This window comes from Microcaecilia unicolor, chromosome 1 (genome assembly GCF_901765095.1).
Source record: "Microcaecilia unicolor chromosome 1, aMicUni1.1, whole genome shotgun sequence".
NCBI classification, from domain to species: domain Eukaryota; kingdom Metazoa; phylum Chordata; class Amphibia; order Gymnophiona; family Siphonopidae; genus Microcaecilia; species Microcaecilia unicolor.
The window spans coordinates 648,709,976-648,998,333 of NC_044031.1; the positions used below are offsets into that span (position 1 = coordinate 648,709,976).

At 43.0% G+C, this 288,358-nt stretch overlaps 1 protein-coding gene across 1 annotated transcript; it reads left to right on the forward strand.

Annotated features, from left to right (window-relative positions):
- Positions 1 to 33,369: 33,369 nt before the first annotated feature.
- On the forward strand, positions 33,370 to 221,776 carry CLCF1 (cardiotrophin like cytokine factor 1). Its single transcript, XM_030190329.1, has 3 exons — positions 33,370 to 33,531; positions 151,624 to 151,787; positions 220,754 to 221,776. The coding sequence occupies exons 1-3, from the start codon at positions 33,516 to 33,518 to the stop codon at positions 221,234 to 221,236; spliced, it is 663 nt and encodes a 220-aa protein (XP_030046189.1). The 5' UTR covers positions 33,370 to 33,515; the 3' UTR covers positions 221,237 to 221,776.
- The last annotated feature ends 66,582 nt before the right edge of the window (positions 221,777 to 288,358 follow it).

A 288,358-nucleotide genomic window follows, 5' to 3' on the forward strand; every position in this document is an offset into this window, starting at 1 on the left:
GCTCCTTCTCCGACACTGCAGTGATCATAAGACTGCAGGCAGAGTATTAATATTCCTGCCCTGTAAGTGAATTGATAATGTGGCATTAAGATCAATCACATGAGTGACTGGACACTCACTGGTCGATATCCATATCAATTTAACTGGCCAGAAATGACCACTGACTGGTTAAACTGCTTGTCGGGGTTATCTGCTAGTTTTCAGTGGCACTTAACCAGTTATCACAGCTGAAAATGAGTGGTTAGCGCCTAAGTGAAAACTGGCTATTTTGGGGATGGAATCAACACTTGACTAGTAAAGTGTTAATATACAGTCCTATCTTTATGCGGCAACCAATGGCTGGTTAAGTGCTGGATATTGACTTTACCGGCTATGTGTTACCTGGTGCAACATAAACCGGATACTCAGGGGTCCTTTTACTAAGGTCCATTTTTCAGTGTGCCTGCAAAAAAGGCCTTTTTTTTGGCAAAAATGAACGTGCGGCAAAATAAAAATTGGCACGCATCCATTTTGGGCCTGAGACCTTACTGCCACCCATTGACCTAGCAGTAAAGTCTCATGTGTTAACTGGGTGGTAATGGTCTACACGCATACAATGTCAATTACTACCAGGTTAGCACCGCCGGAAAATTTCCGGTGCACTTAGTGGACACACATAAAAAATGAAATTAACACCAGGCCACGCGGTAGCCTGGCGGTAGTTCAAAATTGATGCACATAGGACATGCATACACACCCACAGCTTAGTAAAAGGACCCCTTTGTGCAGAAGCCCAGACATGGCCCAGCATTGAACATCCAGGAATAATACTGGCGGCACTCAGCAAAATGCTCACTGGCGCCGGATGAATATCCACCCTCAAAATATCAACTTGTGTGTGGAAATATCTAAAACTATAGGATGAAATTCTAACCAATCTGACATTTCTTAACCAAAGAGGGAACCAAAACCAATGCTTCCAAGTGAAGATTTCGGGACAGTCTTACAGAGCAAGGTCATCAGTGACTTGCATTATTTACTTAGCTGTACTGTCTACGTGCCTTCAATCATTGCAGGTAATCCAAAACTTGACGGCACGTCTTGTCAAAAGTTCTTCTTGATTCCAACATGTTACTCTTCATATCTCATCATGCTTCATCAGTTACCTGTATCCCAGATCACGTTTAAAGTACATTTGCTTCTGACCATGATGAGATTCACGATAAAGGACGTTACCAATGTAAAAGATCAACAGCTCCGCAGATGATGGGAACCATTTTGGAATTCAATGACTGATGGCACGCACCAAACTTCTGAAAGGACTCATGTGATCATAGAAGTAATGACCAATCAGACTATAGCTAGCACGAAGCAAAGGGGTGTGTGTGTGGTGGAGGGGGGGGGGGGGCATAAAAAGTTTAAAATATAGTGCAGGGTGGCAATACTTATGTGGCTTAATAGAAATTGCAGACAATGGTTAAGGTTGAATAATTGTTCAATTTATTTATAACTTTGGTGATGCCACATGCATTGTCTTTGAGTCAATAAAAAATATCTATATATATAAAAGGCACCTCCAACGTTCCAATGAAGCCTCAAGCCAGAGAGGTGCCCGAGATATCCAGTTTGGCCTGCAGTCAGTGTACGTTAAAATGCGATGACGTAGAGAGCGGGACGGGCCTCCAGTTAGTGTACCTCCGCCCTCGCGTCAAAACGCGATGATGTAGAGAGCGGGGCGGGGAACGCATGAGTTCCACAGATTCAGTGACAGCAGTGGGGAGTCCCACACATTCAGTGACACAGCAGCGGGGACAGCGCTGAGAACTTTAATCACAAACTCGCAACTAAGTGACTGAGGGACGGAGGGAGGGAGAGGGGGGGTGTGGAACTCGGAAAGGAGGGACGGAGGGGGGGTCTGAAACTCGGCAGGGAGGGAGGGAGGGAGGATGGTGGGGGGGGACTACCTTGCTAGCGCCCGTTTCATTTTTTTCCGAAACGGGCATTTCTTACTAGTTTAACCATAAAGTACGTTTGCTCATCTACTGGGCCTTGCAGAATGAGTCACCATCCTACCTAGCAATGGCGCTGAAAATCAATAAACCAAACAGATTGCGCCGACAGATACTTCTTGAAGAAACAAGAAGCAGTATGTTTTCAATTGCAGGACTACTGGGATGGAATCAGTTACCATCATATATCAGAACCCAGGCAGACACTTCCATCTTTAATAGGCAGTGAAAGAATCATTTATTTGAATTAGTTAGTTTATAGAGCAAATTAAATGTACAGATATGTGATTTGAACAGGACTTCAAGGATTGGAAAGGGGATGGGACAATATACTGCCTTTCTGTGGTTACAATCAAAGCAGTTTACATATTATCTACAGGTACTTATTTTGTACCTGGGGCAATGGAGGGTTAAATGACTTGACCACAGACACACGAAGCTACAGTGGGAACTGAACCCAATTCCCCAGGATGCTGCACTAACCACAAGTGGTCCCCAAACCTGGTCCTGGAGGCATCCCAGCCAGTCAGGTTTTCAGGATGTCCACAATGAATATTCATGAGATGGATTTGCATACATTGCCTCCACTACCTGCAAATCTATCTCATGAATATTGACTGTGGATATCCTGAAAACCTGACTGGCTGGGGTGCCTTCAGGATCAGGTTTGGGAACCACTAGGATACTCCTCCATTCTGTAGATCAGGGGTGTCCAACCTTGGCCCTTGCCAGGTCAGGTTTTCAGGATTTCCACAATGAATATACATGAGATTGTTTTCCATACAATGGATGCAGTGCATACAAATAGATCTCATGCATATTCATTGGGGAAATTCTGAAAACCTGACTTGATTGCAGCCCTCGAGAACCGAAGTTAGACACCCCTACTGTGCATAGATAGAAGCAGAATGTTATCTCTCCATCTCTGGTTGCCCAGTGTCTCTCTGGAGTCTTATGCTTTTGTTTTATGAGATGTTTTTCTCAGTTTTGTTTTAAATTATTAGAGTGGCCTAGTGGTTAGGGTGGTGGACTTTGGTCCTGGGGAACTGAGGAATTGAGTTCGATTCCCACTTCAGGCACAGGCAGCTCCTTGTGACTCTGGGCAAGTCACTTAACCCTCCATTGCCGCATTGAGCCTGCCATGAGTGGGAAAGTGTGGGGTACAAATGTAACAATAAATAAATAAAATTGTAATCCACCACCACTTATCTTTTAAGTTGGTGCTTCTGAACAGCGTTGCCCAAATTCGTGCTGAACTCCACTCTCCTTCCTTCATGTGCCGAGCCGACGTTGGCCAGCGTTTCGCAAGGCTGCTTCAGAGTCTCGGTGTCACACTATGGAAAAATCATTCTGTCAGTGGAAACTAGGCAAAACCGGATAAGCTGTATACTGTGCAACTGGACTACATGCGCTCCACAACATACTGGGAGAATGACCAGCATGGCTTCTCAACGCTCTTCCTGTCATCTGACTAACAGCTGCTGCTATGTATAATATAGTTCCTATGACATCAGTGGTGGTGCTAATTATAAGCCTGTATATTGAAATAATTATTCACATAAAGGATTAGTGGATTTGAGATGAGCTATATCAGCAGGAGAGAGAGTACATCATAGGGTTTTTGGCCAATGATGAAGGCAGGATCTTGTGATCCAATTTAGCTTTAACAGACAGATTTAATATCTGTAAGCTCTTTGAGGCCTTTCCCCTACTGTATATCAGACTGCACTATATGTAGTTAGATGATCATTTTGAGGCAGCGGATTTTTTGTAAAAGTTTATAGTAGTAATTCTAGCCTATCTGCACCTGAGGAATATTAGTTTTAGTTGATTCAAAGTCTGGGTTAGCCTAGGCTAGGACCCTATGATAGTTGCTTTAGCCAAAGACAAGAAGCTGCCTTTGGGCTGGGGAATTTATGTCAGTTCAAATTTCTCTCCAAGTGATGATCTCTTCCTACCATTACCTCACTGGTACAGAGAATTCTCCCCTGTCTGGAAAATAAGAGGCACAAAAAGACCGCAATACTTCAGGAGAGCCACTAGAGGTCTCTACCACCTAAGCAAGGCAGAACCTTAGAGGTCTCCACCACATGGAGAGATTACTGTAAAAAATGTATTCATTCTTACTAAAATTGTTTTTATGGAGGTGGGCCTAAGTAAAGTATATCACCTTGCTAGTATTTATGACCTCAGATATTAACTCAGCTTTGTTGGGAAGTGAGAGTGTGGCTTCAGGGGGACTATTCTAGTAAGGGAGAGACATAGGTGTCCAATTATAAAATATTTTCCTTATTAGGAATGTATTAGGGAGTCACAGAGATGTTGGGAGGCTCAACAAGAGAATTCTGTCTCCTTAAGGAAGAATTCCTGGATAAGATGTGGCTGATTATGCAGCCTGAAGAGTGAGTGAGTGAGTGCAAGCAAGCTAGGAGGGATGTATCAGGAGACAGAATGTGCTGCAGGGCCATGGTGGATGGGATGGGAAAGGGAGCAGGCCCTGCACACAGTGAAGGTGTGGTTCAGGCTGGGAAGTCAGCTGAGCCTGACAACAACAAAGTAATAGCCAATCAACAGCTGTTCTGAGAAGGTGGAAGAGGGCAGGGACTAGGGTTTCCAGTTTATGTTTTTGGAACTGGAAGTTCGGGCCCAATTAACTGCAAGCCAAATCTGATGTCGCTTGGAAAAACAATAGAGGGGGAGAAGCAGAGGGATGAAAAATACTTAAAAAAAAAAACTATTTTCCAAATTTGTACTTGATGTATAAGAGTACAGCTTAAATGTAACTCATTACAAGTAAAAAGTATTGCCAAAAAAAAAAAAAAGTAACTCGTTACAAGTAAAAGAACTGCCAATTGTACTTAAGTACTGTAACAAAGTACAAGTACTCTGTTACTACCCAACTCTGTTTGGAGTAAAATAGTGAAGTTGGAGATTATCTCTAAGGCCCTTAGTTTTAGAAACAGTTTGAACCCAATGAGACAAACAGGCCAGAGTTTACACTTGGAAAATCTTACCAACATGCACACTTTGAACTGAATACATGCTTCTACTGGCAACCAGTGGAGGTTCAGCAATAGAGGTGTCACTCTGTCACTTTTGTGAGCAAAAAAAAGATCAAACGTTGTGGTGTTCTGAATTGTTTGGATTTTTTCTCATCAGGTTAATTTGAAACCCTGCATATAATACTATTACTATAATCCAAGGTAGAGAGTAATAAACTTTGAACAAGTCTGAATGTATAGGTGTCAAACATATTACGGACTTTTCTAACTTTTTTTTTTAACAGAAGAAAAGTCTTCTTAGTAAGAATATTAACTTGTGATTCTAGTGTAAGACAACCAGAAAAAGTGACTCCTAATATCTTAATATTTTCCTCGAAAACAAAATTTTGACTATATTTCATCCTGTTGGCCTAGGGGCAGAAACTTAGTTTTACCTTATTTAGCTTCAAAGAATGGGAATGAATCTATAATTCAAGAAGGGAGATGCAATCTTTTATCCTAGCTGCAGTTTTTTTTTCCACAGTCTGATTTATAGGTAGCAGAATTGTAATGTCGCCAGCATAGCTGAAAACATTAAAGCCAGCAGAAACTAGTACCTAGCCAAGGGAAGACATCAAGACATTAATGGCCCTGTTTACTAAGGTGCACTAGTGTTTTTTGTGTGTGCTAAAAATTTGCACGTGCTAACCATATAGACGTCCATAGGAATATTATGGGCATCTACACGGTTAGCGCGCAGTAATGCTTAGCACATGCTAAAAACGCTAGCACACCTCTAACATGGCAGAGTAAACAGAGCCTTAAATAATAAAGGTGATTAAGGGGATCCTAGAGGGACCCCACAAGTTGTCATTGCCAGAGAAGGTAGTGAAGGCAACTGGCCTTGCTGAGTTTAAAGAGGGTCTGGACAGATTCCTGAAGGAAAAGTCCATTGATCATTATTACATTTTGGGTTTTTGCCAGGTTCTTGGGGCCTGGATTGGCCGCTGTCAGAGACAGAGTGCTGGGCTTGATGGACCTTTGGTCTTTTCCCAGCGTGGCAGTACTTATGTACTTATGCCTGCCATGATTCAGATAGGGTCCCCTTAATTTAACATTATTATTATTATTTGTTACATTTGTATCCCACATTTTCCCACCTTTGCAGGCTCAATGTGGCTTACATATAACCATTAACGGCGTTAGCCGATTACGGTCTGAACAAATACATGGTATGAATGAATACAAAGTGATATTGTGGTATAATGAGGAATATGTATGGTAGGTACAGTTGGAGGGAAGTTAGAGAGGGAAAGGGGGAAGAAGAGTCAGATAATGTCCGTTACGGTCTTTGGTTGCATTGTGTCGCAAGTGTCCAGGTATTTTTATGTTGGGTTGGTGGGGTAAGCTCTTCTGAACACGTCTGTCTTTAGTGCTTTCCGAAAATTTATGTGGTTGAGCATAGTTTTTACTGCTTTTGGCAATGCGTTCCATAGTTGTGCGCTTAGGTAGGAAAAGCTGGTTGCATAGGTGGATTTGTATTTGAGTCCTTTGCTGCTTGGGTAGATAGAACCTTACCTCCAACACCAACATTATCTAGAATATTTAACAGCAATTGATGTTCCACCAAGTCAAATGCACTTGATAAGTCAAATTGTAGAACTGTAGCCCTATGACCTTTCCCAATAAGCATTCTGCCTTCTGTATATGGTTATACAGGGTTTTTCTAATCTTGTTTATTTATTTGGATTTTGCTCACAGTAGTAGCTCAAGGTGAGGTACATTTAGGTACGCTGGATATTTTTCTGTCCCAGGAGGGCTCACAATCTGAGGCAATGGAGGGTTAAGTGACTTGCCCAAGATCACAAGCAGCAGCAGTGGGATTTGAACTGGCCACCTCTGGATTTCAAGCCTGGTGCTCTAACTGCTAGGCCACTCCTCCACTCCTTGTTGATTTTTCTTTTGAATTTTTGTATTGCATTATGTGAAAAAGCAAAAAGTCAAACAAAAGCACAAAAAAAACAAAGGAAGGGGAATACATCCAATCACCAAACACTCCCTTCCACAATGCTGTAATTATTGTTTAGGTTTTAAAGTCCAACTTAACTGGCTGAGCTTGACTGCGTGCAACTGTCCCAGGAAGGCATCCACACCCAATGGACCTGTTTCACCTTGGGGCTTCTTCAGGGGATGTAGGACACCAAAACTCCTCAGTGCAGATTTCAACTCAGCAATAGCGCTTAATAGGTACTCCGGATTGTGGTGCTTAAGATACTAAGATACAAGCTCACCTTTTGCTGCATTGTTACGTTGACTTTAAGTGAGCTTTCCCTTTTTGTTTGTTTCTTTGAAAAGAAACAAATAGATGTATTTTTCACATAATTTTTCAAATGAAATGGAAAGTACAACTTAGATTTTAGCTTTTTCTTCTTTTTTTTTCAATAAAGGTGAATATTGCACCATAAATACAAATTATTCCATCTAAACTCAGAAACCTTCTTTCAAGGAGCAAATCCCTGTACAAGAAACCCAACACTTTTTTTACACTTCTAAGCGCTAGATCAAAGCCAAGTAAAGTTATCTGTAAACATTGAGTCCTGCTGTGACATTGAAAAGAATATAATTCCCTAACCAATGTAAACTGCAATCTAGTACCACACCAACAAAAGGAACAAAAGCCTATTTTGTTACTCCTGGAACCTATAACAAAAAAAACCTAATTGAGACCAAATGTTTTTCAGTATTGAATGAGGAGGAGACAGGGGCTGTGTTTCAAGGTGTCCCTGTATCACCAGGGTCCCCTATGGGCTGGTCTACTAATGAGCTACACTTGAAAGAAAGCAAATGAAATGATTGGGCTGTGAAGCCCTAGAGCCATCTTCCAACTCAGAAATGCTATACATAATAAACAAAAGGCAGTGACCCAAGCTTGAGCTTCCAAACCCACCTTAAGCACATCCCTTCAGGACTCATGCCAAAAATCCTGCTTTAATTAGTCTCTCTGGGGCCCATATGGCTGACTAACCACCATCATTTGTTCTGTCACTATTTTATTGCCCTTATCTCTATGTTTCTCTATAATCTGCTTATCTACTGTGTGCCGAGACACATCTTTATGATGCCATAAATTTGAATCACTTCCCACAAGAACATGTAAAGTAAAGATAACTCTCAGTTGTTCACATACTGCAGTAATCGCTAATGTGATAACAGCATCCCGTTTTCTTCTGCATTTTCAGCAGGGTGTTCCAAAATATATTTAAGCTGCTTCTTCTGAGATGGAGAAATGTGGTGCCGGGCAAGGAAGTATATCTTTCAGAGACTAAATAAGATTCCCCAAACTCAGGTCACTATCCTTTCAGGTTTTCAGGATTGCTGCAATGAATATGCATGAGCTCTATTAGCATACAATGGAGTCAATGAATGTACATAGATCTCATTCATATGCATTGTGGAAATGCTGAAAACCAGACTGAGTTGCATCCCTCCAGGGCTGGGTTTGGGCCTAGAACTTTGATTTCTAGCAGTACAATCCTCTGTTCCTTCCCTTACATCATAAGTACATAAGTACATAAGTAGTGCCATACTGGGAAAGACCAAAGGTCCATCTAGCCCAGCATCCTGTCACCGACAGTGGCCAATCCAGGTCAAGGGCACCTGGCACGCTCCCCAAACGTAAAAACATTCCAGACAAGTTATACCTAAAAATGAGGAATTTTTCCAGTCCATTTAATAGCGGTCTATGGACTTGTCCTTTAGGAATTTATCTAACCCCTTTTTAAACTCCGTCAAGCTAACCGCCCGTACCACGTTCTCCGGCAATGAATTCCAGAGTCTAATTACACGTTGGGTGAAGAAAAATTTTCTCCGATTCGTTTTAAATTTACCACACTGTAGCTTCAACTCATGCCCTCTAGTCCTAGTATTTTTGGATAGCGTGAACAGTCGCTTCACATCCACCCGATCCATTCCACTCATTATTTTATACACTTCTATCATATCTCCCCTCAGCCGTCTCTTCTCCAAGCTGAAAAGCCCTAGCCTTCTCAGCCTCTCTTCATAGGAAAGTCGTCCCATCCCCACTATCATTTTCGTCGCCCTTCGCTGTACCTTTTCCAATTCTACTATATCTTTTTTGAGATACGGAGACCAGTACTGAACACAATACTCCAGGTGCGGTCGCACCATGGAGCGATACAACGGCATTATAACATCCGCACACCTGGACTCCATACCCTTCTTAATAACACCCAACATTCTATTCGCTTTCCTAGCCGCAGCAGCACACTGAGCAGAAGGTTTCAGCGTATCATCGACGACGACACCCAGATCCCTTTCTTGATCCGTAACTCCTAACGCGGAACCTTGCAAGACGTAGCTATAATTCGGGTTCCTCTTACCCACATGCATCACTTTGCACTTGTCAACATTGAACTTCATCTGCCACTTGCATGCCCATTCTCCCAGTCTCGCAAGGTCCTCCTGTAATCGTTCACATTCCTCCTGCGACTTGACGACCCTGAATAATTTTGTGTCATCGGCGAATTTAATTACCTCACTAGTTATTCCCATCTCTAGGTCATTTATAAATACATTAAAAAGCAACGGACCCAGCACAGACCCCTGCGGGACCCCACTAACTACCCTCCTCCACTGAGAATACTGGCCACGCAATCCTACTCTCTGCTTCCTATCTTTCAACCAGTTCTTAATCCATAATAATACCCTACCTCCGATTCCATGACTCTGCAATTTCTTCAGGAGTCTTTCGTGCGGCACTTTGTCAAACGCCTTCTGAAAATCCAGATATACAATATCAACCGGCTCCCCATTGTCCACATGTTTGCTTACCCCCTCAAAAAAATGCATTAGATTGGTGAGGCAAGACTTCCCTTCACTAAATCCGTGCTGACTTTGTCTCATCAGTCCATGTTTTTGTATATGCTCTGCAATTTTATTTTTAATAATAGCCTCCACCATCTTGCCCGGCACCGACGTCAGACTCACCGGTCTATAATTTCCCGGATCTCCTCTGGAACCTTTCTTAAAAATCGGAGTAACATTGGCTACCCTCCAGTCTTCCGGTATTACACTCGATTTTAGGGACAGATTGCATATTTCTAACAGTAGCTCCGCAATATTGTTCTCTTGTGACCTTGTTAACAGCACTTAAGCAATAATGAGCACTAATTGCCAATAATTAGAATTTACACACACAACTCGCTAAGTGCATTCTGTAATGCACTACGCCTAAATTTGAATGTGTTCAGGCAAAAGGGGCATGGTTATGGCTGGGGAAATGGGCATTTTGTGGGCATTACAAACTTTGCGCACATTGTTAAAGAATGTGGCCCTCTGTACCTAAATCTATGCACCAGGATTTACACCACGTTTTCGTTGGTGTAAATGGATTTGCATAGTTTTAAGAGCTAGGATATCGACTAAGCGTATTCTATATATCGTGCCAAAATCTAGAAGCCACTTACAGAATATGCTTAGGCAGAAATGTTTTCCACATGGATTTTTAAAGAGCCATATATAAAATCCGTCACATTATGGGCTCTGTAGTCAGAAAAAGGTGAGGCCCTAAATTTACGCATCTAACTATGAAGGTTATTGCGAAAGTGTTGTTTGACAGCTACACACACAAATAATGGCTTTTGCATATATACAGGGTGTACATGTGTATATGCTAGCTTTTTTTCAAGACAGATATTTATATGTGTAGATGCCCCTGATAGGTATATGACCCCTTTCATATGTTTTAGTATGTAATATTATTTATTTGGATATATTTATCTATAATACAGCTTTATTTGTTTTATTGCCCCTTTAAATAGACGATGGATCTAATTATACTAATTAAAGAGTGTGAAGTAAGTTTTAAGTTTTGCATATGTTTTACTATTTATATGTCTATTAACTTCAGTTATGAATAGTTTTTACAATTATGTGTATATAATTTAATACATAGTCATTATTTGCATGCATTTTTATTATATTTTTTTATTTGATAATGTTTGATATGCTTTCAATTTTTAGGGCTCTGTTGGACCTTTGGTCTGTCCCAGTGTGGCAATACTTATGTACCTATGTTTTTAGCGTGCCTACACTTAGCGTGCGTGCTAACCATGTAGGTGCCTATAGGGATATAGGCACATACATGGTTAATGCATGTACATGGTTAAGTAAACAGAGCCCTTAATTTGTTATATGGTTTGATGTTTAGTTTAAGCCCCTGACTCAGGCTCTAGGAAGGCGACATTTATTTATTTATTTTTATTTATTAGGATTTATTTACTGCCTTTTTGAAGGAATTCTCTCAAGGCAGTGTACAGTACAAATAAATCAAGCATGAGCAACAGACAATTACAGCAGTAAAAATATTCAAATAACAATACAAAGTATGGCATAGTATACTACTTACAATGTCAACACAATACGTAATAGAACATTTTAATTGACAGTGTAGGGTATAAGCAAAGATGGAACATATAGATAGGTAAAAGAGTAAGAGGAGTTAGAAAATAAGGGGGCTAATTTAAAGAAAGGTGCACATGAGGTCAGAGAGATTGTTAAATATTACCTCAGCCAGGGTGGGAGTGGATAAACAAATGCGGCCACATTGGACATTGTATATTCCAGACTGACTGGAATATAGTTTTTTCTACACTAGAAGACGTGTTTTTTGCTTCTTGTGGACTGTTGGAATTTACACCTGCTCCAAGGCACATGTGTCAGCTCCTGCGCTCGTTTGGATCTGGGGCATTCATTGGTGATTGAGGGGCAGTTGTGCCTAGCTCCATGGTGTCTACCACCACTTGATAAAATGTTTTTAAAAGTTCTTTTACTCATACAAACATAAGCGTTACTATACTGGGGCAGACTGAAGGTCCATCAAGCCCAGTATCCTGTTTCCAACAGTGGCCAATCCAAGACACAAGTACCTGGCAAGATCCCAAACAATAAAACAGATTTTATGCTGCTTATTCTAGAAATAAGTAGTGGATTTTCTCAAGTCCATCTTAATAATGGCTTATGGACTTTTCTTTTAGGAAATTAGCCAAATCTTTTTTAAACCATGCTATGCTAACTGTTCCTTGATTGTCAGCCTCCTAGCTCTCCCCTCTACCTCTGTCTACCATTTGTGTAGAAAGTTCCCATCACACAGTGTTTTTGTATTGGGAACTGATGCAGTGGAATTCCCTGCCTTTACATAAGAGGCAGGAGAGAAATATTGCTGCTCTTAAGAAATCATTGAAGACTTGGCTCTTCTCTCAGGTCTTTGCACCAGATGTTACTTTAATCAGATCCTAGAGTTTGAACTGATTAGAAAGGTAGATTGCTGCCTGGGGCGAGTCAGGGATTGTTTCTGTGGTGTTGACTGTTTTCGTTTTATGTTATGTTTCCCATTGTTCGCCAGGAATGCACTCTAACCTTCCCTACTGGGGTTATGACATATTGTTTGTTTCTCTGTCTTATTGGAGTCTTCTCTGATTTTATTGTATCCTTTTTATATTGTATTTCCTTTCTTTCTTTGTGATATTATTATATTATAAACCTCCTTGATGGCATTGTCCTAGGCGGTCATTCAAATAAATATACCCATGACCCTTATTCTTCTTAGTATTCTATTCTCCTACTCTTTTGATTTTAATGGATTGTGAACTGCTTTGATGCTACTGCGAAAGGTGGTACTTCAAATATATTAAACTGCACATCATAAACCATACAGCCGGCACTTAAGTGCCAGAGAATACATGTGTGTTGTAAGATTGGCGTTTATGTGTGTAAATACGTGAGTGATGCCACTCTGATTTTGAATGTATTTTCTTGTTTTCTTTTTTGTGAAATGGTTCCACCACCTTGTTATGCTGTGCTCTGAATCTGATAAATCTGTAACTTATAGATGTTTTATTTGGTGAACCAAGAGTAACTATCCAGCTCATTTTCGAAAGTGATCGCCGGCCATCTTCCGACACAAATTGGGAGATGGCCGGTGATCTCCTGAACCCGGCCAAATTGGTATAATCGAAAGCTGATTGTGGCCGGGTTCAATTGCTTTCCGTCCGGAGCCGGCGAAACATCAAGGGGGCATGTCGGTAGGGTAGTGAAGGCGGGACGGGGGCATGCTCACGAGATGGCTGGCTTCACCTGATAATGGAAAAAAAAAGCCAGGCTTGACGAGCATTTCACTGGCTTTACTTGGTCCCTTTTTTTTCACAACCAAGCTTCAAAAAGGAGCCCCAACTGGCCAAATGACCACCGGAGGGAATCGGGGATAACCTCCCCTTACTTCCCCAGTGGTCATCAACCCCCTCCCACCCTCAAAAAAATTAAAAAAAATATTTTTTCCAGCCTCTATGCCAGCCTCAAATGTCATACCCAGCTCTCTGATAGCAGTGTGCAAGTCCCTGGAGCAGTTTTTAGTGGGTGCAGTGCACTTCAGACAGGTGGACCCAGGCCCATCCCCTCCTTACCTGTTACACTTGTGGTGGTAAATGGGAGCCCTCCAAAACCCACCCAAAACCCACTGTACCCATATGTAGGTGCCCCCTTCACCCCATAGGGCTATGGTAATGGTGTAGAGTTGTGGGGAGTGGGTTTTGGGGGGGATTTGGGGGGCTAAACAACCAAGGGAAGAGAGCTATGCACCTGGGAGCTATTTTAATTTTTTTAATTTTTAGAAGTGCCCCCTAGGGTGCCCAGTTGGTGTCCTGGCATGTGAAGGGGGCCAGTGCACTACAAATGCTGGCTCCTCCCACGACCAAATGCCTTGGATTTGGCCGGGTTTGAGATCGCCGGCATTATTTTCCATTAAGGCCGAAAACCGATGCCGGCCATCTCAAACCTGGTGAACTCTGACATGTGGCCGGGCCCAACCGTATTAGTAAAGAAAAAGATGGACGGTCATCTTTTTCAAAAATACGGTTGGCTCCGCCCACTTATGGCTCCAGCCTCGAAGATGGCCGGCCAGCTATTTGGCCGGCGCCATTCGATTATGCCCCTCTATGGGCCCAATATTAAAAAAAAAAAAAGTTGAGCACCTAAATTTATGCTCTTAAATTTGTGCCCTATTTTCAGCAAACTTAGGAACATAGCCGGTCAATATTCAGCTTGCAGCGGTCAGTAGATTTTTAAAATGCTGAATGCTATGGGGAGAATTAGGCCCCAGTATTCTATGTCAGGCCATGTCTGGGCAGCAGCTGAGCAAAGTGGGTAAGGTTGCCAGCCCTTATATAGATCATGGATGAATATCGGCAAGAACCTGCTAAGTCCTGAGTCCATGTCCTTCTCCCCCTTCCACCCTCTCAAGTAAACACCCCTCCTATCCCCCAACAACTAAAGACCCCCTCTTCTATCATTCTGACAGGTAGACCCCCTCCCATCTACCCACAGTCAGAAATGTCCCTCCCCCCCGGCCTTTCTGAATTCCCTGGTGGTCAAGTGGAGTGATGAGGACAGGAGTAAAATCTACTCACTCCTGCCCCTAGTGGCTTCATGGTAAAAATGACAGCAAGTGGCATCTGCTCCTGCCCCATCACCCCGTTTGTCCACCAGGGAATTCAGGTAGGCCTCTGGGGTGGGCAGGAGGGGGTCTGTACTTGTTCAGGGGTGGGAAGGGGCCTTTAGTTGTCAGGGGTGAAAGAGGAGATGATTATTTGTCAGGGGGTGGGAAGGGCAATTGGACCTTGCTGGGGGGAGGGAGGGAGGGGAGGAAATCGAATTATCTGTTGGCTATTACTGGCAAATTTAGGACTTCTTTTTATTGTGAAGGGATGGAGCAGATGGAAGTGGAAGGGGAAGGAGTGAGGAGGCTCAAGAGCAAAAGGAGACAGAACAGAGCTTTGCCTTTACTACTTCCCCAGAGAGAGAGAAGAGAAAGGTTAGTGCCCCCTGAAAAATGGAGGAGAGAAAAAGACTACACTACTCAGCAGCCCCGGCGCAAGCCCTGGTATAGAGTTTACCTTCCCCAGCAGGTCACAGGGGAGAACTCTGACAAGGCAAGGGCGGGGCCCCTGGAGGGTAATCAGGTGAACGAGGACCAGCTGAAAAGTGGGTGGGACGAGGAACCCATGGAATGGCAAGAGGCTGAGGAGAGGGGGAGAGAGGAGAACCCAGAGGAGCCAATGGACCTCTCAGCCTGAGCTCATTCCTTAGGAAAAAAGCTGAAAAAGCAGGTGAACTCGTGGTATGGCAGCTGGGTTTCAAAGGGGAAAGAGAAAGGGTCATGAGGGAGAAGGGTCAGTGCATTGATAGAGTGACCCAAAAAGGGTGGGATCTTTTCCCTTTCCCCAACAAGAGTTCAGTCTGTGTTTGAACTGTGTGTAAGGAGTGCTAGGGCGTGGAGGAGGAGAGTGTTCCCTCCCCCGAAGTGACCTGCTCCCAGACTAAAGGAAACTAGGTGCTTTGAACTGAGTGCTAAGGCACGAAGAAGTGTTTATTTGAACTGTTTTCAAAAGCCAGGAGGGAGCAAGTTACAGAGTTTTTTTTTTGAAGCTGTGGACTGGACGCTCACCTCCCTCCCAAAGAGGGGGGGGGGGGGGGGTGGTGAGCAGGATAGCTGGCCTGTTGGGACTGTTTAAGGAGGCTCCCCCCTGGTTCTAAAAACAGCAGGGCTTGAGTTGTTTTCTTTTTGCATTTTACCCCTGCCGGGCGTGTGCCCTGAGAGGAAAACAGGAGAAGACTGTTTTGAAGGGCCGCTGTATTTCTTTTGAACTTGCTGGACTGTGAATCCCTGAAAATAAAAGGAACTTATTGGTTTTTACTTTTTTTGAGTTTGATTTCTTTAAGCCTGCCCTGAGGACTCCCGTGGACTACAAGCTTGGGACAGGGATCCTGTGGGCGTAATAGCCGGTCCCAGGCAGGCAAGATCCTCCGGACACTGAGAGGCCGTGGGAGCTTTTCACATTATGTAGTCCTAAATGTCCATTTAGCTATGCAGGCATTGGCACTGAACATTGTCAGCACCCGCATAACTCCAGGCTCCTCCCTGGATCTGCCCCTTTTAATGCCACTGACCTGCCCACTTGAGACATGGCTGCTGAGTGCCGATATTCACCAATCTGTGATGTTACATGTCTTCAGTTGGTTCAAAACATTATAACTGGATCAAAATTTTGACTATGTAACTCTTCCCTATCTTCCTTTACCTTATGCCCCAACCACAAATCTCAGATTGTTACAACAGAACTGCCTAGTAATTTCCATTCTTCTAACATCTCCCTTTGGGTATCATCAGAACCAAAATATTCAGTGTTATGGTACCCCCCTTTTGGAACACCATTTCAATTAATCTCCATTTGGAAGACTCCTTTTAATACATTTAAGACAGGATTCAAGACTGGACTCAAGACCTTTCTCTATCATAATGCTTCTCACAATGCCTTAGGTGGAGAATGTCCTGGTAGTGACTGTGGGAATCTGACGCCACACAGTCACTACCATCAGTCTTCTGTCCTTTCCTATCATTAAAGCATTTGCTTTCTGATCTCTTTTATTTAACATGTTTTGCTGGCAGTATATCAAATACATATTAAATTTGAAACTTAAGTGCCCTTGAATATCAGTGGCTGGACAGGCAAAATAGAGTTAACTGGGTAAGAGCCTCTCCTGCCCACTTAAATTGCTTTGAATATTGACCAGCATGTTTTCAGCTGAAATTCATCATAATTAGGAGCTTAAAAGTTAAGTTTATAAACTTGATACTGCCATTCATTTGCCTAGATTTATGAATCTAATTTATGAGCCTGGTTCTGAAAATCAGTGCTAAGCTCCTAACTATATCACACCATGTTTGCAAAAACTTAATTGGCTACCAGTACAATATAAGGCTAAATTTAAAACTCTATGTCTAATCTTCAAGGCCCTGAAAGGAAATGGCCCTGAGTACCTGAAAAATAGGATGATCCTCCACACACCGCCAAGGACACTAAGGACCTCTCAAGGACTTTCACTAACCACACCCTCTCCAAAAGACATTATACGATGTAATACCCGCAAGCGAGCCTTCTCTGGATTAGCCCCCACACTCTGGAATGCACGACCTGAAAGGCTGCGCTTAACACAAGACCACCTCTACTTCAGGTGTTATGGTATAAGTTAATTGTCAGAATTAAATGTGTAGCAGAATTATTGATTTGACTGGATCAGGTATCAATATAAAAATGCAGCTTTAAAAGACTTATTGAAACTGCAACAGGGAAACTGACCTGAACTCCAAATCCCTCTTCCCCCTTCCTTTGGGAACACTTAACAGAGACAAAAGGGCACTGCTCCAAAGAGATATAAAACTTCCTTCTCCTCCCACCTGAAGGACTGATATCAAAAGCATGACTAGGTGGGTACTTGAAGGCTCATCAAGACATCTCCAAAGACCAAAGACCCAAGAGACAGAAAGCCTGGAGAAGTGTAAATCTAGCTACTGAAAACAAAGGACTCAGAGGAAAACCATAAACAAGGCATTTGCTTGTTAAACCATTCGCTGGTTACCTCAGATATGTATATCTGCCCCCTCCCATCAGCTATCAGACGCCAGGACACATGCAGAAAGGAAAGACTTATAACATGTGATCATGTGAACACACTACATTAACCATAATGCCTTGCAAATTATCCAGTGCAAACCAGGAAGCAAGTGCTAAGATTCATGTGATCATGTCCTCATGCAACTTGCAATGTATAAAAGGCAGAAGCTGTTCCACACAGCTCTCAGATCTCTTCTACCCTACTACAGCCCTGGTCGTCTCCCTGCCACTGCTACAGAGACTCTCCCTCCTCCTGCAACCACGTGCTTACCTCATGCTGCTCATCAATCAGCTGGACCACAGCATGCTTTGCAACAAGGACTTGTAAGTGAACCTGATTTAAACCTGTTACCTTGCTTTGTTTTTAAAGCACAGATTCTCTGTAAGACTCTTACCTCTCGCTGCAATTGCTGAAAACTGTATCTAAATATATAGTGTTCCTGTTCTTTAAACCTGGTAATGAAGGTTAATGTAATCTAATAAATATAGCATCTAATTCATCTTTATTCTTGCAAATGTAAATCTTATTATCTTAATAGATAATTGGTGGAGAAATAACCAAACTATATCTTAAAGCTTATAAATATTAGCGAGTGCTCTGGAGCAATATCCCCAAATTAAATATTTCTTATAATGTTACACAGGAAGCAGGTGAAAGCTTGGCTCTTCAACCAAAGCTTTAATGGAAGAAGTAACTAACTCATTAGTCTCACACACACACACAAGGAGTGGCACGGGCTGCACATAATACAGCAGGATATGTTTATCCACTCCTACCCTAGCTGAGATAATATTTAACCATTTCTCTGACCTCATGTGCAACTTTCTTTAAATCAATCACCTTACTTTCTAACTCTTCCTACTTTCTTACCTATCTCTATGTTACATTTTTGCTTTATATTTATTTATTTGTTACATTTGTATCCCACATTTTCCCACCTATTTGCAGGCTCAATGTGGCTTACATAGTACCGTAAAGGTGATTGCGAATTCCGGTATGAACAATTACAAAGTGATGTAGTGGTAGAATAAGGTTCATGTGTAAAAGACACAATAGGGAATCGTAGAGAGAAGGAGTTGTGTTATGTCCATCACGCTCTTTGGTTTCGATTGTGTTGCAGGGTTCAGGCATTTAGGTTGGGTCGGTAGGGTATGCCTTTTTGAACAGGTTAGTTTTTAGTGATTTCTGGAAGTTTAGGTGGTCGTACGTTGTTTTCACGGCTTTTGGTAATGCATTCCATAGTTGTGTGCTTATGTAGGAAAAGCTGAATGCATAAGTTGATTTGTATTTGAGTCCTTTGCAGTTTGGGTAGTGAGATTTAGGTACGTTCGTGCTGATTTTGTTGTGTTTCTGGTTGGTAGGTCTATGAGGTCTGTCATGTATCCCGGGGCTTTGCCGTAGATAATTTTATGAACCAGGGTGCAATACGTTCTTTGATTGGGAGCCAGTGCAGTTTTTCTCTGAGGGGTTTGGTGCTTTTGAATCGCGTTTTTCCAAATATAAGCCTGGCTGCCGTGTTTTGAGTGGTCTGAAGTTTCTTTATGATTTGTTCTTTACATCCCGCATAGATTCCGTTGCAGTAATCTACATGGCTTAGTACCATTGATTATATCAGGTTGCGAAATGTATCCCTAGGGAAGAATGGTTTCACGTGTTTGAGTTTCCACTTTGAATGGGAACATCTTCTTTGTTGTAGCTTTCGCTTGATTCTCTAGAGTGAGGTTACGGTCGATTGTAACGCCAAGAATTTTCAGGCTGTCTGAGATAGGAAGGGTGTAATCTGGGGTGTTTATGCTTGTGAGTTTGTTTGTATTGTATTGGGATGAGAGGATGAGACAGTGTGTTTTTTCTGTGTTGAGTTTTAGTTGAAATGCATTTGCCCATGAATCCATGATGTTCAAGCTGAGCTTGATTTCATTGGAGATGTTGGTCAGATCATGTTCATAAGGAATGTATATTGTGACATCGTCTGCGTAGGTGAAAGGATTGAGGCCATGGTTGGATAAGGACTTGGCTAGTGGAGTCATTAGGTTGAAGAGGATCAGTGATAGTGGTGATCCTTGAGGTGCTCCACAGTCTGCTTTCCACGGTAATGATATGTTTGAGTTTGATATCACTTGATATGTTCTAGTGGTTAGGAAGCCCTTGACCCAACTAAGTATGTTGCTGCCAATAACGAAGTAATCTAGTAGTTTTTTATGGTTTACCATGTCGAACGCACTAGACATGTCGAATTGGAGGAAGAGTATGCTTTTACCTGTTGCTATTTCCTGCTTGAATTTGGCTAGGAGAGTGATTAGTACTGTTTCAGTGCTGTGGAGTGACCGAAATCCTGATTGTGATTCATGTAATATTGTGAATTTGTTCATATAATCAGTAAGTTGTTTAGTTACCATGCTTTCCATTAATTTGACTACCAGTGGGATAGAAGCAGTAGTTACAGATTTTGGTTTTTTTTTTTCTTGGTATCTTTTGGTATTGGGGTGAGTAGGATGTTGCCATTTTCCTTAGGGAAGAGACCTTGTTGAAGTATGTAGTTCAAGTGGGATGTAAGGTCTGCTATGAAGCGATGGGGGGGTGGATTTTATCAGGTAGCTGGGGCAGGTATCCAATTTATAGTGAGTATTGGAGAACCTGAAAACCATGAACAATCTAACCAGCTTCCGCAAAGCTTTGAAAACACATCTCTTAACAAAGCCTACAAAAGTCATCCTCAATGAAACAAATCATTCCTTAAACCACCCAAGTACACCAAAAACACCTCTCACATGACCTTACCTAACACCTTTCCATCTAAATCCTCTTATACCTCAGTTTATGATCGACTGTATTTAAATCATGTAACGACTTTATCATAACAATACTCTGTAAGCCACATTGAGCCTGCAAAAAGGTGGGAAAATGTGGGGTACAAATGCAGTAAATAATAATAATAAATAATAATAATAACCTATTAATCGCCTGGGCAACTGTTTTGACGGTAAGGAGAGCGAAGTTTGACCAGGTTCGATCCGCTGGGTATTCACCAGGGGTTGGGTCCAGGCCATTGATGAAGTTTTTGATATTGGTGTTGTCCTGAGGTAACGTGTTACGTAGGTTTGCAATTTTTTCGTTGAAGTATTTAGCAAGATTGTCTGCAGTTGGGATGTTTGTATTAGTTGTGGTGACCAAGGTGGTATCTAGTAGTTTGTTCACGAGTTGGTATAATTTCTTCGTGTCTTTGTAATCTGGTCCTATTTTAGTTTTGTAGTAGGACCTTTTGGTCTGTCTTATTGCATAGTTGTATTTCCTTTGTATTTGTTTCCATGCGTTGAGTGTTTGTTCATCTTTTATTTTTTTCCATGCTCGTTTGAGCTGCCTGGATTGTATTTTTAGTATTTTCAGTTCTTCATTGAACCATGGTATCGAGTTATGCCTGCATGAGGTTCTTGTTCATAAGGGTGCTATTTCGTCCAGTATACTTTTGCATCTTTTATCCCATTCTGAGAAGTAGTATATGGAGTCCGTTTGTGCTGTCCATTCGTTATTGTATATCATTTTCCAGAATGTTTCCGAGTCTATATGGTCTCTAGTGCTGTAGGTTGTGTGTTCTTGTATACGGTGTGGACCCTTTTCCCGCCATTTTAGGGATAGGTTTAGTTTGTAGTGGTCGGTCCATGGTGTTTCTGTCCATTTAATTTCTGTTATTATTAGGTTCTGGTCTGTGGACAGCTTGTGTGAGATGAGGTCGAGTGTGTGTCCTTTGACATGGGTTGCTTGCATGGGTGGCCATTTAAAATCCCATAAGTGAAGGAATTTCTTGCATTCACGTGCGTTGGTAGAGTTTAGGTCTTCTAGGTGAAGGTTGATGTCTCCTAATACACAAGTGTTTGAGATCACTGTCAATTAAAATGTTCTATTACGTATTGTGTTGACATTGCAAGTAGTATACCATGCCTTACTTTGTATTGTTTTTGAATATTTTTACTGCTGTAATTGCCTATTGCTCATGTCTGATCTATTCTTACTGTACACCACCTTGAGTGAGTTCCTTCAAAAAGGTTGTAAATACATCCTAATAAATAAATAAATAAATAAATAAATAACTTTGTTTCCATGCTCTAAATCCAACCCCTTGTACCATCCACTTTTTCTGCTCCTAAATTTAAGAGTTTAGTGAAAGTTTGCTTATAAATTAAGGAACTCAGCTCTAAGATTTCAAAGAGGAAAATTTAGAGCATAAATCCTTTGAACACTGAGCCCTATGTTTGCAGACTAGCCAAAGAAAGGCCTTTGTCCGGCTTAAGCCGTAGGTGATTGCAGCAGGGGCTACCTTTTTTGGAGGTTCTCCAGTTACTATATTAAGTATCATGGAATGGTTATGACCTTGAGGACCCATTACATTTGGAGGGGCATTTTCAATATGACATCTAAGTAGGACTTTGGACGTTTTACGTTAAACATCCCAAATCCGAATATAAAGCATGACCATTTTTGAAACTGCAAAAAAGGTTTTGCACTCTGTGCATTTATTTTTTCATGCCGTTTTTGAAAAATAAAAAAAATAAGTACAAGTGAAAAACATAGAAAATCAAAATCCAGGCCAAAGTATCAGCCTGCCTGTCTGACATTGCTGCCTGGATGTCTCAGCGCCATGGGAAACTAAACATGACCAAGACTGAGCTTCTTATCTTTCCCCCTAAACCAACCTCTCCTCCTCCCCCATTCTCTATCTCTGTGGATAACACTCTCATCCTTCCTGCCTCATCAGCTGGTAACCTTGGGGTCATCTTTGACTCCTCCCTCTCCTTCTCTGCACATATTCAACAGACTGCTAAAACCTGTCATTTATTTTTCTATAATATCACCAAAATTTGCCCCTGCCCTTCTGAGCACACTACCAGAACCCTCATCCATACTCTTATCACCTCTCGCTTAAACTATTGCAACTTGCTTCTCACAGGTCTCCCACTTAGCAATCTCTCTCCTCTTCAATCTGTTCAAAATTCTGCTGCATGACTAATATTCCGCCAGGGTCATTATGCTCATATTAGCCCTCTCCTCAAGTCACTTCACTGGCTTCCTATCCGTTTCTGCATACAGTTCAAACTCCTCTTATTGACCTAAAAGTGCATTCACTCTGCAGCTCCTCAGTACCTCTCCACTCTCATCTCTCCCTACATTCCTCCCTGGGAACTTCATTCACTGGGTAAATCTCTCTTATTTGCACCCTTCAAACTCCACCGCTAACTCCAGACTCCGTTCCTTTTATCTTGCTGCACCATATGCCTGGAATAGACTTCCTGAGCCGGCATGTCAGGCTCCATCTCTGGCCGTCTTCAAATCTAAGCTAAAAGCCCACCTTTTTGATGCTGCTTTTAACTCCTAACCCTTATTCACTTGTTCAGAACCCTTATTTTATCATCCTCACTTTAATATTCCCTTATCTCTTGTTTGTCCTGTTTGTCTGTCCTAATTAGATTGTAAGCTCTGTCGAGCAGGGACTGTCTCTTCATGTTCAAGTGTATAGCGCTGCGAACGTCTAGTAGCGTTATAGAAATGATAAGTAGTAGTAGTATGTAGGAAGGACCAGCATTTTTAGCAGACTGGTCTCCAGATATCACAGGAGACCAATGGGGCACCCTAGGGGACACTGCTGTGGACTTCATATAAACACTTCCAGGTACACATCTCACCATTGCTCCCTTATCTTGTCTGCTGAGCCCTCCAAAACCCACCCAAACACACAACCCCAAATGTACACCACTACAATAGTGCTTAAGGATGAAGAGGACACCTATGTGTAGGTACAGTGGGTTTCTGGTGAGTTTTGGAGGGCTCACAGTTTTCCACCACAAGTGTAACAGGGAGGGAAAGGTATGGGCCTAGGTCTTCCTGTCTATTGTGCACTGTACTCACCACTACACTACTCTAGGGATCTGCATGCTACCCTAATGGACCTGGCTATAACATCGTGAGGCTGTCATAGAGGCTAGTGAGTTCTATTTTTATTCACAATTTTTAGGGGTGGAGGGGGTCATTGACCACTGGGGGAGTAAGGGGTGTCATCCCCGATTCTTTCCAGTGGTCATCTGGTCATTTAGGGCACCTTTTTGTGCCTTATTCATTATAAAAAGAGGTCTAGACCAAAACGTTGAAGTTTTCACTCTAGATGTTTTGGTTTTGTTCCATTATGGCTGCAAAATGTCCAAATGCTAGGTACACCTGAAGCCCGTCCTAATCCCATTCCTGACACACCCCCTTGTGATTTAGATACATTGCAGATGAAATGCGTAAATCTCTGTGAAATAGGTTTTGAAATTACCAGTTTGAATGTTTTGAGAAGAAATCTTTCCAAATGGTGCTTTGACACATTTTGGACTTTTTTCTCTTTTGAAAATGAGCCCCTTAGAGACATTTCTTTCGGATAAGGTTTCTTCTTCAGTTTGGTTTTATGTATATCTGCTATAAATTGAGATTTATTTAATATATATGGTGATAGGGTATAGATGGCTATAGACATTTCCTTAGTTTGTGTTGTATTTCTTTTAACAGCCCCTCAAGAAACTGAGATGTGACAATTGATGAACATTAGAATTTATTGTTTTTGATTTTTATTTGTCTCGGAAATTGTTATGGTGCAGTTGTTTCACTTTATTTATTAATTATTTGTAAGTCTATATGCTTTGAAAATAAGCATCTTAACATATTAATTTGCAAGTTAGCACATTAAACAATGTAGTGTGAACTAAGGGGCCCTTTTGCTAAGCTGCAATAAGTAACTAGTGCAGGTTTTGCTGTGCATTAGACTAATGGCTAATGCATGTTAAAACCCTGCTAGCTGCTGACATGGGTAGGGGCAGTGTGGAGGCATGTTAGGGGTGGAGTGGAAGAGTGGCCAGTGGTGACAGCTACCAGGTGGATCAGTACCAAATGCTTTACTACTACTACTACTTCTACACATTTCTATAGCGCTACTAGACATATGCAGTGCTGTACTCTTGAACATGAAGAGACAGTCCTTGCGCGACAGAGCTTACAATCTAATTAGGACAGACAAACAGGACAAATAAGAGTAGTATTATGTTTTGTCCTACTTGCCAATAGTGGGGCTGAGCTATCAGCAGTCCATTAGCGAGGTTTCTGTAAGAACTGCCACAGCAGCACACTCCCATCTTCCTCCTCAATCCAACCACCCCACAGGCACAAACCCTGCCCCATCCAATCCTTCCTCTCCGTCAAAATCTCCCACCCCTAAGCACAAGCCCCACCCCCTAACAGAGCTGGACCCTTTCTACACTCCCGACTCTTACCTGGGGGTCTCCATGGTGGTCTAATGGCCCAAAGCAGGACCAGTCCTCCTCCACTTTTGTCCCATGATTGCACCTGGTCCAAAAATTTACTGATGACCCCTAGCAGAAGTCCCTTTATACTACCACTAGGGGGCAACCTCCCATAAAAAGAGAAAAATGCAGAAGCTTTGAACTTACCACACATTTGTTTCTGCACTTAACATGAAGGAAGGGCAAAAACATACCACACTTTAGTAAAAGAGCCCTTGAACTAAATGCATAATAATGAAAACACATCCCTAATAAATTCCCTGGGCTAATTTTCAAAGCTTAAGCAAAGAGCATACATATGTTTCAAACCTTTGCCCAGTACCCATACAGAGAAAAGTACACATACACTATTTATGCATGTGGAGTTATAAAACAACCCCCAAGAAATTAATTTTCAAAAATTTATTTATGAGCAAACAGCTGTCGGGGGATTTTTATTTTGAAATGCCTGCGCTAATGTTCTGATGATATCTTAGTATCTGTTTCAAAGCTGCTGAAAATGTGTACCTATACCAAGTATCCATCCACCATCTCTCCAGCAGTTGGTGTCCATGATATCATCATGCTTTGCATGGGTAGTGTCTGATGCCCTCATGGGGTTTTCACGATCTGCTCTATTTTAAATGACATAACATAATAGTTCGTTCTAATATTCCTCAATTACCTCAATTAATTTCTAGGTGGATTACAGACAAGTAAATGGTGCAGCTAGCCAGAAGGTACAATGATAAAAATAAAAACCATACATTATTAATTGTGAAAAAATAAGATTAAAAAACATCTAACGATTGAAGAGAAATTTTCAAAACAAAAAAAGTCTACAAATCTGTTCTAAAATGAGTACAGTTCACAGTAGCTCACAAGGAAAAAGGTCATTTATTCCAATGAATTGCAACCGGCTAAGAAAATAATGAATTAAATTAAACAATGTTTTAAATCTTATCCCTTTAGGATTGGGGTAAGCAAAAAAGGAGAAGTCGCAAAGTGAATAGAGAGCATTTGTGCTCGAATAAGTAGAAATCTCATACATGTAAGTTGGAGCCAAACCATTTTGTAGTTTAAAAAGCAAACAATAAAACTTAAACCAAACCCGGCCTTCCATAGGAAACCAAGGTAATTGGGAAAGAGAAGGAGATATTCTAGTAGATTTAGGGGCCCTTAAACCAAGCAGCGGTAAAAAATGGCCCACGGTGGCATTGGCTCATGGGATTGCCACGTGCCAAGGCCACCTTTTAGCGCAGTGGGTAAAGGGGCATTTTCTGAATCAGGGCAATAAATGGCCATGCACTACTTAAAAGAAGGCGTACCATCCAGACGTTACTTAGTTTATTCCTTATCTGTTCAGCAAAATTTATGGACCCCAATGTTTTTTCATTATCTTTTATTATCTCTGTTGTTTTAGACGATACGTTTACGATTAATTTTTTACTATGACATTGTTTAATGATATTATACTGACCTGTGTAAGCCACATTGAGCCTGCAACTAGTGGGAAAATGTGGGGTATAAATGTGTAAAATAAATAAAAAAATAAAAAAATGGGCACACGGCTATTTCCTGCCAGAGCCCTTACCGCCTCCTATTTAGTGAGGGCCCTGGAAGTAATCTGGCAGTAGGTACACACAGTGGATCCAAAAAAGAGTCCTCTCTCATGTAATGTCTTCCCAAACAATGTCTTTATTAAAATCAATAAAAACCCGACACGAATCGTGTTTCGGCCACACCGGCCTGCATCAGGGGTTTATCAGCTTTGGTTGGAACAGATGAAACAGCTGAATTACAATGAAATTGTAAAGAACAAGGATGCCTTCCCACAACAATCACAGGTTCCGCTTCTTCCCTCCCTCTGAGGCTCTGTCTTGCCGGAAACAGGAAGCTGCGTCAGACATTGTTTGGGAAGACATTACATGAGAGAGGACTCTTTTTTGGATCCACTGTGTGTACCTGGTGTTCTTCATTTCTCCTGTGGAGAGATCACCTTCTGTGGTTGTTTCGAGTAATCCGGCAGTAATCAGGCAACGCACAGCACTGCCTGATTACCACCGTGCATGCCTACTCCCCGCCCACTATTGATGGAAAATAAAAACTATATTCTAGCACTGAAAATGGCGTATAGCGAATATGGAACTACCGCCAGGCTCCTGGGTGAGCCCAGCAGTAGGGCTGATTCATCATGCACTACCACGGCGGTAGCCAAACCACCCATTGATAAAAGGGCACCGTAAAAAGAGAAAAGATCAGATGAACAGCTGTGTTCTGAATAGTTTGGAGTCTTCTGATCCTAAATTTAGGACAATAAAAAAAAAAAAGATATAACATAGTAGATGACAGCAGATAAAGACCTGTACAGTCCATCCAGTCTGCCCAATAAGATAAACTCATTGCACACGGTATGTGATACTTCATATGTATATCTGACCTTGATTTTTCCTTGCCATTTTCAGGGCACAGACCATAGAAGTCTGCCCAGCACTGGCTTTGCTTCCCAATTACTGGTGTTCCCACCCAATCTCCGCTAAGCTTCTGTGGATCCATTCCTTCTAAACAATAATCAAGCACTGACAATATTAATAGGGTTACCATATGGCTCCAGAAAAAGGAGGACAGATTGATCCAGTCTGGGTTTTACATCCATTGCTTTCAATGGAAGCAAAACCCAGACTGGATCAATCTGTCCTCCTTTTCCTTGAGCCATATGGTAACCCTAAATATTAAAGATTGAATCAGCAGTCTAATAGTACATTCCTCAACTGTTTCATCTGAAAAAATGATTTTTTAACCAAATTAACTGGGGTTCCAGAAAAAAATGTCTGATCTATAATAACGCCAACTATTGTCATGCTTTGTGTGTCAGTGAGATACTTGCAAGGGAACCCAAAGGTGCCAAATTACCCAGTTCCAGGCTGGAGATTTTGATACAGTCCAGGATTTCTGACCACCCCATCCTGCATTATGGGATATGCAGCAATGGTTTCAATGGGCAGGGTCAACACTGCTTTGGGGTATAAGTTCAAAACCAGGGCTGTCCTAAAATCTCCAGCCTGGAACTGGGTAACTAGACAGTTCTGGGACCCTGTTGAAAGTCACTCTTTATCTGTCCATTCTATTTTCATAATTTATGTGTCAGTGTGATACCTCCATGGGGCCCTGATAAAGACCCACTTTTCATTTGTCCATGTTATTTTCATACTTTATCCTGGATGGTAGTCTAATGAATATTCATTCCTCAGCTACTTGTTTTTATTATTATTATTATTTAGCATGTATCAGCATGATGCCTTCATGGAGCTCAGATAGAAGATGCTTACTTCAGCTGTTTGTATTTTACATATATTACTCTGTCTATCATCTGTAGGGGGCTGTGATGAAGATCTACTCTTCTGCTGTCTGTGCTGTTTTCATGCATTTCAAGCATCACCTGGGACTACAGCATAGGGATGGGAAAGTTCAGAATAATTTGAAGCATTGTTAAAACTCCTAGAACCTTTTTAAGAGTCCAGAAGATTTGCAACCTGCTCACCTCATGCTATATATGCCACAATTACAATAAGCCATTTTGTCTATCAGTGGATGATCTGGGAATACATCAAATTATAGGAAAGGGAAGGTATTCATGTGGTTTGGAAAGGTCTTCTATTGGTCAGAAGACAACACATGTAACTGAGAGAGCTCTTCTAGAGAAACTAAGGAAGGGAGCAGAGGTTAGTAGACAAACTTTTCTTTTGGAAATAGTTGATGGGAGAAAGGAATCTTAGAGATTACTGATATTGATTAGAAGCTGTATAAGGGAGCACAGGCAGCTGAGAAAGCTCTTTTATTGGTCAGAAGGAAACATGGGCAACCAAGAGAACTCTTCTATTGGTTCAAAGGGAACATCATATAGACAGCTTGGAGAACTCATCTATTGGTCATAAGGATACATGGTCGAGAACTCTTCTATTGGTCAAAAGGAAACATGGACTTTTAAGAAAGCTCTTCTATTGGTTAGAAGGGAACATGGGCTGCTCAGAGAACTCTTCTATTGGACAGAAGGGAACACAGGCAGCTGAGAAAACTCTTGCATTGGTCAGAGGCAATAGAAGGAAGCACAGGCTAGTGGCATAGTTATTTTTTATTTGGATTAGGTATATGGCAGCACAGGTACCTAGGTAAGGCCTTCTGTTGGAACCTATTCTTGTTTTTGTCTACCCAGTTACACCCTCAACACAACTCAACAAAATTCCAACATCAAAGGCCCTGATATTCAAAAAAACATTGCATTATTAACTGTTGGGCTCCTAAATGTGTGCTTTAGTTTTAGCCAAAGTTAGGAGGCCAAGTTTTCAGCTGAAAATTAATCTTAACCTAGGAGCTTAAAAGTTATGCTAATATATTTAGGCCTATCATTTATTTGTATGAGCCTAGTGTTCAAAACTAGTGCTAAGCTCCTAACTCTCTCCTCCCCCCCTCCCCCCCCCCCCCCCCCCCCCCCCCATTGCCAGCCACTTTTTATGCTCCTAAATTTAGGAGTTTAGTGGAAATAAGCCTTAGTACATTTTCAAAGAGGGCAATTTGGGAGCATAAGGTTAGGAGCATAAATCCTTTGAATATTGGGCTCAAAATGTTGTGCATGTTTAGAAAAAAACTCCAACTAGAAAGCTTCATGAGCTCTAAATTTGGCATTCAATAAACGTTCACTTAATCGTAGTGTGGTTCTAGATTAGCGGATGTGAGATGTGTCTCTCACATTCATGCTGCGTTCAGAGTATCTAGCATTAAAATCTCCAAGCAAGGTCTGCTTCCCCTTCCTAGTGAGTAGAACCTTTGCAATAAACATTTAAACTATTAAAGATATTTTAAAATTACAGTCAACAAGCTGGAACTGAATTAAAGTAAAATCACACCAGAGGAAAATACATTATCTGACTAATAGAAGCATTACAGGATTGAAAAGAAAAAAACTTTTTACCCATGTTTTTAATAATAAAGCAACTTTTAAATATGTTGTTGACAACGTTAACAAACTTATGTTGCTTATAAAGAGCACAGCATTTATTAGGTTTATCAGAAAACATATTTCTTCACAGTTTCCCATTCTAATCTTTTGGGGGTGCTGCATAAAGTGTGACTAGAAGGCTGGGTGCTGACTGGAAATAGGTAGGTGACTCAGAGAACAGGGATTGGCTATGATTAAGGGCAAAAAAATTAGACAATAAATGGAAATAAGAACAGACTGCTGGGCAATGGCTGGAAGTAATGTAAGAAAAGGGAAAGAGTAGGGTGATAACTGGGATTTAGATATGATGGGTACTAATTGGAAGAAAAAAGTGGGAGAAGGCCAGAGAGCTTTGTGACTGAAATAAAGTTTCAAGATCATTTAATATTTGATATATCTCTCATCCTTAACACATCTAAGTGGTTTACAATCATCTAATTGGACTAGGGGGCATGCGATGAAGCTACAAAGTACTACATTTAATATGAATCAGAGAAAATCTTTCTTCACTGAACGTGTAATTAAACTCTGGAATTTGTTGCCAGAGAATGTGGTAAAGGCGATTAGCTTAGAGGGGTTTAAAAAAGGTCTGGATGGCTTCCTAAAGGAAAAGTCATAAGTACATAAGTTCATAAGTAATGCCATACTGGGAAAAGACCAAAGGCCCATCAAGCCCAGCATCCTGTCCGCGACAGCGGCCAATCCAGGTCAAGGGCACCTGGCAGCTTCCCAAACGTACAAACATTCTATACATGTTATTCCTGGAATTGTGGATTTTTCCCAAGTCCATTTAGTAGCAGTGTATGGACTTGAGCTTTAGGAAACCATCCAAACCCTTTTTAAACTCTGCCAAGCTAACCACCTTCACCACATTTTCCGGCAACGAATTCCAGAGTTTAATTACGCGTTGGGTGAAGAAACATTTTCTCCTATTTGTTTTAAATGTTAACTACACTGTAGTTTCATCGCATGCCCCCTAGTCCTACTATTTTTGGAAAGCGTGAACAGACGCTTCACATCCAGCTGTTCCACTCCACTCATTATTTTATATACCTCTATCATGTCTCCCCTCTGCCCTCTCTTCTCCAAGTTGAAAAGCCCTAGCCTCCTTAGTCTTTCTTCATAGGGAAGTTGTCCCATCCCCACTATCATTTTCGTTGCCCTTTGCTGCACCTTTTCCAATTCTACTATATCTTTCTTGAGATGCGGCTACCAGAATTGGACACAATACTCAAGGTGCGGTTGCACCATGGAATGATACAACAGCGTTATAGCATCCTCACACCTGTTTTCTATACCTTTCCTAATAATATCCAACATTCTATTCTCTTTCCTAGCCGCAGCAGCACACTGAGCAGAAGGTTTCAGTGTATTATCAACGACGACACCCAGATCCCTTTCTTGGTCCTTAACTACTAACGTGGAACCTTGCATGACGTAGCTATAATTCGGGTTCTTTTTTCCCACATGCATCACCTTACACTTGCTCACATTAATCGTCCATAGACCTTTATTAAATTGACTTGGAAAATCCACTGGTTATTTCTGGGATAAGTAGCATAAAATGTATCGAACTTTTTCGGGATCTTGCCAGGTATTTGTGACCTGGATTGGCCACTGTTGGAAACAGGGTGCTGGGCTTGATGGACCTTTGGTCTGTCCTAGTGTGGCATTACTTATGTACTTATATGTACTAATAATAGCCAAGAAAGAGGATAGGATACATAAAAAGAGAAATAAAGCAAAAAAATATTTTTTAAAAAAAGGAACACCATACAAGAAAGAGAGCACAGCTGTGACTGGGAATAATGATATACAGCAAGGAGAGAACTGGCAAAAAGGAGAGAGAAGGATAATGGGTGATGACTGGGAAGAAGGACAGAGAGCAGGATGATGACTAGGAGGAAGGATAGAGAATGGGCCAAGAATCAAGGACAGAAAGTAGCAAGATGACTGGAAGAATGAGAGTGGGAGTATGAATAGGAACAAGGACCGAGAACGAGACGTTGACTGGGTAAAAGGACAGAGAGGAGGTGATGACTGGGAGAAAAGATTAGGGTGATGAATGGAATGACAGAGAGCAAAATGATGACTCGGAATAAGGACAGTGTTTGAGAATAAATGGGTAAAGAGTTCAGAGAGCAAGTTAATAGCAGGCTCCGGACTGAATCACTTTCTGAACTGGGGACGCACAGAGTGACTGTGAACCAGCAGTGACTGGAGCTGAGTCACAGGCAGCAGTGGCTTAGGGGAAGGGAATGAGCTATTTGTGTTTCTGTCCCTTATGAATTGTTGAGAAATGTACATCTCACAAGAGGAGGGGTAAGGAGAGTGAGAAAGACTGGACACACACAATTCAGCCATAACACAAGTCTCCAACTCACTGTTATTTAGCTATTATGCATCTTAGTGCCTGGAAATGTTCTTTGCATTAGTAACCTAGGAAAAAAATGATTCAGCAATTGCTCTCTATCCATCTTTCTTTGGCCATTTTGTATCTTTAAAGTTTTTTCTTTCTTTTAATATTTTTTTTTTTGCTACTCTTCCAATTTCTTTAATTTTTTCCCTCTTTTTTTTTGTTCTATGCTTTTCATCTTTATTTGTTGGTATTCTCTAGGGTTAGACTTTGTTTCAATTTTGTTTCTACTCCCTTCTCTCTCCTTTACATTTTTCTCTCACACATTTTCTTCTCAGTTTCCTTTTTTTTTTTAAATTTCTGTTTTTCATGTATTATTCATTTTTGCCTCCCTCCTTTTTGCTTTTCTTTCTTCTTTACAGAATCAAACAAAAAGAAAGAAAAAACACACATGATTAAGGAAGGCATTTCTAGTGATTCTTTCCTTTAGTCAACCCCCCCTATTAACAATCCTATTAACTCTATTATTGTTAATATGTGGTAATTGTGTAACTGTTGTAACCACTTTAGTGCTGTGAAATACATTTAGAATGAAACAAGAATATGCACAAAATTTGGATCACAGGGTATTTTAATATCAGCATATATTAAAATCAATAGTTGGGAAAAACGGGAATCAAGAAATAGTATGTTAATCCGGAAGGAGACTTTGACTATGAGTTTAGGACGGGTGAATAAATGCACCATTGTCTTCCGCTTTGTTTTTTCTTTTTCGTTTCTCCTTTCTTTCTCTCTTCTCTTCCGTTTCTTTCTAGTTCCTCTCTTCTTTGTGGCTTCTCCTCTCTTTCCTCTCCACCACTCTCTTCCTATCTGGGTTTCCTTCTCCCTTTCTCTATCTGTTCTCTCCCATCGTCCCTCTCTGAAAGGAAATCAAACCTCTTACAATCTTTTTTAACACACGGTGGCATCATCGTCTTACCTCTACCCCTCGTCTTTAGAGTTTCTCCCAACACTATTTGTGAGTTCACGTCTTTTGTGGAAAGAAAGAGAGAGAGAGAGAGAGAAAAAAAGAGGAAGACAGAAAGAAGGGAAGAGAAAAAGGCTGTACACTTCACCTCCTCCTCCTCCCCCCAAGGGATTGGCCTTTCAAGTTTGTGGTTAAGCAGTACGTCAGAAGAGAGGCTTTTAGGAATATCTGTACAACGAACCCAAAAAAAAGTCCCTGCTAAAGAGGGAGGGAATGGAAATGGCTTTCCTTAGCTTGTGGAAAGGACTTCAGACCTTCACAATCTCAGGAGAAAGCAGCCCTCGATCAGCAAGTCTAGTCTCTCCCGCCCTGGAACTCTTCGGCTAGATTCCTTCCCAATGGATTTCAGACCAGGTAGGACTGCGATGTCTCTTGTCACTCTCTCTCTCCGGGGCTTACACTCTCTTGCTCTGTCTCTCCTGCCGCCCCTTCATCATTATTCTTCCTTACTTTTTTTTTTGTTTCTCTCTCTCTCTCTCTCTTCTAGTCATCACGAATCCTCGTGCCATTCATCTTGTGAAGGGGAGAAGTTTCTTTTTCGTTTGTTTACTTTTCTCGGAACCTCTTCATTCTCCCCTTTGGCATCTCTGGCATTCTCTCTCTCTCTCTTTTTTTTATTTGGCTTATCTCTCCCGGGCACATATTTGGCTGAGAGCGTGCGGGACGGGCTCGCTTCTCTACCTCAGCCAGTGACGGGGACAAGAAAAGAAAAGGGAGAGCCGGGTTTTGCAGAATTCTTGTTAGGAAGAAATCTATCTTTTAGAGGAAAGGGTGTCTTCATCTATAGAAATAAATTCAGATTGAGATTTATACAAGAGCTAGAGAATAAACAAGGTGAATTTTTTTTCCTGTTTTGATAGTATACTCAAATTCACCTAATTTATTGATTATCTCTTGTACCTTACACACACAGAGATAAATGGAGAAAGAGATTGATTTTAAATCTTTCTTTCCAGTAGAAAACACTGATAAAATGAAGTGAACTGGCAGAGTTTATGCAATACACCTTTATCCCTACATTCCTGAATTTAATCAACTTTATGGGAGATGGGGAAAGAGACTTTTTTTATGCCTACCTTCTAAGCTTAATTTATTGCAACTCTTGTTTTATGGGGAACCATGATATTATGATTTTGCTATTGCTGTGCAACATTGAGTAGATTAATTTCATGCAATGCTTGCTTGTTTCTAATTTTCTTGACTAAGTCTTGCTTTGTTATAATTCTAAGATCTCCAAACAAACAAACAAAAAAAGAAATACAAAACAAAAAAAAAACACAAAAAGAGAGTCTAAAGTTTTGAAAAAAGTGGCTGAAAATTTTTCCTGTCCAAAAGGTATGTTTTCCTGTTTCAGCAGCGAAGTTTTGTGGTGACTAAATATATATATATATTTTTTGGAGGGGGACTGGGCTTTGTAGAGTTTGCTTGAAAAAAAATTTTTTTTTTTGTTTGTTATTTGGGGTGGGGAAGAGAAGAACAGAGTGAGGGTTACTTCTGCACACCTGGCGCTGGACTGTGGTCTGGCCAAACGCTAGGTAAGTGGATAGAAAGGAATGCTTTATTTGTCAGTGATTTTACACGTCTGCATTTTGAAAACTTATCAAGTACAAGTCTACTTAAAAAAAAACTGTTTCTCTTTTATTCTATCCGAGTTGGTGCATAACCTTTGATTTAATCCCTTTTCCCCCGGCTCCGTTTCCATGAATGGTTCTCATTACCCGCTTCTCTTATTTGGAGGTAGGCTGTACAGCAGGCAAGAAAGTCCCTGATGTACATTGCAAAAAGGTTCCATGATTGTTTGGAGAAGAGAAAGTTAATTCTTTCCTGCAATAACAAGAATTAATGGGCAAAAGTTGTGCAGAAACTTGTTACTTTTTGAAGGGGAAACTTTTAGCCGCTTTTTCCACATTTCTTCTCTTAGTTTTTTTGAAGTGTCTCTAAACATCTTTGGACAGAATTCCCCTCCCTCCTCTGGTAAAGTAGTGGTTTTAAAAGGAAACAGAAGGTGAGGTTTACAAGGACATGGAGAATTTTTCTCTTGTAGCACAGAGATTTGCTGAATAGGTTTTGGTAGGGGGGGGGGGGGGGAAGAGAATGATCTTACGAACAGAAAGAGAGAAAGGGCTTTTTGGGGGGGTTGGATGGAAACCTTTTTAAAATTATCTTGTTTGTTAATGGTCTGAAATGCGAGTCTTTTGCTGCCCTGGTGTTTTGGTCTGCTAAGAGTTTCACTGCAAATCGGAAAAAATGTGTTTTGTAAGCTTGCGAGGAAGAGAGGCCGAGAGGAAGATAGGGACAGAGACATAGACAGAGAGAGAGAGAAATAGGATTGAAAAGGAGAAACGGAAAAATAACTTAAAAAGAGAATGTAGGAGAGAAATAAAAGAAACATCAGTCTTTTAAATTCAACCTTTCCCCAAACTCTCCATCCTTGAGCAATTATTTGTGTATGGTAATATGAAGGAAGGAAAACCCTACAAAACTCAGCTTATGAAGTTCCTGACGGGAAAGGCCTTCCAGACCAGGAGAAGGCGATTGTTGTGGCCAGGTCCTGTTTTCTTCATCTGCACCTCTCTATTGGGAATAAACGATGGCTTGTTTTCAATACTGAAACCTCCAGACCCTGCCCCGACCATTCTCCTCTATATCTGTCCCCAACAGACTTGAATTCTGCCACCTCAATTTATTTATGTAAGCAAATAAAAAGACGTATTTCTTAATCTCATCAAGGGATCACCGTATTAGACACGGTAACAATAATCATCAAGAATAATAAAATGCCCTTCAGTATTCATAAAATAGGTCGTTCCTCTGGACCTTCCTCTTCATCTGGTTGATCCTCGTTCTCTGAATTCCTTTTTTTTTTTTTTTTATTGAGGGTTACGAACAATACAGGGAATTAGAACAGTGATTCAAATATACAGAGCTGGAAACAGGAATGAAGCCAATCCGAAAAACCCCGTCTCACCACCCTAGGGTTCAGCAAAGATAGTACTCAAGACATTACTCAAAGTATTATCACTTCTCATCTAGACCCCCTAACTCTTCTGTACCCCACTTACTCGTCCACCCACCCATGAATCCAGACGGCCACACTGTGTGAATTACTTTTCCGTGCAGAATTTACTGACAGATTTCAGATATTTGAATAATTTCTACCACATCCTCCCTTTCACTTCCGTTCTCCAGTAAGTACACTTTCTCAGTGTGCTAAATCAGTCTTGGCAGAGTTTGTGTTGCAAGACCTGTATCATTTTAGCAATCTTTCTCTGAAGCACCTCCGTCTTCTTAATGCCCTTACAAAGGTTGGTCTTTCAAAACTGAACAAGGTACTCAAGGTGAGATCTCAATAATGATCCTTAAAAGGGCAACATTTCCTCATTCTTCCTGCTGTTAATACTTCTGTTTATACAAGAAAGCATATTGTTAACTTCCCCTGTTGCTTTACTATACGAATGAGTCACCTTCAGGTCATCTAAGATGAATATACTTAGATCTGTGTTTAATAGAGATGTGCAGTCCCATTGTTTCATGTCATTTTTAAAATTGAGTACTATAAAAAAAAAAAAAAGTCATTCCCTCAATGGAATAATATAATGCGAAGCAATAAACCACTATTACCAGATAGAAAAAAAAAAGGAAGGAAAAAGCCTCAAAAGAGCTCCAAGTCAGACTTTTGGAGCTGAAACTTTTCATCATAGACACAAAAAAACCTTCCTAAATAACCATCTGTATAGTATAATAATGTTAAGAGTCCACAGTCTGTTTTCAAAATAGCAGTTGCACTTCTCTTTCAAAATACTGAATAAATTGCAATTCCTCCACTCCTCAATTATTGTAGTGGATTTTTAAAATTGAAACAGAAAAGAAAAACCCAAATTTCATTTTTTTTGTTATGTTTGTGCTTTTACATCTGCAGTTGGCGAATAACACACATACACGCTCACAGGAAGAAAAATACATTTAAAAAACAAAGCCAAATAAATGAAATGAAAAGGAAATAAACCAAAATGCAAACACACAGGTCGATATTCAGCAGTCATACACAGCATGTATTTTAAATGCTGGCTGCAACAGTCATAAAATATCTGAATTTTCAGTGCTTCGGTCTAGATATTGGCCAGCACCAGATAAGGCAGTCAGCACTGGAATTTATCCAGATAGTGGTAATATTCAGTTTCCTACCCAGATAATTTATTTAGATAACTGAAGCAGTCTGTAAGGATATTCAGTGGCACCATCCAGGTAGAACCTCTGAATATCCCAGTCAGTAGCAGTTATTCAAATAGCAGGTGATGTTTTCTGGATAAATGTTTTTGAATATCAATGCAGCATATTTTCTGTAATCACATCCCTGTTGAATAGTTTCCAGTTTTTGTCCCAGTCTAGATGATAAGTAGCTAATGGATTTTTGCACTCCAAATGCAAGATTTTACACTTCAGAACACTGAAGCTCATTTTCCAACCCCCTGATTGTTTTTCTGTTTTTTCAACTCCCCTTTCATTTTTTTTTACCTCCTCTAGCATATATCCTGTTAAAGATGTTGTATCTGCAAACAAGCAGTTTCCCTTTCTATCTGTAATGCCACTAACAAAGATGGTGAAAAGATCATGTCCTAGCACTGAGCCCTGGGGTATTCCGCTAGTCATGTTTAGCCTTACCAGAGTGGATTCTTTTTATTTATATGAACTCTCAAAATATACAACTAGGCAAGTAAACCCTTGTCCAGACAAGCTGAAAATGTAAAAGAAAAAAAAAATAACAGGTACAAATAAACCTCTCAAAAGAAAAGAATTTCTCAGCCCAAGTCCACCATAGATAAGGATCAATACTTAACAAGAAGTAAGTAAGGGCTAGGGGAATCTCTGTCATTGCAATCAACAGCCCAGCCCTAGACTATTATCCAACAGGTGTATGTCTTCTACATGGATCATCCAGTGCATTTACCTGATCTATCGCTTTTATTTCCTCATTAAGGGCTTTTATTACGCTGCGGTAAACACTAGTGCATGCTTACTGCAGAGTGCACTGAAGTGTCCCACGATAATTTTGCAATGTGTGCACCAGGGGCGTAGCCAGACTTCGGCAGGAGGGGGGTCCAGAGGCCAAGGTGAGGGGGCACATTTTAGCCCCCCCCCCCCGGTGCCGCCAACCCCCCCGCTGCCACCACCACCAACTTTGCCCCCCCTTGCCGACGACCCTCTCGACCCCCCTCCCGCCGCCAACCCGCAGTCGCCTACCTTTGCTGGAGGGGGACCCCAACCCCCGCCAGTCGAGGTCCTCTTCTTCTCGCAAAAGGCTTCCTTCTGTTTCTGACGTCCTGCACATTGTACGTGCAGGACGTCAGAAACAGAAGGAAGCCTTTTGCGAGAAGACAAGGACCTCGGCTAGCAGGGGTTGGGGTCCCCCACCAGCAAATGCAGGCGACGGTGACGGCGGATTGGCGGCAGGAGGGGGGGGTCGAGAGGGTCATCGGCAGGGAAGTCCAGGGCCAAATCTATGGGGGCCCTGGCCCCACATAGCTACACCACTGGTGTGCACGCAAACGACATGGTAAAACATATTTTATTTTGTAGCACAGAAAGGGCATGTCTGTGGACAGAGAGTGGGCATTTTTGTGATAATCAGTTAGTGCATCCGCATTACCATGTGCTAACTGATTAGTACAGGATTAGCACGTGAGCACTTACAAAATAGGTGTTAGTAAGCGTTTACACACTAATTTTTGTAAACGGCAACATTAGTGCATGACAGGAAAAAAGAGCAGACCACGTAGAAAGTAAAATGATACTTATTTCCAAGTCATCAAAACAGCAAACAGTTTCTTTTACTCGCCCAACTTGGTCATGTTTTGCCCTACAAGGGCTGGATCAGGAGCTGGTAACCACTCGCCTCCACCTACCCTCCTCTCTTCCTTCCCGTTCACATTAATTGATTTGATTTGCTTACTTTATTTATTTTTGTCTATTAGATTGTAAGCTCTTTGAGCAGGGACTGTCTTTCTTCTATGTTTGTGCAGCGCTGCGTACGCCTTGTAGCACTATAGAAATGCTAAATAGTAGTAGTAGTAGTAGTAGTAGACCAGCAGGAGCAGTCCAATGTTTTCCCTGTCTGGTTACTGCAGTACAGCACTAGAAACTAACAGGAGGTTTGCTTTTACAAGCAGCAGTTACAGCAGCCACAGCAAATCCTGACATACAGGCTGCCTTCAAATGTAAATCTTTAGCCCCTGATGCAGCCCTTGTAGGGCGAAACATGGCCATGTTGGGCGATTAAAGGAAATTGTTTGCTGTTTTGAAGACTTGGAAATAAACATCATTTTACTTTTTACGGGGTCTGCTCTTTTTTCTGTTGTTCTGGAACTTGCAGATCGTTTGCCTGTTTGTTTTTTTAGAACATTAGCGCATGGCCGTTAATCTTGAGAATGGAAAACTGGCCTTTTTTCAGTTGTGCAAAAAATGGTCTTAGCTATGGCCACTTTTTAGATCAACTTTGTAAAAGGAGCCCCTAAAGAACTCAAGTCTGAATCTTTCCTTGACAAAAGCAAGGATTGGAGGAGTGGCCTAGTGGGTAGAGCACTGGTCTTGCAATCCAGAGGTGGCTGGTTTAAATCCCACTGCTGCTCCTTGTGGTCTTGGGCAAGTCACTTAACCCTCCATTACCTTACCTCAGGTACAAACTTAGATTGTGAACCTTCCTGGGACAGAGAAATAGCCAATGCACCTGAATGTAACTCACCTTGAGCTACTACTGAAAAAGGTGTGAGCAAAATCTAAATAAATAATAACAATTTTGGCTTCAGTCCTGCAACTGACTTGTTTCAAAGTACTGCACTATCTTTTCCTTCAGTCATGTTTTCATAGTTTTGCTGCTACTGAAGTTTAGACCGTTGAGGAGCTCAGGTGCCCTTTTATTAAGCTGCATAGATGCTTATCCGTGCCCAACACACGCCAATTCAGAATTACCGCATGGCCCAGGCGGTAATTTTATTTTTTACATACATCCAGTACATATGCTGGAAAATATATTTTATTTTCCAGTGTGCAGTTCTAACTGGGCAGTAATCGGCATTGTACGCATGCTGACAATTACCGACCGGTTATAGCATGAGACCTTACCATTAAGTGAATGGGTGGCGGTAAGGTCTCAGGCCCAAAAATGGATGCGTGCCAATTTTCATTTCGCCGCATGTCCATTTTCGCCCCCCCCCCCAAAAGTCCTTTTTTGCAGGTGTGCTGAAAAATGGATCTGCGTGTGTCCAATGCAGGCGTCTATAACGGCGCAGGCCATTTTTAGACGCACCTTAGTAAAAGAACCCCTCAGTATCTAGTTGCTAACCTCGTTCTGCTCCTGCTTTTGTGTAGTGAAACTACATCCTCTGATCTCCAGTCTCTTAGAACCCACTTCCTGCTTTCAAGGACAAATGGAACAGCACCGCGAGATTCTTGAGTTAACATAGTAGATGACGGCAGAAAAAGACCTACACGGTCCATCCAGTCTGCCCAACAAGACAAACTCATATGTGCTACTTTTTGTGTATATCTTACCTTGATTTGTAACTGTCATTTTCAGGGCACAGACCGTACAAGTCTGCCCAGCACTATCCCCGCCTCCCACCACCGGCTCTGGCACAGACCATATAAGTCTGGCCAGCACTATCTCTTTTAGTACCTGATCTGCTTTTATTCTGTAAATAGGTTTATAATCATTTCACATTTAATAATGCTGGGGTCGATATTGACAGCGATTTAACTGGCCAGTTAATTCGCCTGTTCGGAGCTGACCCACTAATTTTCAGTGGCAGCTTGGAACGTTCCAGGAGTGGAATCGGCGCTTCGCCTGTTTAGTGCTGATAGTCAGCATTTAATCAGGCCAGATTAACTGCGTAAGTTTAAGTTTAATTGGTATGTGATATACTGCTGTTTCTTTGAGGAGGTCAAAATGGCTTACAGTTACATCATTAACATGACAAAAGAAAAGGAACTCCGTGATAGGAATGACACACTCAATAAGATTCTAAATCACAGAACATAAAAGTGATTGCATTAAAGTCAGTCCTATCTTTGGGGGCCCTTTTACTAAGCCATGGTAGAGTTATCACGCTGGTAGCTTGCACCAAATTGACCCTACCGCCGGGATAGCTCGGGCACTCGGCAGTAATTCCGAAGCTGGCTTGTGCAGTTTCCTGTGGTAGAAAAGAATTTTCTATTTTCTACCATGAGAGTGTTCCCAGTGGTAATTGGCAGTGCAGCCACATTGCTGCAAGCTGCCTGATTACTGCATGAGTAGAGTGTGAGCTGCGTGCTAATTTTAATATTAGTGCCCGGCCATTTACTGCCCCATTTTTAAAAAGTCACCAAACATATAAAGATGAATCCAATAAAATTTATATAGAAATATGATGTTTGATTTTAACAAAATATTTCTAAAAAGCAAGGAAAAGACCTCAAAACGCCCAACCGCTTACTTTCAGTTTTCGGCGGCTTTAACTGGGGGCGTGGTGTTCATCACTGGTCATAAAAACCTTGCTTGGAAAGAATTATTTTAACTTTTAATTTATTTCCAAATTTATTTTGCTCTTTTTTTACAAAAAAGATTTTTTAAATATGTTGACAATATCAATGCTAGCTTCAAAAAGCATTGAAAAAGCCTACAAGCGAAACGGATGGGGCCACCATCGGGCAACAGATAAGTGCTCGACTTTATCTTTGTAAAGCTGCTTTATAGCACTTCATGAGAATCAGTGAAGGTTTTTATGAACTAAATACATTTTGAAGTTAGCATTGATATTGTCAACATATTAAAAAAAACTTTTTTGTAAAAAAGAGCAAAATTGCTAAAATCTTTTTGGAAATAAATTTGGAAATAAATTAAAAGTTAAAATAATTCTTTCCAAGCAAGGTTTTTATGACCAGTGATGAACACCACGCCCCCAGTTAAAGCCGCCGAAAACTGAAAGTAAGCGGTTGGGCGTTTTGAGGTCTTTTCCTTGCTTTTTAGAAATATTTTGTTAAAATCAAACATCATATTTCCATATAAATTTTATTGGATTCCTCTTTATATGTTTGGTGACCTTGTATCTTGGATCCTCCTACTATTGTTTACCATTTTTAAAAAGGCCTTTTTCTTGCCATGGCACAAAATGGCCCAGTGTGTGTTAATTTCATGTGCCAAACTAGCGCAGGCACTTTTTACCATGGGTTAGTAAAAGGGCCCCTTTATGCGGTAACGCATAGCCAGTTAAGTGCTAAAAATTGTACTTAACCGGCTATGTGTTAGCCAGCTCTGGAAATTCAGAAATTCAATGCCAGTGCCTGGACATGGCCCCAGCATTCAATTTTTGGGTTCAATGCCGGTGGCAGTCAGCAAAACGCAATCATTGCTCGCTGAATATCAAGCCTGCTCTTTTCTATTTTGGGTCTATTCATTCCCCTACTGTAAGAGGTTAATTCTACAAGGAACCACCTAGATTTAGGCACTGGTATGTGGACACAGTAGTCTTGCTACATGCCGTTCTGTAAGAATGTGGAATTTGTTGCCAGAGAATGTAGTAAAAGCAGTTAGCTTAGTAGGGTTTAAAAAAGGGTTGGATGATTTCCTAAAGGAAAAGTCCATAGACCATTATTAAAATGGACTCAGGGAAAATCCACTGCTTATTTCTAAGATAAGTAGCATAAAATGTATTGTACTTTTTTGGGATCTTGACAAGTACTTGTGAACTGGATTGGCTACTGTTGGAAACAGGATGCTGGGCTTGATGGACCTTCGGTCTGTCCCACTATGGCAATGCTTATGTACTTATATACTTTGCAGGTGAGTGCTTACATGGGTGGCGTTTGGGAGGAGCATGGGCAGGGCACACAGTTACACTCATAAATTAGAGAATACTGTGATCGACAGAGAAAGTACCCGCATATAATGTGTACAGCGCTACGTACGTCCAGTAGCGCTATAGAAATGATTAGCAGTAGTAGTAGTAGTATTGTGGCTTCTTTTCACAATCTAGGTGCAAGCATCTATAGCAGCTTCTTGGCACATATGCATATAAGGGGAGATTCACTCCCACACACAAGGATTGACTCGGGCTGCACATACTGCAGCAGGACATGTTTATCCACTCCTATGTATGTTAGTCTAGCTGAGATAATATTTAACCATCTCTCTGACCTCACATGCAACTTTCTTCAAATCAATCACCTTACTTTCTAATTCTTCCTACTTTCTTACTCATCTATATGTTACAACTTTGCCTTACCCTTCACTACCAATTATAATGTTCTAGTACATATTGTATTGTCTTTGCAAGTAGTATATATACCATGCCATCATTGGAGCCGACTCTGTGGGTGCTGTGGGTGCTTGAGCACCCCAAATATTGAGAAAATTCCTTGTATGTGTCCAGGGAGGGATTATTTCCATTGGACTTAGCACCCCCAATAATTTTGAAAAGTTGGCGCCTATGCATGCCATACTTTGTATTGTTGTTCGAATATTTTTTCTGCTGTAATTGCCTATTGCTCATGTTTGATCTATTCTTACTGTACACGGCCTTGAGTGAATTCCTTCAAAAAGGCGGTAAATAAATCCTAATAAATAAATATGGCGCCTAAAAAGTCAGCACTGAAATCAGTGCTGACTAAGTGTATTCTATATCCGGTGCCTAGGTTTAGGCGCTGATTATAGTATATGCTTAGTTGATATTTCAGCGCCTAAATCTATGCGCATCCATTTACACCAACAAAAATGCACTGGGTCATATTCTATTAATAGGCATGTAAATTTCAGTACAAAACGCCTATTTCCCCACCCATAACCGTGCCCCTTTTTGCCTGTTACAAAATATGCTTAGCGAGTTGTGCACCTAAATTCTGATCAGTGCCCATTAGTGCTCATTATTGCTTGCGCTCATTCGCTTGTTAAGTTAGGCACATTGTTATAGAATCGGTGCAGATCTCTAGGCGTGTTATATAGAATTCAGAGGGCGAGTGTGTGGAGTGGAGGAGTGGCCTAGCGGTTAGAGCACCAGTCTTGACATCCAGAGGTGCCTGTTTCAAATCCTTGTGATCTTGGGAAAGTCATTTAACTCTCCATTGCCTTAGGTGCAAAACTTAGATTGTGGGCTCTCCAGGGACAGAGAAATATCCAGTGTTCCTGAATGTAATTCATGTTGGGCTACTACTGAAAAAAGTCTGCACAAAATCCAAAAAAATATTTGACATGGAGTAGCCCCCACACTCTGGAATGCACTGCCTGAAAGGCTTCACTTAACACAATCTCTACTTCAGGAAGCACACACACACACACACACACACACACACACACACACACACACACACACACACACACACACACACACACACACACACACACCACACACACACACACACACACACACACACACACACACACACACACACACACACACACACACACACACGGAGTGACTTCTTACTGCAGCAGGGCATGTTTATCTACTCCTACCCTAGCTGAGATAATATTTAACCATCTCTCCGTACTCAAGTGCAACTTTCTAACTCTTCCTACTGTCTTACCTATCTATACGTTACATCTTTGCATTACCCTTCACTATCAACTATAATGCTCTATTAATTACATATTGTGTTGACGTTGTAAGTAGGATACCATACCATACTTTGTATTGTTACTTGAATATTTTTACTGCTGTAATTGCCTATTGCTCATGATTGACCTATTCTTACTGTACACCGCCTTGAGTGAACTCCTTCAAAAAGGCGATAAATAAATCCTAATAAATAAATACACTGATAATTTATGAAGAACAGCAGGTGCCTACTCTTATCCAGAGAATAGGCTTCAGATAGGTTCCTTCTTGATCCCTAAAAATAGGTCCCCCTTATAGAATTACTCTCTAAATAAGTCATTTGTTTAAGATTTCTGCTCTGCTAGACTTAATGTTGTGTATTCAAGTCATTTTGGCACCCTAAACATTTTTGGGCACACAAAATTGATTTAACACTCTTTAACTTGTAAGTTAATAATGCACAATCAATTTGCAAGTTAAAATTTTTTTAAATTAACATGAATGTATGGAATGACCCCCCCCCCCCCCCAAAACCCACCCCAAATTGGGAAAAATTTTGAAAAATCCAAAAGCATTCAAAAAATATTTTAGCACGTATGTCTCTTCATAGTCCTCATCTCTGCATATGCCATTTCTCCCCTTTACCTTAATTATTTCCCCTTTGGATTTTGTCTCTCCTTCATAGATGGAGTGGTGGGGAGGAGTGGCCTAGTGGTTAGGGTGGTGGACTTTGGTCCTGAGGAACTGAGTTCAATTCCCACCACAGGCAGCTCCTTGTGACTCTGGGCAAGTCACTTAACCCTCCATTGCCCCATGTAAGCCACATTGAGCCTGCCATGAGTGGGAAAGCGCGGGGTACAAATGTAACAAAAATAAAATAAAAAATCGAAAGAATGTTTTATCTTCTTTTCTGGACTGGGCAATTTTCTCCTCTATTTGGGCCTTTGCTCCTCTAACCACCCTTCCTCCCACTCCCCCCTTTGTTGTTCTAATCATTATGTCTGTCCTATGCTTATGGGTTTTTGCAGGCTAATTTCTTTTTTCTGTTACCTCTTTAGGGATCCTTTTCATCTGTCTTTTCTTTTCCTTTACCAGCCTTACACAAAGATTTGCTGTCTTCTCTACGTTCTCTTTCATTGCCAACCCAAGTTCCTCCATATCTTTCACTCTTATACTGCAGATATGGCTTTCTTAGCCCTATGACCCTACCAATCATCTTAGATGCCAACATTTCAAATTGTATTTAATTTATTATTTTATTTATTTAGATTTTGCTCACAAACATTTTCAGTAGTAGCTCAAGGTGAGTTACATTTAGGTGCTCTGGATATTTCTCTGTCCCAGGAGGGCTCACAATCTAAGTTTGTACCTGAGGCAATGGAGGGTTAAGTTACTTTCCCAAGATCACAAAGAGCAGCAGCGGGATTTGAACCAGCCACCTCTGGATTACAAGACCAGTGCTCTAACCACTAGGCCACTCCTAAATGATTGGGAGTGTTAAACAAAATATCCAAATTACCCTCCTCAGACCCAGTGAAGGAGCTTCTTTAATACTGGGAGTGCTCAACACCCACTGGCACCCACAGAGCTGGCTCCTATGCCAGTCATCATCTTGAGGTCAACTCTCCTGAAATCCAGGACTCTAGTCAGTATTATTGAGTTGCAATTGGAGTTAAATATTGAGTAACAGTATAGTAATCACTAGATTCTCATGTTCTTATTTGTCTTTCTTTGAGTTGGGTCTTCTACTAGGGTTTTGAGGAATGTCATTTTTGGAGCATTCAAGACTTACCTACTTTTAGCTGACAATGCAGCAGGTAATCCCCACTCCATGTCCAGTGGACTGAAGTCATTTAAAAACAGGACCTTCCCTCTATGTACCATCTTTATGATGTGTCCCATTTTGTCAGACCCGACCCGTATTCTCTATGCCACAAGTCTGTCTAATACTTTCATGTATATAAATAGAAATAAAACAAAACAAAAAATGAAAAATATGATGATACCTTTAATATTGGACTAACTTAATACATTTTTTGGTTTTCTTTCAAAGGCTTAGGTCAGGACAGAATGGACAAAAGATGACAATATCAGATATCAAATGAAATATAGAAGTATTCCAGAGAGTCTCAAGGGTAGGGGGTAGGGGATGAGCAACAGGAAGAGATGGTTAAGTGATCAGAAGGTGACAACAATAGAATTTTATGGTTTATAATGTGATAGAAAACCCAGGGCTCCTTTTACAAAGATGTGCTACTGATTATTTTTATTTATTTATTAAGATTTATTTACCACCTTTTTGAAAGAATTCACACAAAGTGGTGTACAGTAAGAAAAAAATCAAACATAAGCAATAGAGAATTACAGCAGTAACAATATTCAAATAACAATACAAAGTATGGCTTAGTAGCGGTGCACTGAATGAGAAGAAGAATTGAATGGGTTTCTTCACATTCATCGCGTTGCTAATTAGCAGCGGCACTTTGTAAAAGGAGCTTCCAGATCTTCGTTAAGCCATTTCATGTTGGTGTTCAAAATATTTTGTCATCTTAAACTTCAAAAGTCTTATAGTCTTATATTCCTGGATTGCTTTAAAATTTCCTAAGTATTCTGTCCAGGCCCTCCACATCCTTCTGTTCTCAACCAAACAGATTATAGCTTGGGCCAACCACATCCCAATTCTGGTTTCCATTATACCAAAACTTGGTGATTGCAAATACATACAAGCCCATCTCTATCTTGGTGGCCTCCAGATCTGTGATGTTGTTAAGACTTCAAGCATTTGCATGCAGGACTCTCTAAGACATTGCTCTGTCTCGCTCTCTATTTTCCTTTGTTCTCTTCGTAGCTTTTCATTAACTACTTTAGCAGCTGCTCGGCTTTTGCTTGCTGTCTCCTGTATGTTGTTGCCTGATTTATTTTGGACTAGTATCCCTATGGGGTTTACCTTGTGTACGTCACCTGTCTTGCGGTGGGGGGAGAGCAGTTTGTTCCTCCATCATCTGCTTCCCTGTTTAAATGAGATGGTTTCCTTTATAATTGTCTAATATTCTTATAGAAGTGTAGTGCCCAAAAATGCAGATATCGCTGGTATAATGTAGTTGGTGAAAGAAAGAGAAAAAAAGACAGACTGAAGGAGAGATGTAAATGGTCAATGACAGAGAATACTGAACTTATTTTAGACTAGGGACCTTGCCTTATGCATTTATTTATTTATTTGTGTATTATGTGTATCCTTTCTTAAGAGTGTTTTTAAAAAATTTTTTTGCCCTGTAAGAAAAGCCTTTTCAATGGGTACAAAGGCTACACTTATTACCTGATAACTCTGTAACCTTACAGTAGGAACACAGGCTTAGATTTAAGTTTGGGGTAAAGAAAAAATGTTCAAAAGCCAGTTTGCTGCAGAGCTGTGAAGGAGCACATTCTCTGACCGAGGATTTAACTTCTAGAAGGGAAAACAATTTCACAGAAAAACTTGTAGAGGCAAAAACATGCATTAAAACGTGCCCTTGCCCTTTTTTCAGTCTGACGCTTTTGGGATTGAGTCCCCCCGGAGCTTTTTGAATAGATACTGCATGCACATATTTTTCTGTGGAATTTTTGCACTGCTGAAGTTGCAAGAAATGTAAACCTTGAACAAAAAAAGAAGATGTTTTATATCTGTGCAAGCAAACTGACATGCAGGCTGTTTGCTCTGTTTGCCTAACTTTTACTTAAAACTTAAGAACATAACATAACACAAGAACATAAGAACAGCTATACTGGGTCAGACCAGTGGTCCATCCAGCCCAGTATCCTGCTTCTAACAGTAGCCAATCCAGGACACAAGTACCTGGCAGCAATATTCCATGCTAACAATCCCAGGGCAAGCAGTGGCTTCCCCCATATCTATTTCAATAGCAGACTATGGACTTTTCCTCCAGAAACTTTTCCAAACTTTTTTTTAAACCCAGATACACTAACCGCTGTTACCACATCCTCCAGCAACAAGTTCCAGAATTTAATTATTCATTGAGTGAAAAAATATTTTTTCCTACTTTTTTTGAAAGTATTACCATGTAATTTCATTCAGTGTCTCCTAGGGTCCAATGCACAGTGGCACCCGTTAAATACGGGTGTCGCAGGAAAATTTACCGGGTCGCAAACAGAGACCAATGCACAAAGGAAATCGCATGCAAATGAGATCTATGGATCTCCTTCTGAGCAACAGTCGCTGTTTGCAACCCAGAGCTTAGCCCCACCCAGTGCATCCCAGAATGCACCGGGCAGGGGCTGGGCACTGCCATTCTTTGAACAAAATGCTGATCACTGCTGGCTGAATATCGACCCCTATGTGTATATGTGTGCACTTATGTGCTTTAATGCCAGTTAAGTTCTGCTTAGCTTACATAGCACATATTTACAAGGGGGCGTATACAGGGGCTGAGCATGCATGGGACATAGGCGGGGCTCCCATTTACATGCATAAACTTATATAAAAGTGTTAATTAAGAGTGTCCCTGCTGCACTTAGGCATCTGCATTTTCACCAGTTCCATGGCTGGTGTAAGCACCTGCGCCTAAACATTAGGGGCGAATATATTCAGATATACTAGTAAAGGAAAGTAGGCATCTCGATTTCTTAATAGCATGAGGTCCTACCAGGCGCCTTCTGGGTATCTCATTGTAGGCACTGGTTCCAATAGAGATGTAATCAGATCTGCACGTCAAAAGCAGGATCTGATGCAATAGTAATATATTATCAATTAAACTTGCACATAATCCAATGCAAAATTTGCAGGAAAAGACCTCAAAAACCTTAGAACAGAACAAAGCAGTGAATAAATGGCTGTTTACTTCGGGTTCAATTTTATCACAGGTCAGAAAAACCTCCAAACTTTTTTAACATGAATAATAGCGCTTTATAAATGATTTGAATAATGTGCTGTGCAAATTTTATCAAAACTCTACAGCTGACTACAAAAGTATGAATGAGCATGTGCCAACATTGGTAAACATTTATCTTTTGCCCAACAAGACTTGTTTCACCAACTCAATGACTTTTTCAGGGGGTTCAATAGGCCACCTGCAAAAAATGTTTCATGTCAGCTCTTCATTTTTGTACAGGAAAGCCACATTCAGCCTATTAAAAACGTTTGGAAGTTTTTCTGACCTGTGATAGAAATTGAACCTGAAGCGAACAGATATTTATTCACTGCTTTGTTCTGTTCTAAAGTTTCTGAGGTCTTTTCCTACAAATTTTGCATTGGATTATGTGCAAGTTTGATCGATAATATATTACTATTGCATCAGATCTTGTTTGTCTTACCTTTGAAGAGTTATATGTAGCTTTCAAAATGACAGTCTTGGAGCCTCTGCCAACATGGCCAGGTTTCAAAAACTTCATCAGGGTAGAGGGCCACTAAAAGATTAAAAATAGATATTAGAAGAACATCCACACTTAAAAATATTTCTTTCTTCAAAGGTGGCAAAACTCACAATCACTTTGCTGTAATACTTCTTCCAGCAGTGGGAAAATGGCAATAGTGTCTCACTGTCTCTGCCACTGTGTATCAGCTGATTGCTATAATTCTACTGGCGAAGACGCTGTCACCGTTTTCCTGCTGTTGGAAGTAGTATTACAGCGATGTGAATATTTGCAGATAGCCAGTTAAGTGCTATTTAACTAGCCAGGAGCTATTCCTGGCTGGTTAAATAACACTGAATATTGGAAGGAATAATCCTAATCTATGGCAGATACAAATCAAGGTAAGGTATACACAAAAAGTAGCACATATGAGTTTATCTTGTTGGGCAGACTGGATGGACCATGCAGGTCTTTTTCTGCCGTCATCTACTATGTTACTATAGTCTTATCCTAATTGACATCTTAATCTTTAGCAGTGATTCCTAAACCCATCTTAGGCCTAGAGCTGATCTCCAGATATCTACAATGATTATGGATGAGACACGTTGCATACAGTGAAAGCAATGCATGCAAATATATTTCATACAGGAATTCTAAATGCCTCATTCTCTTTCTTTTCTACCCCTGAACAGCCCTCTCACTCATCTCCATTTCATATCCCTTCCCCTGCTCCATCCAAAAGATAAAACAAAGAGGCAGACCTTGTGAGGAAAAAACACAGTCTTTATTTGTTAACTAAAAACTCTCAGGAATTCAAACATCTGTGCTCAACATGGCCATGTTTCACCTGAGACATACAGCTGCATCAGGGGCAAGATTACTAGAAGGACAAATATAAAAAAACATTCAGATATTATTGTAAAAAACACATGCAAATAATGTTAAAATAGGAACTCCTTCATATAAGAGCTATATATAACAATAAATACACTTTAAAATTAAATAAGACTAATGTGTTCCACATTTATATAAAAATTAAAACTCATACATACTTGAGGACAACTAAAAAGCACACAAAACTGAAAATACAAGTATAAAAACCACTAAAAGAAAGATGGGAGAGGCTTACCCAGCTGGTGTAAACCTACAGACCTGAAATGAAAATGTCCACCATGTTGTTAAGTACAATCTCTAACCAATCCTAATTTACTTGAACTAAACAATAAATACCTAAGTATTCTTTTTTTTTTTTTTTTTGGCCGCTGTCGAGGACAGGATGCTGGACTCGATGGACCTTTGGTCTTTTCCCAGTATGGCATTACTTATGTACTTATGTACATGTGGGTACAGTGGGTTTGTGGTGGGTTTTGAAGGGCTCACAAGTGTAACAGGTAGGGGGAGATGGGCCTGGGTCTGCCTGCCTGAAGTGCACTGCACCCACTAAAACTGCTCCAGGGACCTGCATACTGCTGTCATGGAGTTGGGTATGATATTTGAGGCTAGCATAGAGGCTGGAAAAAATATTTTTAAAAATTATTTTTGAGGGTGGGAGGGGGTTAGTGACCACTGGGGGAGTAAGGGGAGGTCATCCCCGATTCCCTCTGGTGGTCATCTGGTCATTTAGGGCACATTTTTGTGGCTTGGCCATAAGAAAAAAAGGGCCAGGTAAAGTCATCCAAGTGTTCGTCACGGATGCCCTTCTTTTTTCTATTATCGGTCAAGGACCCACATGTGTTAGGCACGCCCCAGTCTTACCTTCGCTATGCCTCTGACACGCCCCCGTGAACTTTGGTCATCCCCGCGATGGAAAGCAGTTGAGGATGCTCAAAATCGGCTTTCGATTATACCAATTTGGGCGACCCTGTGAGAAGGACGCCTATCTTGCGATTTGTGTCAAAAGATGGGCGCCCTTCTCTTTTGAAAATAAGCCTGATAGTGTGACAAACTTGGAATGACAGCCTAACTTGCACATGCTAGAATGTCATGCATACATAATGTCTGATATAAGAAAACTCATAAAAACAAACTTTTTTTTTAAACCGATAGAGTTAAAGAGAGATTTATTACAACTTAAAACTGTGATGTATGCATAAATATGATGTAAAATGGTACTGGCTGCTTTAAAAAGGTCCACTGTGTAATAAAATGACAGTGCCAACAATGGGTTTAAAATGACAACAAAAACAGACCCAAAGTGTTCAAAATCCATATAGAGATGTTCTAAAATCCACAACTACAAAAAATGCTGTAAAATATAAAAGTTCTCTAAAATACAAAAAAAAGGTTAAAATTGTGGTGGAACACATTGAAGGCAATTATATGTGTTTCAATGATGTCAGTGCATTCCACTGACATCATCAATATGCTCCAACCATGGAAGAAACCTCAGAGTTTAAAAAATCCCATAAAACAGGTGAGCAACATCTTCTCAAAAACATCTGAAAATGTGCTAGAACTTCTAAAAATAGAGTTAAATGATCAATTATGGATTCTAACAACCCATAAAATAAAAAAATAAAAAAAATGTTTTAAAAAATCGGAATAAAAATCCAGGTAAGCCATCCTATTAAAAAGCATATAAAAGCATCTCTCAGCACAAAACAGTTCTAAACAGTATAGATATATAAAACCCATAAGGGAATCTCCATAAAATATTTCCACCTACTGATATTAAAATATTAAAATGCTGAGAATCCAGAAGCTGTCATATAATACATGCTGCAGTGGTAATCAAAAACATCACAGAAACACAGAAAAGTTAATTCCTTGATTCAGACCAAGGGGTGTTACTGTGTTGAATCTACAGACCATTGCAAAAAGCATACATACATTTAGCTCTTAGATACAATATTATTAACCATTACTCGGGTTTTCATAAGTTAGGCTCAGGCTCTTCTCACTGTATTAGCACAGACTTAAAACTGTTTCATAGTATAATATGAGTATAGATCAAGGTGCAGAGATATTTCACAGATCTTTTGTCCTAATCCCATTTTATTTTCCTTGTTAATCTTAAGGAACCTGCTATTATTATACATTTAACAAATATTCATCCCAATTTAAGTGAAGTTGTCATTCTCAAACTTTCCTTAAACATCTAGGGTATATTTCAATAGATTGGGTTGTTTTAAATTTGTAAGATCTGAGAAAGATTTCTCTGATTTATTGTGTAAACCATTAGGTGACTGTTTCTAGAAAACAAATGGTGTTAATTTATATTTCCTCAATATCCATACAGCATACTAATGTCTGTTTTATTATTGTTTTTAAATATGAGTTTTTATATGTGCCTATTTATTTAAAGAACAATTATTAATGTAAGGTGGAATCTAGATAAGTACATAAGTGTTGCCATACTGGGAAAGACCAAAGGTTCATCAAGCCCAGCATCCTGTTTCCAACAGTGGCCAATCCAGGTCACAAATACCCGGCAAGATCCCAAAAATGTACAAAACATTTTACACTGCTTATCCCAGAAATAGTGGATTTTCCCCAAGTCCATTTAATAATGGTCTATGGACTTTTCCTTTAGGAAGCCGTCTAAACCTTTTTAAAACTCCGCTAAGCTAACTGCATTTACTACATTCTCTGGCAACAAATTCCAGAGTTTAATTACACGTTGAGTGAGGACAATTCTCTCCGATTTGTTTAAAATTTACTACTTTGTAGCTTCATCGCATGCCCCCTAGTCCTAGTATTTTTGGAAAGCGTGAACAGACGCTTCACATCTTACCCGTTCAACTCCACTCATTATTTTATAGACCTCTATCATATCTCCTCTCAGCTGCCTTTTCTCCAAGCTGAAGAGCCCTAGCCGCTTTAGCCTTTCCACATTGGGAAGTTGTCCCATCCACTTTATCATTTTCGTCACCCTTCTCTGCACCTTTTCTAATTCCACTATATCTTTTTTGAGATACGGCGCCCAGAATTGAACACAATATTCGAGGTGCGGTCGCACCATGGAGCGATACAAAGGCATTATAACATTCTCATTTTTGTTTTCCATTCCTTTCCTAGATACATAAGATATGTCTGTTTATTTTGCATATTGTTTATTTTTATTATTCATTTTCATTGTTTCTTAGTCCTTTTTATAATATGCTGCATGTTTTTGTATTTATAACGTGTATTCTATTTTTATGTTTCTTTGACATATATACATTTTATAATTTTATCATAAGTTGCAAATTCATTTGGTTGTGTCTTTTATTTAGTTTTATTTTGATTGTTTATATATAAATTTGCTTTTGTATGTATGTTTTAATTTAGAGCATAAAGACTCCTGAGGAGGGCCGGTTGGCCGAAACACAGCCATAATGAGTCTCTTTCATTCACATTACAATAAATTTGGACTTATTATATACATCGTCTCAAGACCATATCTTTGTGTCATCTTCGCTGTGTTCCTCTCCACTCTCATCTCTCCCTACATTCCTCCCCGGGAACTCTGTTCACTGGGTAAATCTCTGTTATCTGCACCCTTCTCCTCCACTGCTAACTCCAGACTCTGTTCCTTTTATCTTGCTGCACCATATGCCTGGAATAGACTTCCTGAGCCATCTCTGGCCGTCTTCAAATCTAAGCTAAAAGCCCACCTTTTTGATGCTGCTTTTAACTCCTAACTCTTATTCACTTTTTCAGAACCCTTATTTTATCATCCTCACTTTAATATTCCCTTATCTCTTGTTTGTCCTAATTAGATTGTAAGCTCTTTCGAGCAGGGACTGTCTCTTCATGTTCAAGTGTACAGCGCTGTGTATGTCTAGTAGCACTATAGAAATGATAAGTAGTAGTAGTAGAATCTTTAATAAACCTTTGTTCTGTCTGTATAGTACAGTAGAAGGTATTCAAGTAATTTTGTATAGGACAGGAAAATGGATCTAGGTCTTTCATATCAGATGACAAACCTCTTCTACTTAAAAATCATAGGACCATCTAGTGGAGTATCTCTTAGAAGCCATGTGGATCTATGATACTTTTTCAGACAAAATCAGGGCAGTCAAGCTCACTTTCTCAACATTCAGGCTATAAGGGAGAGGGACCTGGCGCTAGAATGCAGCATTGTTCCCTAAGCTTAATTGATAAACACTGGAGAATCCCCCAGTCAGGTAGGTCTTCTTATGGACATCTCCAGAAGAAGGAACCTAGACTGTATCAGTCAGTAGGAAATTCTAAGTTTTTGGGCTTGGGAAATTATTGATATTGTATTTTGAAGGTTGTCGGAGTCAGGTGAAGGCTAGATGACTGTCTTGTCTACGTGGTTTTATGTATGCTATTTGGTAATCCTCCCTGGGACTTATATGAGGATGGGATAAAAATGTAACTAAAAAAAATAAATAGGGTTCTATGAGAATCATGGACTCCTGATGCTGTTTAAGGTTTAGGAGAGTCTTCACCTTACATGGCATTGGAGGATATGTTCAGAAGTTCTTCTCCCTAATCTAGAAGGAAGGTATTTGAAGATAGCCTGCTATATGCCCCTGTCCTGGAGTAGAATTGAGGCACTTTTCTGTTCTGAGGAGTCAGGAAGAGATCCACCATAGATGTGTCTCACTTGAGAAGGATCATTGTGCTTACTTCTGAGTCCAGAGACAACTCTTGGTCCACCAGACACTGTACTGTCTTTCCCTGCCAGATTTTTTAGCATTTCCTATTCCACATTTTGTAATTAAACATGACTCTGAGAGTCATCTTGTGGGGGATGGCCCAGTTCCAAACCCTGACAGTGTTCCAAAACACAAAGTAGGACCCTGTTCCTTTCTGCATGTTGATGTAGTACATGGCTACAGGCTGTTTTGGACTAGAATTATTTTGTTGACCACCGGTTTCTAAAAGCCTTTTGTGTTCCACACAGTCCACCTCTTCTGTCTATCTTAAAACTTGTCTTTACTTCTAGAGGTTGTCAGTAGCAGCAGCATAGATTCACACAGGCTGCCAGCATGTGGGCATTGTGGCAGAGGGAAGGTACCAGGCTGGCCACAGACAGCATGTGTAAATCACTGCTGCTGCCAGCAATCTCTAGAATTACTGTACAGACTGGATTGTGGTGGGGGTGAACGGAGTTGAGGGAGAGATGTCAGACTTGAGGACAGAGGGGAGAGAGACAGAGAGATGCTGGACAATGGAAGGGAGGGAGGGAGGGGTGGAGGGGGAGTGATGCTAGACCTGGAAGCAATTTAACCCATGGGTAGAGGGGAGGAAGGAAAGAAAGAAAGAAAGAGGGAGAGGTGTTAGACTTGAGGGGTGAAGGGGTGGGAGGGAAGGGAAGGAGAGATGATGGACAATGGGAGGGAGAGAGGGCAAGAGGAAAAAGAGATATTGGAACATAGGGGCAGGGAGGGAGGGAGGGAGGAAAGAGAGACGGAAAGATGCTGGACCATGCGGGGGGGGGGGGGGGGAGGGAGGATAGCAGGAAAAGGAGAAATGCTGAACCATGGGAGGGAGAGGAGGAGAGATGCTGGACCACAGCAAGGGGGTCAGGATGGAAGAGAGATGGGACAGAAAGATGCTTGGAGTGGAGGATAAGGGACAGGAAGATGTCAGGCTACAAGAGGGAGGAGGAGGGAAGAAGAGATACTGGGAGAGGTGGAGCCATATTGGAAAGGCTAAGGGGGTTGTCAAGGAGATAACTGAGAGGAAGATAGTGAGTATAGAGGGTAGGAATGTTGTAATGGCAATAGGTGGAAGATAGAAGGGGTGAGAAAAGGAGATGGAAAGTTGATAGGTGAAAAATAAAAAGAAGGAGATGGAGGACTGGATAATGCAAAAGTGGGTGAAATTGAGTGACGAGAGAGAGAGAGGGAGGCAGAAAAGAAATAAAGGAGGAACGTGCTAAAAGGGAAAATCAATATGTCAAAGACAGATGTCATGACGGAATGAATGGAACAAGACAGGAGGAGAGTGGAGAAATGACAAATGGACAGCAGCTGCTGGAACGAATGTTGGCAGAAGTCAGACAGGAAAAGAGAAAAGTGAAACTGGACTCAACAACATTTTAAAATAAAATGTCCAGACAACAAAGGTAGGAAAAAATGTTTTATTTTGAATTTATTAACTGGAAGATGTTAACTTAGGGAAATGTATATCACAGGTGTTTTTGTACTGAGTTCAGTACAAAAGGAAATGCTTTTCTGTTTTTATTTCTCCAGAGTTGCAGTATATACTGAGTTTGAATTCTTGGGGTTCCCAGTTTAATTTTTGTCTTCGTATTTCTATTTCTAATTTGTGAACCCTTGCTCTGTATTTGACGAGGGTCTGCCTATATTTTGCATGTGAGTGAGGTATAGTTTTCTGTTTGCGTGTAGTTTCAGTATACAGATCTGTTTTATTTTACCTGTATGTTTTAGGGCCCAGTGTAATATTTGTAGCACTGCCTATTGATAAATAGGGTCCATGCTGTTTGAATCATAGGATTAGTGCTACTTCTGTATGACATATTTGTTGAGTTAGGATTTTTTTCAGGTTTTGTATGATTTCACAATGTGCCCGGCAGTGGAGAGATTCATGTTGCTGTTGCTCAGATGCTATTAGAATCAGAATATTGTTTTGTACGGTGACTTCCATAAAGAAATGTCTTAGTCCTATATCTGCACCTGTTGTTGGGAGGAGGTTGGATTATTGTAGATGCAAGGCATGTTCATATTTAACTCATAAGAACTGCTATACTGTGCCAGACTAAAGGTCCATGAGGGTCATGTATGCAGTATATATATATATATATATATATATATATATATATATATATATATATATATATATATATGCATCATCTGTCTGGTGTGTCCCAACTGGAAAAAAAGATTCAGAACCACTACCCTAGAGCCTCAGCAGCATTTAGAAAGGGAAAACATTCAGATCTTTCCAAATGTACACCCTGGATGTGCCGCTAGAAAGCCTCACTTACTGGCCTTCAACCTCACTCATTGTGGGGGTGATTCTCTTTCGGATGGGAAACTCTTGGCGTCTCTGCTGTTTAATTTACAGTTTCCATTATGCACTGAGAAACAAAGTATAATCATCTCAGCATTCTTTAAATGAGCCTGAAATCTGAAAATACTATAGGATAGATACATCTCCAGCTTCTGAGCATAAGAAAAGCATTATTCATACCACCCACAAAGCACAGTGCCACCATGAGCAGCATCAAAATTTGTAGCAGATTCCATGAGTAAGTCAAACTAGAACACCTTGGAAACATCAACTTGCAGGACCTCTGCTCCTTCAGAACTAGCTTAAGCTGGAACTTGATAGTTATTTTCTCCATACTTGAATTAAATAATGCTATTTTGCTCTGCACTCACCATTCTGTGAATGTCCCAGCCCTCCTGATGCCATGCTTATAAAGTAGAAGTTTCATGTACTGGATAGTGGGGAACTGTCAGACATCACAACTCTGACAGAGAATAGGACATGAAGTTCCAGAATCCGACAGGTGGATCCATGGCACCCAATTATATGTTTTACCACAGAAAAAAGTACATGTTCAGTACATACCTGACAGTCAAAAGTACATGCATATTTTTCAGCCTGTATGAAGTAAGCCAATTTTCAAACGAAGGGCACCTCTGTACAGTGCACTGGAATATTTGTCTCTTAATGCAGCTGAATGCCCAAATGTGCACTTGTACATTTTAAAACACAAGCATAAAGTATGTAGCACTGTGCCCACATCTGGTTTTTTTTTTAATTCAATGCACACCTGTAATTTTGAAACATCTCTGAAATGCCTTCGAAATGTCTCTCTTATGCAGTCCAAAGTACATATATACATTCAGGTAGCCACAAATTCATTTATTGGCATTTGCAATTTTCACCTGAGGAAACAGCATCAAAGTTTTGGAAAATGTACCGCAAAATGTCCTGAATGCTGGTACTTGCATGATTTAATTACCTGATTAAAACTTCTCAAATCAGAGAGAATATTATATAAATAGCTATGGAATCTAATGAGGGTGAAATATGGTAAGGGTTCTATTGAATGAGGTGTCAGGGCAGGGCACCTCTCTGTAAAGGGACTTTAAGAGAGCAGATGAGGCTGAAGAGAATTTGGATGGGCTGGAGTGGGGCCTCGATGGCAGCTTCATTAGCTGGACAGATAGGACAATGCCACGCAGACATCTATGGTCTGTGCCCTAATCGTGCCTTGACGGGTTTGGAAGGGCTGGAATGGGGCTTCGATGACAAATTTAGGAGATGGAGGACAAGGCCAGTGCCGGGCAGACTTCTACAGTCTGTGCCCTGAAAATGGCAAAGACAAATGAAATTCAAGTATACATATGTAGTATCACATCATACCTTATGCTACTCTTTGGGATTCCGGAATCTTGCTACTCTTTGGGATTCTGCATGTAATGTTGTTACTAATTGGGTTTCTGCCAGGTACTTGTTGGGCAGACTGGATGGACCATACAGGTCTTTATCTGTCGTTATCTACTATGTTACTATATGAGTGAATGAGGTGTGGCTGGTGAGACTGAAAGAATGCATGGGGGAAAACAAGAAAAAAATAAGGAGGATTTTGTGAATGATCTTGGTGATAAGGAGAAAAATTGCCAAATTATGGTATAAAATTTGGAAGCAAAGCGTTGGAGTAATGGGACAAAGCACTGGAATAACGGAGTATTGTAATGTTGCAAAGTTATTTTTTTTTAATTTCTACATTTTGTGTAGAAAAGTAGAACTTTAAGATTATGAAAGCAACTAAATACATCAACTAATGCCTTCTCTATCAACTATTCACTACTCTTCCAGGGGTCCTTTTACTAAGCTGCAGTGCATCTTTTCTAGCAAAAAAGGTGTCGGTACTCAAATGCTAGGCCATTCTTCAAGGGTGGGGTGATCACTGAGGGATCCACCCCACAATAGCCAGGCCCCCTGCAACCAGTCACAGAAGGGCTCTTCAGCTTGGAGAAAAGGCGACTGAGGGGAGATATGATAGAGGTCTATAAAATAATAAGTGAAGTTGAACGGGTAGATGTGAAGCGTCTGTTCATGCTTTCCAAAAATACTAGGACTAGGGGGCATGCGATGAAGCTACAATGTAGTAAATTTTAAATGAATCGGAGAAACATTTCCTTCACTCAATGAGTAATTAAACTCTAGAATTCGTTGCCAGAGAATGTGGTAAAGGTGGTTAGCTTAGCGGAGTTTAAAAAAGGTTTGGACAGCTTCCTAAAGGAAAAGTCCATAGACTATTATTAAATGGACTTGGGGAAAATCCACTATTTCTGGGATAAGCAGTGTAAAATGTTTTGTACATTTTTGGGATCTTGCCAGGTATTTGTGATCTGGATTGGCCACTGTTGGAAACAGGATGCTGGGCTTGATGGACCTTTGGTCTTTCCCAGTATGGCAATACTTATGTAACCTATGACAAGGCAGAATTGGTGTGTCGAGCCTGAGCTCTTTCATTAAAACATAGGGTCCTTGGGTCAATTTTAGCAGACAATGGAAAAGGTTCCGGTACTCAGTACCCCAAAGTACCCCCACAAAAAAAGCCCTGCTAAGCTGTGATAAAAAGGGACCTGCAGTAGTCCAAGCATGTCTTTTGGGTGAGCACTGGGCCAATTTGTTCCACGTTTAGGAAAGGGGCCTTTTTTAAGGAGCCGGAAAAGGGGAATGTGTTAAAATTGAAACCAACGAGTGTCCATTTTCGGCCTTGGACCTTACTGCCACTCAGTGACCTAGTGGTAAGGTCTCATGTGCTACCCGCATGGTAAGCATGCAGAACTTGCCAACTGCTATTTACCGCCAGGTAAGCAGCATGCAGTAGAATATTATTTTCTACCGTGGGATTCGGCCCGTAGAAAATTCACAATTACTGCCCGGCTCACACGCTAGCCGGGCGGTAGCGCCGATTTGACGCATGCTGTATGCGCATAGGCCCTTCCACACCTTTGTAAAGGGCCACCCAGTCTTATTCCTTGCTTCTCTTTTTTGTTCCTCATTATTTAAGTTATTTTTGTATTTAAAAGTGTGCACCTTATATTACAGCTGTAGCTCAGTTTTTACTCTTTCCAACCCAACAGACTATTGGAAAGAAATTAGACATAAGGGGCTGAGAATGTCTTTCTGTCAGTCTGATGGCAAAATAATTCTTCGAGAATTACATGGAATGGGACCACCAGATTCAAAAATAGGCTAGATTGGACTTAGGGTTCCAGACAAATAAACTCTCTTCTCTCCTCTCACAATAACTCAATGCATCTCCAAAATTATACAGTTTAGAAAAGAAATACAAAATTCAAACAGAAAGTACAGACACACCCACAAAGCAGAGAGACAGAAAAAAACATACACACACACACACACACATGCACAGGTTGGAAACAATTCAATGATGCATGCTCCACATGCTTTACCCACCTACTTCCCCCTGTTGCCACATCCCATTCCCTGTTGGGCTGGTTCACAGTGATTCAGATATGCATTTCATTTTCTGTGTTCCAAATTTTAGTGTGGAACCTACTGATTGAACCATGTTGTAGGGATAAATATTGAGCTGGCGGCGGTGAGTGTTTTGCTGATTGCCACCAACATTATTCCCAGATATTCAATGCCACACCGGGCTTCAGCACTGAAAAGTGCGGGATACAAATATAATAAATAAATAAATATCTGGTTTATGCAAAGCCGGCTAGCACATAGCTGGTTAAGTCGATATTCAGAACGTGACCAGCCATGGATTGCCACATAAAGATAGGACTGTGTTTTACGCAGTCCCATTTATGCGGTTAGCATGGCCACTTTTCATTTAAGCACTAACTGCTAATTTTCAGTGGTGTTAACCAAGCTTGCCAAACTTATTAGAGTTTTGTTATCCCATCTATAAACAAAGGTTATCTAGCAGCTGAGCAGTTAAGTGCCACTGAAAATTAGCAGATAGCCTAGACAGTTAAATCAGTTTGAATATTGACCAGGTAATTTTTTTAAATGGTTTGCTGTGTACGATAGGTGGAAATATTTTTTCACTCAATGAATAATTAAGCTCTACGACTCATTGCTGGAGGATGTGGTAATAGTGGTTAGCATATCTGGGTTTAAAAAAGGTTTGGATAAGTTCCTGGAGGAAAAGTCTATAGTTTGTTATTGAGATGGGCATGGTGAAGCCAATGCTTGCCTTGGGATTGGTGCGTGGATTTTTGTTATTCTTTGGGATTCTGGAATCTTGCTGCTCTTTGGGATTCATTTGTAAGGTTGCTACTAATTGGATTTCTGCCAGGTACTTGTGACCTGGATTGGCCACTGCTGGAAGCAGGATACTGGGCTAGATGGACTGTTGGTCTGACCCAGTATGGCTATTCTTATGCTCTTGTATGTAGTGGTTGAAAACCAGTTACTGCTATAAGGGGACGCCTTCATGTAGGTGCACTGATGCCATGCAGTGAAAGCTTATTCTATAATGGCATATGGGTATCCAGATTCTATTATAGAATACTAGTGAGACACTCTAATATTCTTAAATAACATTATTTCAAAGATTGATTTATGGACCCATAATAATTTTTTCAGGTTGAATAGGTTAAAAACAAAGGTAATTTGATTTGGTGATTTTGAATCTCTACCAAAGAAAGAGTTATTTTCCAAGGAAGTTTTAAATATTGGGCATAAGTCTAGAATTTTAGGTGCCCTGTTTACTAAGCTGAACTATAGGCAAGCTAATGTTTTAGCATGTGCTAAAAATGCTAGAGACACCCATAGGAATATATGGGATAGCACACACTAAAAATGCTAGTGCACCTTAGTAAACAGGGTCCTAGGAGTCATGACTTGACGAAAAAATTCTTTTTCAAGTTAAGACAGCTATGGGCAATTCATTCATCAAAGTTTTAGAAGCATTGCACAATCGACTTTGCTTCCTTATTTAGATTACTGTAACTCCCTATATGGTTTTACAATTAAATTACAGAAAACATTACAATTACTACAAAATACCTCTGCAAGGTTGATTCTTAGGTTTGAGAAGACATCCCCTTTGTAGACAAGGCTGCATTCGCTTCCAGTAAAATCAAGGATAAAATTTAAAACAGCATGCTTAGTTTTTAAATTTCTATATGGGCTTAATTCTGAAAGGCCAGTATGGAGTCTAAAGATACCTAAGGGCCCTGTTTACTAAGACGCACGTTTTTAGCGCATGCTAGTGCTAGAGACACCCATATGGGTGTCTCTAGAATTAGCACGTGCTAATTTTTAACGTATGCTAAAAATGATAGTGCGCCTACAGCACAGCTTAGTAAACAGTCATTTGTTTCTGCTCACAGTATGCAGCAATTGAAATTAGGCTATCCATCAGCAAAGAATATTCTTTGAAAATATATGTTAGAATCTTGTGTTTTAAGGAGTGAAACTATGGGACCAACTTCCCCTTTGGATTAGGCAAATTGGCTCCTAATATTCTTTCAGGAAAGCTTTAAAAACTTGTTTGTTCTCTAACTTTACATAGTGCTGTTGTCATTGGTAGTTTTGAAAGAAAATTTTAAGTATTTTTTTTTTATTTTTAGCATTCTGTAGAAACTTGCTAAGAGCTGTAATTCTCCTCTAATTGGAAGACGTCTTGTGATGTAATCTGCATTGAATCTAATTGGAGTAATGTGGAATATAACATATTGTCTAGTATATTATGTCCCATTCATACTTCACCCATTTTCATTTATGAACTGATGAGCAAAAAAAAGGAGATAAAAACCTCAAGCTGCCATGAGATGTAAAACAAAAAAGTGAGGAGAAACCAAGGAGGATACCAAAAAAACTTTAATTGAGTTCCTAAAAAACGACCCAACACAGCCGTGTTTTGGCCCTAAGGCCTGCCTCAGGGGTCTTAATCAACACGCCATTTTCCAAGGAGAAGAGATTAAAGACGTTTTTTGATTTATCCAATAATGGATCCTAAGGAGCTTAGCCGAGATTGGGAGGCAGAGATGGTGCTGGGCAGACTTATACGGTCTGTGCCAGAGCCGGTGGTGGGAGGCGGGACTGGTGGTTGGGAGGGGGGGATAGTGCTGGGCAGACTTATACGGTCTGTGCCCTGAAAAGGACAGGTACAAATCAAGGTAAGGTATACACAAAAAGTAGCACATGTGAGTTTATCTTGTTGGGCAGACTGGATGGACCATACAGGTCTTTTTCTGCCGTCATCTACTATGTTACTATGTAATTGAGCACAAATTCTCACCGGTGTATTATATTACACTGCAACACCTGAGATTGATTAAGACCCCTGAGGCAGGCCTTAGGGCCGAAACACGGCTGTGTCGGGTCGTTTTTTAGGAACTCAATTGAAGTTTTTTTGGTATCCTTGGTTTCTCCTCACTTTTATGTTTTACATTTATGAACTGAGCCACTTACACACGCTTTTACAGAATAGCACTTAAGTGCTCTGCTGGCCTTCTCGCAATTAAGTGTACACTTGTGTGTAAGGGGTAGGTAAATGCAGGTGTGCGGTTATAGAACTGCTCTTCATGTGTACTACCACCAGTGTTAGAGAAGAACACCAATACCAGTTGCCTTGAGACAGTACTACCCTGTGGTTATACTGTTAAATCCATCCTTTGAAGTCTGTTGACAGCAAACATCTTTTTCACGGAGAGGGCGGTTGATGCCTGGAATGCCCTCTGGAGGGAGGTGGTGGAGAAATAAACTGTGGCAGAATTCAAAAAGGCCTGGGATGAACACAGAAGATCTCTAATTAGAAAATGAATGGTAAAAAAAAAAAAACCCAAAACTTAAAGGGTTGCATGTGTGTTTGCATGCCAAGCGGTACTTAGATGGCAACTCTAGCTGTATCAATTAAGGCCAGTGCAGGGCTGACTTGTACGAGCAGCAATCCAATTTAGGATGGGCTGGAGAGAGCTTCGACAGAAACGCCAGTAATTTGGAATGTGACAACAGTGCTGGGCAGATTTTTACAGTCTGTATCCCGCAAATGACAAGATGGATTTGGATAGGCTGGAGTGGGCTTTGATGGCAACTCCAGTAGTTGGAACATAACTATGGTCTGTATCCCAGAAACACAAAAGAAAGACCATGATCAAGTGTGTAATATCACGTTCATTGTTGAATTAATCTTGAATTGATAGTGAATCTGTTGGGCAGACTGGATGGACCGTTCAGGTCTTTATCTGCCGTCACTTACTATGTTACTATCTAGGGCTAGATTCTATAAATGGCACCAAAAAATTGGCTCAAAAAACCCACTATTCGATAAGCCATGCTTACAGTTTGGTGTGGTTTGCAGAATAGCACTTATGGTCAGGGATCGCACCTAACTTTAGACGTGGCCATTTGCACGAATTGAAACATGGTACAAATGTACATGCCTAAATTAAGTGCATATTCCTGTTATTCTATAACGATTTAGGAATGCCCATGAACTATCCATTTCCACACCCCTTTTTTCTGATTGCATGTAAATTTTAGGTTCGGATCCTGCGCCTAAATTTACGCATGTACATAAATCATTTCTATAGCGCTACCAGTCGTACGTAGCGCTTCACAATTGAACATGAAGAAAAGACAGTCCCTGCTCAAAAGAGCTTGCAATCTAAATCAGGACAGACAGACAGGACCAATAAGGATAAGGGTAGGACAGACAGAAGGACACATAGGGAAAGGGACTATTGAAGAGAGGAAGACAAGATAAAGGTTACGAGCAGGTGACAAGTTAGGAATTAAAAGCAGCATCAAACAGGTAGGCCTTTAGCCAATTAAATCTAATTAGTGCCAACAATTGCTTGTTAAAAAGTAAATTCTTGGTGCTAATTAGCTCATTATTCAATTAAATTGCATGTGCAAATTGGGCGCATGCCTAAATTTGCGCACACAATTTTTGGCAACTATTATAGAATTAGGGGGCTAATGGTTACAAATATTATCACATTTCATCATATTATTCTTTCCATACCCACAGAATTCTTGGGAGCCACTCCATCAAACTGCCTCTCCCTTCCCTCCCCTTCCTCCCGTCAGCGACAACACAGATATGTATAAATATGCATGCAGAGGGGTTGGAAAGAATTCCGTGAGCTATGCTGTGCATACTTTCCCCACCTGTTTAAATCGTCATTGATTGGTCATTGCCCAGCTGTCCAACCTGTGCAGCACATTAATAATATAATAGTGTGTAGGGCTGCCCCCCCCCCACCTCCAAGAGGGGGGCAGGGGGCAAGATTCCCCAGTCCCGGCCTCCAAGGGGGCCCAGTGCAGGCAAGGCTTCGAGAGGCAGGCAGAAGGTTCTGCTCCCTTTGTCTGTCTCTCTCCTGCTCTGGACCTAGGTGATTGCATTAAAGTAATAAATTGGTTCCCCACACACAGGAGCAGGAGAGTGACTGAGGGAGAAGCAAATGCAGGAAGGTAAGGGGGCGGTGGATGGAGGCAGCCTGAGTGTGTGTGTGTATGTGTGTGTGAGTGTGTGTGTGGGGGGGGGGGGGGGGGGGGAGGGCGGCAGTGGCCTGAGTGTGTCTCGGGGTCTCTGACAGTGTGATGCATGCATAGGGCTCTGAGGAAGTTCTTCTCATCAGACCTGATTTATTTGGATTCATAAGGGTGGAAACAGCGAAGTGGAAGTTGCTTTCAAACTGTTTAATCATTAACATGTCCTTAAGAAAGAAATGCAATCAAAATGACAAAGGCATCTTAATGTCAACTGAATCAGCTACAAATATTTTTTGCCAGTACTGCTGCATTAATGTTTATTTACAGTCTTGTTTCTCCTTCTTTCTTCCCTTTCTTTGCCTTGTTAGACAGGGCTCTTTAGGTCTCTGTGTGAGGCATGTTAGCTGTTTAAGGGTAAAACAAATAGGAAAATAACTTTAAGAAAGATGAACTTCAAAGCAGATTAGGTTTGTCTGTCGTCATCAACATTTAGGGAGAGAGAAAGAGAGCGAATGTAAAGTCAGGTTATTGAGTCAGTATCTCCTTTACAAGCTGTGTAGCCAAATCACGTACCAGCTTGCTCTTCATGGCATATGCTTTCTATTAACTGCCATAAACAGAGGGAAAAACAAGAATGGAAATCTCCTTTTTATTATAGTTTGTTTATCAGAACTATAATTCATACTAAACACACCACTTGTTTTCTACCTAGATTCCTCTGTTACCATACGCAGAGAGGGACACAGTCTCACAGACCAGTTTACTATATGTGTGCGCATACTCGCTTGGACAGATATACATCCTAACAGGGAAAGAGAGATATACTCAGAGACACATAGGGCTCTTTTACAAAAATGCGCTGAAAAATGGCCTGCGGTAGTGTAGACAGGTGTTTTGGGAGCACGCAGAATCATTTTTCAGCACACCTGTAAAATGCCTTTTTAAAAATGTTTGCCGAAAATGAACGTGTGGCAAAAATGAAAATTGCCATTCGTCCAGTTTGGGTCTGAGACCTTACTGTCAGCCATTGACCTAGTGGTAAAGTTTCACGCGGTAACCGGGTGGTAATGGCCTACGCGCGTCAAATGCCACTTGGCGTGCGTCCAATGCGCGCATTCAAAAATAAAAAAAAATATTTTTTGGATGCGTGTATCGGACACGCGCTGAAAATGAAATTACCGCCACATGGTAGCCAGGTGGTAACTCCTTTTGGCACGCATTAGGTGTGCGTAGATGCTTACGCAGCTTAGTAAAAGGGCCCCAGAGGAATCGATTCTCAATGCAAGATTAATTGGGGTTTGAAAAATGCCCAGGTCCAACATCCGTACATGGCCAACCCCCCCCCCCCCCCAGAAAAACAAACAAATCTCAGAGGGGCATCTACTGTCACACAGTTCCTTGCAGGATTACTGCTTATTTGACCTGATGCTCAGAAACAAACATGGGCGCTAAATACCATTAGCTCCAAACTAGGATGAACATTAGTGAGCGAAAAATGCTCAGACGCTCTAGCACAGGAAACAACAAGCATGCCAAAGATTAGCACAAACAGCATGCTAATGTAGTCAAAAGCATGTTAATGAGCTCATTTCCTATTCCCTCCCAATGTACAGAGAGAGTGCAGCGTACAAAACGAAACCATCCTTACCACTGTAAAGAAATAACACCAGCTCGCAGCAGGGGGTTTGAAGAGAGGATTTCTCTTGATTCTTTCTCTAACATCTGTCGGTTTTTATACAGTTTGGATGCAGAAGGAAGCCCGTGCAAGCCCCTAAACACCAGTAGTGAGAAACAAATGTGTGTGAGTCCGAGCAAACTCGAAAGGGAAAGCATGCATTCGCCTGTTTCCTGCCTTTAAATATAAGCCAAGTTAAAAAGAAATGGAAAAGCTTACATTTAAAGGCACAGAAAATAGATGCCAATGTGTATTTCACATTCGGGTTTGCCTAGTGCTTGCGCACAGGAGCTGTGTTTACTATGCTGACTCTTGTATGCATGCGTCAAGCACATCCCCTCTCCTTGCTTTTGCCTTAACAGCACGCATATAATTTGCATACCATTTTCTTTGAGCATTGGCGAGCTAATTTTCTGCGCTGCTCCGGTGGCATTTTTTCAGCGCTGTTGGCTTACCTCGGGAGTTCTGAGCATTGGGACCATTATGAAGGGCATTTTCTACAATACATCTAAGTCCCCCCAAAAAAGTCCTGCTCATAGCATCCCCAAAAAACCCCCCATCCATCTCACAGCCATAATCAAACAAGAAAAATGTCTAGATTTACTGTTCGATTGTGGCTGTGAGATGGACATTTTTGCACTAAAAACATCCAACATCCAAAATGAATAGCCATTTTCCAAAGTGAAACATCCAACTTTTGAATGACAAAAAACCAAGGACATAAACATCTGTCAAGCATTATTTTCAAAACTATGGCCACATAGTTGTCCCCGAGAAGAGAGGAAAAGCCTAGTGGTTAGTGCACTGGACTGTAAACCAAGAAACACAGGTTCAATCCCTGCTATAATTTAAAAAAAAATTGTGATCCCTCCAGGACCTGAAAAATACCTACTATACACCACTTCAATAGCCTTCAGGCTTGCAGGTGTCTTATATTTTTAGGTACAGTAGGTATTTTTCTGTTTCTGGAAAGCTCAGAATTTTATTTATTTATTTATTTATTATGGCACGTATACTCCACATGATGCAATAAAGAATTATTTCAATGTGGCTTACAATAGATAGATAAGTGCTGCAGTGGGACGCGAACCTGGTTCACTTGGTTCATAGTCCACTGCACTAACCACTAAAATATTCCTCTTAGCTATTTGCTGTTTTTTTTCAGAATACCTCTAATACATCTGACATAGGGTCTGATTTTCTTTTCCGGTTTCACTTTCAGGAGAGAGGGAGAGGGAGGGAGGGGGACAGCAACCACTGGGAGATTAAGGAGGGGTCATGCCTTAATCCCTCCAGTGGTCAGCCGCTCAATTAGAGCAAAGTTTTGTAACTTGGACATGACCTGAAACAGGTCGTGTCTTCCCATTCGAAAATCTCTGTTGGATGGCCTTACTTTGGGCCCTCACTAGACCCCCCCCCAAAACGCCCACAACACGCCCCCTTGCTATGTGGACGAACAGCAGTCTGACACGTCCAAAGTCTGACTTTCTAAAATTAAGATTTGGACAGTTTTGGCAGATGGACTTTTTAAAGGCATTTTAAAACATCCATCTGCTTTGAAAATGAGCACTAAAACTTTCTTCCTTTTATCCTTATCCTTATTTATTTATTTATTAATTGGTGTTTACTAATTGACCTTGTGAAAAGATTCCCACAAGGTGATGAACAGCAGGTACAGTTTAACGGAAAACTTACATTTTTGTTAGCAGCATAACAATAGTAAAAATGACCAATAGAAGCATAAATACGATGTAGGTAAGCTTGGAAATGGCAGATTTAAACCTTGCAATAGGACTAACATGATAGAGTATCAGTAATATAGACATCATGTAACAGAAAGACGATAAATGTCAGTACAATACAAATGATACCATAATAGATAGCATAAAAAACCATTCAAATAAAATAGGTATGATTTGATGTCAGCATAATACCAATGAAACTACTAATAGGCACACATTAGATATGATGCTATTGCTGTATTGGAACAGTGGCTTAGAGGTTAGAGCGATAGGCTGAAAATGAGGGTTCAAATCTTTGTTCTCTCAGGTGACACTCTTTATGACCTCGGGCAAGTCACTTTCAGGGCAATTGTATAAACTAGGTGCAAAAATTTATGTGTGCATTACACATGTAAATGTTTATGGGCATAGCTGTCAATGTGGGATACTGTGAAGACGTGTTATTTTACCACTAACTTGTTCTATTGTAGCACAGGTCCCATTTTATGCAATGAGACCTAGTTACTAATAATTGGGATTAACAGTAAAATAACTCCTCTTAATGGGGTTAATAACTTCCCCCTTAGTTAAATAGAAATGCTGTAGAAATCGAAACCACTGCTATATTTAATAAAAGCAAGGCTTTTTTTGAGGGGGTACTTGGCGGTACTGAGTACTGGCATCTTTTCCATTGTCTGCTAAAATTGACCCATGGTCCTCAAGTTTTAATGAAAGAGCTCAGGCTCTACACACCAATTCTGCCTTGTCATAGATTCTATGACTGATTGCAGGGGGCCTGGCTATTGTAGGGTGGATCCCTCAGTGATCACCCCACCCCTGAAGGGTGGCCTAGCATTTGAGTACCGGCACCTTTTTTGCTAGAAAGAACGCACTGAATAAAGGTGAGCACAGTATAGCACAATCAAGCCATTGTGACATCACTGATGAGGTCAGTTCTTAGGCATTGGTGGAATGAGGCATTATGACATCACAATATCAGCTCTGGTTACCAGAGACTGAAACTCTTCACACTAAGGGGGGAAGTTATCAATGGCTACTGTTAAAAAGTGTTATTTTACCACTAAACTGTGCTTACATTTGTATCCTGCATTTTCCCACCTATTTGCAGGCTCAATGTGGCTTACATAGTACCGGAGAGGCTTTGAAGTCTCTGGTGAACAAATACAAGGTAATGTTGTGATAGGATAGAGTTCATGTAGCACCGTCACATTAGGGAGTCGTACAACGGAAGAGTTGAGTAATGTCCATTACGTACTTGAGTTTTGTTGTGTAGCAGAGTTCAGGCATTTAGTTGGGTCGGTAGGATATGCCTTTTGGAACAGGTTAGTCTTTAGCAATTTCCGGAAGTTTAGGTAGTTGTACTTCGTTTTCAAGGCTTTTGGAAATGCATTCCATAATTGCGTGCTTATGTAGGAGAAACTGGATGCTTAGACTGATTTGTATTTAAGACCTTTACAGCTTGGGTAGTGAAGATTTAGAAATGTTCGTGTTGATTCGGATATGTTTCTGGTTGGTAAGTCGATCAGGTCTGTCATGTATCCCGGGGCTTCACCGTAGATGATTTTGTGAACCAGGGTGCAATGAAACTTTGTTCTAATAACTGGAGTTAACAGTGAAATGTAGAAAAAACAGTGAGGAAAAAAACCAAGGAGGATACCAAAAAAAACTTTATTAAGATTAAAAGCGACCCATGGGTCGCTTTTAATCTTAATAACGTTTTTTTTGGTATCCTCCTTGGTTTTTTCCTCACTGTTTTTTCTACATTTCACGGTCACGAGAGGTATTTTAGCTCCTTTTTTTGCTGTTAACAGTAAAATAACACATTTTGACAACAGCCCACATTGATAGCTATACTCTTAGAATCCTAGCATATACGTGTCTATCTGTGCAGTTATGCCGATATGCTAAGTGCTATTCTGCAAACTCCTGCTTAATTTACATATTCTTATGTCCTAAAAAAAGGTGGATGACTCCCTACTAGTGGTGCTTTCCATATGTATGAGCATGGATCAGGCATTGGATATACTGCCATTCTGTGGTACAACCATAGTGGTTTGCATATTATATATCTGCCCTTAGTGGGCTTCCAATCTAAAGGCCCAATATTCATCTGGCAGTGATCAGCATTTTGCTGACTGCTGCCATCGTTAAATCCGGAAATTCAATGCTGAGCCATGTCCAGGCATTGGCACTGAATTTCTGGGTTTCCACAACTGGCTAATGCATAGCCAGTTAAATTAGATATTCAGCACATAGGAGGCCTTTTACTGAGCCATGGCAAAAAGTGGCCTGCGCATAGGAGCCGACGCGGTGGGTGCTTGAGCACCCCCAATATTGAGAAAATTCCAGGGAGGGGTTATTTCCACTGGGCTTAGCACCCCCAATAATTTTGAAAAGTTGGCTCCTGTGAAGCGTCTGTTCACTCTTTCCAAAAATACTAGGACTAGGAGGCATGCGATGAAGCTAAAATATAGTTAAATTTAAAACGAATCGGAGAAAATGTTTTTGTTCACTCAACGTGTAATTAAACTCTGGAATTCATTGCCAGAGAATGTGGTAAAGGCGGTTAGCTTAGCGGAGTTTAAAAAAGGTTGTGACGGCTTCCTAACGGAAAATCCATAGACCGTTATTAAATGGACTTGGGGAAAATCCACTATTTCTGGGATAAGCAATATAAAATGTTTTGTACATTTTTGGGATCTTGCCAGGTATTTGTGACCTGGATTGGCCACTGTTGGAAACAGGATGCTGGGCTCAATGGACCTTTGGTCTTTCCCAGTATGGCAATACTTATGTACTTATATAAGTCTTTTGGGCACATGCTGGACCAGTTTCACCGTGTCCTGGAAAAAGGGCCTTTTTTAAGGGTCTGGAAAATGGACGTGCGGCAAAATAAAAACCAGTGTGTGTCCATTTTTGGCCTGAGACCTTACTGCCACACATTGACTTAGTAAGGTCTCAAGAGCTACCCGGGCGGTAGGCATGCAGCATGCACCCACTGCTATTTACCGCCGCGTTAGCGACATGCAGTAGAAAATAGCGCAAAAGGGGTAAGGGATCAGACGTTTGTTTAGGTAAGCAGGGGCACAAGGGGAGTGACATTTAAAGACTAATATGAGCAGTTTAAAACAGATGCAAAAGGAAAGAGGGAGCCAGTGTTTGAGACAGAGAAGGGGGGTGACATGATCAAATCAGTATGTGCGATGAATGAGTTTCACAGATGTGGACTTGGATCAGTTGTAAACGTTTCATGAAGTAGAGGGGGAGACCGGCGTATGTAGAAGGAGTTACAGTAGTCAAGATGGGAGATCAAGGCAAGGATAAGAGAGCAGATAGGGTGAGGAGAGAGGAAGGGGTGAACAGAGTTGATACGATGCAGTGGCGATTCTAGGTCGGCTGCCACCCAGGGCGGATCGCCGCTGCGCACCCCCCCTCCCAGGTGCAGCGGAGTCCGTCCCCCCAGGGTGCAGCATGACACCCCCGGCACAATGACATCCCCCTCCCCGGCACATCAAGCCCCCCCCCCCCCCCCCCGCGTGCATTCTTGGCTGCTGGAGGGTACAGCCGTGCACCTGTCTGCTCCACTGGCTCCCGGCTCCCTCTGCCCCGGAACAGGAAGTAACCTGTTCCGGGGCAGAGGGAGCAGGAAACCAGCAGAGCCGACAGGCGCGGCTGCTCTCTGCACCCTCCAGCAGTGTGCACCCGGGGCGGACCTCCCCCACCGTCCCGCCCTTGCTAGGCCACTGATACGATGAAATGCAAAAAAAAAAGAGGAATGGACCACAGAATCAACCTGGCGCCATTTCTGACCAGTTAAATCGCTTTGAATAAGTTTTCTGTACCTGGGATAGTGGAGGGTTAAGTGACCAGCGCAGAGTCACAAGAAACTGCAATGTGACTTGAAACTCGATCCCCTGATTCACAGGCCACTCCTCTAACCATAAGGCTACTCCAGTGATGACACCACCTGGCTTTCAGAGCTATGTAAAATTCACCAGCGGACGAGCTGGCCAGTCGCTGTGCATCTCTGAGGGGGAGAGAATAAATTGCTCTCACCGAATTTTGCTGAATAGCTTCATATGTTGAACCCAATGTATAAAATCTATACCAAACTCAGGGCTACTTTTACTAAAGCTTAGTGCACACTAACGGAATTAACATGCGCTAAATGCTAAGAAGCCAATAGGCATAAAGTGGGCTTCTTAACATTTATCCCCTAATTCTATGAAAGTCACTAAAGAACTGTGCACACAAATTTGGAGTGCACCCAATTTGCGCACACAATTTAATTGAATAACAAGCTTAATTAGTGCCAATAATTGGCTTTTTAACAAGCAATTATTGGCACTAATTAGGTTTAATTGCCATTTAGGCAAAGAAGCCTCTGAAGGAACTTTAAGAAAATTAATCAGATGTAGGTGTTAATAAAGATAATATTAAACATCCATAGCTATCCCAGTATGTTTATGATACTGTATTGTAAAATTGGATTCTTACAAGAAATTACTTTCTTATGCATTATTCTTTGTTATGTATCCAATACTGTTTATTGTAAGCCACATTGAACTCAAACGTATTTGGGATAATGTGGGATATAAATGTCATAAATAAATAAAAATAAATTTATGCGCAATCTGACAAAGGGGATATGGAAATGTGAGGGTCATGTGCATAACAGGGCATTCCTAGCATTTATGCACATTGTTACAGAATACGGGGATATACGCCTAATTTAGGTGTGTACATTTGTACCACATTTCAGTTGGTGCAAATGGGAATGCCTAAAGTTAGGCGCGATTCCTGTGCGCAAGTGCTAGTCTATAAACCACACCTAACTTTAAGCCTGGCTTATAGAATAGTACTTTCTTGGCACTTTTTGGCACCATATATAAAATCAAGCCCTTAATGCGTGCTAATTCCATTAGTATGCGCCAAGCTTTAGCAAAATGACCCCTCAATAAGGAGGAGCACTACAATTGAAGTCTGACAGGAAGCACATCACCCAGGATAAAAAGGAGCCCATTCATAGCCAGGGCCAGCCCATCATTAGGTAGACTACTGGTCAACTAGTGCAGCAGCATCTGGGGGAGGGGGAGCAGCAACGATCAGCTGCAGTCAAAGCAAAACAGTAGATTCTAAGATCCCACAAACTCAAAGAACTATCAAATGTGTAGTTTTACCTACAGGAAGGGTGGCCAATTTTTAAATAGCTCATTTACCTGGGGAAATGACTTTTGGAAATTACGTGTATTCATGCGTGCGTGTGTGTGAGATATATAAACACTGGCCCTGCCCCAAACTTGAGCACTAGGGCAAGGATCGGTGGCAGGGCCGTCGAGAGGGGGGGCAGGGGGGACAAAATTCCCCGGGCCTCCAAGGGGGGCCCGGTTCCAGGGTCTCTCTCCTCCTAATCCCAGGCCGCCAGCGCTGCAGTCCCCGGTCTCACCTGCCCGCCTATGGCTCCATCAATAGCCCCCTTCCATCCGCCACCGAGACTGGGTCCCCTGCATTCAAATTGGCAGCGCCGCACCTCCATGTAAAAGCGGCAGATCGCCTCCCTTCGGGCCCTCCTTCACTGTGCCCCGCCGGCCTCAAGACTGAAGCCGGCGGCCTGGGAGCAGGAGAGGGAGACGACAGTGGTAGGGATTGGGGGTGGCGGCAGTGGGGCCCTGGGGGCGTCCTTGCCACGGGCCTGGCTCAGTCTCTTGGCGATCCTGATCGGTGGTAGCATTAGTGCAGACACTGCAGATGGAGACAACATCCCTGCTACAGGTACAGCAATGATGATACTTTTTCATGGACATTCTGCAGCTTGTTCATGGACCACAGAAATTAATGCAGAGGTTTAGAGAATTAGCTCCAATTAAGTAGATCTCTGCAGATCAAGAGGAGCTAATATATTGCTGCCTTTATGCTACAAATATGACATTTAAATCAAGAGAAGTCACCAAAGAGCTGGTGCAGAGAGAGAAAGAGGAGGCCCAGAACAAGGAAGGAAGAAGGCTGATGGAGAAAGGAGATCAGGGAGAAAATCAGGAGAAAAAGGCAGAGGTGGAAGATTTGGCAGTTGTGCTCTTAGTCTGTACAGAAATAGATGCTTATGGGGTCCTTTTACTAAGGTGCGCTGAAAAATGGCTTGTGGTAGTGTAAGCGTAGGTTTTGGGCGTGCACCAATCCATTTTTTAGCGCGCCTGTAAAAAAAGGCCCTTTTTAAAATTTTTGCCGAAAATGGACGTGTGGCAAAATCAAAATTGCCGCGCATCCATTTTGGGTCTGCAACCTTACCGCCAGTCATTGACTTAGTGGTAAAGTCTCACACGGTAACCGGGTGGTAATGACCTACGTGCATCAAATGCCACTTGGCACGCGTCTGACACGCACATCCAAAAATAAAAATTATTTTTCTGCCACACGTATTGGAAGCGCGCCAAAAATGAAATTACCACAATAGCCACGTGGTAGTCAGGTGGTAACTCCATTTTGGAACGCGTTGGGCACGCGTAGACGCTTACGCAGCTTAGTAAAAGGGCCCCTACGTTAGGTGCCGCAAAAAACAGAGGCAAGATAATTGCACATACCAGCAAACAGTAAACAAAGCAAAAGGCAGACAATGGATTGGATTTATTAATTTGATATACCACTTAATACAATTGTGTTAAAGCAGTGTACAACAAAACACTTCAAAATAGAAAAAAAACAACAATCCATCACCATATAGTGACAATAAAAGAACATAAGAACATAAAAGTAGTCATACTGGGTCAGACCAATGGTCCATCTAGCCCAGAATCCTGTTTCCAACAGTGGCCAATCCAGCTCACAAGTACCTGGCAGAAAACCAAATCGGGAGATGGACGTCGATCTCCTGAAATCGGCCAAATCGGCATAATCGAAAGCCGATTTTGGCTGGCTTCAACTGCTTTCTGTCGCGGGACCGGCGAAAGTTCAAAGGGGGCGTGTCAGCATGGTAGCGAACGCGGGACGGGGGCGTGCGTTGAGATGGCCGGCTTTGCCTGATAATGGAAAAAAGAAAGCCGGCCGTCACAAAAATTTGGTCCACTTTATTTGAACCCTTTTTTTTCAGGTCCAAGTCCTTAAAAAGGGCCCAAACTGACCAGATGACCACCGAAGGGAATCGGGGATGACCTCCCCTGACTCCCCCAGTGGTCACTAACCCTCTCCCACCCTCAAAACAACAAGTTTAAAAACTTTTTTTGCCAGCCTGTATGCTAGCCTCAAATGTCATACCCAACTCCCTGACAGCAATATGCAGGTCCCTGGAGCAGTTTTAGTGGGTGCAGTGCACTTCAGACAGGAGGACCCAGGCCCATCCCCCCCTACCTGTTCCACTTGTGGTGGTAAATGGGAGCCCTCCAAAACCCACTGTACTCACATGTAGGTGCACCCCTTCAGCCCTTAGGGCTATGGTAATGCTGTAGAGTTGTGGCCAGTGGGTTTTGGAGGGGATTTGGGGGGCTCAGCACCCAAGGGAAGAGTGCTATGAACCTGGAAGCTAATTGTTTTAATTTTTAAATTTTTTAAAAGTGCCCCCTAGGGTGCCCGGTTGGTGTCCTGGCATGTCAGGGTGGGCCAGTGCACTACAAATGCTGGCTTCTCCCACGCCCAAATGCCTTACATTTCGCCGGGTTTGAGATGGCCGGCTCCGGTTTCCATTATGGCTGAAAATCGGAGTCAGCCATCTCCTTAAACCTAGATAAGCATTCGGAGGAACAGAAGGAATGAGTGAGAGTCCATCAGTACATGGAGGAAAAGAAGCAGAAGAATTTGCAAGACAAAGGGAAAAATGCTGCCTTGGATGAATCTCTTCATAACGGTGGTTAATAAATGCCAATAAATCAATCAATTGAGGGAAAACAGATAGCTAAAGCATAAAACTGTGGGAAATGTAGAGAATTAGTTCAGGATGTCAAGAAGATCAAAACCTGACACAAGAATGATAATTGAGACGCTGTCTAGTGGACTACAGACGAGATGGTTCATAGCCAGCATAGAAAAAACTGGTGAGATGGACAAATAGATTTTTTAGCACTGAACTGGAAACAGTTACATATATTATCGGCTAATCTCAGAAAAACTGTATACAGAAAGGAACAACAAGATATTGTGACTCATCCAGAGGAAGCTATGCAACCAGTATATCAAATATTTGTATCTTGGAGGTGTTGACTTCTGATTTACAGTTGGTGTAAAGTAAAACAAACGAAAATACTGTGCCAGTCAGGGATGGACTGACAGTGATCTGGGCTTCCTGGACACTGAGGGTCATGGGCCCCTAACCCCTATCAAAAGTGATTAAACAAGATGGAGGTTAGGGGAGAGTGGGCCCCCTACTGTTGTGGTCCTTCGGGCACTGCCCTATTGTCCCAATGGTGCAAAGATCTAGCTGGAGTATAAGGGATAGCATGAAATGCCAGGAATGCTGGTGAGCCTGTATGGTAGACCCTATCCCCCAGATTATATATAGTGCGACTTGTGTTGTGCATGTAAATCAGTCATATTCTGATTAGTGCACGCAACTTCATTATCTTAACAAGCCAATTACTACTAGTAATACTTATCATTTCTATAGCGCTACTAGTCGTACTCAGCACTGTACACTGGACATGAAGAGACAGTCCCTGCTTGAAACAGCTTACAATCTAACTAGGACAGACAAACAGGACAAATAAAGGATAAAGGAATTACTAAAGTGGGAATGATAAAAATGGGTGCTGAACAAGTGAGTAAGGGTTAGGAGGTAAAAGCAGAATCAAAACAGTGGGCTTTTAGCTTAGATTTGAAGACTGCCAGAGATGGAGCTTGACGTATCAACTCAGGAAGTCTATTCCAGACATATGGCGCAGCAAGACAAAAGGAACAGAGTCTGGAGTTAGCAGTGGAGGAGAAGGGTGCAGATATGAGAGATTTACCCAGTGAATGGAGTTCCCGGGGAGGAGTGTAGGGAGAGATAAGAGTGGAGAGGTACTGAGGAGCTGCAGAGTGAATGCACTTGTAAGTCAATAAGAAGAGTTTGAACTGTATATGGAAACAGATAAGGAGCCAATGAAGTGACTTGAGGAGAGGGCTAGTATGAGCATAGTGACACTGGTGGAATATAAGTCGTGTAGCAGAATTTTGAACAGATTGAAGGGGAGAGAGATGGCTTAGTGGGAGACCTGTGAGATGCAAGTTGCAATAGTCTAAGCGAGAGGTGATAAGAGTGTGGATAAGGGTTCTGGTAGTGTGCTCAGAAAGGAAAGGACGAATTCTGGTGATATTATAGAAAAAGAAACAACAGGTTTTAGCAGTCTGTTAAATATGTTCAGAGAAGGAGAGAGAGGAGTCGAAGATGACCCCAATGTTACAAGCTAATGAGACAGGGAGGATGAAAGTGTTATCCACAGAGATAGATAATGGAGGAAGAGGAGAGGTTGGTTTAGGGAGAAAGATAAGATGCTCAGTCTTGGTCATGTTTAGTTTCAGATGGCGGTGAGACTCCAGGCAGCAATGTCAGACACGTAGGCTGATACTTTGGCCTGGATTCCTTCTGAAATTTCTGGTATGAAGAGGTAGATCTGGGCATCATCAGCATAAAGGTGATACTGAAAACCATGGGATGAGATCAGAAGGGAAGAAGTATAGATGGAGAAAAGAAGAGGTCCCAGGACAGAGCCCTGAGGTACACCAACTGATAGTGGGATAGAAGTGGAGAAGGCAAAGTATAATGGGAGAGATAAGAAGAAAATCAGGAAAGAACAGAGCCCTGAAATCCAAGAGAGGACAGGAGTAGGCAGTGATCAAGTGTCAAAAGCAGCAGATAGATCGAGAAGGATGAGGATAGAGTAGAGACCTTTGGATCTGGTCAGGAACAGGTCATTGGAGACTTTAGCAAGTGCTGTTTCAGTTGAATGAAGAGGGCAAAAGCTTGAATGAAGTGGATCAAGAATAGCTTGAGATGAAAGAAAGTCAAGACAACGGCGGTGAACAGCACATTCAAGTATCTTGGATAGAAAAGGGAGGAGGGAGATGGGGCAATAGTTGTAAGGACAGGTAGAGTTCAATGAAGCTTTTTTGAGGAGTGGTGTGACTACGGCATGTTTGAAGGTATCAGGAACAGTTGCAGTGGAAAGTGAAAGATTAAGGATATGACAAATAAAATGGATGACAGTAGGAGAGATAGTGCTAAGTAGATGGGTGGGAATAGGATCAGTGGAACAGGTAGTTAGTTTTGAGGAGGAAAGAAAATGTGCAGTTTCCTCTTCAGTGATTTCAGAAAAGAAAGAAAAGGAGGCAGAGGTTGAAGGAGGGTTGAGAGAATGGACTAAGGAAAGGAGAGGTGGAGGTGACTTGGTTGAGAATTCAAGCTTAATCTTGTGAACTTTATCATGAAAGTACTCAGCCAGAGTCTGGGGAGAAAATGAAGGGGGAGTTGGAGATGAAGACACTTTGAGGAGAGAGTTCAGTGTGGCAAAGAGATGTTGAGGGTTTGAGCCAAGAGAATTTGTCAACTGGATGTAGTAGTCCTGTTTGGCAAGTGAAAGAGCAGACTGGAGGGAGGTCAGCAAGAATTTGAAATGGATGAAATCAGCATGGGCATAGGATTTCAGCCAAAGGCGTTCATCAGAGCGGGCACAGGAATGCAGGTAGTGGATTCTAGAGGTCAGCCAAGGCTGAGGTTTGGTACACCTTACAGAACGGGGAATGGGAGGAACGAGAGTATCCAGAGGAGAGAGTAGTATTATAGGAAGAGACAGCCTCATTGACAGACTTGGATAACATAGTGGTTGAGAAGAGATTTGAAACACTGGAGGACAGAGTAGAAGGGTCATTAGCCTGAAGATTCCTAAATGTATTGGTTGATATTGGTTCGGACTGGGGGGGGGGAGGGAGGGTGTTTAAGTGTGAAAGTTATCAGATGATGGTCAGAGAGACTCATTATCAGAAGTTACTAACAGGGCCACATTATTGGTTTCCTTTGTATTTGAGCAATATTTCAATGCGATTTTGAAATTGTACTTCAAGAATGCCTATCAAAAGTTCTGTGGGCAAAAGTTGTGGATATTTCCTGATGTTACCAGATCCACTCAAGATAGACAAAAATGTTTTCTGGACATGAGAGAAGAAGTAAAGACTCTGGGGGATACTTTTTTCTAGCTTATCCCTGTAAATATATAGTGCGGTATTTGGGAGTAAAAATGTTTTCTTTGTACCGGACCAGCTTAGAGCTTTTATAAACCTGAAGAGAGTGACTGGGAATATAACATCTGCTTAATTGGCTGTACATGGAAATGTAGATGTGGGTAATTGGCTTGGGCTTTACTTATTAATTTATATATACCTATTGATTTTCTTGTCTCCCGCCATTGGTGGTCTATGGAAGGGATAAATATGCTGCTATATAGTTTCTTAATAATTTTTTTTCTTTTCTTACTCTGTATAAGAGAAAATGCTGTATTTTTCCCTAAGTTGTATGTAACAAGTTTATGCTTGTGTATTATAAATAAAAAGAATAAATAAATAAATAAATAAAGATGATGGTCAGAGAGGGGAAGAGCTGAGGTGCAGAAACTGGAGAGTGAGCAGTTTGAGAAGAAGATAAGATCAAGGCAGTGGCCATTCTGGTGAGTGGGGGGTAGTGGAGCACAGTTGAATATTGAACAAGGATGTTAAAGCGAGAAACTGAGAAGCATAAGAGTCAGAGGGATCATTAGCATGAATGATGAAATCCCCAAGAACGAGGGAAGGAGATGAAAGTTCAAGAAAGAAGGAAATCCAGGCGTCAAAGTCAGTGAGAAAGGAAGAAAGAGACTTATCAGGGCGTTGATAAATGACTGCTACTCAGAGAGGCAGAGGAGTGAATAGACAGATGGAGTGGGCTTCAAAGGAAGAAAAGCAGTGAGAGTGAGGTGGAAGAAGAGGTTGAAATCTATAGGAGGGTGAAAGTAGTAGCCCGACACCACCTCCGCGGCCAACCGTGCAAGGAGTATGGGAGAAAAGGTAACCTCCATGACACAGGGCCGCGGCTGAAGCAGAGTCTTCAAGGTCAATCAGCACTGATAATTGCCACTTAACAATTAGTGACATTAATTGCCATTAATTAGAATTTACCCGCACAACTTTCTAAGTGTATTCTGTAAAGTGATGCGTGTAAATTCTAAGACGCAGAATGGAAAAGGGGACGTGACCCAGAGGAGTAGCCAGACTTCAGCGGGAGGGGTGTCCAGAGCCCGAGGTGAGGGGGCACATTTTAGCCCCTCCCCAGCGCCACCGACCCCCCTGCCATTGTCGACACCCCCCCACCATTGCCGACCCCCCCCGCCGCCGCTGCCACCACCACCTTGACCCCCCTGCCGATGACCCTCTCGACCCCCCCTCCCGCCGCCAACCCTTCCCCGCCATCGCCTACCTTTGCTGGCGGGGGACCCCAACCCCCGCCAGCCAAGGTCCTCTTCTTCCTTCGTTCACTTTCTGAGTCTGACGTCCTGCACAGAACGAAGGAAGAAGAGAACCTCGGCTGGCGGGGGTTGGGGTCCCCTGCTAGCAAAGGTAGGCGACAGCGGGTTGGCGACAGGAGGGGGGTCGAGAGGGTCATCTGCAGGGGAGTCCAGGGCCAAATCTATGGGGCTCAGGCCTCCATGGTCCCAAGTAGCTACGCCCCTGGCATGACCATGGGCGTGGAATGGGTGAGTCATGGGTGTTTCTAAAAACTATGCATGTTGTTACAGAATACATCCGCTCTGTGCCTAACTTAGGTGTAGGCATTTGCACCAAGTTTCACTTGGCGTAAATGCCCATGACTAAATGTAGACGCTAGGCCTATTCTATAAACTGCGCCTAACTTCAGGCTTAGTCTATAGAGTACGCCTAGGCGTATTTTATTTTTGCTCCGCTTTTTACGGCACGTATAGAATGTAGCCCTATATGCTAGTACACCGTAGGAACCGCAGATTGAGACTGTGCAACAATGCAAGTGTTGAGGTGAACACTAGGAGTAAATCGGAGAGACTGAAATAATCTCCAACGTATCCAGGCATAGGAGTGAAATTCACTTCTGTCACGGCATGCTCAAAATTAACCCATTTGGAAACACTACCTCTGTGTAACACATTCCGACACACACACGCTAACCTCAGGTTTCACTTATTATGCCATGTCAAACCTGCGGTGTGAAGCAGTGTCAGGGAACAGTGAGGTGCCGTATCTCTAGGATCTATAGAAGGAACGCAAGAGAAAGATGCAGTTAAGTGATGACAGATGTATCCACGAGACAAATTTGAGAATTTGTAAAGCAAAAAAAAAAAAATGAAAAATGATACACAGAGAAACAAATATGTTTTATGACAGAGGCAGTTAGAGAAATGGATGGTACAGAGACACAGAAAGAAAGATGAGAGTGTGTCTAAAGTGAGATTAAAGTATAAACCATAAAATAGGAGCTGTTGATAAAAAATAAGGACTGGCTAGATGAATACTGATAGGAGAGAGAAAAACCAGATGCAGACATGAGTGAGGAGAGAGACAACGATAAAGGAAAAGGTGAGAGAGAAGAATAAAGACATGCAGCAGAGAACGGCAAAGGGATGTCAAGAAAGAAGGGATTGAGATGAGCCTTTGATTTTTAATGAGAAGCAGTTGATATCTTCTTTCCCATCCATGTCTTAAAGGTGATCAGTCCACTAGCTTTCTTCAGCAAAGTTATTTACGAGAAAGAGAGAGAGATGGGAAAAAAAAAGATTTTTCTTCTGAAGGAAATTGGATAATATAAAGCAGAGCTGCTCTGGAGCAGTGTGTGTATACAGCTGAATGTGAATGAGAAGCCCACATAAAACAGCAGTGAATCTGGACAAAATTAGGGACTGGGGCACCCATGTTAAACAAGTTTGTTTCCAAAATACTTGCTGCCTAAAGATGGTAATCAGAAGATGCATGCCGAGCTAATTAGTTTGGGCCCCGCTGTGTTCTAATGCACATGCATCCATCCAGAAATAAGATGTGCTGTGGAGATGTACATGAACCCTATCTGGAGGGTGCAGACACACAATGCTGCTGTGCAACCTCACACTGATACAGTCTAGAAATAAGAAAGGACCCAGAGGTGCCTCCCAGTGACAGGAATCCCGGCTCTGGAGCTCCCTTGGCCGCTGTGTGAGGGAAACTTGCATTGCTGCTTTGCCTACTCTATCTGTTGTTCTCTGCACCTATGGGGATGTGGTGTTGACTTCTTTGTGTAATTGTAGATCTCCTGTGAGTGATACTCAGGGGCTAGACATTGTTTAGAAACATGAAAAAGAAATCATATTTTTGTCTATGGAGTCAGTGCTGTATGGGATTTGCGTTGCAAACCGTATGAGGAGAGACTTGCCGACTTACAGTTGTGAGGATGTTATAATGCCGTTGTATATTGTGTTCAATTCTGGTCGCCGCATCTCAAGAAAGATATAGTAGAACTGGAAAAGGTGCAGCGAAGGGTGACAAAAATGATAGTGGGTATGGGAGGACTTCCCTATGAAGAAAGCCTAAGGAGGCAAATAGGGCTTTTCAGCTTGGAGAAGAGACGGTTGAGGGGAGACATGATAGAGGCATATAAATAATGAGTGGAGTGGAACAGGTGGATGTGAAGCGTCTGTTCACGCTTTCCAAAATACTAGGACTAGGGGGCATGCGATGAAACTACAGTGTAGTAAATTTAAAACAAATAGGAGAAAAATTTCTTTACCCAAAGCATAATTAAACTCTGGAATTCGTTTCCAGAGAACATAGTGAAGGCAGTTAGCTTGGCAAAGTTTAAAAAGGGGTTGGACGGTTTCCTAAAGGACAAGTCCATAAACCACTACTAAATGGACTTGGGAAAAATCCACAATTTCGGGAATAACTTGTATAAAATGTTTGTACGTTTGGGTAGCTTGCAAGGTGCCCTTGACCTGGATTGGCCGCTGTCGTGGACAGGATGCTGGGCTCGATGGACCTTTGGTCTTTTTCCAGTATGGCATTACTTATGTACTTATGTACCTTGGAGGAAAGGAGAAACAGGGGTGACATGATACAGACGTTCAAATATTTGAAAGGTGTTAATCCACAAATGAACCTTTTTCGAAGACGGGAAGGCGGTAGAACTAGAGGACATGAATTGAGGTTGAAGGGGGGCAGACTCAGGAGTAATGTCAGGAAGTACTTTTTCACAGAGAGGGTGGTGAATATGTGGTATGCCCTCCCGCGGGAGGTGGTGGAGATGAAAACGGTAATGGAATTCAAACATGCGTAGGATAAACACAAAGGAATTCTGTTTAGAAGGAATGGATCTACGGAATCTTAGCAGAGATTAGGTGGTGATGCTGGTAATTGGGAAGCGAAACCAGTGCTGGGCAGACTTCTACGGTTTATGCCTTGATCATGACTGAATAGATATGGATGGGCTGGAGTGTAAATTTTAAGGGGTTTCGACATTAGTTTCAGAACTTAGTACAAGAACAGTGCTGGGCAGACTTCTACGGTCTGTGCCCTGAGAATGGCAAGGACAAATCAAACTCGGGTATAAAGTATCACATACCATGTAAAATGAGTTTATCTTGTTGGGCAGACTGGATGGACCATACAGGTCTTTATCTGCCATCATTTACTTTGTTACTATATATATGTGTGTGTCAGCAGGTGTGTGCATGATACCAACACTGACTACATAGCTTATTACCTTTAGATTGTAAGCTCTCTTGAGCAGGGACTGTCCTTTCCCTTGTCTAAACTTGTACAGCGCTGCGTAACCCTGACAGCGCTATAGAAATGCTAAGTAGTAGTAGTAGTAGTAGTAGTTGTTGTGTATGGGGGCTTGGCATGTCGGGGTTTACATTTGTGTATCCCTATCAATGTATTGTGTATCTTGATATGAAAGTCTGTGTGTGTTTATGTGCATCTCAGTGTGAGTCTGGGTGCTGTTTTGAGTGTCTTTTATGTGTGAAAGTGTGCATGTGTGGGTGTCCCAGTGTGTTAGGCATGTCAGTGTTTTGTGTATCTTGATATGTGAGTCTGTGTGTGTATGTGCACCTCAATGCGAGTCTGAGTGCCTTTCTATATCTTAGAGTTAAATTTGTGTGTTGTATTTTGATATGTGAATCTGTGTGTGTGTGTGTCTGTGTCTGTGTGCGTCTCAGTGTGAGTCAGGATGCTGTTTTGGATATCTTTGTATGTCTTAGATTATGTGTGAGTCTGTGGATGTCCAGGTGTCCCGGTGTGTAAGTCCATGCCCAGAGTTCTTGGGATATGAAGAGTGTGTATATCTCAGCATGTAACACTGTGCATGCATCTCTGTTCATCTGCGTGTGGGTGTTTGTGATCCTCTTACAGCAGAGAGACAGAAAACATGTAGAAAATGGCTCGTAAAGCTGCATGCCAAGAGCTCTGCCCACTGCTGGGCAGCCAACACAAGCACATGTTCTGAGTGAGTCACAGATTAACACCTTCCCTCCCCACCTTCCAGCATAGGCTAGAGCATGGCCACACAGACAATGGGCAAATCAGCGTCCAACAAAGTCTCAAAAAGTTCATGTACTCTTTTCACTGGTCCTTTAAAATGCTGTGACAGCTTCCTAAATCTCCTGCTCTCTCCTGTACCCCTATGACTAACAGAAGGTCACTGCATCCATACAATGACACGCAATGGCATGCAGCCCCCTCCTACATGTGCACACCAGTACACTGGCTTTATTATTTTGTATCCTGACTCAATCTGCTTTCCTTTGGTAAGATTTTGCTTATTTAAATTAGTTCTGCATTCGAAGGGGTAGTGTCTCTTGAATGGTATGTTGTACGGCGGGGTAAGGCTCTTCTGCTATACATATAACGTCAAAGCAAAGTCAAAGATGTAGAGGTCACGATGAACGCAAGATGTCTAAACGGCAAAGCAGGAGGGGCCATGTTTCCGAGGCCGTCATTAGTCTTTGAGTAGTAAGGCTGGGCTGTGAACTCCACCTCACTGACCATGTCTTTAAAAAAGCTATGATAATCACATTCAGCTGGGTTAGATTAATAAATGCCCTCTACACCATATTCAGTATCTTTGTTGAAAGTTGGGTTAACTGTTTTCATTGCACAAGAGATTGAAAAATGTACTTTGCCCATAAAATTAATGGCATCCTATCATAATATCCTGTATGGAAAATACATTGTTGTTGGGAAGTACTACAGCAAAAGTCCAGTATTGTGAAGGGAAAACATGTCTGCACACAAAGCAGGTAGAAAGATCAATTCCGTTTCTTAGATATGTTTGTCATGTTATTTTTGGTCTGAACTGGCAGATGGGTAAAGCTGCATAGTTTGTTGTAGGATCATTCACCTGCAAGAAAGGATTCTAGAAGTCCTTTGGGGCTGGACAATATAAGCAGAAATGTAGACGTTGCTTCAAATGACTATTTTGGGTACCAACTTGCTGGTTTGCAATCTATCAGCAAAAACATGAAGTAGGTCTGGTAAACATATAAAACAATAACACTGGGAAACATCACAGCTTCTAAAGAAAGTAATTTCTGCAGGAAAGATCACTGTTACTGGGGATTCAGTGGTGTAAGGACAGAATCTCAACCACAAGAGGTTGAATTAGATTTAATTACCATCTTTTTATATCTTATTTACATTAACGTATAGTAGGAAGATCCCTGCCCCAGAGGGTCTACAATCCAAGGCAATATACCTTAGGCTGTTCCTGGAGTACCTTTAGCCATTCTGGTTTTTAGGATATCTACAATGAATATGTATGGTTGAGCAGTGGCGTTCCTAGGGGGGGGGGGCGGTGGGGGCGGTCCGCCCTGGGTGCACGCCGCTGGGGGGGGGGGGGTGCCGCGCACGCCTGTCCTCCGTTGGTCCATGCTTCTTCTCTGCCCCGGAACAGGTTACTTCCTGTTCCGGGGCAGAGAAGAAGCATGGACCAACGGAGGGCAGGAGCCTGCGGCACCCCCCCCCCCCCCCAGCGGCGTGCACCCGGCGGGGGGGGGGGTTTCCTTCGGGGGTTGTCCTTTCGCCAGGGGGGGTCCGCGCTGCATCGGGGGGGGTGCTGCACCTGGGGGGCGGGGCGCATCGGCGATCCACCCCGGGTTCCAGCCCCCCTAGGAACGCCACTGTGGGAGAGATTTGCATGCACTGCCTCCATTGCATGCAAATCACAGTCATGCATATTTATTATGGATATCATGAAGACCATGAATCTATTTCTCATGCCATTCTTGGCCTATTCCTTAGCCAACGTGATATCTATAATAAATATGCATGAGACAGATTTGTATGCTTTACCTTACATAAGTACGTAAGTATTGCCACACTGGGACAGACCAAAGGCCCATCAAGCCCAGCATCCTGTTTCCAACAGTGGCCTATCCAGGTCACAAATACCTGGCAAGATCCCAAAAAAGCTCAATACATTTTATGCTGCTTATCCCTTAGATCTGTCCTACCTGAGTCTTTTATGTCCTACCTTAAATCAGTGACTCAAAAGAGAGGGTAAAACAGCATACAAAACAATACAGAAGCAAAAAAGCAACACTGGGCCTTCAGGATTGAGATGATCAAAGTCTCTTTTTTATTGACGGAAAGACCTGACACGGGCCGTGTTTCGGCGCACTGGCGCCTGCCTCGGGGGTCAGCTAATCCTGATCAAAAATTGTAGGTGGTACTGTCACAGTGTAGCACCTTTGATATGGAATAGAGTCTCAATTGGAATAGAGTCTGAATCGGGTCTATCCGTCAATTAATAAACAAGAGACTTTGATCATCTCAGTCCTGAAGGCCCAGTGTTGCTTTTTTGTTTCTCTTTTCTACCTTAAATCAGTCACAGACCTTTCATGAGGGATACAATGGTTGCCAAAGCTTTTACCACTAAGCTAGTGTTCTAAAATGACATATTTGTGTGCCAAATCTGTTATAGAATACTAGGTTAAGTCAGCAATGATGTACCTATATTTACGCACAATCAGATTGGAGGGACAAATTCAATATCAAGCAATACTAAAAACAATCCCAGCAAACAAATGTCATATAAATAGTCCTCTTCAAATGTCACCAGTGAATTTAAATCATTCTTTAAAATTTTTTTATGGATCCTAAGAAGCCTGGTTAGCCGAATGCATATAAATATTTTTCAAATGCAAATGCTGTCCATTCGTCATGGGCAACATTTGCATTTCAAAAAATATATATATGCATTCAGCTAACCAGGCTTCTGAGGATCCACAAAAAATATTTTAAAAATGTATAAAATGTTTTTTTTTAAAAAAAAGCTTTAAAGTTTATATTCACTGGTGACATTTGAAGAGGATTATTTATATGACATTTGTTTGCTGGGATTGTTTTTGTATAGTTACCCGCAAGCACTTATGCCCACCTATGACAGGCGTAAAGGTTTGCGACTAAATGCGGCACCATGTGTGCACAACGGACAGTATTCTATAAAGTGGACTGGAATGGTTGGAACATCCATGACCCACCCACATGAATGCCCCCTTGCAATTATGTACTAGAGCAATTAGATGCCAAATTACAGAATAGCACCTAAATATATTTTTATACACACACCTGCCATTTCACCACTATTTTGGTACATAACTGCTGTTGTAGTGTGGAAGTTATGTGCCATATTAGGGTCTAATTTATGCTGCACTGTACATAATGAGAGAGAGAATGTGTCTCCAATTTATACAAATCTATTTTGTGTATATTCATTATGGTGATCATGAAAATCCAAATGACCGGTGGGCTCGTTTTCGAAAGAGAAGGACGTCCATCTTTCGACATAAAACGGAAGATGGACGTCCTTCTCCCAGAGATGTCCAAATTGGTATAATCGAAACCCGATTTTGGACGTCTCCAACTGCAGTCCGTCGCAAGGACGTCCAAAGTTCAAGGGGGCGTGTTGGAGGCATAGCGAAGGCGGGACTTGGGTGTGCCTAACACTTGGACGTCTTTGACCCATAATCTAAAATACAAGGACGTCCCTGACGAACACTTGGATGTTTTCACCCGGACGTGATTTTTTTAATATATAAGGCACAAAAAGGTGCCGGAAATGACCAGATGATCACCGGAGAGAATTGGGGATGACCTCCCATTACTCCCCCAATGGTCTCTAACCCCCTCCCATCCTCAAAAACATGTTTAAAAAAATGTCGTGTCAGCCTCAGATGTCATACTCAGGTCCATGACAGAGCATGCAGGTCCCAGGAGCAGTTTTAGTGGGTACTGCAGTACACTTCAGACAGGCGGACCCAGGCCCATACCCCCCCCCTACTTATTACATTTATGGAGGAAACAACGAGCTCTCCAAACACCCACCACAAACCCACTGTTCCCATATATAGGTGCCCTCCCTTCACCCGTAAGGGCTATGGTAGTGGTGTACAGTTGGGTTTGGGGGGGGGGGGGGTTGGGGGGTTTAGCACACAAGGTAAGGGAGCTATGTTCCTGGGAGCATTTTATGAGCTGCACTGCAGTGCCCCCTAGGGTGCCCGGTTAGTGTCCTGGCATGTCAGGGGGACCAGTGCACTACAAATGCTGGTTCCTTCCACGCCCAAATGGCTTGCATTTGGACGTTTTTGATATGGACGTCTTTGGTTTCGAAAATTGCCGAAAGTCAGAAACGTCCATATCTAGGGACTTCCAAATCTAGGGACATCCAAATTTAAGGATTTGGATGTCTCTGATGGTATTTTCGAAACTAAAGATGGACGTCCATCTTGTTTCGAAAATACAGGTTTCCCCACCCCTGGATTTCACCAATTTACAAGGCCGTCCAAATCGCAACTTGGACGTTTCTTTCGAAAATGCCTCTCCACAGGTGCCTTCAGGAGAGTTGAGAATCAGTGCTCTAATGAGGTTTAGTAAATTAGCACTGGATCCACTAATCTGTGATACCCCAGTACTTCAGGCTCATGAATTCCTCAATAATTTTGTTTGCATTTCTCTGTCTAGGAACTTCATAAATTCTGAGCTACTGTAGTGCTGGATAGTAACTTCCAACTCGGGCCTGCTATCTTTTAAAGAGGTGAACATGGTACCATTAAAGCCTCAGCTCTGCCCTTGAGCAAAATTCCTGGTGGAATAGTGGTAAGGGGTTTGTACTCTTCAATCTGGGTTTATAAAATTGTACCAGGTCATGCCCCTTAAAAAAAAAAACACCACAGCCCCCAGCATCCACCTGCCAGCCCTCTGATACCTATCAGTAAATTCATGGTGGGTGCCATTTTCCAAAAAAATTTTTTATTTCAGAATACCGCCTTTCAGTACGTCTTCAAAGTGATTCACAATCTGGAGTATAACATGAACATGGAGCAAACTAACAAAATTACCAAAGTACATAAGATGAGCCACCCTTAAACAACAGAACTGGAAACACAAAAGGAATGAATTCAAGGGTATCCAAAATTTACATTAAAAAGCTCATCTAAAAAGCCAACTTGTAACTTCAGATTTAAAACTCTTATCAGAAGAATTCAAGTGAAGTTCAGATGGAAGTGAGTTCCACGATATAGGAGCAATGCAGCTAAATGCAGCCTGTCGCGCTATATCTAACCGAAGCTTTCCATGAGGCACATTCAATTCATGTTGCTGTGAAGATCTTAAACATCTAGAGGGCTGATAGGGAATAAGAAGTGTATATACATAGGTGAGTATCCCAATATAATAAACTTGGAAGGCCAGCATTAAGATCTTACATTTTAAGCGAAAAGAAACAGGAAGCCGCTGCTTTTTAACATATTTATAAATGACCTAGAGATGGGAGTAACTAGTGAGGTAATTAAATTTGCTGATGACACAAAGTTATTCAAAGTCGTTAAATCGCGGGAGGATTGTGAAAAATTACAAGAGGACCTTACGAGACTGGGAGACTGGGAGACTGGGCGTCTAAATGGTAGATGACGTTTAATGTGAGCAAGTGCAAAGTGATGCATGTGGGAAAGAGGAACTTGAATTATAGCTACATCATGCAAGGTTCCACGTTAGGAGTCACGGACCAAGAAAGGGATCTAGGTGTCGTTGTTGATGATACGTTGAAACCTTCTGCTCAGTGTGCTGCTGCAGCTAAGAAAGTTAGGCATTACTAGGAAAGGAATGGAAAACAAAAATGAGGATGTTATAATGCCTTTGTATCGCTCCATGGTGCGACCGCACCTCGAATATTGTGTTCAATTCTGGTCGCCGCAGCTCAAAAAAGATATAGTGGAATTAGAAAAGGTGCAGAGAAGGGCGACGAAAATGATAAAGGGGATGGGACAACTTCCCTATGAGGAAAGGCTAAAGCAGCTAGGGCTCTTCAGCTTGGAGAAAAGGCAGCTGAGGGGAGATATGATAGAGGTCTATAAAATAATGAGTGGAGTTGAATGGGTAGATGTGAAGCGTCTGTTCACGCTTTCCAAAAATACTAGGACTAGGGGGCAAGCGACGAAGCTACAATGTAGTAAATTTAAAATGAATCGGAGAAATGTTTTCTTCACTCAACGTGTAATTAAAGTCTGGAATTCGTTGCCAGAGAATGTGGTAAAGGCGGTTAGCTTAGCGGAGTTTAAAAAAGGTTTGGACGGCTTCATAAAGGAAAAGTCCATGGACCATTATTAAATGGACTTGGGGAAAATCCACTATTTCTGGAATAAGCAGTATAAAATGTTTTGTACATTTTTGGGACCTTGCCGGGTATTTATGACCTGGATTGGCCACTGCTGGAAACAGGATGCTGGGTTCGATTGACCTTTGGTCTTTCCCAGTATGGCAATACTTATGTACTTATGGCATAATATGATCTTAAGCTTTTACATCATACAGTAATTGAATTGCAGTTTTTTGAATCAACTCTAAACATTTTATTTGGCCTGGCCCCTAGCACTAGCCTTACAATATTACGGTTGGGGGTCAAGCCCAATAATAGTACCACTAGACTACCACTAGGGGGCAAGCAATACCGTTTCTTAAAATGGTAGCACTGGGTAGAAGTGACTGGGGATTGTCAGTGGATCATTCATAGGTCTTGGACACATAGGTGCCAAGAGAGCTGTGATTTTTTTTTTTAAGAACAGGGTTGGGGGCAATTTTGGACCAGGTGTGCTAGGCATATCAGTGTTTACATTTGTGTGTCCCTGTCAGTGTATTGTGTATCTTGATATGTAAGTCTGTGTGTGTGTATGTGCACCTCAGTGGGAGTCTGGGTGCTTTTTTTGAGTGCTTTTCTATATCTTACAGCATGTGTGAGTCTGTGGGTGTTCCAGTGTGTTAGGCATGTCAGTGTCTATATTTGTGTGTTGTAATTTTGATATGTGAATCTGTACGTGTGTCTGTGTGCACCTCAGGTGAGGATGTCTGTGTGTGGTGGGGGGGGGGGGGGGGGGAGGGGCGAGGAAGGAGGGATACAGACATTCATACAAATCTTTTCCAGACACATAGGGGCAGTAGAACTAGAAGACATGAATTGAGGTTGCAGGGCGGTAGAATACCTTTTCACACAGAGACTAGTGGATGCCTGGAAAGTCTCCCCCAGGAGAGGTGGTGGAATCAAAAACTGTGAGGGAAACACAGGAGAGATGCCTAAATAGAAAGGAGACGAAAACACAACATGACTGTTGAGGTGTTATGCTGGCACCTAACTAAGGCCGAAGCCAAACAGACTTCTACTGCTATGTTCAGCAATTGGCAAAAGACAGATGAAGATTCGGCAACTCCAGTATTGTGAAACTAAGGCCAGAGCTGGACAGACTTCTATAGTCTGTGTCCTGCAAACGGCAAAAGACAGATATTCAGCAACTTCAGTATTGGGGAAATAGGGCCAGTGCAGGACAGACTTCTATGGTATGCATCGTGCAAATGGCAAAAGAAAGATGAAGATTCAGCAACTCCAGTATTGGGGAACTAAATCCAATGTAGGACATACTTCTATAGTCTGTGTCCCGCAAATGGCAAAAAGATAAATGAAGATTCAGCAACTCCAGTACTGTATATCACTTTATTATCATACGGTGCAACTGAAGGTGCTGTACAACTCAAGGGAGCGGGTAAGACATCTTAAATACTGTTGGTTATAACATATAGAGAGGCATTTTTGATATGACATCTAAATCCGATTTTGGATGTTTTGTGGAAAACGTCTAAAAATTAAGTGGCAAACATGGTAATTTTTGAACCTGAAAAAGTCTCTCTTTTTGTATTGAAAATGGCCATTTCCTAGATGTTTTTAGATGTCTTGTGCTCAGTGCATTTTTCTTTTGTGACTATTTTTGAAAAAAAAAAAAAAAGGCTAAGTGAAAAACACACAAAATCAGTCTATTGTAGTTTTTCTTTGCACCGCTTCCTGTCTTTTTACATCTTTATTATTATTATTATTAGCATTTGTATAGCGCTACCAGACACACGCAGCGCTGAGCACCTGATACAAAGAGACAGTCCCTGCTCAAAAGAGCTTACAATCTAAATAATACAGACAAACAAGACAGTTACGGGTGAGGGAAGTAATGGGAGCTAAAAAGCAGCAGTGAAAAGGTGGGTTTTCAGCATAGATTTGAAAACAGGTAGAGATGGAGCTAGACGTATAGGTCCAGGAAGTCTATTCCAGGCATAAGGTGCCGCAAGAGAAAAGGAGCGAAGCCTGGAGTTAGCAGTGGAGGAGAAGGGGGACGACAAGAGAGATTTGTCCAGTGAGCGGAGTTCATGGGGAGGAATGTAGGGAGAGATGAGAGTGGAGAGGTAATGGGGGGCTGCAGAGTGGATGCATTTAAAGGTCAGTACGAGAAGTTTAAACTGAATGCGGAAGCGGACAGGGAGCCAGTGAAGTGACTTGAGGAGTGGGCTAGTGTGGGTATAACGATTCTGGCAGAAAATAAGTCATGCCACAGAATTTTGGACAGATTGGAGAGGAGAGAGATGGCTGAGTGGACGACCAGTGAGAAGTAAATTGCAATAGACCAAGCGAGAGGTGACAAGGGTGTGGATAAGGGTTCTGGCAGCGTATTCAGAATGGAAGGGGTGAATTTTGCTAATATTGTAGATAAAGAAACGACTGGTTTTGGCGATCTGTTGAATATGCGCAGAGAAGGAGAGAGGGGAATCAAAGATGACTCCAAGGTTACGAGCCGAGGAGACAGGGAGGATGTGAGAGCCATTAACAGAGATAGAGAAACGGGGAAGAGGGGAGGTGGGTTTAGGGGGGAAAACAAGAAGTTCAGTTTTGGACATGTTGTGCTTTAGATGGTGTCGAGACATCTAAGCAGCAATGTCGGACAAGCAGGCAGAGATTATGTCGTGGATTGAGGTTGAGATTTCTGGGGTGGAGATGTAGATCTGAGAGTCATCAGCGTAAAGATGGTATTGAAAGCCATGGAATGAAATCAGGGTACCAAGGGAAGAGGTATAGATGGAGAAAAGGAGAGGTCCAAGGACAGAACCCTGAGGCACACCAACAGAAAGCGGGATGGAAGTTGAAGCAGATCCACTAGAGTGAACACTGAAAGAACGAAGTGAGAGGTAAGAGGAGAACCAGGAAAGAACAGGGCCCTGGAATTCAAGTGAGGACAGCGTATCCAGAAGTATAGTGTGGTGAACAGTGTCGAAAGCAGCAGATAGGTCAAGAAGGATAAGGATAGAATAGAGATCTCTGGATTTAGCCAGCAGCAGGTCATTAGAGACTTTGGTAAGTGCAGTTTCAGTAGAGTGAAGAGGTCTAAAACCAGATTGGAGTGGGTCAAGAATAAGCTGTGTAGAAAGAAAGTCAAGACAACGGCAGTGAACGATACGTTCAAGTAATTTGGAGAGGAAAGGGAGAAGGGAGATGGGGCGATAGTTGGAGGGACAGGTAGGGTCAAGTGAGGGTTTTTTAAGGAGTGGAGTGACAACAGCATGTTTGAAGGCCATAGACTATTTATCTACCTATATGTGGCTGGCATGATGGCAAATTGCCAACCAGTGTTTAACCATGAATGACTATAACCTGTTCAAAGTGGTGGGTGTGGCTCTGGACACTTTGTTGGGTAGATTGGATGGACCATGGTTTTATTAACTTTCTTTGAATAATGCAGCTTGCAAATTTATCATAAGCTGTTTCATTCCATTTGCACAATAAAGAGCTGCTTTCTATATGATAAGCCTCATTCTTATTTTAACGTGGGTTGGACCTCATTTTTGTTGTATTAGCAGTAAATAACATATGAGAACCACAATTAACATGCAGTACTGCTGTACACATTTCATCAAATAGGCCCCTAAGTTTGTATCTAAGGCAATGGATGGTGAATTGATTCCAGGTCAATCTGTGGGAGATTTAAATACTGGCTTGTCCTGGTTCTTAGCCTGCTATATTAACCGCTAGGCTACTCCTCTAATCCAAAATTATACTGGTGTGTTAGGGCCCCTTTTACTAAGACATGATAGGTGCCTACGTGCGCAAAATTGGAGTTGCCGCATGGTTACCGCGTGGCCCTTGCGGTAATTTCAATTTTGGTGCGTGTTCGCAACGCGCGTCTGAAAAGCATTTTTTATTTTCTGGCGCACATAACGGATGCGCATCAAGTGGCATTTGACGTGCATAGGTCATTACCGCCCAGATTCTTTACCACTAGGTCTATGGTTGGCAGTAAGGTCTCAGACCCAAAATGGACATGCGGCAATTTTGATTTTGCCACACGTCCATTTTCAGCAAAAAAAGAGGCCTTTTTTTTACAGGTGCACTAAAAAATGGATCGGTGCACTCCCAAAACCCACGCCTATACTACGGTAAGCCATTTTCAGCGCACTTTTGTAAAAGGACCCCTTAGTTTTTCTATATCAGTAGGGTAAATGCTAAATATTAGTGATGTTGGATTTTGTTGAGTTTTGATTAGTATATATAAGGGAATGGATTGTTTTTATTTTTTTGCAGCTTCCTCTTCTAGAGGAGAGTTTTTAAGCTCTAATTTGTACACTGCCATGAAGTCCATTTGGATAACTGTGCAGTATATAAACATAGCATAGGATCCTTCATTATCAATTTAAACAGATTTTCAACTATATATTCCTAGATCTTTGTAAAAGTTAAACCTATTTTCACCCTAATCTTAGACCATCTAAAGCAGCAGTTCCCAACTGGTATCCACCAGAAGTGCCAGAATACTGGTAGAGGTTTGCAAGTGCTGCAGCCGTCACAAGAGGAGGCAAAGACCTGTGGCAAAGTCAGCTTTTCTCTCGTTCCCCACCCCTTGCTTTTGCTCCTCCAGCCTATAGGAGGAGTCAATGACTAGCGCTTGCTACTCAGTGCTCTTGCCTCCTCCTCTACAATCTTCTCCTGCAGTTGAATCAGAGACATCAAATACGATTAAATATCATTTTCTGTTGCAGAGATGCCAAGTTACCTGGTTCCAGGCTGGAGATTTTGGGCCATTCATGGATTTCTGACCACCCCATCCTGGTACACTATGGGGACTCACAGCACTGATTTCAATGGGTAGGATTGGACACTACAAATCCCACATGCTTTGGCATGTAAATTTGAACAGGGCCGCCGAGAGGGGAGGCGGGGGGGGGGGGGGCAAAATTCCCTGGGCCCAGGCCTCCAAGGGGGGCCCGGCATTGGGGTCTCTCTCTCTCTCTCCTGCTCCTGACTGGACCGAATTATCGTGCCCGACAGGAGCAGGAGAGAGAAAACTCTGGTGCCAGGCCCCCCCTGGAGGCTGGGGAGGACCTTTCCTCTCAGGCGCGCATGCTTGGTTTTGAAACCGAGCCTACCCTGAGAGGAAAAGCAGCCGCAGGGGCAGGCAGTCAGCACTGGAGGAAGACGTCTTCTGTTGGCGGGACCTCAGGAACCCCATAAGCCAAGGTATTTCAATTCAATCCTGTTGCGGCAGCGATCGGAGGGGGGCAGCAGCGGATAATGATTGTGTGTGTGTGGAGGGGGGGGCAGTGGCCCTGCCCCAGGCCCGGCAGTGGCAGCCCGGGCCCGAGCCCGGTTCAGTCTCTCGGCGACCCTGAATTCAAAACCAAGATTAGCTAAAATCTCCAGCTTGGAACTGGGTAACTTTGTATCTCTGCTGTTGTTTCTTCCATTTGTGAATCTTTTTTGACACCTAAAACTTTCTAGATTTTACCTCAACACATCCTCTGTAAATCTCACTCTTTGGGGCAGTCCACCCCTGGCATCTCTGGAGGATGAAAATGACTTGCCCATCTTCTGTGGTCCTCAGTCCCCTGCTCTAACCATGCAGAGATGCCAATTATCCAGGTCCAGGTTGGAGATTTTGGGAAAGTCCCGGTTTTGAACTTCCAACCTAAAGCAGTGTGGGATTTGTCATGCCTAATCCTACCCATTGAAACCAGTACTGTCCCAAAATCTCCAGCTTGGAACTAGGTAAATTGACATCTCTGAACCATTAGGCCACTCCATTCAACGATTGTCCTTGCACAGTCTCCGTACTCATTGACAACCTAATGGTGCTACCACGCTTAGAATGCAACTAGCAGTTGTCCCTATGCTATTTCTAGAGAAATAAAATCTTGATGAAAGCCATTAACAGAGACCCCCCCCCCCCAACAGGGGGGAGCACAGTGAAGTCCATGGTAAGGGTCCACAAATGTATTTTGCTTTCTAGGTCAGTGATACACACATGCCAGAAAGAATTCCATGAGCCATGCTCCTAATACATATGTAACGTTACATGCAGGTATTTACTCTGTCACTAGAGGGCTCACAATCTGTTTTTTTGTACCTGGGGCAATAGAGAATTAAGTAACATGCTCAAGGAGCAGCTGTGGGAATTGAAGCCAGGTTGCCAGGATTAAATCCCACTGCACTAACCATTAGGCTACTCCCTCTGTATGCCCTTCCTCTCTTGTTTACAGACATAAACAAACGTGAATATATAGATCTTAGAGTTGCCAACTAGCTGCAGATTTTCCTGACAGGATTGATTCAGTCTTGGGTTTACCCCATTGGATTCAGGGACTTAGTTTTTCTTTTCTTAAGGAATGCAATGGGAAAATCAGAACTACAAATCCCTGCATGCAAATGGGGTAAACCCAGGACTGAATCAACCCTATCCAGTTAGCAACCCTAATAGATTTAAAGCAGAGGTGGGCAACTCTGTCCTCAAGGATGCTTCCTAGTCAGGTTTTCAGGATTTTCCCAATGAATATGCATGAATCTATTTGCATACAATGTAGGTAGTGCATATAAATAGATCTCATACATAATCATTGAAGAAATCCTGAAAACCCGACTGGGTTGTGGCCCTTGAGGACTGAGATTGTCCATCCCTGATCTAAAGGGTCATGGGTTTTATATACCGCCTTTCTGTGGTACAACCAAAGTACATAAGTATTGCCATACTGGGACAGACCAAAGGTTCATCGAGCCCAGCATCCTGTTTCCAACAGTGGCCAATCCAGATCACAATATACCTGGCAAGATCCCAAAAAAGTACAAAACATTCTATACTGCTTATCCCAGATATAGTGGATTTTCCCCAAGTCCATTTAATAATGGTCTATGGACTTTTCCTTTATGAAGCCATCCAAACCTTTTTAAAACTCCGCTAAGCTAACCGCCTATACCACATTCTCTAGCAACGAATTCCAGAGATTAATTACACGGTGAGTGAAGAAAAAGTTTCTCCAATTCGTTTAAAATTTACTACATTGTAGCTTCATCGCATGCCCCCTAGTCCTAGCATTTTTGGAAAGCATGAACAGACGCTTCACATCTATCTGTTCAACTCTACTCATTATTTTATAGACCTCTATCATATCTCCTCTCAGCCGCCTTTTCTCCAAGCTGATTTACATTTATTATATGCAGGCACATGCTTATGTCTATATAGATATAAATCAGAGCTGCCAAGTTACCCATTCCAGGAGGGAGACTTTTTGGGCAGTTCTGGATTTCTGTTAACCTCATCCTGATGCATTATGGGACCTGCAGCACTGATTTCAATGGACAGAATCATGGACTACAAATACTTTGGGATGTAAGTTTAAAACCAGGACCAGCTAAAAAGTGTCCCACCTATAATGGGTAACTTGGGAGCTCTGTATAAATATATGTAGGTATAGACATGGCTATATATAGTAGATATATAGAAAGAGAAATAAATATTTTCACATTTTACAGTTAATCTCAAAAAGAATATTACTTGGCAAACACATTCAGATAATTACCATTAATACCATATAATTGGCCACAAGCTTCAAGGCTACAAGTTCTGCTCAGACTGCCTGGATTACCCAAATTATTTGGAAGTCACTTCCATCTGAAATGCAAATTTTGACAGCTAGTGCAAATTTGTTAGCTGGCTCACATCTGAATTCCATTTTGGAAGCTGTTGGATTTGACTCACAGGTCAGGGTTAGGAGAAAGGCAGAAGGATTTACTGAGATCCAAGCAGTTCTCAAGCCTCACTTGCCACTTCTGGAATCAGTGTTAGCACCATGAGGTGCCAATTGAGTTTCCACATGACGGCCACACATGCATCTGCACAATGAAACTTCAGTCAAGTGGAGCAACTCTCAGCACAGAGCTCAGTAATGAATAGCCGGAGGTGCAGAACAAAGCATGTGTCAGGGTCTCTGCACTGGAATCATACTAAGTGGTAGAGGTCAGGAGTGAGGTGCACTGGCAGAACTGAGGTGTGTGTGTGTGTTTTAGTGCTAGAAAAGCAAGAAGCACAGCAGGTCAGGACTGAGATGCATTAGCATAAATGCACCGCATTTCCATATGGCACTGCAATGCTTTGAGTATAAATGTTTTAGATACACAGTTTTGACCTTTTAAAATTGACTTTGCTTATTTTTCTTTCATAATGGTGTCTTGCTCAAGCAGAAGGAGGAAGAAGTGTGGAGGAGGCTACAGTTTCCTGAACGTTAAAATTTAGATAAAATGAAAACTCATTCCAAAGACATGACATCATCTGTCCCTTCCCTCTTCTGACTCCATGACTGAAAATACCAGGGGAACTTCTGTCAGTTTCCACCCCATGCAATGCCTGGAGGCCTGGGACACTGTGGGGCGTATCTGGACTTCAGCGGTAGGGGGGGCCAGAGCCGAGGTGAGGAGGCACATTTTAGTCCCCCCCCCATGCCGCCGGCCCCCCGCCACCATCGCTGACACCCCCAGCTGCCATTGCCGACACCCCGCCGCCGCCAGCACCATCTACAACAAGTTTGACCCCCCCCCCCTCTCGACCCGCCTGCCATCCATTGCGGTCTGTACCTTTGCTGGTGGGGGACCCAACCCCCACCAGCTGAAGTCTTCTTCCTGTGTTTGGTTTCTTCTGAGTCTGACGTCCTGCTGCATGTACAACGTGCAGGACGTCAGACTCACAGAAACAGAACGAAGCCTTGCAATCCGTAGGGCTTCGTTCTGTTTCTGTGAGTCTGACATACTGCACGTTGTATGTGCAGCAGGACGTCAGACTCAGAAGAAACCAAATGCAGGAAGAAGACTTCGGCTGGTGGGGGTTGGGGTCCCCCGCCAGCAAAGGTACAGACCGCGACGGCGGGGTTGGCGGAGGTGTTGAGAGGGGCATCGGCAGGGGGGTCCAGGGCCAAATTTACGGGGGCCCAGGCCCCCGTGGCCCCATAGCAGCTACGCCCCTGGTGTAAGCTTGTACAGCACTGCGTAACCCTAGTAGCGCTCTAGAAATGTTAAGTAGTAGTAGTAGTAAGCCAGTGTCAGGGCAGTGAGGACAGACTCAGGCACTTTGGAAACTGACAAGCCCTCTCACCTTCTGGGATTTGTAGAGCTGTAAAAATATATATCTGCATTGTGACTACACAGTTCTCAACCCAGTCCTCAAGACACACCTAGCCAGTCAGGTTTTCAGGATACCCACAATAAATATGCATGAAATAGATTTGCATTCCCTACCTCCATTTTACATGCAAAAATAGGCATGCATACAATTGCTCTGAGGATATACACTCAAGATGCATAGCATATACTTTTACAGGGACAGAAATTGGTCGGACTTGAGATGCGTGCAACATCATTTCTCTGAATCTTTCCTTTGTTCTACACAAGATTTTCTCTTTTGTTTCTTTGCCTCTATCTGACTCAGTCTTCTTTTCTTTGTTTCTTTCATCGCTTTCTATCTGTCTCTCGTACATATCATGGTCTTTCTCACTTCTGCCTCTTGCACTGCTGGTCTCAGCCTCTCTTTTCTTTTCCAAATGTTCAGAGACATGAATCATTTTCTCTACAGCGCCATCTAGTGCACACTGGAAGATTGCAGAAGCAGCCCTCGTATTACCAGCTTGAGTCTCATCCTAGGAGGTGGGTTAAATGGTCAGCAGCACCTCCTACTGCTTATAGAATTAGGAGGCAGAGGTGGGACATGGGAAATGAGCATATATACTCTGCATATTTGTATACATTTTAACTAAACCTCCATTTATAACTTTACTAATCCATAGTTGAAAGAAAGGACCAGGAGAAATATTTTCATTGTATATTACTTCTGGTGTACCTCTTGTCAGTCAGGTTTTCAGGATATCCACAATCAATATTCATGAAAGAGATTTGCTCAAAATGGAGGCAGTGTATGCAAAAGAAGTTCATACAAATTCATTGTGGATATCCTGAAAACCTGGCTGGGAAGGGGTGCTGCAGGACCAGATTTGGAAAACGCTGGCATAAATGGTAACTTTTCAGCACCCTTGATGTCTACATATGGACATGGTCTTCCCTGCTTATCTTTTTTTTTTTTTTTTAAACTGGGATTTATTAACCACCATTATGAAGAAAGGGGATAGGATTTGATATACCACCTTTCTGTGGTTACAATCAAAGCTGTTAACATATTATGTATGGACAGCGGTGTACCAAGGGCGGGGCAGTGGGGCGGTCTGCCCGGGGTGCACGCCACTGGAGGGGTGCAGAGAGCAGCCGTGCACCTGTCGGCTCCGCTGGTTCCCTGCTCCTTCTGCCCCGGAACAGGTTACTTCCTGTTCCGGGGCAGAGGGAGCAGGGAGCCAGTAGAGCCGAGAGCTGCGCGGCTGCTCCCAGCAGCCAAGAATGCACCCGGGGGGGGGGGGGGGGGGTTGATGCGCTTGGGGGTGTCATTGTGCCAGGAGTGGGGGGTGCACATTGGCGATCTGCCCCGGGTGGCAGCTGACCTAGGATTGTCACTGTGTATGAATACTTATTTTGGGGCCCTTTTATTAAGCCACATAAGCGTCTACATGCGCCCAACACATGCCAAAATGGAGTTACCACCCGGCTACCACGTGGCTCTTTTGTTAATTTCATTTTTGGCGCATGTCTGATACGCACATCCAAAAAAAATAATTTTTATTTTCAGACACGTGTATTGGACGTGTGCCGAGTGGCATTTGACGCGCGTAGGTTATTATCGCCCAGTTACCGCATTAGACTTTACCACTAGGTCAATGGCTGGTGGTAAGGTCTCAGACCCAAAATGGACAAACGGCAATTTTCATTTTGTTGCATGTCCATTGTCAGCAAATATTTTTTAAAAAGGCATATTTTACAGGTGCGCTGAAAAATGATTCCGCGCGCACCCAAAACACGCGTCTGTACTATCGCACACCATTTTTCAACACACCTTGGTAAAAGGCCCCCTTTGTACTTTGCACAATGGAGAGTTAAGTGATTTGTCCTGAGTCACAAGGAGCTGTAGTGGGAATTGAATCCAGTTCTCCTGGGTTAGAGGCCACTGCACTAACCATTAAGCTGCACCTTCATTCCAAGAGACTTACCCATGGTGGTGTACAACAGGTACAGCTTTACATAAAACTCACAATTTTGTTAACAGCATAACAGTAGTAAAATGATTAATATAAGCATAAGCACAATCAATGAGGTAGAACTGGAGATGACAAATTCAATCCTAGAAACAGGACCAATAACATGATACAGTAACAGAAATATAAACATCTAATAGCACTGTAAAACAATCATATCACAGAAATATGATAAATGTCAGCAGAATATGAATGATACCATAAGAGGCAGCCTGTTTTTGGTATCAGAGGTGATGTCACATGCTGAGTTCTTAAAGGCTTACCTGCTAGCTCAATGCAACATCTTTCCTCTACTCTCTGAAAGTCATTGACTTCTCTGTTTCCATCCACTGAAGATTTCAGCACTTCTGTGTACTTCTCCTTGTGTCTTCTGAGCCTGGTCAATGATTGGACATGGTACTCCTGCCTAATTGTGATGTCACGGATGATGTTCCCCGCTTATGCATTTGTTTCAAGTAAATGATATGGCACCTTCCTGGCTCAAAGTCATTAAAGTTAAAATGCAATACAAGCAGAATAAAAATAAAAGAAAATCCAACACAAAAAAACACTTAAACATTGAAATAAAAACAGAGGGCACTTAACATGTTTCCAGAAAGCACCATCCAGTAATTAGACTTCATCTTACTGCTACATACCTATCTCCAGGACCAGCATATTGGAGAGAGGTGTGTTTTTAATCTCTTTCTCAGTTTCATAATGTTTAATTAATTTTGCATCTCTAGGGAAAGACTATTCCATAGACATGGAGCTGCTCCTAAAAATGTCCTTTCCTGCTAGCTACATTTCCTTATTAGTCTTACAGGTGGCAAGCTTAATAGCCAGCTATTGGACACTTTGAAATATCTCAGGGGCCTGTACCCCTGCGACTTGTCCCACAACTCATTCTTTTACCATCAGCCTACGTAACCTAACTAAGGAGTGGAGATCATATTTCTCCTTCTAGTGCCTGTCAACATCCCTGCAGTGACATTTCTGGATTATATGCAACTTTATGGCTTTGGTAGGCCAACATTTATTTATTTATTAATTAGGATTTATTTACCGCCTTTTTGAAGGAATTCACTCAAGGCGGTGTACAGTAAGAATAGATCAAACATGAGCAATAGACAATTACAGCAGTAAAAATATTCAAATAACAATACAAAGTATGGCGTGGTATACTACTTGCAATGACAACACAATATGAAATAGAACATTTTAATTGACAGTGAAGGGTATAAGCAAAGATGGAACATATAGATAGGTAGCACTATAGAAGTGATTTATAGTAGTAGTAGTATTAGTAGGTAAGAGAGTAAGAGGAGTTAGAAAAATAAGGTGATTAATTTAAAGAACAGTGCACATGAGGTCAGAGAGATGAAGAATGTTACAATAATCCATTATATTTAAGACCAAGGTTTGCATTACTGACTCACCTTCAAACAGTGCAGCACCACTGAGGCATAACAAAGGAAACTGATTCTTGGTGCATAATGGCATGTATGGAAGGGGTACTTTTCTTCCTTGGTCTGCTCTTCTCTTTGCTAAAAGCTTTTCGGCTTTCAGAGATTGCTAGCTTGTTATATCATAGTGGTAACCTTGGGTCCTACATATCACTCATATGGTATCTTTAATGTGTGTTGTAGTTTCCCTCCTTCTCAATGTGTATCACTTTGTACTGTTTACAGAATATGATCATCTTTGTTTTTTTCACCAGGGTTGTAGTTGGGTAACGCATGCATCCCCGACTGAATGTTCAGATAGGAGTTTTTTCATGTTATAGATTTAGCTTTTTCTTCAGGTATGTGTTGGTCAGGCTGATCAGATATGGATTTGCTTTTGATTCCTATAATATTAGGTAGCAGATGCTACACTAAACATAGCTGGAAGAGTAGCCTAGTGGCTACAGCACTGGTTGAGAACTAGTGAAAGCTGGTTCAAATCCCATGGCTGCTTCTTGTAATCTTGGGCAAGTCACTTAACCCTGTGCCTCAAGTGAGGTGCCCAAATGAAAAGGCTCAGGGTAGAGTCACATGTGGATGCCTGCCTGAGTGTGTGGCTTCTACTGCAAGTGTAATTCCATAGAATGAAAAGTTTATGAGCAGGAAGGTGGAGTGTGCTGGACACTCGTGCACAAAGGTTCCACGATAAGCACAGCTTCTTGCGTGCAAGTGCAAACAAAAAACAAAAGTGTCAGTAAACAGCAGGGGTGTAACCTTCAATCTGTTCAAAATTCTGCTGTACAACATATATTCCGCCAGTGTTGCTATTCTCTTATTAGCCCTCTCCTCAAGTCACTTCATTGGCTCCCTATCTGTTTCCGCATACAGTTCAAAACTCCTCTTATTGACTTACAAATGCATTCACTCTGCAGCTCCTCAGTACCTCTCCACTCTTATCTCTCCCTCCCCAGGAACTCCATCAATTGGGTAAATCTCTCTTATCTGTACCCTTCACCTCCACTGCCAACCCCAGACTCCGTTCCTTTTATCTTGCTGCACCATCAGACAGATGATCAAAACCCTACACTGTTGCAAACAGTGCTCCAAAAATAGCACTGGAACAGCGCGGGGTGTTATTAGACCTATGATCAGAGATAATTATATGCAAATTTAAGGATGCAATTATCTCTGATCATGGGGTAGAAGTGCGGGAGAATTGTGCCTGAGCATGCACTCAGCACAATCCTCCTGCACTTGTTTGACAGGTCTGGGCTGTCAAAAGTCCAAACCTGTCAAACACAGGGGCTGGAGGTCTATGGGACCACCAGGCCCCAACTACCCCTGCCCCGAACAACGGGGGCTGGAGGTCCGGCGGACCTCCAGTCCCCCCCGACGATCCCCCCCAGGATCTCCAGCCCTCCCTGAACCTGGGGGGGGGGGGACCGGAGGTCCACTGGACCTCCAGCCTCCTGTCGCTGGCAGGTTTGCTGTTGGGGGGAATGAGAGCCTGCCAGCATGCAAATGCATGCTGGACAGGGCTCACTATTCCTCCCCAATGATCTGCAAACTCTAACACCAGCTCGGAGCTGGTTTAGGGTTTGCGCGGCCAGCGACCCAATTTTTGGCGCGCTGGCCGCTGATCATTGGGGATGAATATGTTTAGCCCTGTTTAGCATGCATTTGCATGCTAGTTGTGTTCAGAGCCTTCGAGCGCGTTGTTTCACACGCTTGAGGGCTCTGATAATGGGGCGTTAGCATATGACAGCGCTGGTATGACGCTAACAGCCTCTAGCACCGGCGTTTGCTTCCGATCATCCCCCTGCATATGCCTGGAATAGACTTCCTGAGTCAATACGTCAAGCTCCAGCTCTGGCCGTCTTCAAATCTAGGCTAAAAGCCCACCTTTTTGAGGCTGCTTTTACCTCCTAAGCCCTATTCACATGTTCAGTACCCATGTCTGTTTTATCATGCCCACTTTAAGTAATCCCCTTATTCCTTATTTGTCCTGTTTGTCTGTCCTGATTAGATTGTAATCTCTGTGGAGCAGGGACCATCTCTTACATGTTCAGTGTACAGCACTGTGTACGTCTAGTAGTGCTATAGAAATGATAAGTAGTAGTATTAGTAGTAGTAGCCAGTCCCCCAATTTTGGGGGTGGACTAGGGAGGCGACAATGCATTGATCCCTCCTCCTCCCCCCTTACATGCCAAACATACCCTTGCTGGAAGGGATACTGAGGCCCCTCCAGTCAAATAAATACAGTACCACCCCTCCCTTCTCCTCACGTTGTTTCCTTAAGGCAGAAGTTGTCATGTGCCTTCAGCTGCCTTCTCGCACATGGCAAATAGTGGCACTTGCTCTTCTGCATCTAAATATGAGCTTCATAAAAATTGTCCAATTAAATAGTCCCCCTCAGAACATGACTCTCTTCAAGCTATTGTTTTCAAGGGAAGAATTAAAAATTGAAGACCATTCCAAAGTGCTAGGAGTGTTTTTATCATTTGAAAAAGAGAGATATTCCCTTAGCAGAAGATTGTTTTCAGGCTCCAACAGCTATGGGGGGGGGGGGGGGGGGGGGGTCCCAAAAAACAACAAGGCAACGATCTGCAAAATCCAATATGGGAAAGAAAGCCAGCAGATCAATATCACAACAAAAAGATTTTATTGAAGATACCGTGTATGAACAAATCGCCCGACACAGGCCATGCTTCGCCCACCTAGGGCTGCGTCAGGGGCTACAATGAACAAATATATAATAATTATCATAGATCATAATAAATAAAATATAACACACATACGAGCATAATATATCAAATATATAAATTGACAGAAACATAATAAAATATGGAATATTACTAAGTATACGTGGAGGGGCATAATCGAACGGAAACGCCTATCTCCATGGGTGTTTATCTCTGAGAACGGGTCCATGAAGGGGCAGGCCGAACCATATTTTCAAAAAAATTGACGTTTTTGAGCTGGGCGTTTGTTTGTTTTTTAGCGATAATGGAAACTAAAAACGCCCAGCTCAAAAACGTCCTAATCCGAGCCATTTGGTCGTGGGAGGGGCCACGATTCGTAGTACACTCGCCCCCCTGATATGCCAGGACACCAACTGGGCACCCTACGTCAGAAAAAGCTCCCACATGCATAGCTCCCTTACCAAGGGTGCTGAACACCCAACCCCCCTACCCCAAAACCCACAAATGTACAACACTACCATAGCTCTTAGGGGTGAAGGGGGCACCTATATGTGGGTACAGTGGGTTTTGGAGGCCTCCTATTTACCAGCACAAGTGTTACAGGTGGGGGGGGGGATGGGCCTGGGGCCACCTGGCTGAAGTGCACTGCGGTACCCACTAAAGGTGCTCCAGGGACCTGCATACACGCAGGCCTCTAGGACTGGTTGCTGCTATATAACCTTGGCACACCAGTTGACACCTGAAGACTAATCTCTACGAAAACGTCCTTTATTGGAATAACCGCCTTTACTCACAGTTAACTGCAGATCAGAGGTTGTGCCCCACTGGCAACGAGTCTCCCTGGTACTGAGATGAGCAGTAGGTCAGAACTGGCAGAATGCTGTACAATGCCCTCTTTCAGCCACATTCAAGGGAAGAGCTAAGTTGTCTAACGTGGCTAACACAGGAAAGGGAACTAAAACTGGCTTACAAAAATGGCCACTACCGCATGGACTACAACAGGAAACACAACAGGGCACACTCTGACCTAGTAGGCAGGGGGAAAAGCACCATGGGAGAAAAGCCTACCAACTACCAACATTGTGAGACTGTAACACAAGCTAATGAAATCACGGAGCCCAATACCCTACACCCACCACAATGCAATGCTGATGTGACCTGTACTGCACCCGAGAGCTACATCTGACCCAGGGAAAGGCTGTGAAAGGATCGATCACATTCTGCTGTCATGGAGGTGGGTACGGCATTTGAGGCTGGCATACAGGCTGGGAAAAAAGTTTTTAAAGTGGGGGGTTTTTTGGTGGTCGCGGGGGCGGTGTTGGACTACTTCTCTCTCCCTCCTCCAGATTTCAACCCCTTCTTCCATCTCAGTCTCACTGTTTTTCCTCCTTTGAAGTCCACTCTATCCGCCTTTTCTCTCCTCTGCCTCTTCGAATAGCGGTCATTTATCGTCCCCCTGATAAGTCCATTTCATCCTTTCTCAGTGACTTTGATGCCTGGCTTGCCTTCTTCCATGATCCTTCCTCCCCCTCTCTCATCCTTGGTGACTTTAATATTCCTGCTAATGATCCTTCCAACTCTTATATTTCCAAGTTACTCGCTTTAACATCCTCCTTTAATCTCCAACTATGCTCCACCTCCCCCACTCATCAAAATGGTCACTGTCTTGATCTCATCTTCTCCTCCAACTGTTCACCCTCTAGTTTCCTTGCCTCTGATCTTCCCCTCCTCTGATCACCGTCTTATAACTTTCACACTTAAATCTCCTCCCTCCCAGTCCCGTCCTATCTTATCTAATTTATCTAGGAATCTTCACGATATTGACCCTTCATCTCTATCCTCCCATGTTTCAAACCTCCTTTCTACTGTGGCACCATCCACGTCTGTCAATGAGGCTGTTTCTTCTTACAACAATACTCTATCCTCTGCCTTAGACACTCTTGCACCTTTGATGACCCGCCCTATAAGGCGCACAAAACCCCAACCTTGGCTGACTTCTAATATCCGCTACCTATGTTCCTGTACCCGCTCCGCCGAATGCCTCTGGCGGAAATCTCTGGCCCTTGCTGATTTCCTACACTTTAAGTTCATGCTGACCTCCTTCCAATCTGCTCTTTTACGCGCCAAACAGGATTATTATATCCAACTGACCAACTCTCTTGGCTCTAACCCTCGACTTCTCTTCACCACATTGAACTCTCTCCTCAAGGTGCCCCCTCCCCCAACTCCTCCTTCATTATCTCCTCAGACCCTTGCTTAATTCTTTCATGACAAGGTTCAAAAGATAAACCTTGAATTCTCTACCTCGCCACCTCTCCCTCCACTAGTCCGTTCCCCTCTCTCTCCTTCCCCTCATTCTTTTTCCTCCTTTCCTGAAGTTACTATAGAGGAAACTGCACTTCTCCTTTCTTCCTCAAATGTACCACCTGTTCCTCTGATCCCATTCCCACCCACCTTCTTAATGCCATCTCACCTGCTCTTATTCCTTTTATCTGTCACATTCTCAACCTCTCACTTTCCACTGCAACTGTCCCTACTGCCTTTAAACATGCTGTGGTCACACCTCTCCTTAAGAAGCCTTCACTCGACCCTACTTGTCCCTCTAATTACCGACCCATCTCCCTCCTCCCTTTTCTCTCCAAATTATTTGAGCGTGCTGTTCACCGCCGCTGCCTTGATTTTCTCTCCTCACATGCTATTCTTGACCCACTACAATCTGGTTTTCGCCCTCTCCACTCAACCGAAACTGCGCTTACTAAAGTCTCCAATGATCTATCACTGGCTAAATCCAGAGGTCTCTATTCCATCCTCATTCTTCTTGACCCTTCCGCTGCTTTTGACACTGTCGATCACAGCATACTCCTTGATATCCTGTCCTCACTTGGATTCCAGGACTCTGTCCTTTCCTGGTTCTCTTCATACCTCTCCCTCCGCACCTTTAGTGTTCACTCTGGTGGATCCTCTTCTACTTCTATCCCTCTGCCTGTCGGCGTACCTCAGGGTTCTGTTCTTGGTCCCCTCCTCTTTTCTATCTACACTTCTTCCCTTGGCTCATTAATCTCATCCCATGGCTTTTCCTACCATCTCTATGCTGATGACTCCCAAATCTACCTTTCTACCCCTGATATCTCACCTTGCATCCAAACCAAAGTTTCAGCGTGCTTGTCTGACATTGCTATCTGGATGTCTCAACGCCACCTGAAATTAAACATGACCAAACCCGAACTTCTCATTTTTCCCCCCAAACCCACCTCCCCACTCCCCCCGTTTTCTATTTCTGTTGATGGCTCTCTCATTCTCCCTGTCTCCTCGGCTCGAAACCTTGGGGTCATCTTTGACTCTTCTCTCTCCTTCTCTGCTCACATCCAGCAGACCGCCAAGACCTGTCGTTTCTTTCTTTACAACATCCGTAAAATCCGCCCCTTTCTTTCCGAGCACTCTACCAAAACCCTCATCCACACCCTTGTCACCTTTCGTTTAGACTACTGCAATCTGCTTCTTGCTGGCCTCCCACTTAGTCACCTCTCCCCTCTCCAATCGGTTCAAAACTCTGCTGCCCGTCTCGTCTTCCACCAGGGTCGCTTTACTCATACTACCCCTCTCCTCAAGTTGCTTCACTGGCTCCCTATCCGTTTTCGCATCCTGTTCAAACTTCTTCTACTAACCTATAAATGTACTCACTCTGCTGCTCCCCAGTATCTCTCCACACTCGTCCTTCCCTACACCCCTTCCCGTGCACTCCTCTCCATGGATAAATCCTTCTTATCTGTTCCCTTCTCCACTACTGCCAACTCCAGACTTTGCGCCTTCTGTCTCGCTGCACCCTACGCCTGAAATAAACTTCCTGAGCCCCTACGTCTTGCCCCTTCCTTGGCCACCTTTAAATCTAGACTGAAAGCCCACCTCTTTAACATTGCTTTTGACTCGTAACCACTTGCAACCACTTGCCTCCACCTACCCTCCTCCTTCCTGTACACAATAATTGATTTGATTTGCTTACTTTATTTTTTGTCTATTAGATTGTAAGCTCTTTGAGCAGGGACTGTCTTTCTTCTATGTTTGTGCAGCGCTGCGTATGCCTTGTAGCGCTATAGAAATGCTAAATAGTAGTAGTAGTAATACACCCTATGACACCTAAACTAATGTCATATTATTAGTCTTGATCCGCTCTAATTTTGTTTTTGTTTTTTATTAATTCTTTTTGATTTATGATTATAAGGATTCCCGTTTGAGCTGGTTTTTTCTTGACTTTTATGCACCATATGTGAGTAAAATTTTTATTGTTTACATTTATCTTCATTTTTTATCTTCATTTATTTTTATTTTCACTATTTATCTTTCATTTTCATTTTTATTTTGTCATAATTTTTCTTTTTCCCTATTTATTTTTAATTCATTTTTCTTTTTTTTTAGTTCAATACATACTACCCCATTTCTCATTTTTGGTAACATAGAGTATTATTTGATTGTGTCCATGTTCACTTTTTTATAGTTGCCCCTTTATGAAGGTTTCAAATTAGGTATGTGCCCTTTTATTATCTCATTTTAAAAATTATTTTATACGTACATATTTGTATTGAAGTTCGTAACCTTTACCAGTGCCCTTGCTTTGCTGTTATGTGATGTCAGATTTTATTATGCTTTTATATATATGTTTATATGCACTGTCATACAATATATACAATATATACAGTGGTGGAAATAAGTATTTGATCCCTTGCTGATTTTGTAAGTTTGCCCACTGACAAAGACATGAGCAGCCCATAATTGAAGGGTAGGTTATTGGTAACAGTGAGAGATAGCACATCACAAATTAAATCCGGAAAATCACATTGTGGAAAGTATATGAATTTATTTGCATTCTGCAGAGGGAAATAAGTATTTAATCCCTCTGGCAAACAAGACCTAATACTTGGTGGCAAAACCCTTGTTGGCAAGCACAGCGGTCAGACGTCTTCTGTAGTTGATGATGAGGTTTGCACACATGTCAGGAGGAATTTTGGTCCACTCCTCTTTGCAGATCATCTCTAAATCATTAAGAGTTCTGGGCTGTCGCTTGGCAACTCGCAGCTTCAGCTCCCTCCATAAGTTTTCAATGGGATTAAGGTCTGGTGACTGGCTAGGCCACTCCATGACCCTAATGTGCTTCTTCCTGAGCCACTCCTTTGTTGCCTTGGCTGTATGTTTTGGGTCATTGTCGTGCTGGAAGACCCAGCCACGACCCATTTTTAAGGCCCTGGCGGAGGGAAGGAGGTTGTCACTCAGAATTGTACGGTACATGGCCCCATCCATTCTCCCATTGATGCGGTGAAGTAGTCCTGTGCCCTTAGTAGAGAAACACCCCCAAAACATAACATTTCCACCTCCATGCTTGACAGTGGGGACGGTGTTCTTTGGGTCATAGGCAGCATTTCTCTTCCTCCAAACACGGCGAGTTGAGTTCATGCCAAAGAGCTCAATTTTTGTCTCATCTGACCACAGCACCTTCTCCCAATCACTCTCGGCATCATCCAGGTGTTCACTGGCAAACTTCAGACGGGCCGTCACATGTGCCTTCCGGAGCAGGGGGACCTTGCGGGCACTGCAGGATTGCAATCCGTTATGTCGTAATGTGTTACCAATGGTTTTCGTGGTGACAGTGGTCCCAGCTGCCTTGAGATCATTGACAAGTTCCCCCCTTGTAGTTGTAGGCTGATTTCTAACCTTCCTCATGATCAAGGATACCCCACGAGGTGAGATTTTGCGTGGAGCCCCAGATCTTTGTCGATTGACAGTCATTTTGTACTTCTTCCATTTTCTTACTATGGCACCAACAGTTGTCTCCTTCTCGCCCAGCGTCTTACTGATGGTTTTGTAGCCCATTCCAGCCTTGTGCAGGTGTATGATCTTGTCCCTGACATCCTTACACAGCTCCTTGCTCTTGGCCATTTTGTAGAGGTTAGAGTCTGACTGATTCACTGAGTCTGTGGACAGGTGTCTTTCATACAGGTGACCATTGCCGACAGCTGTCTGTCATGCAGGTAACAAGTTGATTTGGAGCATCTACCTGGTCTGTAGGGGCCAGATCTCTTACTGGTTGGTGGGGGATCAAATACTTATTTCCCTCTGCAGAATGCAAATAAATTCATATACTTTCCACAATGTGATTTTCCGGATTTAATTTGTGATGTGCTATCTCTCACTGTTACCAATAACCTACCCTTCAATTATGGGCTGCTCATGTCTTTGTCAGTGGGCAAACTTACAAAATCAGCAAGGGATCAAATACTTATTTCCCCCACTGTACATATTTTCTTATATATTCTCTTTTATGTACATGTATATATATAATTTATATTGGACAGTGCGTAGCGATATGCTTATTCATGTAATTATTCTAGTATACTCTCTATGTATACTTAGTAATATTCCATATTTTATTATTTGTTTTTTGTCAATTTATATATTTGATATATTATGCTGGTATGTGTGTTATATTTTATTTATTATGATCTATGATAATTATTATATATTTGTTCATTGTAGCCCCTGACGCAGCCCTAGGTGGGTGAAACACGGCCTGTGTCGGGTGATTTGTTCATACACGGTATCTTCAATAAAATCTTTTTGTTGTGATATTGATCTGCTGGCTTTCTTTTCCAACAGCTATGGGCAATAAGATCCTCATTGGTGAAAGAAAATTTTAGAACTATAGCTTAAACGGTCCTGCTACCACAATTGGATTACTGCAATTCACTTTGGGGGGCATTTTCGAAAGAAACGTCTAAGTTGGAATTTGGACGTCTTTGTAAAATATCCAAATTCAGAGGCGGGGAGAAGGTCATTTTCGAAAAAGATGGACGTCCATCTTTTGTGTTCGAGAATACCATGGTCGTCATAGGATTTGGATGTTTTGCGATTTGGACATCTTTGATTTTCAGCCATTTTCGAACACAAAGACGTCCAAAGTCAAGACATTTGGGCGTGAGAGGAGCCAGCATTTGTAGAAGACTGGTCCCCCTGACATGCCAGGATAGCAATCGGGCACCCTAGGGGGCACTGCAATGGACTTCATAAAATGCTCCCAGGTACACAGCTCCCTTACCTTGTGTGCTGAGCCCCCCCAAAACCCACCCAAAACCCACTACCCCAACTGTACACCACTACCATAGCCCTTACAGGTGAAGGGGGGCACCTATATGTGGGTACAGAGAGTTTCTGGTGGGTTTGGACGGCTCGCTTTTTCCTCCACCAGTGTAACAAGTAGGGGGGGTATGGACCTGGGTCCACCTGTCTGAATTGCACTGCACCTACTACTAAACTACTCTAGGGACCTGCATGCGCTGTAATGGACCTGAGTATGACATCTGAAGTTGGCATAGAGGTTGGCAAATAATGTTGTTCATCACAATTTTTAGAGTTGGGAGGGGGTTAGTGACCACTGGGGGAGTAAGGGGAGGTCATATCTGATTCCTTCCAATGGTCATCTGGTCATTTTGGGCACCTTTTTGTGCCTTATTCATAATAAAAACAGGTCTAGCTGAAAACATCCTAGTCCTGGACGTCTTTGCTTTGTTCCATTATGGCTCAAAGATGTCCAAGTCTTAGGAACTCCCAAGTCCCGCCTCAAACACGCATCCAATACACCCCCTTGAGATTTGGACGTCCTTGCGACGGACTTCTGACAAAGATGTCCAAAATGCGATTTTGATTATACCGATTTGGATGTCTCTGTGAGAACGACGGCCAAGTGCTGATTTATGTCACTTTTTGGACGTCCATCTCTTTCGAAAATGAGCCTAATTCTCAAATTTCGATTAAGCAGTTAAAGCATTTACAACTGACGCAAAATACAGCATTTACAACTGATGCAAAATACAGCTATTAGATTAATAAGTGTATCTCTCACCTTTTGAGATATTCATTGGCTGATGATACATAAATGTATCGATTTTAAGATTCTTTGTTTAATTTTTAAATCACTATTTGGCCTGAACTCTGGGGGTTTGAGTGAGTCATTGGTATTTCCATATGTAGATACAAAATGAGGTTTCTTGAGAACTCTGAAGCTAGATTTTTCTTCTTTAAAAAACATCCAATTCAAATCTGTTTTTGAGGTTTCTTTTCCCCGGGGCTAGAATATGGAATAAATTGTCTCTGGAACTGAAGCTTGTACTTTCTTATTTTTCTTTTAGGAAAATGTTAAAAACCTATTTATTTGAGCAATAATTTTTTTGATTTACTTCAAAGATTTCTGGATTTTAAATTTGTTTCTGGTTCATTTTATTATGTATTTATAAGCTTTAGTTAACATGTCCCTTCCAATTAGTGGCCTGATGAAGAGCTGTTTCCTTATGAATTACCTTTGGGAATTTTCTTTTCTCTTTTTTGGAATGGTTGTTCTGGTTGTGCTCTGTTTTTCTTTCCACGTGTGTATTTTGTTCATGTAATAATGTTATAAACATAATTTTAAAAAACTTTTTAATCCAAATGTTTATATTTATGTTTATTCAATACTTGCTATACCACCTTTTGGCATAAAACATCAAAGCATCAAAATACAAAACATCAGATAGGAAGAGCCAACATAAAGCTTCCTCGGGGAGGCTAGGAAAAAGTCAGGAGTGACATGGGTCTAAATCACAATGACTTTTTAAAATTTTCCTTAACAGACTGTTAACATTCCTCAAATCCACTGAATTAAGACCAAATAGTCTGCTTCACAATCACAGTAGATCCATCACTTGTCTCTCACTGGGGTAATTCTATAAGAAAACACCTAGTTTAAGGCAACAGGAATGTGTGTAGATGGTAGAATTCTAGCCATTTCCAGTTCATTAAATAACTTTCTTATAGCAATTTGATCTACTCCTATTCTTTTTGAAATGTAGATTCTTTTAGCCTCAGAAATGGTTTCATTATATTCACTTCAAAAACTAGAACCAGGACAAATTGCTGAAACATAGGCATAAATCACAAAAGCACTGTCCCCACGCTCTAAATTATAAGTATTTCCTCCTATATGCCATCGTTCATATATAGGTATTGTCTAGCCCAGTACTTCAAAATATCTTCTTATATTCAATGATAACTTTATAATATTAAAGAGTGTCCTCAGACAAAAATCCACTTTTTTTCAGGCAATGTGTTGTCATGCCAAGTGGTATAGCACTTCTTTCATCAGGCCACTCTTGTTTACGTTTTGATAAACGTTCTATAGTCTATGTAATAAGTACTACTAATAAATCAAATTGTGAACTTATCTTTTAAAAGTGATATCAAAGAGCTTCACTACTTCTCCAGTCATAAATTTCGACCCATCAGCTGGCTTCCCCTGGAAACGCTCACCGCGGGTTTCAGAAAATCTTTCCTCAGGGACTTGGGTTAGAGCCATCCATAGTTATACTGTGAAGTCATCATCTACAAACGTTATTTTATATATTATATTCACAGCTTAAAAGGGCTTACCGCAGGACATGCTGAGGTGCCCCATGGTAATTTTGCAATGTGCGTGTGCAAACCATGCTCTATAAAATCATTTAAATTTTTTGCAGAGGGAGTGTGTCTGAGGGTGGAGAGTGGGTGTTTCTGTACTAATCAGTTAGTGCAGCTACATTGCCGCACACTAACTGGTTAGCACAGGATAAGCATGTGAACCCTTACTGCCTACAAAATAGGTGTCGGTTAAGTGCTCACACGCTAATGTTTGTTAATGTCCAAGCGCTAATGGAAAGAGTAGTGAATACAAGAGAACTACAGAAGTGGAAAGACACCAGAGTCCCTAGTGAAACACACGGCCAGACAAGAAATGGGAACGGGATCAGGCTCTTCAAAACAGACCAAGGACTCTCGATATGTAGTTAAAATTTTTATTGAGGATGACACGACACAGTACCATGTTTCGGCACATAACGTACCTGCTTCAGGAGTCTTGTAAATATGTTTGACAATCGCTAAGTATTTTCGGTGTCTACAAAGGCATCTACAAGTGATACAGCTCTTTAAACCTATCAGTGTTTTTTTTAAAGACCAGTTATGTTCACACTCTAAAGATACATCACCAAAAATACTTAACGATTGTCAAACATATTTACCAAGACTCCTGAAGCAGGCACGTTAAGTGTCGAAACATGGTACTGTGTCCAGTTATCCTCAATAAAAGTTTTTAAAAGTTTTGAAGAGCTTGATTCTGGTCCCACTTCATGTCTGGCTATGTGTTTCACGTGGGACTCTGGTGTTTTTCTAGACACTAGGAGTGGCCTAGTGGTTAGGGTGGTGGACTTTGGTACTAAGGAACTGATTTCAGTTCCTCCTTCAGGCACAGGCAGCTCCTTGTGACTCTGGGCAAGTCACTTAACCCTCCATTGCCCTAGGTTCAAATAAGTACCTCTTTACAATATGTAAGCCACATTGAGCCTGCCATGAGTGGGAAAGCATGGGGTACAAATGTAACAAAAATAAATAAAAATCTCCACTAAAGAGTAGCGAATATCCATCAATTTGGAAAATTGGCCATTTTCTGGCTGCCCTAAAAATGGCCTTAACACATGGGAAAGACCCATGTTAGGGCATGCAAAGGCCACTTTTTCATGCAGTTTAATAAAAGGAACCCTTAGAATTTAGCTGCCTTTCCAGTGGTAGTTCAAAACAAATTGTATTCCATTCCAGAGTGCTAGATGTAATTTTAGACTCTACATTATCATTTGAAAAACAGATTACTACTGGTGTGGAGGAGTGGCCTAGTGGTTAGAGCACTGGTCTTGCAATCTAGAGGTGACTGGTTCAAATCCCACTGCTGCTTCTTGTGATCTTGGGCAAGTCACTTAACCCTCCATTGCCTCAGGTACAAACTTATTGTGAGCCCTCCTGAGACAGAGAAATAGCCAGTGTACCTGAATGTAACTCACCTTGAGCTACTACTGAAAATGGTGTGAGCAAAATCTAAATAAATAAAGACCTTTACTAGTGAAAGAAGATTTTAGAACTATAGCTCAAGTGGACCTTCTGTCACAATTGGATTAGTGCAATTTGGGCTTATCAGTTAAAGCATCTACAATTGATGCAGAATACGGCCATTAGATTGATTAGTGATATTAGTTGTTTCAAAAATGTAGTTTCCATTTTCCAAGATTATCACTGGTTGCCAATACGTAAACATATTGATTTTAAAGTTCTCTGTTTGAATTTTAAATCAATTTTTTGAATTGAATGCTGAGGATTTGAGTGAGTTGCATTGCTGTTGTTTCCATATGTGGGCAGAAAGTTAGGATTTTTAAGTATATCCAATTCACCTTTGAATTTCAGGTCAGTTCCTTCTTCTTTTTTTAGGAAATTGTTAAAGCTTATCTTTTTGAACAATAAGTTTTTTTAATTTTTGGATTTTAAAGTTGTCTTTGGTTTCTGACCATTTATCTGATTTTTATTTGTTTTCTTAGGTTGCTAATTTCGCCTCATTGAAGCTTTTCCTGTCTATTGTAAACCGCTTTGTAACCTCCTGGAATAATAGCAGTATAGAAAACTCCAATAGTATAGTAGATAGACCTGGGCTCCCAGAGGCATCACAAACTTTGTACCTGATGCAATGGAGGGTTAAGTGGCTTATCTAAGAGTACCTGGGATTTGAACCCCAATCTCTTTGGTTCACAGTCTTCTGCTCTATTTGGCTACTCTCCTGCTCCTTACCTACATAAGTACATAAGTAGTGCCATACTGGGAAAGACCAAAGGTCCATCTAGCCCAGCATCCTGTCACCGACAGTGGCCAATCCAGGTCAAGGGCACCTGGCACGCTCCCCAAACGTAAAAACATTCCAGACAAGTTATACCTAAAAATGCGGAATTTTTCCAAGTCCATTTAATAGCGGTCTATGGACTTGTCCTTTAGGAATCTATCTAACCCCTTTTTAAACTTCGTCAAGCTAACCGCCCGTACCACGTTCTCCGGCAACGAATTCCAGAGTCTAATTACACGTTGGGTGAAGAAAAATTTTCTCCGATTCGTTTTAAATTTACCACACTGTAGCTTCAACTCATGCCCTCTAGTCCTAGTATTTTTGGATAGCGTGAACAGTCGCTTCACATCCACCCGATCCATTCCACTCATTATTTTATACACTTCTATCATATCTCCCCTCAGCCGTCTCTTCTCCAAGCTGAAAAGCCCTAGCCTTCTCACCCTCTCTTCATAGGAAAGTCGTCCCATCCCCACTATCATTTTCGTCGCCCTTCGCTGTACCTTTTCCAATTCTACTATATCTTTTTTGAGATACGGAGACCAGTACTGAACACAATACTCCAGGTGCGGTCGCACCATGGAGCGATACAACGGCATTATAACATCCGCACACCTGGACTCCATACCCTTCCTAATAACACCCAACATTCTATTCGCTTTCCTAGCCGCAGCAGCACACTGAGCAGAAGGTTTCAGCGTATCATCGACGACGACACCCAGATCCCTTTCTTGATCCGTAACTCCTAACGCGGAACCTTGCAAGACGTAGCTATAATTCGGGTTCCTCTTACCCACATGCATCACTTTGCACTTGTCAACATTGAACTTCATCTGCCACTTGCACGCCCATTCTCCCAGTCTCGCAAGGTCCTCCTGTAATCGTTCACATTCCTCCTGCGACTTGACGACCCTGAATAATTTTGTGTCATCGGCGAATTTAATTACCTCACTAGTTATTCCCATCTCTAGGTCATTTATAAATACATTAAAAAGCAACGGACCCAGCACAGACCCCTGCGGGACCCCACTAACTACCCTCCTCCACTGAGAATACTGGCCACGCAATCCTACTCTCTGCTTCCTATCTTTCAACCAGTTCTTAATCCATAATAATACCCTACCTAGATGTTGTTATGCAACAGGCTCTCACCTAGTGCTAGCACCTAAAAAGAGACACCCACAGATACAATTGCCCTCTTTATCCTCAAAATAAGCAGCTAACTCATCTGCTTTATTTATTTATTTATTTATTTATTTCTGAATTTTCTTCTTGAACCTGAGCTCCATGTGTAAACATGAAAGCTATATAGGCAGCTTTGAAATGATTACATTGATGTTTACACTACATTCAGCCTGTCTTAGCGTTCTTTTAGCCAAGATAAGATGCCAAATGCACCAAGGGGCAATTAATACCAGCCCGTTTCCTTTCCTATTTTTAACACTAACAGTTATTATTATTATTATTTATTACATTTGTACCCCACATTATCCCACCTATTTGCAGGCTCAATGTGGCTTACAGAGTGTAGTTATGACATAGTCATGACAGGATCTTGTATACAATTAGTATAAGCAGAAGATATATGAGGAATTAGAGAAGTAGGTGTTAGGTAGGGTGGTGTAGGAATTGAAGCCTCACACCCTAGTGTTTCTACTAATGTAGAATTCCATTAGCCAATGAATGCCACATTATCTACTGTTAGCAGAAAGGAATCCATTCTCTCCTGACCATCTTTTATAAATTCATCAATAATGATGGGTGGGTGAAATTTCTGGGTAGAGGTTGTTGGCCAACTTCATTCTCCTTGCTTAGACAACATAGTGAAGAACTCGGAATATAATGATAAGTCAATAATCAATTCAAGAAACTAAAAAACTCTTATAACTGAAATCAGTTATGCTAAAATTGGAATTGTTATGCTAATAAGATTAAATCCAAATGTGCCCAGCCACATAGATTGGCATCAGAACCATTTGCAAAAAAAAGCCCAGGGCATCTAAATTAGATGCAAATGACTGACTTTTCCTATTACCATTCTCATGCACATTAGAATCACACAAAATAGCCAGTTTCCTACTCAAAGGGCCAGGAGGGTGGTACAATAGGAAAAAAAGAACATTGTGAGAAAGATATTAAGATTCCATTCAGACTTTGATCTACATGAAGGAAAACCCTCCTCAATGTTAAATGATTGCTATAAAATAACAAAACCCCCTTCCATCTTTACAACTGGGCCTAAACATCTGGGTATTAATCCTGTAGCAGACCGGTGAGACTGATGTCAGTGTCGGGCAAAATGGTAGAGACTATTACAAAGAACAAAAATACAGAGCATATACATAAGCATGAATTAATGAGACAAAGCCAACATGGATTTAGTGAAGGGAAATCTTGCCTCACCAAACTACTACATTTCTTTGAAGGGGTGAACAAATGTGTGGATAAGCCAGTCGATATTGTGTATCTGGATTTTCAAAAGGCATTTGGCAAAGTACCTCATGAAAGACTCCAGAGGAAATTGGAGAGTCATGGGATAGGAGGTAGCAGTGGTGTTCCTAGGGTAGCTGACACACGGGGCAGATCGCCGATGCGCCCCCCCCCAGGTGCAGTGACCCCCCCGGGTGCAACGCGACCCCCCCCCCCGGCGAAATGACAGACACCCCACCCCCGGGTGCATCTTTACCTGCTAGGGGGGTGCCGCGCGTCTGTTGGCAACACTCGTTCCCTGCTCCCTCTCCCTCTGCCCCGGAACGGGTTACTTCCTGTTCCGGGGCAGAGGGAGCAGGGAACGAGCGTTGCCAACAGACGCGCGGCACCCCCCCCCCCCCAGCGGCAAAATGACGGACACCTCCTCCCGGCGAAATGACCCCCCCCCGGGTGCATCTTTACCTACTGGGGGGGTGCCGCGCGCCTGTTGGCTTCGCTCGTTCCCTGCTCCCTCTGCCCCAGAACAGGAAGTAACCCGTTCCGGGGCAGAGGGAGCAGGGAACGAGCACTGCCGACAGACGCGCGGCACCCCCCCCCAGCGGCGTGCACCCGGGGAGGACCGCCCCCACTGCCCCCCCCCCTTGGTATGCCACTGGGAGGTAGTGTTCTATTGTGGATTAAAAACTGGCTAAAGATAGAAAACAGAGAGTAGGGATAAATGATCAGTATTCTCAATGGAGAAGGGTTCATAGTGGGGTTCTGCAGGGGTCTGTGGTGGGACTGCTGCTTTTTAACATATTTATAAATGATCTAGACATGGGAATAACTAGTGAGGTAATTACATTTGCCGACAATACAAAGTTATTCAAAGTTGTTAAATCACCAGAGAATTGAGAAAACTTGCAAACCTGGGAGACTGGGCATCCAAATGGCAGATGACGTTTAATGTGAGCAAGTGCAAAGTGATGCATGTGGGAAAGAGGAACCCAAACTATAGCTATGTGATGCAATGTTCCGCATAAGGAAATTGATCTACTTTGAAACCTTCTGCTCAGTGTGCTGCGATGGCAAAGAAAACAAATAGAATGATAGGTATTATTAGGAAAGGAATGGAAAATAAAAACAAGGATGTTATAATGCCTTTGTATCGTTCCATGGTGCAACCGCACCATGAATACTTTGTGCAATTCTGGTCACCACATCTCAAAAAAGATTTAGTGGAATTAGAAAAGGTACAGAGAAGGGTGACAAAAATGATAAAAGGGATGGAACGACTTCCCTATGAGGACAGGCTGAAATGGCTAGGGCTCTTCAGCTTGGAGAAAAGACAGGGAGATATAATAGAGGTATATAAAATAATGAGTGGAGTGGTATAGGTAGACGTGAATCACTTGTTTACTGTTTCCAAAAATACTAGGACTAGGGGGCATGCAGTGAAGCTACAAAGTAGTAAATTTAAAACAAATTGGAGAAAATATTTCTTCACTCAACGTGTAAATAAACTCTAGAATTCTTTCAAAAAAGTCCCAGTTGCAATTTTTACCTCCCTGATTTTAAACATTTTGCTCCACAGTTTGTCCAAATTTCAAGGTGGCATGTTTGGGGCGGACCTGGGTGGGACAGGAAGCCCCAAAAGATAGTTGGTTTTCTGCAATAATGGAACAAGATGAAAATGTCTAGGGCCAATATTAAGACTTTTTGGCTAGTCCTGTTTTACTCACGACTTAGTGACCAAAAGGTACCTTAAATGACCATATGACCACTGGAGAGATAAAGGCATAACCCCTTACTCCCCCAGTGGTCCCTGACTCCCTCCCAGCCCCAAAAGATGTGACAGTGACAGTACATACCAGGCTCTATGACAGCTTTATGATGGTCAGTCCTTTTTGAGCAGCAACCAGGTCCCAGGAGTAGCCTAGTGGTCAGTGCAGTGAACTGTAGAGAAGGGGACCCAGGCCCATACCCCACTCTAACTGGTAAACTTGTGGTAGAATACAGGAGCCCTCCAAAAATACTAAATACCTACTGTACCTACATATAGGTGACACCTACAAGCTTGAGATCTATTGTAGTGGTGTACAGTGAGGTACAGTAGGTATTTTTCTTCTCCTGGAGTACTCACCATACAATATAGTAACGTGGAGGGGCATACTCGAACGGGGATGAACATCTCTAAGGGTGCCCATCTCTAAGGACGTCCCGAAGGGGCGGGGAAAACCGTATTATGGAAACAAGATGGGCGTTCATCTTTTGTTTCAATAATACGGTCGGGGACGCCCAAATCTCAACATTTAGGTCGACCTTAGAGATGGTCATCCCTGGTTTTCGGCGATAATGGAAACCGAGGATGCCCATCTCAAAAATGACCAAATCCAAGTCATTTGGTCGTGGGAGGAGCCAGCATTCATAGTGCACTGGTCCCCCTGACATGCCAGGACACCAACCGGGCACCCTAGGGGGCAGTGCAGTGGACTAACTGATGCACTAACTGAATGGAAAAAGGCATGCCGTGGTCACTAACCACCTCCCACCCTGAAAAAAACAACTTAAAAAACTTTTGTCTTTTTTTTTTAGAGTATGGGTGAAGGATGTCCTTTGCTATGCCTCCGTTATGGCAGTTGAGGACGTCCTTCGCTACTTATTTATTTATTTAGATTTTGCTCACACCTTTTTCAGTAGTAGCTCAAGGTGAGTTACATTCAGGTACACTGGATATTTCTATGCCTCTGTCCCTGCAACGGCAGTTGAGGATGTCCTTTGATGTGCCTCTGTCCCTGTGACAGACGGTTGTCCAAAATGTGGATGTTTCTGTGAGAAGGACATCCATGCCTGAATGTTTCTGTGAGAAGGATGTCCATGCCTGCCATACCCCTTTCTTTATTTGGATTTTGGATCACAAGTAGCAACAGATTTGAACCGGCCACCTCTGGATTGCAAGACCTGTGGTCTAACCACCAGGCCATTCCTCCACTCCACTCCACTTCCTTGAAATTTGGCCATCTCTGTGGGGGGGGGGGGGCAGTTGAGGACGTCCAAAATGTTTGAAAGAAGGACGTCCACGCCCTCGTTATGCCTCCACTGACTCACCCATACCTCCCCCCCCCCCAGGGACCTGCATATTGTCGTCCCCCCCCTAGAAGTCTGCCCAGCACTAGCCCTTCCTCCCAACCACTAGCCCCGCCTCCCACCACCTGCTCTGCCACCCAATCTCCACTAAGCTTCTGAGGAACCATTCCTTCTGAACAGGATTCCTTTATGTTTATCCCACGCATTCTTGAATTCTGTTATCATTTTCATCTCCACCACCTCCCGCGGGAGGACATTCCAAGTATCCACCACTCTCTCCGTGAAAAAATACTTTCTGACATTTTTCTTGAGTCTGCCCCTCTTCAATCTCATTTCATGTCCTCTAGTTCTACCACCTTCCCATCTATGGAAAAGGTTCATTTGCGGATTAATACCTTTCAAATATTTGAACGTCTGTATCATATTACCCCTGTTTCTCCTTTCCTCCAGGGTTTACATGTCAGGTCAGCAAGTCTCTCCTCATACTTATAACGCAAATCCCATACCACTTTTGCAGCTTTTCTTTGCACCGCTTCAATTCTTTTTACATCCTTAGCAAGATACGGCCTCCAAAACTGGACACAATACTCCAGGCGGGGCCTCACCAACGACTTATACAGACGCATCAACACATCCTTTCTTCTGCTGGTCACATCTCTCTCTATACAGCCTAGCAACCTTCTAGCTACAGCCACCACCTTGTCATGGGTTATGACGACCTTTTATGTGAAGTCCACTGTAGCGCCCTTTAGGTTGCCTCACCACTCTGCTGGGATGTCTGTGTGGCCACTCTACTAAGAATGATGGGCATTTTTCTCTTGGACGTTTTATTTTCCAAAATGGTCCCAAAAGAAAAATTCACTGAGCACAAAACATCTAGGACAAAGGTGGTTCTCGAGTCAAAAAGATAGATTTTTTTCAGGCTCCAAAATGGCTTTGTTCACCGCTCAATTTTTGTACATCTCTAGCAAAACATCCAAAATCAGACTTAGACGTTTTATCGAAAATGCCCCTCCACGTGTTATTAATAAAATGTTCATTTAAATAGAGACAACATAAATTATTTCTAGCACTGAACACGAGTTACAAGCTCCCCAAATTTAGCATTTCTTAATGGAATATTATGGGGGTTGTATTGCTCGCAATCAATAACTACTGAGATCTTATTCTTAAAGAATAACAATTTTGATTTACGCTTTCCAAAGGTACTCAAAAATATACTAAAAGGTTACCAACTATTCATTAGCCACATTTGGGTTGTATGTGAAGTTGTGCACAAAGGCGACTTTAGAGTCAGAGGGTAGCAGAAGTGATGACATCTGTTGAGGATATGAAGCTTACATAAATAAAATGTATATACATAGATCCCAATTAAGTTTTTTAAAATATACACATTAATAAGATAAGTGACAAATGAAGAGGGAAAATTAAGTTCTAACAATTTGTAGAAGAATATCATCATGCAGCAAAATATGGGATTTCACTTGGGATCACAGAAATTTTAATCAAGTATGATATATTTCATATTATTAGTTTAAGGGCACTCCATAAAATCTAAATATTGTTGTAAGAATGGCTTGGCAGGCTTTCTTTAGTTGACAGAATCGCTCACACGTTAAACTTTACAAAACTTAAATGTGCATGAGAGCACGCTTATGACAAGAGGCTCTCAGAGCATCCCATTAACAAACACACATTTTTATTTTATTCTTTTAATATTTAATATTTTAATTTTCAAAATAATAACAAACAAGTATCCACTTATTCCTGCAACATGGATTAAACAATTATAGGTATAGATACTCCTTACAGAACATTGTAAAGCAAAAGAAACAAATACTCAGAGGAAACAAATTTCTCTCAGGAGTACAAAGAAAAGAAAAAAACCCTTTAAATCCTTCTTAGACCTCAAAAGTCTGAGGGGGGGGGGGTGGAAGTGAGAGAAAATATTTAGGAGAATCCACAAGAAGTAAAACTTAAAAGTAATGCTTAATATGAGTCTAATTCACCCAACACCATTATCCAATGTGCACTTGAATCTTCACCCCTGGAGATTGTTTCTTATCCAAAATGGACTGCAACTGTTCTAGAATGAAAAAAACATATTTAGTCCCTCCATACTTATCCAAACATTTACATGGATAAGGCAACAGAAAGGATGCACCAATGTTTAGAGTTTCTTGATGCATAGCAAGAAACACTCTTCTCCTTTCCTGAGTAGCCTTGATAACATCTGGATAAATCCAAATCTCAGCATTACAAAAATAGAATCACATTACATGGTTAAGGTCTTGTTCAAAAAACAAAGGATATCACCAAGGTGGCTCTTTCCATAACATCTGAAAGTGATCCTTCTAACACATTTTTATTTATGTTACATCTTGCATAAAACTCATATTTCCCTTGATGCTCTACAGTAAAGCTAATGGAAGGGAGTTCCAGAGACTAAGGGTTACTACAAAACACCTGCCAAGTAAAATCTAATTGGATCTTGATATGGGAAGGGTAAGAAAGTTGGCCAGGGAGGAATGAAAAGTTTGGTGAGGCTGATAAGGAATCAGGAGGGAGTACAGGTAGAGAGGTTAACCTGCACAGTAGGCGCAATGGCTCAACATCAGTACCTTATACCTTGGATTGTGTCTAAAAGCAGGGATTTACAATATTGTAGCCTATTAATGACTAAAGCATGGATTAGGTTCTTAAGGTCTTTAACACTCAAGAAAGGACAAAAGGAGCAGATTTTTCTGAGTGTTGAAAAAGAAGATTGGGCTATCGGATATGTGTGGAACAAAAGCTAAGAGGCATGTAAACTGTACCCCCAAGGAACAAAGGGTATCATTAATAGGAACCTTAGAACATGCAATGGTGGGCTGGTAAAATGGGAATGGCTTATACCTTGTGAATCATATAGCCTCCGATTTTGTGGGGTTCATCCTCAATTTCAATGGGTTAAGCCATATGGTAATACATGTTGGACCAAGGGCCACTTTATTCTGGAAAGCTAAGTTGCAGGAATCACTGGTTATAAAGAGAGAGATCACCACTGGTCCCAGGATCAACCAAATGAAGTGTGGGGAGGTTTAGAGACAGGGTAAAAGGAAAACCTATAAAGGGGTCATTGGGGTGGCTAGGAGGGAGAAGAGCCAGAAAAGATCCAGTGGACGAAGGATAAGAGGGAGAGGACCTAGGAAGGAGCTATGAGGAGGGCTTCAAGGACTGAAGATCAAAGTTGGATTTGAGAAGGTGTTGTTGAGGAAGGAAAGAAGAAGAGTGATAATTTAGGACAGGCAGCAGGAATGAACTCAGAGGAAAGTCTTGAAGGCAGGAGACTGGGAGATAAAGTGAATAGGAGCACTCAGGCAGGACCATACATGGGGAGAGAAAGGACCCAGAGGGAAGGGGCACAAGATCAAAGGACCCCTCTCAACTTTCTGTCCTAAGCAATGCCATAGACTCCAGCTGATGTTTGGCTTTCCTCTCATATCTCTACAACTAGGGATCTTCTGTTCTTATCCTAGACTTTCTTGAATTCCATCACTGTATTTGTCTTCAGTACCTCTACTTGAAAGTCATTTCACACATATGTTTGCCACCTTTTCCATGAATAAATATTAACTCTGTGAGATGTTACATGAAGCAGTGATTTCCAAACTTGTGTCTTCATGGACCACCCAACCAGTTCAGTTTTCATAATGTTCTCTTAGGTCTCTATGGCTGGTGTTATGGTTCTTGCAGCTGTCTGGGTGGTGCATCTGAGTTTTCTTGACCAATGCTTCAGTCATCTTCCTACCTTCAAGAGCTTAAATTGATTGAAAAGAAACCAATGACTTTTCCCATCTTCTAGAGCTCAAAATTGATTAGGCAGAGACTGATGATTTTTCTTGCCTTCAAGAGTTTAAATGTGATTTGATAGGCATCAACTAATCCATTTCAAGGGCCACTACATAAAAACTAGTAGATAGTCATACCACATAGCATCTCCTTGAAGAAAGCCACAGCAGCTGAAACGTCAGTTCAGCAAAGTCAGACATGGCACCACTCAGATAGCCGCAAGAACCAGTTTTCATGATATCTGTAATGATAATCTGTAATCCATTATATATATTTGCAGGCAATGTATGCAAATGTATTTCATACATGCTAATTGTGCATATCCTGAAAACTCCACTGGTTGAGGACAGCTGTTGGAACCACTGATTTGGGGCAATGGGTAAACACAGTGCGTTTTTTTCTAGCGAAAAAGGTGCTGGTACTCAAATGCCAGGCCACCCTTCAGGGGTGAGGTGATCACTGAGGGACCCACCCCACAATAGCCAGGCCCCCTGCAACCAGTCACAGAATCTATGACAAGGCAGGATTTGTTTGTAGAGCCTGAGCTCTTTCATTAAAATATGAGGGCCATGGGTCAATTTTAGCAGACAATGGAAAAGGTGCCGGTACTCAGTATTTATTTATTTATTGCATTTGTATCCCACATTTTCCCACCTCTTTGCAGGCTCAATGTGACTAACAATACATCATGAATGTTGGAAATGTATAAGAGAATATACATTTAGTATTACAAAAGGATCTTCTTTAACATGATAAGATGAAATAAGATAGTAGAGTGACAAGCAAATGCTGTAAGACAATTCTGGGTGTATTTGTAGGAGTTCACATTTGTTGATCTTTGTGGTATGCCTTGTTAAAGAGATGGGTCTTCAGTAGTTTGTGGAAGTTAGTTAGTTCATAGATCGTTTTCAGGCTGTGCGGCAGCGCGTTCCAGAATTGTGTGCTCAAGTAGGAAAAGGTAGAGGCATGCGTTAGTTTGTATTTTAGACCTTTACAGTTGGGGAAGTGAAGATTGAGGAATGTGCGGGATGATTTTTTAGCATTCCTGGGTGGTAAGTCTATCAGGTCTGACATGTAGGCTGGGGCATCTCCATGAATGATTTTGTGAACTAGGGTGCATATTTTGAACGTAATGCATTCTTTAAGTGGGAGCCAGTACCCCCAAGTACCCCTTCAAAAAAATCCCTTGGTAAACATGAGTGATACCAACTGTGTTGTAGCTACCTCACGTCAGCTATAGGGTCATGGACTCCATGTTATTTGGACAAGCTGAGCTAGTCCTAGATTTTCTCCCTGCGCTATAGTACTGATTATGAATGGAACTGTATGAATGGACAGTATAATGTTATTAGTGCATGGTTGTACTGTCCACCCCCCCCCCCCCCCTTTGGATCTTTCATGCTATCTGATCTCTCTGGTTTGTAATCAGTCCACTTGAACACAAGGAAATAAAAAGTCAAACAAGTTTGAATTTAGATTTGGATTTTCCAAAAACAAACTGAAGACAAATTCTATGCAGATACTCTAGTTACTACCCTGCCCAAGCAGGCTAACATTCTAAAGTTTAGTACCTGAGGCCACGGAGGGTTAAGTGGTTTGCCCAAGGTCATGAGGCATGTTGGTAGGAGATGCAGGGCTTGATCCCTATTCTCAACATGCAGACAGACCTTTTTATTGGACTAACATTACATTTTTAGACTGCGAGAGTTGCATTCTCTTATTTTCTTTTTATGTGCAATTTCTTGATATACTGCACTTTGAATAGAGCTGGCAACATAGCGAAGCATAATAAAAGGTGGAGTGGGATTACTAATTGCGAAGGGAGCTCAAGTCCAGGTGAAGGAAATTGTTCAAGACTCTTGGGGCTTGATAACTAGAGGCCCCAATATCTTGGAGTATAACCTTGGCACACCAATCACCCGAAGTCTCTATTATTTTTATGAAGTCTCTTTTATAGAATAAATCACAGATAATTTACTCACAGATAGATGTTCTGAGGTGCTGCTCCAGGACACAGAGACTCCTTAGTTTGAGAGCTGTTGGGGGTGGAGATCTGAAGAGAAGTAAATATACTGCAGTGGGGAAGGATAGGTGAACAGGTAGAAATGGTCCAAAGCTGGGTGACTGGAATGTGCAATATCTCATTAGAGAGGAGATATTTTCAAGGTAAAACAAAACCAGGTTAGTTACAGGGAGTTTCAGCAGGACAGAGCTGTCTGGAATAAGATGCCACATGCTCCATGTCTCTGGCTGGATGTTGGAATGCCTCGTGGCTGAAAGGACAAAGATGTGTTGAGGCTTCACACAGGCTCAGGGAAGAGCAGATAGAGACCAATGGGGACAGAGCCTGCCATCGGGTAGCAAGGGGTGGTCCTAGAGGACGGCTCTCGATTGGAGGGAAAGGTCATGCCTGGCTGACCGCCCAGGACAGAGATAGTGAGAATGACCAGGAAATGATAGCAGGAGGACAAAAGAGCCAAGCTTGGCAGAGAGAGAGAGGAGGTCTGGGCAGCCTCACAACCAGTGGAACAGTTCTTACACAGCCAAGCAACTGTGGTTGCATTGCCTGTGAACTACATTACCCACAGTGCATTGCTCATATATCTTTGCAGTGAGAAACTGCAGCAATGATAGTCCTTAGAACTGAGAATAACAGTAAAAGCATTACACACATTTTAGGATCATGTTAAAAACTAGTGCGAGGCTGTCAGAGGACAAAACAGAAACTATGGCTGACCCCATGGAGCATTTTGCTGCTGTTCATGCTCATATGCAAGGCTGCCTATACAATATTTTATTTCTCATCATGAAAATGAATTCTTTTTACTTGATTGCTTAATCTACTCTGTTCATCTATGAACCTTAATGCAATATAACTCTGTATTTCTCATTCCGGAAACGGCGATCGCCATTACGGAACAATGTAAGCCACACTGAGCCTTGCTAAATAGTAGTAGTAGTAGCCTGCAAATAGGTGGGAAAATGTGGGATACAAATGCAACAAATAAATACATTTCATTATCTTTCCTTCTGTCTGTGACATCAGCACAAGGACATGCTCCTAAATGTTTCATTTCATATTCTCTTCTCAGTAACCAGTGGGTAAAGTAAACTGCTATTTAATGGAAGCATTGAATGGTTCTGAGCAGAGAAGCACAGAACAGCTGCTCACAGTTAACCCATTGTCACAGAGTGACTTATCACCAAACAATGGAAAGGTCTGGCTGGCTGAAATGAAAATAAAGACAGACTGTAGTGGAACAGAAAGCCTTAATGGGCTGAAGAGACAGCTGATTTGTAATTTAGAAAACAGAAAAAAAAATTATTAAGTATCATTGGTTACTAATTCCTGGAACTAATAGTAAAGTAAGCATAGACTGAGAGGTTTTCTTTTCCCCTAATACATAGTTCTTATATTGGTGAAAGGGAAATGATGGAATTCTTGAAAACTGATCAGGGTAAGAGCATTTTCCAGCTCTGGATTTAAGAATATATGTGCCTCTCCTGTACTGTGACCAATTCTCAGCTGACCCACTCAAAGCCAAGCCTTCTGTTTTGTGCAGGCTAACACATCAATGCAACGGGGAAGGAGGGAAAGAAAAGGGGGAAAGCTGAGAATGCAGGTAGTGAAAAAAGAGGGAGAGATGCGAAACACAGCAAGGTAAAGGGATGTAAGATGTGTGACAGGGAGATGGGAGGGGGATTAATATAGGAAATGAGAGAGAAAGAAAGGGAATAGAAACCAATGATGAAAAAGAGAAGAGGACAGGAAGAGAAGATGGACAGTAAAATACAGTAGATGAGAAAAGAGGGTGTAAGAGAAGGAGATATGAGGAATAAATAGGGAGAGGGAGAAAGATGGGGAGAAGGGGAAAACTCAAGAGAAAAGGAAGGAGATGTGAGTGAGAGAGAAAGGGAAACAGAAAGAGAGTGAAAGGTTAGATATAGATGAGAGATAAGAGAGATGGCAAAGAGAGGATTGAGGGAACTGAGTGGTACATGAACATGGTGAAAGAGAGAAGAGAGGGGACATGAAGGTGAGAGAAAGGCAAAGAGACTGAGAAGACGAGATTAAGATACAGAGGAAAAAGGTCAGAGAAAAAAAGATTGAACGATATAGTAAAAGAAGACATGAAATGAGGACAAAGACAGAGAGAAACTCAAAGAAAGAATTAATACAAAAATGGAATCCCAATAGAAAAGAAACAAACTGTGAAGCTAACAGATTGACTAATATTTGCAATCTTAAGTCTATAAAGTGACATAGAAATGAGAATGATATAGAACAGTAAACATGTATTCATTAGCACACATGTGGTTCATTAGGTATGCAAACTCAATTGTACATATGTAAACCTACAAATTTAACATGCATACAATTTGTGTGTTTTGGAAAGTTCTAATGTGTATAGAGTGCATGCATTAAAAACAAATATCTGAAACGTATTGAAAGAAATTTGGAAAAATCCAGTCTAAAAATGAATTGAAAATTTTGTGGCTTTGCGCATCCTTCTAGCAGTGATCCTTAACCACTGTGTCAGGTCACACTGGTGTGTCAACAGAAGTTTCACATAGGGGTCCTTTTATTAAACCGCTGTAAAAAGTGACCTGCAGTAGTATGGCTGCGTGTTTTGGGCACTCGCTGGGCCATTTTTTACCATGGCTGGGGAAAAGGGCTTTTTTTAATCTGCCAGGAAATGGGCATGCGCTGAAATTAAAACTAGTGTACGCCTATTTACAGCCTGAGCCCTTACCGCTACCCATTGACTTAGCAGTAAGAAGTCACACGCTACCCATGTGGCAGCCATTCAGCATGCACCAACTGCTGATCACTGCCGGGAATGCCCCTGCTGTAGAAAATAGAAAATTAATTTTCTACCGTGGAATTCGGCACATGCCAGACTCAGAATTACCACTGGGTGCATGTGCTAGCCCTCCTGCACCTTAGTAAAAGGGCCCTATAGACAGCAAGCCCAGGCTTTCCTTAACCACATTAACCTGCAAACTGGGGAGAGCATAAAGAATGGAGCTAGGTACACAAATAGAGGAGTAGCCTAGTGATTAGAGCATTGGTCTGAGAACCTAGAGAACTGGGTTCAATTCCCTATGTATCTCCTTGTGACTGTGGCAAGTCACATAACCTTCCTTTGTCCCAGGTACAAAATAAATACCTTTATATAATACGTTAAGTTGCTTTGATTGTAACCACAGGATGGTGGTATCACAGCTCCCTAATTTTGATTTCATCACACTGCTAGTGATCACAGTTGCTGCCAGCCCCCACCCCCACCCCGCATTTACAATGGGCACCACAGTCATTGCTGCCACCAACCCAGGCTGGAAATGCTTCATTCTCCTGCCACCCTTGTGGCTGTAATCACTGCTGCTAACCTGAACTTTAAATGTGGGGCCCTGCTTCCTCCTCCTTTGTCTGCAATCACTGCCATTGCTGGCTACAGAGAAGGAGGAGATAGCTTGAGAACCCTCATCCTTCTCTTTCTCTTTCTGTCAGCTGTGAATTTTAAAAGAAGGACTGGTGAAGGGAGGAGTGTTGAAAGGGGAAAGAAGAGAATGTACATAAGGATGGGGAACATGAGAAAGAAGGTGTTAGCTGAGTCATGATGCAGTAGTTCACTGGAGGAAAGGAGCCCTAGGGTTAGCAATTGCCACCCTCCCTGAGAAAAATGACTTTCAGGATTGAAATTAGGTGAGGACATGAGGATGAAGGAGAATAAGGACTTGATGATTAGGAAGGGATTTAGAATGCTGAGCAGGTGTGTTGGGATATTTTCACCAAATGAGGACTTGGGGATGATATGAGTGGGGGCAGAGATTGAGTAGGGACTCAGGGATTGTGTGGCAGTGAGGGTAGGGGTATTTGAGACAAAGCATAGAAAGGTGGGGTGTGGGGAAGACCCATGAGGCATATTTTCAAAGCACTTAGCCTTCCAAAGTTCCATAAGTTTCTATGGAACTTTGGAAGGCTAAGTGCTTTGAAAATATGCCTGGTGTGAAACTGTGAAGGAGGTGCAAGTGTGTGGGAAGGGGTAAGAGAGAACAATGGGATAGATCTGTGAAAGAATCATAGAAGGCTTATGTTTTTTGTTAGTAAATCACTACTTAATGTAAACTGCTTTGATGGAATTGTTGAAAGGTGATATACCAAATATTATATAGCAAATGAATGAACGAAAACACATTATAATCCCATGCAACCCATAACATCAAATCACTCTAAAAGCATAGGATAACAAACCAACCCAAAAAGAAAAAATGTGACCAATAAATAAAAAATATATTTTTTTTCTACTATATAACACCATGTAAAGATATAAATGTGAGAAATGTGCTCATATTCAAACTTTACTGACTGCACCGTGAGACCAAGTAAAGGGAACCATCACAGCACACTCTGTTCCCATATCAAATAATGTCAATAAATGCACAATAAGTATTCCATAATATTCATAGAATGTTCATAGAGTATTCACATAAAAATAGATGACGAATCTGGATGACAAGTCACTTGAAAATGGGAACTGGTGTTCCAGGTATCCACCTTATTAAGATTAATTAAAATGTCTCACAGAGCGCCACCACCAAATAAAACCAGAAGTCGCAATATTAATCTTGTATCATTAGCGATCCCCTGACACAAATCTGAGTTTCGCTACATCTTCTTCAGAGGGATTCAATAAACTGATTCCACTGGTTCTCTCCAAACACTCTGTACAAAGCTCAGCTTCCCCCACAGCCCTTGCTTCAATCAAGTGGAAAAAAACTCTTACTTTGAATTTAACATCAAATAAGTTTCTTCTATGTTTGCCTAAAGCTCAATTTTATTTATTTATTTATTTGTTACATTTTTATTGTACCCCACATTTTCCCACCTATTTGCAGGCTCAATGTGGCTTACATAGTACCGTGAGGCGTTAGCCACCTCCGGTGATGAAACAAATACAAAGTGATGTTTTGGTCGAATGAGATTCATGTGTTACAGACACATTAGAGAATCGTAGAAGGGAAGAGTTATATAGTGTTCATTACGAGCTTTGGTTTCGTTGTGTTGCAGTGTTCAGGCACTTAAGTTGGGTCAGTAGGGTATTTTGCTAATCACTGTACTGTTCAAAGAATTGATTCTTTGTGTTTTCCCTCGTTCAGGTGCCCCAAAGCAACTCCTCGGACCCAAACCAGGATCTCCCAGGTAAGTAAGGCTTTTAGCAGTTAATCTCAAGAAATGGACTAGTATCCCTTTTAAACTAAACAAAGTCTCTCTCTGTGTTTCCCTTGAAAGTGTTTGTTGTGCAGCACCACTTATCTGTCTTGGTCCAGGCTTTGGCCTTGCTTGCGGAGGGGCCCGTAGCAGTCTAGCATTGACACCGTTCCACTCTTTAACCTACTAGCCTAACTAATAATACAAAAAGTGAATAAAACCTGGCCTCCCTGACTACCTCTGCACAGCAGAAACACTTTCTGGGAATTTTAAAAAAGTTATAACACACTTGAGCTGTTTTACTATTTAAAAACAAAAGATAATTAATTTCTCTTCTAAAATGCCTGTTCTGTGACTGTTTCTCTACACTACAGGAGCATGGTCTCTGTGTCCTTGGTTCACTCAGGTTCACTCAGATGCACTCAGGCCCTCTTAGCCACACTAAGCAGAAACTGGGCTTGGGTTCTGTAACACAGGCCCTAACTAGTTAGGCTCATTCAAGTCAAGCCAATCTGTTCCATTGGCTAGGCCAAACTATTTAACCACTCACCAACTGCACCGCTTCTGGGGTTTTAAAATCAAACCAAGCACTTACCAGGCCTCCTAGTAAACCAGTCATGTCACAGCTTGTTAACACAAATCTAGTGAGCAACACTTCTAGTCTTTCTCTAATCCTAAATTCTGACTTTTATAGCTTAATTCAATCTTGGATACTGCCACACTGCCATACAGTACATCTACATATAAGAACATAAGAGTGGAGCCCAAAACATGCACTCAGAAGCCCACGAGCAACCCGTATGCAACACAGCCAGTAAAAACAATTATTATTTAATTTTCTTAGCTACCCAGTCTACCTTAGGGAGACCCCAAGACTCCCCAGAGTCCAAAATTAAAATTTTCTAAATTAGCCTCAGAGACCCAGTGCCAGGGACACATAGACAACCTTTTAAAATTAAAGTAATAAAATTCCCGGGCCACCAGACCCCTTACCTGGCTCCCCTTGAACTTCTCAGATGACCCTTGTCATTCATTGGGATCTGAACGGACTCTCGGCTCCAGCGATATAAAGCCACGAGTAGCTGCAGAAATCCACCAGGCAGGGCTAAAAATTGAGGCCCCAGCTTCAACTGTGGCCTAGTTCTGGCTCCAAGCTCAATTGTTCATGCTCCAGAGCTCTGGGACCAGGCCCAGACTAGCCATTTTCCTGGCAGTGTCTGCCTGAGTGCCTCATTCTTCACTGGAGCCACATCATGGCAAATTGTGGCCAATGTGGCACCAGCCCCATGACCCCAGACACTTCCCAGACCCCTGGGAAAAGTCCAGCACTGGCCACTAATGCTCTCGAGGGGCCAGGAACAGGGCCCACGGGTAATTTATTTATATTTAAGCCCCATTTACACTTATCCAGGGGATTCAAATGTCGACCACAACATTTCATCCTACCATACCACTCCATGTATACATTCATACCTCCTCACTCTCTGTCCATGCATCTTTCAACATACTTTCTCACTCTATATTCATACATTTTAAATACCCTTCTTTAAGGCCATTATTATTTCTCTACACTTCTTCAGGATTTGTTCAATTCACACATTTTCTTTAATTTCAATGTTATACAAATATACAATGTGGAATTTTATACATATATTTTCCTCTGTACTCTTGAAATAAATTGCCCTGTGCATTTTCCATAGGTAACACCAGATCCTCTGCTCTAGATCAGAGTTTTCTCAGACCACTTATGTTGCATGTTTTTCCCAACAAATCTCTACCAGTTCCTCTCCAATACTTTCATAATTCTTTGCTTAGTTTTCCTTTTTTCTGACTTATCTGCACAGTTCGTATTCAAACAAGTCTTCCCTTTTGTTTCACGAAAAAAAATTTTCTTTGTCTTTCATAATTATAGTTTATTTTCCATTTCTTCTTGGAACTTCACGTTTAAAGTTTTTTAAACCTCTTGTTGAAATTTTATTTTCCACTTCTTCTTGGAACTTCACGTTTAAAGTTTTTAAACCTCTTGTTGAAATTTTTTGCATTCTGCTTTTACAGGTTTCTTGTGCGTAACAATTTTCTTTCCCCTAATCAGTTCTTGAAGAGGAGCATATTTTGTCTCTTCCAATAGACTGTTTCTGTTAGTACCGTCTCTTATTTCTGTTAAGCTTGTCTTCATTGTAATCTTTTTGTTTATGACAGTCTACTTTCATCCATATTTTCTTTAGTTTATTTCCTCATTTACTTCTGCTCTGTTGTTGTTTTTGTTTTCCCAGCTCCAGGAGTTCTTTCTTTCCCACATATTTTCCCACTTGTTTTTCATTTTCTTCTTCTTTCTCCAAGCTTTCTAATATCAGAGAAGTGTTCTCCCAACATTTTGCTGACTTCACTCCTCCGACTATCTCTGTCACCTCTTCACCATCATTACAGTATTTATCTTTTCTTTCCTCATTCAGATCTCGAGTTTTCTCCGGTCTGTTGTGACGCTTATGGACCTTTCTTCCAACTCCTTTTCCTGATCAAGAGAATTTTCTATATAATATTGCTTCTCAACAGGAAGATCATCTTTCCTTTCGTCAGTTTCTTCCAGGTAGATTTTCTTCCAGGCCATCCATGCTTTTCCAGGACGAAACTTCATCTAAGCAGATTCGGGTTGGCACCAGTTCACTGTTCAATCCATCTGCCGACACTTCTCCTAACTCCTCGAGTTTCCCTGTGATGTCAGATATGATGTCAGCTAGGGGATGGAGAAACAAGCAGACAGCCAATCGGCTGGGGAAAGCCCTTATGATGTCAGCTTGGGGGGGGGGGGCTTTCAGCAAGGCGGACATTCCCATTGAAATCATTGGGGGTAGAGGAAAGGCAAGTAAGCTGCAGGGGAAAGGTGGAGCCAGCACCAGAGTACTACAAGGGAAAGGAGACAGGAGGACAGTAGGGCCAGCAAGTACTGCAGGGGAATGGAAAGGGTACACCAGCCCTAGCACATGCGCAGAACAGGGTCACTTAACGAGAGACTGTTCTGCACATGTGCTAGGCACTTTCCCTACTGAGCTGCTTGCTGAAATTGCGTGCAGCTGATTTGCATGCAATTTCCTTTGAGCATCGCTTGCTATTTCCAAATCGGTAAGTTCTACTAAGGATCTAAATGCACACAGGACTTTTGTGCATTGGGCAATCAGTGCTTGAGTTTGGCTCATGCACTCTCTCAGGGCTTCTAAGTCTTCCAGACTCTCCAAAGTTGAGGCCAGGTTGCAGTTTAAATTCTATTATATTCTCTATAAAGTTTTACCTGGTTCAGCTCCACTCTATATGCACAAGCATTTTATGTTTACAAGCTCTGTTAGAACGCGTAGAGTCAGTATTTATAATTTTTTTAGTTGTCCTTCAATTCGAGGTAGAAAGAAAACAAAAGTCTTGGAATCTCTTTTGGCCTTTAAAGCAGCAAGGCTAGAAAAGAATATTTGCCAGGCTTTATGGACTTCATCTAACTATAGGGAATTCAGGCGAAGGATTAAAATTATTTTATTTAACAAGTATGTGCTTGGATTAGATCAAAGATAGTTTGTGCTATTTAACAAGTATGTGCCTGATATAAATCAAAATAGGTTTGCACCATTATACTAAGATTGTATGGTGTTAATTTGATTATTATGTAATTCTCAGGTTTTGTTCTGGTTTCTTTAATTGTGATCCACTTAGAACGGAATAGGTACTAGTGGAATAAAAACTTTGATGTTATGTTATTTATGATTAAGATATTAATGGGTTGAATTCTCACTATAGATGGTGGGCTAGGCAAGAATCCTGCACATGAGAGTGAAAAACAAAGAGAAGTGCTTAAAACTGCTGAAAGTGCTTGAAGAATATATGTAGATGTACTGTATGGCAGTGTGGCAGTGTCTGAGATTGAACTGAACTGTAAAGTCAGAATTTAGGATTAGTGAAAGACTAGAAGTTTTGCTCTCTAGATTAGTGTTAACAAGCTGTGGCATGACTGGTTTACTAGGAGGACTGGTGAGTGCTTGATTTGATTTTAAAACCCCAGAAGTGGTACAGTTGGTGAGTGGTTACTTAGCTTGACCTGGCCAAGGAAACTGATTGGCTTGACTTGAATGAGCCTTAGGGCCTGTGTTACAGAACCCAAGCAGTTTCTGCTTAGTGTGGCTAAGAGGGCCTGAGTGCATCTGAGTGAGCCTGAGTGAACCAAGGTCACAGAGACCATGTTCCTGTAGTGTAGAGAAACAGTCACAGAACAGGCATTTTAGAAGAGAAATTATCTTTTGTTTTTAAATAGTAAAACAGTTCAAGAGTGTTATATATTTTTACCTGATTGTTTATTATGTCATCCATGCTTTCTTTATAATACCAATTGTATCTGTATTCTGGAATGGCGTGAGCCATGGTGGAAAATTGTAAGCCACATTGAGCCTGCAAATAGGTGGGAAAATGTGGGATACAAATGCAACAAATAAATAAATAAAAATTCCCAGAAAGTGTTTCTGCTGTGCAGAGGTAGTCAGGGAGGCCAGGTTTTATTCCCTTTCTGTATTATTAGTTAGGCTAGTAGGTTGAAGAGTGGAGCGGTGTCAATGCTGGACTGCTACGGGCCCCTCCGCAAGCAAGGCCAAAACCTGGACCAAGACAGATAAGTGGTGCTGCACAGCAAACACTTTCAAGGGAAACACACAGAGAGACTTTGTTTAGTTTAAAAGGGACACTAGTCCATTTCCTGGGGTTAACTGCTAAAAGCCTTACTTACCTGGGATATCCTGCTTTGGGGCACCTGAAAGAGAAAAAAACACAAAGAATCAGTTTTTTGAATGGTATAGTGATTGGCAAAACAAACAGAGCTTTAGGAACAGCAAACATAGAAGTAACTTATCTGATGTTAAATCCAAAGTAAGGGCTTTTTCCATTTGATTGAAGCGTTGGGAAGAAGTAACGTTCTTGTTGTATAGCTATAGCTCTAAAAGAAAACTATTGAACAAATGTTTGGAAAAGTTAAACCCTTTATCATAGTGTGCAATTTACATCCAAATATACTTTAAACTGTTTAATATATAGTTGTATCTTATTCAGCAAAATTGTAATTATTTGTTAATAATTATTCTTTTAATAACTGTGTGAAATAAAACATTCTAAATATTATGCACTATGGTCACCTTCCTTTTCTTGTGACTTCCCTAAGTGGTGTTGGTTTAGAAGGGAGCCCAGAAACTGTGACACAAATTCCACCGAAAGTTGTAATTAAATCCACCCACTACTAGGGTGTCCTCATCATATTTAAACTTAGGGCAGTGCCTGTGATCAAGCATGGAGGAAAGCACAGCTGTGAGAGCAAATCAACATGCTCTCATTACTGTAAAATAGCAGGTATCTGAGGGGTGGCACCAATGCAAACTTGGGAGGGGGGGTCACCAGTGCAAAAGTTGACTCAGGGAACTACAATCGCTTGAGCTAACACTGTATATTGGGCCCTAGGCAATCATCCAAACAGCTCAAAACACTGCAGCCAGGTTCATATACAAAATCTCTCATTGTGAAAGTGCCTCCCTTTTATTAATCAAATTACACTGGCTTCCCATCAAAGTGAGAATCACCTTCAAATTATGTACCTTTATCTTTCAAATCCTAAATGGCACAGCTCCAGACTATATGGTACCATTAATAAACTTACCTCAAAGAAACGCTAAATATGAGGCAAGAAACTATCTCAGACTGCACCTCCCAAATTGCAAAAAAAGTGATCTACAAAACTGTCCACTCTGAACGAAATGGTGGAACTCCTTACCACCCAAAATAAGAAATATACAAAAATATACTAGATTCCGCAAAATCCTCAAATCGTTCCTATTCAAACAAACCCTCACAAAGAACAACCATATCTCAAACTACTAATTATTACCTGAATTGGTTATTACTCTATCTACCATTAACTTTCTCTTTGCTTCATGTACAATTTCTCATTCATAATAGATTTTCTAAATGTTAAACATCCATAGCTCTCCCAGTATGTTTATGATACTGTATTGTAAAATTGGATTCTTACAACAAATTACTTTCTTATAGATTATTCTTTGTTAGGTATAGTATCCTATACTGTTTATTGTAAGACACATTGAACTCAAACTTGTTTGGGATAATGTGGGATATAAATGTCACAAATAAATAAATACATTCATGGGTCACTACAATGGGCTCCCATTTACTTCTTACCTGAAATTTCATCTGTCATTCATCTTTTCCATGGTTCCTCTTCCCCTCCCTGCCAGGATCTTTGTTCATGGCTTTCTCCTAACAAATTGCCTCTAAAGAAGTAACTATGGAAAACTGCAGGATCTAGTTTTGTGTGTGATGGCAGCAGCAGGTTGTAAGTATTGAAAACTCTGCAAGGACATTCTTTGAATGGAGTGGCCTTGGGATTGCAGCGGTGGACTGACAACCAGGAAACTGGGCAAGCAAGGCCAGTCCAACCATTAGGCAAGACTCAGCGATCACTAGGGCAGCAGCTTCTTGGAAGCAGCAAGGGCAGAAAGTTTAATATTTATGTTACAAAAGTATGATGTCCAATTATAGTCTATATATACAGAGGAGTGGAGGAGTGGCCTAGTGATTAGGGTGGTGGACTTTGGTCCTGGGGAACTGAGGAACTGAGTTCGATTCCCACTTCAGGCACAGGCAGCTCCTTGTGACTCTGGGCAAGTCACTTAACCCTCCATTGCCCCGTGTAAGCCGCATTGAGCCTGCCATGAGTGGGAAAGTGCGGGGTACAAATGTAACAAAAAAAAAAAAAAAGATATATATATAGATAGATAGGTTATTTAGAAGGCAGCATGGAACAAAAAATAAAAAGGACCTAAGCGAGGATGGAGTTTAATTTGAATCCCCAAAGAGATTCTAGTAGACTGGGCTGGACAAACCTACTATCATGTGGAGGGTTCTTTTCCAAACAGCAGAGGGCTATGAATGTTGTAGCTCTCCAAATTTCCACTGTGGAGGCTGATCTCAAATGGTCTACTGATACCACCATAGCTCTGACATTGTGAGATGGATATGACCCTCATGATTCAAACTTGCCTGGGCATCAGTGAAGGAAATGTGGTCTGATAGCCAATTAGGTAATGTACATTTGTTGATGGCAACCCCTACCCAATTTGGCTCAAAAGAAATAAAAAGCTGGGTGGACTTTCTAAATGCTTTAGTCCACTCCAAATAGAAGGCCACAGCTCTCTTGCAATCCAGTGTATGCAGTGTGCTTTCACCTTTGTGAATGTGAGGCCTTGGAAAAAAATATTGGCAGGACAATAGATGGATTCAGATTGAAATCTGATCTGACACTTCGTAGGAAGAAACAGGAGAGTGCATAGAACCACCCTATTGTTCAAGAAACTAATTTAAGGAGGATTAGTTACTAGAGTCTGGAGCTCACTCATTCTGTGTGTGTGTAAGTCACCACCGCCAAAAACAAGACCTTCCAGGTCAGGTACTTTAGTTTGCAGGTATTGAGTAATTCAGAGGAAGCTTTCATCAACTGGGTTAATACTACATTGAGATCCCTTGACAGTATGGGAGGCCCGATGGAAAGCTTCATTAGACGGAAGCCTTGTATAAAACCTAACTACTATTCCTTGCCAAACAGGACTATTACACCCAACTGACCAATTCTCTCAGCTCCAACCCCCGTCGTCTCTTCGCCACCCTTAACTCCCTCCTCAAAGTGCCATCCGCTCCTATCCCCCCTCGCTCTCTCCTCAATCACTGGCCGATTACTTCCGCGACAAGGTGCAAAAGATCAACCTTGAGTTCACTACCAAACCATCTCCTCCTCTTCACCCTTCAACCCTCTCCCTCGACCAACCAACCCAGGCCTCTTTCTCCTCCTTTCCTGACATCACCGAGGAGGAAACCGCTCACCTTCTTTCCTCCTCGAAAAGTACCACCTGTTCCTCTGATCCCATCCCCACCAACTTACTTAACACCATCTCTCATACTGTCACCCCCTCCATCTGTCATATCCTCAACCTCTCTCTCTCCACTGCAACTGTCCCTGACACCTTCAAGCACGCCGTAGTCACACCTCTCCTCAAAAAACCATCACTTGACCCTACCTGTCCCTCCAACTACCGCCCCATCTCCCTCCTACCCTTCCTCTCCAAAATACTTGAGCATGCCGTTCACAGCCGCTGCCTTGATTTTCTCTCCTCTCATGCCATCCTCGATCCACTTCAATCTGGTTTTCGCCCTCTACACTCGACAGAAACAGCACTCTCTAAAGTCTGTAATGACCTGTTCCTTGCCAAATCCAGAGGCCACTACTCCATCCTCATCCTCCTCGATCTATCTGCCGCTTTTGACACTGTCAATCATGATTTACTCCTTGCCACACTGTCTTCATTCGGGTTCCAGGGCCCTGTCCTCTCCTGGTTCTCCTCCTATCTCTCCCATCGCACCTTCAGAGTTCACTCTCATGGATCTTCCTCCACCCCCATCCCGCTATCTATTGGTGTTCCCCAGGGATCTGTCCTTGGACCCCTTCTCTTCTCAATCTACACCTCTTCCCTGGGCTCCCTCATCTCATCTCATGGCTTCCAGTATCATCTCTATGCGGACGACACCCAGCTGTATCTCTCCACACCAGACATCACCGCCGAGACCCAGGCCAAGGTATCGGCCTGCTTAACCGACATTGCTGCCTGCATGTCCAACCGCCACCTGAAACTGAACATGTCCAAGACTGAGCTCATCGTCTTTCCACCAAAACCCATTTCTCCTCTTCCTCCACTTTTTATCTCAGTTGATAACACCCTCATCCTCCCCGTCTCATCTGCCCGCAACCTCGGAGTCATCTTCGACTCCTCCCTCTCCTTCTCGGCACACATCCAGCAGATAGCCAAGACCTATCGCTTCTTCCTCTTCAACATCAGCAAAATTCGCCCTTTCCTCTCTGAACACACCACCCGAACTCTCGTCCACGCTCTCATTACCTCTCGCCTTGACTACTGCAACTTACTCCTCACCGGACTCCCACTTAGCCATCTATCCCCCCTTCAATCTGTTCAGAACTCTGCTGCACGTCTTATATTCCGCCAGAACCGATATACTCATATCACCCCTCTTCTCAGGTCACTTCACTGGCTTCCAATCCAATACCGCATTCAGTTCAAGCTTCTCCTTCTTACCTACAAATGTACTCAGTCTGCTGCCCCTCACTACCTCTCTACCCTCATCTCCCCTTATGTTCCCACCCGAAACCTCCATTCACAGGACAAATCCCTCCTCTCAGTACCCTTCTCCACCACTGCCAACTCCAGGCTCCGCCCATTCTGCCTCGCCTCACCCTATGCCTGGAACAACCTTCCTGAGCCCTTACGTCAAGCCTCCTCCCTGCCCATCTTCAAGTCTTTGCTTAAAGCCCACCTCTTCAATGCTGCCTTCGGCACCTAACTCTTACCTTCAGAATATCCAGACTGCCCCAATTTGACTGCCCCTATCGAACTGACTATTCACTTGTCCTTTAAATTGTAAGCTCTTTGAGCAGGGACTGTCCTTTTATGTTAAATTGTACAGCGCTGCGTAACCCTAATAGCGCTTTAGAAATGTTAAGTAGTAGTAGTAGTATACAGAAATGGATCTTCCTTTTCTGCATGTTGGCAATAAGCGCTGAATTCTCTAAGGTGTACCCTAGGGTTTGAAACCTGACTCAGCCAAAAGTTGAAGGTATTCAAAGCAGGGCAGAAAAATGGTCAATGATTCTTCTGTTACACCAAACAGCAATTTTTCTCCATTTAAATCTGTAAAATCTTCTAGTGGAATTTCTTCTAGAAGTCAGCAATACTTGCGACACACTATCAGGCAAGTTCAAAGAAGCTATTTTTACCCTCTCAACATCATAATTCCCCTCTCCATGCCATACCTTCATGTGGCTTTCACTGGTTTTAACCCCAAGCCAAATTTGTTCCTCTTTTGTTAAATTTTTGGAGAGTTATTTTGCTCCCGGACAGACAGATACAAAAAAAAAACCAAAAAACAAAAAAGCTTACACTGTGAACCCACTAGGGACAGAGAAAGTACCTGTATAAAAACAACGCTTTGGTTGTTCTACAGAAAGGAGTATATCAAATCCATAACCCTTACCCTTACCATTGTAGACCCATTGAGGGTAATTCTAAAAAGGAGTGTGTACTTTAAGCAGTAAATTACATGCCCATGTTGGGGTATTTTACACACTGAAGTGGCCACATGTAAGCATTAATGACCTCTTACAAAATAGTGACCAATAGAAAAGTATGAGCTATGACATGATGGTTTCTCCACCACCTGTAGGCGTTCGCAGAGGTGGCGTTTGAGTGGAGCTTGGTGTGTACTTGACATACATTGGCATGGACGTTTACACTAGCTCTAGGGTTGATGTAAATGTCTGTGCCTGCCACTTACACTAGTATTTTTTAAAGACATGTAGGTGCCTAATTATCTTTATAAAAAGGTTCAACATGCTATGCTATCAGAGACTTCTTTCTCACCAACTCTCTTAATTATAAGATTCAAAGCAAGTTACATCTGTTAAATAAGCAACTGATACAAACACTAAGAATTAACACATCACTATAAAATACATATTAAATTTTAAAAAGTCACAGTCCCCCTCCCCCAATCTAGTAAAAAAATAACTATTCATTGTGCGCAACCCTGAAGGAAGATTATTCCAATAATGGACATAAGAGTGCTCCCTTATAAAATTACCCTCCCCACGTATAATTCTTTCCAACACATTGGGTTGGAAAGACTAACAAGAATTCTAAAAACACAGAAGCTTGGCAAAGACACCAAAAGAGAGAGCCCAACAAAGACATGTCATCTCTCTCTAGTACCTTCTGTTTCTTTCCATCTCAGAATCAAGGAAGTTTGGGGTTCTTTTAGTAAGCTGTGGTAAGCACTAGCACATGCTTTCCGTAGCTTAAAAGGGCTTACCGCGGGGTGCGCTGAGGCATCCCATAATAAGTTTCAAATGTGCGCGAGCTACCCACACACTAAAAAATGCTTTTTATTCTTTGGCTGAGAGGGCAGAGAGGGGGCATTTAAGCACTAACAGTGCTTTGGAATTGCCTTGAGCTAACGGATTAGGGCAGCATTAGCACATGAGCTCTTACAGCCTACAAAATAGGTGGCGGTAAAGGCTCATGTGCTAATTTTTGTTAGTGGTCGCATGCTAATGGCAACATTAGCACATGGCCATTAATTCAGAAAATGGAAAAGCGGCCATTTTCCAGACTGTAGTAGAAATGGCCTTAGCACACAGGAAAGACCCATGTAAGGGAAACTAAAGCCACTTTCTAGAAGGATCCCTTTATTAGCATCACAATATGTATATGAGTTACCAAAATACTACAGAGAGGGGCTATTATATATATATATATATATATAGATCTATATATATATATATTTGACTACTTCACCTACTCTGTCTATTACTGAACTTTAACGCATTACCACTTGACTTCTCGCTCCAGAAAAGAATCTGTAAAACTTGACTGCTTAATTTACTCTGTCATTTACGAACTATACTGCAATACCACTCTGTATTTCTTAATCCGGAAATGGCGATCGCCATAACGATACAATGTAAGCCACATTGAGCCTGCAAATAGGTGGGAAAATGTGGAATACAAATGCAACAAATAAATAAATAAATATTCATGGACTTTGTAGATTACGGCCTATAAGGTACACATATACAAAGTACTCAAGTGCAACTACTCCTGCTATTATTCTAGGTCAAACCAATTCAAATGGAGGAGAATTGCTTTATCATTGTTTGGGATAAGTCAATCATCACCAACTGATTAAAAAATCCCAAAACTACAATGTTAACTCAATTCAACAATTTATCCACGGTTTAAAATACGACAGCCAGACATATTTGGCAAGTCAAAATTTGAAAGCGCCTCACCCCTTCGAGAGAGGCTTCACTGGCTCCCCATTAAAGAGAGAATATACTTCAAGGTCCATACAATAGTCCATAAGATAATATCAGGAGAATCCCCCAGCTATATGAACAACTTGATTGACCTCCCAATTAGAAATAGAATAATGTCATCGCGAACATACCTCAATCTTCACCTCCCAAACTGCAAAGGTGTCAAGTACAAAACATACTATGCCTCCAGTTTCTCCTTCCTGGGTAGTCAACTTTGGAATGCTCTCCCAAGACCCATCCGAGCTATTAATAACTATTTACCTTTCAGGAAAATGTTAAAGTCCCATTTTTTCAAGCAAGTTTACCCCAATGGACCAGCTTAATTCCACCAGATCACCTACGATACTCCTGCTAAGATGTCAACGCTCACTTTGACACCAATGTTACATTTTACCTTTTTCACTAATCCCTTATACTCAATCCCTCAATCCCTCATCTTCTTCCCTCCATCCTTTACCATTTCCCTCCCATTCTCCTTCCCTTTCACCTATAATCTACTCTGTCGCCTATGAACTTTAATGCAATACCACTTTGTATTTCTCTTTCTGGAAATGGCGATCGCCACTACGGAACAATGTAAGCCACATTGAGCCTGCAAATAGGTGGGAAAATGTGGGATACAAATGCAACAAATAAATACATAAATGTGCTCATAAGCTTGCATTGGACTACCGCAGATCGACAAGTCTTAACTCAGTCCACATGGTGTAATCATTGCACATTTATAATGAGATTATCAATTTAGCCATGTCATACAGGGTTAAGTGCAAAAAAATTTTAAATATAACAGTTATCACAGTTCAAAACTTAACTTGCAGTGTTAGTTATTCAGGTTCCCTACATGGACCATGTTTGCCATAGGCCTTCTCAAGAGACCCAGTTGATCATTTCTCAAGGTTGGCTGTTTGGCTCCCTTATTCAACTTCTGATGTTGAGGATGCCGGAGCGCATTCTAGGCAACTGATCGGGATAATTCAGGGGCTCTTTTCCTAAGGCACCTAGGCGCCTACGAGCATACAACAAATATTAACTTAGAACTACCACCCGGCTACTGCATGCCCCAGGCAGTAATTCTAATTTTGACATACGTCCATAACACATGGCAGAAAATAATTTCTATTTTGGACCGCGTGGCGCTAACCGGGCAGTAAATTGCCAGTGTACGCACACTGACAATAACTGCCCGTTTAATGCATGAGACCTTACCTCCAAGTCAATGGGTGGCGGTAAGGTCTCAGGCCTAAAATGTAAACGCTCTGATTTTTATTTTGCCGCATGCCCATTTTCGGCCAAAAAAAAGAGGCCTTTTTTTGCAGGCGCGCTGAAAAATGGACCTACGCTCATCCAGTACACACACACCTACACCAGCGCAGGCCATTTTTCAGTGCACCTTAGTAAAAGGGCCCCGTTAGTTTGTTTAGTTTTGAAAATTCCATCTGTGTGCGTTGTTTTCTTGTCCCGTTCTTTTTAATCTAGCTAAACATAAACACACCGTGAAAACCTATGCATTCTTTTAGTTAGTATGAGGGAGAAGATGTTCAGTAACAGCAATCAGCCCTTAGAAATGCCTTTGAAAGCTATCCTTACAGTGTTTAAAAAATATCTCCCTCTCCTATTTGTATTTTTCTCTTTCTGACTTCCAGTTCGGTTTAATGCGGACCAAGGGACTAGTTTTGCCAGAATATATCACAGTGTCCAAAATATTTCTTTAAATAAATTAAAAAGGCTGCTAAGAGCATGAATTCTGTTTCCTGTGGCATGGATATTGACAGTTTGCTAGGCTGTTTCATATCCCCTGACTCTGTTTGCCTTTCTGTCAGTCTCTAAATCTTTTCTGCAGCCACTCTTTCTTTTTTATCTTCCTCTGTACACTTCTCTCTCTATATTCATCTCTCTTTTAATCTGTCCCCTTCCACCATCTATTAGGTTCAAAGTGCAATTGGCTCTGCCAACCTGTATTACCGCTCAAAAAAGAGTTTCCCCTAAAAAACAGTTCCTACAGCTGTTCCTGATTAAAAACTGGCCAGAGTAAATATACAGACCTCCATGGTGCTGGCATGAGCATGCTGCAGTGACAAGGAATGGAGGATCAGGGAATGGGTGCAGAGAGGGGATACAAAAGAGAACGGGGAGAGAAAGGTGGAAAACAGAGGAAAGGTGAAATGTAGGGAGAAAATAATGATCAGGAAAGACAGGGAGAAGAGAAAGAAAAAAGACAGAGATTGGAAGAGAGGAAAATCCAGAAGGAGAGATATGGACCATCCCTCTGTTTCTCACTCCACAGTCTGGCTGTAGGTACAGTCTAAATTTTGTCTTTGGTCCATATTCTGCCTATGAAGGAGAGAAGCAAAAGCCATTTTGTCTGCTGCTTTCTCCCCACTTTCAGCCTCTCTCCCCCTCTCTCTAAATGCCTATGTCTATCACTACTAATCTCTGCGCTTTCTGCCTTTCTCTATCTCCGTTTTTGTCTCTCCCTTTCTATTTCTAGCCTCTCTCTCTCTTTAAAATATTGATATATAATTTCTTCCGTTCATCTGTCATCCCTTTCGAGAGAATAAGCAAATCTGCAGCTGCTCTGCTCTTCCCTCCCCAGCAGGGGGTGCTGCTAAAAAGTTTTATTCATTGGAAACATTAAAATCAATTGCTCAATATATTTTGGGGAGAATTCTATAAATGGGTCCCTCCATTTAGGTGCCCCGGTGCTTCATGAGAGGAACCTATTTTAAAATGGAATCGAGGCACCAGGTTTTGTTACAGAATAGTAGCATTACCCAGTATCAGTGTGCCTAACATTTAGGTGGCCTTATGCTACCCATAGAGTTGGTGTAAGTTTGAGTGCCTAAATGTGGCAGTATTTTGTAACAGGGGCACAGCCAAGCTTCTGATTTTGGGGGGAGGGACAACGCATTCCCTTCTTCCCCCAGGAGGGAGTTAAAACTATTGTTTCTGGCAGGGGTGACAAAGCCCCACCAACCAAAGAAATTTGCTGCCGAGCTGATCCCCTCCTCCTCTTGCTACTACAGGAAACAGGAAATCAGCAGCGTGCCTCCAGCCGCCAACTCCCCAAGCATGCTCAGTTCTTGTGCAAACTTAGCATGCACAAGGAGTCTCAGCATCAGAGGCTGGAAACATGCCACCAACTTTCTGTTTCCTGCAGCAACAATAGGAGAAGGGATGCAGCTCCACAGCAAATTTCTTTGGCTGGTGGGGCTTCGACATCCTCTACAGTCATTTAACAGGTGTTGCAGGTTTGGAGGGGGCCTGAGCCGAAAATGGGGGGGGGGGGGGGGGAACCTAGGCTCCCAAGGCTCCCTGTGGTTATGCCACTGTTCTGTAAGTTACGTCTGTAAGTGGGAGCATTGCCTGCTTCCCACCAATGCTTCTCTCCTATGTGCACCACCCTTGCAAAATACCTGCTAAATTAAGCGGGCACTTTCAAAATAGCACGCAGGTAGAATATTGACACTTAAATGTGTATGTGCAAACTTATTTGCATGTATTTCATTATTTTAAATATTTACATGTTTAACACGCAAGTAAATGTGAGTGTCTGTTTTATGAAATTGTTCTTGCGTTTTTGGCTCACAGATCCTCCATTGCTTTCTCGGGCTGTTCCTCAGTGGGACCATGTCTCATCCTGTCTCTTTTCTTTGAATGCCTCCACAGGCAACTCCACGGGGATCTTCGTCTTCCTCCTGGCAACGCTTCTGCACCTGGTAACTGTTCCGGCACTAAACATTACTGACTCTACAGCAAGACAATCCATACAGAAAACGTACGACCTCACCAAGTATCTGGAACATCAATTGCAATCTCTTGCTGGGCCCTATGTAAGTACTGTCAGCACTCCACAATAATTCACAATATATGGAAGCCCAAACTGTGACTGTACTCTTAGAAGTGAGCACCTTATAAAAGTTACAGGGCTGCAGATTAGCAAGTGTAACTGGTTGAAGATAATGTAGTGGATAAGAATATCTCTTTTACAATATGCTCAATCATTTACTCAGTGTGACATTCCTTCTGTACATGGACATTGGGGTCTTCATAAAACAGTGATATGTGACATCAAAATGGAATTCATATCTTCACTATTGGTGTGCTAACTCTACATTGAACTACTACTACTACTACTACTCAACATTTTTAAAGCGCTACCAGACTTATGCAGCGCTGTACAGTCAAACATGAAGAGAGACAGTCCCTGCTCAAAAGAGCTTACAATCTAAAGGACATAACAACAGAGACTATCAAATTAGGACAGCATAGTACATCTGATTACACAATAGTTCATAGGGACAGACTAATAGATCTAAACAGCTAAAGACAATTAAGGTATGCAAATGCATAATACAGACAGATTGGTAGTGGTATTGAATAGAGGACTAAAGGTTAGGTTAAGTGCCAAAAGCAGAGTCGAAAAGATGGGCTTTGAGCAAGGATTTGAAGATGGGTAGGGATGGGGCCTGAACTATTACCAAAATGACAACTCTGTCCTGGCAAGACATCCATCCAGGGTACAGATGGTCTTGTTGGAAGCATGTATTATCAGGAGTCCTGGATCTAAATAATGGCTGTTTCAACAAAACTTGTTTCAGTGGGAAATGCTTAAAAAGACTGTTATGCCCCCCCTGAAGTCAGCACAATGACATGTCTTCAACTAAAACGGAGCCAGCCAGATTATAGTTTACTAACTAGTGATAGATACATGGAAGCATTCCACCATGGGAGAAATGTAATACTGTGCATGCACGTCTTTGTCAAAGAAACACTAGTAGATCTTCCTCAGCCTAAGCCTAAAGGTTCCAACATTTGCATATCACTAATACATCTTTGTTCTTTTTGCAAGAGGAGGATGGCCAAATTCTCCCCTTCCCCCTCGCCAACATGCAGGACACAACACCCCAAGGTAGGACATGGTTTTCACCAAGATCCTCAAGGGGAAAACTGATTTTGTCACTTCGCTAATTTTTCATTGTAAAGTTAGCTCATCGGTGGAAAAGATGCAAGTTCACTGTCAGTCACATAATACTGATACATGCCAATTGCACACAGTAGGTTTTCAAGCCTGACTCAGGCAAATGCAGAAGGTATTCAAACAGAATTTGGGGAACAGGAAAAGGGATCTTAATGACCTTTTGTCACACCATACAGTAAATCTCCATTTAAAACTGTAAGACCTTCTAGTGGAATCTTCCCTGGAAGCCAGTATTTATTTATTTATTTATTTATTTAATACATTTATACCCCATATTTTCCCAGTAGTTGTAGGCTCAATGTGGCTTACACACAACCGTAGGGTAGGCTACGGTTCAGAAAATATAATTAAACATTGTAGTAGTAGGTTATCAGCATATTGGTAACATTTAAAACAACAACAGATAACAGAAGATAGTGAAGGATTATGCAATATAATAAAGTCCATGGATTTTGTTGAAAACAGGTGGAAGTACATTAGGTTGAGTCTGTAGGATATGCCTTCTTGAACATGGTGGTCTTCAATAGTTTTCTAAAATTTAGATAGTTCTGTGTTGATTTTAGATTTCTAGGTAGTGCATTCCACAGTTGTGTGCCTATGAAAACACCTCCAAAACATTGTCAGGCAAATTCAAAGAAGCAATGATTACCCTCTTGACATCCAAGCTGTGAGGCAGGAATGTAAAAACAACCAGAGGAAAACAAACAGCAAGACATTCGATTTATAAGAGGCCTTGCCTCCATTTTTTGCCTTTTATACTTTGGCCTAAGGGGCACTCCTCCCTCTAAGCTGAGTGGGGGTCCTCCAACTGGATTGCTACCAGTAGAGGGTGGTGCTTCAATATTGTGTTTCAATCGCTAGGAACAGGCTGGAGTCCTGCAGAACTTGTCTATACCTCACTATTGAAATTGTGATAGTGAAACAGCGCCACTCACTGGCAGGACTATAGACTCCTGCTCAGCTTAGAAGGAACAGTGCTACGGATTCCAAATGTAAAATGTGCTTACAGCTATGCTGGGGAAAGGGAAATGGGACTTGATATACCACCTTTCTGTGTTTTTTGCAACTACATTCAAAGTGGTTTACATAGTATATACAGGTACTTATTTGTACCTGGGGCAATAGAGGGTTAAGTGACTTGCCCAGAGTCACAAGGAGTTGCAGTGGGAATTTAACCCAATTCCCCAGGATCAAAGTCCGTTGCACTAACCACTAGGCTACTCCTCCATTCCATGGAGTCATTAATTTGCAGAGATGGGTATTGGGTGATACCACTTTAAAGGTGGATCTTTGAATATTGTCATTCTAAATGGAGCCCCAGGCTGTCAGGGGTGAGAAAGGGTATTTGAAATGGGGCGAACCAATGCAGAGATGTTGCTTGAAAACTCCTTTAATACAAGTACCAGAAAAAGGACCCGACACGGGCCAGATTTCAGCGGACGCAGCTGTTTGGTTTTAAGAATTTTGGAAACTGGTTGTTAAAGTATCCCCAGTGGCGTTCCTAGGGGGGCTGACACCCGGGGCGGATCACCGATGTGCCCCGCCCCCCCGGGTGCAGCGACCCCCCCGGATGCAGCGCAACCCCCCCCCCCCCCCCCCGGGTGCACGCCGCTGGGAGGGTGCCGCACACACCTGTCCTTCGTTCGTTCCATGCTCCCTCTGCCCCGGAACAGGACCCGTTCCGGGGCAGAGGGAGCATGGAACAAATGAAGGACAGGCGCGCGCGGCACCCCCCCAGTGGCGTGCACCCGGGGCGGACCGCCCCCACCCCCCCCCCTTGGTACGCCACTGAGTATCCCCCCCCCCGCCCCACACTTGGCTACTTTAACAAGTGGCTCCCAAAATATGGGCTCGGGCTTCCTCCTGAATTCTCTTTTACTTTGCTGGCGGGGATGCTGAACCCTGCCAGCCAAGTAAATAGACTGCTCTGCTCCCCGTTCCTTGCTTCCAGGGCTGAGCAGCAGGCTGGGACTTATGCATGCAAGAGAAGTCCCAGTATGCTACTCAGAGCCATTAAAAAGGTAGCAGAGAGTGCTGGCAGTCCATTTATTGGTTGGTGGTGCTCAGCATCCCTGCCAGCAAAGGTATGATTAGCGTGCCTGCACAAGAGGGGGAGAGCGAGGCAGGCATTGCCCCTGCCAGTCCACCCCTGCCCCCCCCCCCCCCCCAAATTGCAGGTCTGGCTACGCCTGGAGAGAGAGCCCATTGTTAAAAATTTACCAGCACACCCCTGACCATAAGTTATGCAGGACCTTGCTGCATTTACACAACCACAGTTATTCCAGGTCTATGGCTGATATAACTGCAGGTGTGTAAGAGTTAAGTGTGCTGGTGCCAGATTACACTAGTATTCTATAATGGAATCTGAGGTCCTAGTTGCCCTTGTAGGATAGACTCTCCCCATGTGGAACCAAGGCAGGGCTGCTGAGAGGGGGGGCAAGATAACCCAGGCGGGGGCCTCTAAGGGGGGCCTGACACAGGGGTCTCTCTCTCTCTCCTGCTCCTGACGGGACCTGGGTGATCATGTCCTGACAGGAGCAGGAGAGAGAAAACTGCGGCAGCGGGCTACTCTTGCATTGCCTGCCAAGCAGCTGTTGGGCCTTCAGGCTGCGCATGTTTGTTTTAAAACCGAGCATGCGCGATGTGAGAGAAAAGCAACCACAGGGGCAGGCAATGTGGCAGAGGAAATAGCAGCGCTGGAGGAAGACGTCTTCTGGCGGGGCCTCGGGATCTCCACCAGTCAAGGTACTTGCAGTTCCGGCGGGCAGGTGGGGGTTGGAGTGGCGGAGATCCTGGGGGGGGGGGGGGCGGCGATGATCCTTGGGGGGGGGGGTGGCCCTTCCCGGGCGCAGCACCAGGGCATCTAAAAAGGGTTGTCCAATTATTGAATTGTTCCCAAATCGGCTGATATTCAGTGCTATTTAACCAGCCAGGAACAGCTCCTGACTGGTTAAATAGCACTTAACCAGCTAAACCAGTGGCTCCCAAACCTGGTCTTCGAGGCACCCCAGCCAGTCAGGTTTTCAGGATACCCACAATGAATATTTATGAGAAAGATTTGCATGCACTGCCTCCACTGCACTGCAAGTTTGGGAACCACTGGCCTAAATGCTAATATTCAGCGCGAGATAGTTTTTATTTATTTGTTACATTTATACCCCACATTTTCCCACCTATTTGCAGGCTTAATGTGGCTTACAAAGTATCGTAAAGGCATTTGCCATTACTTTGATAACAAATACAAGATTGTACTGTGGTCACATGAGGTAGAAGTGTATCAGGCGTCATGGGGTCGAGGGGGAAGAAGAAGTAAATTGTCCAGTACGATCATTGATTTTGTTGTGTTGCTGGGTGTGGGGATTTATGTTGGCTCGGTGGGATAAGCTTTTTTGAAGAGGTGGGTTTTCAGTGATTTCCTGAAGTTTAGGTGGTCATGTATTGTTTTCACTGCATACGGGAATCCATTCCATAGTTGTGTGGTTATGTAGAAGAAGCTAGATGTGTGAGTTGTTTTGTATTTTAGCCCATTACAGTTTGTGTAATGTAGGTTTAGGTATGATCATGCTGATCCGAGTCAATTCCCTCTGCGCCATCTTTGTGTAATTAGCGACTTGAGCTCGGGTTCTTTGGTCGTTTTGAAATTCTTGGATTACTTCCAGCACCCTTCCTGAAGCAGCTACAGATTTGGCGAAACAAGGCGCACTTGTAGAAGGGTTGTATAAGAGGCTGTGACCAAGAAATTGAAGAAACTGCCGACTCACTTTTCCCTTATCGGTACCGGTACCGGTCCGGCGGGTTTGGGACCCTCCATTTTCTCAAGTTAAGTACTATTTGCTTAGATTATATTCATATAATCTTCGGAGTTACTAGCACAGATTGTTGTGGCTAGGGGGTTTCTTTAGGGGGTGGCTGATGCAGTCTTCAGTATATACTTGAGTTTGATTCAGTCTTAGGTAGTTTGGTGTTTGGTGTCCCTCACTAGGTGATTAATAAAGTGAAAGGGTTTTTAAAAAAATCATTCGATTTTCTCACTCAGTGTGAGTTTTTGCGATTGATTGGTTTTTCTCCCTTTCCCCTTAATGGAACCAATGATATGAATGGACTCCTAAATAGATAGGGGCTTCTCAATACACTGGTATTTCCCCTTTCTGGAGATTTGAGGTTCCGATTTGTTTAGCAAGTTAACACATGAGAGACACCCCCAAACTAATAAGTTCAAACTTTCTAGGTAGATAGAATAGCATACGTATATAAATCCTAAATTCACTCACATTCTTTCCCTTGAATACTTCCGTTTATTTCAGGTAAAAGTATAGGTAGGTAAGCTGAGTCTACACATGCTTTTATTTGGCTACACCCTGAACAATTTTATGAACAACTGTTTTGCCCGGTGTCCATCAGGGCAGGTTACTTAGTAATTTTGTGTTTGTGAGGTCTGGGCCGGGACCAGCAGGAGCTGGGAAGCTGAAGGCAAGTTAAATCTACTCTCTCATTAGTCAGTCCAAGCCAGTTGTTGAAATTCTAACCAAAGGTTTACTTATACTTGGATGATGCAGGAAATTGAGACAATACTTAATAGCAACTAAATACACGCAAAATCACAGTTAGCGCTGATTTTTCCCAGTGCTAGTTCTAAGCACCATTTCTAGAAATTCCCTCTTTAATGGGGCACCTATAAGGGTAAATGCTGGGAATGCCACCGATGGTTGCCGCATTCAATTTGCAGTTTCTGCATGGTATAGGCCCACGGTGAGTCACAGTAACTACAGGGCCCCATAATTAGTAGACTAAATATTTTCTAATTAAAATTTATTTTAAACATTTATATACTACTTCCCATTCCTGAGGACCATCCAAAGCTGCTAACAAATGGTAATACATAGAAACTGAGAAACATGATAGCAGAAGGGCTCCTCCTTTTCCTAAGAGATCCCACGTGTCTGTCCTATGCCTTCTTAAACTCTGACACAGTCTTCATCTCCACGACCTCCACCGGGAGGCCATTCCACACATGAAAGAGTATTTCCTCAAATTCATCCTAAGCCTGTTTCCTCTTAACTTCATCTTATGCCTTCTCATTACAGAAGTTTCCATCATTTGAAAAAGGCTACCTTCTGTATATTAATGCCACTGAGGTATGTAAATGTCTCTATCATATCCCATCTCTCCCACCTCTCTTCCAGCGTATACATGTTGAGATTCATGAGCCTGGTCTTATATGTTTTATGACCGAGATGCTGACCAATTTTGTAGCCGTCCTCTGGACCGACTCCATCTTGTTTATATCTTTCTGTAAGTGCGGTCTTCAGAATAGTATTCTAAATGGGGCCTCACCAGAAACTTGTACAAGGGCACTATCATCTCTTTTTTTCCTGCTGGTCATCCCTCTCCTTATGCACCTGGGCATCTTTCTGGCTTTGAGCATCACCTTTTCGACCTGTTTATCCACCTTCAGGTCATCAGACACAATCACTCCCAAGTCCCGCTCTTCTTTCGTACATAGAAGCTCTTCACCCCCTATACTGTACTGTTCCCTTGGTTTTTTGTGACCCAAGTGCATGACCCTGCATCTCTTAGTATTAAATCTTAGTTGCCAATCATCGGATCATTCTTCAAGCTTCACCAAATCCTTCGTCATGCTATCCACACCCTCCGGGGTGTCCACTCTATCATAGAGTTTGGTGTCATCCACAAAGAGACCTACCTTACCAGATAGCCCTTCCATAATATCACTCACAAAAATGTTAAAAAGAGCCAGCCCAAGGACTGATTCCTGCGGTACACCACTTGTAACATCCTTTTCTTCAAAGCAAACTCCATTTGCTCTGAGGAAAAGGATGTTACTGGCATACCACATTACAATTACTAATGGAACTTCCCCACATGGCACAGTGTACACTGTATTCACACTACAAAATTCAATAGGCTTCAAAAAGAGGGGACTAGGCCCTACTTCAGTGACCTTGATTGCTATACTATATAAGAAACCAAGGGGTTCTATCAATAAGCTGTGGTAGATGCTAATGCATGCCTAACGTAGCAAAAATCATCCATGAAGAAACTCCATCATACATGTCAGACCTAATTGACTTACCTGCACGAAACATCAAAAGTTCATCACGTACCTTCTTAAACCTCCACTACCCCAATTGTAGAGGACTCAAATACAAATCATTACACGCATCTACCTTCACATACCTCTGCACAAAATCATGGAATAAACTACCGAATGCTATAAAAACAACGCATGACTTGACAACCTTCCGGAAGTTATTGAAGACGCACCTGTTCGAAGAGACTTATAATAAAAATCCTCCTTAATGACTTGATTCTATTCTACATCTAAACCAACTAATGCTGATCCCTTCTAATTTGAATATGTTAATCACATTATCACTATTGGTCATTATATCTTACCTGTTTTATTTTGTGTTATGTAAATAATTCTACTGACCTATCTACCTAATTTCCTACACAGTAATATGTTAAATTAGACCATACCTCTTACTCTGTTTATGATTATACCTTTTGCAACATAGTGTAAGCCACATTGAGCCTGCAAATAGGTGGGAAAATGTGTGGTACAAATGCAGCAAATAAATAAATAAATAAAATAGCCTAATGTGGGACAAGTTAAAGTGTTCCGCCTTAGTTTTTTTTCCATTTGTGGGCACTATTATTTTGTCCTGTGTTTTGGAGTAGATGTCAGGGTGGTAAGTGGGCATTCCTGTGTTAGCGCATCTACATTACTACACACTAACTGGTTAGCAAGCGGTTAATGCGGGAGCCCTCTCCACCTGCACAGTAGGTGGTAGTATGTGCTCCCTGGGTAAGTTTTATAAATGGCTCTGCATTAGCGTACAGACATATGTTGAAAAACTGGAAAATAGCCCCTTTTCACGGCCACGGTATAAATAGCCTAAGCATGCATGCCATAAGAGCACACTAAGGCGATTTCTTACTACAACTTAGTAAAAGGACCCCCTAGTGGATGGGAGTATGTCTCCCCTTTTGCTGCGGTGAAGGGTGTGCATCATGGCTGTTCCATGCCGTCCTTCCTGTTTGTGTTAGTAATGGAACCCATTGCAGAAGAGGCTAGTCCATTTCCGTATTCAGTTTAAGCTTCTCTTATTGACCTATAAGTGTATTCACTCTGCTGCTCCCCAGTACCTCTCCACTCTCGTCTCTCCCTACGCCCCCCTCGGGTACTCCATTCTGTAGATAAATCTCTCTTATCCATCCCCTTCGTCTCTACTGCTAACTCTAGACTCCGTTCCTTTTGTCTTGCTGCACCTCACGCCTGGAATAGACTTCCAGAGCCTGTGCGTCTAGCCCCGACTTTGGCCGTCTTCAAGTCCAAACTTAAAGCCCACCTCTTTAACACTGCTTTTGACTCCTAACCTCTACTCACTTGCCCTGTCCTTTATCCTAAACTCTTTATTCCCTTACCCTTAATTGTTCTGTCTGTTTACCTGTCTTATCTAGATTGTGAGCTCTTTGAGCAGGGACTGTCTTTTTTGTGTATGCTGTACAGCACTGCGTATGCCTTGTAGCACTATAGAAATGTTAAATAGTAGTAAGTAGTAGGTGGAATGTTGATCTTAAGGGGATCAGAGGTGACACAGCTTAAAGTGAGCTTAAAGAGAGGGTGTTACATGGGAGGCCTCTATTTTGGAATATTCTCCAAAAATGAGGTAGAAAAGTGCAAATATTTTATCTTGGAATAACAAAAGCACAAGGCTAAGAGTCTGTTACCCTGGAGTAGACACATACACACCCACCACCACCACCACCACCACCAATATTCAGATGATGGTGGTGAACGCTTGCTGCCCGCCGCTGTCATTATTCCCAAATATTCAATGCCAGGTCCTGTCCGGGCTTTGACATTGAATATCCATTTTTTTTGAGCCAGCTAACACATAGCTGGTTGTCAATATTCAGCCCTTGACTGCATAAGCCAAACCACTTAAAGATAGGACTGCTATTAATGCAACCTGATTTAAGTGGTTCACTTATGCGATAAAGGGCTGAATATCAGCACTTAACCCAACTCCGTCTCTGGAACGCCCACAAGTTAGCCGATTTTGAATTTTCATTGTTAGAGAAGATAATCGGTCATGTGCCGCTGAAAATGACTGGATAGCTGTGAACAAACTATTTAACCAGTCAGTGGCTGTTTCTGGCCGGTTAAATCATTTTGAATATTGTCAGGATAGTATCTTGTGATGAGTTACAAGAAGGAAGAATTTGGGATGTTGCATTTATTAGATCAGAATTAACAAAAAGCGAAGACAACCAGGGGGATAATGATGTCACTGGAGCCACACTCTCATTATTAGCTTTATTGTTGACCCAACATGGCTATATTTTAGCAGTGCCTGCATCGGGGCCCGTAATTCAGCTGACGGTGCTCAGCATTTTGCTGACTACTGCCAGCATTAAACCTGGAAATTCAATGTTGGAGTCATATCTGGGCACCAGCATTGAATTTCTGGGTTTGCAGAACCGGTTATTGCTTAGCCAGTGAAGAGCAATATTCAGCACTTAACCAGCTATGGGTTACCGCATTAAAGGGTCCTATTACAATGCCATGGTACAGCTACTGCAGCATTGGTGCATGCCAATCAGGCACTACCACCGGGCACCTGTAGTAGTCTGGTGGCAGTGCCTGCCCCCTCTGTGCGCCATTTCCAGTTTGCCAGTTAAAAAAAATTTCTACTCCAGGATTTACCCTGTGGTAATCAGTGCTGCCTGGTAACCGCCGGGTTAGCATGGGAGCCATTAACTAGGGTTACCATATGTCTGGATTTACCCAGACATGTCCTCTTTTTGAGGACATGTCCGGGCAACCGGGCGGGTTTTGCCAATCTGCCCGTTTGTCCTGATTTCCTATAGGACGGCCCACCCTCCAGCTTGCCCATTTGTCCAGAAATCCGGACAAACGGGCAGATTGCTAGCCTCCCCTCCCCTTAGTTACTACTGCCCTAGTGGTCTAGTGACCTCTTCCGCCTTCGGGGCAGGAAAGAGCCCCCTCTTTCCTGCCCGGAGTGCTGCCCTGCACGCATCCTTCCTGTTGGTGATCTCAGCGCCGATTCAAAATGGCTGCCGAGAGTTGAAGTGACCTCGTGAGACTTCAACTCTCGGTGGCCATTTTGAATCGGCTAAATAAAGCTTTTTGCGGTTTCTGTTTTCTGCAGAACATTTTTGTTCTTCTCCTCTTTCTCTTCTGCATTTTTTAGATCATTCATCTCCAGTTTGGTTTACTGTTAATTTCTTCATGGTATCTTAACATTATGTTTTTGATTGGTATCTTAACATTATGTTTTTGATACTGTCTGCTTGATGTGTTGGAAAAATCAATAAACATTTCATAAAAAAAAAAAAAAGAATCTTATATCCTTGTGGGAAAGTCTAGTTTCTGGCTGTCAGAAAAAACAAACAAACCCAAAATCCTTCTTTAAGAAAGGTAGGAGAATAAAAGGATAAGGTTTCCATGTATCAGACCAGATGTAAGCTCAGCAATGAGTAGTGTTATTAGCTGGGAATTCAAATGAGAGTGTTGAAGGGTTTGTGGGTAGGTTCTGGGAGTTAGAAAAGCAGACACCAATTATAAGAATTTATTATAAACCACCAAGTATCAGTGGGGAAGATTAAATAAATTTGCTAGAACAGCTGGAAAAGGCAGCTGGCAGGAGCCAAGCTATAGCTATGATAACAGGGAATTGTGATTATCCAGAGATTAAAGGAGAAAATGAACCAAGCAATGCAGTCAAAAAATTTATAGTTATCCATAGAGACATTTGTTTGGCAGTGTGGGTCAGTGAAGTGACTGGACAGAGGGAAATACTGGGCCGGGCCGTTAAAACAGTGAGAAGCTAATGAAATACACAGAGATCCTCAGAAATTCAGGATTTGCTCCAAGTTTTTACACAGTCAATATGTAACTCTGTACTTAGACTTGATGCATGGAAAAAAAGTGTGAACTGCCCAATCAGATTGGCTAACTTGGGATTTCCCAGAAAATAACATTCAAATGGATGGCTGCATATTGATGATCTTGTACAAAGTCTGAGCAGAGCCCCGGAGGAAGAATAACAACCACACTGTAATTAAATTTGACATCGGAATACAGTTGGAGAAACCCAAACACTCACACGTTAAAAAAATTAAAACTTTTAAGAAGACTGTGAATGGGCTGTTACAAAAGCAAGTGAGTATTGTAAACAAGATGCGAAATGGAGCACATTGGAAAGGCGGCAGCCTAACTTATTGTATTCAAAAATAAGAAATACAACACTGCAAGGCGTTATCAAAACAGGCAAAAGGGATAAATGAAAACTCTTTGAATGATCATGCCATTTTGTTTTTGAATAAGATCTAAATTTAATAATGTGTTTATATTTTTTAAAAAAAATCCTGGGACTCAATTTCATGATGAAATCTACTCAGGAGAGAAGATAAGAGTTTCTGGCCATGATGCAAGAGACCAAGGCCCCAATATTGAGACAGCAGGAGTTTGACCGGCTAACTCCCGCTGTCGCCGGTGATCCCGTAAATTCAATACCTGGGCCATATCCAGCCACCAACATTGAATTTCCGGAGGTGGGGTGGGGGGGTGGGGTGGAGGGTTGGCTCTGCAAACATAACTGGTTATTCACTGCAATAATGCCAAGTTAAATCGCCGATGTGTACCCCCCCCCCCCCGGGTGCAGCGCGACCCCCCCCCCCCCAAGCGCATCAAGTAACCTGTTCTGGGGCAGAGGAAGCAGGGAAACAGCAGAGCTGACAGGTGTGCGGCTGCTCTCTGCACCCCTCCACCGGCGTGCACCCTGGGCGGACTGCCCCCACTGCCCTGCCCTTGCTACGCCGCTGGGTAAATCTAGATTTAGCACACAGGAAAGTCCTGTGTTAGAACACTCTAAGCCTAGATTTTGCTACACTAGTAAATGGACCCCTTCATCTAGACCATTTTGAACAAGAGCAAACCAAATAAATAATCTATTTGGTTAGAGTAGAGAGCTTAGAACCAAAAAAAGCCTGGTTCAAACCCCGCTGTGGCTCCTTCTAATCTTAGATATGTCCCTTAACCCTCCATTGCTTCTGATACAAATGTAGATTGTAATCCCTCTAGGGACGGGAAAATTCCCACCGTATCTGACTGTAATTCGTATTGAAATACAATCGAAAAAGGACTGAGGTAAATCCAAAATCTGTTTCCCCTTCTCCCCGCCCCAGCAAAATATCTTCACCATGATTAGCTTCTTTATTGTGATCCACAGAAAGGCAGTTCTGGTATCCTGCAGAATAAAAGAGTAAATATTGCATTATATCGTATTGTAAAGAACCAAAATGACAAAAATTAATTTACACACACGTAGAGATGAAAAATTTCTTGAACATGAGACAACTTTGTGTTTGCATCCATTCAGTCCAGCAGAAAAAGCAAACGTTAGGGACTGAGGTGACCTACCGCTTGTGGGAAGGACAGTTCCAAGCTCTGGAGCTACTGTTCCATCCACAGCCATTAGAAGTGTGCGTGACTCAGTCTTGTTTGTTGATGGAAAAGGGTAGATACTATTGCTTTTAAAGGTGAAAAGGTTTGCATGAAACTAGTTGTAATCCACCATTATATGGAGATTACTGAGTGAGGATAGCTTTCCCTGGAGTCACTGGGGGGACAGCCTGGGATATCCCTCTGTGGGAGGAAGCCCAACCCAAGAGGGGGTGTTGTTGAAACAAACTGCAGAGTAGAGAGCTGCATGGGAATGGGGTTCGCCCTCAGGGACGGAAGCAGTTCTGCGGGGTTCCCGCGGGGACGGAGGCAGTTCCTGCAGGGATATAAGTAGTTCTGCGGGGTTCCCATGGAAGTGTAAGCTGCACCTGCACCAGCCTCTCATCTACCAAGTTCTTTGAGTGCTGCCTTCTCCTCCTCCTCCTCTTCTTCCTTGCTTTAACAGCACAAATGTGGAAAGTCTTCCATTAAGGAGATGGTAGAGACACAAATGATGACGGAATTCAAAAAGGCGTGGGATGAACACAGAGGATCTCTAATTAGAAAATGGAAGTTATAAAAAACATAACCAGTTCTGCACAATATTTTCTAAATAATGAAGAGGGGGTTAGTAAGAAAGATATGTCTTACTGCAGATTATACAAAGTTGTGCAAATGGGTGGACATTCTAGATGGAGTGGAAAAATGAGGAGCAACAGAAGGACATTTTATGAATGGTCAGTAGTGTGGCAAAAAGTGGCAAGTCATGAACTGGAGAAGACAGTGTTCCGGGAGGGATTGTAGGATGATTATTTCTGACGATTTCAAAGTTTTAAAACAATGTGACAAGCAGAGGAAGAGAAAGAGAAATGCTAGGGTAGAAGAAAGGAGATGATAATGACTCTGTCGAAATCATATATAGTTTGGAATAAACATCATAAGTCCTATGAAATGAGACTCAAGGATGTATGCTCTAGAGGAGAGAAAGAGAGAGGATCTTAAAGAAACACTGAAATAACTCAAATGTATAAATAATGCATAGGAAAGAAGCATTTTTCGTGGGAAAGGAAGTTCCATACAAAACAAGATGTCACATGAAACTTGAAATGGGTAAACACAAGGAAACATAACAAAATAGTTCTAGATAAAAAGGTGCTAGATGCATCCAGTGGTGGTGGTTTAAGCAAAAACGGCAACAGAATTCATGAAAGCATGGGAGAAGCACGCAGGATGCTTAGTGGAAAGAAGATACAGCCGAAGATCAAGTAGGCACTTTGGTGCTGCAACAGGAAAGATTTTGGAACTGAATATAAATGAAGAGAAAGCACCGTTCCATGCTTGATCACAGGGCAAGCAGTGACTTCCCCCTTGTCTCCCCCTCAATAACAGACTATGAACTTTTCCTTTGTCCAAACCTTTTTTTAAGCCAGATACACTAACCGCTGTTACCATATCCTCCAGCAACAAGTTCCAGGGCTTAACTATTCTATGAGTGAAAAAATATTTCCTTCTATTTGTTTTAAAAGTATTTCCATGCAATTTCATTGAGTGTCCCCTGGTCTTTGTACTTTTTGAATGAGTGAAAAATCGATTCACCTCCACCTGCTCTACAAGATTTTGTAGACCTCATTCATATCCCCCCTCAGTCATCTCTGAAGTTGTCCAAGGAACAGCAAACATTCTGAGACAATTAGAGTTATAGTTAGACCTTGCAAATACATTTGAAACGGGCATGCTTCTTTATAAAATAGAAATACTGATAGCAAATGAAGCATTTAAAAGGGTAAGATCCAATCTTTGACTTGCATGGAGTAAACTGGTGTCTGATGTTAAACTTCAGTTTTTTCACTGCTTTTAACCTATCTGTAGGCAGTAAGGGCTGATGTGCTAACCATAGAAACATGGTAAGCAGGTAAAGACCATATGACCTATCCAGACTGCCTATCCATGCTATCTAATCTCCCTATCACTCCCTTAGAGATCCTATACACTTGTCCCAAGATCTCTTGAATTCAGATACTGTTTTCATCTCCACCACTTTTACCAAATTTACAAGCCTTTCCATGAAGAAGTATTTCCTCAGATTACTTCTGAGTCTATCCCTTTACCTTCATCCTATGCCCCCTCGTTCCTTTCAACTGAACGAGACTCGCCTCCTGTGCATTTATGCTGCATAGGTATTTAAATATCTCTATCATATCTCCCATCTCCCACCTTTCTTCTAAAACAGAGGTTCTCATCCCAGTCCTCGGGACACACCAAGCCAGTCAGATTGTCAGGATACCCAAAATCATCCACGCAGACGCCCCAACCTATATGCTAAACCTCGTGGACCTGCCTCCTAGAAATGCCAAAAGATCTTCCCACAAATTTCTGAATCTACACTTCCCCAGCTGTAAAGGACTAAAATACAAGCTGATACATGCAACTACCTTCTCTTACATGAGCACGCAGTTGTGGAATGCACTACCTACTACCTTGAAAACTATTGACAAAATAACCAACTTTCGCAAATCACTGAAGACATCTCTTCAACAAGGCCTACAAAGAAAACCCACAACCCTACTAAATCACCACACCAACCCACCCAGTTATGAAAGTCTACCTTCTATACCTATCCGCCTACATTTTCTCTTCTTTCCCTTATTCAATTTTATCACATCTCTAATTGTATCTGATATCCTGGTATGGCAAAGCCATAACAGGACTCTGTAAGCCACATTGAGCCTGCAAATAGGTGGGAAAATGTGGAATACAAATACAATAAATAAAATAAAATAAATAAATAAATAAATAAATATGGTATGAGATAGATTTGCATGCCCTACCTCCATGATATGCAGATTTATCTCATGCATATTCATTGTGGGTATCCTGAAAACCTGACCAGCTAGGTGTGTCTCCAGGACTGGGTTGAGAACCCATGTTCCAAAGTATACATATTGAGACCTTTAAATCTGTCCCCCATACACTTTATCACGAAGACCACTGACCATTTTAGTAGCTGCCTTCTGGACCAGTTCCAACCTGTTCAAATCTTTTTAAAGGTGCTTCTCTAGAATTGTACACAATATTCTAAATGAGGTCTCACCAGAGTCTTATACAGGGGCATCATTACCTCCTTTTCCTACTGACCATTCCTCTCTCTATGCACCCAAGTATCCTTCTAGCTTTCACTGTCACCTTTTCTACCTACCATGCTCTAATCAGTTGTCATGCGGCAATGTAGCTGCGCTAATCAATTACTGCGTGGCACACCTGCTCTCTGCCTCCAAACACGCCCCCAGCACAAAAAAAAATAAAAAGTATTTTTAGCGCATGGGAAGCAAGCGCAGATTTAAATTTCGCTTTATTATTTATAACCCGGCTTTTTCTGGGATGAGGTATAATGTACACACATACAAATCCAAAAACATACAAAGCAAAACAAACATAAAAATTCAAAATCTAGCCCAAACCACAATTCAGAAATGAACAGTTAAAACAATATAAAGCACAGGCTTATACTTGATCAGCAGTAGCATAAAAGGCCAGATGCAACAAATGTGCCTTCAGATGATGCCTGAATGTCAACAAATGGGTCTCATGTTTCAATCCAGCTGGTGCAGATCCTAAAACTACCATGGAACATCTGAGCGCCCCATGGTAGCGCATTTTCCCGCACGGGAAGCATGCATTAGTGCTTACCACAGTTTAGTATAAGAGCCTCTCAGTCATTGATAGTTCATGTCTATAATACAGTGCACAGTAGTGGGTGCCATAGAAAATGGGAAAAATACAGAGAAAGGCCACAAAAAGCACAGTAACTGTTCTATGATAACATGTTTAGTAATAATAACTGTGGATGATTTACGGAATGTAATTCAGCAAATCTTTGCAAATGATGGTAAATGATGGTAGATAAGTTCCCAAAAATTAGAGACCCTGGGTAAATAAGTTCCAGGAGGCTAATGATGTTAGGGCATGAGTTCCCAACAGTGGCGTAGCTACGGGGGACACAGGGCCCTGGGCCCCCCAAAATGGATCCAGGGCCCCGGTTTGGCTGGTGTGAGTCCCCATCCCCCACCAGCTGAAGTGTTTCTCCAGCGCTGCTTTCCTTACATTGCCTGCCCTGCTTCCCTCTCGTCGCATGCATGTTCGGTCTTAGTGAAACTGAGCATGTGTGACACTTCGAGCATTCACAATTTCATTAAAATTGAGCATGCACAATGTGAGGGGAAGCAGAACAGGCAATGTAAGCACAGCATCGCTGGAGAAACGCTTCAGATAGCGGGGGTTAGGGACCCCCCGCCAGCCAAGGTATGTGGCGTTGCGGCAGGGGGAGCGGCGGGGAGGTGGGCCAAAACGTGCCCCCTCACTTTGGGCTCTGGCCCCCTCCCCCGCCTACTTTGAGGTCTGACTACGCTCCTGGGTCCCAGATATTAGTTGTTGCAGTGAAAACTTCCTTGAAGGTCGTGGAGTTGTAGTAGGTAAACTGGAGGTTAGTGTAATAATTCAAGAGTTTAGTATACATTAGGAATATTAAAATGGCTGCACTTCTCCTGAAGGATAGTGATGTTACAGTGGATGAACTGCTAAAGGTAAATGGTGTTAGTGTGAGCAAGGTCCTAGTCATTACTAGTTATGAATGAGCTCCTAGTGCTCAATATTAAAAAAAAAAAAGCTGGGCTCCTAAATGTGTATCCTGTTTTCTAATCAAATTTCATCATAAATTAGGAGCTTAAAATGTATACTTATAAATTTAGGTTTTTCATCCATTTGCTTAGATTTATGAGCCTAATACTGAAAATCAGTGCTAATCTCTTAGGGTCCTGTTTACCAAGCAACACTAAGGGTGCATTAGCATTTTAGCACACGCTAAATGCTGTCACCCATAGGAACATATGGGCAACGCTAGCATTTCACGTGCACTAAAAACGCTAGCGCAGCTTAGTGAACAAGGTCCTTAAATGTTTTCACTGCTCTAAATTTGCCCACTTTGCCACCCACTTTTTATGTTTCTAAATTAAGGATTTTAGTGAAGTTTTGAGCACAAATTTATACACTCAGCCCTAGTAAATTTTCAGAGGCCAGTTTAAGTGCATAACTCTCACAGCATAAATCCTTAGAATTTTGCCCCTGAAGGTTAGTGGTACTGTGGTAGATGTTTTCAGATTTGGTGTTGATTTTAATTCTGTTCTATTCTTTGATTTATAATTCATTTTTTTCTCACAATGACTCAAAGCAGCTAACATCCAAGTACACCACATATGTTTTCTAAATGGATAGATGCTGATCTTGGAAATCCCTTTCTTTGTGTCAGTAAGGACATATTTTCCTGGAAAAGACAATCGGCTACAGTTCTGCACTTTTTTCTGCCTTCTCCTGATCTCAGCAAGAAATTTCTAAAAGCCAGTAATTTAAAGAGTGTTGGTTGGATTTTGTTTTGCTTTAAGACCTCTATTACTGAACTGTGTAAATGGGCAACTAACTCTATTCAGACTACCTCAGGAAATATTTATCTCTTTTATAAAGATCAACTCCTCTGAATGGTGCCTCCACGTTTTGCAGTACAGAGGAGTCTAGAGTATCTCTGCAACTTTACAGCCATAATTCCAAAGAGAGATAACAGCCTGCATAAGAACCAGTAATCTCCTTTAACAATAAAACTTAATTCAAAACACCAAACAAATGGTAGCACCCAGAACAAAAAGTTTTGAAAGAAAACAAATTTTATCTTGGTTGCTCTGGACCAGATGTTCTCAACCCAGTCCTCAGAACATACCTAACCAGTCAGATTTTCAGGGTATTTACAATGGACATGCATATACTACCTACAATGTATGGAAATCTATCTCATGCATATTCATTGTGGGTATCCTGAAAACCCTGTTCTAGACCAGTGGTTCTCAAAGATTTCCTGGGGGACCACCAGCCAGTCGGGTTTTCAGGATATTCCTAATAAATATGCAACGATCCTAATAACTATTAACAATGATAAAGTATAATCAGAAATAACATCAAGAATCATTGAGTTTCAATTTTAAAAATCTGTTCCATAGTTTGAAGCTTTATTAACTTTCCAATAAGGGAAGGGGAAAGGGAATGGGACTTATATAACGCCTTTCTGTAGTTTTTCCAACTACATTCAAAGTGGTTTACATATTATATACAGGTACTTATTTGTACTTGGGACAATAACACAATTAAAACACAAACCAATTATTCTATGCTGTCTCCTGACTGGTTGAAACATTTCCCATTAATACATTACATATTCATGTCCCATCACAGTGTTCTAAGTATAAACCCTGGGATTCTATATATCACGCCTTAATTTCTGTGCAGAAATCGAAGTGTATTCTATAGCAATGCATGAAACTTAATTGTTTAGCTAATCAGCGCAGTTAACTGGATGTTAACAAGCAATTATCAGCACTACTTGGCATTAAGATTGATGTGCACAACTCGCTAAGCGTATTCTGTAACGTGGTAAGCGTAACTTCTAAGTCGCATAGTTGAAAAGGGGGTGTGGCTATGGGCAGGGCTTTGGGCTAGATTCTATATATGGCGCCTGAAACTTCCATGCAGAAAAAATATGCCTAGACGTATTCTCTATAGTACACCTACATTTTATAGAATAGGTTTAAATTTCCACGCGGTATATAGAATTATGCCAAGCATCTCTCCGTATGACTAACTTTATTTGCAGCCATTTATGCCATGTTTTACTTGGCATAAATCTCGACACCTTAAATTAGACACAGACCGGTCAACTATGCGACTTAGAAGTTACACTTACCACGTTATAGAATACGCTTAGCGAGTTGTGCACATCAATCTTAATGCCAAGTAGTGCTGATAATTGCTTGTTACATCCAGTTAACTGCGCTGATTAGCTAAACAATTAAGTTTCATGCATTGCTATAGAATACACTTCGATTTCTGCACAGAAATTAAGGCGTGATATATAGAATCCCAGGGTTTATGCTTAGAACACTGTGATGGGAAATAAATATGTAATGTATTAATGGGAAATGTTTCAACCAGTCAGGAGACAGCATAGAATAATTGGTTTATGTTTTCATTGTGTTATTGGAAAGTTAATAAAGCTTCAAACTATGGAACAGATTTTTAAAATTGAAACTCAATGATTCTTGATGATATTAATGAATATGCATGACAGAAATTTGCAAATAATGGAGGTAAAACTCAAAACCCGACTGGCTGGTGATCCCTCAGGGCAGGTTTGAGAGGCACTGCTCTAGACTCAGTACATAGCAGGAGGTGATTGTGTAAATGAAGTCACCAAGAACAATTGTACTCTGGTCCTTGCTGTTGTGACCTTACAGAGGAATTAATGCTTACCTAAGCTGCAGAATCATCGAAAGCTGGCTACATCAAGTCATTTACAATACAGGGCTGTGAATGAACTGTTACTTACAAAAACTACATAAAAAGCAACCAGTGAAAAATAATATGTATTGCAAAATGGTTCTAGACTAATGTTAGCTAACAGGCCGATGCTTGCGCAGCTTTGTTTGATAACTGAAAACCAGACTATATAGTAGCACTATGTAATTATATCTCCACACCTTTCTGATTGCCAAAGTTACTCTGTGATGCTTCTTTTCAGCTTTCTTCTTCTTTGTACTCATACTTGAAGCTTCCCTATCAATTTGTCTCATTTTCTTCTCTTTTCTTTCTCTTTATTGGGGAATTTGCTATACTGCTTTTACCAACATGCAGGTCAAAGCAGTTTACAGACTCTCTTGCACTCCTGGTCACTCCTAATTGCTGTCACCTTCCCTTTCTCTCCTCCCTTCACTTTAATGTGATTTTTTGCCATTTTGGATTTGTTGTGTATGTGAGTGCCTGCTGCCTTTTCGATGTAGAGTCTAAAATGAGACATGGCAGAGACTGATTTCAAAGGCACCAGTGATAAACTTTGGCTGATTAAAGGCAGCTTTTCTTAATCAAACCTTTAGGTTTTTGGGAAGGGGAAGTGCACAGTTTAGATTGAGCTGTCTTTTCTCACGAGCCCTTTCCGGACTCTTTTTTTTTTTTTTGTACAAAAAGTGAGAACCTTTCACTGTGTAGTATACACCATGCTCCAGAGCTGGGGGAATATGTAACCTTATCCCCCACTGTTGAGATCTCCAGGGGCAAAGCTACAAATTATTGAGGCCTGTTCTGCAGTTAGAGCTGTCACTTCCCATAGGCAGGCATACCGCCTGAAGGGAGATTTGATGAGGCAGCATGTGTGCACTATCCCACACCCCTACCCCCTGACCTCTCCAAAGCAATAAAACCAGGAATGTATCTGCTTCTCTTTAGTCTTATGCCTATTCTCTTTTCCTTCCCCCCTTCCCACCATATTGTCTCCTCCCTTCTCAGTTCCTTCTTTTCCACTCCTCATCCTTTTTTCTGTCATATCACTTCTTACCCTGCTCTCTTCTCTCACTCTGTCCCCATCTTGTTCTTTTCCTATCCATCAGCCCATTCTGTCTCTTGTACTTCCTCAGTCTTTCCTCTGCTTATCCTGTTTTCTCTTCTTTGTCTTCCATTTTCCTCTTCCTATTTGCCTTTCCTTTTTACCTCCTCCTCTCTTCTTTGCCCAGTCTGCTTGACCTCCTCTTTTTTTAGTCCACATAGATCCATCCTGCTCTAAGCCTCTTTACTCCCTTCTCTTTTTAGCCTGCCCTCTCCTACTTTCTTCATCCATCTTCTTCTTTCCTTCATTTTATCTCCATTTTTATGTCTTCCTTTCATTCCCATCTTAAGCTTCAATGAAATCAAGGTGGCAGTTTTTAAATATTTGGATTTAGCTCACACCTTTTTCAGTAGTTGTTCAAGAAGAGTTACATTTTGTCCCTGGAGGGCTTACACTAAGTTGGTACCTGAGGCAACAGAAGATTAAGTGAATTGCCGAAGATCATGAGGAGCAGCAGCGGGATTTGAACCACACTTCCCTGGTTATCAGCTCGATGATCTAACTACTAGGTTACTCTTAGAAAAAGAAACTCAAAGACAAGGGTTTATGATATGAAGTTGGAAGAAGGGAGATTCTTTACATAAAAGATGGAGGATTCAAAACTAGGATAACATTTACCCATATTTCGGCAAGTAACAAGGGATATAGTAAGGAGAGAAAAGTGGAGAGATAGAATAAAATTAATGGGGGAGAGGGACTTGTAGGTGATGACTTAGACATGGAAATGTCTATGTCTATCTACCTGGAATGGTAGAGGACATGAAATAGAGATAACAAAAGTTGAACTTACATGGAGCAATGGTTTGGCTACCAAGGTTAGAGCGGTGGTAATGCTTTGGTACATTCACAAGCAAGAATAAGAAGAAGCTTGAAAGGTGCTGCGTATGAGCAGCAGAACAGTTTGGCTACAGCTAAGGGCAAATAGAAAAGGAAAAGAAGTGGCCATCTGCAGGTGGTCAATTTTGTACAGCTGTCCTCTGTAGACCTCCTTACCACAGAACAATAACTTAATCTAATCTAATGTAATATAAAAATCAGTTAAGCAAGAGCCTCCAAGATGATGCCATAGAGATCTTACCACACAGACGCTTCGTCCTGCTCCTGAACTTTGGCATGGTGTTGCCTTTCCTGCAATGGGTAAGAGAAAGGGAGCTTCTTGGGTGGCTCCCAATAAGCCTGGGGCTTCCCTGCCACTTCACCAGACAACTCTTGAGCAGTTTTGGCTGCCCCCCTGTGGACCTAAAGTTGTTCTTTCTTCCATTTTTCCCGGTGCGGTGGAGTCAGGCAGCAGTGAGGACGAGGCTTTGCTGAGTCCTGAGCAGTGGTCCATGCCCCTTCAACCCGGAAGATTTACTGCAGGGGCAGAGCAGTTTCTTGATGCTGAAGGTTTGAGCCAGCAGTTGAATCATCTGCTGGGCAGCCTGACTCTGGCAGTATCTACCCCCAGGGAGGGGGTCATCACTAAGAATATGGAGAAGTGGTCTTCACTGATGCCAGCCTCGACAACAACAACTGATCGGTATATTGAAGGATTTATAGAGACTTGCGGCCATAACCCTTGAGGTACTTTGGAAACTTTGAGTGCTTTGAACTTCTCTCTAAAGAAATTGTTAGAGAACATGAAGATATTAGATTTATTTCTCAAACTGTTGTGGAACATATGCAAGAGTTAGCTGGTCATGATACTAAGATAAGCTCCATGGAGACATGATATCAAGAGCTTATTCAGACATCTCAGGCTCTTATTCGGGATAATGTTTTTCTTACTAGGAAAGTTGAATACATGGAAAATCTGGTGAGATGCAACAATTTGCGTTTCTTGAACTTTCCTCGGTCATCCTTGGTAACTTCTGTAGATATGATCAGGAAGTATTGTAAAGAGATTCTTAATTTACCATCTGAATCATTGCCACCAATTGTGTGAGCCTGTTATTTGACTTTGAAACATTCTGTGCCTCCAGATGACCACTTACAACCAAGTCAGCTTTCTTTTGAATTTACAGGATTTTTGGAATTGACCTTAGAGGTATTCATTCAAAGAACAACTATGATTGTGAATTTTTCATTAGAAATGGACCGCAACAATATTCTACAGCTTTACTTTAGGCATATTAATGATGCGTTTTTTGGATCAAAAGTGAGAATTTTCACTGATCTTTCTAGAATTTCTCAAAAGAGGCACCAGGATTGTATATCTCTTCACCTCAGAGTTTTGGCTCTAGGGGCAAGTTGTTGTTTTTTCAAATTTCCTTGTTTGTGTATGATTGTATATCAATCTAAATGTTATATGTTTTAAAATCCAAAACAGTCGAGGGATTTTCTGGTAGCTAGAGAAGAAATTCAAGTTCATATTAAGGTTTCCTGATTTTTAACTCACTGTATAAATGGGCTGAAAGAAGGTATTGGATAAGATTATTTTCTTTAGCTTCATTTTGCCATATCTTGATTTGTGGACAAATTATGAAGATATTTCCTAGGTATATTTTTGGTTTTCTAATTGATTTCTTGTTTTCTAATCATGGAAGTTCTTGAAGTTCTATAAATAAAGATAAATAAGTAAATAATCTAGTGTAATATGGTTGCTTGTATCCCACTTAATCCTAAAAAATATTCAAAGCAAGTATCAAGAAAAGAGGTTCAGACAAAACTGAAGATACACATTTGTAATGGGTGTGTTCTACGTGTCATCCAACATGTATCTGGATAGTGAATAACCCACAGATAAACAGCATTTATTGTTTGGGACTATGACCGGGATTGGTAAACACCAGAAGGCCGACAAAAAGCTTCTCTCAGATTTTTAGTCACTCCACTCACTCAGTGACTGAGTGCACCGTTATTCTGAACCAACTATTTACTAAAGTCACATAAGACACGGTCGCAATGAGGGGCTCTTTTACCAAGCTGCAGAGAAAATGGCCCTGCGCTGGCAGCGGGGGATGTTTTTCCCGCACACCAGGGCCATTTTTACTGCAGTAGGTAAAAAAGCCCCCAAGCACATATGGTCATGTGGTAAGAGAGCTCTTACCACATGGCCATGCGATGGAGAGCCCTTACCATCACCCACTAAGGTGGAGATAAGGGCTCCCGCGCTAACCCAGAGGCAACCGGGCAGCACACGGTGATGCCCAATTACTACTAGGTTATAGGTTACCACTGCACAAGCCATTTCCTGGGGGGGGGGGGGTCTTTTTCCTTTGTAGGTAATCAATAGAAATAAAACAAAATAAAACATGGAAAAGAAAATAAGATGATACCTTTTTTATTGGACATAACTTAATACATTTCTTGATTAGCTTTCGAAGGTTGCCTTTCTTCATCAGATCGGAAATAAGCAAGTGTTGGTAGATGACAGTATATAAAAGTGAAACATCAAAGCATTCTGACTTCAAAGGTCTTACGTTCCTGTATTGTTTTAAAGTTCCCCTTCAGGATTCTTACCATGAAATCACTGGTACAGTGTTCTGGTTTTGTAAAGTGCTGTTCCACCGAGGTGACATCCTGATTGGTACTAGCATTTTTCATATGGTGTCTATGTAAATTAAATCTCTTCCTTAGCATCTGACTTGTTTCTCCAATGTATCTGCCTTCGTTGCATTTTTTACACTGAATGATATATACCACATTGGAAGATGAGCACATGAAAGATTCCTTAATGTTGAATATTTTTCATTTGTGAATGACCATGGGGTCCTGTGAAATATTTTGGCATAGTTTGCAGCTGGATATATTGCAAGGATGTGTGCCATTCTTTTCTTTTTGAGTCTGTGTTGGGAGCTTACTTCTAATTAGCTTGTGTTTTAAGTTGGGTGGCTGTCTGAAGGCCAGCACTGGTGGGGATGGTTCTGTGTTGGGAACAGCCAGGAGCAGAACCATAGAAGACAAACACAAATAGGAATGGAGGTGTGGTAGACCATGAACAATTTTCAGAGGACTGTGTTCATGAGGAGCTAGCTAAACTAAATGTGGAAGTAAGCAAGAAGTTGGGAACTGAAGGCCAGTAAGTTTTACTTCTGTGGTAAGTAAATTAATGGAAACGCTTTTAAAACACAGTGAAGTTTCTGGAATCCAAAGGATTACAGAACCTGAGGCAGCATGATTTCACTAGAGGCAGGTCTTATCAGACAAATCTGATTAATTTCTTTGACTGGGTGACCAGAGAGTTGGATCAAGGGAGGGCGTTAGATGTGTTGTATTTAGATTTTAGCAAAGCCTTTGACACGGTTCTGCACTAATAAATAAACTGAGTGCCCTCAGTATGGGCCCTAAAGTGATTGGGTTAGGAACTGATTGAGTGGAAGACAACAGAGGGTAGTGGCAACAGGAGCTCATGCTGAGAAAAGAATGTTACCAGTGGTGTGCCAAAAGGTTTGGTTCTTGAGTTGGTTCTTTTTAACATTTCTGTAAGTGATGTTTCTGAAGGGCTGTCTGATAAGGTTTGCCTCTTTGGAGATTATACCAAAACCAACAACAGAATAGATACCCCTGATGATGTGGATAACATGAGGAAAGACCTAGTGAAGCTTGGTCCAGAATTTGGCAGCTAAGATGTAATGCTAAACAATGCAGGGTCACGCATTGAGCTGAAAAAAACCTGAATGGTACAGTTTAGGGGGGTAAAGAACTTTTGTGCATGAAAGACTTGGGTGTGATCATATGTGATGATCTTAAGATGGTCAATCGGGTAGAAAAGGTGACAGGGAAAACTAGAAGGATGCTTGCTTGGGTGTATAGGAATAGGAATGGCCAGTAGGGAAATGGAAGTGATGATGGTGAGGTCTCCTTAGACTATTGTGTACAATTATGGAGACTGTACCTTCAGAAAGCTATAACCAGGATGGAGTCAGTCCAGAGGGCAGGTACTAAAATGGTCAGTGGTCTTCCTCATAAAGCGTGGGGACAGATTTAAAGATTTCAATATGTAAACTTTGGAAGAAAGGTGGGAGAAGGGAGATATGATAGAGCCATTTAAATATCTATGTGGCATAAACACACAGGAAGCAAGTCTCTTTCAATTGAAAGGAAGCTCTGGAATGAGGGGGCATAGGATGAAGATGAAAGGGGATAGACTCAGAAGTAACCCGAGGTAGTAGTTCTTCGTGGAAAGAGTGGTAAATTCATGGAGCAGTATTCCAGTGGAGGTGGTAGAAACGAAAACTGTATCTGATTTCAAGAAAGCTTGGGGCAGGTACATAGGATCTCTATGGGAGAGGAAGGGATAGAGGATGGCATGTTATAGGTGAGCATGCTAAGCGCCCCCTGGATTTCTCTCTGAGTTGTTGATTGATCATGACAGATTTTTATTCTTACTTATTATTTTTTACTATAGTGTTTTCAAAAATTGCATTTTATACACCACACATGAAAACTGGAAATACTCAGTGCCATACCGTATTAGAAAAATAGAAATATCTAATTGCATCCCATGGCAACCAGAAAATAACAGAAACACATAACATTGATTTTATTTATTTATTAGGATGTATTAACCACCTTTTTGAAGAAATTCACACAATAAACTGGACATAGGCAATAGACAGCAGTATAAATATTCAAATAGTACACATTATAAAAATAGCAAAAGCCAATAATAATGAAATGAAATCAATCAATCACACTTCTAGATTTAAAATCTAATAACATGAATATGAGCAAAATTAACTTATTAGCTAAAATCAGAAAACATATGTAGACACTATCTCCATGAAACAGACAATCTGGCCTTAGCCACAACTGGAGATTCCAAAAGATAACTCAAAGAAGTGGGTTTTGAGGAGAGATTTAAATCTTAAAAACAAGAGTTCAGATCTGATGGTAGGGAGTAGATCATTCTAGAGCTTAGGCACCAAAAAAAAGATGGAAGAATTCCTGGTGGATTCTTACTGTGCCTTTTTTAGGGGAAGGTAGAACAAGAATGGTCTCAGGATTTCTGCCTCTCTCCTTTTCTTTTTTTCTGTGGCTTGGCTGCCATCTCACAATTCTAGTGGGGATCACTGCTGAAAACACCCAACAGCAATATGAGTGGAGGAGTGGCCAAGTGGTTAGAGCACTGGTCTTGCAATCCAGAGGTGGCTGGTTCAAATCCTACTGCTGCTCCTTGTGATCTTAGGCAAGTCACCTAACCCTCCATTATCTCAGGTATAAACTTAGATTGTGAGCCCTCCTGGGACAGAGAAATATCCAGAGTACCTGACTGTAACTCACCTTGAGCTACTACTGAAAAAGGTGTGAGCAAAATCCAAATTTAAAAAAAAAGCATATTATGCTACTTACAATGTTAACACAATGCCTATTAAAACAGTTTGACAGATGGCAAATGAGGTAAGCAGAGGAGGAACATATAGATAAATATGATACACTAACAGGCATTAGATAGAAAATAAATTGTACATGCAGTCGGAAAACGTGCATGAAAATGATCACCAGCTCTACAGTATGTGGAGCTGGTGTTAGTCCTTGCACATATCTAGCTGGTTCGTTGATTCTTTCATTAAAGGCTTGAGAGAAGAGCCAAACTTCTAATTGCTTCCTGAAATAGAGACAATTTTGCATTATGCAAAACCTTTCTGGAAGTGTGTTACAGAGGGTAGGGGCTACTCCAGAGAAGGCTCATTGGCAGATGCCACATTGTGTGATTTCCTGTAGAGTAGGTGTGGTTATGGATATTGCTTAGAAGGACCTTAGATGTCCTTTTACTAAGCTGCGGTAAAAAGTGGCCTGTGGTAGTGTGAGTGTGTCTTTTGGGGCGGGTGTTGGGCCAGTTTTTACCCCGTCTGGGAAAAAGGGCTTTTATTCAATGGGCCGGGAAAGGGTCTGCGGTAAAATTGAAACCAGCGCGTGCCTATTTATGGCCTGAGCCCTTAATGCCACCCATTGTTCCAGCGGTAAGGGCTCCTGCACTACACACGCGGTGACCGATCGGCACGTGTCGATTAACGCTAGAAACATTGCATGCGGTAGGAAATAAAAATATATTTTGTCCAGGTGTTATGGGTGCACACCAAATCCGAAATTACTGCCAGGGGTGTGCACTAGCCTGGAAGTAGTCTCATTTTGGCGCCCGCTGCACGCGCATACAGCCTACCTCACCTTTGTAAAAGGGCCCCTAAGAGATCTTAGAGGTGCAGAAAGGGAGATCCTGATCTTCAAGTACTCTGGCCCATTACCTTTAAGAGTCTTAAATCAGACATAAATGTAGCCGGTGTGGTGTGATCTCGTCGCTGAGCCTCACTCAGAGCCTGTTCTCAAGCACAAATTTACCCATGGGACTGACAGCAGGAGAAACCAAAGGCTCAGAAAGAAGAACCTTGCATTTAGCCTTCCTCTTGCTCATGAACAAGGTAGGCAAGATCGTGAAAACATCAGTAATCAGAATGTGTCCTGGGAGGTCAGCGCCATCTTGGATTTCCCCTACAGTTTCTTATTGTTGCGTTCTGATTATTTCTGTGATCATCCTTTCACATTGAAGGTGTAGAATATATGTTTTGTAGATCATTAAAACAAGCTCCTAGTTTAGTGCGTTTTGAGTTGTATTTTTTAGACAGCAGGAGGTGAAAAGTGTGAAAGGATGTGAAGATTTCACATCCTTTCACACTTTTCACCTCCTGCTGTCTAAAAAAATACTTTTACAAGGCACTCTATGTTTCTGTTTCTGTCTTGCATACTATTTGTTCTGTCTGTATCTTTCACATTGATGTTGTCTATTTTCCTATTTTTCTGTATGTTTTGCCTCCTTTCCTTGCACTTATATCATGTCAGTCTCTTCCAATCTCAGCCACAGAGAGAAAGGAGCAAAAGACAGATTCAAAGAGATTGGCACCTAAAAAAAACTGACTAAAGGAAATAAGAAAGAGGTGTAGAAATAAAGAAGAAAAGGAACAGAGAGAGGCAGAGAGGAGAGTGAGAATGACAACAAGGAGAAAGAATGTATATTAATTTTGGCTTGTAAGCCCATTTCAGAGCCTTCAGCGTTGATAGAAACTGGCATTCTGCTTACTGAAACATTAGCCAATGTTTGCTAGCCATCACAAACTATCAGTGGTCCCCTGCAACCTGATAGCCTGCCCGGAAAGTTCTATAGACAGAAAGAAAGAAATGTTTGCTGCACTTATAAAATACCGCTCAGCTATCCAAACTTTAAGAACCAATCTTAATTAATGTGCCCCAGCTAAAGTAACTGTGGAGATTGAGATGCAATACCGTTCACACAAACGGCATCCCAGAATACTTGAGGGCTGTAATCAGTCTCAGTGGGTTGCTGGAAACACCAAGGGTAATTTTAACCCAGTTAGTTTGCAGCAGTAATGAACTCAAACTATGTTGGCACTTTGCCTAAGGAGAAATTTTGCAGAGATTTGTGCCTGCTTTCCCTGTGGGTAACTTTGATGCAAAAACAATATAATTCTTCCAGTCCAGGCCATCTTTCTACCATGGGAACATTTCTTTAGTCTGTGGGTAAAAGTACATATTTATTTATTTATTGGGATTTATTACGTTGTTGAAATCATTTGAGGTTGAAATTCAGTTGGATGCAGTCAGCGTTTGTTTGGCTACTGTTTGCAGTATCTCCTGAATATTCAATGCTAGTACATAAGTATTGCCATACTGGGAAAGACCAAAGGTCTATTGAGCCCAGCATCCTGTTTCCAACAGTGGCCAATCCAGGTCACAAATACCCGGCAAGATCCCAAAAATGTACAAAACATTTTATACTGCTTATCCCAGAAATAGTGGATTTTCCCCAAGTCCATTTAATAACAGTCTATGGACTTTTCCTTTAGGAAGCCGTCCAAACCTTTTTAAAACTCCGCTAAGCTAACGGCCTTTACCACATTCTCTGGCAACGAATTCCAGAGTTATGCTGAGCCACATCTGGCCACTGACATTGCATATCTGGTTATACATAACCGGATATAACTTATCTGGTTGAGGGGCCCTTTTACTAAGCCTTGAGGGCGCCTATGCGCGCCCAACATGTGTCAATTTAGAGTTACCGCCTGGCTACCACATGGCCCAGGTGGTAATTTCATTTTTTAAGTGCGTCCGCTACGCACGCCAAAAAATAATTTTTATTTTCCAATGCGCGGCAAAAACCAGATGGTAATCGTCATTCTACGCATGTAGAAGATTACCGCACGGTTAATGCGTGAGACCTTACCACTAAGTCAATGGGTGGTGATAAGGTCTCAGACCCAAAATGATGTGCGCCAATTTTTATTTTGCTGCACGCCCATTTATTTTAAAAAATATTTTCGGATGTGCATAGCGGATGCGTGTAAAAAATGGAATTACTGCCCGGGCCATGCGTAGTAAAAGGGCCCTTTTATGTTCCATCTTTGCTTATACCCTAGGCTATTAAAATGTTCTATTACGTATTGTGTTGGCTTTGTAATGTAGCATATATTGCCATACTTTGTATTATTATTTGAATATTTTTACTGCTGTAATTGTCTATTGCTTATGTTTGTTTGTTTGTTTGATTTATTCTTACTGTACACTGCCTTGAGTGGACTATATATTAAGTATCCCCGCTAGTATAATTGACCTGAAAATTGATACTTAAATTCTGGCACAGCTGAGGTACGTTGGTATTCTCAGGAACCCTGTAGATTTAGATAGTAAAGTTTCTTTCCTAGACCACAAGTAGACAGAAGATGTCCAGATCAACCTGCTGGAAAATACACTGGTAGCCCAGTTTTTCCTTCTTCTTACTTTCGCAGAAAAAAAGTTGAGGGTTCCCTGTTCCCTCAGGCACCCAGCAGGACAGATGCTTATGTGGCTTCTGTCTTTTGTATACTCCTGAATTACTCCTTGCACTCCTTATACCAGCTAGAGTGGTGATAGTATAATTATTTTAAAATCATTGATTCTTATTATTTTTAAATCATTAGGTTTATATGGCTAGGGCTTCAGGCTAGGAGGGCTCTCCCCTTCTGTGAATGGTAAGCAGCCAGGGAAAAAAGCCAAAGATAGTTATGCAAATATGACACGGGGTTTTATACTCAGGGAAGTTTCTTTCCTAAACATTTCCCTCCCTCTGTTTGTAATATTGGGCTATTAAATTCTCCCTCCTTCTGAAAGAGGTTAGAAAGACTAATGACTATTTAATGGTCTTCCTAGCAACTACTGATGTCAAACAAATAAAATCATACTGGCTTATGTAGAGACTTTGGCAATCCCTGTAGGCATGCATACCCAGTGGCCTTACATAAACTATTAGGTTAATGTTTTATTATGGCTTCTAATCATGACCTTTTACAGTAAACACACTATCCTCCTGTCAGATTCACAAAACACTAACAGTTTCTTAATAAAATCTGTAGCAGCATGCTTTACATCAAGTTGCTACCTCACTTCAGGGTCTAAGAACCAAGCCCAATGCATTCCCCTTCTCTGTGATCTTTCTGATTCATCCTGCTGCCCCTCTTGCCCTCTACAAACAATCTGGCCTTCTTTTTTTTTTTCATTCCAACAGCTTCCCAAATTGGTTCCAGGTGCTTAACTGCCTTCACCTGTGCTCTGAATCCTAACTGCTGCCTCACTACATCTCTCAGATGGCCCATTTCCAATATGAGCTCACTTCCTGTCAGTTCAAAACTATCAAAGACTAGTTCTCCCAGCAATATCATGAGCTTGCTTCCTTTCAGATCTCTTATATGCTCTGAGCTCTCCCTTGTGGTAAACGTTTGTATAACTAGTAACAAGATACCTGGGTATCTCTATTTACCATCTACTGAAAACATTTGAGGCTACCTTAAAAACTTATTTTTTTTTTTTTTTTTTTTTTACTAGTCTCACTTCATAATACGTTTCTGCAATGCTAGGTAATTAGCCCAGACAGGTATGCAGTTATCTGTGCTTTGGTTGATTTGTTTTCTGCAGTGATTAGTTCCTTCCTTTTATATTATTGGTGTTCCTTCCATTTTTAGTATATTTATATTTTCTTTTATTGTGCATCGCTTTGATTTTTTGTTAATAAAGCGAATCATCAAGTTTTAATAAATATAAGAATAAATATTTTTTAAAAACCTGGTGGTGAAGGGGTAGATGATTTATAACCCAACATCCCAGGGCACTTTAGATTTGATAGTTTTCTTGGAATCTTCCAAAGAAGGTGCTTCTATACCTTCCATTCCTCTGCTAACTTTGGTGTTGGACCATGATAGGGATTGGATATTAAAACATTGTATTGCTACTTTTTGTACTTTGAAGGTTTAATTTTTTTCTGATATTATGAAGACTACGCAAAAACTTTGGTGTCAGTTTTTGCTAATGAGACCTAGGGTTCTAGCCTTAGGGGGCATGTTCTTTTTGAAATTTCCCTTTAAATGTGTAGTCAAATATCAAGCTCAGATTTCTTCTTTTTTTTTTTTTTTACTCCTTCACAGTTAGCTATGTTTTTGAGTAATAAAATTGTGTCCATGGTCAGAGCTCATCCACCCAGTCGGAAGAGCCTCAAATATAGATGTCCGAGCAGAAGTTTAAAATGACTGTTGCCTACCTTTGCTGGCAGGGGGCCCCAACCCCCACTAGCCGAGGTCCTCTTCTTCCTTCGTTCTGTTTCTGACGTCCTGCACATTGTCAGAAGCAAAACGAAGGAAGAAGAGGACCTCGGCTGGCGGGGGTTGGGGTCCCCCACCAGCAAAGGTAGCAGAAGGCGATGGCGGGTTGGCAGCGGGAGGGGGGTCGAGAGGGTCGTCGGCAGGGGGGTCCAGGGCCAAATCTATGGGGGCCCTGGTCCCCATGGCCCACCCCTGCGCACAGCCAAATAGGGTGTGTGGCCATGGACGTGGAATGGGCAGGTTGTGGGCATTCCTAAAAACTAAGCGCACTGTTATGGAATACATCTGACCTGCACCTACGTTAGTCACAGGTATTTAGGTCCGGTTTTAGGTGGCCTAAATGAGTACACCTACATTTTATTTGCAAGAATGGCACATGTGCATATTATATACAGTACGCCTAATTTTAGGCATAGTTTATAGAATTGCGTTAAGTGCATGGGTTTTCAGCACCGATTTTTCAGGCACCATTTATAGAATTTGGTCCTAAGAGCATAATCCATTTACTCAGTGATTATACATGTAAATCATTAAAATAATGGCATATGTGTGCAGACACGTATGTAAATGTCAAAATTCTGCATAAGCGCTATTCTGTAAATACGTATCTTACACAGCATATATTTTACAGATAGGCATTATTATTATGTGGATCAAGAGGGGTGGGGACTCACAGTTATTATGGTATACTATAAGCTATGTACCTTTGAATGGGCTGTGTCAGCATTGCCACGCAGCAGCTGCTAGCATGGCTTAGTAAACACGGTGGGTGGGGGGAGGGTTAGGTTGCACACTCATCTCAGTTCTATGGCTGGCATAAGTGCTCATGTCTAAATTATAGGCACATATTTACACTAGTATTCTATAAAGGAAGACTGATGCCTAATAGGCTCCTACCAGGTGCTTCCTGGGTCCTAAGCATGGAGGAGTGGCTTAATGGTTAATGCAGTGGGTTGCAGACCTGGGGAACTGGGTTTGATTCCCACTGTTTCCTAACAATGTTTTTGCTCCCTCTTTTCAATCACTAGTTTCAAAATTTTTCCCTTTTCTTCTTAAATATGTCAAATATATGCAGCTTAAAAATATGTGAAGTAAAGTCTCTCACCCAGTGTATTTTTTCTAGTGAAAAAGGTGCCAGTACTCAAATGCCAGGCCACCCCACAATAGCCAGACCCCTGCAACCAGTCACAGAATCTATGACAAGGCAGAATTGGTGTGTAGAGTCTGAGCTCTTTCATTAAAATTTGGGGACCATGGGTCAATTTTAGCAGACAATGGAAAAGGTGCTGGTACTCTGTACCCCCAAGTACCTCCTCAAAAAAAGCCCTGCTCTCACCACTTTTTCCAGTGTACCTACAAAACCATTTTTTTCTCTTTTTACAAACTGTTTCAGATAAAGGTCTTTTAAGAGTGTACACTTACCAGTGGCGTTCCTAGGGGGGCTGACACCCGGGGCGGATCGCCGATGCGCCCCGCCCCCCGGGTGCAGTGCCCCCCCGGTGCAGCGTGACCCTCCCCCCACCCCGGCGAAAGAACCCCCCCCCCCCGGGTGCACGCCGCTGGGGGGGTGCTGCGCGCCGGTCAGCTTCCTTCGTTTCCATGCTCCCTCTGCCCCGGAACAGGTTACTTCCTGTTCTGGGGCAGAGAGAGCATGGAAACGAAGGAAGGTGACCGCGCGCGGCACCCCCCCCCCCCCCCCCCCAGCGGCGGGAACCCGGGGCGGACCACCCGCACCGCCCCCCCCCCCCCCCTTGGTACGCCACTGACTTATCTTACACAATTCCGGCAACTCATCCATGCAGTCTTTCAAAACTACAGTCTTAAAAGACCATTATCTGAAACAGTTTTAAAAAAGAGAAAAAATGTTTGTGTGGCTTCATTGGGAAAAGTGGCGAGAGACTTTACTTCACATATTTTTAAGCTGCATATATTTGAAATATTTAAGAAGAAAAGGGAGATTTTTTTTTAAGCCAGTGATTGAAAAGAGGGAGCAAACTGCCACTGCTGTGCTTCTTTCACACGGAGCGAGGTCGAGGTGAGGCGCTATGTTTTGAATTCAAGGGAGCCCGGCCTGGTGGTGGACGGAGGGAGGCGGTGATGACGACGACGACCTCGGGGGGGGGGGGCAGCGGCGGCGGGGGGACCGGCCCAGTCACTCGGCGGCCCTGGGTAGCGGTAAGTGTCCCCCTCCCCTCTGGCCACGTGGTAAGTGCAATCTTACCACATGGCCATTTCATTTTTCAGACTTTCCACCCGCTGCGGTAAAAAGGGCTTCAGCATGCGGCAAAAACAGCCACCACTGCTAGTGCAGGGTTCCTTTTACCGCAGTTTAGTAAAAGGGCTCCCAAGTGATTTAGCGTTACAGTGGGTTTGTTTTTGGATGTGTTTGAAAATGGAATATATACATGCTGATTGACTCCTAATGCATGAAACTGGCTACACTCTTTTAGCCTAAATAAAAGTACATGTTCAACAGAAGCCTGTGCTTACTTTCAGCTAAGCTATAAGAAGAGACTAAAGACCTAAACATGTATACCCTAAGTCAGTGCTTTCCAAGTCCAGTCCTAGATTAACGCTTGCCAGTCAGGTTTTCAGGATATCCTCAATGAATATGCATGAACTTGATTTGCATACACTGTCTCCATTATATGCAAATCTCTTCATACATATTCATTGTGGACATCCTGAAAACTTGACTGGCAAGGGGTACTCTAGGACCAGACTTGGGAAACACTACACTACAGGAAAGGAGGGACAGCAGGGATATGATGCAGACATTCAAACATTTGGGGGATAGATATTCAGTCAGTGAAAGCATTTTTTTTTTTACCACTGCCAGTGTTAATCCTGAATATTCAATACAAGGCCATACCCAGGCACTGGCATTGAATCTTCAGGTTTATGTAGCTGGCTATCTCTTATGCAGTTAAGTGTGATATTTAGCACTTAACTACATAAGGGCCAACTTCGGCCCTTGACCACCCACAAAATAGCCAGCACTGAATTTAGCGGTCTGTGATGATATCTAGCATCACTAACCAGGAAAATGCCACCGAATGTCAGCAGATAGCTCTGAAGAAGTGATTTAACCTGCCAGGAGCCACTTCTGGCCAGTTAAATCACTTTGAATATCGACCCTAGTAAAGGCATTAATATAAAAACAAATCTTTTTTTCGGAGGACATGAACTGAGGTTGCAGGGTGGTAGGTTTAGGAGTAACAGAGGAAATACTTTTCCACAGACAGGGTGATGGATGTCCCGATGGAAGTGGTAGGGACAAAAAAGGTGACGGGATTCAAAAATGCAAGGGATAAACACAGAAGAGCCATACTTATAAAGAGGATGGAATCAGAGGAAAATGTAAATAACCTTAGCACTTTAAACAGGGCAAAGAAGAGTATGATCTGCATTGTGCACCAGGTACAACTCTGGCTGCCGTGTTGGACAGACTGAATGGATCAGGGCCGCCAAGAGACACAGCCGGGCCCGGGGCAGAACCAGACTGCCGTGCCCCCGCCCTCCAACTCACTCCGCTGCCCCCGCCCCACTCATGCCCCCACCACACTCATGTCGCCACCCCTGCCCGCTGCACAAGCCGGCATGTATGCAAATATAAGTGGGATCAAATAAAAATGCTACCAAGTAATAAAGAACCACAGCGTGGTTGCAGCAGCTCATAGGTTTGTTTGCTTTGTTGTGGGTTGGCTGCTGCACAGGGAAGGTGAAAGACAGACTAACCTAATTGGCTTCAACTTTTTGACGTCATCCCATCTCCTGTTTTTATTCAACCTCCTTGGTCTATTCTCTCCTGCTCATGCTGGGACCTGGATGATTGCATTAATGTGATATCACGTTAAGGCAGTCATCCAGGTCCTAGGTGGCACACAAGAGCAGGAGTGGACAGACCCAGAAGAAGCAGGCAGGCAGGAAGAAGCTTGCCGGCACTGGGCCCAGGACCCCCATGGAGGCCAGGCCCAGGGAAGTTTGCCCTCCATCTCAGCAGCCCTGGAATTGTTGTCTGCCATCAATTATTATGTTAATCTTCGTACAGGCCAATTTAACTGGCTAAATGCTATTTTTTTTCTCATCAGCGGCTTTCAAAGTTGCCCTCCCAATGGGGGGAAATCCCTTTTGGACATCAGCCCCTATATCTTAAGGTACCTTAAAAAGATAGACACCTTCCTCTCTAGCTAAGAATAAAGTCAGAATTAGAATCCCCACAGTTCCCATGTTTCAGTCTCCCGTTCTCATGTCTGCAAATCAGAGCAGAACTGGGATTAGAACCAGACAGACTGAAAAGCTTGGAGAATAGGATCCTAAGGTAAAATGATTACTGTGTATATATACTTAAAAGGTCTGAATGTGGATCAGACATTATGTTTACATTTAAGTAATATGGAACAGACAAGAGGACACTCCTTGAAGCTACAAATAGGGAAATTTAATTTGAGTTAAAGAAGAAATTTTTTTTACTGTTATGGTGATTGGATTACAAAATCTTCCAACTAGATTGTCTGTGTATGTACCAGTATCACACATGTAACACTAGCTTGTTTTAGTTTCCAAATATGATACAGAAGGGGGAAATTCCAGAACTGGGCACTACAGTTTTGGTGCCTAGATCTCGCACGCTGAGCTCTAATTTTATACGGGCATCTGGGTGCCAAGTTTCTGTCAGCATGCCTACAAATAATATTCTCCCTCTCAAATACTTTATCATTCAAAATTTTAATTTTGAAATCCTCCACTCCTGGTTTTAGTCATCCCTCCTAAACATACAAAACTGTTTAACCTGCAGCAAATAGGGGAATGACCTGTTCTGGCAGATGGAGGACCTCTTCCATTTGGCGGGGCTTGGGGATCCCCACCAGCCGTAACAATGGTGCCAGAATTTTGGGTGGGCCTGAGCCCAGGATAGGCCCAGGCCCACTTGGGCCCACCCATGGCTACACTACTACTACTTGACATTTCTACTATTGTGATGTCATCATTCATTAATAAAGCTATCTTGCCATAGGCCAGTACCTCTGTCAAATTAAAGGATTTCAATATACTCTCAGATGATACTGTCCGACAAAATAATAAGGCTTCATTTTCCTCACCTATCTTATAAAGGATATTATATGATGATAACTGAGCCATCATTATAGAGTAAACCTTTTCCTTGCTCCCTCTATGTTAATGCACATGTTGATCTTACTCCGCACTTTATGCCTGACTGGTTAATATTCAGCCAGCGACGGTCAGTGTATTTTTAGATGCTGATGGCTATGGGCTGAATTAGTAAAAAATAAAATAGAAAGGAAGGTTTATACCGCATTGTTGATCACCACCTACTTGATACTCTATCCTCACTTGGATTTCGGGGCTCTGTTCTTTCTTGGTTTCCTTCTTATCTCTCCCATTGCACTTTTAGTGTATACTCTGGTGGATCCTTCTCCACTTCTATCTCAATATCAATTGGTTTACCTCAGGGCTCTGTCTTTTCTCCATCTATAGTTATTCCCTCGGAGATCTAATTTCCTCCCATAGTTTTCAGTATCACCTTTATGTTGATGACTCCCAGATCTACCTCTCCACACCAGAAATGTCACCTCTTATCCTCCCTGTCTCATCAGCTTGTAACCTTGCGCTCATCTTTGACTCCTCTCTCTCTCTCTTTCTCTGCACATGTCCAACAGACTGCTAAACCTGTCATTTCTTCACCAAACTTAATTCCTTCCTTTCTGAGCACACTACCAAAATCCTTATCCACACTTTTATCACCTCACACCTAGTCTACTGCAACTTGCTTCTCACAGGTCTCTCACTAAGCTATCTCTCTCCCCTTCAATATATTCAAAATTCTGCTGCACAACTTATATTTAGCCAATGTCACTACACTCATATTAGCCCTCTCCTCAAGTCACTTCATTGTCTCCCTATGCATTTCCACATACAGCTCAAACTCCTCCTTTTGACTTACAAGTGCATTCACTCTGCTGCTCCTCAGTACCTCTCCACTCTTATCTCTCCTACACTCCTCCCTGAGAACTCCATTCATCGAGTAAATCTCTCTTATCTGTACCTTTCTCCTCCACCGCCAACTCTAGACTCCGTTCCTTTTATCTTGTTGCAGTGTATGCCTAGAATAGACTTCCTGAGTCAGTATGTCAAGCTCCATCTCTGGCCGTCTTCAAATCTAAGCTAAAAGCCCATCTCTGAGGCTGCTTTTAACTCCTAACTCCTACTCATCTGTTCAGTACCCATGTCTGTAAGTAATTCCCTTATCACTTATTTGTCCTGTTTGCCTGTCCTGATTAGATTGTATACTCTGTCAAGCAGGGACTGTCTCTTATATATTTAGTGTACAGCACTATAGAAATGATAAGAAGTAGTAGTAGTAGTAGTTGATTGTTGAAAGTGTCCATTGGTCCTTTCCTACGCTTTTTGGTTTTTTGACATGGCCAGAATGAGGACTGGATATTCAGTGTTAGGCCATGTCCAGGCATGGGCATTGAATATCCGAGGCCAGCCCAGTATGTGTTAGCCACCAGGTCTTATGTGGGTCCCAGTCAACATTCAGCCAGGACTTGCATAAAACATTTATATGGGCCCTGGCTAAATGTCGGCTAGTGTCCGCATAAGAGAAGCAGGTGCCCTCACTCTGTCCCATTCCAACTTCCCTCCCCCATGATCCGGATCCCTCCTCCCTCCCACCTCTGACAATAGGAAGATCCCAACGAGCCCCACTCCACCCCTGTAGGCCCTTGGGCCTACTTTGTATACCCCTGATGGTCTAGAGGGGACCTAAGGGCAGGAGCAAAACCTACTCACTCCTGCCCATCACAGCTCCTTCCATAAAATAGCCACTGTGACCTCTAGTAGCAGCCTCGCGGTACTAGTGAGTTTGGTGAGGTGACAGCTAGGGGTCATGGTTCCCATTTTGTGACTGGAGCCACAATAGGCAGGAAGGAGTGAATATTGCTCCCGCCTGTATGACCCCTAGACCATCAGAGTTAGGCAAGATAGGCCCAGGGGGCCTACAGGGGTGGGAGGACTTGGTTGGGCTTTCCTGTGGTCAAGGTGGGAGGGCTGTAGGATCTGGATCGCTGGGAAGAAAGTGGACACCAGAAATCTTGATGCTGCTACCCAGAAGTTAATTGGGATATTTAGCCCTTAACTGGCCAAGGTCACTGCATAAATAGGACCACATAAAAGTTAGTTCTGAATTTTAAAAAGTGTCACGTGGAGGGGAATAATCGAACGGCGCCGGTGAAATACATGGCTGGCGATGTATTTTGGCGGCACCGCAAACAGCTGGCCAGACCCGTATTTTTGAAAAAGATGACCGGCCATCTTTTGTTTCGATAATACGGTTCCGGCCAGCCAAATGCATTGGATTTGGCCAGGGTTTGAGATGGCTGGCTTCGTTTTTTAGCGATAATGGAAAATTATGTCGGCCATCTCAAACCCCAGCCAAATTCAAGGCATTTGGCCATGGGAAGAGCCAGCATTTTTAGTGCACTGGCCCCCCTGACATGCCAGGACACCAACCGGGCTCCCTAGGGGTCACTGCGGTGGACTTCAGAAAAGCTCCCATGTGCATAGCTCCCTTACTTTGGGCGCTGAGCCCCCCAACCCCCCCCCCCCCCAAAACCCACTACCCACAAATGTACTGCACCCACTAAAACTGCTCCAGGGACCTGCATACAGCCTCTAGGACTTATTGCTGCTGTATAACTTTGGCACACCAGTTCACACCTGAAGACTAATCTCTCTGAAAAAGTCCTTTCTTGAAATAACCACATTTATTCACAGTTAACAGCAGATCAATGATTGTGCCCCACTGGCAAAGAGTCCCCTGGTACTAAGATTAGCAGTAGGTCAGAGCTGGCACAATGGTGTACAATGCCCTCTTTCAGCACCATTCAAGGTAAGAACTATGTTCTCTGATGTGAGTAACACAGGAAAAGGATCTAAAACTGTCTTACAAAAATGGCCACTACCGCATGGACTACAACAGGAAACAAAACAGGGCACACTCTGACCCAGTATGCAGAAGGGAAAGCAGAGCCTACCAACTACCAATACCTATACCCACCACAATGCATTGCTGATGTGACTCTGCAGTGCAAATAACAGAAAAGGTGCCACACTCACCCCAGAGCCACATCACAAGCAGGCAAAGGCTGTCGGAGGACAGAACACATTCTGCTGTCATGGAGGTGGGTACGGCATTTGAGGCTGGCAAAAAAGTATTTGTAACCTGTTTTTTATGCTGGGAGGGGGTTGGTGACCACTGGGGGAGTACGAGCGGGGTCATCCCTGATTCCTTCCGGTGATCATGTGGTCAGTTTGGCCACCTTTTTGAAGCTTGGGCCTGAAAAAAAAGGGACCAAGTAAAAGCGGCCAAATGCTCTTCATCGCCGGGTTTTTTTTTTTCCATTATGGGCTAAAGTTGGCCATTTCGTAACCCCGCCCATGCCCGCCCATGTCCCGCCTTCACGTCGCTGCCAACACACCCCCTTGAACTTTCGCCGGCTCTGCGACGGGAAAGCGGTGATGGTGTCAAAATAGCAGCTTTCGATTATACCGATTTGGCCGCCTTCATAGGCGTAGACTGGGGGGGGCGAGGGGGGCAATGCCCCCCCAAATGATGACGAGGCGCCGCCGCGCCATTAGTTTAAAAAAAAAACACATGCAGGCACGCGCTCCTCTCCATCCGCTTGGCTTCCCTGCCCTCTCTGTCTGCGTCACGCCTTCCTCTGACATCAGAGGAAGGCGGGACGCAGACAGAGAGGGCAGGGAAGCCAAGCGGACGGAGAGGAGCGTGTCCGTCTACCCCTCTCTCTTCCTCCCTCCCTCCGGCGCAGGCAGCAGTCTTTTTCAGCGTTCCTGGCAGCGGTAGCGATGTACACGCTGCCTTCGGCTCTGCCCCAAAGCCTTCTCTTCAAGTTCCTGTTCCCACGTAGGTGGGAACAGGAACTTGAAGAGAAGGCTTCCGGGGCAGACCGAAGGCAGCGTGTACATCGCTACCGCTGCCAGGAACGCTGAAAAAGCTGAAGACTGTTGCCTGCGCCGGAGGGAGGGAGGAAGAGAGGGGGGTAAACGGAGTCACGATCTTGGACCTCGCGGGGGGGGGGAGCAGTAGAAGGAAGATGGATGGAACTGGGAGGGGTGGGGAGCAGAGGGAAGATGGATGGGACTGGGAGGGGTGGGGAGCAGAGGGAAGGAGCAAGAGATGGATGGGACTGGGAGGGGGGGGGAGCAGAGGGATGGACCAGGAGATGGATGGGATTGGGAGAGGTGAGGCACAGCAGAGGGAAGGAGCAGAAGATGGATGGGACGGAGGGATGGTGAGCAGAGGGAAGGAACAGAAGATGGATGGGACTGGGAGGGTGGGGAGCAGAGGGAAGGAGCAAGAGATGGATGGGACTGGGAGGGTGGGGAGCAGAGGGAAGCCTACTGGAAAGAAGACACTGCATAAAAACAGAAGACACTGGACCAAAGCGAATAGAAAACTAAATGATCAGACAACAAAGGTAGATAAAAGTATTTTATTCATAATTTATTAATTGAAATGTGCATCTGTGATATTTTGCCTGTAAATTTCAATTCCTTCCTCCATATTAGCATATTCATTTGCATATGTATATATGCAAATGATATGCTAATATGCTCCGCCCATTCTTTGCCCCCCCCAAATGAAACAGTCAAACTACGCCTATGGCCGCCTTTGTGAGATCGCCGGCCATCTCCCGATTTGTGTCGGAAGATGGCCAGTGATCACTTTCGAAAATGAGCTGGATAGCCAATTAAGTGCTGGATATCGCACTGAACTGGCTATGGTGTAGCCGGCTCTGGAAACCTGGAAATTCAATGCCAAAGCTTGGACATGGCCCAGCATAGATTTTCAGGGCACAACACCAGTGGTGGTCAGTAAAACGCTGCTCGCTGCTGGCTGAATATCGACTCCTTAGTTAACCAGTTAGTGGTCTCAATATCACCACTAACCAGTTAAATACCTGCTCCACCCAGGCTCTACCAAAGCTCCACTCACGGACCGCCCTGGCACTAACCCAACAGAGCACGGCACCGTTAAGGGTCTCTTGCACCAATTAAATATAGACTGGTGTGCTGTGCTTCTTCCTTCATCTGCTTGTTTCCCCACACTCTCTTCTCATTACTCCACATTGTTCTTCTCTTTTCTCACTGTCTCTCTCATGCACATTCTCTTTCAGTCCCCACATTCTATGCTGTCTTTGCTTTCCGTTTTGTAGCTCCTTTCTTCCAGTGGCATATCCTTTGTGACCGAGGACAGGAGGGAGAATGCTGATAAACTGCCTGACATCTCTCACTTCCCTTCCAGACAAAGCTCTGCAATTCCCCCTGTGCAACCTCCTGCCCCCTACCACCCCCCCCCCACACACACACACACACGCCTTCAAGCCACCTCTGCTTCACTCTTCACCCAGGCAGCAGCAACGGCACTCATAGGCTGCCTGCGCCTGTACTGGGACTTTCTCTCACTTTGAACCATCCCGCCCCTTTTGATGCAACTTCCTGTTTTGTGAAAGGCGGGACGGTTCAAAGAGAGAGAAAGTCCTGGTTCAGGCACAGGCAGCCTATGAGTGCTACTGCCACTGCCACTACCCAGGCAAGGCTGGAGTGGAGGTGATGTGAAGGTACTGGCGGGGGAGGGGTGCAGGGGGCAGAATGGGGGTGGTGCAGGGGGCGAGAGATGCACCCCCTGTAAAAAATTCCTGGATACATTGCTGCTTCTTCCCTTTTGGCCCTCTCGGTTCTTTATCGCAATATGGGTTTTTTTTCTTTCCTCACTTTGACTCTTTCTGCTGTTCCTCTCTTATTCTCTAAGAAAATGATTTATATCCATCTGTTTAATCCCACAGGAATCAGTGAGCCGTAAAGACATCACTGTACATGTTACCTGCAGCTTCTAAGCACGGCAGCGCTATAAATCCATTTGTCTTCTCAACCTGTCAGACTATTTGCTTTGGCTTCCTCTCCTGCCCTCTCATTATCTCTCCTCTTGAGACAGGGCACGCCCCTCTCTGCCTCTCCATCAGATCCAGAATTCATGGTTACCTGCCACCATGCTCTGATCTCGCCCTTGCCAGGGGCACTTGTAGACTACAAATGAGAGTTTGTGTTTACAGTCTGTGTGTGTGCACAGAGACCGTTGAGGGGCAACATATGTGTGTGTGTTTGTTTTCTCTGTATCCATTACCTGTGTCTATGCTTCTGTTCCATGTGTGTACCAGAGATGTGTTTTTCTTCTCTGCCTGTTCTGAAGGATGTATATAATTCTGTGTATCCTCGAGAATGCACATATCTCTATTGCAGGGTCGCCGAGAGACAAAGCCGGGCCCAGCGAACACCCCCCCCCCCCCCCCGGGCCACCCCCCTCCAGATCCATGCACACCCTCCTCTGGGCCCACATGTGCCCCCCCCCCCCCCCCAGGCCTGCTTACTTGGCTCCTCTTTGCTGCACTGCACAGGTCCTTCTTCCTGCTGCGTCCAAACAGGAAGTATTTCATACAGGAGGTGGGATGCGGCAGGAAGAAGGACCTGTGGCCAGTAGAGCAGTTAATGCGATAGCACGATAACTGTGCTCTGCGTCACACAGGAACAGGAAAGCCATGCTAGCTCCGGGCAGGCGTAGGGTCCCCCTTGGAGGCTGTGCCCTGGGGAATTTCCCCCCGCCCCCCTTCTCAGCAGCCCTGCTCTATTGGGGTCGATATTCAAAATGATTAAACCACCCAGAAATAGCTGCTGACTGGTTAAATTGCTTGATTGGGACTTTTTACTAATTTTCAACTGCATTTAGCCAGTTATTGCTGCTGAAAATGAGCAGTTAGTGCCTGAGTGAAAACCAGCTATTTTGGGGGCGTTCTAGGGGGTGGAGTCAGTATTTAATTGGCCAGGGTAACTGCATAAAACACAGTCCTATCTTTGGGATCTTTAGCGTGCGCTAACCGTGTAGATGCTCACAGGAATATTATGAGTGTCTACATGGTTAGCGCATGCTAATTTCTAGCACACGCTAAAAACATTAGCGCACCTTTGCAAAAGGCCTCTTAATGCGGCAAACCATAGCCACTTAAGTTCTGAATATTGACTTAATCAGTCATGTGTTAGCCGGCACTGCAAAAACTGGATATTCAATGCCGAAGCCTGGACCTGGTCCGGCACTGAATATTTGGGAATAACACCGGTGGCAGTCAGCAAAACGCTCACCGCCACTGGCTGAAGAGTGAACCCATTATGTTTATGTATGCAACAAATCTGTATGTTTCTTTTCTTTGTGCATTCCGAGGATTTGTAGGTTCGTAGCAGTGTGTGTGTGTTTCTTATATATAAAACCAGTGATGTGTATGTGTCTGCTGAGTTAATGTCTCCAAATGAGCTTGTTTGGCAGATACCATGACACAAATAAATCACTCTTAAGCCTGAGTGTATGTACCCGTGTGTGTTTATGTTCTGTGTAATGTGCATGTTTATTAATGCTTTTTTTGTGTGTGCAGAAGCCTTGAAACTACTGTGCAAGAGATGTGTGTCTCAGCATTACCATACTTTTCTGCTATTTATTCTATCTTTTAATTTTGCTTCCTTACTTATCTTGCTCCCTAGTATCACTTGTATTTCTTTTTATTTATTTCCTTGCTCTCGCTTCCCTCTGTTCTTTTATAGACAGGCTGCAGTGTCCATGTCTCAGTGCCTGCTTGTAGGTTTTCTTGTCCTATGGGACTAGATTCAGTAAACAGCTTTAAAAAAACAGTGTGAAAAAAATCCATGCAGAGCACTAATTTATAAACAGTTGGGTGCCATTTATAGAATAGCGCTTAGAGTCGATTTCCACACTAGACTTTCAGTGCAAGGATTTACACCAACTGAAACCTGGTGTAAATCCTGGTGCATAATTGGGCGGCTTTTATAAGTTGCCTGCAGGCCCTTTTTAACTGTTGCAGGTTGCAACTTTTGGTGGTTTCCAGCTCTGTCTCCTATTGGTCAGATTTGGTGCTGGAATGAGGCTTGGTGCCTCTCAAGTCTCATTCCGGCTCCAAATTTAACCAATATGAGGGTGAGGTGGGTGATGAGGTCATCAGCTCATGACTCATCATCAGCCCTACGAGAGGTGGTGAGCAGTAACCACATGGGACTGGAGGAGAAGGTGAGCAAGCAGCCGCACAACAGTGACCATGGGGAGGGGGACCCCCCGCTCCTCGCTCAGCTTGAGCTATTTTGGGCTCTTTTCAGGTGCAGAATGGCCTGGGAGATTTTTTTGAAATTGGCAACCCTGTGACCCATCCATGCCCCTCCCATGGCCACACCCCTATTTGAGTTTTGCGCTATAAGATTTGCATGTGAATCATAATAGAATAACACTTAGCAAGATGCATGTGCAAATCCAAATTGCTGCTAATTAACGCCAACAACTGATTGTTAGCACCCGATTGTCGGTACTAACTGACTCGTTAGACCAGTGTTTCCCATGTCAGTCCTGGGGTACCTCTTGCCAGTCAGGTTTTCAGGATATCCTTAATGAATATGCATGAAATTGATTTGCATACACTGCCTCTATTGTATGCAAACTTCTATCCTGCATATTCATTGTGGATATCATGGCAAGGGGGTATTCCAGGACCAACTTGGGAAACACCGCGTTAGACAATTTTGTTGTGCGTGCGTCTCAGGATAGCGTGCAATTTTGCATGTGAAAATTTGTGCAACATCTATAGAGTCCAGATGTGCTAAAATGACTGCGATTGTTGTAAGTAGGTTTGCATATCTGTGTGACACAGGAGTGTAGCCAGACTTCGAAGTGGGGGGGGGGGGGGAGTCCAGAGCCCAAAGTGAGGGGACACATTTTGGCCTGCCTTCTTGCTGCTCCCCCCCCCTCCGCAAAGTGTCACGCATTCTCAGTTTCACTAAAACCGAACATGCACGCGATGAGAGGAAAGCAGGGCAGGCATTGTAAGGAGAGCAGCACTAGAGAAATGCTTCTGCTGGCAAGGGTTGTGGACCCCCGCCAGCCAAACCAGGGCCCCTGGATCCATTTGGGGGAGCCCAGGCTCCCATAGCTATGCCACTTATGGTTATGTTTCTTTGCATCTGTGTGCATGTATGCATTGGATCTATTTCTCTTACAGCGTGAAAAGTGTGTGCCTGCATTTGTGTGTTTCCATATGTCTGTAGGAATAAACAGGGGGAATACCTTTGTATGTTTTTCTTCAGCGTGCATATACGTAGGGTGTGTGTGGGTGTGTCCATGTAAACAATGTGTAATAATCCCTTACTTGTTTCTGAGTCAGCATGGTGAGTCCCAGGGCAAGTATATAATGAGTTTCCCCTTTATGTTCCAAGTTGGAAGTGAACAGACAAACGGCATTCCATTCTGTCTCCTGAAATTAATTTGTCTTCCATAGTTGTCAACATTTTTGTTACTATGTTTTTTCCTTCTGTGCTGCATCACCGCTCTCTATTTCCTTGCGAAAATAGAGTACCAACATGGATAGACAGTTTGGAAGAGCTTTCTAGATGCTGAAAATGCAGTTACAGACGTTAACTTCCAGCTATGACCGTGCGACTTATTTTAATTTTTGCTTGTTTAAAAATGTTATAATCCGCAGAATCCACAGTTCTTGGCAGCGTACAAGGAAATGTACATAATAAACTTAATGAAACAAGTAAGGAGGTAATTTCATAAGGGATTTTTTTTTTTGTGCATAAATGCCAGTGTGCATGTGTAAAGTAACCTCAAACTGTAAAAATACATGAGGTACAATCAGGCGCTTACTTGTACGCAAGTTTAAGAGTTTGGGCAGAGCATAAGCAGAGTGATGATTTATGGATGTATTTCATAAGATACATGTGTATGCGTGTACTCTATGTGCTAACTTTTATGTCTGCTTCCTAGCAACCTTCAGTGTAGCTGCTATTTCTGGAAGATTTGTACTAGCATTTTATAAAGATACATACAGCCCCATTTTAGAAAAGTGCTATATTGGAGAAACAAGCCAGATGCTGAAGAAGAGATTTAATTTACACACACATCATATGAAAAATGCCAGTGCCAACCAGGATGTTACCTCTGTGGGAAAGCACTTTACAAAACCAGAACACTGTACCAATGATTTTATGGTGAGAATACTGAAAGGAAACTTTAAAACAATACAGGAACGCAAGACCTTGAAGGCAAATGATTAAATATTTTGACACCCACCAGACAGGACTTAACAAAGATCTGGGTTTCCTAGCCCATTATAAACCATAAAACTGTACTGCTTTGTCACCCTCTAATCACCATGCATATCTCCCTGTCCCTCATCCTCTCTGCCCTCCCTGCTTCTCACCTAGGTCACCCCTCCCTCATACTTTCAGACTGTCACTGAAATACTTTGATGTTTCACTTATAGATGCTGTTACTTTTCAAAATTTGCTTATTTCTGATCTGACAAAGAAGGGCTACCTTCAAAAGTTAATCAAATAATGTAATAAGTTAGTCCAATAAAAAAGGCATCATCTTATTTTCTTTTCTATGTTTTATTTTATTCTATTTCTATTGATTACCTTTAAAAGTGGGCTAACATGACTACCACATCTCTCTACTCGGAAAAGACATGGAAATCAGATTTTTTTTTTTTGTTACATTTGTACCCCGCGCTTTCCCACTCATGGCAGGCTCAAATTGAGACATCCGGGTCAGGACATCTCCAGTTTAAATAGTATTTTAGAACGGGATCTGTTGAAATAGAGGCTGATCTCAAATTACAGAGAAATGGACATTTATGTGTCAAGTGCAGGCAGAATAAACATCCATTCAAAACAGAATATAACTGGTTATCTGCTGGCGCATAACCAGTTATGTTGTAAAATGGCAACATAACTGTTTATTTTTTATTTTATTTATTTATTCTGTACATTTAGGGCCCTGTTTACTAAGGTGTGCTAACGTTTTAAGCATGCTCTAAACGCTAAAGTAGGGTTACCATATGTCCGGCTTTACCCAGACATGTCCTCGTCAACTCTCAGCAGCCATTTTGAATTGGCGCCGGGACCATCAGCATTGCAAAGGGAAGAGAGAGAATGCAGGGGAGCACACCGGGCAGAAAAGAGGGGGCTCTTTCCTGTCCCAGTCACTAGACCACCAGGGCAATAGAGTGGAGGAGTGGCCTAGTGGTTAGGGTGGTGGACTTTGGTCCTGAGGAACTGAGTTCAATTCCTGGCACAGGCAGCTCCTTGTGACTCTGGGCAAGTCACTTAACCCTCCATTGCCTGCCGCATTGAGCCTGCCATGAGTGGGAAAGCGCGGGGTACAAATGTAACTAAAAAAAAAAAGTAAGGGGAGGGGATAGGACACCCTTAGGTGGGTGTGGGGAGCAGGTTGAAAGGGGTGGGGCGCTACATAACAGGGGCAGGGTGTGACAGGGGGCTGGGCTAATTTTTAGCACATGCTAAAATCACTAGCACACCTACAGCGTGACTTAGTAAACAGGGCCCTTAATATAAGGCAAAATTGAGTCTGGGTAGGTGACTAAGCAGTTAGCACCATGACTAAAAATCTCAAAACAGTACTGATGAAGTATGCTAAAGGAACTTAGAGGGAGAAGGGCAGAGAAAAGGATAGGAAAGAGTCAGGGAGAAAAAAATAACAGGCAAGAGACAAAGAAAACAAGAGAACAAAAAGTTATACGAGTCTTCACACTCACACCAGAAACGGAAAGGGTGGTGGATGCGTGGATTGGCCTCCCAGTGGAGGTCATGGAGATGGGGACTGTGTCAGAGCTTAAGATAGCGTTAGACAGGCATGTGGGTTCTCTTAGGAAAGAAGGAGTTAGTGGTTATTGAGGATGAGCAGACTAGATGGGCCTTTTGGCCCTTATCTGCCGTCGTGTTTCTGTGTTTCTAATTAAAAGCTTCCGAAAATAGATGGGTCTTCCACAGGATCTTGAAAGATTGTTAAGGCATGGGTGTCCTCAAAGAAGAAGGTAGAGAATTCCACAATTTGGGACCTAAATAGCTAAAAGAGGTATCTCTAGAAAGTGAGAGATCTTTGCAATCATAGAAACATAACCGATGATTATCCTGACACTGTCACAGTGACTGGTTTGCTTGCCAGTTTGGCATGGGGTGGGGGGAGAAGCAAAATCCACTGCAGGATTAAGGGGGTAACCCCCCCCAGTCCCTTCGGTGGAGTCCTGCTGAATAGCAGCTGCTTCCCAAATCCTAAAGATGCTTGGTAGCAGCTGTAGCTCTTGACATTGATCTTTTAGGACATATACATTTAGGACTAGATTCTATATATGGCACATAAAAAAATCTGCGCTGAAAAATACCTGCTTAATCAGTATTCTATGAGCCGAGCCTAAAGCATAAATTGAGGCACTGCTATTTGCACAATATGGGTGGTTTCTCTTTTAAAAAAATTAGAGAAAGTGTACATATTAAGGACCAGATTATATATATGACGCTTAAAAAATCTCCACAGAAACATTTCCACCTAAGTGTATTCTATAAGCGGCACCTAGATTTAGGCGCAGTAAATAGAATATGCTTAGTCGATATCCTAGCACCTAAAACTACACACTTCCATTTATACCAAAGAAAACATGGCGTAAATCCCAGCGCGTAGATCTAGACACAGAGGGCAATATTCTACAACAACACGCATAAATTTTGGAACGCCTATGAAATGCCCATAACCATGCCCCTGTTTGGCTGCAAACATTAGAATTCAGGTGCAGTGCATTACAGAATAAGCTTAGTGAGTTGTGCATTTAAATTCTAATTATTGCCAAATAGTGCTCATCATTGCTCATTAACACCTGCTATCAATGCTATCAAACCCCGCCTGATCTTCCCCTATCAGTGTTGTCAAACATAATGTCAGGCGATCTGCCAATATATAGGATAAAATCTTTACGTCCACATTAATGAGAGGAATAGGATGATAAGATCCTGGTGAAGATTGTGGGCGGCCGGGCTTGGATATAAGACTTATCAGAGCTGCAGTAGCATGCAAGGAGAATTCCTGGTGTTCCACCACCGCATTATAGTAAACCAGAAGAGGACCCACTAGAGGAATCTGCAACAATTTATAAAATGCCCTTGTATAGCCATTCGGGCTTGGGGCAGAATGTAGCTTAAGGGCTTTAATGATTTTTCTGCTCTTTAGCCCTCAAGGGTTGGTTAAATGATGCCACTGCCTCTGAAGAAAGACGTGGTAGCCCGGATTGTTGCAAATAGTCTATAATGGCATGCTCGGACGGGTTCCGATCTGTCCCTGTTGAAAGTGTGACTGAAATACCTCCGCAATTTCCTCCATCTTAGTGACAAGTATGCCCGGAGAGGACTGAATAGAAGGAATATAACGGGTTGCCCTATCAGCTTTAACCACTTTTGCCAACATCTTTCCAGTAAGGTTACCAAACCAGAAGAAGCAATACTTACGGTATAACAACATTCATGAAGTTCATTCGTGCAGCAAACCATTCAGCAACATCTGAATAGCCATCAGCATCTCGAATAAAGCAGGAGCGGGGTGTGCAATGTGCCTGCATTTAAGGGTCCACTGCTGCTGTTCAAGAGCCACGATACCCTGCATGATATGACGATTACGAGTACTAACAAATGCAATAATGTCTCCACATAGCACTGCTTTTGCCATTGGCCAGAATAATAACGGGGTGTCCAGAAGCTGCTGATTATGAGATAGAAAATCCTCCCAACGCCGCTGAAGGTAGATTTGAAAATCTGGTGACATATAGAGATATGCCGGAAAATGCCAGCCTGAAGATTGACAAAAATACGGCTCTAGCTCTAGATCTACCCAGACCATAGTGTGGTCTGAGATTTCCTCGGTACCAATGGTAGCACTGCACACCTGGGAAAAAGCCCCTTTTTGGATCAATATGTAATCCAATCTAGAAAATGTGCCGTGTCCACGGGACGTGTATGTGTAATCTCTTTCTTTGGGATTTGTTTATTTATTTGTTACATTTGTATCCCACATTTTCCCACCGATTTGTAGGCTCAATGTGGCTTACATAGTACCGGAGAGGCGTTTGTAGACTCCGGTGTTTACAAATACAAAGTGATGTTATGGTAAGATAAAGTTCATGTGGCACAGCCACATTAGGGAATCTAACAGTGGAGGAGTTGTGTTATGTCCATTACGTACTTTAGTTTTGTTGTGTTGCTGGGGTTAGGCATTTAAGTTGGATCAGAAGGGTATGCCCTTTTAAACAGGTTGGTTTTTAGTGTTTTCCAGAAGTTTAGGTGGTCGTACGTCGTTTTCAAGGCCAGGTATCCACTAAATCTAGGAAGGAACAAAACTGTGAAAAGTAACAGTCAGCACCCGACCCCATGCCCTGTCTGGACTCAGAGTGATCTAGGTGACAATCTAACACGAGTTGAAGTCTCCTAGGCAAAGTAATGTCTGGTCTGGATATGGTTGGCAAGCCTTTAACAATTGAGAGAAGAAGGATTGATTTGTTGGTGTGGGTCCAAACACCCCCACCAGAATAATGTGGGCACCCCTGCAAGTTGAATCGCACCCCTAAGTAGCGACCCTACGAGTCCTTAAACAGCAATTCTGAGGCACATGCCATGGATTTGTGCACTAAGATGGCAACACCACCTTGACGCCCAGAGGATGAGGACCTGTAAACACCTACCCAGCACTGGTTTGATTTTACATGCTCCATTGGTGAAAGCCTTGTCTCTTGAAGGCATGCAATGTCAGCTCTATGACGATTTAAAGCTGCCAGTATTTTGGTCCATTTCATAGGGGAGGTTATCCCACAAATGTTCCAAGAGAGCAAATGAATTGGCATACCTTGAACAGTACTCATGTGAGCAGGGACAACAGCAAGACAGTAAAAAGTTCCAAAACCACCTCGATGGTTGCAAGGCACCCAGCCCCCTCCTGAGACCACCCAGGTCCCACAACCGCTTACCCCCCACACCTCCACAAATGACAAATAAGAGCAACTCGCAGTCACCAACCATCCAGTCCATTCGCATTCCACTACTGTACCACAGAAACTTTAAACTAAAGACCCAAACCCTCACCCACCCCATCCCATCCAACACTCCCCATACCAACCAACATCCCCCCCCCCCCCCCCCCCCCTCCATTTGGAAAAACAGTTATCATTTCCAACTAACTTAGGCCCCTAGATAGGAGACTACTGATTGAGCTAGGAGGCCTCCAGCCTAAAATCAGCTTGATGCCTGTTATGGATAAGAAGTGCAGTGTTTTTGGCTTCCCTCTAGGAGGGGCCATCATCATAAAATCCCCAACAAGATAAGTTTACAGCAGAGAACAGGCTAGGACAATAAGATGTCTGTTAAATGTGCAATGAATAACAAAGCAAGTTAATCAGTGGCAGGTAGACGATTTACCGAGTCCTGCGCAGCCTACAGGGTCTCACAGACTGATCACCTCCCATCGAGGTATACTTTTAGCACTGCAGGGTAAAGAAATTGAAAATGGAAATGCCGTTCAAAGAGAGCATTGCAAATAGGATTGAATTGCTGGCGTCTATCCAGCAGCACAGGAGAATAATCTTGGAACATCAAAATCTGTTTTCCCTTATATTGTAGCTGCTCCTTATTTCGTTGTAGGTGCATAGCAGCTTAGCTTTGTGAGCATAATTCAGGACTCGGGCCACAACTGCCTGGGGGTGAGCCGCCGTATTGCGCCTGTGGCTCATCCTATGGGTCCTCTCCAAGAAAAGCTGTCCATTACCAGAAGAAAGTGGAAATTTAGCAGCCAGCCATGTCACAAGCAGGTCAGGAAGCTGGTGTTCCGGAATGGATTCAGGGAGGCCCAGCAGATGAATATATTACGCCTGGATCTATTCTTCAGGTTTTCTACCTTCAACAGTTGCTCTGAGAGCTGAGGCTGAAGCTGTTCTAGCTGTGCACACATGGTAGTGCTAGAATCCTCCAACCCCAAGAGTCTATATTCCAGCTCCCCAGTTTGACCATCAGACGCCAATAAGGAGCCCCTCAAAATTCACCATCCTGCTTATAATCGAACGAAAAAAACGCCCAAGAGTCGACCTAAATCGGGAGATGGACGTTAATCTCACAAAAACGAGTAAATCCATATAATCGAAAGCAATGTTTTAGTGCGTCCGTGTCGCTCGTACGTGGACGTAAAAACGTCCAAATAAGAGGCGTGTCGGGGGCGTGTTAGGGGCGGTGATACGACGTGGCCGGGTACAACGTATAACGAATAGCGAAAGGGCTCTGGTTGAGCGGGAAGATGGGCGTAATATGATGGACCCGAAATAAAAGCGACCAGAGCAAGGGGGAAAGCGTCTTTAGACCCATTAGCGATTGTGTGTAGTTGGAGAGTGGCGATATTGTTGGTGGAAGAGCGGAAGTGGTGGTTGCAGAGAGAAAGCCGAGCGTGTTCAGTACCTGTGACCGTCGTCTGTGTGCCCTGCCTCTTTTTGTGTCTTACCCTTTGACCGTTCCTTACTCCTACTCCTTTGCTCCATCGCCCCCTTCCCCTCCCCCTATCCCTCCCCATTCACTCTTCCCACGTGTGTACTCTATTCCCTGACCTCCGTTTGTCTCTGTGTGCCTGTACTGTTTGGCGAGTGAGTGGCCAGAGGGCGTGGTGGCTGGAAGTGACAGATCTGTGTGTGTTGCTGTTTGTTTGACTACTAGTCCTAATACTTGCACTGGTGGTGGGGATATGGATGCACTTAATGCACTTGTGGCATGCATGCTACACGAAGAGGCCACCCACCGCAGGAGGTATTCACGGCCCCGAGTGTTTAGGCCCCGCACCACCTTCCTACAACTCACTGACCAGCAGTGTCTAACAAGGTTCAGGTTGATAGGGCCACCATTCGTCAGCTGTGTGAGCAGCTGAAACCCCTCCTTCAGCCCCAGACACGTAGGAATAACCCCATCCCTGCCCACCTCAAAATCACTTCCGCTCTCTCTGTCCTGGCCACTGGCAGTTTTCAATCCGTATTAGCTGCTAACACAGGCCTCACCCAGGCTTCTATTTCACACTGTCTCACCCAGTTCCTGGATGCCTTCATGACTCACACCTCACACTACATCACTTTCCCCACCACCCCCCAGGCCCTGCACAACAACATGGCCGCCTTCTATGCTGTTGCTAGATTCCCCTCGGTCATCGGTGTGATAGACTGCACACACGTAGCCCTCAGACCCCCCCGGGCACACGAAGCCACCTACAGAAATAAGAAGGCATTTCATTCTATGAACATGCAAGTTGTATGTGATGCCCAGGGGGAGATATTAGACGTGTGTGCCAGGTACCCCGGCTCCAGCCACGATGCCTACATCCTACAGCACTCGGGCATCTTCCGCAGGTTCGAGCGAGGGGAGTTCATTGGTGGATGGCTACTAGGTAAGTGCAACATGCATGTACCACCCATACTAGACCTCCTCCACTGGGCAACCCTCCGCCCTGGCTTCCTCCACCACAACCCACTATCCAAATCCCCCCGCCCCCCCTGTACCTGCTCCAAGCGATACACACTCATCTATCTCATTCTGCTTTTCTGCAAAGGTGACCGAGGCTACCCGCAGAGGACATGGCTTATGACCCCCCTGATCCACCCACAACCAGGGCCAGAAGAAACCTACAACAGGAAACATCGCAGCACCCGGGGGATCATTGAGCGCACCTTTGGTTTATTGAAAAACCGCTTCCGCTGTCTGGACCGGTCTGGAGGAGAGCTGCTCTACAGTCCAGAAAAGGTGGCCAAGATCTTTGTGGCGTGCTGTATGTTGCACAATTTGGCCCAGCGCAGAGGACAGCCTCTCCCAGAGGAGCCACAGCCACCACCAGAAGAGGCCCCAGATGAGCTGGAAGAGGAGCCCCCTCCACCCCCAGCCCACAGAGCAGAGCTCAATGCCTACCAGCTTGGCGTAAGAGCAAGACAAAGACTCATTGAAACAAGTTTTAGGTGAATGTAAGTGAACATTTATTTTGTACATACAGTGCATATGTGTTTGGTCAACCCCACCACCACCACCACCACCACCCCCCTCCCACACCCACCCCCCTCCCACCAACCCTCACCCTACAGCATGTCCCATCATTTTCCCCTTCCCTTCCCCCGTCCCCTCCTACCCCTCCCACGCCCTTCCTTTGCAGCTGGTGCTGCATGGGAAGTCTCTTCTGAGCTGCTGCTCCCAGTGTCCTCCTCCCTATCCCCACGGCAGCCTGCGGCTTCGGCTGCACCGTGGAAATCGGGCCACCTTCTTGCTTCTAGTGGTCTGGCCACAGGACCCAGAATGGGAGCAGATTTCGCGGGTGCTGCAGGAGTGGGTGCGGAGGCTGAGGAGCGCAATGCCCACCTCTTAGCTGGTGGTTGCTGGTGGTCAGTGGAGGAGGATGTTGATGGCAGGGGCTGCTCCAGCAGCACGGGGGCTGGAGTAGGCGCGGTGCCCTGAGGGCGCAGGTGTTGGATGCTCTGCTCCAGCCATCTCAGTTGCTGGAGCACCTCCTGGTGGCCTTCACGGTGCGCCTGGAGGAGTTCCTGGTGTGCTCGCTGCTGTGCCTCCAGTGCTTGGCGCTGCAGCTCCAGTTTCTGCTGGCGGTACTCCTCCAAGCGCACGTTGTGGCGGAGTAGCTCCATTGGCCAGCCGCAGGAGTTGCCTCCTTTGGCCAGATGACCTCTGGCGGGGAGCTGGGCCCTCCTCCTCCTCAACAAAGTCCTCTGGTGCTGGAGATGCGGCCTCTGCTGGTGGTGGTGGTGGCAGAGGCTGGACAGCTGGTGCAGGTGGTGGTGGTGGTGGCAGAGGCTAGACAGCTGGTGCAGGTGGTGGTGGTGGTGGCAGAGGCTGGACAGCTGGTGCAGGTGGTGGTGGTGGTGGCAGAGGCTGGACAGCTGGTGGTGGTAGAGGCTGGACAGCTGGTGCAGGTGGTGGTGGACGCGGAGGATGCACAGCTGGTGCAGGTGGTAGAGGCTGGACAGCTGGTGCAGGTGGTGGTGGACGCGGAGGATGCACAGCTGGTGCAGGTGGTGGAGGCTGGACTGCTGGTGCTGCAGGCTGTGGAGGTTGAGACTGGACGGATGGTGTAGGGCGTTGGCCTTGCAGGCCACTAGGGCCAGCCTCCTCTGAGTCTTCACCTGTATAGCACAAGAGTGAGGAATAGTGTTGGTGCAAATAACCCACTTTTGTCTTTCAGCATTCATATACATTGGTATGTCCCCCAACCTGATGACCCAGCAAAGAGATGGTGAGGAGGAATGGAATTGACACGGGTACGAAAGAGAGAGGCCCGCAGGCAGCTGGGTAGAGGGTGGTGGATGAGCAGCCAAGAGAAGGACACCACTCACAACGTTGTGCTCAAGCTGTTAGTTGTATAATTGTTAAATTGAACAACATTGCAGCATGTGTTGTGTTACTACTGACTTGCTAAACTGCATAGAACTGCTTTATGACCCCCATTACAGGCTCCTTCAGTTGAATGCATGTGGCCCACACTCAGTAGAGCACAGAGGTCACAGGAGGAACTAGGCACAGTTTGGTAATGGGAAAATAGGAGGGAGTAGTAGGGAAGGACGGCCCCCAGAGTTCTGCCACAGTAGTAACCTACACACACCCATAGGAGCCAACTGGAAAGTAGTATTGGGGGTGCTAAGCCCAGTGACCAACACTCCTCCCTGCACAGCTACATGATCTTTCCTCAATATTGGGGGTGCTCACACACACACACAGCACCCACCCTGTCTGCTTGCTCCTATAACACACATGACCACTACCACTACTCAAATAGAGCTTACAATTAATTCTATAAATATGGGCACACAGGACAAGTAAGAGGAAACCCAATGACAACGGTAGGGATAGGGAGTAAGAGTAGACAGCTAGTGAGTAGGGGTTACCAGGTCACAACAGCATCATAAAGGTGGCCTGTTAATATACATAAAGACAGCTAGAGATACTCCCCCCCCCCACCCACCTATCTCCCTCCCTCCTCCTGCCCCCCACTCCTCACCTCCCTCCCCCTGACCCCAACTTCTATAACACAAGTGTACTGCAGCACAACAGATACCCCAACTGCATAGGAAGATGGAAGCTACCGGGAACCAATACAGCACCTCCAACAGCTGGCCCACACCACTGAGAACCTGCCAACCCCACAGTACAGTGCACAGGAACCTGGTGAAAAGAGAGCTACCTAACATCTGACTCCAGACTACATACATACAGTGAATGCACACTCCTTGACTATGAGCACAAAGAGAAGAGGTGGCAGACAAATGAGAGCTTACCATGAACGTCTGTTTCAAGACTGTGTAGTGCGCCTTTTATCTTCTGGAACATTAGCTGCACATCTCCCTGATTGAAATGACCCTCACCGAGGGGTGTTTGATTTGGGCCGACTGTACTAAATTGTTCGCCCCCACACACTGCCTGCTACAACTAGGCAGAGAGAATGGGAGAAAGAAAGGGAGCATCAGGGGATGTGGAAGACAGGAAACGGAAGGCGTGGTGGCTGAGGGCCAACAATAATTTCCCCCCCACCCCCTAAATACACAGGTGTACCCAAGCATACTTAGCTAAACACATACCTTCATATAAGTGAGGGTAAAACCCTGTAACTGATTATTACGAACATCGGGCAAGGTCTAAGTGCAGGAAATGGCAGGTAAAATGGCAATGAAGAAAGGGAAGGCAGGTGGAGACGCCCATACTTATCTACTCATAATCGAAACCATGTGTTCCTAATCGCTATCTGAGCTGGGCACGCTTAGGAATTATGTGTATAATTGAAAAAGTAGCGCCCAAATCAGAAACGCCTATTCCCCCGTCTCAATGGGCGTTCTTGGCGCCTATATAAACGCCCACTCCGTATTTTCGAAAACCCCATTGGTACAATGCCACCACGCATGCCGCCGACCCGGAAGGGTAATTTTCTCGAGGCAGAGGTGGAGCTCCTGGTGCAAGAAATTGTACAGCGGCACCGGAGTCTGTTTGCTCCCACAGGGCAGAGGCTGGCAGCAACAGTAAAGCAGCGGGAATGGGAGGCAGTACGGGACAGCCTGAATGCTGTCTTCCATGCTGGGAGAGACGTGGAGGACTGCAAGAGGAAGTGGCGGAAGCTGAGGAGGGATGTTCGGAGGAAGGCGGGGGCCAATCCCCCAGGCAATGACACTGCCAACCTTACACCCATGGAGCTGATGGTGTACTCCCTCCTACCCCAGGAGGGCATCCACGGGATTGGCTCCATGGACACCTCGGGCCAGGCTGAGGACTCAGGTAGGTGTTTGCATTGTGAGATGCAACGAGGGGTTGATGGGCAGTTGTTGTAGGAGTTATTGGGGGGGGGGGCAGTGGGAAGGGTGTTGAGCACAATTCTTTTATGTGATTTAGGCCATAACATGCAGTAAAAGTAGGGCCTCAGGCAGCTGTACCAGGACACAGTAATCAGCCACCACAATAAGGGGAATAGTAAAGTGGGGCATATCATCTCATTCATCTTGGGGGGATGGTCGGACGTTGCAAGCACGCTCATGGGAGAACCCCTGCAACCTGCATCCTTGATCTGGGACAGATATGGTATTACTAGGTGGCTATTAGGCACATGGGAAATGATATTGTACAACACATTTGCTTTATTCATGAAATGTATGTAGTAATGTGTACAGGTGTCCTGTTTTTGAATACTTACGGCAAGCCCTGAGGTGCCTTCGCACCGCCCGGATGAGGTCAGGCCTCTCCCGCCTCACCCGGCGGAACCGCCTCCTTAGGGACTCGAGGTCCCGGTGGACTCCAAAGCGTCTGTAAGATATAAGTTTGTAGAGCAGGGGTCAGGGGTGTTGGTCCTTTTTGTCCTCTGCACACATTCATTTGCTATTCACATACCAGAGAGAGAGGGTCTACAGTGTTGGGGGGGGGGGCACCTCCATTGGTAGTAAATCATAGGAGCCACCTTTTTACCATTTTGGGGGGTGGAACCCCCAGTGGAGATGATCCCTCCCTCCATACATATTTGATATTGGGGGTGGGGTGGTGAAGCACCCACAGCAGCCACCGAGTTGGTTCCTATGCAGATGATGCCAGAGAGGTGGGCATGAGGCCAGACAATACCGTTTGTATACATTATAATGTATGCTTGTTAAACTACTTTATATGTGTTATCATGACCATGTTATAAAGTATGGTATAGGTTTCATTGGTCTCATGCTTCCACTATTCGGAGGTGTTGTAACCCACTGGCTGCAAAGAGGGGTTGGAAAATGTGGCCTTCACATAACTAACGATATTTTCACATAACACTAATAGCATAGTCACGATACTAACCTAACGAAATACATTCTTGTAGGGATGTGGGAATGGTGGTCGTTTAAATAACATACAAATTATTAGTGATTGTGCATATTCCTATATTACTCATGATCCTTGCATGGACACTCCAGTTACTGCTGGTAACATTGATGACGGAGCTGTTATATGTGTAGGTACAGGAGGGGAGGGGGGTTGGGCCATAACCTTACCTTTGTAACCTTTCCCGGATGCGGGACCAGGCTCGCATGGCCTGCAGCCTGGGGGGCAGGTGGTGGTGCTGTATGAAGAGGGTGTGGCGGTGCCTTAGGCACAGCCTGACGAGGAGCAAACTCTCCTCCTCTCCGAAATTCGGCTCTCGCCGTTGTGCCATTTTTCCACGTGTTGGAAAGAAGTGCCTTATATAGACGACCTTGCGTGAGGGACGTCGTTTCATGCACAGCTCCATATATGGATGACCATTCCATATATGGCCCCTATCAGCACGTGGACGCCCTCGTAAGCATAGACGTCTTTGACGTGCACATGCCTGCAGGAGTGTGAAACGTGCCTTATATAGATGAGTATGACGCACCCCACCCGACCCTTTTCACATATACACAATATGCATTTACTGCATGTTCAGTAGGTGTACAGTGCATGCAGATCCGGACATTCAGATGGGCACATATGATGAAAGTATGGGTGGAGCAGCATGATATGTCTGTAGTTGACACATATATGCGTTCCTCATATATTTCCGTACCCGGATGGCCTGAACAACATGTACTGTACTTGCGATACACCTTTGTACATTATTTTACACACCACGTGATTTGGTCATTTGCACCTGCAATAATCGACCATCTTAGGGCGCCCAATTTAGTCACGCTTATGCGCTCGTCATTTGATTGTTTTCTTACAGGGATAATCGATTATCGAAAAACGCCCACACTATTTTTCCATTATACAGGTCTATTTTTGGACGTTATCGTAAGAACGCCCTAATTCGTACTTGGACGATCTTTCCATTTTGCCCCTCCATATGTTCAGTCAACTTAGTGAGCTACGGTTCCACTGCCCGTTCTACCGCTGCTGTCAGCTGAGCAAGCTGCACTGCAGAGCCAATGCCGCTGGCCCTGCCAGATCCGCCATTTTGTTTTCTGTATTGCAAGCGTTTGGTTTTTCTTTTCTGGCTTGCTTTGCAGGCATCCCAGAGCGACAGTCCACTAGATATCTGTCCATAAAGCTCCACTATACACACACAGGTAAGAAAATCATTCCAACGGACCGAAATAATGCCAAAAAGGTACCTAAAGGTGAGAGGCCTCTGGAGCTCAGCAGAGGAATGTCTGCTGTGCTCAAGACATCACAAGGTCTCCCCAATACCTCTTCAAATGTAACTAACTACAAATTAAGAACCCTGTTTATTTTTAGTGTGTGCTAAACGCTAGAGACACTCATATATTCCTATGGATGTCTCTAGCATTAGCGCATGCTAAAAACGCTAGCACGCCTTTAGCGCAGCTTAGTAAACAGGGCCATAAAGGTTCTAATGTAGGCAAAAATTAACCTTAAACCTCTAAAAGCCAGAATATGCATGCAACACAAAACCAAGACAACGGAAGGAGAGTTTCAAAAAAGAATTTAAAACATTGTTATTTGAGGAGACTTTTGGAGTGTAATAGAGTAGTTATGCTTTAAAAGTAATGTATGTAGCACCGATGAGATGATCAATTGCAGAGAAGACTAGTTGGAGGATGGACTAATTGTATTTTTTGCTTTTTAGTCTTTTTAAGATTGTACTTTGTGTGTATGTTTTTATTGTAAGCTGCCAAGAATTTTACAGATTGTGCAGGTTAACACATTTTTTTGATAAATAAAATTTTCTCCTCTACACTGCACAATATAAAGACAGCAGGTGTAAATTCTAAAAACTGGTATATTCCAATCACTAAAATAAAAATAAAATCATTTTTCTTACCTTTGTTGTCATAAGTACATAAGTAATGCCACACTGGGAAAAGACCAAGGGTCCATCGAGCCCAGCATCCTGTCCACGACAGCGGCCAATCCAGGCCAAGGGCACCTGGCAAGTTTCCCAAACGTACAAGCATTCTATACATGTTATTCCTGGAATTGTGGATTTTTCCCAAGTCCATTTAGTAGTGGTTTATGGACTTGTCCTTTAGGAAACTGTTGAATCCCTCAAATTTGCAAAATCCTATTGCTATTTAGACAATTGTCTAACTTACCTAATGAAGTCCATGCCTTCAATTTTAAACAAGCTGTGCTGCATTGTATTGAAAATCATTTCTTGTCTGGAACTTTTCCCAATTATCTATCTGACATCATTTCAATGCCAATATTGTAGAATCCTTTGGCCAATAAAGAGGATACGGCTAATTACAGACCAGTGATATCTATTCCTTATCTTGCTTAGCCTTGATAACAAAGCAATTAGTGACCCATTTAGATCAATTTAATTTACTTTATATATCACAAACGGGATTCCATACTAAACATAGCATGGAAACCATATTAATTTCTTTATTGGATAATATAAGAATTTTATTGAATAGGGAAGAGGGAACCCTTATCATGCAACTTGATTTATCAAGTGCTTTCCATTTGGTCGATCATAGCGTTCTTTTAGAAATTCTATTTTATTTATTTATTTATTTATTTAACACATTTATATCCCACTTAGTTGCAGGCTCAATGTGGCTTACACAATACCATAGAAGTAGGCTCCGGTTCAATAATGCAAATACATAGTACAGTAGTAAGTATGTAACAAACATCAGTATAAAACATCAAGCAAGTAAAGAGGGGGTAGTGATAGTATTTTGCTCTGTCGCAGGAAGTAGGAAGTTAATTTGGATCGGGGGGGTAGGCCTTCTTAAACAAGTTGGTTTTTAATAGTTTCCTGAAGTTAAGATGGTTTTGGATAGATCTCACGGTTTTGGGCAAAGCGTTCCACAGTTGTGTACTTATGTAAGACAAGCTAGATGCATAAGTTGATTTGTATCTAAGTCCATCGCAGTCTGGATAATGCAGATTTAAATAAGTTCGGGATAGGCTGGTATTATTTCTGGGTGGTAATTTTGGTGTAATAGGTAATGTGTTATCCTGGCTGAAGGGATTTTTGATCTCTCAATCTTATTATATTATATTAAATTACAGGATCAAATATCAGAAAGCTGGTCTTTACCTTCAGGCATTCCTCAGGGATCTACTACTACTACTACTACTATTTAGCATTTCTATAGCGCTACAAGGCATACGCAGCGCTGCACAAACATAGAAGAAAGACAGTCCCTGCTCAAAGAGCTTACAATCTAATAGACAAAAATAAAGTAAGCAAATCAAATCAATTATTGTGAACGGGAAGGAAGAGAGGAGGGTAGGTGGAGGCGAGTGGTTACAAGTGGTTACGAGTCAAAAGCAATGTTAAAGAGGTGGGCTTTCAGTCTAGATTTAAAGGTGGCCAAGGATGGGGCAAGACGTAGGGGCTCAGGAAGTTTATTCCAGGCGTAGGGTGCAGCGAGACAGAAGGCGCCAAGTCTGGAGTTGGCAGTAATGGAGAAGGGAACAGATAAGAAGGATTTATCCATGGAGCGGAGTGCACGGGAAGGGGTGTAGGGAAGGACGAGTGTGGAGAGATACTGGGGAGCAGCAGAGTGAGTACATTTATGGGTTAGTAGAAGAAGTTTGAACAGGATGCGAAAACGGATAGGGAGCCAGTGAAGGGTCTTTAGGAGAGGGGTAGTATGAGTAAAGTGACCCTGGCGGAAGATGAGACGGGCAGCAAAGTTTTGAACCGACTGGAGAGGGGAGAGGTGACTAAGTGGGAGGCCAGCAAGAAGCAGATTGCAGTAGTCTAAACGAGAGGTGACAAGGGTGTGGATGAGGGTTTTGGTAGAGTGCTTGGAAAGAAAGGGGCGGATTTTACGGATGTTGTAAAGAAAGAAACGACAGGTCTTGGCAATCTGCTGGATATGAGCAGAGAAGGAGAGAGAAGAGTCAAAGATGACCCCAAGGTTTCGAGCTGAGGAGACAGGGAGAATGAGAGAGCCATCAACAGAAATAGAAAACGGGGGGAGCGGGGAGGTGGGTTTGGGGGGGAAAATGAGAAGCTCGGTTTTGGATCTCCACTATCCCCAGTTTTGTTAAATGTCTTAATGTCCTCTTTGCCCTGCGCTAGTGTAAGTGCGTGTCTTTTTGCCGAAAATGGACATGCGGCAAAATAAATTGGCGTGTCCAATTTGTTTCTGAGACCTTACCGCCACCCATTGACTTAGCGGTAAGGTCTCACGCATTAACTGGGCGATAATAATCAACACACGTACAATGCTGATTACCACCCGGTTAGCGCCGTGCACAGGAAAATAGAAAAATATTTTCCGGCACGTGTAATGGACGCGCGTAAAAAATGAAATTACCACCCGGGCCATGGGGTAGCCGGGCAGTAGTTCAAAATTGACGCACATAGGACACATGTAGGCTCCCACGCAGCTTAGTAAAATGGCCCCTCAATGAGATAAACTTGGAAACCGTGATTTGAAACCTAATAATAGGACTAACATGAAACAATATCAAAAATATATACATATTTATCAGCACTGTAAAACAATCATATAACAGAAATATGATAAATGTGAGTATAATACGTGCTGTACCATAATAGTCTTTCATCTTAAGAGACAGCACAGGGTGTAAGTGAAGTGGAACATACATAAGAGAGAGTAACAGGAATTAGGTAGAGAAGAAAGAGAATAAGTTGCATGTGGAATCAGAAAAGTGCATGAAAATGATCCCAGCTAGGGTAGGAGTGGATAAGCAAGACCTGCAACAGTCCTGTATTTTCAGCTGGTGTTAGTCCTTATCTGGGTGAGACTAGCTAGTTAGATGCTTCTTCCATTAAAGGCAAAAGCCCAAAGGCAATTATGTAACCCCTTGGCTCTACATCTGTGCAAATTTGCCATCTTACACAGTGAGATAAAGACATCATCATATTTTTAATTTGTAGTTTGTAACACAAAGTTCCTCCCTTGCCATTTATGAATGATAAAAGCCATTCATCTTTCCAGCCTGACAGCTTTTCTTGCTTTGGCTGCTGCTTGTGCCCTCTCATTATCTCTCCTCCCAGAAGGCAGAGCATGCCCATCTCTGCCTCTCCATCAAACCAGAAATTTGTCACCACCACCCACCACCACAGTCTGATCTTGCCCTCTTCAGGAGCATGCAGGAGAAGGTGCTGCAACATTTTAATAAGAGAGCACTAGAATAAATAGATAATATCAATGAAGAAAATAAAATAGTCCTTGTTTGGTTTCACCTTAAATCAGAGACTACTAAAAAATCTGACATGTGATGTTTCAAACACTTCATGTACTATCTTATTGTTAAAAACAGAGCTTGTGGTCTTCTAATACACATACCAAAAATAGCGCTAAATATCAGCCGGACTGTCTATTGAACAAATTGGTTGCCAATCATCTGTATGCAAAGTACACTGACACAGGAAAGTGTGCCCACCTACCCAAGTAACAGGTGCATGGTGGACAGAAGAAATATTAAAATTTGCACAACTTATAATAGTAACCTAATGGTTTGTGCAATAGATTGATAACCTGGGGAACTGGGTTCAATTCCCACTGTAGTTGCTTGTGACCCTGGGCAAGTCACTTAGGGGCCCTTTTACTAAGCTGCATAGGCACTTACACATGCCCAATACACATCAATTTTGAGTTACCACCCGGCTACCGTTTGGCCCTTGCATTAAATTCACTTTTGACATGCGTCCGCTAAGCGTGTCAGAAAATAGACCATTACCACCTGGTTACCACGTGAGACCTTACTGCTAGATCAATGGCTGGCGGCAAGGCCTTAGTCTCAAAACGGTCATGCGGCAATTTTCATTTTGCCACATGTCCATTTTGAACAAAAATTTTAAAAAGGCATTTTTTACAAGTGTGCTGAAAAATGATTCTGCGTGCGCCCAAAACACGCACCTACACTACTGCAGGCCATTTTTCAGCGTGCCTTTGTAAAAGGGACCCTTAATTCTCCATTGCTTCAGGTACATTGTGAGCCTATTAGAGCCAGGGAAAATACCTGCATATATGTAAACCATTTTTGTTGTAAAGGGAAAGGGACTTGTATACTGCCTTTCTGTGGTTACAATCAAAATGGTTTATATATTATATGCATGTACTTAGGGCAGTGGAGAGTTAAATGACTCACCCACAGTCATAAGGAGCTATAGTGGGAATTGAACCCAGGTCCCACGGATCAAAGCCCACAGCACTAACCACTATTCCATGCTGAATGCGTTGCTTTTTGCCCAAAACAGGACTGAAGGAGGGTCAAATGCACCTGTATTTGCATATTAGATTTTTGCAATTGCAAAATGTGTTTTTCTGTGCTTACAATTTTTATTGGAATGATATGAGTGTTGTTTCTTTATCACATAATCTTGTGAATTTCTTTATATGTATAGTAATGATTTGTGGCTTTACAGCATGCTGGTTTTGCATGGTAAAAGGTGCCTTTAAATGAGGAAATGCTGTAGACCTGCTGTAAGAAAGTGAGAGAGATATAAAGAGCTTGGAAAAAGAGACAATTTTGCCTGTGTTCAATTCTGGTTGCCGCACCTCAAAAAAAATATAGTGGAATTAGAAAAGGTGCAGAGAAGGGCGACGAAAATGATGAAGGGGATGGGACGACTTCCCTATGAGGAAAGACTAAAGCGGCTAGGGCTCTTCAGCTTGGAGAAAAGGCGGCTGAGGGGAGATATGATAGAGGTCTATAAAATAATGAGTGGAGTTGAACGGGTAGATGTGAAGCGTCTGTTTACGAATTCCAAAAATACTAGGACTAGGGGGCATGCGATGAAGCTACAATGTAGTAAATTTAAAACAAATCGGAGAAACATTTTCTTCACTCAACGTGTAATTAAACTCTGGAATTCGTTGCCAGAGAATGTGGTAAAGGCAGTTTGGACGGCTTCCTAAAGGAAAAGTCCATAGACCGTTATTAAATGGACTTGGGGAAAATCCAGTATTTCTGGGATATGCAGTATAACATGTTTTGTACATTTTTGGGATCTTGCCGGGTATTTGTGACCTGGATTGGCCACTGTTGGAAACAGGATGCTGGGCTCGATGGACCTTTGGTCTTTCCCAGAATGGCAATACTTATGTGCTTATGCACTTATGTACTCATGTGTTATGGCAAACTCTGTACAGATGCCCTTTAGTCTTATGCCTTTCACCTTCTGTTTCCCAACCTTAAGCCTTCTGTTTGCTCTGTTCTCTATTTTCTTATTTATTTATTTATTTAGTGTATTTGATATACCGCTGGAGCCTATACATAGGCATACAGAGGTTCACACACAAGTATTTGAACAGGTATTTTCTATCCCAAGTGGGCTAACAATTTAAGGACCCTGTTTACTAAGATGCGCTAGCATTTTTAGTGTATGCTAAAATTTAGGGCACGCTAATGCTAGAGACACCCATCGATTCCTCTGGAACAAAACCTTCAGTACACTAGCGACAGACACCAGCACAAAACTTTCACTAACACTAGCCACAGAATAAGAGAGTGGCATTGATCCTTCACTGCACATTTAAGTCCTATAAAAGTGTATAAAGTTACTCTTCAATCTATAAATCAAAAAGATTTGTGTATATTGTATATTCTAGAACTAAAATTCCAAAATTATCTGCTAATGCAATGAAGATGTTCACTCTTATTTTTGACGTTTCAAAAACGCTGTTGAATGGTAGGGTCTTCTCCATTGTTTCACCTGATGCAAATAAAAACCACCATAATACAGTTCGTTATCTCCTAATGAATATGCATGAGATAGATTTGCAAGCAATATGAGTCATTTTATGCAAACCTATCTCATGCATATTTATGACCCTTCTCTTTAGTAACTACCAAAACTTTTAATCAAATTATCAAAACATCTTTAGTCAACATCTTTTATATTATATTGCAACACACTTATTTAATACCTTATAAAACCCAAAGTAATAAAAGTTTCAAATAGTTCAAAATTGTTCCTTACTACTCCATTTCCAAATATTTTGGGTTTGTTTTCTCATTATCAAACCCATGGAGTAGTAAGGAACAATTTTGAATGATTTAGAGTGTTGTGGAAGACTGAAAAAGAGACTATTTGAAACTTTTATAATTTTGGAAGCAAGGAGGACGCATCACCTGGTAAACAAGAGGCAAGAATGAGAAGAAAACAGAAAAAAACACTCTTTTAAATAAGGTTTACAAGGAGTAAAATTTATTGGAGAACATTTCCATCAAGAACTTAATATTGACTATCACTGCTTGTTTGGAGAAAGTTGCATGCAGTGCAAACAGCATTGTATGAGGGGTCTGTTTGGAGACTGCGGCAAGCGGTGTTAATAGCATTGTATGAGGGTACATCAATAGCAGATTGTGGAAACTTTGTGCAAACCAATTATATAACAGTATATGTTATACCAGGGAGTTGGGTCTATGTAAGAGTGTGGTTATGCGTGGGTTTTATAAGGTATTAAATAAGTGTGTTGCAATATAATATAAAAGATGTTGAATAAAGATGTTTTGATAATTTGATAAAAAGTTTGGGTAGTTACTAAAGAGAAGGGTATATAAGGTTTAGTAATTTAATTAATTAGTGGATACTCATTGATAATGAGTGCATATTTATTAGGGATATCTTGAAATTCCAGCCCATTTGTGGCCCTCTAATCTAGGGTGCATACATAACAGTTTTGATACGTCTTACATAATGGGACAAGTAACTGTGTTTACATGGAGCTCATCCTAAGAAAAAGCCAGTTGTCTTCCAGTACTCATGTTCTAACATTTGGAAAGAGTTGGTTCTCTATGCTTTGCCCATCAGTTCCAACCTCATGATACAGCAGTTCTTGCAGATAAAAAAGATTTAAACAGTGTTAGTACGAAGACTGAACAATTTCTTTTCTTTTCTTTCTCAGCTCAATTACTTGGGTCCCCCATTCAACGAGCCAGATTTCAACCCTCCTAGAGTCAGCGCTACCGAGAAGATCCCCAGTGCCATGATGGATATTCAGCTGTGGCGCAACCTGAATGACCACTTGCGGCTAGCAGAGAACTACCGTGCCTACAGCCACTTGCTCTGCTACCTTCGTGGCATTGATGGTGAGGTGGCATGGGCCGAGTTGCGCCATAACCTCGACCACTTCTGTTCTAGTCTGCAAGGCTTAATCATTAGTATTGCTGGTGTCATGTCATCGTTAGGGTATCCACTACCACCACAACTTGGCAACCCCACCAGGACCCGAGCAGGGGTCCCCAATGACTTCTTGAAAAAGATGGACGATTTCTGGCTGTTGAAGGAGCTGCAGACATGGCTGTGGCGCTCAGCCAGAGACTTTAACCAGCTCAAGAAGAAGATCCCTCCCTTTGTAGCGATCCGACTTGATGCACACGGGTTTTGACCCACACCAGTATTTGCATTTTCCCCTCCTTCCCCTTTTCAACAACTCAGATGCCTTAGATAATGGCACTGCCACAATCACTAGAACACAAGAAATTCCTTAGGCATACAGAGGCAGATGTTTGATCACTGTACCACAAAGCACTCTGGGACTTGTTGTCCTGCTTTTCTTCCTGCCCTCATACAGCATTCTAGAATTTGTGCTTCTTTCCTTACAGTTCTCAAGATGAGAATACGCCAATGCCAGTTTGCTGTCATTGAATACTAGAGGGGTGCAAGGGGATACAGAGACATGCAAAGAAACAACATTCCGAATCCAAGGAACCAGATTATATGAACTTTAGTCAGGAAACCCTGATATATGAGCAGAGCTGGGGCACTATAAATTGTTATGTTTGCAAGCTTGGACCGTGTATACCCACCACGAATGGAATTGCTCTGGTTAGACCAATAGTTCTAGTTTAGGCTCTATTTCAGTTCAAATTGTGGGCTGCTAACAATTTTATCTGTTAACCCAGTGGTTCCCAAACCTGATCCTGGAGGCACCCCAGCCAGTCAGGTTTTAAGGATATTCACAATGAATATTCAGGAGAGAGATTTGCATGAGGTGTAGGCAGTGCATGTAACTCTCTCTCATGAATATTCATTGTGGATGACCTGAAAACCTGACTGGCTGCCAGGACCAGGATTGGGAACCACTGGGTTAACTCAAACTTTGGGTTGATCTGAGTGATAGACCCAATCCTTCTAACTTAGAGTCTAAATGTAAGGGCCTTTTGCACACTAGGATTGTAAAGTACTAGCATTTGAGTGTGTGAATGTCACATTCAGGTGCAAAAGCACCATCTGTGCTTCCAGACATATTCTATAATGTCAGAATATTCAAGTAACATAGAGGGCAATTATATAAGGTGGCGCCTAGAGGTAGGCGCCTATCGACACTAAGCGCTATTCTATAAGGTAACGCTTATGTACCAGAGCACTTATCTGCCAGGGGAGCATACACATTGGCACAGCATGGGCAGGCCATGGGTATGTATCCCAGGTACACACATAGGGGTAAATTTTATAAGTGGTACCTAAACATCGGCACTGAAATGTTTACACGCTAAGCACTATTCTATGTAGGGTACGTGCAGTGGCGACCCTACCATTAAGCCACCTGAGGTGGGGGCCTCCAGTGGCATGCTCCAGGAGCAGCACTCTCTCCTCCCTCTTCAACCCTTTACCTTATTTGTTTCTTTTCCAAAGGTGGCAGTGGTAGCGATTTCTATAGGCTGCCCTGCCACCAGCACCAGCCTCTTCTTCCACTGCTGCCCACCTCTTGATGTAACTTCCTGTTTCCCCAGATGCCGGATGCAATAGCGAAGAGGCTGGTGCTGGTGGCAGGGCAGCCTATGGGAATCACTGCCGCTGCCACTGATACCTTTTGGAAAAGAAAAATAAGGTAAACGTAGGGAAGTGGGGAGATGCTAGACCGGGCAGGTGCGCAGGGGCAGGTGGCATCTCATCCCTGCCTTGGGTGATAGATTGCCTTGGGCACTCCTGGGTATGCGTCCTTTGTAGAAGAGTACTTAGGGCAGGTCTAAATGCCAACATCTAAATTAGGTACAGTTCGGCTGAATTCTGTATTAATGCACATAAAAGTTTGGAACGCCCCTAGCCACACACCCCAAAATTTACACACGTTAGGATTTACGTGCAGGTCATTCTAGAATACTATCTGTGCGTAAATCCTAATTAAGGCCAATTAACACCAATGATTGGTTGTAGCAGCCAATTATAGGCGTTGATTGGCTTGTTAAACAGATAAGTTGCACGCACATATCATCTACGTGCGCTGATTTGCGCATGCAACTTTAGTTGCCATATGCAGAACATAGTTTATAGATTAATATAGACTATACGCGTCACTTGGCTCAGCAACTAACGCCCACCATTGACATGGTGTTAGAGGATGCGTCCAAACATGAGCGGACCTATGCCAACTTTACAACAGTATTCTATAACAGAATCTTAGTGCCAAGATGCCATCATAGAATTCATGTTAAATGCACAGCATTGGGGCACGTAGACCAGGGGCGTAGCCAGACTTTGGCGGGAGGGGGGTCCAGACCCCAAGGTGAGGGGGCACATTTTAGCCCCTCCCCCCAGCGCCGCCAACACCCCCCACCATTTTTGACCTCCCCGCCACCACCACCACCTTTGACTTCCCCCAGAGCCAACCCTTTCGACCCCCTCTTCCTGCCGCCACCAACTCTCCCCCGCCGTCGGGTACCTTTGCTGGCGGTGGTCCCCAACCCCCACCAGTCGAGGTCCTCTTCTCCGGCGCAGCTGTGTTGCTGATCTGCAAGGGCAGGCTTCTGTTTCTGTGAGTTTGACGTCCTGCACATTGTACTCACAGAAACAGAAGCCTACCCTTGCAGATCAGCAACGCGGCTGCGCCAGAGTCCTCTTCTCCAGCATGGCCACGTTGTTGATCTGCAAGGCCAGCAAAGGTACGTGGCGGAGGGGGGGCAGGGCCAAATCTATGAGTGCCCATGCCCCCGTGGCCCCACGTAGCTACGCCCCTGACGTAGCCTAAGGCACCAATATCTAGAATTATCGCCATAGTGCATAACTGCAAGAGGGCATTTACAGGGGGAGGGCACATGGGTAAGACATGGGTGTGTCAATTACATTCTTAGGTTACAGAATACAGTCAGTTATGTGCTAAAGTGTCGCGTTTAAGTGCATGCATTTACGCCTTCCATAGACATGGCATAAGTGAGCATCTAAACAAACCAAAAAAAGCACATGTGGACCTTCAGGAACAGGACAAAAGGTTCTTTAATAGAAGGAACCGACACAGGCCATGTTTCAGTGACCAAGCGCCTGCGTCGTGGATCACAGCAAGTTTCAATGTCAGCACTATAAAAAAAACTGTGTGCAAATATAAAAATCTTGCTCAAAGTTGGGAAGTAGAAATGCTTTTTAAATGATGTCAATCCTTCAGTCCTGCACGGAAAAAACTGTTGTCCAAAAAACTGTGAGCCCTGACGCAGCAGCTTGGTCACCAAAACACAGCCCGTGTCAGATCCTTCTAATAACCTTTTGTCCTGTTCCTGAAGGTTCAGTTGTGCTTTTTTTTGTTTGTTTGCTTTGGTCTCTTCTTGTACCTGGAACCCTCTCTTTTCCATCTTGTGATAAGTGGGAATCTAAACATTGGTGCATAAATGCTGAGTTATGCTTGAATTCTTGCTCAGATGCCCTTAAAGATTTCACGCTCAGTGCGCTGCATTTTAACATCCCACCTTGGGCACACTTTATAGAATTGTCCCCAATCTTATCACCTTGATATAGTTCAATAATGAAATATCATCACACAATGTCAAACATGATATCTTACATAAATTATCTAGCATCTATTATATAATCTATTATATAATACATGGAAAGAAATCCACCTGCACATTTCAAATAGTGATCAAATTATTATTAGCAGAGTCACTATATTTAAAGCCTAAAATCACAAAATTAATATTTTCTAAAACTGCTTTACAACTAGAAAAAAAACTAATAATGAGAAAATTCTCACTTCCTCATACACAATGCTAAATTCTGGCTTCAAAATGCTGCTTACAGAAGATGGAAAATGTTATCATAGGTTATTGAAAAAGGACTTCAGCAACCCAGAACAGAAACATGAAGCTGCCAAGTGACCCAGTTTCTGAATAAAGACTTTAGATCAGGTTAGGTTTATTGTCTTCTGCTTGGGCATTTTGGTACTTGTATTGCTTATGTCAAATGGGAAAAGCAAGACAACAAATCCCGTATTGCACTGCATAAACTGGAAAACCATAAATGGCCAAAATTCTCTTTCCAGAAACCAGCTACTATAGCAACTCTGAGGCATCAATGTGACCATACAATCACTTCTTGAGAGTTGGTAACTAAGCAAAGTACAGCCAAGGGGCACAGAAATCCACTACCAGTTTTCTTTGTTCGCAGCTGTCTTTTGCCAGTTCTCAGTAGACTTCCAAGTGCTATTGTGAGGGACACTTTGGGCTCTGACCTCAAGCCCTTTGAAATACATTCATTGAGAAAATTCTTTGCAGAACAGAGTGACAAAGTAGGCCATTATTAAAAATCAAAACAAGAGATCAATACTGAGTGCTTGGCGATTGACTAACATAGTTCTCATGTTTGGTATTATATCAACATTCCAAGTAAATATATCACTTCCTGCCTAGACAGGAAATGTTTTTTTTCAGGAAAATAAAAAGACTCAAACTGGTTGCAAATTCCTAGCAGACAAAAAAACAAGTTTCACCCTGTGCCTTCTATAGCTGTTGATATATTTTTATACCATTTAAATTTGAATCAAAAAGAAATTTCTTGAAAAGAAAGAAAATGCCTAGTATTTTTTATGTAACGTTTACGTGTAAAAATGAAACAAGTAAGCATTTTTTGTTTTTATACTTCCAATTGTCTTCATGTCTTCTTCTCTTACAGTTTTTGTACACGAAGTTTCCAAGTGGACAGGTTTTTGTATTAATATTTATTTATTTTAAGAAAAATGTTATTTATTACAACATATTTATTGCAGAATTTCTATTCTTTTATTAACTAATAAATGCTTCATTCATAGTAAGATCAGGTTCTGGTGCCCTTCTTTAAGTAATTCAGGTTTCACACAGACACACAAGAAATTAGATTGGATGTTAAGTCTTTCAAGGGATTCACAAATGAAGACCTGCAAATGGAGAGAGGTGGAACCCAATCATGGGACAACAGGAGGTGCCGTGGCTCAGGACTGAGGTGCATTAGTAGAGCTGTAGAGCAGATTCTCAATATTAGAATAGCAAGATGCTGCAAGGCAGAACCAAGGTTGTCAGCAGAGCTGTGTATAGGTCTCTGTGTTAAAGTGTGTTAGACAGCCTCCCACCAAGGCCTTAATAAACTGGAAATGAAAAGACTCCAAACCCTTCAAAATACCGCTGCACGCCTCCTATGTTTCACAAGGCGTGGGGATCATCTTACCGCCCTTTTTCAAAAATTGCATTGGCTCCCAATTCAGTATAGAATTCAATTTAAAATACTTATTCTGGCTCATAAAGTGGCACATACAGGACTTTCAGGATATCTGCCCAAGCTAACAATTCCCTATAATCCTCTTCGCTGTCTTCAATCTATAAATGACTATAGACTCATTTTACCCAACCCTAAGCAAGCCTACTATGACGTAACCCGGAAGAATGCCTTTTAATTCCTGGCTCCCTTTCTGTGCAATAGTCTCCCTTTGAGCATCCGACCAGAACTATCTTTAAGACAGTTTAAAGTCCAGCTTAAGAACTATTTTTTTACTGTAGCGTTTTCCTGATTTAGCTCGGGTTATCAGGTGAGAAAGCAGTACTATACACTTTCGTTTCATTTAGAAAAAAAAGATGAATGTTTCTTGTTGTGACTGATGACTTTAATGTACATAAACTGCCGGCTTCTATATACCGTGCTTTAATTTCCGTGGAGAAATCAAAGAATATTCTATAACAATGTGTGTAACTTAATTGTTTAACTAGCTAATCAGCATTGTCAATTGGATGTTAACAAGCAATTATCAGCACTAATTGGCATTAAGATTTACGTGCACAACTCGCTAAGCGTATTCTATAACATGGTGTGCGCAAATTCCTAAGTTGAAAAGGAGCGTGACCATGGGCTTGGCATGGGCTTTTCTAAAATCTCTGTGTGTTGCTATAGAATACACTTTCTCTGCGCCTAATTTAGATGTCAGGATTTACGCCAAGTAAAACATGGCTTAAATGGCCATGACTAAATTTGATCGCATGGAGAGACGCTTGCCTACTTATAATCGAAAGAGAAAAATGCCTATATTGCGTCCCAAATCGGGAGATGGGCGTCTTTTTCCCATGGGCGCCCAAATCGGTATAATCGAAAGCCGATTTTGGGTGTTTCCAACTGCAATCCGTCGCAGAAACGGGTAAAGTTGATGGGGCGTGGCAGAGGCGTGGTGAAGACGGAACTGGGGCGTGGTTATCGGCCGAGGAGAGATAGGCATCTTTAGCTCATAATCGAAAAAAAAGGTGTTTTTACCGCGATTTTGGGTCACTTTTTATGGATCCTTTTTTTTCACGAACAAGTCCCAAAAAAGTGCCCCAACTGACCAGATGACCACTGGAGGGAATCGGGGATGACCTCCCCGGACTCCCCCAGTGGTCACTAACCCCCTCCCACCAAAAAACCCCCACTTTAAAAACTTTTTTCCAGCCTCTATGCCAGCCTCAAATGCCGTACCCACCTCCATGACAGCAGAATGTGTTCTATCCTGTGACAGCCTTTCCCTGGTTCTGATGTGGCTCTCGGGTGTGTGTGACACCTTTTCTGTTATGCGCACTGCAGAGCCACATCAGCAATGCATTGTGGTGGGTGTAGGGTATTGGGCTCCGTGATTCCACTAGCTTGTGGCAAATGCTCACAATGTTGGTAGTTGGTAGGCTCTACTCCCATGGTGCTTTTCCCCCCTGCTTACTGGGTCAGAGTGTGCCCTGTTTTGTTTCCGGTAGTCCATGAGGTAGTGGCCATTTTTGTAAGCCAGTTTTAGATCCCTTTCACGTGTTAGCATGTTACAGAACTTAGTTCTTACCTTGAATGTGGCTGAAAGAGGGCACCATTCTGCCAGCTCTGACCTACTACTCATCTCAGTACCAGCGAGCTCGTTGCCAGTGGGGCACAACCTCTGATCCGCAGTTAACTGTGAGTAAGCGTGCTTATTCCAATAAAGGACATTTTCAGAGAGATTAGTCTTCAGGTGTCAACTGGTGTGCCAATGTTATATAGCAGCAACAAGTCCTAGAGGCCTGCGTGTATGCAGGTCCCTGGAGCACTTTTAGTGGGTACCGCAGTGCACTTCAGCCAGGTGGGCCCAGGCCCATCTCCCCCCTACCTGTAACACTTGTGCTGGTAAATGGGAGGTCTCCAAAACCCACTGTACCCACATGTAGGTGCCCCCTTCACCCCTAAGAGCTATGGTAGTGTTGTACATTTGTGGGTTTTGGGGGAGTGGGGCTGGGGGCTCAGCACCCGTGGTAAGGGACCTATGCATGTGGGAGCGTTGTCTGAAGTCCACCGCACTGACCTCTAGGGTGCCCAGTTGGTGTCCTGGCATGTCAGGGGGGCGAGTGTACTACGAATCCTGGCCCCTCCCACGACCAAATGGCTCGGATTAGGACGTTTTTGAGCTGGGCGTTTTTAGTTTCCATTATTGCTAAAAAAAACAAACGCCCAGCTGAAAAACGTCCATTTTTTTTCGAAAATGCTGTCTGTCCCGCCTCTTCATGTACCCGTTTTCGGACATTGACGCCCATGGAGATAGGCGTTTGTGTTCGATTATGCCCCTCTTGGTGTATTCTATATACTGTGTGGAAATTTAAGCCTATTCTATAAAATTTAGGCATACTTTAGAGAATATGTCAAGGCGATTTTTTTTTTCTGCTTGGAATTTTCAGGTGCCATATATAGAATCTAGCCCATATGGGGAATTTTAGATACGGCACCTAAAAAATCAGCGTTGATAAAATGTGTTTAGCGCAATTCTATAAACTTCACCTAAAGTTAGGTGTGGTTTATAGAATATGCCTAGTGCCCGTCCCCACAACTAAAATTTAGGCACGTCCATTTACACCAACTAAAACCTGGTGTAAATGCCCGCGACTGACTTAGGCACAGATCGGGTGTATTCTATAACGCTGCACGTAAATTTTAGGAATGCCCATGACCCACCCATGCTCCTTCCATGGCCATGCCCCCTTTTGAGATCCTTGCAGTAAAATGTATGCGCTCCAGTTTATAGAATACGCTAATCAAGTTGTGCGTGTAAATTCTAATTAGTGCCAATTGCTTTTTAGTGGCCAATTATCGGTGCCAATTGGCTTGTTAATCAATTAAGTTATGCACATAATTTGGCTGCGTGGCTGAAATTGCACAAGTAACTTTAGTTGCCATATATAGAATCCAAAGGATAATGGTGTTTCTATTCTAATTGTTTTTTATATATTTTTTCTTTAATGTACATTGCTTTGATTTATGTTATAATAAAAGTGATTAAGCTAAATTATAATAAATATAAACATAAAGCAGCAACCAAGGAAGAAGTGGGCAATGTTCAAGGCTCAGCCAAAATTTAACCTAAGGATCCAAAATTAATAGAAGTTCACATAAAAAGTTTGAAATCCAAGAAGATGGAAACCAAATAGAAAATTAAAATGGAGTGTGTGGATGGAGGAGCCTTATGATGGTTGTTAGTTAGAGTAGTGCACAGTGTGTGTGTGGAAGACTGGAAAAGTGCAAAAAGATACTGACTTTCTTCATTTTTTGTTTTCAAAAACGCCTTAAACTAATTAAAAAACAAAATCCATTTGAAAAAAAAGAAAAGCATGGCCATTCCTTCTCCAAAACCACGTGATGTCTCCCCCTTTTGAAGGTGTTTTACATAAATTCATACACAAGCAGCACAAAACTGGGATCTTTTGGGCTTTCTTGGCAACTAATATCTCACAGAAAATCTGGCCAGGACCTGGAAGGGATTTCATCTGAACAATGGTTTTCAAATATTTTAGATGTTTCACAAAATATTTTGGAATTTGTTATGGTGAAATTTGGTCTTACCTGCTAATTTCCTATCCTTGATTCCTGCTAGACCAGTCCAGATAAGTGGGTTGTGCTCCTGAACAAGCAAATGGAAGCAAAGAACATTGACTTCCAGTAACATCACCAATTTAAGGACTGGTGTAGTCTTAGAACCTGTGACCATACTTTTGCCAATGCAGAAACTGAACTTTAAACTATAACAAAACATTCTAAACCAGGGGTTCTCAACCCAGTCAGGTTTTCTGGATATCCACAATTAATAGGATAGAAAAAAGGAGAGGCAGGCAACACAAACAGTGAAGTGAATCAGAGGGAATGGGTCCCAACTGGAAACAAAGAAGTACACCAGTATGGTAAAATCAGCTTTATTCATAAACTTCTTGTATAAAAACCCAAAGCAGCCATGTTTCGGCAAATGTCTGTATCAGGGGAATGACAAATCTGCAACGAGCATACATACAAAATGAATATGTATTAACATAATTATATGAGATAAGTAAATATTGCTGAATGAATTAATGTAAGTACCATACTGCTGTGAAAGCATGAATATTTATAAAAGAATTTAATTAGATGATCATAATCATGTAAAACAACCATCAACATAAATATATACAAATGAGAGAATAAAGATGATTAAGTGGATGTGTCGTTTTGAACTAGATTCTATATATGGTTCCTGAAAAATCTGCATGGAAAAAAAATATGCTTAGGTATATTCTATAAAGTACACCTAAAGCTAGGCGTACTTTATAGAATAAACCTAAATTTCTGAATGGATTATAGAATACGCTGAGTGCCCATCTGCATGACTAAATTTAGTTGCAGGCAGTTATGCCAAGTAAAATTTGGTATAAATCCTAACGCTTAAATTAGGCACGGACTGGGTGTATTGTATAACAACACACATAGATTTATGAAACGCCCACAACCCGCCCATGTCACACCCATGGCTACACCCCCTTTTCAACCATGTGACTTACGCCTTATTTACTAAGCTGCGCTAGCGGCTGCCATGTGCTAATGCCAACACAGCCCATTCACTTTGAATGGGCTGTGTCAGTATTGCCGCGAGGCAGCCGCTAGCAAGGCTTAGTAAATAGGGGATTTAGAATTTACATGCATCACATTACAGAATACACTTAGTCAGTTGTGCATGTAAATTTTAATTAATGCTAATTAGTGTTAATCACTTGTTAATTGGCAATTATCTGCCCTGATTAGCTTGTTTTCTAATTAAGTTGCTTAAGCACATCCAGAATATGACCGGATTTGCGCACACAACTTAAGCTGCGCTATATAGAATCCAGAGTTTTATTTCCATTATACTCTTTGTATTTAACTAAGTATCACTTTTATAATCCAACTGATTGTCATTTATTCTATCTTTTGTTTTTAATTAAACTCTTTTATAAATATTCATGTTTTCACAACAGTATTGTACTTACATTTATTCATTCAGCAATATTTACTTATCTCATACAATTATGTTGATACATATTCATTATGTATGTATGCTCATTGCAGATTTGTCATTCCCCTGATGCAGGCATTTATTAAAATGTGGCCAAGTCGGGTTTTTATACAAGAAGTTTTATCAATAAAGTTGATTTTACCATACTGGTGTACTTCTTTGTTTCCGGTTGGGACTCATTCCCTCTGAACCTATCCACAATTAATATGCATCCCACAGACCTGCATGCATTACCTTCATTATATGAAAATCTCTCACATGCATAATCATTGTGTATATCCTGAAAATCAGATTTGCTGGGTGTGTCCCATTGGGTTAAGAACCAACTAACAACTAGAACATTTATGGGCTCAGCACACAGTACAAAAGGACCGCCAGCATAACTAGAGGCTAATTTATTTTCTGAACACAAAGTAATGAGGGGCACATCGTAGAGTCCATAATTTTCTGGGTGGGCCTTGGACTGATCTAGCAGGGCTCAAGGAAAAGAAATTAGCAGGTACATTTCTTATCATCCTGCTAGGCTAGTCCAGATAGTTCTGATGTACCAAAGCTTCACTGTTCTGAGTGGAAGACACAGCCACCCTAAGTACCCCCATCCCAAAGGCACATTCCCCCTAAGACTGTACATCCAATCTGTAATGCTTCATAAACAAATGTAGCAACAAGCATGATGTTGCCCTGCAACTGCTTTCTGGGACAACAGTTCTCATTTCTGCCCATGACATCGTTTGTATTCTGGTAGAATTTATCCACAAGCGAAGCAGATCTTCTCTATGATCCATAGGTAAGTTTTCTTGATAGTTTCCTTGATTCAGCCAGATAGCGAAGGTTTGGAGGCTGCTTACCTCTTGTGTAGAGCGTTGTGCAAGACAAAAGATGATCCAAGTTATGGAAAAACCTCATTATCCTGTAGTAATTGATTAAGACCCTTCAAAAATCCAGGGAATAAAGGATCGTGTAGCTTCTATGATCCCACCTGGACAGAGTTGGGAGACAAATTGAATTATTGAAGTGAAACAGCAAGACTATCTTTGGCAGAAGAGAGGGCAGCACATTGCAAGGTGACCAAGTCCTCCAAAATGGCCAGATAGGAAGCACTGCAGGTAAAGGCCTGCAAATCCAAGACATGCCTGGTTGAACAGATGGCCATCAAAAAAATCCACTTTCACAGATAAATTCTTAACCATGGTGTGCTCCAGAGGCTCAAACAATGGCCCAGCCAAGGACCTCAAGACGAAGGGAACATCCCACTAAAACACCACTGCTTGGCACGGATGGCATAAACCTATTTTACACCCCTCAGAAAATGTACAATATGCAGATGCACTGCCAATGAGGCTCTCTCTACCTAACTTTGAAATTAGGTCAATGCCACCACCTGCATCTTAATTGAATTGAGCAATAAACCCTCATCGAGCCCTCCTTGTAGGAAGGCCAGGATCCCCAGAATGTCTGTTCACCAGGCCAAGAGAATATGGGTTGCACACTAGGCCTCAATTAGATGCTAGACCCTCACATAAGCAAGCGATATCAATGTCCTGTGTGCCTTCAACAGTGTGGTTGCCACTGCTGTGGAATAACCCTTACCTGTCAATCTGTGACTTTCAAGGACCAAGCCAAAATCCAAAAGGGATCAAGATCCTCCATGAGAAAAGACCTTTGCTGAAGCAGGTTTTGGCTCCTGGGAAACCTTAGAGCTCCCCCCACTAACAGCCTCGCCAGATTGGCTTACTACAGCTGTCAAGGCCAATCCAAGTCACCAGGTCACCAAGAAGGAATGCCTGGCAATCCCGCACAGAACTCAGCCATGAATGCCTAATCAGCTAACCTGGGGCTCTTATGGGCCCTAGTCCCCTCTGGAGCAAAGTCCTGAAACCTCTTCCATGACTTGATCAACTGGCAGCCTCCCTCTTTGCTGACCAAGCACATTTAGAAATACAAACGTTTCTGGAGACAGCCTGTGAGTTACTGCAAAACTGTTGGCTCACTCACAGAATCAGAGATGAGTCCAGATTGCTCTGTCCAGTCACCAACACCCCCTTTGTTCCTGGGGCTGCCGTAACCTCCAGAGCCAGCCCATCTATTCAGCTATGCTGGCAGAAGATATGCAGCTGGCAGACAACATGACCACAGTTTCCACCAGTGGGAAACCTGCACTGGCCATCAGGGAGTTGGCTCTAGCATCTCCCACCAGGAGAAATAAAGCTAACAGAGATAGGACTGGAACTAAGTTTTAGCTTGCACCACAGGGAGCCAGGCTGCATGACATTCCTACTATACCAATCCACACTGCAGCCATCTGCTGGAGGCAGCGAATACTTGAAGGCAGGCCTTAATTTCTAGGAGAACAGTCTGAAATGCAGTTCAATCACTTCTTTTCAGACTCCAGAGCAGTAGGGGTGTCCTGCTCCAGTACCTCTCTTCCAGCAGCCTGGTGGGACAAGAGGGGAAGAGGTGAACCTGTAGCAGAGCATAGAATAGTTACTTTGCTCCCTAATCCAGCTTTTATTGTTTCTGTGCCTGACCCATCTGTCCTCTTCCCTAACTCTACAGTAGAGAGCTGCATGGCTTCCGTCCCCGCGGGAATCCCGCGGAACCCGCGGGATTCCCGCAGGGACGGAGGCAGTTCCTGCGGGGTTCCCGCGGGGATGGAAGCAGTTCTGTGGGGTTCCCGCGGGGATGGAGGCAGTTCCTGCGGGGTTCCCGCGGGGATGGAACCAGTTCTGTGGGCTTCCCGTGGAAGTGTAAGCTGCACCTGCACCAGCCTCTCATCTACCGAATACCAATTTATTTGAGTGCTCTTCTCCTCCTCCTCTTCTTCCTTGCTTTAACAGCATAAATGTGGAAAGTCTTCCATTAAGGAGGTGGTAGAGTCACAAATGATGACGGAATTCAAAAAGGCGTGGGATGAACACAGAGGATCTCTAATTAGAAAATGGAAGTTATATAAAAACTAACCTTAAATGGCTGCATGTGTGTGGATGTGTCAAGTGACGCTTAGATGGCGACTCTGGCTGTGATGAACTAGGGCTGATACCTGGCAGACTTGTATGGTCTGTGTCTCATACATGGCAATCTGGTGTAGGATGGGCTGGAAAGGGCTTAGACAGCAACTTCAGTGGCTGGAACATGAGGACAGTGCTGGACAGACTTTTACGGTCTGTGTCCCACAAATGAGAACATGAATAGGCTGGAGTGGGCTTCGATGGTAACTCCAGCAGTTGGAACATAAGGATGGGGCCAGATAGACTTCTGTGGTCTTTGTTCCAGAAACACGAAAGAAAGGCCATAATCAAGTATATAATATCACACTCGTTGATTTAATGATGAATTGATCATGAGTGTGACTATTGGGCAGAGTGGATGGACCGTTCAGGTCTATTTGCTGTCACTTACTATGTTACTATTAATCCTCTTTGCTCCCAGGCTGGTGCACAGACCTCAGCTCTGACACAGGCACGAGAATCAGATGTCACCTGACCTACTGGCGCGTGCATGTGGCGGCCTCTCAGCACCCACTGCCAATGGATCAGAGACAAATCTTACATGTGCACACCAGAGTGTTCCAAGTTCCAACTTCCGTTCCTTCCTTGCCTACAGTGCTGTGGCTCAAATCCAGAAAGAGACTGAGGGAGCTGACTGGAACTTTCTTTTATGCACTTTTAAATTCTTACGGGGACGGGTAGGGACGGGTTGGGATGGTTTAAATTTTTGCGGGGATGGGCAGGGACGGGTAAGATTCCAGTGGGGATGGGTGGGGACGGGTAAGATTCCAGCAGGGACGGGCGGGGATGGGTAAGATTTCTGTCCCCGTGCAACTCTCTACTCTACAGTTCCATTTCCTTATTGTATATAAATTATTTTATTTATTGATTTTATTTATTTTTTAGGATTTATTTACCACCTTTTTAAAGGAATTCACTCAAGGCAGTGTACAGTAAGAATATATCAAACATCAGCAATAGACAACTAAAGCAGTAAAAATATTCAAAAACAACACAAAGCATGGCATGGTATACTATTTACAATATCAACGCAATACGTAATAGAACATTATAATTGATAGCGAAGGGTAAAGCAAAGATGTAACATATTGATAGGTAAGAAAGTAGGAAGAGTTAGAAAGTAAGGTGACTGATTTAAAGAAAGTTGCGCATAAGGTCAGAGAAATGGTTAAGTATTATCTCAGCTAGGGTAGGAGTGGATAAACATGTCCTGCTGTAGTATATGCAGCCTGAGTTACTCCTTGTGTGTGTGACTAAATGAGTTAGTTACTTCTTTCATTAAAGGCTTGGTTGAAGAGCCAAGCTTTCACCTGCTTCCTGAAGTAGAGATAGTCTTGTGTTAAGCGCAGCCTTTCAGGCAGTGCATTCCAGAGTGTGGGGCCTACTCTGGAGAAGGCTCGCTTGCGGGTATCACATCGTGTAATGTCTGTTGGAGAGGGTGTGGTTAGTGAAAGTCCTTGGGAGGACCTTAGTGTCCTTGGCAGTATGTGGAGGATCATCCTATTTTTCAGGTACTCAAGGCCATTTCCTTTCAGGGCCTTGAAGATCAGACATAGAGTTTTAAATTTAGCCCTGTATTGTACTGGTAGCCAATGAAGTTTTTGCAAAAATGGTGTGATATGGTCACATCGCTTGTAACCTTCTACGAGTCTTGCTGCTGCATTCTGAATCACCTGGAGCTGGTGCAGGCCCTTTGTAGTCAGACCATTGTATAGTACATTGCAGTAATCCAGTCTTGATGTTATCATGACATGTACAACTGGGATAAGATTTACCTCGATGTAAGGAGAGAGGCAGCATAGCTGTCACAAATAGTTGAAGCAGCTCTTGAAGGTTGCTTGGATTTGGGGAATCAGAGTAAGTGTTGAATCTAACTGTATTCCAAGGTTCCTGACTTGTGATTTGAGGGGGAGTTCATACTTTCCAAAAGGGATTTTGATGTCAGGCATGTATCTACTTGTGTTAGGGACCCAGAGAAGCTCGGTTTTACTTGGGTTCAGGCAAAGTTTGTTGTGTTTAGCCCATTCTTGAATTGATGTTAGACAGGTAATCAGTTTATTCAAGACTATAGGTAAGTCATTTTCAATGGGTATGAGTAGCTGCACATCATCCGCATAGATGTAGAACTGAGTGTCCATTGACCAAATCAGCTCAGCTAGTGGTTTGAGGTAGATATTGAACAGAATAGGTGACAGTATCAATCCTTGTGGTACTCCACAGGTCAGTGTCCATGGTGGTGATGAGTTGCTGCCAAACATTATGGATTGTTGCCTGTCTGATAGGTAGGATCTGAACCAAGCAACTACTGTTCCACTGATACCTGTTTCTGTCTGCCGTGCTAGCATGATATCATGATCCACAGTGTCAAAAGCTGCTGAGAAGTTAAACAGTACTAACATTGAGGCGAATCCCTTGTCTCGGTTTCTGTGAAGATCATCTAGGGATACAAGGACCATTTCTGTACCATAACCAGATCTGAATCCAGATTGACATGGATCTAGCCAGTTTCTCTTTTCTAACCAGTCATTAAGTTAAACACAAACTGTTTGTTCTATGAGTTTCCCTAGAAATGGGATGTTGGATACTGGTCTGTAAGTTTCAAGTTTATCCTGGTCAAGGTTGCTCTGGTGACAAGTTACAGGAGTGCACCAATCCTTATACTGGTAATGATGTCACTGAAAGCTGTGCTTTCTGCCTCCATCTGTTGGTTGGGGAGCACAACCATCTTGTCTGGACTGGTCTAGTAGGATGATAAGTAAAACACAATTTAAAGAAATATTAATGAAGAACAAATGTTCTCTGTTGCTGTGTGCAGCTCCATTAAGTTCTAAGAGGATATTTTTGCAGCTATTACTTCTTTCCTCTCTATTCTTTTCCTCTGGCTTAGTACACAAACAGCCTTATTTTCGAAAGTGACAGGCGCCCATATTTTGACCCAAATCGGGAGATGGGCGCCTTTCTCCGGTGGGCACCCAAATCGGTATAATCGAAAGTTGATTTTGGGTGCCTTCAACTGCAATCTGTCACGGGAATGAACAAAGTTGATGGGGGCGTGTCGGAGGTGTGGTGAAAGCGGGACTGGGCCGTGTTTATCGGCCAAGCAGAGATGGGCGCCCTCGGCCGATAATGGAAAAAAGAAAAGCATTTTTAGCGAGAAGTTGGGTCACTTTTTCTGGACGCTTTTTTCTCACGAACAAGCCCCCAAAAAGTGCCCCAACTGCCCAGATGACCACCGGATGGAATCGGGGATGACCTCCCCTGACTCCCCCAGTGGTCACTAACCCCCTCCCACCAAAAAAAACCCAACTTTAACAACTTTTTTTCCAGCCTGTATGCCAGCCTCAAATGCCATACCCAGCTCCATCACAGCAGTAGGCAGGTCCCTGGAGCAGTTGTTAGTGGGTGCAGTGGACGTCAGCCAGGTGGACCCAGGCCCATCCCCCCCTACCTGTTACACTTGTGGTGGTAAATGGGAGCCCTCCAAACCACCCCCAAAACCCACTGTACCCACATCTAGGTGCCCCCCTTCAGCCATAAGGGCTATGGTAATGGTGTAGAGTTGTGGGCAGTGGGTTTTGAGGGGGATTTGAGGGGCTCAGCACCCATAGGAAGGGAGCTATGGACTTGGGAGGTATTTTACTTTTTTTTAACTTGTTACAAGTGCCCCCTATGATGCCCGGTTGGTGTCCTGGCATGTGAGGGGGACCAGTGCACTACGAATCCTGGCCCCTCCCATGACCCAATGCCTTGGATTTATTTGATTTTTAGCTGGGCACCTTCATTTTCCATTATCGCCGAAAAACGAAACCGCTCAGCTCAAATCCGCACATATCCGATGCATTTGCCCGGCACAAACCGTATTATCAAAAAAAAAAGATGGGTGCCCATTTTTTTCGAAAATACGGTCTGTCCCGCCCCTTCACGTACCCGTTCTCAGACATAGATGCCCATGGAGATGGGCGTTCGCATTCGTTTATGCCCCTCAAAGTGGTATGAAATGGATCTCCAACATCTGGGGTCCAATGTGTGTGTATTTGTACCTCCTCCATAGCAGTTGGTCCTAGATGACAGCAGGCAAGTTTGGAACAATTATTTGCATATCAGGCAGCTTTGCTGTGGAATTCACTGGCTTTAGATTTAAGATCTTCCACGTGCCTAAATTTAGCCACGGGCAGTTATGCCAAGTAAAACTTGGTGTAAATCCCGATGCCTAAATTAGGCATGGACCCGGTGTATTCTATAACAATGCTCACAGATTTTAGATACACCAATGATCTGCCCAGTCCACGCCCATGGCCACGCCCCCTTTTCAACTATATGGCTTAGAATTTACACGCATGTTACAGAATATGTTTAGACAATTGTGCATGTAAATTCTAATTAATGCCAATTAGTGTCAATAATTGCTTGTGTCAATTATCAGCGTCAACTGGCTTGTTAACTAAGTTGTGCATGGAACTCCAGAATATGACTGGATTTACACACACAACTTAAGTCGCGCTAACTAGAATTCAGGTGTTAAAGTTATATCTGTTATCTGTGAGGGACACTTAGATATTGCAGCTGAATATTGCTGCCACCCAGAGAAGTACCACTGACTGGGGCCAGTCAGCAATTTTCAGAAGATTTAACTGGATAGTGCAGCCAAAAGCTGAAAGTGATTACAGACCGCCCCTGCATTATCCAGATACGTGCCAGGACAGTCTGTGGGTGGAATGAGGATGTTCCACAGAGTCTGGTTAGCGCTGAAATTGAGTGCAGCAACTGAAGAACTATCCAGATAAAGTTATCAAGGCACCAAAATTTGGAATTCTCTTCCTAAATCAATCAAGTTTACAGATGATTACCTAAGTTTTAGAAGTCTTCTAAAAAAACATTTCTTCAGTCTGGCCTTTCTGAGTACAAAGAACTCTATTTAAATTTTACCCTACCCTTTTCTTAATCTTTTTTCCCATCTAGTCCTGCCTAATTATGCTTTCACCTATCCACCCTTAATTATTTGTTTGTCCTTGAGATAGTCTAAATCCCTGGTTACTTACTGCACATGTATTAATTTGCCTCTTGAACTTATTGTAATTTGTGCTATATTCTGTACATTATTATGTTTTATTCACTTTATTGTTTGTTTGTAAGCCACATTGAACTTGAGTCTATTTCGAGCTAATGTGGGGTATAAATGTCATGAATGAATAAATAAATAATCAGTTTTCAGTCCAGATAGTGTGAATATTGTTGCTATCTGGATAACACTGGCAATGACTGCTCTATCCAGATACTTGCACTGAATAACCAGACTTCATCCAGACATCCTGCCTGTATATTGACCCACTGGCACTCCAAATCCCACATCTTTTTTTTAGATGCATTACATTGGATATATAAAGGTATTCAGACAAAAACTGAACTGGAAACTCCAAGAGGTCAGACTGTGCATGCAACACTGGAGAAGTGGAAACAGAAATGCATTTCTTCTCCATTAGAGATGTTTATTTCCTAAACCTCATCCACTTGGCTATTCACTTTGCTGAGAAACCAGATAGTCAAACAATCATATTATTTTATTACATACAGGTACTTAATTTGTACCTGGGGCAATGGGGGGTTGGGTGAATTGCCCAGAGTCACAAGGAGCTGCAGTGGGAATCAAACCCAGATCCCCAGGATCAAGGTCCACTGCACTAACCACTAGGATACTCCTCCACTCCCATCATCAGCAATGTTCCACAGCTTAAATAAGGTTAAATCTAATGGTCTCAGCGGTGCAGCTCTCAGTAACACAATTATATACTAAAAGATGTACAGCACCCAACTCGTCACTGACCAATAGATCATAGTAACATAGTAAATGACGGTAGATAAAGACCTGTACAGTCCATCCAGTCTGCCCAACAAGATAAACTAATTTTACATGGTATGTGATACTTTATATGTATACCCGAGTTTGATTTGTCCTTGCCTTTCTCAGGGCACAGACCGTAGAAGTCTGTCCAGTATTGTTCTTCTACTAAGTTCTGAAGCTAACGTTGAAGCCCCTTAAAATTTACACTTCAGCCCATCCCTATCTATTCAGTCACGATCAGGGCGTAGACCATAGAAGTCTGCCCAGCTCCCGTTTTGTTTCCCAATTACCGGTGTCGCCACCCAATCTCCGCTAAGATTCCACAGAACCATTCCTTCTAAACAGGATTCCTTTGTGTTTATCCCACGCATGTTTGAATTTCATTACCGTTTTCATCTCCCCACCTCCCGTGGGAGGGCATTCCAGATATCCACCACCCTCTCCGTGAAAAAATACCTCCTGACATTAGTCCTGACTCTGCCCCCCCTTCAACCTCAATTCATGTCCTCTAATTCTACCGCCTTCCCGTCTCTGGAAAAGGTTCATTTGTGGATTAATACCTTTCAGATATTTGAACGTCTGTATCATGTCACCCCTGTTTCTCCTTTCCTCCAAGGTATACATGGTCAGGTCAGCAAGTCTCTCTTCGTACAGTTTGCAATGCAAATCCCATACCATTTTTGTAACTTTTCTTTGCACTGCTTCCAGTCTTTTTACATCTTTAGCAAGATCAACATGATAATATCAATTTTGTGATCACTCAATCTACTTTTCAAACTGAATGTGAAACAGTCGAAATAATGTTTAAAGGTTTAGAAAATACTCATCTAAAAGATGAAATGAAATTGTCAGGTCAGGGACTTGGACATCCAACATGTTTCGCTAAGCTCTGTATCAAGGATATGTCCCCTGACATTTAAACGCCAACTGCCTGGTAGTCCTTAAGATGAAACCTTTAAACATTATTTCGACTGTTTCACATTCAGTTTGAAAAGTAGATTGAGTGATCACAAAGTTGATATTATCATGTTGATCTATTGGTCAGTGACGAGTTGAGGGCTGTAAGACTTTTGGTATATAATTGTGTACTGAGAGCTGCACCACTGACACCATTAGATTTAACCTTGTTTAAGCTGTGGAACATTGCTAATGATTATTTCCTAGTGTCCAAACAACAATACAATTTCTACAAACATCAAAATAATTTTTATATTTTTATATATTTTTTGACCGCGGCAATGCAACTCAATGCATTACACATCAAAAACCTCACTGGTAATTTTTTCAAATTTTTAAACTTCTAATTTTCAAACTTATAACTCTTCATTGATAAAAATATATACTCATTTTATTTCGAAGCGAGAAGTTGGCTAGGGGATACTGTTCCAACATGGTGAATGTTTCACAGATGCTTAAGGAACCCCCTTAAGCAGCCAGACCCAACCGTCTTCTATTCAGTCTCACATATTTTGACATACTGACATATTTCAATTACTGAACTCCAAACAGAATGCTGTTTTTTTAAATCTTTATTGTCTGGACATTGTATTTTTCTAATGATGTTGGTCCCAGCCTCTCTTATCTGGGTTCTTTTTTCTTCTTCTAAATCATTCTCACCATAAGTATTTCCCTAATCCCTTTTTTGTCCTGTTTGTCTGTCTTGATTAGATTGTAAGCTCTGTCAAGCAGGGACTATCTCTTCATGTTCAAGTATACAGCACTGCGTATGTCCAGTAGCGCTATAGAAATGATAAGTAGTAGTAGTCTTTGGGATTCCAGAAACTTGCTACTCTTTGGGATTCCGGAATCTTGCTACTCTTTGTTCTTATCCCTTATTTACCCTGTTTGTCTGTCCTGGTTAGATTGTAAGCTCTGTCGAGCAGGGACTGTCTCTTACAAGTTTAGTGTACAGCACTATGTACATCTAGTAGCGCTATAGAAATGATAAGTAGTAGTAGTTTTTCCAGGGAAACCTGTCCATTTTCCATTCTTTTTCTCTATTCCTGTCTTCTTCACTTCCTACCCTACAACTCTCTCTGACTCTGATCTTTGCTTTTCAGCTCTTTCTTCTATTTATTTTTTCTCTTTCTAGCCACCCAGTTTTCACTCCTCCTTGTCATCCTCCAGTCTTCAAGCTCTCCTTTTACCTCCTTTACCCACCAACTTTCCATCTCCTTCTTTCACTCCCTTTTCAATCCATCTCCCCACTATCTTTTACCTTAATCCCAGCCTTCCCATTTCCCCCCTCTCCTTCATCACCCTGTAATTCCTCAGTGTTGTACCAATGCTATATTTCCCTAGTTCCACCTTCTGTACTCAGTCTCTCTTCAGCCCTCATCGGCAGCTGTTCCTCTCACAAGCTATAGCTTTTTCTGATGTTCATACCCATCCCCTGCTTCCAACCCCTTTCTTCTGTCCCTTACTGCCATATATTCTCTCGTCACACCCATTCATCATCTCCCCAGCTCTATTTTCACCATCTATCTCCCTCCATAGACCTGTCCCTTTCTACTGCCTCTAGTTCCCTGTCTATCCCTTTCCATTGCCTAAATCCAGAGCTGTCCCAAGGGGAAGGTGGCAGCTGCAGCAGTGGTAGCAGCATGAGGAAGAGAAAAGGGGGGAGGTAAGATACAGAACTCCTGCCCCATTGCCCCCTAACTACTGTCATCCTAGGCCAGGGTCCTCAACCCAGTCCTTTGGACACAGCTATCCTGTCAAGTTTTCTGGATGTCTGCAATGAATATGCATGAGATAAATTTGTATGCACTACTCCTTTCTATGCAAATCTATCTTATGCATATTCATTATGGGTATATTGAAAACTTGACTGGCTAGGTGTGTCCCAAGGACTGGGTTGAGAACTCCTGCCCTAGAGTCAGATGCCTAGTCTATCTAGAGGCAAGGCCAGATCTGCTCCCTTATCCTGTTTATTCATGTCCTTCATGCCATCTCTGGACTTCTCCCCACTCTTAGACCTCTTCCCTTATATCTTTCTCATTTCTGTAGTCCCCTCCTAAACCCTTCCAACCATACCTCCACACCACACCCAAACTACTACTGTCCACCCTCATAATTTTCATCCTACTGTTAAGTCCCTACGGCCCCCTCAATCTTTGCTCAGCCTCTGCTTTCTCCCTCCCCAACTAGAATCCCTGCTGTACCCCGAAATCCATATCCAATCTTTAAGTTTCCACTTTCCCTGACCCCCTTAGTCTCACACTTCTCCACTCAGTTCCTTTTCAATCCGCAAATCCCCATTCCTGCTTCCCACTCTCTCCTCTCCCCAGTTTCCTATTCAATCCAGTCGCTTTCCCCCAATCCCAGACCCTCTCCTTACCTTCACTCTCCAGATCCCCGTTTTGCCTCCACCCCACTTCTCTGAATATGTGAGTCCCCACTACCTGCTTTCCAGTTAATCCTTATGTCTCCCCCACCAAATCCTTGCTCTGTCCTACTCAGTTTTAGTTTTATTTATTTATGTAACAAAATTTGATATACCATTCAATACACATAATGCTTCCGAGCGGTATACAGATATAACAATAAGAAGAAATTACTTCATTCATAATAGAGAAAGGAGCAAATGCTAAATTCTATGCACACTGTTAGTGTAGACGCAGCTCTTGTGCGCATGCCCAGTGAAGGGGAGGAGCAAAGCAGTGGATGGAAATAAGAAGCGATGGGGTAAGTGTGCAGGGGAGAGAACAGCGCCGGAGTTCTGTCTATCTCCCCCTTAGTGTAAAGTGTGGGGCATGCACAGCTCATCTCACATGCAGCATCTCTTCAGTTTTTTTTTTAATGCTCTACTGAACAGACTAGTCAATAAAGCTCTCCTGATGCATTATGCAAGATTTTTTTTCCTCTGCATTTTCTGATGTTGCTTTCTATTCTGAAAAAAATATATATTTTTCTTCATTTAATTTGTTCTTCTTATCATGTTACTGAAGTCAGGGTTTCAACCCTGCTCACCATGTGGAAGAAAAATCCAGAGCTTTGCTATGCATTCCAAGTGTTTAATCTGCTTAGTCTCCGACCATAATCAAGCGGAATGTAAACATTGTTCTTAGATACAGTGTCTCCATGAGCCTGGAATGATTGCCTCAAGCACCTTGGCCACCACTATGTACTTGAAAAGAGGCTCCTTAAATATGGATGGAAGAAAAGAGGACCTCCTATGTGCAGAACTGACTCTGCACAATGACTTTAAAGTCCAGCCATCAAGGACAATTGCCAGATAGGAATTAAATTGGTGCATGGCTCCTCATAGGTTTCCAGGCCCAAAGTTCAGCCACCTGTGTACTCACACAGACTGAAGAGATGGATCATCTTCAGCCCTTTCCAAGGTGCATGAGAAATGGAGATATATCAGTGCTGAAGATCTATAATGAGTTTCTCGCAAGGGCAAAACTGCCTCCAGCACAACCTACTGCCTCGAAATGTCAGCGCCAAAACCTTGATCAGTGCAGTCTGTACAGTGCAAACATAGCACAGATCAGATACAGGTCACAGATACAGTACAAGATTTCTTCTGTGCTACAACTGCTGATCCAGTATAAGATTCTTCTACCTACCTAATCCTCAGGATCTCTCTGCAAAACAGTTGGCAACCCAGCCTCCAATGTCAATGACCCAGTAATAGTCTCTGTTACAATCTTTGCCTTTTGTTTCACTAGCCCTGCTGAAATAACCACAATATTCCTGCAAAGATGCTTAATGAGTTCGTGAAGGCTTACTGTAAGAATTTACCAAATGTCCAATATAAAGAGCACTGTGTAATATGATCTCAATCCACTGGCATAATTCCAGCACAGAGAGATATTCGCCCTTCCTAAGACCCCATTGTCTCTCTTCTGTCTACTTCAGATTCAGAGTCTGAAGCTGTACATTATTTGTTACCTTCATCTCCAGGCTCTAACATGATGTGGAGGAATAGTCCAAAGGAATAATTTCTGATCTGTCTTTACCTCTTGTTGAGAAATGAGTCTCCTTATAAAGACATTTCATAACCAAGATTTATTTACAGAGGCCCTAAAGACCACTCCAACACTATCTGTTCATGGATTGCTACAAGACCAACAGTCTCATGTGTGGCAAACTTCACTTACCAGTACTTGGTTTCAACAACGTCAAGCTCTCACACTCCTCTGTTGTGATTAGATCATGAAGGAGCAAAGGGGCACTCAGGGAGGACAAGACCATAGTGGAGAAACTGAATGAATTCTTTGGTCTTTATGGAAGAAGATGTAAGAGATCTGTCTGTACCAGAAACGGTTTTCAAGGGTGATGATGCAGAGGAACTGAAAGAAATTTCGGTGAATCTGGAAGATGTACTGAGCCAAATTGATAAAATTAAAGAGTAGCAAATCACCTGGACCGAATGGCATACATCCAAGGGTACTCAAAGAACTCAAGCATGAAATTGCTGATCTGCTGTTAGTAAATTGTAACCTGTCATTAAAATTATCCACAGTACCTGAAAATTGGAGGGTGGCCAATGTGACACCGATTTTTAAAAATGGTTCCGGGGTGATCCGGGAAATTACAGACTGGTAAGCATGATGTCAGTGCCGGGCAAAATAATGGAATCTATTATAAAGAATAAAATTATGGAACACGTGGAGGGGCATAATCAAATGCGAACGTCCATCTCCATTGGGCATCTATCTCCGAGAACGGGTACGTGAAGGGGCAGGACAAACCGTATTTTCGAAAAAAATGGGCATCCATCTTTTTTCTGATAATACGGTTTGTGCCAGCCAAATACATCGGATTTGTGTGGATTTGAGCTGTGCGGTTTCATTTTTCAGCGATAATGGAAACTGAAGGTGTCCAGCTCAAAAATGAACAAATCCAAGGCATTGGATCGTGGGAGGGGCCAGGATTCGTAGTGCACTGGTCCCCCTCACATGCCAGGACACCAACCGGGCACCCTAGGGGGGCACTTGTAACAATTTTAAAAAGTTAATTACCTCTGAAGTCCATAGCTCCCTTCCCTTGGGTGCTGAGCCCCCCAAATCCCCCCCCCCAAAACCACTCCCCACAATCTACACCAGTACCATAGCACTTATGGCTGAAGGGTGGCACCTAGTGTGGGTACAATGGTTTTGGGGGCGGTTTGGAGGGCTCCCATTTACCACCACAAGTGTAACAGGTAGGGGGGGATGGGCCAGGGTCCACCTGGCTGAAGTCCACTGCACCCACTAACAAACTGCTCCAGGGACCTGCATACTGCTGTGATGAGCTGGGTATAACATTTGAGGCTGGCATACAGGCTGGAAAAAAACATTTTTAAAGTTGTTTTTTTTGGGTGGGAGGGGGTTAGTGACCACTGGGGGAGTCAGGGGTGGTCATCCCCGATTGCCTCCGGTGGTCATCTGGTCATTTACGGCACTTTTTGGGGACTTGTTCGTGAACAAAAAAGGTCAAAAAAAGTGACCCAATTCGCGCTAAAAATGCCTTTCTTTTTTCGATTATCGACCAAGGACACCCATCTCTCCTCGGCCGATAAACACGCCCCAGTCCCGCCTTCACCACGCATCTGACACGCCCCCGTCAACTTTGTTCGTTCCCGCGACAGATTGCAGTTGAAGACGCCCAAAATTGGCTTTCAATTATACCGATTTGGGTGCCCACGGGAGAAAGACGCCCATCATTCGATTTGGGTTGAAATATGGGCGTCTTTCTCTTTAAAAAATAAGGCGGATAGACAAACGTGGTTTAATGGGACAGAGTCATCATGGGTTCAACCAAAGGAGGTCTTGCCTCACCAATTTGCTTCATTTCTTTGAAAGCATGAATAAACATGAGGATAAAGTTGAGCCGGTTGATGTAGAGTATCTAGATTTTCAGAAAGCTTTTGATAAAGTTCCTCATGAGAGGCTAGGGTTACCATATTTTGTCCCCCAAAAAGGAGGACACATGCTCCCCCCTTTCATGCCCGCACCGCCCCCTTTCACACCCCACCCCACCCCCTTTGATGCCCTCGCTCTGCCCCCTGTCACGTTTTCCCCTCCCCCCTGTCACACACCCCGTCACTCCCCCTCCCTGTCACCCCCTCCCTTTACCTTACTACTGCCCTGGTGGTCTAGTGACCTCTTTGTGATCTCAGCGCCAATTCAAATGGCCGCCGAGAGTTGAAGTCTTGCGAGGTCACTTCAACTCTCAGTGGCCATTTTGAATCGGCGCCGACATCACGAACAGGAAGGATGCATGCAGGGCAGCACTCCAGGCAGGAAAGCTGGAAAGAGGGGGCTCTTTCCTGCCCCGAAGGCTGAAGAGGTCACTAGACCACCAGGGCAGTAGTAAGTAAGGGGAGGGGAGGCTAGCAATCTGCCTGTTTGTCCGGATTTCTATAGGACGGCCCGCCCACCAGCCTGCCCGTTTGTCCAGAAATCCGGACAAACAGGCAGATTGGCAAAACCTGCCCGGTTTGCCCGGACATGTCCTCAAAAGAGGACATGTCCGGGTAAATCCAGACATATGGTAACCCTGTGAGAGACTCCTGAGAAAATTAAAGAGTCATGGCATAGGAGGCAAGGTTCTGGTGTGGATTAGGAATTGGTTATTGGATAGAAAACAGAGGGTAGGGTTAAATGGTCATTTCTCTCATTGGAGGAGGGTGAACAGTGGAGTGCCACAGGGATCAATACTGGGACTGGTGCTATTTAACATATTTATAAATGATATGGAAATTGGAATGACTAGTGAGGTGATTAAATTTGCAGATGACACAAAACTATTCAAGGTTGTTAAAACATGTGCAGACTGTGAAAAATTGCAAGAAGACCTTAGGAAATTGGAAGACTGGACATCCAAATGGCAGATGAAATTTAATGTGGACAAATGCAAGGTAGTGCACATTGGAAAGAATAACCAGAATCATAGTTACCTAATGAAATGGTCCACCTTGGAGGTCAGCACTCAAGAAAAAGATCTAGATGTCATTGTAGATAATACGCTGAAATCTTCTTCTCAGTGTACGGTGGCAGCCAAAAAAGCAAACAAGATGCTAGGAATTATTAGAAAATGGATGATGAATAAGACAAAAAATACTATAATGTCTTTGTATCGCTCTACATATTACGCTTAAAAAATCGACATTGAAATAAAATATGCCTACACGTATTCTATAAAGTACACCTAAATTTAGGCGTACTATATAGAATAAGTCTAAATTTCCACATGGTTTATAGCATACACTGAGCGCCCATCCGTGCAACTAAATTTATTCACAGGCAGTTACACCAAGTAAAACTTGGTGTAAATGTTGATGCCTAAATTACACGCGGATCAGGTGCATTCTATAACAAAGCGCATAGATTTTAGTAATGCCCATGACCCACCCATTCCACGCCCATGGCCATGTCTCCTTTTCAACTAAGTGACTTAGAATTTACGTGCATCACATTATAGAATACACTTAGACAGTTATGCGTGTAAATTCTAATTAATACCAATTAGTGTCAATAATTGCTTATTAAGTGGCAATTATCAGTGCTGATTGGTTGTTAACTAATTAAGTTGCACGCACAAATCCAGAATAGCCCTGTGAAATTTATCCAGCCCTCCACTTGACAAAAGCAACCATGGTACCATTAGGATCTACAGTTGCTAAAAAGACAGATATGGAAATCAGAACGAGACTGGCACAAATATAGAACTTCCAGATATCTTCAATGCTACAAGGTCAATCAGAAATACTATCAGACTCATTTTCGAAAGAGAAGGACGCCCATCTTTCGACACAAATCGGAAGATGGGCATCCTTCTCACGGGGTCGCCCAAATCAGCATAATCAAAAGCCAATTTGGGGCATCCCCAACTGCTTTCCGTTGTGGGGACAACCAAAGTTCACGGGGGCATGCCGGAAGCATAGTGAAGGCGGGACTTGGATGTGCCTAACACATGGGCGTCCTCGACCCATAATGGAAAAAAAGGGCGTCCCTGACGAGCACTTGGACAACTTTACCTGGTCCTGTTTTTCTTATGACCAAGCCACAAAAAGGTGCCTGAACTGACCAGATGACCACCGGAGAGAATCGGGGATCACCTCCCCTTACTCCCCCAGTGGTCACTAACCCCCTGTCACCCTCAAAAATCATCTTTAAAAATATTTTGTGCCAGCCTCTATGCCAGCCTCAAATGTCATACTCAGCTCCATCACAGCAGTATGCAGGTCCCTGGAGCAGTTTTAGTGGGTGCAATGCACTTCAGGCATACGGACTCAGGCCCATCCCCCCCTACCTTTACACTTGTGGTGGTAAATGTGAGCCCTCCAAAACCCACCACAAACCCACTGTACCCACATCTAGGTGCCCCCTTTCACCCGTAAGGGCTATGGTAGTGGTGTACAGTTGTGGGCAGTGGGTTTGGGGGACTCAGCACACAAGGTAAGGGAGCTATGTACCTGGGAGCAATTTCTGAAGTCCACTGCAGTGCCCCCTAGGGTGCCCAGTTGGTGTCCTGGCATGTCAGGGGGACCAGTGCACTAGAAATGCTGGCTCCTCCCACAACCAAATGGTTTGCATTTGGTCATTTCTGAGATGGGCGTCCTTGGTTTCCATTATCGCCGAAAATCAGAAATGACCAACTCTAGGGACGCCCATCTCTAAGGACAACCAAATCAGGATTTGGGCGTCCCTGACCGTTTTATCGAAATGAAAGATGGATGTCCATCTTGTTTCGAAAATACGGGTTTCCCTGCCCCTGGATGGGGACATTTTGCAAGGACATCGAAACGAGGACATCCCTTTCGATTATGCCCCTCTCTTTGTCCTGAGTCTGATTCCGTCATATTCTATGGTGGGGTAAGGAATGGCAGTTGATAACTCAGGTCATGGCTGATGAAACCTCAGTTTTCTGCATCCTTTTCACACCCCCCCCCCCCCCCCCCATCTCATTCTACTTTGCTAAGAAGCAGGATACTGGAAAGCTGACACATATTCCCCCACCCAGTGCTAAAAAGATCCTGCCTCCATAACAAAGGGCGAGGAGTTTATAGCTTATAAAGGTATCTTGATACTTTTTGTTTCCCTAATGAACATAAGGGATTAAACTTTCCTCTCTTTTATTGCTGGTGACTTGTCAGTTCTGTTTGGGTTTTTTTGGAGGGGGAGGTTGTGGGGGTGGAGGGGTAGGCAGGACGAGTTCTCTTTTGAGAGCATGGCATTTGAAACATTCTCAACTTCTTCTAATGTCAGAAGGGCCAGTGGGTCAGTGCAGTTTATGTGTCTGTGCCCCAGACACAGACTCTTTCAGACAGAGAGGCTGTGTGATCATCTTACTAGTCCAACTCACATCAAACCCAATGTTTCCAGTGAGCACATATCTCATAATTTTATTCCTTAACAATAGGCTTGGAATGAGACATAGAGTCAACAATTAAGGCGAGAAGAGAGGCTTCTGTGCTGTGTGACTCATAGACAGTCGCCTTAGACCCAGTCTGTAGTGGTTGTCACCTTTTGGTGGTCAAAAAGAGCTTAACCACAGGCTGGGAAAGGAGGGGAATCGTGGGACTGGCCTTCCCGGATTTTACTCTGCTGTGGTGATGCTCACTTAATTTCTTGTTCATTCACAGCTCCTCTCTCATGACATTCTTCCTTCTCTCTCCTCGTTCTCACTAGTTGGAATTACTCACTTCACCTCAAACCATCTCAACCCCAACCATTCACCTTTCTCAGCAACATCTGATCTTTTTTTTTTTTAATGGACTTTTGAGGCACAGACCAGGAATTGTGACATCATTGAAAGAGTCAGGGCAGCAGGAACCTGACAGATTACATTATTCACACAGGTGCATCTTAATACTCAAGCAAGCTGGGAATGGAATGCAAAAATTATAGGGATAGTATTTATTTTGTGAACTTATAATAAGTCATGCAACTCTACTGACAACTGAGCCTCTGCAACCTTTGCTAATCTAATTCACTTGTAACTTTAACAATGCCCTTCTGTCTTACCTTGTAATAACCCTTGCTATTTCACGAATGAATGGCTGAGGGAAGATATGATTGAGGTCTACAAAATCCTGAGTGGTGTAGAGCGAGTAGAAGTGAATTGATTTTTTTACGCTTTCAAAACGTACAAAGATTAGGGGACACTCAATGAAGCTACATGGAATACTTTAAAATAAATAGGAGGAAATATTTTTTTTCTCAATGAAGTTAAGTTCTGGAACTCTTTGCCAGAGAATGTAGTAACAGCTGTTAGCATATCTGGGTTTAAAAAAGGTTTGGACAAGTTCCTGGAGGAAAAGTCCATAGTCTGTTATTGAGATGGACATGGGGAAGCCAGTGCTTGCCTTGGGTTGGTATTGATGCTACTAATTGGGTTTCTGACAGGTACTTGTAACCTGGATTGACCACTGTTGGAAGCAGGATACTGGGCTAAATGGACCATTGGTCTGACCCAGTATGGCTATTCTTATGTTCTTATGTAATCCAATCCAATCCAATCTGCTTTCATATCCCACTAAATCCCAGTAGTTTGGTCCAGAGCAGCTTGCAAAAAGAAAAGAGGGGGAAAAGATAAAATAACAATCTGAATAAATTCCATCAAGGAAGAAAATTATACAATTATAATATCAGATATTTCGCAAAAAGATGGCTCTTCAAGAATGTCAGAATAAGCTATAAGATGACAAATTTGATCTGGTTGGTGACGCTTTCCAGAGAGACACTGCTTGATAGAAAAAAGGATTTTTGAGAGCCTGCATCAATAGATTTGTCAAAAAAGTTTTTCAGTTCTGACTGTAAACTGTACCTCTCTCCCTGTTCACTTCATTCCTGACTTGCACATTTTTAATGACTTTCCAAGTAAATTAAGGGCTTTATATCATGATGACTATCGGCCTTATTTTCAAAAGAGAAAGACGCCCATATTTCGACCCAAATCGGGAGATGGGCGTCTTTCTCGCATGGGCGCCCAAATCAGTATAATCGAACGCCCATTTTGGGCGTCTTCAACTGCAATCTGTCATGGAATGGCCAAAGTTGACGGGGACGTGTCGGAGTCATGGTGAAGGCGGGACTGGGGCGTGTTTATCGGCCGAGGAGAGATGGGCGTCCCTCGGCCCGATAATCAAAAAAAGAAAGGCGTTTTTAGCGCGAATTTGGGTCACTTTTTTGGACACTTTTTTTTCATGAACAAGTCCCAAAAAAGTGCCCTAAATGAACAGATGACCACCGGAGGGAATCGGGGATGACCTCCCCTTAGTGCCCCAGTGTTCACTAACCCCCTCCCACCCAAAAAACAACTTTAAAAACTTTTTTTTTCCAGCCTGTATGCCAGCTTCAAATGTCATACCCAGCTCCATCACAGCGGTATGCAGGTCCCTGGAGCAGTTTTAGTGGGTGCATGCACTTCAGGCAGGCAGACCCAGGCCCGCCCCCCCCCCCCTACCTGTTACACTTGTGGTGGTAAATGGGAGCCCTCCAAACAGCCCCAAAACCCACTGTACCCACATCTAGGTGCCCCCTTCAGCCATAAGTGCTATGGTACTGGTGTAGAGTTGTGGGGAGTGGGTTTGGGGGGGGATTTGGGGGGCTCAGCACCCAAGGGAAGGGAGCTATGGACTTCAGAGGTAGTTAACTTTTTTAAAAAAATTTTTACAAGTGCCCCCTAGGGTGCCGGGTTGGTGTCCTGGCATGTGAGGGGGACCAGTGCACCTACGAATCCTGGCCCCTCCCACGACCCAATGCCTTGGATTTGTTCATTTTGAGCTGGACGCCTTCAGTTTCCATTATCGCTGAAAAACGAAACTGCCCAGCTCAAATCCGCACAAATCCGATGCATTTGGCTAGAACAAACCTTATTATCGGAAAAAAGATGGATGCCCCTTCACGTACCCGTTCTCAGAGATAGACGCCCATGGAGATGGGCGTTCACGTTCAATTATGCCTCTCTATGTGAAAAGTCCAAAAGGTGCCTATTTTATATAGATCGCTCCCCTCACTAGGGGGACCTTTTACTAAAGGTTTGGTGCATGGCAACAGGTTTGCTGCGTGCCAATCCGGAACTACTGCTGGGCTACTGCAGGAGCCCAGCGGTAGTCCCCACCCTCCCAGCGCATGCCATTTCTGGCACTACAAAAACATTTTCTATGTTTTTGTAGTGCTGGAGCTTACCTGGCAGTAATCGGGCAGCTACCGCCAGGTTAGCACAGGAGCCCTTACCACCAGTTTAATGAGTGGCAGTAAGTGTTCCTCCCACTCCACCCCCCCCCCCCCCCCCCAAAATGGCCACATGGCAAGTGGTTCACTTATCACACAGTCATTTCTTTTTGAGAAAAAAAGACAGCTTTTTACTCTCTGTAGTAAAAATGGGGAAAGGGAAGGGACTCGATATATTGCCTTTCTGAGGTTTTTGCAACTACATTCAAAGCGGTTTACATATATTCAGGTACTTACTTTGTACCAGGGGCAATGGAGGGTTAAGTGACTTGCCCAGAGTCACAAGGAGTTGCAGTGGGAATTGAACTCAGTTCCCTGGGATCAAAGTCAACTGCACTAACCACTAGGCTACTCCTCCACTTAGCATGCATCAAAAACACGTGCTGATGCTGGCATAGGCTCCCTTTTACCATAGCTTAGTAAAAGGACCCCTAGATAGCTAATTTTAATACGTATATTGGACGAATGGAGGTATCACTCGCGAGCTATATAGCTTCCACCGAATTTACCACAACAGAATTGTTATAAGCCCAATAAAGAACATTTCAGTTTTCACATTTTTTGAATTGTGAATTCTTTCTAAATTTTTATTAATTTCACTGTATTTACTTCTATTTTTTTTTTCATAAATAAGAATTTTGCACACATCTTTTATTTTAAAGTCAGCACAGGGACTAATATCCCACATGAAATCATGTCCCTTTCAATATGTCAGTCCTGCAGTTGCAAGAATCCACTGCTTCCAGTCCAAACTGGCAGTAGTGGAAGTATCTTAAAGTCAGCACGGGAACCGATATCCGACATGAAATCATGAAGTAGTGAATTGCGGGGCTGACATATTGAAGGGGACACTCTTTGATACATTTGAAATCTAAGGTTCTGGCAGTTGGTGCCACTTTTTCCCTATAAATGTTTAGTGGACTATGGGCCCCTTTGAAAAGCGGTACGTACCCGTACCACCGCTTTGCTGTGCGCTAATCCGGCACGACCGCCTGGCTACTGCAGAAGCCCAGCGGTAGTGCCTGCCCCAACAGGTGCCATTTCTGGCACTGAAAATATACTTTTATTTTTTTTTAGCACCGGGGGGCTTACCTGGCTGTAATCAGGCTGCCCCACGTTCTGCCCAGTTACCGCTGGTTTAGCCCAGGAGCCCTTACTGCCTCCTAAATAGGTGGCAGTAAGGGCTCCCCTGGGCAGGGCCGCCAAGAGACTGAGCTAGGCCCGGCACAAGGCCGCCCCCCGGCCCTCCCCCACCCGAGGTTGCCGGGCCCCCCCACCACCCTCCACCGGGCCCTCTCTCCACCTCCGGGCCCTCTGCACTGACCTTAAGCGCCTCACCTTTGAAAGCGCAGCAACAAGCAGTGGCAGACCACTCCTTCCTTCCGTGCCCCACCCTCGCAGAAGTTACGTCAGGTGAGGGTGGGACACGGAAGGAAGGAGTGGTCTGCCGCTGCTTGCTGCACTTTCAAAGGTGAGGCGCAAGTTCAATGCCAGGGAGCGACGGAGGTTGGGCGGGCCAGACTGCGGTGGTGGCGCCGGGCCCCCCCCCCAGAGGCCCGGGTCCGGGGAACTTTGTCCCCCCTGTCCCCCCTCTCGGCGGCCCTGTCCCTGGGAAATGACCATGCAGCAAGTGGTTCACTTACCACACGGCCATTTTTCTTTTTCTTTTTTTTTTTACAGCCTTTTACCACGGCGGTATAAGGGGGCCTTGACGCATGGCAAATCCACATGTCGACACTACCACAGAGCCCTTTTTACTGCAGCTTTGTAAAAGGGGCCCTATGAGAACAATCATTATCTTTTTTTGATCCCATACAGTTCGAATCTTTTTAGTAAATAAACCAATTAGGGTTTTTTAAGCTGGAGGGTCTAGTGATTGATTAAAATCAATTCTAAAATGTTTTTAGATGCTTGCAGTTAGCTGATTATAATTTGAGTTTGGATGTTACTTCAACTAATTTGCTGTGCGTTCCCCATGATGTAGGCTTTAAGATTGATATGTTTGTTATTTTTAAATTGTATTTTCTTTCCTTGTTCCTTATCTTTTTTGTCAATTTATGATAAAATCTTTAATTAAAAAAATGATGAGTATATAATTCTTATTTTTTTTAAAAAGTAGAAATAAATATTGTGAAATTAATAAAAATTTAGAAAGAGTTCAAAATTAGAAAACTTTGACAATTGAAAAGTATTCTGTATTGGGCTTGTGATAATTCTGGTGTGGTAACTCAGTGGAAGCTATATAGCTAATGAGTGAAACCTCCAATGGTCCAATATATGTATTAAAATCGAGTTATCTTGTGAGGAAGTGGTCTATTTGTTATGTGAGTCTTTCTATATTTAACGGTTGCCTGTTTGTGGATTTAGTTATAAGGCAATATAGATACCTGTATACCTTTATAAAATATCTCCAGTATGGCACAAATACTGACTCACATATTTACACCTGCTCTGAAGAAAGTGTAAACATGTGCACCTACACGTGTACATATGTATTTTATAAAATATAGCAACAAAATGTAGGGTGTAAATCACGCAAGACAAACTCACACAAAAATCCACTCACTGAAAAATAACTTATAAAGAGTAGTTCAAAAAAGAAGCAAAAGCCTCAAAGAGCTCAAAATCTAAACAGATATGTGCCGCAGCTTCAAACGGGAGGTGATTGGCAAAGGATCTTACTTCAACAAGAGCAAAGGTGGATCTTCATGTTGCAATCTTTGGAACCAAAGGGGCTTAATTCGCATATCGAATGGTGTCATTTTTTCTAGATATATTGATGCTAGCTCTACCTTTATTTGAACTGTTTCTATTGGATGCCTTACTGATGGCATCTGATGTCATTGTTAGATTAAGTAGAAGCCATTTTGAATGTCATGTCATGGAAGACTCGGAATGATAATTATGACTGTATGAGACTGTGATTGTTCTAGATATTTTTGTACCTCAGTTTGTGAGCCTGCCATAAAATTCTTCTGTTTTCTTTAGAAGACACCCCGTCATCTGGGACCCTGAAGCAGCTAAGTAAAATGCTAGCCATCGTTGGCCCGGGGGCGTGTGGATTGCTTGTTGAGTGTCAGCTAGGCTCTGATCCTGCACTTCAGATGAGTTTTTCTAAGATAAGTGCTCTGTCGTTTTGCAACATGAATGTTGAATAATCAATATATGGATAAATGAAGGGAAGTAGACATAGAAACAACATAAAGGTTTTTGGGAAGGTTTTTGCCAATGATGAACAAGAGATCGATTGGATCCATATAGCTCTTTAGATTTTGAGCTCTTTGAGGCTTTTCCTTCCTTTTTGAACTACTCTTTATAAGTTATTTTTCAGTGAGTGGATTTTTGTGTGAGTTTATCTTGTGTGTTTTATAAAATACACGCATAGATTGCAATGATGCCTTTGCTGTGATTGGAGTAACCTACATGCATTTCATATAAAAGTAGGTGCACATCTTCAATGCATGTACTTAATGCACATATATGTATGTATGTATTTATTTATTTATTTCTCAAATGTATATCCCACTTTGGTTACAGTAAGAACATTCATAAAATCAGGACACACATAACAAAACAAATTATTATTAGTATTTGTATAACGCTACCAGATGCACGCAGCGCTGAACACCTGATACAAATAACTGTCATAGTAAAAATAATGAATACACCAGACACTCCTGAAACTCCAGGAAGAACTACCAGAACAAATCAAGATTAACCCTCTATAAAGCTTTTGTAAAATATTAAGTTTTCAAAAGCTTTTTAAACTGTTGTTAACTAGAATAAAGTCTTAAGTAACCAGGTAGATGATTCCACAGATTCACTGCTGCAATAGAAAAAGCGCAATTACGTGTGTCTGACAAATGGCATATAGGAACACATAATTGTTTCACTGCCTCAGAACAGAGTGCTTGTATAACCTTATAAAAGCCCTTTTCTGCGAAGCAGGATGTTCAGGTGTCACTGATTAGGTGTTACCATTTAGGTTCCAGCCTTCCAGAATGATCCAGCACTGAGATGTTTAGGTACTAAAATGGTGGTGCGCCCCCCTCCCCACCACAAGCATAATCATATTTATAGTCTTGCATATTTCAAGAGTGCTATTCAGTCCTGAGGAAATTGTGTCAGAGAGCAGCAAAGAGTTGGCACAGCTGCAATCATATGTTTCAATCAAGGAGGTTTGATAACACCCACTCCACCCATGGAGGTTTTAATTCTCCCCTGTACAGCTTCCACCATCTTGGAACACCCAAGACAATGTAATTGATCGAGCGACAAGCTCTGCCTACTGGCTTCAGCCCACATACAGTGGTGGAAATAAGTATTTGATCCCTTGCTGATTTTGTAAGTTTGCCCACTGACAAAGACATGAGCAGCCCATAATTGAAGGGTAGGTTATTGGTAACAGTGAGAGATAGCACATCACAAATTAAATCCGGAAAATCACATTGTGGAAAGTATATGAATTTATTTGCATTCTGCAGAGGGAAATAAGTATTTAATCCCTCTGGCAAACAAGACCTAATACTTGGTGGCAAAACCCTTGTTGGCAAGCACAGCGGTCAGACGTCTTCTGTAGTTGATGATGAGGTTTGCACACATGTCAGGAGGAATTTTGGTCCACTCCTCTTTGCAGATCATCTCTAAATCATTAAGAGTTCTGGGCTGTCGCTTGGCAACTCGCAGCTTCAGCTCCCTCCATAAGTTTTCAATGGGATTAAGGTCTGGTGACTGGCTAGGCCACTCCATGACCCTAATGTGCTTCTTCCTGAGCCACTCCTTTGTTGCCTTGGCTGTATGTTTTGGGTCATTGTCGTGCTGGAAGACCCAGCCACGACCCATTTTTAAGGCCCTGGCGGAGGGAAGGAGGTTGTCACTCAGAATTGTACGGTACATGGCCCCATCCATTCTCCCATTGATGCGGTGAAGTAGTCCTGTGCCCTTAGCAGAGAAACACCCCCAAAACATAACATTTCCACCTCCATGCTTGACAGTGGGGACGGTGTTCTTTGAGTCATAGGCAGCATTTCTCTTCCTCCAAACACGGCGAGTTGAGTTCATGCCAAAGAGCTCAATTTTTGTCTCATCTGACCACAGCACCTTCTCCCAATCACTCTCGGCATCATCCAGGTGTTCACTGGCAAACTTCAGACGGGCCGTCACATGTGCCTTCCGGAGCAGGGGGACCTTGCGGGCACTGCAGGATTGCAATCCGTTATGTCGTAATGTGTTACCAATGGTTTTCGTGGTGACAGTGGTCCCAGCTGCCTTGAGATCATTGACAAGTTCCCCCCTTGTAGTTGTAGGCTGATTTCTAACCTTCCTCATGATCAAGGATACCCCACGAGGTGAGATTTTGCGTGGAGCCCCAGATCTTTGTCGATTGACAGTCATTTTGTACTTCTTCCATTTTCTTACTATGGCACCAACAGTTGTCTCCTTCTCGCCCAGCGTCTTACTGATGGTTTTGTAGCCCATTCCAGCCTTGTGCAGGTGTATGATCTTGTCCCTGACATCCTTAGACAGCTCCTTGCTCTTGGCCATTTGTAGAGGTTAGAGTCTGACTGATTCACTGAGTCTGTGGACAGGTGTCTTTCATACAGGTGACCATTGCCGACAGCTGTCTGTCATGCAGGTAACGAGTTGATTTGGAGCATCTACCTGGTCTGTAGGGGCCAGATCTCTTACTGGTTGGTGGGGGATCAAATACTTATTTCCCTCTGCAGAAGGCAATAAATTCATATACTTTCCACAATGTGATTTTCCGGATTTAATTTGTGATGTGCTATCTCTCACTGTTACCAATAACCTACCCTTCAATTATGGGCTGCTCATGTCTTTGTCAGTGGGCAAACTTACAAAATCAGCAAGGGATCAAATACTTATTTCCACCACTGTAATGGGCCAGATAGGCTCATGCCGTCTCCTGTTTAGAAGGGGACAGCCATTCTGTCTAAAGAGATTTTCTTTTTGATCTTTTTCCTGGCTGCCTGTGCATATTTCTGAACAGATAGTGAATTGCAAGGTTCATAGGGCCATTGTATGGTATACAGAAATCTTGGGAGAAACCATGAGCTTGATGGGCAATGGTGCCAGATCCCTCAGCGGTACGGACTGTCTGTTTGCCAGACATTGTTTATCCCTAGGGAACTTACATTGGGAGCTAGGTGTGATGCCCCACATAATAAGCCTGCGTACTGGAATCTACAAGGGGTCCAACTGCAGTGACTCTTGTTATATTGTCTACAGATCCTCTTCCCTTCCTGGATGCTAGCTTGCCTAGAGGTGCCCATCTGGGATTAATTATAAAATCTGTCAGGCTGGGAAGGTTTGTGTGAGGTCATCTCATTAAGCAAGAGATTAACTACATTATGCTTATATGTGATGGACTTGTCCTCTGCCCTGCTCTTCCTGAATTTAATATTATATTTTAGCCATGCCCAGCCCCCATAATGTCTATGAAGTGAATTTTCAAAAGAGAAGGATGCGTATCTTCCGACATAAATTGGGAGATGGGCGTCCTTCTCTCAGGGTTGCCCAAATCGGCATAACAAACAAACAACATAATGAAAAGCCGATTTTGGGCATCCTCAACTGCTTTCCATCGCGGGGATGACCAAAATTCACAGGGGCGTGTCGGCACCGTACCGAAGGCAGAACTGGGGCGTGATTTAGAGATGGGTTTCCTCGGCCAATAATGGAAAAAAGAAGGGTGTCCCTAATGAGCATTTGGACAACTTGGTCCATTTCTTTTCACAACCAAGCCTCGAAAAGGTGCCCAAACTGACCAGATGACCACCAGAGTGAATCTGGGATGACCTCTCCTTATTCCCCCAGTGGTCACCAACCCCCTCCCACCCCCAAAAAAAATTTTTAAACATTTTTTGCCAGCCTCTATGCCAGCCTCAAATGTCATACCCAACTCCATCACAGCAGTATGCAGGTCCCTGGAGCAGTTTTTAATGGGTGCAGTGCACTTCAGGCAGGCAGACCCAGGCCCACCCCCCCCCCCACCTGTTACACTTGTGGTGGTAAATGTTGAACCCTCCAAACCCCCCCAAAAACCCATTGTACCCACATTTAGGTGCCCCCCTTCACCTCTTAGGGCTATGGTAGTGGTGTACAGTTGTGGGGAGTGGGTTTTGGGGGGGGGGGTTTGGAGGGCTCAGCACCGAAGGTAAGGGAGCTATGCACCTGGGAGCAATTTGTGAAGTCCACTGCAGTGCCCCCTAGGGTGCCCGGTTGGTGTCCTGGTATGTGAGGGGGACCAGCGCACTATAAGTGGAAACAAGATACTGGGCTTGATGGACCTTTGGACTTTCCCAGTATGGTAATACTTATGTACTTATGTATGAGAGGAGAGAGAAACTCCAACATGCATGTGAGATCATCTGCTGAACATTAACTCAGTAGAAAACTGGAACTTCACAGGCTCTGGCATGCCTGAGGCTAGATATGTAGCTGTCTTGAACTTCCCCATTTCTTTATCAGAAAGAGGGAGATAAAGGTAGCATGTTTCACTTGTTGATTCTAAGCAGCAATAAAATGTACAGGAGCGCTGACCAGGTGTTTCTCCAAGTGCACCACATGGGCCACAACTCAATCTGGGAATCCTCCAATTTCACTTTTTGCTATGTCCTAATCCTCCACGAATCACAGCCACTTAGCAAGCACTGTCTGCTCCCACGTCAAGTCAAATTTCTCCTGCTGATGTGCTGAACTGATATGACTTACCTGCAATGTGTCACCTCCCTCCCGCATCCCCTACCTGCTACCCTTCCCACCACCACTACCACTTCCACCTCCAGACACTGAAAGTAAGTGGAGAGAGAGAGTGGATTGCACTCACCTAACTTGCACCTGCTTACGTGCCTGCTCCCAAGCCAAGCCAAGTAAGGGTGGGGCAGTTTGCAGGGTGATGAGACAGTTGAAGGAGGAGTAGTTGTGGGGATTGAAGGAAATTGGCTGGGAGGGGTAGTTTTTTTCTGGGTCAAGGAAGTTTGTGTTGGGTTGGAAAGAATAAAAAATACCAATTATAATCAGCAATTTAAGTAATCAATTATTCTAAATATTCAACTTCAACTGACTATAAGGGTCTAGCATGGAATCTATCTTCTTTTTGTGATCCTGCCAAGTACTCTTGACCTGGATTAGCCACTTTTGGACACTGGATACCGGGCTTGAAGGACCTTTGGTGTGACCCAGTATGGTAGTTCTCATGTTGTATTCTTATTCAAAAAGACAAGGGTCACTGTGGTGTTTATATCTACTGATATCTGCTGCTTTATCTGCGTTATCTTTCCTCCTATTAACTCATGCAAAAAATAAGTATGCTGTCATAGAAATGTATAAAAGTATTATTAATGCATGAAATATTAAACAAAGACCAGTCACATTATTTACAGCACAGTCCCTTTATCATTGCATCTTACCGCTTCTGGCATGGTGCAATGAATGAACTTAAGAACAAAAGTGTTGCCATACTGGGACAGACCAAAGGTCCATCAAGCCCAGCATCCTGTTTCCAACAGTGGCCAATCTAGGTAACAAGTACCTGGCAAGATCCCAAAACAGTACAATACATTTTATGCTGTTTGTCCTAGAAATAAGCAGTGGATTTTCCCTAAATCCATCTTAATAATGATCTATGGACTTTTCTTTTAGGAAGCTATCCAAACCTTTTTTTAAAACCCCGCTAAGCTAACTGCTTTTACTACAGTCTCTGGCAACGAATTCCAGAGTTAATTACATGTTCAATGAAGAAATATTTTCTCCAATTTGTTTTAAATTACTCCTTTGTAGCTTCATTGCGTTCCCCCTAGTCCTAGCATTTTTTGCAAGAGTAAACAAACGATTCACGTGTACCCGTTCCATTCCACTCATTATTTTATAGACCTCTATCATATCTCCCGTCAGCCATCTTTTATCCAAGCTGAAACGCCCTTTCCTCATAGGAAGTCATCCCATCCCCTTTATCATTTTCGTCATCCTTCTCTGTACCTTTTCTAATTCCAATATATCTTTTTTGAGATGCATTTTGTTGTTTCCCCAGGGACTATGTCAAGATACTGAAGAGTTATGATGATCTCATCTCGACAAGTTTCAGTCCACTAGAATCAAAGTGTGAGAGTTCGCTAGTTAAAACCAGGGCTGAATCTGGCTCTAAAGGTGAAAACTCAAGGCACAAAGCCCACAACTGACTTAAAATAGAGGCAAGGTTAGTAAAACTGACTCTCTGAAGATCCCTGGGGCATTTCTTCGCCTTTTTTTTTTGTTTATTCTTTGTGCAACCAGCTCATAAATCCAAATAATAAAAGTCAGTACTGAATGTTCAGCTGTTAAATCAACTTTGTAAGAATCCCCAAATCAAGAAAATCCCCTGCCAGAATTAAAAATGATAAAGTTTCTTTTTTTTTTTAATTTACATCCTGGTCAAGAATGACATTATTTTTCTCCTCTGTTACAATCTAAATATTTCAACTTATGTCATTTTGATCAATAAAATGTAGTTCACAGCATCCATTGAAGAGTGTGTCTGCTTGGTTTTTGTGTTTAAATTTGTTTATTGATTTGCACGGAAAATTCCATATCATATTCAGAAAAGGCTCTAAACAATTTTCATGTCTAACATAAACAGGTTATTTATAACTTCAACTATCTCTCAATTTAACTAACATCAACTTCTAATCTATCATGACCTAAAACCTTTTCCAAATGTCCTTATTGATATTCCTGTGATATTTCCCGTAGGCACCTTGTTTCCTATCTCCCCCCCTCCCCCCCCTTCCCTCCCACGTCCACCCTCCCTTATGCTCTTATGTCCTTAGCCGATCAGTTTGTACTGGATTGTCCAAGCAGTTCTGCTACAAATTCAGGATCCGGCCTCTTCCCCCTAAGGGGATAGTTTGCCAGAAGGCAGTCCAAATCCGATGGAAGTCCTTTTCTGTAAATCTTCTTTCACTTTTATAGTCTGCCAATTTCTTTTCAAACTTCATGTAGTCTATCATCAAACCACGCCACTGCTGCAAGGTTGGAGTTTTATTTGTAATCCATTCAGTAAGTATAACTTTTTTCCCAATCATTATGGCTCTATGAGTAAATCCCTTAAACCCTGTCGGAATCGGGTGCACCATCATGGGTTTTCCAAATAACATCTGTGGTCCCTTCTTACAGGTAGCACCCCACATCTGTGAGATCGACTGGGTAAGTATTGTCCAAAATTTTTGGATGCTGGGGCATGACCAAAACATGTGTCCAAGTGTCGCCCCGTGCGCCCCACACTTAGGGCATGCACCATCCGGGGATATTCCCATGTGGAAGGCTCTCCTTGGAGGGATATATGCCCTCATTACAAATTTGTATTCCATTTCGCTGTATTGAACCATTTTGGAAGCTTTTTGGACCTTGTTGATATACTCCTGTATTATATTTGGTGGCAAGATCGTGCCTAGGTCCGTGTTCCACTGTTCAGTCAGCAACTGGTAGTCCGGTTCTTCTGTCCTGTCTTTTAGATGACGATGATTCATGGACAATGACACTCTGCCCTGGGACTGCAGGGAGTATGCCGATGAAAGTTCCTCCTGCACATCCTCTGTGAGGCACTCCCAGGGCAAACTTTTTACATAATGAGTCAACTGCCAGTAGTGAAAACGATCCCTTGGTTTGAGGGTAAATTGTGTCTGTAGTTCTTCAAAAGTTCTCATTCGCCCCTCTTCTGTTACCACTTGATGAATATATGCCAGACCGCTTCGCCTCCATATACGGAACCCATCATGCATGATTCCGGGCTGGAACTGCGGGTTTTCACAAATAGATAGATATGGGGTCACTCTCCACGAGAAGTTGTGCTTTTTACATACCCATCTCCATACTGATCTGGCTGTTGGAAGTAGGTATGATTGTTGGAGGAGCCTAGGCTGTTGGCCCATTCCCATATGTAGCCAGCAGCTAAAATGGACTCCTTGAGTTAGTGAAGTTTCTAAGGGTGTGTCTGAAAATTCTGTGGTATTCCTATACCAATCTGTGATATGTCGCATGCCACTGGCAATGGTGAGATAACGCATATTCAATAGGCCCAAGCCTCCATATTCTCGCGGGGTGTGCAATAATTGTATCGGCAGTCTTGCTTTTCGTCCTCTCCATAGAAATCTCTGAATGAGCTTATTTAACTGTTTTTCATCTTCTGTTTTCAGAAACAGAGGGAGAGTCTGGAAAACATATATCCACTTGGGCGCGATCATCATATTATAGACAGTGATGCGCCCCAACAGCGACAGAGGATATGATTGTCTGCTTGGTTTTTAAGTTCTCTCTCAGATGCCCAGAGGCTAAAAGTGTTTTCAAAAAAGGATTTCTTAAAATCAGTTTCCTGACAGAAGCTTTGGACTCAGTAGCATCCTAAAAAAATTCTGAGGCTTAAAGAAATCAGGTATATTTTCAAAGCACTTAGACTTACACAGTTGCATAGTAACCTATGGAACTTTGAAAGTCTATGATCCCCTATATAGTCCTGCATAGATATTGAAAGGCAGTTAGAACCCTCCACACCAGTGACCATCAATGATTTTTGGTAAAGTGACAACAAAATACTCCCATTCTCTCAAGGAGAAGGGTGTACTGACTCCTGCTGCAAGAATGGAGATGGTGCCCTGGTAAAATTGTATTCAGGGTGGGGGAGGTACTGATGAAATCAGGACTTCCTGCCATCTTTGGTAACATCTGCACTGCACTTTCAAAGCGTGTGGGCCGTTTTGCTAATTCTGTGAAATGTGAGGTTGTCAAGGCCAGTTTATGAGTTTTGAAAGTGAATGTTGTGGTGCGAATATGGGCATGAGTGGCATTCTGGAAGGCAGCTATTTATATGCTAAACGTTGTCAGTACCTGCTTTACAGCATTCTGTACCACACCTGTTACTAGGGCTGGCTAGGGCTTTAAGAGCGCAGATTAAGAGTGTAATTCAAAATATTTTCTTTAAACTGAGATTATTAAGAAGACTGAAAGATTCCCTAACCTTTGCAAATTGTAAGTCTGTAGTTCAAGCCTTCGCTCTGCCTCTCTTTGATTACTGTAATTCTGTATACTTGGGATTTCCAAATTATCCCCTGGATTCTATATAGCATGACTGAAATTGCCTGTGCAAATCCGGCCATATTTTGGATTTGCACATACAATTTAATTACTTAGCAAGCCAATCAGCGCCAACAAATGCTACTTAACAAGCAATTATTGACACTAATTGGCATTAATTCAGATTTACACACACAACTTGCTAGGCGCATTCTGTAAAGTGGTGTGCATAAATTCTAACATGTGCTGCCAAAAAGGGGGCGTGGCCATGAGCATGGAATGGGTGGGACTGTGAGCATTCCAAAAATCTGCACGCATGGTTATAGAATACACCTGCTCCGCACCTAACTTAGATGCTTGGTATTTACAACAAGTTTTACTTGGCGTAAATAGATGCACCTAGAGTTAGGCACAGGCATGGCCGCTGGGCATATTTTATAAACTGGCTAGGCATATACTATAAACTGCGCCTAAATCTCAGTGCAGTTTATAGAATACGCCTAGGTGGAAATATTTTTGGCTCCGAGCTATCCTATACCAGAATCTAGTCCTATATGCTCAGAGCCCTCCAAATTGCACAAAACACTGCAGTTTGCATGTTATTCAGGTTGACAAAATGGTCACACAGCTCCCCATTTCTGAGAGAGCTTCATTAGCTTCCAATCTCAGGGTGGGTGAAATTTAAGGTTCTATCACTGATCCATAAAGCTTTGAACATTGAAGCTCCTCTCAGCCTGTCGAGTTGTTTAAGAATATAGCAACCCGCATGCACTTTGTGCTTGGCTGATAAATTGTTGTTGGGTGTTCCACGTTTTAGAATTATTAACCTGAACAAAGGCCGCTCTTTGATTTTTTACATAGAGAGTGCGAAATTAGACAGATTATTTCTACTGTTCAGTTTAGGAAATAGTTAATGGCATAATTTCTGTAGAGGCTTTTGATAGCTGATGAAGTTGATACCTTATATAACTTATTCACAGCAAAGTTCAGAAATTACTCAGATGATTGAAAGCCCATTTTTTTATAGAGGCTTATGGCATTTGTTGAAACTATATGGTCAGTATGTTACGTGATTTTAGATTGCTTTAGTAATGTTGTATATGTTTCAAGTATAACCTGCCTAGAATTGTACAATAGAAATTTTTTAAAATAAATAAATGCTGTGAGACTTCTGCAGAGAGCACTCCTGCTCATTCCCCACTGTGTCTCTTGCTAGAAGATGCTCAGACTGCTGGAGCAGTGAAATATCACCCCCCTCATCCCCACCCCCCAACCCTTCAGCCATCATTTCTGCATAATTCTCTAAACTACTTTCTGCTGAGAAAGGCTGGGACTGAAGAAACTGTGACTGTCCCCTGGCCTGCATTCCTGCACCACATCCTTCAGTGCCTTTTTTAGGGGAGGCTGGGACCTCTATGAGATGGGTTTCAGTGGTCTCTGCCTCTATGAAGGCTGAGAGGTTTGAAATTTGTCCTGTGGGAAAAGTCTTTGTTTTGTGATTGCTTAGAGCATTTGGTGTGAGTGGATAGAGAAAGTGACAAATTGTCAGGTGAAAGTGGGATAAAGGAGAATCTATTTCTTGCCCCGGGACACAACCTTTTTATTTGTGTTTATAATTTATGGCTGAGTGCCCCAGGAGATGTGGAAGCAGGAAAATCCTGGAAATAGGGCTCAGAGAACATGTAAATCATCTGCAGCTGTACAGATATGCATCAGCGAAGGGCTGGGAGGATGGGGAAACCATTCCATTCTATTTGTTCTGTTTATCATTTTTCTATACCACCTGTTTCCGAGAGCTGCAACATGATGTACAACATTAAAATCAATATAATTTAATACATCAATTTGATTCTTAATATAAACACAGATAACACATAATGGGCTAGATTCTATATATGGTGCCTGAAAAATCCATGTGGAACAAATTTCTGCCTAAGTGTATTCTATAAGCGGCACCTAGATTTAAGTGCAATTTATAGAATATGCTTAGTTGATATCCCAGCGCCTAGAACTACGCACATCCATTTACACCAAGGAAAACATAGCGTAAATACCAGCGTGTAGATTTAGGCACAGAGCGGCATATACTATAATAGTACAAGTAAATTTTGGAATGCCCACAAAACGCCCATTTCCCTGCCCATAAACACACACCCCTTTTAGCTCCATGCATTATAATTCAGGCGCTGTGCGATACAGAATATGCTTAGCAAGTTAAGTGTGTAAATTCGAAATATTATTTTATATATTTATTTTTAACACATTTATACCCCACATTTTCCCACTAGTAGTAAGCTCAACTTACAAAAGACCATAGGGCAAACTACAGTTCAGTAAAATACAATTAAACAGAGTAATAGTAAAATAGTAAACATATAGGTAACGTGTAGAAAAACAGAGATAATAAGAGTGAATAAAAAATGATTAGGTCCATGGATTTTGCTATAACAAAGAAAAGGTAAATTAGGTTGAGTCAGGAAGGAAGACCTTCTTGAACCAATTAGTGCTCATTATTGCTTAAGTGCTGTTAAAAACACTGATTGACTTGTTAAGCCGATTAAGTTGCGTGTGTTGTTATAGAATACTCTTGGATTTTGGTATGAAATGCTAGGCACGATATATAGAATCCGGCGGAATAGGGACCGTTCTCTATAGGTCATCTAGAGTTAGGTGTCGGGATGATGCAGGCTAATCCCCAAATTCTATAAATGGTGTCAGGGCCGTGCCAACATGGTAAGCGAGGTAAGCATGGCAGGGGGCGCTTCCCTCTGGGGGGCGCCGCCGCACCATGCTCACCTCGCTCGCCCTCCCCCCAACATCCCTTTTCTTTTTTTTTCCTTTTTAAATGTACCTCCGTAGCGGTTCCGGCAGCGCAGCGTCAGTGAAGGAGGCGGCGCTCCCGACGTCGCTAGCCTTCCATTCGCTGTGTTCCGCCTTCTTCTGACGTCAAGGAAATGACGTCAGAAGAAGGCGGAACACAGCGAAGGGAAGGCTAGCGATGTCGGGAGCGCTGCCTCCTTCACTGACGCTGCGCTGCCGGAACCGCTACGGAGGTAAATTTAAAAAGAAAAAAAAAGAAAAGGGATGTTGGGGGGAGAGAAGAGGGCGGGCAGTTGAATTGAACAATGGGAGCAGGAGGGCAGGGGAGAGACGAGAGCATGGATGCGAGGGGGGGGCGGTCATGGAAGGGAAAGAGGGAAATTGCTGGAAAAGGATGAATGGAGGGGGCAGGGGACAGAGGAGCATGGATGGGCATGGATTGGGAGGGCAGGGCTCAGGGAGAGAGGGGAATTGCTGGAAAAGGATGAATGGAGGGGGCAGGGGACAGAGGAGCATGGATGGGCATGGATTGGGAGGGCAGGGCTCAGGGAGAGAGGGGAATTGCTGGAAAAGGATGAATGGAGGGGGCAGGGGACAGAGGAGCATGGATGGGCATGGATTGGGATGGCAGGGCTCAGGGAGAGAGGGGAATTGCTGGAAAGGGATGAATGGAGGGGGCAGGGGACAGAGGAGCATGGATGGGCATGGATTGGGAGGGCAGGGCTCAGGGAGAGAGGGGAATTGCTGGATAGGGATGAATGGAGGGGACAGATGGGCATGGATGGATATGGATTGCAGGGCAGGGCTCAGGGAGAGAGGGGAATTGCTGGAAAAGGATGAATGGAGGGGGCAGGGGACAGAGGAGCATGGATGGGCATGGATTGGGAGGGCAGGGCTCAGGGAGAGAGGAGAAATTGCTGGACATAGAGGGAAGGGAAGAAAGATGAAGGAGATGAAATGAGGGAACAGGAAGAGAGGAGAAAAACTGCACATGGATGAAGAAAATAGGCAGAAGCTGAGGACCAGAAATGAAGAAGAAAGGAGGAAAGGAAAGAAATAAATGGAAAGGAAGCCCTGGAAACGGAGTTAAGAGGACAGATAGCAGCAGAATCAGATACTGGGCCAGCATGATCAGAAAAAGAAAGTCACCAGACAACAAAGGTAGAAAAAAATCATTTTATTTTCATTTTAGTGTTTGGAATATGTCCACTTTGAGAATTTACATCTGCTATCTTATTTTGCAATGTATAGCAATCTGTTTCTAAGAATATTGCTGACAATTCCTGTCAGTGTGGCAAGTGGTGAGCGATCATTTTCACGGGGGGGGGGGGGGGGCGCCGCCGCTGCCGCCAACTGATAGTCTGCGGGGGGGGGGCGCCAACTGGTAGTCTGCAGGGGGGCACCAGAGACCCTAGGCACGGCCCTGAATGGTGCTCAAATTTGGGCGTGCATGCAATTTGTGTGTGCAATTTAACTGAATAACGAACCAATTAGTGCCAATAATTGGCCGCTAACAATCAATTATTGGCACTAATTGGCAATTTGCATTTACGTGCGCGTCTTCCTAATCAGTCTTCTATAAAGATGTGTGTCTAAATTCTTAAGCACAAATTTGAAAGGGGGCGTAGCCATGGGAGGGGCATGGGCAGGTCACGGGGTTTTCCTACAATTCGAGCACAGTGTTATAGATTTATACCAGGTTCCTGTTGGTGTAAATCCTCATACCCAAAACTGAGTGTAGATCCCAGTGCTAAGTGCTGTTCTACAAACAGCACCCAACTCGGAACACCATGTATAGACTAGCACTTAGAACTCATTTTTTCAGTGCCCCTATTTGGGCACCATTTTCTGAATTTAGTCCTAAGAAACTATGATACAGAAAATTCAAAGCACATATCAGGGCCGCCTAGAGACCCAGCCAGGCCCAGGGTAGGACCAGACCTCCCCCCCCCCCCCCCCCCCACGGGCCGCCGCACTGCCCCCTCACTTGCGCCGCCTCCCACACTTGGACTGCTGCCGCACCAACTTACACCGCCTGCCCCCTTACTGACTGCTGCTGTCCTCTCCTGTTGCATGCCACCCAGGACCCAGATGTCCTGGGTGGCACGCAGCGGGAAAGAGACCAACCTCTTTGAGAAAAGACAGATCCGTCCCGGAAGAAAGCAGGAAGAAGCTTGCCTGCGCCGGGCCTGGGGCTGGTCCCCTCTTTGGAGGCCGGGCCCAGGGAATTTTGCCCCCATCATCCCCCCTCTCGGCGGCACTGGCACATATTATAGAGTTTCTCTGCATTTCCTGAGCACAGTGTGTATTGTGAGAGAGTTCGTTTTCATTTTAATGCATTCAGCCTTTTGTTAGTATTTTTTGTAACCTAAGAATTGTCATTCTCTTTTGAAGGGTTGCAATAATTGAACCTGTTCACATTTGTAAGATCCCTTAGGTAAGCGGTTTTGCCGAAACACAGACCATGTCGGGTCTGATCAATAAACGGCTGTGTTTGGTGCTGAATTTAGCCCTAAGCATGAATTCTTTATCAGCAATTATACACGTAATTCTTTTATAGAATACTAGCACAAGTCCGCAGTTATACACCAAACTTTAGTATTTTATAACTGCACACGTAACTGCTAGGCCTCCCAGGTCCACACCTTCCTTGCAGTTGGGCGCACTGTGGATTTTGTGCAATCAGGGGCCCTTTTACTAACCAGCAGTAGGTAACACTTGCCAAATTGACACTACCACTGGGGTAGTGGGCACCTGGCGTTAATTTTGTAGTTGGCGTGTGCTGTTTCCTGCGGTAGAAAAGATTTTTCTGTTTTCTACCGTGGGGGCTGTTCCCAGTGGTAATTGGCAGCGTGGACACATTGGTGTGTGCTGCATGATTACCACATGGTTAGCGCATGAGCCCTTACCGCTAGGTCAATGGGTGGCAGTAAGGGCTCAGGCAGTAAACAGCCATGCGCTACTTTTGATTTTAGTGCAGGGCCATTTACTGCCCCATAAAAAAGCCTTTTTTTTCCCAGCCGTGGTAAAACTTGGTCTGGCGTGCACCAATTTCATGCATCTAAACTACCGCAGGCTACTTTTTACCACAGCTTAGTAAAAAGATCCCTCAATTTGTAGAACACTGACTCATAGCAGTTATGCACATGCCTCCTAATCCTATAAAAGTCACCCAAAATTGCACATGCAAATTTGGGCATGTGCCCAATTTTCACACGTGATTTTTAATTGAATAATGAGCCAATTAGTGCCAATAATTGTCTTTTTAACAAGCTATTATTGCCACTAATTAGAATTAATTGGTATTTAGGCGTGGGAGCCATGCCTAAATTTTCCATGTGGCCCAAAAAAACAGGGGCATGGAAATGGGAGGGTTATGGGTGTTTTGGGGTGGATCGAGGGTGTGGTTTTCAATTATGCTCGTAATTATAGAATATAGAGGCTATGCACATAAATTTAAGCATGGGCATTTGCACCAGGTTTTCAATGATGCAAATGGCTGTGCCTAAATTTATGCACGATTCCTGCATGTAAGCACTATTCTATAAACTGCGCGAACTTTAAGTGTGGCTTATAGAATAGCGCTTTTTTTCAGCGCTGTTTTTTTAGGCACCGTATGTAGAATCTAGCTCATAAAGCCAATTAGCTAATTTAGCAATTGCGTTACGCAAGCAACCAACATCATTCTAAAGCTTGCGCCAGTGATAAGTTGTAGATGTAAGTTTATAGAATTAAGGGGAATATAAACAGTACAAAATTTGAACATTTAAAAGCAATAACCAGGCCATGAAATGCTTGTGAAAAAGTTCCGCTTCGTGTAGCATTTTCAGCTCATAAGAAAGTTTGATAAAATTAGAATCGTACATGAATAAGCTGCATATCTTGCCATTGTTAATATAATGCTTATGCATATTTCAGGCAAGACCTGACTTAAAGAACACAGAAATCAGACTGGACATAGTTTTGAATATGTGAATATAAATAAGAAGGTGCCATCCCATAAAAGAACCTGTTCCAGCAGGTCTTTGGGGGAGGTTAACTTTTTCTGGCGTATATTAAATAAACTGGTATATTTTGCAGGGTGCAAATTAACCCCCCCCCCCCCCTCCTTTTACAAAGCCGGCTAGTGGCTGCCATACGGTAATGCCAACACAGACAATTGAATGAGCTGTGTCGGCATTACTGCACCGGCAGCCGCTAGCGGGGCTTTGTAAAAGGGGGGTAAATTTTATTGTATTAGTTTTTTGGTTGTTAGTTCTGTGATGTTATTTTATGTATCTTGGTTAGCTTTTATGTTATTTTTATGATTATTATGTATGTATCAATTGTTACCCACTAAGAATTTTGCAGATATTGCAGGCTACAAATACTGTAAATACATAAACAAATAAAACTCTATTTGATGGTAGACAGGCAGTCATTATAATGCTCCAAGCACCAGCTTAACATAATCATAGAATTAAATATTTGACAGAAGGCAAGTTCCTGCATTTTAAACTAACTGCAGTCTCTGAAACAGACTTTTTAGTAAACCAGTGTAAATATAATTACAGTAGTCTAAATGAGTAATACTTAGTGTGCGTTCTACAGTGTGCAGATCTGATAGGTTTACTTAGGGATGAAAATATTTAATGTTTCACAGATGAGAAAAGCATGATTTGACTACAGAATTTCTCTGTTTCTACATGGTCATAAAGGAGTCCAACCAGACCCCTAGAACCTTAACTGTTTCCCCAGGAACCAGCTATTGACTTCTCTGAACAGGGAACTACAACAGCTCAGTCTTAGTTGATTCAACTTAAATATTACTATTAGCAATCTGTAACCTATCGTTTGTTCAGGGATTTATGTATCAATCTGCTCTGCAGATTCTTATTTTATTCTTAGCATTAATTAGCTAGATGTACAAGAGTTCTTTTTAGAACTAACTCCCCTCTTTCTTTTTGTATCATCCTTGAAGAAGATCCATTTCTAAACCTGGCCATGTCAGGTGTCTGATTTGTAAATAAAGTTTCTCTGATATCATTAGTTGGATCTGCTACTTTTGTGTGTGCAGTAAGGTTAAATGGACTATTCTCTCAATGGAGGAAGTTGAATAGGGGGCAGACTGAGGAATAATGTCCGGAAGTATTTTTTCACAGAGAGGGTGGTAGATACCTGGAATGCCCTCCCATGGGAGGTGGTGGAGATCAAAACAGTAATGGAATTCAAAAAGGCATGGGATAAACACAAAGGAATTCTGTTTAGAAGGAATGGATCCAAAGAAGCTTAGCGGAGATTCAAAAGCAACACTGGCAACTGGGAAGCAAAGCCTGTAAACTTTTACAGTCTGATTGTGGCTGGACAGATTCAGCTTCAGAAGTTGGAGAAAAAGACCAGTGCTGGGTAGACTTCTATGGTCTGTGCCCTAATCGTGACTGAATGGATTTGGATGGGCAGGAGACGAGCTTTTCAGGGGCTTCGATATTAAATTAAAAAATTATAGAACAAGGGCAGTGCTGAGTAAACTTCTACAGTATATGCTCTGAAAATGGCAAGGACAAATCAAGACCAGGTATACATATGAAGTAACATATACCATATGTAATGAGTTTATTTTGTTGGGCAGACTGGATGGACTGTACAGGTCTTTATCTGTCATCATCTACTATGTTACTATGATCTGTATTGGGATCACTGCTAGGGTTGCCAACTGGCTGGTTTTTCAATTACTAGGCTAGCTACCGGCAGACCCTTAAAACCAACAATAGAAAACCATGTTTTTTGTCACTGATGCTGTGGCCCAACCCAGCTGCCCAAGTAAGATAATTAAAAAGACACCAGCCCATGCCAGCCTGCCAGTGTCAACATAGTTGAGCCCCTCCTCCAAAACCCATGGGTCCAGGGTTTCTTTCTCTCTCTTAAGTTTGTCCTCCTTTCCAAGTCTCTCCCTCCTTCCCATGGCCCTCTAAACATACCTTTGGTAGGCAGCAGTGATTAAGAAAGGCTGCCTCTCAGCAGCCAAGGGGGCCTTCCTTTTGTCGTGCCCCGCCTCCTCTGATGCAAGTTCTCACTTCTCTGTAAGGAAGACATGGCAAATGAAAAAGCCCATGGCTGGCCAGAGGTAGCCTGTTTGACCAAGGTAAGTTTAGATGACTGCAGGGGGAGGAAGAGAGGGGGAGCATAATTAAGAGAATAAAATGTAAGTTAATTTTTGCTGCTGGAGCAAGGCTGCTGAGGTGCCAGCCTTGTCAGGTATGTAGGGCTAGAGGCATCGAGTAAGAGATTGGATCGGAGGAAGAGAGGGGAAGTGCCAATGTACCAGTGGAGGGAGGGAGGAACTCGAGATGCCGGGCCACGGGGGGGGGGGGGGGGTGTGCAGGAGAGAGACATGAAGAGATGCTGGCCCTGGGGTGGGAGTTGTGGAAGGAAGGGAAGAGAGAAAGAGTGACATAGGGACACAGAGGGGCAATGTTGGAAAAGGGTGAGATAAGGGCACAGAGGGGCAGTGCACACTCCATCTGGCTATTCTACCCATTGCTACTCAGAGTGGCAGTCATTTACCGCCCCCCTAATAAATCCCTCTCTTCCTTCCTCACCGACTTTGATGCCTGGCTTTCCGTTTTTCTCGAACACTCATCTCCGTCCCTCATTCTCGGAGACTTTAACATATACGTTGATGACCAATCCGACCCTCACTCTTCTCAGTTCCTCACTCTAACATCCTCCTTCAACCTCCAGCTATGCTCCACCACCCCTACTCACCGAGACGGCCATTGTCTTGACCTCATCCTCTACTCTTCCGGCTCTCCCTCCAATTTCCACGCTTCAGCTTTTCCTCTCTCCGATCATCACCTGATCACCTTCACACTTCTTCACCCCCCCCACCTCAGCCCCGTCCAACTTTAACCACTACCTCCAGGAATCTACAGGCTATCGACCCTCCCACCCTATCCTCTAGTATTTCTAATCTCCTCCCCTCCATCATGTCCTCCGAGTCTGTCGACAAGGCTGTCTCCGCTTACAATGCCACTCTCTCCTCTGCTCTAGACACCCTCGCACCATCCACCTCCCATCCCACTAAGCGTACTATTCCCCAGCCATGGCTGACCCCTTGCATCCGTTACCTTCGCTCCTGCGCCCGATCTGCTGAACGCCTCTGGAGGAAATCCCGCACCCATTCAGATTTCCTTCACTACAAATTCATGCTATCTTCCTTCCACTCCTCCCTATTCCTTGCCAAACAGGATTATTACACCCAATTGACCAATTCTCTCAGCTCCAATCCCCGCCGTCTCTTCGCCACCCTTAACTCCCTCCTTAAAGTGCCCTCCGTTCCCACCCCCCCCCCCCCCCCCTCTCTCCTCAATCACTGGCTGATTACTTCCGTGACAAGGTGCAATAGATCAACCTTGAGTTCACTACCAAGCCATCTCCTCCTCTTCACCCTTCAACCCTCTCCCTCAACCAATCAACCCAGGCCTCCTTCTCCTCCTTTCCCGACATCACCGAGAAGGAAACCGCTCGCCTTCTTTCCTCCTCAAAATGCACCACCTGCTCTTCTGATCCCATCCCCACCAACTTACTTAACATCATCTCTCATACTGTCACCCCCGCCATCTGTCATATCCTCAACCTCTCTCTCTCCACTGCAACTGTCCCTGACACCTTCAAGCACGCCGTAGTCACACCTCTCCTCAAAAAACCATCACTTGACCCTACCTGTCCCTCCAACTACCGCCCCATCTCCCTCCTACCCTTCCTCTCCAAAATACTTGAGCGCGCCGTTCACAGCCGCTGCCTTGATTTTCTCTCCTCTCATGTTATCCTCGATCCACTTCAATCCGGTTTTCGTACTCGACAGAAACAGCACTCTCTAAAGTCTGTAATGACTTGTTCCTTGCCAAATCCAGAGGCCACTACTCCATCCTCATCCTCCTTGATCTATCTACCGCTTTTCACACTGTCAATCATGATTTACTTCTTGCCACACTGGCCTCATTTGGGTTCCAGGGCTCTGTCCTCTCCTGGTTCTCCTCCTTTCTCTCCCACCGCACCTTCAGAGTTCACTCTCATGGATCCTCCTCCACCCCCATCCCGCTATCTGTTGGTGTTCCCCAGGGATCTGTCCTTGGACCCCTTCTCTTCTCAATCTACACCTCTTCCCTGGGCTCCCTGATCTCATCTCATGGTTTCCAGTATCATCTCTATGCTGATGACACCCAGCTGTATCTCTCCACACCAGACATTACCGCAGAGACCCAGGCAAAGGTATCAACCTGCTTATCCGACATTGCTGCCTGGATGTCCAACCGCCACCTGAAACTGAACATGTCCAAGACCGAGCTCATCGTCTTTCCACCAAAACCCACTTCTCCTCTTTCTCCACTTTCTATCTCAGTTGATAATACCTTCATCCTCCCCGTCTCATCTGCCCGCAACCTCGGAGTCATATTTGACTTCTCCCTCTCCTTCTCTGCACATATCCAGCAGATAGCCAAGACCTTTCGCTTCTTCCTCTTTAACATCAGCAAAATTCGCCCTTTCCTCTCTGAACACACCACCCGATCTCTCATCCACGCTCTCATTACCTCTCGCCTCGACTACTGCAACTTACTCCTCACCGGCCTCCCACTTACCCACCTGTCCCCCCTTCAATCTGTTCAGAACTCTGCTGCACGTCTTATATTCCGCCAGAACCGATATACTCATATCACCCCTCTCCTCAGGTCACTTCACTGGCTTCCAATCAGATACCGCATTCAGTTCAAGCTTCTCCTTCTTACCTACAAATGCACTCAGTCTGCTGCCCCTCACTACCTCTCTACTCTCATCTCCCCTTACGTTCCCGCCCGAAACCTCCGTTCACAGGACAAATCCCTCCTCTCATTACCCTTCTCCACCACCGCCAACTCCAGGCTCTGCTCATTCTGCCTCGCCTCACCCTATGCTTGGAACAACCTTCCCGAGCCCTTACGCCAAGCCCCCTCCCTGCCCATCTTCAAGTCTTTGCTTAAAGCCCACCTCTTCAATGTTGCGTTCGGCACCTAACTCTTTCAGGAAATCCAGACTGCCCCAATTTGACTGCCTCTATCAGACTGACTGTTCACGTGTCCTTTAGATTGTAAGCTCTTTGAGCAGGGACTGTCCTTCTATGTTAAATTGTACAGCGCTGCGTAACCCTAGTAGCGCTTTAGAAATGTTAAGTAGTAGTAGTGCTGGAAAATGGGTGATTGATTGCTTTGCTTTTGTATTTATATTTTTTATTATTGAAGTTTTCACTTTTGTTTTAAGCATTTCTAAAAATCTGACATATGCCAAATAAAAAATTCAAAATAAAATACTTTTATCTACATTTATTTTTCCATTCGCTTTGGTCCTAGTGTTTCTTTTCTGCTTTTCTATGTTTTTTTTTCTTCTGCTTTTCTATGTTTCATTTTCTTGTCTTTGTAGGGTCTCGTCTCCATTTGATATTTCTTATCACTCGATGTCCACTATCCATCTTCTCTCTGCATTGATATTGAGCCGGCAGCAATCAGTGGTTTGCTGACTGCCACTGGAATTTTTTTATTATTATTATTATTTATTGCATTTGTATCCTACATTTTCCCACCTCTTTGCAGGCTCAATGTGGCTTACAATACATCATGAATAGTAGTAATATATAATAAGATAGACTATTAGTATTATGGAAGGATCTTGGGTAACATGATAATGAAAAAGCATGATATTAGTATAACAAGTAAATATAATAAGACAATACTGGATATATGTAGAGGAGTTCACATTTGTTGATCTTTGTGGTATGCCTTGTTAAAGAGATGGGTCTTCAGTAGTTTGCGGAAGTTAGTTAGTTCATAGATCGTTTTTAAGTTGAGCGGCAGCACGTTCCAGAATTGTGTACTCAGGTAGGAGAAGGTTGACGCATGCGTTAGTTTGTATTTTAGACCTTTACAGTTAGGGAAGTGAAGGTTGAGGAATGTGCGGGATGATTTTTTAGCATTCCTGGGTGGTAAGTCCATCAGGTCTGACATGTAGGCTGGGGCATCTCCGTGAATGATTTCTGTGGACTAGGGTACATATTTTGAACGTGATGCGTTTTTTAAGTGGGAGCCAGTGTAGCTTTTCTCGTAGGGGTTTTGCACTTTCATATTTTGTTTTACCGAATATGAGTCTAGCTACAGTGTTCTGGGCTGTCTGAAGTTTCTTGATTATTTGCTCTTTGCAGCCAGCGTAGAGTGCGTTGCAGTAGTCTAGATGACTGAGTACCATTGATTGTACCAGGTTACGGAAGACAGTCCTTGGGACGAAAGGTCTTACTCTTTTTAATTTCCACATTGAGTGGAACATCTTCTTGGTTGTGTTTTTTGCGTGGTTTTCAAGTGTTAGGTGTCTATCAATGGTAACTCCAAGAATTTTTAGGGTGTCTGAAATTGGAAGATTCAGTTTAAGTGTGTTAATGGTGGTGAATTCAATGCTGAGCCACATCCAGGCACCAGCATTGAATTTACAGATTTCCAGAGCCAACGAATACATACAGTAGACAGTTAACCCTCCATTGCCCCAGGTACAAAATAAGTACTTGCATATAAGCTTGGAGTGGAGGGATAGCCTAATGGTTAGTGTAGCAGATCCTGAGGTACTGGATTTGATTCCCACTGCAGCTCCTTGTGATCTTGGGCAAGTAGCTTAACTCTCCATTAGCCCAGACACAAAAACTTAGAGCCCCTTTTACAAAGCAGTGGTAAGCCCAACGCGGGCTTACCGCTCACTAAAAGGGAAGTACCGCAGGGCTTCTGCAGCAGCCCGGTGGTATTTCCCACCCCCCAGCACGCATCATATTCGGAGCTACAAAAGAAAACTTTTTGTAGTGCCAATGTGTACACGGCGGTAATTGGGCAGTGCTGCGTGCTGCCCGTTTACCGCCGGGATAGCATGGGAGCTCTTACCGCCATCTCAATGGGTGGCGGTAAGTGCTCCCTACCCCCCCAAATGGCCAGACCTACCTTTTACCCACTGCAGTAAAAAGGGCCTTAATGCGTGTCAAAAACATGCCGATGCCAGTGCGAGGCCCCTTTCGCCACAGCTTTGTAAAAGGGGCCCTTAGATTGTGAACCCACTAGGGACAAAGAACCTTCATATATGTTGCTTAAAAAATTGGCCCTGAAATCAGTCCCAAATAAGTGTATTCTTTAATCAGTGCCTAGATGTAGGCACAGAATATAGAATATGCTTAGTTGATATCTCAGCGCCTAAAACTATGTGCATCCATTTACACCAATGAAAATATGGTGTAAATCCCGGCACATAGATTATGTTACGCTCCTCACCTGGTTCCAGGCCTGCGCGGCCGGTTTGGCAGAGCTAATCGGCTATCTTGGTGGTGTTTCGCCAGGATAGGTCGGCCATCTTGGGATGGGCATCTTAGCTTGTGGCAGCCATCTTGGGGTTGGCCGGCTGCAGGAAGGAACCCCATATTTGGGCGTTGGGTTTCTCTGCTGATGGGGGCAGCCATCTTGGTTCAGCTGCACATGTTTAGGATTGATTCCTGCTCTATTTAAAGCCCTGCCTCCAGTCCTTTGTTGCTTCGGCCTCAATTGTTCTGAGGAGTTGCTGTCGGAGTGCTGTTCACCAACTAACTTCTGTTCCTGTTTTCCTGTGTACCGGACCCTGGCTAGTTTTCTCAGATATTGCTGGTTCGCTGCCTGCCTTGACCCTGGACTGAATTTGACTATCCTTTGCCTGTTGGAGTACTAGTTCTTGACTGTGTCTGTTTCCTGCCAGCCTGGTCAGCAGCTGTGCAACCCCGCCGGTTCCAGAAGTCCTGGTGGCCACCTGCAGCTGGGAGCTCAACTCCTGGTGAACGGTGGTCGCTTCCCAGGTGAAGCTAGGGGTTGTCTGGCTGCCTGACCGAGTGCGGTGTCACTCCATCTCTGCCGTGCTCAGTCGGGGCACAGGGGCTCACTACTACCGGATCATAACAGATTTACGTGTACCGAGCCATATTTATTTATTTGTTGCATTTTTACCCCACATTTTCCCATTTATTTGCAGGCTCAATGTGGCTTACATTATGCCGTAGTGGTGATCGCCATTATCGGAATAAGAAATAAAGTGGTATTGCATTAAAGTTCAATGGTGACAGAGTAAATTAAGCAATCAAGTATCGAGGGTTCCGTTTTGTCCAGTTCTGGTATAAGTTTCGTTATCTGCAATTTAGGCTAGATCATTGTGGTATGCCTTTTTGAACAGGTTGTTTTTTAGTGATCAGCCTGTTATGACTGTTGGAAGGGGTTGGGGGAACGGGCAGGGGATAGGGAAGCCTTGTGGGGCCCTTATCCAGGTATGGGCAGCTTCTTAAAGTCACCTAGGTGTACCAGAATTCAGTGGCAGTATCCAAATAACTAAGCAGACATAGTTAAAACTACATTTTATGTGGTCCTTCTTGCCCAGCTGGTTATCTACGTAAATTTCAGAACGCTCATGAAATGCTCATTTTCTCACCTGTAACCATGCCCCTTTTTGCCTGCGCATGTTAGAAGTTCAGCGCACTTTGTTACAGAATATGCTTAGCGAGTTGTGCGAGTAAATTATAATCAGAGCCATGTTAGTGCTCATTATTGCTTGTTAAGTGTTGTTATCAGCACTCATTAGCTTGTTAAGCTTATTAAGTTACGTGCATTGTTTTAGAATCCGCTTGGATTTCGGCGCAGGTTTCTAGGCACGCTATATAGAATCTGGGGGATAATGTGTACATCGCTACATATGTCTAGTAGCACTATAGAAATGACAGAGTTTTTTTGCAGACCTATTTATGTGGTTAGCCTGACCTGTTAAATCCTGAACATTGGCACTTAACCGTCCAAATGCCAACTCTGCCCCCAGAATGCCCCCCCAAATAGCCTGGTTTTCAGTTCGGCATTACCTGGTTATTTTCAGCTTCACTAGTTGATTACGTGCTGCTGAAAATTGGTGGTTAACCCCAAATAGGTGATTTTAACCAGTCAGGAGCCATTTCTGACTGGTTAAATCACTTTGAATATTGACTCCGTAGTTATCATCGTTGCCATTATAATGCTTGGTTTGTTCAAATCATCAAAGAAATGTAGTTGATTGATGAGGCAAGATTTTCCTTCACTAAATCCGTGTTGGCTTTGTCTCAGTAATCCACGCTTTTGAATATGCTCAATAATTCTGCTCTTTATAATAGTCTCTACCATTTTGCCTGGCACCAATGTCTATAATTTCCAGGGTCACCTCTGGAACCATTTAAAAAATTGTCGTTACATTGGCCATCCTCCATCCTTGAGGCTCTCCTGATGACAATGTCTATGAGTGAGATATTATAGAGTCCCACTGCACACACTGGGGCCACCCAGTCAGAGAAGAGGAAAATCATGGCTTTGCCCTTAATACCACAAGTCAGGCAAACAAGAGACCAAAATCTACTGTGTCAAAAGCTGCTGCTAGGTTTTTTAGGGTTACCATATTTTGTCCTCTGAAAAACAGGACACATGTCATGCCCCTGCCCCGCCCACACCACAACCCTTTTGCATCCTCACCCCACCCCCTGTCACATATTCCCCTCCCCCTGGTCGCATATTCCCCTCCCTTCCCCTTACTTACTATCTACTGCCCTGGTGGTCTAGTGACCTCTTTGGGGCAGGAAAGAGCCCCCCTTTACTGCCTGAGCACTGCCCTTGCCCTGCATCCTGTTGTTGTGACGGTTTCGGGATTCAAAATGGCCACCGAGAGTTGAAGTCTCACGAGGCCGCTTTAACTCTCGGTGGCCATTTTGAATCCTGAGACCGTCACACAGCAACAGGATGCAGGGTAAGGGCAGCTCTCCGGGCAGGAAAGAAGGGGCTCTTTCCTGTCCCGAAGAGGTCACTAGACCACCAGAGCAGTTGATAGTAAGTAAGTGAAGGGGAGGGGAGGCTAGGATAGGTCCGCCACCCACCCACCTGTTTGTCCAGAAATCTGGACAAAGGGGTGGACTGGCAAAACCCGCCAGGACGCCCAGACATGTCCTCAAAAAGAGGACATGTCCGGGTAAATCCAGACGTATGGTAACCCTAAGGTTTTTCCACCTTAAAGTGATGTTCCTCCAGATAAACAACTAAGTGAGGGATTGATGCAGAAAAGCACATGAGAGAGCCATGTGCTGACGGCTGATCACTTGGTTTTTTCCATGAGATTACCAAGAAAATAATCTGCAGTGATATAGTAAACTAAGATGCAAATTCAAAGTGCACAGAATTTGCACATTAAGGACTAGATTCAGTACCTAAATTTGAGTGCCAAAAAAAATTTGTGCGGAGTGTTAATTTAAAAACAGCGCTCCGAATGGCGTGCCGTTTATAGAATAATGCGTATCACCAGGTTCTGCACCAGACCTTGGACACGAGGATTTATACCAACTGAAACCAGGTGTAAATCCTGGCACATAAGTTAGGTGCGGATGCCCCAAATTCTATAATACTGCAGACATCTTTAATGAACGCCCCTGACCCATCTATGCCCCTCCCGTGGCCACGCCCCCTTTTGAGTTGTCTGTTAAAAATTTGCGCACGAATCCTTATAGAACAGCATTTAGCAAGATGTGCATGAAAATTCAAATTGTCAATTAATTTTGCTGCTAATTGTCTTAGCCAATTTATTTACACACACATCTCAGAATAGCACACAGTTTTGCATGTGTAAATTTGGACACCATATATAAATTCTGGAAGTAATTGGAGAAAGCCTGCCGAACATACGCACACAAAGTCCTTCAGTAAAGGCAACTTCACTGGGCGCATGTCTGAAGAAACGAAAGTACCAGCACTAATCTGCGCATGAACCGGGATGTTGTCCTGTGCACAAATATTAGCCTCACAAAATTTCTTGCACACAAAATTGTTGTGAGGCTGAAATTTATGTGCAGAACAATATTCACAGATGTGTGCTGGTACTTTCATTTTCTTCGTACGTACAAGCAGTGAAGCTTCTATTACCTCCATGTACTTCCGTTGTCTCCTTTAAAATTGCAGGTACTTGGAATGGTCACGGAAAAAGAAAAAACTGACAATAAATCTCAAACACTGGCATTAAATCTCTCAACTTCAACACTGCGACAGACCTGGTGATGAAGTTCACATGGAGGGGCATAATAGAACAGCGCTGGCCATCTAAATGGGTGGCCATCTATATGGCCGACGCCGCAAACAGCGGTCCCGAACCTTATTATCGAAAAAGATGGCCGGCCACCTTTCGTTTCGATAATACGGTTTCGGGCCGGCCAAATGTCAGAGATGGCCGGGTTCGAGATGGCCGGCATCAGGTTTTGCCGATAATGGAAACCGAGGCCGGCCATCTCAAACCCAGCCAAATCCAAGGCATTTGGTGGTGGGAGGGGCCAACATTTGTAGTGCACTGGTCCCCCTGGCATGCCAGGACACCAACCGGGCACCCTAGGGGGCACTGCAGTGGACTTCAAAAATTACTCCCAGGTGCATAGCTCCTTGGGTGCTGAGCCCCCCAAATCCCCATAAAACCCACTCCCCACAACTGTACACCATTAGTACTACTACTACTTAACATTTCTAGAGTGCTACTAGGGTTACGCAGCGCTGTACAGTTTAACAAAAAGGACAGTCCCTGCTCATAGGAGCTTACAATCATAGACCTTAGGGGTGAAGGGGGCACCTAGATGTGGGTACAGTGAGTTTGTGGTGGGTTTTGGAGGGCTCAACACTTACCACCACAAATGTAACAGGTAGGGGGGGGATGGACCTGGGTCCGCCTGCCTGAAGTGCACTGCACCCACTAAAAACTGCTCCAGGGACCTGCATACTGCTGTCATGGAGCTGGGTATGACATTTGAGGCTGGCATATAGGCTGGCAAAAAAATGATTTTTAATTATTTTTTTGGGTGGGAGGGGGTTGGTGACCACTGGGCGAGTAAGGGGAGGTCATCCCCGATTCCCTCCGGTGGTCATCTGCTCAGTTGGGGCACTTTTTTGAGACTTGGTCCTAAAAATAATGGACCAAGTAAAGCTGGCGAAATGCTCCTCAGAGCCGGACTTCTTTTTTCCATTATCGGCCGAAGCTGGCTATCTCGGAACCACGCCCCTGTCCCGCCTTCCATACCCTGCCGAAACACCCCCTTGAACTTGAACGGAAAGCAGTTGAAGCCGGCGAAAATCAGCTTTCAATTATACCGATTTCGCCAGCTTCAGGAGATGGCTGGCCATCTCCCGATTTGTGTTGGAAGATGGCCGGCCTTCTCGTTTGAAAATAAGCTGGATATTGTCCACATGTTGAAATCCCCTGTTTATGTCTGTGCATTGTGGAAGAGTATCTAGTGGCCTCATTACCATCGTGTACCTCTCCATTTAACTATCGCGATGAACCCCTTTCTGCATCACGCGGGCAGTAATTTCCGCATATACCTCACGGTAACCACGTGTGTTCTGCATTGGCCCCTGAGATGTTACTACCTTCTCTGTTAGCTTACCTCGAAAGGGTAAAGAGCAATAGATTTAAAAGCCTGCAGACTATCGGTTTCTGAATAACCTCTTTCAATGGAGAGAAGATTATTGCTTCTTTCAATTCCTCGGGGAACACCCACTCACTAAGTGAAGATTTGCTCATAGAAAATAAAGCTGGTGCAAACATGCCTTTAATCTTTTAATTAACCTAGACGGTACTATATCCCATGGTGACCACTTGGCTTAAGACCAGCAAATATGAAAAGCAACTCCTCTTCAGAAAGCAGAACAAATGAATTAAAAAAATATAATGCCAGTCCTTCAAGTACCTGTATCTCTGTGCCATCCCTTGAAATCATCACTGATTGACTAATTGCATAATTCTTGGATTTTATCATAGAAATATTTTGCAGTCACATCAATTGCAGTATTAACCTCCAGCTATCACTTTCCTGAGTACAGATTTCTTAATAACTGCATAATCCAGAAAATCTCACAGGATTTATCCCCTGCTTCTAATATCTGCTACGAAAAATACTCTCTCTGACATTGCACTCCCTCCCCCCCCCCCCCCCCCCCCCCCCCCCCCACTGTTCCCTCTAAGCTGAGCATTGCTGCCAGCAGGGCCGGTCTTAGGCATGGCCCAGGGTGACAGGGGCGGTTGCAGAGGGCCCCGCGCTCCTAGGAGCCCCGCATCTCTGGCACATCTGTCCTTCTGTCTCGGAACGTCTCCCTGCTCCTTACCTTAATGTGCATTCACATTTCAGTAGACAGCATCAGGCAGCAGCAGTGATTTCCATATCCCATCAGCTGCTGAGCCCAGATCCTTCTCGCTGCTGCATCCTGCCCCCTTTTGATTTCACTTCCTGCTTCCGCAATGACGGGATGCAGCAGTGAGGAGGCTCTGGGCACGGCAGCTGACAGGATATTAAAACTGCTGCCACTGGCTGCCGCTCTCTACTGAAACGTGGTGAATGCACATCAAAGTACAGGGTGAGGTGGGGTTCCGAGAGCTCTAAACCTCCTTTTAAACTATGATAAATTATGGCTTATGGTGGCAGGCGCAGGAGGGAGAGTGCAGGCAGGGGGTGCTGGCGGGGGTGGGGGGAGGGCACGGGGCCCCACTGAACTGGTCTGCACAGGGCCCCGCAATTGCTAAAACCTGCCCTGGCTGCCAGTGGGGGGAGGGGGGTTCAATATTATATTTTCAGTCGCTAAGAACAGGCAGGTTCCCTGGAGTCCTGCAGAGCTTGCCTGTCACTCACTACTGAAAATGGGATAGTCAAACAGCACCCCCTACTGGCAGGCTGTAGGTGGAGGACTCACGGTCAGCTTAGAGGGAACAGTGCCCCCCCCCCACCCCCCAATAGTGGACCCAAAGTGGTTTACATTCTAGTAATTGTAACCACTAGTCCCAAGATTGGGGTTCTGGGCCACTCAGTTGCAGAGCCAGGACCACTTTTTTTTTGCACTGTAGGTAGGCAATCAGAATTGCACACACACCCCACGCTGCCCCATGCTTTTTTTTTGTTTGAGAGCATTTGTTGTGGTCAATGTGGTTCATGATGCATTCTACATGATGCGCTGAGCCTATAGTGTAAATATTATTAGTATAATATAACAGTTATGAAATAATATATGACAAAAATTACTTGGGCAAGGAAGAGAAACAGCCTTTGGGGCCCTTTTACTAAAGCTTTAGCATGTACTAACAGACATTAGCAAGTGCTAAATGCTGTGGTAGCTCATAAACCAAAATAATCCTTTCACCCTCGGGCTGCTTTCTCAAGATTCTTCTATGCAAAGGAATACAGGCCGACCGTAAGTGTTGGTGTAGATGGGTGATGTACTCATGTGCAGTGGTAGCACTAGTAAGGCTAACATCCTGTGTCTGATACAGTAGGTGGATAGGTAGAGTTATTTTCCTACCTTTCATCATTTCAAATGGGTCACTATGACAAGGGAAAAAACAAAAAACACTCCGAAAAAGAAATCATCAATTACAAAACCAGGAAGATGTGTTGTCAATGAGCGTCAATGGTAGGAAACAAATGTGTTATGTGAACTATATCAAATTCACAACAGTAAAATTTAACATGAGGCATCATTATTATTATTAGCATTTGTATAGCGCTACCAGACGCACGCAGCGCTGAATCAAACTAGTCAACCGACTATGAGATATCTTATAGCCACGGCTTTTTTTGAGGGGGTACTTGGGGATACTGAGTACCGGCACCTTTTCCATTGTCTGCTAAAATTGACCCATGGACCCCAAGTTTTAAATGAAAGAGCTCAGGCTCTACCCACCAATTCTGCCTTGTCATAGATTCTGTGACTGGTTGCAGGGGACTTGGTTATTCTGGGGTGGATCCCTCAGTGATCACCCCGCCCCTGAAGGGTGTGGCCTTGCATTTGAGTACCGGCACCTTTTTGCTAGGAAAAATTGTACTGCTTATAGCCACCAGCTATTTCAGATCTGCAGCGCTAATTATGAAATAAGTTAAGTAAAAGGGCTGCTGTTCTTCTTTCTTTCTTTGTTGTTTTCTTTTTATTATGAAGTTGAGAGCCAGCAAAAAATTAATATTTAATGTTTTCATAAAGATCACCACAGTTCAAGAGGCAGATGATCATTTCATAATTAGTGCTGCAGATCTGAAATAGCTGGTGGCTATAACAGATCTCATAGCCAGTTGATTAGTTCGATGATGCCTCATGTTAAATTTACTGTTGTGAATTTGATATAGTTCATATAACACATTTGTTTCCTACCATTGATGCTCATTGAAAACATGTCTTCCTGGTTTTGTACTTGATCATTTCAAATGGGGACAGGCCTGTGGAACGATGAGGGCATCAACAAAATTAGTAAGCGGTCTCTGTCGTAAAACATATAGGGGCAGGTTTAGAAACCTCAACATGTATACACCGGAAGGGAGGCGAGAGAGAGGGGATATGATAGAGACATTTAAATACCTCAGTGGTGTCGATATACAGGAGGCAAGCCTTTTTCAAATGAAGGAAAACTCTGGAATGAGGACGCATACGATGAAGTTAAGAGGAAATAGGAAGAATCCAAGAAAATACTCTTTCACTGAAAGGGTGGTGGATGCGTGGAATGGCCTCCCAGTGGAGGTCGAAGAGACGAGGACTGTGTCAGAATTTAAGAAAGCGTGGGACAGGCATGTGGGATCCCTTAGGAAAGAAAGAGTTTGTGGTTACTGAGGATGGGCAGACTGGATGGGCCATTTGGCCCTTATCTGCCGTCATGTTCTATGTTTCTATGATAGCCGTTAACACTAATGGTAATTTCACATCCCAGTCTTTAACAGAGGTGGCGACATACTTCTTAAGTACATCCACCACAGTTTTGTTCACTCTTTCCACCTGGCCTGAGGACTGAAGGATGGTAAGCAATATGATACCTGTTCTCAACACCTAGGATTTTCCACAGATGTTGAATCACCTTAGCAGTGCTTCATGGTAGTGCTTTATGCAGGGTTTTATCCCTACATATATCTATGGGTCACATGGCACTTAATGCATACTAATGTCTGTTAGTGCACGCAAAACCTTAGTAAAAAATGTGAAACTACTACTACTACTACTACTACTACTAACTAACATTTCTAAAGCGCTACTAGGGTTAC

Bases quoted from the DNA above. Each gene is read 5' to 3' on its own strand.
- CLCF1 (XM_030190329.1), top strand. The intron at 151,788-220,753 runs GTAAGTACTGTC...TTTCTTTCTCAG, and splicing joins AATCTCTTGCTGGGCCCTAT to CTCAATTACTTGGGTCCCCC.